Raw genomic sequence first — 288,358 nt, 5'->3', positions numbered from 1 at the left:
AATAAATTAAACACTTAACTAAAACTAACAAGGATCTTAAAAATAACTGACCCAAACAATTGAGGAGGCGGAAAAACCTGGTTGGGCTCTGAGCCTTCTTTTTACACTTTGTCCTTCTGTCCTCTGAGCACAATGAAAAATCTGAAATAGCAGACACATTTCTATAAAGGCTAGCCCTCAAAGAGGGAAATTCACCGTGATCGGTCAGTAGCCTTGGAAGATCAGCGTTAGGGGACCTACAGCTTAGTTGTTTGGTGGAAGTGAAGTGTTAGTCTGGAGTGCATAGAGCAGGGGTAGGCAACCTTTTTGAGCCGGGGGCCGGGTTGCTGTCCCTCAGACAACTGGGGGGCTGAAGCCGGGGGGAGCTTCCACCCTCCGGGGGCGGGGCCATGTTCCGGGGGCAGAGTTTCCACCCTCCAGGGGGCTTGGGTGCCCGTCCCAGGCCCTTCCCTTCGGCCGAAAGGGCTCCAAGGGGCCCTTTCGGCTGAAGGGGAGGGAGGCCGAAGGGAAGGGCTTGGGCACCCTACAGGCCCACCGTATGGCCTCTTGCACGAGCAGAGGGGCCGCTCACGCGAGAGGCCCCTCAGCTCGTATGAGAGGTTCCTCCGCTTGCGCGAGCGGCCCATGGATCATGCGAGGGGGCGGGTCTAAAGGCTGCTCGCGCACGGGGCCAAAGGCTCCACACGTGAAGTCCTGCCGCTGATTGCCCCGCGCTGGCGGAAATCGGCGGCAGGACCAGGCTGGGGCCGAACTCAAGGCCTTGGCGGGCCGGATCCGGCCCGCAGGCCGGGGGTGCCTACCCCTGGCATAGAGGATGGGATGTACATTTTGGAGTTCCCAGTAGCCTGTAATTCTTTGCTCAGAGACAATTCTATTGAGGAAGAAGTAGGCAGAGGAAGGTGCATATATGTCACCTGAACTATTTCACTTTATTGATTCATTTAGTTAGCATGTGTTTAGGGTTCTCTGTGGATGATGAAGATGATGATGATGATGATGATGATTTATATTCCGCTTTTTCACAGAGGAATCAAAGCAGATTCCAACAGTATAAATAAAACATCAAACAATTAAAAATTATAATTTGAAAACCCAAAAACCTCAACCCTCCTCCCAGTGATAAAAACAGTGATCAGCCTATTAAAAAAATATTAAACATCAAAAAATTTAAAACTATCGAATAGGAATACATTAAAATTTCGGGCAGATTAGCGCAAGAAATGAATCTTCCTCTAGAGGAGAGGGAGGATGGGGGTGATGGTATCAATCAATTTGGTGTTGGTATCAATAGAGGGGGAAGGCAAGTCTGATGGATCTAATGGATCTAACCTAATCTGGGAAGGCCTGCCAGAAGGATTCACTGATTGCTTTTGTAACTAATCTTAGTTTTGGTTTTCTCATCCAGTAAATGGATAAAGTTTTGTCAAATGCCTTCTAAATGCTTAATTCGGTATACTGTAATGATAGACATTTCATGTGTGCTACCCATGTGATCTGATCTGTTTGTATTCTACGGCTGAACTCCACCTGTATGTGTTATCTGTTCTGTATGAATGTTTAAGTCTTGCTTTGTGCTTATGAAACATTTGAGTAATTTAGATTATGTTTGATTAATGTGGTCAAATATCAGTTGTGGCTATTATTACTTAGTGGCAAGGGACTTCTGAGAACTTGCAATTCTGTTTGTGACAGATGAATGAAAAAAATTCTGTGGTGCCAACTGTGGCCCACCACTTGGCAGGCTTCAAATGCCATTTTGTGCCTACAACAGTTGGAGGTCTCAAAATCCCTTTTGATGGAATCCAGCAAAGTATCTTCCTGTGAACCAGTGGAATCACTAGAGTTGGTGTCACTCGGTATAGTAACTCATGATGTCACCCCCCCCATTGACCTCCCATACCACACCATATAGAATCCTTGGTAATATTTTACTAATATTACCCATAAATCATAATTCCTATGTATCATTGAGTGTAATGGTAATAGTTGTGACATAAACAATTAACAAAATTAAAATGCTACCTTTAAATTACGGTATCATATACACAGAATAAATGTATTTACATATTCATTATATCATATGATTAAAGTGAAAATTTGGTAGAATGTTATGTTTTTAAAGAAAATAATAATAATAATTTTTTTAATTAAAAAAATTAGGAATTTTGAAATTTGAAATTTTATTTTTTTTAAAGTAACTTGGGCCTCTCCTTTCTCCTTCCACTGACTTTCACTTCACTTATCCCATCTTTTCAGCGTTTTATAGAGATTTTGTAAAAGAGTAAAGGGAATTGGTAAGATGCAAGAAGTAGAGATAGAAATAAACACAAAGACAAAGGAATAAGGATTTGAGTCTAAGGATTGTAAATGATAAGAGTAAGAGTAAGTTTAATATCAATTCTATCATAAGATAGGAAAGGAACTAGTCTTAGGAAGTACACTGCTACCTCGGGTTACGAAATTAATTCGTTCCGCTATTCCTTTCGTAACCCGAAACACATTTTCCATTGAAAATAACTAATGCGTTCTATGACCTCAGACTGAACCTGCAACTCAAAACAAAGGTACAATAGAGGCCTATTAAGCTAAGTACCCTACAATACAAGTTGCCTGAGGCACTAAAGAGCTTAACAATGACTTGCAGGTCCATTCTAAAGTTTCTAAAGGATAAAGAAAAAAAATGTTTTTGACTTATCTTTGCTGGTTCTGGCTGGCATCTCAGAGTGAGGCAGGAGGAGGAGGAGGAGGAGAGGGGCAGCCAAAAAAGCCAAATTTAAACCAATTCAACCAATTTAACCAATTCAGCCAATTTAACCAATTCAGCCAATTTAGCCAATTCAACCAATTTAACCAATTCAGCCAATTTAGCCAATGCAACCAATTTAACAAAGTTAACCATTTTAACAACAATTTTTTTTTTAAATTTAGTGTTTTTTTTAAGGGTCACCTTTTTTTTAAGGGTCACCTTTTCCCTTCTTGGATGACGGTTCTCCCTCTTTTGTGAAGAACTGGTCCAAGGATGTCTGCTTTTGCCGGGCCTTAAGCAGGTTCCTAAAATGGCTAAGGCAGACATTATCAAAATGTGCAATGGCATGGCTGGTGAGCACCTTCTCAGGGTGGGGCTTCTCAACATAAGAAGACACATTGTGGAATTGCCGCAAAATGTCTTTAATTTCTGCCGTTGGCAAAAATGCCCCCGCAGCCTCCTCCTGCTGGCCCCTGTCGAAATGGAGCACATCCTCATCCACGGCTGAGTGTTGCATGGCCGCCAAGGCCTTCAGGTCCTCTGTTGTCAGGTCCTCGCTGTGCTCCTCGATGAGTTCCTCCACGTCCTCGTTGTCCACGTCAAGTCCCAGGGACCTTGCGATGGAGACAATCTCAGCCACCTCTTCTTCTTCACCTGGCTCAGCACCCTCGGTCTGTGACCCTTCCAAGGAAGAAGCATCAGGCCACAGCTTCCTCCACGCAGCAATCAGGTTGCGCCTGGTGATCTCCTGCCAGGCCAAGTCCACCATCTTCAAGCACACGACGATATCAAAATGCTGCTTCCAGAACTCTCGAAGGGTCAGCTGTGTGCTCTCCGTTACATCAAAACACCGCTTGAAGAGGTGCTTGGTGTAGATCTTCTTGAAGTTGGCAATGACCTGCTGGTCCATGGGTTGCAAGAGGGAGGTTGTGTTGGGTGGCAGAAACTGGACCTTGATGAAGGAGAACTCTGCAAGGATGTCCTTTTCCAGGCCAGGCGGGTGCGCAGGAGCATTGTCCAAGAGGAGGAGGCACTTCAAGGGCAAATCCTCTTCCTCCAGGTACCGCTTCACAGTCGGGGCGAAGACACTGTTGATCCACTCCACGAAAAGGAGGCGTGTGACCCATGCGCGGCCATTGGAACGCCACATCACTGGCAACCTGTCCTTTTGAATGTTGTGTGCCTTGAAGGCCCTTGGATTTTCAGAGTGGTACACCAACAGGGGCTTGACCTTACAGTCCCCGCTGGCATTCGCACACAACGCAAGTGTGAAGCGGTCCTTCATAGGCTTGTGGCCTGGCAATCTCCTCTCCTCCTGGGTGATGTAGGTGCGGCGAGGCATCTTCTTCCAGAAGAGGCCCGTCTCGTCGCAATTGAACACTTGCTGCGGGACGTAGCCTTCCTCCTCCATCATGGCCTTGAACTTGATGACAAATGCTTCGGCGGCCTGGTGGTCTGCGCTGGACGCCTCGCCGTGACGGACGACAGAGTGGATCCCGGTCCTCCTTTTGAACCTTTCAAACCAGCCACGTGAGGCTTTGAATTCCTGGGTGGCTGGCTCCTCCTGGGAAGAAGTTCCTTCGCCTGCCTCCTTGCTGGCCAGGTCTTCAAAAATGGTGGTGGCCTTCTCACAGATGACCGAGGTGGTCACAGTGTCCCCGGCTCGCTCCTTTTCTTTAATCCAGAGGAGCAGCAGGCGCTCCATCTCCTCGTGCTTTGGTGTCCTCTGCTTGGCAATCGTTGTCACGCCTTTCGCAGGAGCCACAACAGCTCTGATGGCCTCCTTCTGCTTGAGGACAGTGCCAATTGTCGAAGGGTTTCGTCCATACTCCTTGGCAATGTCCACCAAGCGCACGCCCCTCTCATGCTTGGCGATGATTTCCTTCTTGTCCTCCAAGGACAAGGGAGCCCTCTTCTTTTTCTCACCGCCGCTTTTATCTGTGGCTTTCTTGGGAGCCATAGCTCAAGCCTAAAAAGGACAAAAGGCACAGGCACTGAGCAAAAGCCACAATTGGAAACCACCCCCACCCCCATGGTCACACTCTCTGGCCCAAACTTGCAAAACTCACACCCCACACTCTCAAATCATCACAGCCATGACCAAAGCACCCAAGAACACAAACCCAAAGGCCAGAAACCCAAAATCTGAAAATGCAACCCCAAGGTCACACTGTCTGGCCCACATCAAATCAAGGCCAAACTTGCAAAAATCGATGCCCACACTTTCAAATCATCACAGCCATGAGCCAAGCACACCAGAACCCTAACCCATAGGCCAAAACCCCCCAATCTGAAAATGCAACCCTATGGTGAGACTCTCTGGCCCACATGGGACCATGGGCAAACTTTTAAAACTCACACCCCACACCCCACACTTTGAAAACATCACTGCCATGACCAAAGGAAACCACCACCCCACAGCAAAAGCATGGTCACACTGTCCCACCCCACAAGAAGAAGGTAAAAATCCATCCACCTACCTGTAGAGAAATTCCTGATGGCAGGTCTTGATCCGAAGTGTACTGTACAGTCTAAAGGCAGAAAGCCAGAACAAGTCCAAAGGCAGAAATCCAGAAAAAAGTCCAAGCCTCCACTGGAACCACGAGTTAGAGCTCAAAAGAAACTCTTCCTCACCAGTGCACAAGGCCAGACAAAGGGGGCAGATCAATGGAAGCTGGCTTTTGTTTCTGAAGCAAAGCCACCCCCCCAATTTCGTTAGCCAATCCAGATGATCAGCTTGATTTCTCAAGCCAATCACTGCTGCTAACGAAATTCAAAATTCGCGCCAAAGCTAACCCCTAACTCAGCCCCCTTAGCTTTCCGTTAGCACTGGAAAGCCTATAGCTGCACTTTGCAGCATTTGAATTTCGCGCCGAAATGAATTTCGTAACCCGAAAAATATTTCGTAACCCGAAACAGTTTTTTCCAATCCAACTTTTTCGTATCCCGGAAATTTCGTAACCCGGTCATTTCGTATCCCGAGGCACCAGTGTATCAAAATAGACAATAAGATTGATCTGTTGACGTGATGTGTAAGGGAAAAGATGTGTAAGGATATTCTTTTATATTATGTATTGTAATTTTTAGTTTTAATCAATAAAATTAAAAAAATTAAAAAAAGAGACACAGGTGAATACCACAGCCTGTTTCTGCCAAAACATGGATATTTGAGGAGCAGTGGTGTCCCCTAGTGTGGTTCACTGTTGTGAATCAAAACTGATTGAGAAGATTAAAAAATCTAGACAATGAAGTCTCTGATTCTTGTGTTCTCATGTTGAATTGAGGAGCCTCAATTCTGATGGGCAAGGAATGGTAACTTGAGAACCACAGCTTCTTTCAAAGAGTGCTTATGATAGAATTGTGTAATCATGAAGTTGAAAGAGACTGCAACAACCATCTAGTCCAGTGTATAGGAGAGATCCTGTTGCCCCATTTCATTGTCTGAACCTCTAGACAGAAGTGAAAAACCTCTCTTCACTACCAGAGTTCAGTTATACAGGCAAAACAAACATATTCACAGGGAGAGAGATGAACTATATAAAGACAAGCTAAAATCATTCTAACAGCAGATCCAAATGTGGGCGGTAAGTTACCAAGGAAGACCTTGCATGACCATCGAAATGAGCAGAATAGGCAAGGGCAAAGCAAACAAAGGATTCAGTGAGTTGCATGTAGCAGGTACTTTCGTGTGTGGTTTTCTTAGGGAAGGAGAATGCTGTATTCTGAAACAAGAAAAGGTAGTCTCCAATCACGGTGATGAATTCTACAACTCAAAGAGCTTGGGAGGTTACTTGGTTGCTAGGATGTCCTGTGACTTCCATAGATAGGTAGTGGCTCAAGGATCAGAGCTCTAGCCTAACTTCATGAAGGATAGACAATTGGGAGTTATTTAACCCCAAAGCCTGTTTTTACAAAATGTCTGATGTGGATGTGGATGATGGTACTCACATTGTGAGATTTTTTTAATCTCATGAATATGAGTTCTAACCAGCGTCCCTTCTAATCAGTTGCTTATAGTAGATCCATAATAAGAATATATTTAAACAGTATTTCAACAAATTATTGGAGTGGGTGTCTAAAAAACTCTTTGAATACATTTCAGTAATTCGAAGTGCAGAGCCAGGATGGTATGGGTAGTTGTGAGTAATGATAACCTTTTTTTTTTAAAAAAAAAATTAAAATAATGTAGAGTGTACATTAGAGAATACAATCTATGATGCATTAGATGGTACAAAAGTACTGTAGTAGATAAGATAAAAATATAAGAGTTCATTGCAACTGTGTTTTGTCACAAAGTAAGATCATCTCTTCTTTTCCAGGGTCTATTTTAGAAATCGCTGGGTAAAAACTGTCCACCCAGTGGTGCATCAGTACTGTTTGATTTCAAGCACACATTCCACCTTTCAGATGCCCCAAAAGGAAGACATTCTTAAACAACGAGTAATAGTGGTTACTTTGAATACTTCACAATATCTGTGTCAGCTGGATCTTGAGCCTGGTGAGGAAATGTGTATGATAAATGTTTTTTCTGTTCCTTTCTTTGGTATTCACAAATCTTGAAATATTTTTCTATCCAAAGTGAACACTATTGGGAAAGTAGATTTGTTAATTGGTGAGAACCCAGTCCACTTTTCTTTCCAGTTAACCACCCACAATGTTTTCATGTACATGTTAAACAGCATGAGGGAAGAAAGTAAAATCCTGCAGAGCTTCACAGAATAACCCTCAAAAGGCAGAGTACTAATTCCACAGCACTGCTTTTCTAATTTGCTTTCCAAACAAAATTCAGTTATTATACCCCAGTCATACAGGAAAGCCACATACTGTATATACTCATGTATAAGTTTAGAAATTTAGGTAAAAAAATTGGCCCTAAAAACCTGAGTCGACTTATCCACGGGTCAATGTAAGTACTGTATCTTACTGTATATTATACTCTTCACTTTCACCAGGGGATCGTTCTTTCTTTGAAATAAAATATGCCCTGGAAGTGTTGACCCCCCTCTATTATCTCATCCATCTAGCGTTAAGAGTGAGCACAGAGACTGATGTCTGCTTGAATTTTGAAAGTTATTTGACATTGTTTTGCTTTGCTTCATCCTTTAGATCCTTTGTTATATCCCCTAACTTTTACCCTCGACTTATCCAAGGGTCATATCAAAGTCCATAATTATGGCACCCAAACCTGCCCTTGACTTATACATGAGGTCGACTTATAGTTGAGTATATACAGTACATCATGTATGACAAGAGTGGATTTGTTTCATCATATGTCTTTAGAGTGGAGGGCTGTTTTTCGTGAAGGATTCCAGTACCTGTCACATGCACATTGACAGATTACCTCATATTAACATAAATATGTGCAGATAAAGTCTACATAAGAATGCATAGTGTTTCAATTCAAAGTAGTACCTTGTCAGTTTCTTCTTCTATATAATTATGCAAAGTTAATAGAATGATTATGAATGACCAAACAGCTCAGCAAAGAATTATACTGCTTTATTTATCCCTGTTTTAATTTTTTTTAATCTCATATTTCATTGATCCTGAGCCAGAACTTTCTTCATAGGTGAAAGGATCTTTATTTTAGCTCTTTTGTTGGATTAGGTCTGTCTCCTAGGGGGGAAAAACCACTTGAACACATTTGACCACAGTAGAAATTAGCAGTTTAATTTTGGACATCAGTTCCAGCAGAGTTTTAAAATCTTCAGGGAAGAAAATTATCAGGAGCTTATCCTGTTTTCTAAAGTATTTTAATATTTTAGCTTTGCTGATCTCTCATTGGTAGGGTAGAATGGCAAGAGAAAGAGTAAAAACACCTTGCAATCCCACCCATTTTACAGGACACATTGCTGTGTTGATTGGATTTCAACTGGTTTCACAGAATGCATGTAACTGTTTTCATAGGATTGTCACCATTTCTATCACTTGATATTTAATATTTCTCTGTTTCTGTTTTGTAGGGTTTTTTACACATATTCTGTTAGATGAAGCTGCACAGGCAATGGAGTGTGAGACTATCATGCCTCTAGCACTAGCAAATAAAAACACAAGAATTGTCTTGGCGGGAGACCATATGCAAGTATGTCTTCATATTATTATTGATCTTAACTCATATAATGGCCTGTTACAGACTGCCAAAATAAAGCTGCTTCGGGTCTCTTTGGAGGTATGCTATTTAAATGATGCATGGGCCCTAAGAGTCCGGAGGTCGCGCCAAAGCCACACTCCATTCCTAAGCACTGGAGTGCAGCTTTTGGTGCAGCTTCCGGATTCTTAGGACCCATGCATCATTTAAACAGCATACCTCCAAAGAGACCCGAAGCAGCTTTATTTTGGCAGTCTGTAACAGGTCATAATATAACTAAAAATGTGCAATCATATTAGTAAATTGCAACACATCAAATTCTTAAACAGATAGTGTGACATAATGGGTAAGGGAATGAAACATAAGTCAAGGAGTTAGTCACAAACTCACTTGTTCAGGGCTAGGCAACCTTTTTGAACCGGGGGCCGGGTTGCTGTCCCTCAGACAACTGGGAGGCCGAAGCCAAAAAATAAATAATTAAATAATTTAAAACATTTAAATAAATAAATAAACTGGGACAAATGTAGGACAACATTTTCAAATGGTGGACACTTTTTTTAAAAAAAGTGGAGGACACGCAAAAAAATTTGCTGATTTTTTAAAAAATGTTAATATAAATGCATGTTTCTGAGGCTTCTATAGACAATTGCCCCTGCGTGCGAGAGGCCAAAGGCCCCAGCGACAATCGGCGGCAGGACCGGGCTGGGGCCGGTCCCAAGGCCTTGCCGGGCCGCAGGTTGCCTACCCCTGCACTAGTTAGTCTTTGACATTATGTACTCTATGACAAAAAGCCATTCCCTTTCAGTCCTTTTCATTCTTAGTTTCTATCTGCACTGGGAATTAAAGAAGATCCAGATTGTAATCACTAGTGATGAATAGTACAACAAAATCTAAAATCTACAAAATAGCGATATCTTTAATGGTCCAAACATCATTATATAAAGGGATCTTGTAGTATCTTTCACACTAACTGAGAGAAAGAAATTTGTTATATTAGCTTATCTAGATGCAGTCTATATAATGTAGATTCATGCATCTGATGAAGGAGATTGAATCTAGAAAAACATACGCTACAAACCTCTATCTCTCACCCTTAAAGGTGTTATATAAATGAATAAAATAATGCTGTGGATTGTGTTTCATTTTGACTCAAATTAAAGAGCCATCTACTTAATATGTAATATATGCACTTCCAATGAGTTTTTCAGGAATTAGGAGTGAGTTAATTTCATACTAAACTTGTGGCTATTCAATATTGTTTTCCTGTTTGTTGAATCTCTCTCTCTCTGTGTGTGTGTGTCTGTGTGTGTGTGTGTGTGTAACACACACACACACACACACACACACACACACAGACATAGAGAGCGCTAGCTTGTGAGAAAGAAAGGACAACAGCATCTGACCCGTGCTTGCCTTTGCACTGTAAAGATTAGGCTTGTACAGAATCATATGTAATAACAAAATGTAAGAATGGGATTTTCAGGTCTTCAGTTTGGCACCAAGGTGGGCCAGTATCCTAATGTCAGTATCTGATATCTAATACTTTCGTGCCCTGTATTAGGAACCACTGGAGCCTCACATACTGGTAATTTATCATCCCATTTGCTTTTTTCACTGTTGGTCAAGATATTTAAGGGCCTAAATATTGTAAAGGCACTATATCCTGTCTGATCTTAGAAGTTAAGCAGGGTCAGTTCTGATTAGTAGTTGGATGGGAGACTGCCAGTGGATACCAGGTGCTGTAGGCTATATTTCAGCAGAAGGAACTGGCAAAACCACCTCTGATTATTTCTTGCCTAAGAAAAACCTATGAAATTCATGAGGTCATCATAAGTTTTCAGGCAACATGAAGGCACATAGACATACATAAGACATTTAATGTCATTTCTATGCATTTGCTGTTAGCTTTTCTTGTATTTTATAAGACAGCTTAAAATATTCTAGATATTACATTATAAGGCTAAATAAACAACACTTTTCTTCTTTTTCTCTATTGCAGCTTAGTCCTTTTGTGTACAGTGAATTTGCCAGAGAGAGAAATCTTCACGTCTCACTACTTGATCGTCTCTATGAACATTACCCTGCAGAATTTCCATGCAGGATCTTGCTGTGTGAGAACTATCGCTCCCATGAAGCTATCATCAAGTAGGTGTGAACTTTTTCACTGTATCACACTTTTGCCTGGCTGTTGCAAATGTCTAATAGAAGCATTTCTTTTAAAAAAGAATCCATTGCCACAGTTGAAAAGAGAAGTCTAAACTTAAAACTTTTAAAACACTACTGTTTCTGTGTATGAAAAGTGAATATATAAGAACATTATTTTACTATGCAATTTTTAAAAAACGAGGTTAGCTGAATTTCTTAATGATTGATACAACAAAAGCTATTGTAAAGACCATGGTGGTGATCCAACTGATTTATAGCCACAGTGATTTTAATGTTGATTAGTTGATTCCTAACACTCATTCTTCCATTCTCACTCTTGTGAGCCTCCTGAAAGAATTTTAGGTATTTTGCATGACTACTCCATTTTTCCAAAATTAGTCTATTGGAACCTGCTGAAATATGCACAGGAGGGAACACCTAACATGAAATATTCATTATTCTAGATATCTAGAATAATGAATATTTCATGTTAGGCCAAAGACTGCTAATTCTTGCATATTGAAGTGTTTACATCTAGAGAGAAGCAGTGTACTTAATTTGCCAGTGGTCTAAGCCAGAAACATAGGACGAGTAATGGCAATTCATGGTATGCTGATTCTTATGGTCCAGAGTCTAGGTGGAGATCTGGAAAAAGGAAACTGGTGCGGGAAATAGGCAAGGATGAAGCTGGATTTGGGGAATGCTATGAAGCAGGCTTGTGGAAGGTACAGCCCTCCAGGTTCCCATCATGCCTCACCACCAGCCAAGCTGAAGGACATTTTAGCCAGGCTCATGAGGCCTTGGTTGTAGTTTCTCCCCTTATGGTGATGCTACATCACCATAAGCGGAGGAACTACAACTAAGCCCTCATGAGCCTGGCTAAAACTTCTTTCAGTTTGGCTGGTGGTGAGGCATGATGGAAATGGTAGTTCATCAGAACCTAGAGGGTGTAAGTTTCTTGTCCTTGCTCTAAAGAGACAGAGGCTAGAATCCTGTTGGCAGACTGTGCTAACGATTGTCCTCTTTTCAACCAAGTGCAGCCATCCTGGGAGAAGACATTAAAAATCTGCTGGCTTTGAGCAACCCATTGCTACAATAGCTTTCTTCTTTCACAGCTGCTACACCCATAAGCTTTTTCTTCCTTCTACCACTGTCCGTACTGGCATAATTATGCCAGTGCCAGTGTAGTGGACCAACATCCTTTTGGCTAGACACTCTGTTAAGGTGACAACATGTTTACATGCTTATCATAGACAGAGGATTCATGCATAAATGTCAGACTGAATGGGTCCAAACTATAACCCTCGTGCTCATGTTGAATCATGAAGAGAAATTCTGGGATTATTTTGGATTTACAACCTTCCCTAATCCTACAGTTTTTCCATTGGTAGATTGGAAAGGCTAATAATAATTTACCCATGAGTAAGTTATTAGGAGCAGATCACAAGAATGTAGGCTCTCCCCTTCTGTAATGCCCTATCAGTTCATACTCTAGAGCTTTATTGTGGAGCTGATGCCCTTGAAATATTTTTGGGAACAGGCATAGCATCAGTAGTACTGTAAAAAGTAAGTAGTTTTTTTAAAAAGATGATTGTAGGTCCTACAGTACTACAGCTTGGATACATTGCGCTATACTGAGGTAGGCAACTGTGAAAGCATGGAAGCTAGTTTTCAACTCTGGTTCCATGGAGAGCTGTAGCCCTCAAGGTTCATCCAGAGATCAGCCAAAAACGAAAGCAGCTTTAATTTTTGTTTGATATTTTGTGTCATTAGTGTCAAGAGTGTCATTAGACTAGTTTTGGATATTTTTGCTACACTTATTTTGGGGAGGGTATAGTGTAGTGATTCCTAAGTGGACGATACTACCCCCTGGGGTGGTGAGGAAAAAGGGGGGCTTCAGTGCAGTTGCCCAGCTTCATTCCAAGTAGTGAAACAGATTGGAAATTACTAACATGGGGATCTAAAACTTCTCAATGCCTTACAGCCAGATAGTAGAAAATGTCCCTGCACCAAGCACGCCTATCCACTAAAAATATGAAGACAGTGTTTTATGGATAAGATGTATATTTATTTCTTCAGATTTATAAAAAACTTAAATAAACTGTTGTATAAAGTTAAGAATTATTTGTGAAATACATATGCTTGTTTAACTCTGTAATGCTAGACTACTTGTTCTGAATTTGTAGTAGGACAATAGATCTTATATCAAGAAATAGGCATGAGCGGTGCTAGGGTTGTCACCCAAGGGAAAAGAGGGCAACAGCCCAAAAATGTTTGGGAACTATTGGTGTAGAGTTTCAGTTACGTAGATTTAGAGACTGTAAAAAGAAACCTTTAACACCACATGTAACCAATAGGTTTTAGTTTTCCAACCCTGTCCTCTGCTGTGTCAGTGCTCTTCAGCTGCTACCAAAAAAGTTGTGGCCATTTATAATGTAAGAAAGTGTTTATGTATTTTATCTCCCTCTTCCAGTTAGTAGTGTTTGCCACCCACTATTTACCACTAGGGAAATAAAAATTATTCATACTCTTATTTGGCATTCAGCACATTTTAACAAGTTTCCTCCGTTCATTTTTTGGCCTGAATCCAAAGGGCCCCTGTTGGTATGCCAAGGAGGATAGCTGTCCATTGGAAATGTTCACTCCCTCTATTCCTTAAGGTGTATTCCATGCTGTGTCATAAACTTTCACCTGATTTTCAGAGATGTGTGCATGCACAATCTACTTTTCATCCCCTCTCCCAACTCAATTGTTTTATATGTTATTTCTCTTTTATGTGAGGCTTGTAAGTACACCTCAATACAAATTTTTGTTGCCCTTGTCTTTTGTTTTCTAGCTTTTGTGGCATCATCTAAAAACTCTGTTCCTAGCTGTTTCATATTCAGAATGTGCTTGAATATTGTATCACAGAGAAAAGTAATTGTTCTCACCATAAAATATTCACCACACTTTAGGTGTAGAAATATCACTGGAATCAAATCAACCTGTGCAGTACTGCTTGACAATGTATACCATCCTTAGAAATGGAAATGTAGACCAGTGTGCATGTGCCCTTATTCCGGCCATGCCTTCTTTTCTTCTGTTTCCATGAATACATAGTTTATTGCCTAGCAACAGCTCTCTTTCTTACTTGGGCAGAAGGAGAAAGAAGGTTCTCTTCTAGCCTTTGGAGACAGGGATATAAATTAAATGCAGGCTGAAGGATATTTGCCTCCTGTTGCTGTGGGATGAGCATGTGAGTGCCTTCCCCATTCTCTTCCATGTGGTTGTGTCTGTTTTCATCTCACCTCCACCTCCTCTGTGTAGATCAGCAAGAATTGTTTTGTATTACAAAAGCATTATTTTATTTATTTTTTAATTTAGAATTGAGTTTTAAAGTTAATATGTATTTTCCACATTCTGTTTGTGCTTTCTTCTCTGCAGTTATACTTCTGAACTTTTCTATGAGGGCAAATTGATGGCAAGTGGAAAACAGCCAGCCCACAAAGATTTCTACCCTCTGACTTTCTTCACAGCACGAGGAGAAGATGTGCAAGAAAAAAATAGTACTGCTTTTTACAACAATGCTGAGGTAGCACTTGGGTTTCACCTTTAATTGCTTCTCGTTTGTTGTAATTTTTGCTGCATGTCATTATTTTTTCCCTTCCAGAATGGTTTTTCTCATGCCTTGTTTGATGCTTTAAACGATCCTGGGAATGCTAATTTGGAAATTAGTATGTCTTGCGCCTAGGCAAATGGCCTCTTCACTTCACCGTTTCAATATGAATCCACATAGTTTTGCATTTTAGCTACCTTTGGCAAGGTGATATTGATAATGTGCATTGTGGCTTCTACATAGAAATGAGTCTTTTAAGTGGAAGAAGTAGATAGTTCTCCAAAGTGGTTCATAGTAAAAGACGTATGCAAAGCCCAAAATCCATTGCCATTCCATTTTTTACAGTCCTGTCCTTGACAAAAAGAAAGCAAATTTTATTCTTAAAATGCTAACACAATAAGGTTCTTAACCCCATTGGGCCACTGGATTATATTTTTGTAAATATAAATTCATTTGCATAATATTAGTCTCTGCTTTGTTCCCATAAATTGGAATATCCACCTTTTAGTACCATGGCTATTGTGATTACTTAAAGATTTATGTGCCTCAATCCTTCTCGGTAATCCTGAAATTTAGCACTATATTCCCGCTGATAATTGCGTTTTATTCTTTTAATGAGTGATGTGCTTTAATACTGTAGTTTAAGGGGCTCAAGACATGGCTGCTAAGGAACGGCTCCATGCCACCCCTTTCCTCACTGTATCAGAGCCACAGCCCTGTGCTGGTCTTTCTGTGGCACAAAAAGAAGCCACAACAACAACAATAACAATAACAATAATAATAAAAAATTATTTTTATCCCGCCCCTCTGTGCAATACAACTTGAGTAGCTTACAGCATTAAAATATATATTCCATATCCACCAACCCCCCCCCCCCCCCAAAAAACAGAAAAAAAAATAACAATTAAAAACATCACTTAAAATAATAGCAGACCAACAGTAACTGCAGCAGAGTCAGGGGTAAACAGGTTAAGCTTTCTTTTGGTGGCCGGCTGTTTATTCAGGAAGGGCCTGCTAGAAGAGATCCGTCTTAATGGCTTTTTAAAAGCTGTTTAAGGTGGTAATATGACAGATCTCGTCCACAGGCCGTTCCATAATCTGGGAGCAGTTGCAGAAAAGGTCCTCTGGGCAGTTTGAAGACAATCTAGTTTTTATAGGTTGCAGCAAGCTCCTGCCAGAGGACAGAGGACTGAGCCATGCCCCCACACTGCCCCCACCGGTCTGTAGAGGCTCTGAGTCTAATACTCACTTTTGTATATTTTTAATTGTATTGTTCTTTTAACTTATAAGGTGCTTTGAGTTCCAATTTTTTGGGGGAAGTGAGATATAAATAAATATAACAACAGCAGCAACAAGTAATCTGCTCACAATACAAATGGTGTTCTGAATCTTTTGATGTTCTTGGGAAGCTGGGAGTCTGGACCTTTTTGTCCATCTTATGACACAGTTTCATTACGAATGGTGAGGCAGTACCCTTATTGTATCTCCCCATCACTACCAAAGTCTCTCTTGTGGCACCATGTTTTTATCACCTTTCATTTGGAAACCATCTCGAAGCTTCCACACTTCTCCCCAAACTGATCATTGTTATGGGGCAATCATTAACCCTTTGTTTACCTGGAGGAGAAACTATACCCCTCGATTATGTTACCCAGATAATGGCAGAATACATTATCATATAGTGAGAATACATTTGAAGAATCCTTATCAAAATTTGTTCTGTTTTTCTTAGTGAGTAGCATTATCAATATCTTGTTCTTCTCTTCTCTTCACCTCACCCTCGCTCTCACCCGTCACAGAGTGTTGATTACTGTGACAGTTTTACTGCAGCAGAATTACTTGTCTCGGTCAGACTTTGGATTATATCCTTTGACTACTTTTGTTACATCTCTCCTCACTATTAACACTTGATTTCTTCTTAGATTTTCGTTCCCTGAGTCAAACATTGTGTAATTATCTGACTCAAAAGTCTCATTCATGTCACTTTAGCTTGTTCACCCCAATTATTGCAATGTTTATGTGTTCCATTTCTTGTTTTACTAAGGGTCTGTACAAACAGCCCCTAAGGGGCGGCATGCAACCACCTCTTTACTGGTTGGATTGGGGCCACGGCCACCACATGCCGCAGCCCTGATCTGGTTTCTGGAGTGCGGAGAAAGGAGCCGCAAAATGCAGCTCCTTTTTGCACCCTCTAAAAGGCGCTACAGCTGTGGCAACGCAGCTTTGTGACGGCTTTTTGGCACTGCATCATCTAGATGCAGCGCCAGGGTCATGCCATGATGCTGGACACCATCTAGAATGCTGCACAGCGTCATGTCATGATGGGGCAGAGTCACAGCGTTGAGCATGCGGACGCTCTGGCGTGACTCTGCCCACAGGCCAGCACTTTGTGCCTGTCTGTACTGGGCCTTAGTGTATCTTTCCCTGAATCTTACTTCTCACATTCCATATTCCTGTAATATGTGTTGTACAGCTTCTGACTTTCCTTTAGTCTTTGAACATACCAACAGTTGAACATCCTTTCAGCTTAAATCCAATTGCTTTGTTAGCTACAGCACTACCTGTATTTGTCTTCTGCTCTTCCCCAGTAGCTTGTTGAGTACCATCCAGCCTCGAAGTTTCATCTTCTGGCACTATTCCTTTGTTTTATTTTGTGTCTCATCATAGAGTTTTTATGGTCAAAGATCTCAAAGGCACGTTTACTGTGCCTCCTTCAAATATTAGCTATGATGCCACTGTGATTGTCCGAGAGAGTGTCCACCAGTGTCACTTACCACTACTGCTGCTTCCTAGTAGCTGTTTGGCACATTTTGTCTGGCTCCTCAGAACAACTCAGTCCAACATAGAAGACCCTATCAGCAGCACTGATGCTGTCAGAGTACAGCATGGGACTCATGAATTTGATTATTTGCCAGTCCCTAGCTGTGTGCACGCATAGTCCTCCTCCTTTCTCCCTCCCGGGCTTTTCCTCTGGAAATGGGGGGAAAGACAAGGAGGGAGAGAACAGGCAGGAAGTTGTGTGCATGCCACTCTTGCACCTCCTCCACTGTCTCAGGCAGCTTCACAGAGCTACCTAAGGCGTTGGAAGGGAAGTGGGGGACCCGTACGTGCACACTCCCTTACCCTTCCAGTGCCTCAGACAGCTTCACAGAACTATCTGAGGCATTGGAAGGGAGGCGGGGACTCACAAGTGCACACTCCCCTGTCCTTTTAGTGCTTCAGACAGCTTCCCAGAGCCACTATCTGGGAGATGGAAGTGCACGCGTGAGCCTACGCACTGCTCTCGCCCTCCTTATACTTTATTCACGGAATTTTGACTTTTGCAAGGGGCCCTAACCCCCACGAAAGTCAAGTGTCAATTGTAAGGTTAACTGTAGTCTCTTGCCTCACAATCCCACCACTATGGGAATGTAGTGCTATTGGTAGGATGTTTTGCTTACTTACTTTGAGCCCAAAATGATTTCTGGTTCATAGTTCTGAAAATGTAGTCTTGCCATCATGTAGTGTGCTAACTAGCAACATCCAGAGAAGAGACTGTGGCATACATTAGATATGATATAATGATTATTAGCTTTAGGAAGAATGTTTTAAATAGAGCAGATATTGTAGCATTTCTTAGCAAGCACAAAAGTATTTTATTTAGAACATTTTGGCAATGTGTGTACCAAAGTGGAGAAAGACCTATAGGGTTTCTCCCCAGGAGAATTGTTGCAGTAGTTTCTTCATCATTTCTGTACAAAATCGTCTGACAGTAGTCACGTAGAGAAGCAAATTTTGCATTTTCTTTGGTCTTGTATTGTGAGATAGAAAACTTTGGCGGGGTACAGACCGCCGCTTTGCGGCGGTCTGCCGCCGCCGCCAGTAGGTCCGCGGGGGGCCGGAGCCTTCACACGGCCCGTCTCCCGCGCGGACCGAAAAAGAAGCTCCAAAATGGAGCTTCTTTTTCCGTCGCGTTTGCGACGTAGCGAGGCGCCAGGGGCGCGCTCGCTACGTCACAAGCGGCGCGACCCGTACGGACGCTCAGCGTCTGATACGCAAAGATGGCGCCGGCCATGTAGAAGGGCCGGCGCCATCTTGTACGGACGGAGTCCGTACTAGGCCCAGGGGTGTCTAAAAGAGACGCCCCTTTTTTAAAATGGGATGTCCGGAGGACGTCCCAAATGGCGGTGCAGAAAGCACCATAGTCTCATTTGATGTTGAATCTTGGTTCTGACTGTTCTAAATTTAAATTGATTTAAGTAGTCTGTGTGAATTCTTTATTTTGCCAAACTTTTTTCAGTGTGATTTGCCCAGCTCTCAAGCTTGGAATAACTCATAGAGTAGTACCCAAAGCAAATTAAAAAAAGGGAAAAGTTTTGGTACTCATTTGTCAGTTGCCCTTCTCAGTTCTCTAACGCACCACTCTAACTAGCCATTTACTACAATGGCAAGTGTAGAGGCAGGGGAGAGATTATACAAACCATAGAATGAAGGCTTTTAATTTGTTCTGATCACATGATGTGTTTGTAGTGCATATTGTCTTTCTCAAAATTCTGTCAAGTGTACTTGATAATTTCACTTTCTCTGAATACTATGGAGAAAGAAATTATTTACAGTGCTTGCAGTTTCCTCTGTCTTTAAGATGCTCATCTTGTTTTTTTCAACTTACACATATTGTTCAACATGAGATGTGTGCTGTTTTGGATGAACTCATCAAGAGGTTGCAGGACGGGGAGTCATGTTCCTAGGGGAGTCCTCAATCAGTTTTATTTAATGGCCTGCCTCATGGTGGCCAGAGTGTAGTAGATCTCAACTTGTGCAGATAATTTGCACCTGAGAGAATTTGAGGAGGACAAATTGGAGGTCAGTACCCAGTTGTCTCTTCTCAATATAGTATGATCACATTACACGACATCTCTTGACAAATTTGTGTTTTTGTGAAGCAACTATGGCCACACCGATATTGTTTCACTGCTTATGCTGGAAGGATTACAACATCTAGGACACAGCTCCTCCATATATAATGGAAAAGCAGTTTAAAGATTTTTCAGTTAAATAAATATAGTTCTGTTGACTGATTGGACAGCTGTGGTGTCCTGTAAGATACAGTTCTGTGATGTGTGCTGTATATTATTTTAAGTCTCAGTTTTGCATAAAGAAAAGAAATAAATGTAAGGAAAAATGTAAAAATAAATATACGTTAGTTCTGTCTATTTCAACAAAGCAAATTGCCATTGTTTGTGCTTAGCTTAAAGGGTCTACTCATTTTTGGATCCTTCTGATTGCATGTTAAGGTTACAGAGACGATGTTGATTATTGTGGAGGTATGCCTATAAATTATAGTGTTAATAGTTGAATAGAGGGTATTTTAGTTGTAGTTTAATAAATATTATAAAAACGCTTCCATAATATGCTTTGCTTTGTTTTGAAGCATTACTTTTTATCCAGGGGACTAATACCAGTCTTTTAAAAAGTCCTGTTCAGTTTTTAGTATGAGGTTTTTTCCTCCTTTCAAGGTGTTTGAAGTAGTGGAACGTGTTGAAGAACTGAGAAGAAAGTGGCCAGTAGCCTGGGGAAAATTGGATGATGGCAGTATAGGTGTTGTAACACCATATGCTGATCAAGTGTTCCGAATTCGGGCAGAGCTTCGAAAAAAGAGATTGTCTGATGTCAGTGTTGAAAGAGTGCTAAATGTTCAGGGTAAGTAGCACATACACATGTATGGTTCTTTGAAACTAGCTGAGTATTTGAAATAATTGTTAATGGGTCAGCAATTTTATTTATCTAGTATTTTATTCAAGAACCAGTTGTGAAAATTCTTGGCTACACTTTTTACTTTAAGTTTATATTGTGTAATAAATTGAATAATAAGTGTAATATAATTATAGTTTGTGCATAGACAGATATATAAAGTGGGTCCTCAGTATCTCATGAGCTTTGGTTCCAGGACCCCCCATGGATATCAGAATCCATGGACGCTCAAGTCCCACTATATACAAAGTTGTTGTAAAATGGTGTCCCTTATATAAAATGGCAAAGTCAGGGTTTGCTTTCTGGAATTTTTTATGTGAATATTTTCATACCCTGGTTGGTTGAATCAGTGGATGCAGAGTCTGTGGTTACAGAGGACCAACTGTAGAAGTACTGTTTCTATGTTGTTCTTAATTACCTTTTTTCTATGAATTTTCAGTATACAGCAGATTCTATAAATGCCTTATCAGTTATCTCAGTGTGGGGAACTGGCATTTTTCTTTTTCGAGTTTACCAAGGACTGGTACCGTATTTGTGCCCATTGGTTACAATTGTTTCTATCCTGGAAACTTTCCAGGGATGGCAGCCCTTGGCTTAGAGAATCATAGGCGCGTTACAGACTGCCTGAAAGCGGCGGTCTGCCGCCACCACCATTAGCGGTGCCGAGGAGCCTCAGCGGCCAAACCGCAAGGCTCCCCGGTGCCGCAAAAAAGCGACAAATGGTGCTTCTTGTTGCGGCGCGCTAATGACGCCACAAGGTGCCAATGGTGCACTCGCGATGTCATTAGCGACGTGCAGACACTAAGCGTCCGCTACTCAAGATGGCAGTGCCCGTGTAGAATGGGCGCCACCATTTTGTACATCCCCAGGACGTACTAGGGTTAGGGGCGTGGGTAAAGCACGCCCTTTCCTAACCCTAGTACCTCCTGGGGACGTACTTTACGCCCGTGCGGAACGGGCCATAGTATCATAGAATCATAGTGTTGGAAGAGATGCCTAGGGCCATCCAGTTCAACCCCTTACCATGCAGAGATACACAATCCAAGCACTTCCAACAGATGGCCATCCAGCCTCTGTTAAAAAAGCTCCAAAGAAGGAGACTTTGAGCAGCACTGAGTTGTACTTGGTCTATGTCTGTAATATACATGTACCTTGAAACTGTGGTTTGCTGTCTCTTTCTGCCCCCCCCCCCCCGCCCCCCCCCCCCCCCCGGTTTTTTTTTTTTTCTATGATCTACCCTGGCCCCGAGCTAGATACCCACACTTTTTTCTCCCCTTTACATATATATGACTGTGTATAGATATGGGAGGATTCAAAGAAATATGTCTTGCCCACCCTACAGATATTTCTGGTAATAGAGGAATGATGAAGACTTAACCAGTAAATGATTCTTGCTATTTCTCATGCAGTACTGTTTTAACATAGAGCTCCTTAAGTGAGAGATAGCAATCCAGGTTCTAGAATTACATATACTAAGTCAATCTATTACTAGCTATTATTAGCAACAACAACAATAAAAAAGGATAAAATTATCTTATACCTTTCTTTTTTCTACAGGAAAGCAGTTTCGAGTATTGTTTCTCAGCACAGTACGAACACGGCATACATGCAAACACAAGCAAACACCAATAAAACGGAAGGAGCATTTATTGGAAGATTCAACAGAAGACTTAGATTATGGTTTTCTTTCCAATTATAAGCTTCTCAACACAGCCATTACAAGAGCACAATCCTTAGTAGCTGTGGTGGGAGATCCTATTGCTTTATGTTCCATTGGCAGATGCAGGTACACCAAACATGTGGTATGAGCAACCAGTAAATAGTAGTGATGATAATATTTTATATTTAATAATTGAAAGTTGGACTGTTGTTTGGAAAGTAATCCACTCCCATTTCAAGTGCCCTGCCAATATGAAATCTGTTCACTTTCCCAAATATTTTGAGAAAAATTTTGAGCCTTAGAGGGGAAAATGTCTGTGTTCTTTATCCTTGACTGATATTAAGAGCTATCTTAATACCTGAGTCATTTTTTATTTTATCAGAAAAAAATTATGCTCTACTAGCAGGATCTTAGTCTAATACAGATCTCTTCTGTATTTCTCTCTCAGTTTTATAAGTGGATGTAGAAATTTAATGTTTTAATGCCCTCTCAGGTAAAAAGCTTTCCTACAGATGAGAAAAGCAGCATGTCACAGGAAAAGAGTCTCAATTAACTTCCTTTTTGACATGCTGGCTTTTTTGTCTGTAGGTAAAGTGTGTCATGAGGGAGATTTCAAGTATGATGTCTCATGCACAAAGACACCAGTGTGAGATTATGCAGTCCAGGAAAGGATGCTTTACAAGACTTTACTGCACATTCAGATCAGCTCTCAGCACAAATCTTCTCCAAATAATAGCATCATTGACCAAAAAGTAGATGAGATAATGCAGACATATATTGTGTATTTCATTCCAGCCGCTGGATTATATTCTTTGGGGATAAAACATCAACTTGCTGGTTGTCAAAAAGGATCAGAAACCAAGTGTTTTATTTTTTTTATGCCATTTGGGTTCCTTGAACTCTATTTTTGTTTAAGAGAAAGAATATGAAAAAGTGAAGTGGTTTAGTTAATCCAGAGTATCTTTGTGGGTTACTAAATTGAGTATAATGTTACAAGGTTATGGTCCTTTTGTAAGAATGTGGAGTAAGATTGGATTAGACAGCAGTTGCTTGTCACTGAGAGAGAAGAGCATGAACTCTTTACGCAATTTCCTGGACAAGAATTTCCTATGTGACACACAGAACAACCTGTGAGAGCTTTTTCTTAGTCACTTGATATGAAAGGTGTGGTTAGAGACATTTAGAAATTTAAAATTATCATTATTGTAAACTCTGAGACGCTTCTGGTTACATACAGTGTTAATGGCAAAGCACAGACAGGGAACTCAATGATGTTCCAGCATGACATCCTTATAATAAACCTTAACTGCATAGAAAAAGTTGGGAATGTGCTTTGATTTCATACTTGGCATGTGTTATGCCATTTTAATCCAAATAAACAATATAATTGAGTTGTACATTTTTGTATAACCTTCTAAGTCAGACTCAGTTTTTAACAATTTCTTTGCTGCAAATTATGAATATTGTTTTTGGTAAGGTTTTGTTTTCATTCTGAGACTCATGCTCTGTTTGAAAGGCATGCTAAAAATGAAGATATTCAAAGAATAAAAAGGGGTACAGGAATATTTATAGGAAATTCCACTTGATTTGGTAAAACAAAACAATTGAAAGTGGAAAGTGCTTTACTTTTATAAATGTTCCAATATCTGTTGGAGTAAAGCAGTAATATGCCCTGGTCAGATATTAGGGGTTTTTTTTTTATAAAAAAGGTTAGATTAGGAAAGAATCTTTGATATATGTTTATTTTAAAATCTTTAGCATATATTGTATAGCAGAGCTGTCAGATTTCCATTCATTGGTATTATAGCCCTATAATAATAAGTGTGCCATGTGTGAAGAATCTCCATGGGGTACTGTGCAAATCAAAAATGCATGGTTTTCTAACGTTCTAGTACTAAGCTTGATGGCTATATTAATATGCCATAGGCAACTCTATCAAAACTTTCCTAATGCCTGAATGTTGATGTTTATTTTTCTTGAGTTCAGCACTGCTTTGTCTCAGAATCAAATAGTACTGTCATGAAAGGGATATATAGAAACATAGCATAATGCTGGATCCAAAACCCAATTTGGGAAATGTGTACCATATGTACTCAACTATAAGTCAACCTCATGTATAAGTCAAGGGCAGGTTTTGGGACCAAAATTACGTATTTTGATATGACCAGTGGATAGGTCAAGGTTAAAACTTTAGGGCATGTAACAAAGCAAAGTTTCTAGGTGAAAAGCAAAGGAAAACAATGCCAAAGAACTTAGAAAAGTTCAGCAGGTGTAACTATTTGTGACCACATTAAAGGCAGGATGGATGAAAGAGTGAGGGCGGGGTGGTCAGTGCTTCCCGAACAGATTACGCTCTTGCCTTTCACCAGGAGATGTTTTTTCTTTTTATATGAGTTAAAGTACAGTATTTACAGTACATTGACCTGTGGATAAGTTGACTCAGGTTTTTGGAATCAATTTTTTGACTAAAATCTTTAGACTTATACATGAGTATATACAGTATGTAGCAAACAATAAAATTCTATCCCTTTTATACTGACTTCTTTAGGAAATTCTGGGAAAGGTTTATTGCCTTGTGTCATGATAATGAAAGTCTGCATGGTATCACATTTGACCAGATCAAAGCTCAGTTGGAAGCTTTGGAATTAAAGAAAACCTATGTATTGAACCCACTGGCTCCTGAATTTATTCCACGGGCTCTACGTCAGCAGCATTCATCAAACATCAGTAAACTACAGCAATCTCCACCAAAGGTAAAGTGTCACCAGTGATGAAATTATTAAGAGCTATCAAGCATCTGTCAAGAAATAAAATGAACAGGTGGATTGTTTTGTTTCTTCATGTGAGTAGGAACAGTGCTGGACTGAAGGGACCACACTGTTATCAGGTGTTGTAGAATGTAGCTGTATATTAAGTAGTAGGTTTTGTGAGAAAGTAGGTTTAAAAGATATTGCAGTAATCCAGCCAAAAGCTGCTAAAATTCATGTGAGAAATTATATTTGCTATATTACATTTTGTAAGGGTGCACTGTATTAGAACCTTGAGGAGGGAAATCCTGTTTTTAAAAAATTGCATGTTTTTGTTTGCAAGTTAACCACTATATCAGTTTTTCAAATTAATGCTATTTTCATTCACATTTTCAGAGTTTATTTGACAGAATAGAAAGAGAAAGCTTTTTCCTTGGCAGTCATTTGCAGAAGAATTCTCATAATTGGAAATATTCATTTATCAGAATTCATTACCTTCTGCAACATAATGAAGATGATGCATTGAAATGTTAGGCTTTTAGGAAATGGCTTGTCCAAAAATTACTCTTCACTTTCAAGATCCATATATTAATAACACTCCTATTTCTGCAGAGGTTTTATTATGGCATGCAGTTTGGAGTTAGAACATTTGTCATCTTGCTTTTTAATTATCAATTAGAAGCCATAATATTTCTGACATACGTTGTAGTGTAAAAGGAAAAAAAATAGTTTCCTGAGACTCAGTGGAATTTTGTTAAAGGGTATCGTTAGTCATAAAATTTATGTTAAACCTACACTCTGCCCACAGACTTCTTTCTTCTCTCATTGACAAAGGAATAAAGTACATGGCAAATACATGTTCAGTGATGAACTTTCAGGTTTGAATTTCAACTTAGGATCTGAAGAGAGAGTGCTTGGCTATAGTTCTTCTTTTACAGCTTCATAAACCATTGCTTAAGAAGCCATGGATAAATGTCCAAAAAAACATCCAGTATGTAAATTTGTGGTTTAATGGTAATGGTGCTAAACATGCTGCTAGAGTTCCAGTTATATAATATGCAAGCTTTCCATCTGAGTGTCACTACCACAAGATCCGGAATAAGGGTGTTTTATGATTGTGTTAGTAATTATGAACTTTATTTTCAAAAAGGCTGTACAAATACTCTTCTTTATTAAAGCAATATTGAAGTACTGCATATACCCATATATAAATCTAGACATTTTAGTCAAAGCATTGATCCAGAAAACCTGGGTTGATTTATCCACAGGTCAGTGTAAATATTCTACCTTAACTCTTATTTAAAAAAGGAACCATTCCCTTCTCTGAGTACAGTAATAAAAGGCAAGAGCTTAGTCCATCCCAAGAGAATATAAGAGGCACTAGTCACTGCCTCTCCCTCTGCTTTGGTGCCACTTCTGGCTTTTATTTTATTTATATGCCAACTTTCTCCCAAATTGGACCCAAATATAAAATTAATGAACCACATTAATAAAGCAAATATAAAATGTAAAATCCTTAAAAATGCTAAGTTAAAAGTATAAAACCATTTCAAACATACCAAAGCAACCATTCCAATAAGAAGCTTTAGTGGGCACAATTGCGTATTAAATATTTGCATGAAAAGAAAAGGTTTTGCCTGCTGGTGAAAGGAGAAGAGGGAGTGGGGCAGCCTAACCACCTATGGATGGAAGCACTGAGAAAGCTATCCTCACTAAGTGAGCCTGTGATGGTGATGAGACTGAGAGAAAGCATTCCCCTGAAGATCTTAGGGTTCTGCAGGTTCAAGGAACGGACTGGTCTGAGCTTACTGGGAAGGGAGTTCCAGAGTCTAGGGGCAGGGACAGAAAAGGCCGTCTCATGTCCCCACCAACTGTGCTTGTGATGGTGGTGGGACTGAAGGGCCTCTCCTGAGGATCTCAGAGCCTGGGCCAGCTTTTACAGGGAGATACAGTATTTCAAGGAGTCTGGACATATAGGGCTTTATAGGTCATGACCAGCACTTTGAATGGTATACAGAAATAAGCTGGCAACAAGTGACCTTTTTTTTTAACAAAATGTTGATGCCCAGACAAAGGTCATCAGCTAAGGCGACCATGACAGTCTCCACCCCAAATCCCATCCTAAAGCCAGTTTGAAATGGATCAAGATAATCGGTTTCCTCCAAGACAGCTTGGAGTTGAAGAGCATCTGCCCTCTCGATCACCTTGCTCAAAAATGGTAGTAAAGAGACTGGCCTGTAGTTCTTCATATCCAGGGGGGGGGTCAAGGTTTTTTCAGGAGTGGACTAACCGCCGCTTCCTTCAAACAGGATGGAACATGACCCTCCCTAAGGGATGCATTGATGATGTCCCTTAAAAACACCCTCAAGGCATCTTCCCCCTGGATGGCCAGCCACAAAGGGCAAGGGTCAAGAGGGCAAGTTGTTTTCTTCACTCTACCAAGGAGCTTGTCCATGTCATCAGTACTTACAGATTGAAATTGATCCAGTATAACCACATCAGCGGAATTGCTGGACACCTCATCAGTTGATTCTGTTATAACTCCAGCATCCAAGTCGGCTCTCATCTGAGAGATTTTATCTACAAAGTAGTTGTTAAATGCATCACAGCAGGCTGTTTTGGGCTAAGTAAATGGGACTGCCGCAGTGTTTGTGTGTGTGTGCTCACTTGCTGCTTGCAAATTCCTGTCTGATTCTAGTGATTTTTCTTTGCCAGTCAAATGAATCAGAAAAATGCAGAATCTCTTTTTAATTTTGTTTTTAATTTTTAAATTATTGTGCTGGAGGACTAGAAATTCCTAGAGGGAACATATTTTTTTCAGTTGAGTATAGGGCAGCAGCAGAAGCAGTGGCAAATACAGTTATCCATGAATAATCAAGTCTGCAAAAGATTTACACACAAATGTGGAGGGACAACTCTACAGTCCATGTGACTAGAGGTGCCAGAAATGAAGACTTCACAGCTGACCTTTAAGTGAATATGTCCTACAGTTAATACAAGATAACAGATATGCCCAAAGGTATTATATTAAGAGTAATCATCTGAGATAACTGCCTAGGAATAATTATACCCAAATAAGTAATAGAACTTGAGCAATATTGAAACTGTCATGTTTTAAACATACTGTCTTGTCTCCCATTGGCAGTATTTCTGACTTGGACCAATTAATTGAATGTGCAGATATTTTACCAAAATTATGAATGATTAATCAACTGCATCAAACAGGGATCCACTGCTGGGGCTTTGAAATAAACAACAGATGATCATCTGCAAAAACAACGTTTTTGCACTCTAAACTAACATGCTCAAATCCATTGATTCTGGAATTTTTTCTAATAGCATTTGCTAAGAATTCTAAGCACAAATTGAATATTAAAGGAGACAGTGGACATCCCTGCCTTGTACTCCATTTCAGTGTAAAAAGAAGAAGACCACTGTTATAATCCATGCTCTTTGTGCTGAATATATATATATATTTTTATGCATTTCAAGAATATTTTAGGAAACCCATAATTAGGCAATGGCAAAGGCCTTTTTGGCATCTAAAGAAATAATGGCTGACTCATCAGTTTTATCCGAGCTCAAAGCAATCAAGTCCACAACCTATTGAATATTATGGCTTCCTGCCTGTTTTTGATAAATTCTGCATGGTCAGGGTATACCAAAGATGAATTCATACTATTTTTATATCAACATTGAGTAAGGACATAGGCTAATTAACTCAGCGAGTATAGCCCTTATCAGGTTTAGGTATCAGGGTAATAGAAGCATCATTTAAATATGAAGAGAGGGAGCTGAATTCTAAGATAAATTTCTAAAGTTGGAGCTGCCTTGGTGCTAACAAACTGGAAGAGCATTGTACCATTCAGTTGAAAACCTATAGAACCATGAAGGGAGAGGCATGCCCTCAGTAGATGGGGCCACTCAAACTACAGGCAAGTTCTCTGACATTCTTTCTCTGCCCCTGCCCACTTGCTCATATATGTACTCCTCCTCTCTCTCTCTCTCTCTCTCTCTCTCTCTCTCTCTCACACACACACACACACACACACACACACACACTCACGTGTGCCCCCACTGAGTTGTCTTATCGATATGACAAGCCTCTTAAGGTCACCATTACAAGATGCCATGATTGCTTTGAATCTATAACTTCCAACTCAAGGAGCACTCAGTGAGGCAGTGGCTGAGTCAGACTCCATTTGCCTGGGAAAAGTGAGAGATATGCAGATTCTCCAGGAGCTGCTGCTTCAATATGTCTGGAGTACTGTGAAATAGTAGTACACGTGGAAACTGTTCCACTGTCTTGCCTTTCCTGACAAGGGGCTAGTGCAGACAGGGCAAATCAGTGCAGGACCACGGCGACCACATGGTCCTGGTCCTGAGCTGGGCTGCTACCACAGTCCTGAATGGGCTGCTGGCAAAGAACGGACGTTCTCTGCTCCTTTTCCAGCTGGCTTTTCCTAGCCAGGTGCACTCTCTGCATGGCTTCTGGCTGCTCTGGGGGTGTGCGTTGTCTAAATGGTATACCACCAGAGCAACTGAAAGCTGCACTTTCCTGGCCATCTGTTTTGGACCAAGGAAAAGTGAAAGGAAGGATGGTTTAGGAAAGCTTAATAGGCTATGGGTTTCCACTTCTTTGTTGTATACTGGAAGGTGTATACTGGAAATACACCTTTGGATAAAAGCCAGTGCTGTACTGATTTCCATAGTGAGGTACCAGTGAGGGGTGCCAGGTGGAAAAAATCTGTGGGACCTATTTAGAAAGGTACAGTATAGCAAAAGTGAATGCAACACAATTCTTCCAATATAAAGTGCCAAAAACCTGCCTTAAAGAACTTTCTTGGTAGCTGCTATCAGCAAGTCAGAATGAATCTAATTGAATGTAATCAGCTAAGGATTTGACAGGCTGGAGTTGAAAACATCTCCTTTATCACTTTTAATACAAGTCTGCTTGATCTAGACTATAAGCACTGAGCTCCACAAGACCATTTTCAAGAGCAAAAGTACAATGTAAAAGGAAAAAGGAAGGTTAAAAATATTGTTAATTTCCCTCTTTGGTGGTACAGCGTTAGTGTCAGGTAAAAAAAAAAAAGAAACAAGAGCCTTTCAGACCCATTTTTTCAAAGCCCACCTGCTTAAATTTCATAGGCTATTTTAAAGCAGAAATGATAAACCTGATAAAGCAGGTGTGAAGGTTTCTATATTATGGATAAAGTTATTGGACATGTTCTAAAAATATAAAGACTTGCTAATTCAAGGTTAATAATACTTTAGGCTGTAGACTTAAAATATAATCTATTTCCTTTATTTATAAACTGTAGAAAGCCACCATCTTATATTTTTGTAGCAACTAGTAAAACAGTGGTCTATTTGTCTTAATCCGTTTTATTTATGAATCAGTATTTATACTTGTCTATAAACAGACAACTGATTAATGTGGTCTGACTTCTGGAAAACTGCATAGACCTTTCCCTGGGGAAGCTATGTTCTTAAGCATCAGTGAATTTTACAATTTGGTTCCTGACAACATATTGAAATAGGAAAACCTTCATCTTCCTGACCTTTTACTCCCACTCCCTGGTTATAGCTGTTGTAATGATAAAACTAGCAATTGAGACAGCATGAAATGTTAGGTGTAAACAAGGGAAGTCCAATAGCCAGCAATTTTGGACCGGGGTTGAACAGAAGTAGGTTAGGTATAATACTTATAAACGTGCAATCATTTAGGTCTCATATCTTTCACCAGGAAATAAATACATACATACACTGGGCTTGCCAGATCAGTAACTTCCTATGCTCTGCGTTTTCATGGCCGAAGCTATGACTTTGAGTAATAATTGCTGAAAGTGCGTAAGAGAGAGAGAAAGAAGGTAAATGTCAGTATAGGAGGGGGTCAGACAAGACTGCATTCTATCACCCTATCTGTTCAACATGAATGCAGAAAATGTAATAAACAGAGTAGGTTTAGACACAGGTGAAGAAGGAGTGAAGATTGGAGGAAGTAATATCAACAGTCTAAGATATGTAGATGACACTATACTCCTAGCAAAAAATAACAAATGTTTGAAAAAGTTACTAAAAAAGTCAGAGGGGAAAGTGCAGGCTTGTGGTTGAAGGAATTACAGAAATTCAATCTAGACGATGAGGAAATTGAAATAGATAAAGATTGATCCCATACCTTAGCTCAATCATTGATCATAATGGTGATTACAGCCAAGAAATCAAAAGAAGACTAGAATTGGGAAGGGCAGCTATGAAAGAACAAGACATGATCTTAAAGTGCAAAGATATAAACTGAATACCAAAGTTAGGATCATCCAAGCCATTGTATATCCCATCATTATATTTGGATATGAGAGCTGGATAGTGAAGAAAGCTGTTAGAAAGAAAATCAACTTATTTGAGATGTGGTGCTGCAGAAGAGGACTGAGTATACTGTGGATGGCCAAAAAGACAAATGGGTCCTAGAAGAGATCAAGCCTGAAGAGTCACTAAACAAATGTTGGTCATTCCAGGGATTGGAATAAAAAACTCTCACAAATGCTATACATAAATAATATATTCTATTGTATGCTTGTCTCTAACCCTTGACTAAGGACAGCTTATAAACATTATTTCAGAGCATAGTTCTTAAAGTTGATTAAAAATTAATAAAACTAATTTACTTGGAGGAAATCCAAGTCAATTACTTACATGCATTAATCAGCGTATTGGGGACAGACCATGCAGATACTGCTGCCCCCCAAAACCTACCTACCTACCTACTTTTCCTTCCCTTCCTTTCTTTGCTTGTTCTTCAGATTTTGGATTTCCCTCAAGTACAGTATGTGGATTCTTTCTCCTCCTCGTCCTTCTTTATGAATGTGAGGGTGGGTGCCTTTCTGTAGGCAAGAGCAGGTTTGGAACTGAGATCACAGTTTATGCTGGTGGGATGAAATACTGCACTAAGTTCAGCATACTTCTTTGTATTGAGAGCTCTTCCAGGGTATAGGTGTGTATGGGGTATAGGTATGGGGAAGGCAAAACTAGAAAATTACTCCTCAAATAAGAATTCTGCCTCCCCAAATGGGATTTCTCTTCAGTCCCCAAATTTCTAGCACTGCAATCATTTAAAACGGTAATTGAGCATTTAGAAACAGAGGGCCCATACAGGCAGGCCAAAATAAAGCTGCTTTGGATCATTTTGGAGGTATGCTGTTTAAATGACATACACATCTTAAGAAGCCAGAAGCTGTGCCAAATCTGCGCTCCAGTCCTTAGGACTAGAGCATGGTTTTGGTGCAGCTTCTGGCCTCATAGGGCACATGCATAATTTAAACAGCATACTTCCAAAGTGACCCAAAGCAGCTTTATTTTGGCCTGTCTGTACGGGCTCAGAGTTTAGGCATCCAAAAGAGCCAGCATGGCATAATGATTGGAGTGTTGGACTACACTCTGGAAACTAGGGTTTGATTCCCCGCTAGGCCATGAAGCCCACTGGGTGACCTTGGGCAGGTTACATGCTCTCAGCCTCAGGGGAAAGCAATGGCAAACCTCCTCTGAACAAATCTTCCCAAGAAAACCGTGGGATAGGTTTCTCTTAGGGTTGCCATAAGTCAGAAAGGACTTGAAGGACAACAATAACATTAGGCATCAAAAGGAAGGGGGAAGGCAAAGTACCAAGGGAATACACAAGAGTAATAGCTGTGGATGTTTCTCAGTGTTTCAGTTTCCACAGTGGTAGAAATATGTGGACTGAAGGAAGATTTCTTAATGGGAGGGGTCTGTGCCTTCATTCCCCCCCCCCCCCAGCTACACTCCAGCTCCTGTTGTTCCCCCTCAAGAACCTGTACATTTGTGTGCCTCTGATTAGTAATATTAACAGTGTTGGTACAGAAATCAATTGTACACACAGGAGTTGACGAAGACACTTGACTTCTTTAAGAGAGTCCTGGTCAGATTGCCCATTTGCTACCTATCCCTCAGCAGCACTCTGTTGCCACGGAGCTGTTGTTTCCAAGCTACCCTTGGGTTTAAAATAATATTTTAAAGATTATTTATTCAAACCTTAAGATTTCCACAGGCATGCTGATACTTCCCCCCATGTGTAGATAATGTGATTTTGATGCATAATCACTCACATTTATCTCTGAGGACTGGAAATGGAGGAAATAATGTTTCATCTTTTGTAAATAATTCCTGTGATGTTGTTATTCATTTGTTTAAATTAAGAAATGTGTTAGCCATTCCTCAGTTTCTTTAGTCTCACTTAATGCTAAATAAATATGCAGCTAGAATTTCTTTAACTCTAGATCACTTCTTTTTAAAAGGTGAAAGGCCATCATCATAACCAGAATGATCATTTCCAGAGTGATGGAATTGGTAAGTGCCAAGCAATGTATTGTTGATGCAAATCAGTTTTGAAGCTTGCTTTTAAATTTAAATCTTAGAGAAAATGAATGACTTTTCAGAAGAAAGAGAATGATCTCAGAACAAGTATCTGTGAGCCTGTTTGGGTTCCTTGCTTTCTCTCATGGCACTTTGGTGGCTAGAGATGATCAGTCTTGCAATGTGGCTTTGTAATACTAATTTATTGCATTATTGAATTTCTCTAAAATGAATTCAGGATGTTCCTTGATCTGGAATATTAAATTACAGTGGAATCTCCTAGATTGATTAATTTCTTCCTGGCACAAGCCTCCACAGTAGGAAGAGTGCGTAGGAGGGGGCATGCATACCGGCATGCATACCCAAGACCTTTCCCCATTCTTTCCTTAAACCTTAAAGTGAGTTCTACTTGAAGCAGGCTTGGAAAGCTGCTTAGATATTTTGGTTGAGAAAATTCAAAGGAATTGAAATAAAGTCTTCTTTAAACTTGGCTGTTAATTTGGTTCAGTGAAATTGTGTTTAGGATGTAATATAACTGAAGACAGAGATAGGGACCTTAAAGACTTCAGATGTTAAGAAGTGTTACGGCTTTCCAGTGAGCTCAGCTGGCTTGCCCATCTGGGCTATAAAACCAGGAGTCTAGCAGTGACAGGCCTACTGCTGGTAGAGGAGCCACTTGACAGGGGGCATAAAGATGAGGTTCTGTCCCTTTGGTAGATGGAAGAGAAGATTTGCTACCTTTTTATATCTGCCTGTCAGTATAGTATTTTTCTTCTTTTATTTTTATTTTTAAGAGCAACAGATCTACTTGTCCAGTAAAAGAAGGATGGGGGAGAAGATGGAATCAGGGAGCAGCCATTGGAGTTGTAGATGGCAAAGGGAGATGCAGAGGAGATTCAGATAATGGTGTTATCATGGAGGAAGGGTGTCTCCCCAACCATCTCCCTGCTCAAGTAGCCTGGATAGCATTGGTGACAGTTTCCTTGCATTGACAATACTGCTTTTGAATGCCTGCCAGTTTTATGAAAAGGAAAGTAATAGCTATTTGGAATTTGATTCTGAATGAGCATGCCAAACTGGTGTATCTACAGAGACTTGGTTAAATGAGACTGGGTTGGTATTATCTTTCAGCTTTGTCCACCAGGCGTCTCTGTGCAGCAACAGGTGAGACTTGGGAAGTGGGGAGGCATAGTTACAATGGTCTGTCATGATACCATCACCTTGATCACATGCCATGTCCCTCAGCAGTTTTGATGTGTGTATCTGAAGATGGGTAGTTAGAGCGAATGGGAATTCTGTTAATATATCACCCATCCCACCACTCAACAGTCTTCTTTCCTGAGCTATCTGGGGTAGGTTGGTTGTTGGAAATCCCTTCAGCCTGTGGTGCTGGAGGGCTTCAACATTCATGCTCTGAAACTCCCCTGACAAGAGGTGTTCAGTATTATATGGATGCCATGACAACCATGAGTCTGTCTCAAGTAGTATTTGACTCCGTTCATGTTGCTCATCATAGTCTGGACCTTATTTTCTCCACTGGATGGGATGGGGTGGTTTGGATGTGAAGGAACTTTCTGGAGTTCCATGGTTACGGTTTGGGAGACAATCAACACCCTTTTGCACTCCCTTCCTCCATGATATCACAATTAGCTCTGGCCTCTGCATTTCCTTCTGCCCTCTACAACTCTAATGGTTGCTCCCTGATTACATGTGTCTACCTCCATCCTTCTTTTACTGGGCAGGTAAATCCCTTGCTCTTGTAAAAAAAAATGAAAGAAAGAAAAGAAACAGATTATGAACAGATTACTGTCTGGTGGATTTACTGGGACACAGAAGTCCTGCAGGGATGGAGGCTTGAGCTTTAGGAGGTTGCTGGACTGCTGGTGGCTTTTGGGGATTTTCCTATCATTTGAGTGGGCCATTCTGTCAAAGCCCTGTTTGACCTTTGGAATAAGGAGCTGGTCAAGAAGTGGGTGATTACTCCTTAGAGTCTCCACCTACACAATAGATTCAAACCAGCCACTTAAAGTGCTGGTAGTGATGAAACGAGTGAGAAGGGGGCTAGAATGATATTGTCAGAAGACTCAGAATGAAACTGACCAAACACAGGCTAGAGCCTATATGAAGGCCTGCTTTATGTCATTGGGAGTAGCAAAGTAATTATTCTTTTCTGCCATTACTCCACTGTTGAGTGGAGCTGTTTTAAGTGGTCAAACATAGTCTACTCATCCCACTATGAATAATTTTTGTGGTATTTTGCAGATAATAATCACGTAAATCCATTCTGACTTGAACGCTATATTTGATACAGTCCCAACAGATATAACTTTGGGCACTGCTTGTCCAATAATAATGCATTATTTTAGTTTGTACAACCCCAAGGATGTAGACAGAATCCTTGGAGAAGTGAGATGTGCACTAAGCCCCCTTTTTGGCTTATTATACAGCCTGCTCTCCTCTTCTGTGGGCTTGCCATCCACGGATTGGAGCATCCACAGATGTTCCTGCCCCATTCTTCCCAATGACGATGCATACACAGGGTCATGCCAATGCAATTGTGCACATATCACACCACCATTGGGAAGAATGAGACTTGAGGTCCCACAGATTTTGCTGTCTGGGGTATGTTCCCCCCAGAATGGAACCCCTATGGATATGAAAAGCCAACTGTACAAGCCAGAGGAATATTGGCCAAATGGGTAAAGAAGATAGTGCCCTTTTAGAACAATGCAGGATTCCAACATTCCCAAAGGGAGCAGATGTAAAGACCATTGAAAAATCCTTTGCTAAATGTTCTAAAATCTATAGGTATCAGCCAGCATTCAATATTCTGTTTTTGTGCAAGTTATTAGACTGTGTGGTGGCCTCCCTCCTCCAGAGGTTCCTGAATGAGACAGATTATCTAGATCCATTTCAGTCTGGCTTCATGGTTGGTTGTGGGATGAACATGAAACCACTGGAAGAGATTGTCCAGAGGCCTGAGGTTTGGTGCCATCAGTATGCTCTGATCCCATTTCTTTCCCACCAAATTCCAAGGAAGATATTTTGGTTTTAAACCAACATCTGGCATCAGCAGTACACTGAATGAGAACAATGAAACTGAATCCTAATCCACACAAGATATAGATACTCTATCTTGTCTTGTGTCAAAAGGTATATAAGGGGATGGGAATTAAGCCTGTGTTAGAACATGAAGCTTGGATGTACTCAGTTTTGCCTGGATGTCTAGGTTACTGCAGTGGCTAAGAGTACATTTGCTCACTTAAAACTAATGTGCCAACTGTGATAACCCTGATTTGGCCATGGTTACATATGCTTTAGTTACCTCCCATTTGGATTGCTGTAAAGTACTCTATTTGGAGTGTATTTGAAAAGTGTTGAGAAATTTCTGTTTGTACAAAGAGCTGCAGTCAGATGGTTAACTGGAGTTGGTTATTGGAATCACGCAACTCTCTTGCTACAGCAGCCCCACTGTTGGTCTGTTTTTAGGGACAATTCAAAGTGCTGGTTATGTCCTATAAAACATTGTCCATCTTAGGTCCAAATTATGTTTTCATGTGATCTGGAGGCTGAGATTCTCAGAATGGGTCATTCTCTCAGTTCTGCCACCTTCACAGCTTTGGTGGGTAGAGACACAAGATAGGGCCTGCTCAGTGGTTGCCTCTAGGCTTTGGAACTCTCTTTTAATGTCCATCTGTTCATTGGTTTTAACTGTATCGTATTTATTTTAATTTGTAAGTTTCCTTAAATCCTAATTTTGTGAAGAAGGTGAGATATAAATAAATTTAACAACAGTTACTCCTGTTAACCCTCACCAGAAGCTATGCTGTTTAGAGCCAGTAGGAATTGTAGGCCAACATCTGGTGCATCACATGTCACCTGCTTGTGATCTGTTGTGATTTATTATTAAAGCCTGCTGTATATGTAATAGTGGAGGTGGCCTCATGATATCGACATGCCAGTTTTTGTTTCAGGCAGAATCTGACTTTAAATAATTTCTACTGTATGAAATGTTTGGAAAATAAGAGTCGTATTGTGAAATTTAATACTGATGTACAATTACCTTCACACCCATGTTGGTTTTCTTGTTTATTTCCAGTTCAACCTAATCCTTCTGTCTTAATTGGAAATCCTATCAGACCATATACACCACCACCACCTCCCCCTCCTCCTCCTGGGCCTCATCCCAGTCTTGGGAAATCTCCTAGTCCTGTTCAAAGAATAGATCCTCACACTGGGACAAGCATTCTTTATGTTCCTGCTGTTTATGGAGGAAATATGGTCATGTCTGTGCCATTGCCAGTAAGTATACATTTCTGCCTAATGCTAGCCTCTTCATCCTTAAACCACTACTTGTTGCTTTACTTTAAAAAAGTAAAGGTGGTCTTCCATCCACATTGCTGATTAGGCCTGTACTTGTTTAGCTTTAGTGACTGTAGCAGCTGATGTGCCCATTTTGCGTGTGTATATGTTTGTGTTTATTTTAAAAAAAACACCCTAGGAACCTGATATAACAACAACACCTTATTTATTTATTTGTAGTGGTTCTCCATTACTAAACTTGATCTCATTTCCCCCACTATCCTTACCAGATTTCAGGAAGGAAGACACCAAAATGAGAAGGGAAGACTTTAGAGAGAAAAAGGCTTCACAGTGGGTGTGGAAGGACTTCTTACCTTTTTATTTTCTTACTTTTAAAAGCTACCTGCTTTGTGAGTGACTTCAGCAGGGCATTACTGCCATCACTGGCCTTCCTTTCCAGGCATGCTTGAAGCCCTTTGCAGAGCCACCCAATTAAACTAAAAGCTTAATTTTGTAAAAAAGTGGAGAGAAAATGAGAATTCCCCTTAATATCTGCTACCAATTCACCCACCTGCAAATACATTTGGTTCTCCACATTCATGGGAGTTAAGGATGCAGGATGCCTGCAAAAGTGGAAAAACCATGAATATCCATGGCACCACCTTCCTTACTCTCTTTCCCCCTAGAGGATGGCGAGAGAAGCTGAAAGGTGTTGCCATGGCCCTGGGTGGTTCACTTATTGTCCTTGCCTGTTTCTCCACCTCTCCCTCACTGCCTCTTTCTAGTCATCTAACTTTTGCAGCTAGCCTTTGCTGCCTGTTTCTCTGCCCCTCCCTCTCTGCCTCTTTCTAGCCTTTCTGGCTAGCCTTCGCTGCCTGTTTCTCTGCCCCTCCTTCCCTGCCTCTTTCTCTGTGCCCATTGGCCTTCACTGCCTCTTCCTTTGCCCCTTCCCCTTGTCACTTTTTCTGCCTTCCTGTCTGTTCTCCTTCCCTCTTTTTTCCGTGGCTAGGGTACATGTGGAGGGAAAGAGCTCACTTTCTCTCTGTCTCTCTAGTTCACTTTCATCCATTCTGCTCCTCTGGAAAAACTCCCAAATAATCAAATCCTCAAATGTTAAAGTTGCAAATAAGGAGGGCAAACTGTACTCCTATTTGGAGACTGGGGCACATACTTTGGTATGCTCTAGACTGTCTTCCTACCTGAAAAATAGAAACCCATCATCTCCTCCTGAATGAGGACTGATGTAAAACTGTTGGTTTGTTCATTATATTTCACAGATCTGGACTAGGCTGTGAGTTCACACAGTATAGCCTATGTTGCAGTGTACCATGACCTTTCCTGTACTTCTCTACCTCTCCTGTATTAAATCATTCTTTTCCTATTGAGCATTTAAGCATGATATAATATTATGTCTGCTCCAGGTTAATTTTAGCTTCATATACCAGTTAGCTATGGTGGCTAATTCTAATAAGAGATAAAAATTGTTCAAGTTATCCCTCTTCCTACACATAAACATTGTTTCTTTTGCTACCTCTTCTCTTGGTCTGTCCAACAAAAGAAAGCAGGTGCAGCAGCACAGCTCCAATCTGCCAGCCAAGTCCTGACAAAGATCAGTCAAAATAGGCCCCCAAATTTGAAATCTCCCTTTTGCTGCTGCTGCTCTTTCCCCTCTGCCAGGTTCTCTAATTCCTCATCCTCACCTAAAAGCTGGTAGTTCCCTTTGTCTTTCTTGTGTGCCAATACTTTGCTTGAAGGCCCCCCTTTTTTGTCATTGACTCCCTGTTGCCCCCTTTATTGCCTTAGTTTCCCCTGGGGGGGCAGTGATGCCCACTTTGGGAATCACTGCCATAGCTGCATCTACTTAAAGAAGGGGCTCTGTACACTTATCACATAAGGGAGACACAGGAGGGTGGTGGTCATAAAAATGTGTCTTTTGTCATGCTGGAAAAATCTATTTGGCAAAAGTCATGCTCTTACAACTGCCTCTCTCTGGAAAGAGAAGGGAAGTGCTACAATGTCATGAGGAGAGCTAAGGAGAATGATGCTTCTCTCTTGCTGCGTGTCGGTTTACTTTTGTAAAGTGACAAGGCTCTAGCTTGTTTGCTCATTATTGATAAGCCTGCATTATTAACATTTCTGACTTACTCTTTTGTGTAAACACAGCCATGTATGTGTCTTATGCTTTAACTTCCCATACATTCTTTGTGAGTGTTGTTATTATAATGACCAGATTTCCAAAACTTTAATATCTCAGGAAGTCACAAGAGACAAGGAAGTACAAAACTCTGCCTTTGATTACTATACCTTTCAAGCATGGTATTATGCAAAGGGGATATGAAGAAATGGAGCAATAAAATGGAGTGAGGAGTGACAGGAATTTCTGTTCTTTAGAAGATGCTCTGGAAAAATGACTGGGCCTTCCAGTGCCCCACTTGGTTACTCTTTCTTTCATTCCCATGTCAGGTATTTTGGCCTGTTACAGACTGCCAAAATAAAGCTGCTTCGGGTCTCTTTGGAGATATGCTGTTTAAATGATGCATGGGTCCTAAGAATCCGGAAGCTGCACCAAAGCTGCACTCCAGTGCTTAGCGTATGCTGAAGAAGCATTATACAGTGGTACCCCGGGTTACGAAATTAATTCGTTCCGCGGTTAATTTCGTAACCCGAAATACCTTCGTAAGCCGAATTCCCATAGGCGCTAATGGAAAAATAGCTCTCTGCTGCCCTCCGGTGGCGGAAAATAGCGCCGCGGTTTTTTCGTAACCCGAAGAAACCTTCGTAAGCCGAAGCAATAAATCCCTATGGGATTTTTTCGTATCCCGAAAAATTCGTAACCCGGCGCATTCGTATCCCGGGGTACCACTGTAATTACTAAAATATGACCTTTATCATAATCACATAAGAATTTGTCTAACCATATCTACTTGACTACTATGTTAGCATCAGTTTAATTTCTCAAGAATGTAATGTTATAGCTTTCCTTGAATACACTGCATCATATGCGGGTGCATTATACGCTGAAAGCAATGCTGGAAGAAGCGGCGCTGAGTGCCAGAAGCCCCATTACTTCTAACATATGCACAATTTCTTTTACGTGGGGGGGGGGTCCGGAACGGATCCCCACGTAAAAGAAGGGACCACTCTATTTAACATTAGGCCTTAATCTTGGAATGTGGGCAGATTTACTCATACACATACTTGTCCATGAGATTCTTTGTAAACTCAGTAGGTTGTCCTAGAATTGAGACATTACAACAATGGAAAAATTTATAGAAGTCTGTTCTTCTTACCATTATGTTTTAATTTTTTTCTATTAACACACATGCTGTTCTTTTATTTCTGTAGTAGCAATGTTCCCCATTCTCTTTGGAAATACTGCCTTCTCTTTGCCAGAAGGCAACATAGTGAAATCTGAAGACAAGCTATTTCTTTACCAGCCCCCTACCTGTTTTTGATTCATCTGCTTGTACAAATGATTTCTAGTCTTTTTATACACAAGTGCATTTCCAGTGTCCCTTTTGCTATTTATATCCCTCATTTTAGAAACTGTCTTTATAAACTGCTCCTAAATCTGTTGTGATAGTTTTGGTAATACTCACAATGGTGTATAGAGAGTTTAATCATTATTATTCTCACAGTAACTATGAATTATGCTAGGTTGAGGGATGATGATGTTTGGTAAGTTACTCAGTGAGTTTCTGATTTTTGAAACCCCTCTGTATACTGGCATTCTTTGTTTCTGAAAGTACCATCACTCCTCATTGTCTTTTACACTTAGTAGTTTTGTGGCACTGCATTACTTTTTTAAATATGCATACTTAACAAGCTATAAACAAAAACTGTTCACATTTGTTTATTACATAGGTACCATGGACTGGGTATCAAAGTAGGTTTGCCGTTGATCCTCGAATCATTACTCATCAAGCAGCCATGGCATATAATGTGAATCTCTTACAAGCACACGGACGTGGATCTCCTATACCCTATGGTCTTGGACATCATTCACCAGTTAGTATAGGACAGCAGCAGCTTCAGCATTCAGATAAAGAGCAACTTGAACAAAATCGTATCAGTGAGTGGTTATCCTTTGTTTTGTTTTAATATATTCCTGGCATGGTTCAGAAATGTATTTGTTATGTCTGTAGAAAATTACTATACCATATTCTGAGAAAGCTTGCTGGAACATACTGTGTTTGATGCTGCTTGGTCTCAAGAATTTAGATACTCTTTCTTAATCTCCAACTCTCTTTGTTTTGTTTTTCTTCCACTGGCACCTTCTTCCATGAGAAGGCAAGGTTGTAACTTCCTTGGAGTACAGCAATATTACACTTTTTTCTTCTTGGTCTCTGCGAATCACACAAATGGGTTTTTACTGCGCCTGCACAACTAGCTCGGAAACTTCTAGAATCTCTAGGCAAAACTTAGTTTGCAACGTTTTGCAACTTTTTGGCAGTAGCTCCATCCATCCCATATAATGCCCCTGCTTGACCCGCTTTTCTCCAATTCCTTCATTCCACTGCGCTCTGCAACTCTGTTCTCAGTGCTAACAGCTCTTACGGAATCTCACTTTGGAATTGACCGCTAGCTTGAATTGTTGACCACTCTCTCGATCTCCCTTTGGACTCTGGTAGCCTCGTCTGATCTTGCCGGATCACCAACTCGGTCACTTTGCTCCGATGGCCTCTTTCAAGCATTGTGGCAAATGTGGAGGCAACATGCCTACATTGGATGGCCACGATTTGTGTGTCCTCTGCCTTGGGGAGGCACACAACACCAAGAGCTGACCTCTCAGGCCCGCCAAAATAGGGACCAGAAGCTTAAGGCGGCATGCTATGAAGAAGGCTTCCACTTCTACAGCCTCTGTCTCAGAGACTCAGCTTGAGCGGCTGCAAAAATCCTCTGAGGCTCGTAAAGCCCACTCCAAATCCTCTGACAAAAGAGGGGGAAAGACCAAGGAAAAATCTTCTAAGGTCTCCAAAGATCATGGAGATGAGCCAAAAAAGGCTCCTAAGAGGAAGAAGGAGAGGTCTGAGAGGTCTCTGGACCACAAGGCAGACCGGTCTTTGAGAATGGCTCGCTCCGCCTCTGCAGTACCTAAAGCTTGTCGCAGACCACCCAGCACCATCTTTGTTATTCCAATCCCAGTATCTGGTGCTCCTCCTGTACCGGATGATATCCGCTCGGCAACATCTTCTCTGCCTTTGGGTCAGCCAGTTGTGGTTGATGTCAACACTGACCTGGTGCACCTGGATACTGGCTCTGAATCCAAGGGAGAGATCTGGGATTCTGATCCTCCTGTGTTAACGTCTCCGGTCAAACAAGCTTTGGCTCAACGGGACCGTGCAGCCCTAGGTACCAAGGCGGATGAGCCCCCGCCTCAAGAGGAGGTGGATGATGATGATGTCGACAGTGAGCTCCTTGATCATTACCCTGATTTGTTTTTTGATGCTGAGACGGGAAATTACTTGTTGCCTGTGGACCCACACCAGCTATGTAAGCGTCTTATACAGCCGGTTGCAAACAAGATGATCACCTCGGTGCAATCTTGCGTGATCCAGCAGCCTCTGAGTGCCACCTCTGGCACGCGTGCCATAGGTTCGTCATCACTGACTTATACCGTACTGTCCCATCCAGTTCAGGATGGCTCTTTGAGCATCCCAAGCCTAATTCTGCCATAGTGGAAGGCTCCCAGACTGCCTTCACTCCTCGTTCATCTTCCTCCCCCATAGACAAGGAGAGTAAGAAGTTGGACACCGTGGCCAAAACATTCTGTACCTATGCACCTTATGATGTGAAGATTGCCAACTATGCAGCATGTACGGGGGCTTATGTACAGCACCTGATGGAAAAGCTAGAGCCCTTTATAGATGAGCTTCCTGAAGATTGGAAGAAGTTTGCTGCAGTGATCCGTACCGAAGTCCACTTGGTTGGCGGTCAACAAATCATCTCCGCAAGACACTCAACTGATTGTGCTTCAAAAGTTCTATCAGGATCGATAGCCCTTAGAAGACATGCTTGGCTCTGCTGCTCAGACCTCACTCCCCAGGCTAGGTCTGCGACAAATCGGGCCTTTTCCACAAAAACACTGACGAAAAGCTCAACTTTTGTTACCATATGAAGACCACGGCATGACAGCATGGCATGTTTTCTGCTCCCAACCTCAACCCCAGACCTCGATATGGATACCAGCACCCTTGGTACCCTCAGTACCAGTCTCATTATCAACAAGACCAGCAATACCAAACCCGATAGGCCTCATCAACGTCAGCCATCTCAATCCTCCTCGGCTTCTCCTGGACATTGCCAGCCTTCTCAGTGCTGCTTCCAACCGGCCTATAAGAAGAAGGACTCCAAACAAGGCAAGAGGAGGTTCTGAGATGGGGCTGCGCACTCCGTTGCCACGCTCTTTGGGGATAGATTAAGGCCCCATCTTAACATCTGGGCCTCAATAATGTCCGACTGTTGGGTACTCAAAATTGTCTGTAGGGGATATGCCCTTGAGTTCAGTGAGCTCTCTGTCACCAGAGTGGTTCACCCCACTAACCCCTCAGACACTCTTCTCGACGAATTGTGCACACTCTTGTAAAAAGGTGCTATCGAACCCATGGATCCATCGTGGTCTCAATACTGTTTCTTTTCCTGCTATTTCACTGTCCCCAAAAGTGACTCTGGTCTAAGACCCATCTTGGACTTGCGTCAGTTAAACACTTTAATTGTTTATCACCGATTTAGAATGCTAACTCTTGCTTCCATTCTGCCACTCTTGCAGAAAAACTGCTGGTTCACAACACTCAACCTGAAGGATGCTTATTTCCATGTTGGAATTTGAGAGGACCATCGGCGCTTTCTTGCCTTTGCCATTGGTACAGAGATGTTCCAATACAGAGTCCTCAGCACTGAGAGTGTTCACAAAGTGCATGGCACCGGTTGTAGCTTGTCTACACCAAAAGGGGATCACAGTCTTACCTTATTTGGATGATTGGCTGTTCACCACCCCATCCCGAGACCAGCTATTTCAAGATCTCCGGTTCACCTTAGACCTCTTACACTTATTGGGTCTTTATGATCAATGTCGACAAGTCTCACCTGAACCCGTCCAAGCGGGTCAGGTTCATTGGCATGACACTCAATTCAGAGACATGCATGGCCTGTCTCCCGGAAGACAGATACCAAGCCCTCTCCCGTGCAATTTGGGCTTGCCTTCCTCACAGACGAATACAAGCACGTCTGGTTCAGGTCGTGTTAGGCAACATGGCATCAACCACCTTTGTTACTCCATGGGTGAGCCTCAGGCCTCTTCAGTCATGGTTTCTCTCTGTAGTCGACCCCCTGTCAGATTCTCCATCCAAGCTCCTCACCATTCCAAGACCGGTTCAGAGAGCCTTGCGCTGGTGGCTCGAACCCAACTATGTTCATATTGGAATGCCCTTTCTGCCTCTGCAGGTGGAGATCACCCTCACCACAGATGCTTCCTTAGAGGGTTGGGGTGCCCATGTCTTGGGCTTCACAGTCAAGGACAGGTGGTCGCCATCCGAAAAGCAGCTGCACATCAATGCATTGGAGATACTTGCCGTAGAATAGGCTCTCAGGTTTTTCCAGAATCTCCTTGCCAACAGGGTAGTACTTCTCCTGACGGACAACACCACCGTCATGTACTACCTAAACAAGGAGGAACAAAGTCCCAGACACTTCTGCAAATAACTCTTCGCATCTGGGATTGGTGCATCCAAAACGTGATCCTACTCCAGTCCATTCACCTTCCTGGAGACGAGAACGACCTGGCAGACCAACTGTGAGCAGGTCCTCCAACCCTTGCCATGAGTGGCATCTCCACCCCAAGACGGTAGACTTTCCATAGTTTTTTGTGGGTTTTTTGGGCTATGTGGCCATGTTCCAGAAAAGTTTTTTCCTGACGTTTTGCCAGCATCTGTGGCTGGCATCTTCAGAGAAAGGTAGACTTTCTCTTCCAACTCTGGGGCAAACCAACAATCGACCTCTTTGCTTCACCCTTCAACACTCACTGTCCAAGGTTTTGCTTTCAAATCTGGTCACTCAACTTTCAAGGGGACGCTTTCCAGCTTGAGTGGTCCACTGAGATGATGTATGTCTTCCCTCCGTTCCTTCTCACGAAGATAGTGTCCAAAATTATTGTGGACTGGACGGATGCCATCCTTGTGACTCCTTGGTGACCGAGACAGCCTTGTTGTGCACCGCTTCTTCATCTGTCTCAAAGGACATTCCTCTGTTTGGAGTTACGGCCCGACCTTCTGTCTCTTCACAACAGGACCGTTCTCCAACTGGACAGGGATAATCTCCCGTTGGTGGCTTGGAGGATTCAGACGTAGAAGCTTTGTCCGAATCTATCCGGACAGTGATCTTGGCAGCACAGAAACTGTCCACGCAATATTCATACCAGATCTTCAAAGAAGATCTTTTGAGTCAGGGTCCAATTGTACATCCAAATCCTAGATGACTCAATTTGATGGCTTGGAAATTGAGCACCAGAATTTAACGCAAATGGGATATTCTGAGAAAGTAGTGGAAATAATAATGTCATCAAGAAAAGATTCAACAAAAGCAATATATGCAAGGACATGGAAAGCATTTGGAAGGTGGTGTTTGACGAAAAATATACAGTTCAGTGAGGTGAACGTTCAACATGTGTTGCAATTGCTACAAGACGGTTTGACGAAAGGTCTGAGACCAAATACATTAAAGAGACAAATATCAGCATTGTCATCTGGAGTTTAAAGGTATAACCTTATCTGCTCAATGAAACATACAGCTTTTCCTAAGAGAAGCAACTCTAAAGTCTTTTTCAACTAGACATACAGTACATAGGTTTCTATCATGGGACTTAAATCTAGTGCTCAATAGGTTGACAAAACCACCTTTTGAACCTTTATCAGAGGCCACACTTAGGGTGTTGTCTTATAAAGTGGCTTTTTTAGTAGCAATTACTTCAGCTAGGAGGATTTCTGACTTGTCAGCTTTATCAGTAAATCTTAATTATTGTAAAATAGAGACTGATAGGGTGGTCTTGACATTGGATCCAACATTCATATCTAAATCTCCAAACCACAAGATGATTCCAGAGGTTCTCTACCTTCCAACATTCTGTCCTAATCTGAAACATCCGGAGGAAAAAAGATGTCAAACATTAGATGTAAGGAAAGCAATAAAGTCACGTATAAAAAGGATGAGATCTTTTAGAAAAACAGAATCTTTATTTGTTTCATACAACCCAAGAAACATTGGGCAAAAAACATTGGAGACAATGATTAGCAGATGGATAAAGGCATGTATTCTACTGTGCTATGACTGGGAAAACAAAACGAGACCAGAACACATTTGGGCACATTCTACAAGATTTATGGTAACTACATCAGCCTTTTTGGTATTAGGATCAATTCCAGAGATATGTGAAGCTGCTGGATTGAGTGAACCATCAACTTTCATAAGGCATTACAAAATTGATAAATATAAATTAGCTAAGGCAGTATTTGGTAGGACTGTTCTACAGCCTGTTTTATCAATGGATTATTCCCACTCAGTGAAAGGGCTTGGGTATATCCCATCAGCTGTGGATTGCTCCTCCAGCCATATTGTGAATGGCGAATTAGACTTACTGTGAAGGGATGGCCGGAGGACCAATCCACACCCACCCTTAATATAATAATTAAAGTTAAATAATAGTTGAAATACAATTTTGATATCGGTAAGGCTTTATACATAAACTGAAGGAGGAGGGCAGGAGTTCAACAGAAATTAACAGAAAAAGAATTTAGAACTTAGAATTCCTGCATGGGCCTGGTTGACACAAGGAAACCCATCAGTCGTCGATTGCTCCTCCGGCCATCTCTGAATGCACTTTCACGGTAAGTCTAATTCATCATTTGCATTTTCCCCGCATTTGCTGGCGTCCTGTTTCCCTAACCTCCATGAATGTGGAGGACCAACTGTAGATTTATTGTTGTAACTATGACGAAAAGTAGCATTTTAAAAATAAAAATGACAAATTTTACTTGCTGTGCTGATGTTGGTAGCTCCATTGCTTTTCAATAAGTACGCTTTGGTTTAAATTGGAAAACAAATCTGATGGATCCATTATGAAACAAGAAGCATAGAACTCCATAATATTATTAGCATAAAATCTATTTCAGAGCAATCCAGCTTTTTAATGCTGAAGGACTGACTACTGTATCAAAATTGAAATTGCCTAGGTTCCATTTGTGATGTTGGAATGACTTCCCTTAAAACTGTGCAGTTCAAAAATCTGCCTCATTAACTCCCTGAAAAGCAGAATTATCCATGTGTTGAGAGCTCACAGTGCCAAGGTGCATATCTGAAAAGCTTCTTGTATTTCCCAACTTTGTAAATATATGTCACAGTACTATGCCAGACAATGTTGTTATTCAAAAGTTAATTGAACTCTAACTAGTTCATGGATATAGTCATGTGAATAAACTTATTTAAATTCATGAAATCTGGGATAATTCCAGAAGTAAATATGGCATGCCATCCTTTATTTTGCTATAGTAATCTCATTGGTGGAAGAGAGCAGAAGAATATGGCAGAAAAATAAAATTGAATAGGTGATTTCAGTTTCCTGAACTTTTAATGGTGTAACTCGAGAAAAAAACAAATACAGTGTTGTGAAATTCATTTAACATAATCTTCTGTGTCTCTGAAAAAAAATATGACGGGTTTGCCAGTGAAAGCTTCTAAATATCTAATTTATTATAAAATAACATATTTTCATACAAGACAGATTCAAACTTGTATTTATTTAAATTGTAAAATAAGAACCAGTTGAGGAATTCAGCTTGGGAATACTACTGGATTCATGTTTGTCACTAGAAGTTCAAGTGGACATCATAGGTTGGCATGCTGGGGGCCAACTTTGGCTGGCCTGCCTGTTGAGACCTTTCCTGGACTGGAATAAACTTGCCACAGTAGTCAGTAATCTGATAATTTTCTGATTAGACTAGCACAAAAGCAGCCTGTATGGTCCTTCCATTGGTGATAGCATGCAGCTAAGGCAATATGCAGCTGCCAGATTCCTGACAGGAACACATTTCAGCAGGAATAGGGGAAGCATGCCCTGCAGACCCAGGTAGTCTTCAGACTCCAATTTTGCTTCTCCCCTCAAGGCACCCGAAGCTCCCTCTGCATTTTTTTTTAAATTCAGGTTGATTTTGTGGCCATTTTTCACCTGAAAATGGTCCCCAAGTTCCAAAATTGCTCACAAAGGTTTTCTTTTGCACCCCCAGGACCTCTAATGGTTGCCAAATTTTTGAACATTATGACCAGAAGTGCACCCGAGTGTGCTTGTGCAGCTCATGAGGGGAGTTTCAGGGGTGAAAATTGTTTCCTCTGTCGTTACCTATCCCAATCCAAATATAATACGTTGTGATGACATTCAAAGCTTTAAACAACTTGGCACTTCAGCAGTTGAAGGTGTACTTCCCCTGGATGAGAACTGATATGTTCTGAACTCCTCTTAGGGCTGCAGCACATGAGGCCGCTTTGGCTGCAATAGGGCCAGGACTGCAGCAACCGCATGGCCCACTCCTGAAGTTGGCTGCTGCCACAGTCCCAAGCTGGCTACTGGCAAGCCCAGATTGAAGTCTTTACTTTTTCAGTCAGCTTTTCCCTTCTTAGCTTGGCCTTGGAGCAGCTTCCACCTGCTTTGGGAATGAGAGTCATGTAAATGCCATGCCCCCAAAGTGGCTGAAAGCCACTTGATTTGGTCTGTGTGTTTCGGGCCTTAGTGTCACCAGTGGAAATAATACATTCTGTGAAGATACATATTGTGAGGCCCCTGTTGATGCCAACATAGGCTTCATTTGTGTGCCAAGTTAAAATGTTTGTGTCTTGGTTCATGCCCTGAGTAGATTAAGTTCTGCTTCAGGACATGTGTTGTTAACATGTAGTAATTTGTCTTAAATAATTTCAAGGTTTTAAGAAACTTCTTTAAATGTTTTAAATTAATATATGGTGTAATCTGTGTATTTTCCCCCTGTTGTCTGCTCCTTGCTATATATCTATTGATACAGGATGGGATGTAAATATTTTAGTTAATAAAAAGCAAATATGAAAGAAAGTAAAGTTAAGATTTTGTGTTCCTCTAAGAAACAGAGGGAAAAAATATTAATCAGCACAAACCTCTAACTTTGGAAGCTTTAATAATGAGACAGAAAAGACATTCTCTCAATGATAAATGTTTCTGTTTTCTAAGATCTGCATAAGAATAGATTAATTTCCTACAGTTGTTCCTTTACTTTGAATTTAGGATACTGAAATTTTAGCTATTTAGGAATAAAAGAGTAAGAAACAATGTCACTAGTATTAGTTCTTTAACACAGGTTTTAGAACTGCTAATTCATTCAGTTTGTCAGTTTTTCAAAATTTTCAGCGATCTTATGAGTGTCTAAGCAGAGCTGTAATTTTCTCACCAGCTCCTTGTCCAGCTTAAAATTCACTGAGGGCTGATGCTAGTAGGGTTGCCAGAATGAAACCTGGAGAGGGTTCCTATACCTTTAATGGTGGTGTAGAAGAGGGAATTTCAGCAGGTGTTATTTGTCATGTAACTAGGCAAAAAGCAACTCATGCTGAAATTTCTTCTTTTACACAATCATTAAAGGTACAGGAGCCCTTTCAAGTATTACTTTTCTTTATTTACTGTATATACTCATATATAAATGTAAAAATTTTAGTCAAAAACCCTGGTTTGATGTATTCATAGTGTAATGTAAGTACTGTATTTTAACTCTTATTTAAAAAAAGGACCTGTGCCCATCTCTTGAGTAGATGCTTAGTCCATCCCAGGGACACCTTAAAGAAGCACTGAACCCCTCTCCTCTCTCTCCTGTGGTGCTGGTTCTGACCTTTCTGAATGTCTGGTTGGGAAGCGGTGCTAATTTTAAAAGAAAATGCTTTCCTACTCTCTAAATCTGCCTCTTCTTTATGGAGTTTGAGTAAGAAAATTGTAGTTTTAAGAATCATAAAGTTTAAAGTAATTATAAATTACTATCAATCCAAATCACTGAGATCTTGCGCCATCCTATATTATAATTAATACCAGGACTGGGGAGTAGTGGTGATTTTGGGGTTACTCCTTGTCTTATTCCAGAGTAAGGTATTTTTTCTTAATGTTACTCGCAATTCCCACTCCTGTAAAAACCTTTTACTCCTTACTCCTAATCCCCAGCTCTGATTAATACAATGTTTTCTATTGAGCCATTGTTTTCTGATTAATAGTGTGAGCAGAAAAGGATACATAATTTCACGAACAAGTGAAAATGCTATATATGTCCAACAGGAGAAGATAAAATACTGTCATTCTTTAATAACTCATAATTGTGTCTGTAGGTGACTATAATTTAAGTGAACCTAGGAAAATAAGTGTGATATCTTTTTATTCTCTGTAAATAAAGATCTTTATATATCTAGGCAAAAATGAATCTGGTACAGGACCTGAAATCAATAAAATCCGGACACCAGAAAAAAAGCATATGGAAACCAAACAGGTATATGTTCTTTATTTCTTTTTATATGTGGTCATTCTCCATAATGTGCGCAATTACTGAAAGAAGGTCATTCCAGATAAATGTAGATGTGAAATCTGTGAGCTGCTAGATAGATTAGTGATGAAAATGAATTAAGTTTGGAAAAGGACAATCAAAAGGGTGATGGTTTAATTGATATAATGTGATAATTTAGCCATCTAACACTGAAAGAAGTTGAAAAAAATTCTTTTCAGATTTTACATATAAAGTAGAAAAGGGCACAAATTCTATAAATGGCAGAAAGTAAGGGGGGAAACAGATGCCTCCTTTGCACCAGCTTAGGGGTGACATCAGGGTGCACCATTTAGATGCCACATGCTCTGATGCTTCCCCCAAGCCGTTGTCATGCTGCCCACCCAACCACATGGCAGGCAGCTTTGCAACGCTCTCACATGCATACTGCAAAGCCATGGCAGCAGCAGAAAAGCCAGCTTTTTGCTGGCTCAAAAAGTAATGGAATTTTGCTGCCTCTTTTTGGACAGCAAAAAGCTGGATTGGGGCTCCAGCATGCAGTTGCTGTGGCCCTGATCTGACTTTCTCCAGGCCGGATTGAAGCCACCCCTTCAGAGCCGTCTGTTTCGGTCCTAAGACTATAGGAATTCAGATCATAACTTACAAACACACAAGGGTTGACTGCATGTAAGTAGACACTTGATTAGTACCAGGGCCAGGCTTGGCAGAGATCTTAGTGCAGTCCTTGCCTGAGTGAAACCCTTGGCAACAGCATTGTTCCCTGGGTAGACCTCACAATAGTGGTATGTTTGCCTTCCTTCTACTTCTTTTGGCCCCACAATTTTAATTCCGCCACAATATCTATGACTCCTTGATGTAACATAACTCTTGAGTGATACTGTTTTGTGTCCCTTGAGGCATTGTGAGGTAGTTAAAATAGTAGATGCTAATCACAGACTCCTAAGCCCCAGCACTGGGAAGATTGCTAGGCTGAGGTGGCTGTAGCCAGCATTTTGATTCAATGCAATGTAAGCAGTGTGGGTGCTCCTGGCAGATCAGCCCATCAACAGGTGTGCTGATTTCTTGTTGTGTGCTTTCAAGATTGTTTCTGAACTAAGATGGCTCTAAAGCTTTTTCATTGGGGTTTCTTGATAAGATTGGTACAGAAGGGGCTTGCCAGTGCCTTCCTCTGAGGATGAGAGAGTGGTAGAATTGCCCAAGGTCACCTGGTGGGTTTCTTTGGCTCAGCAGGGATTCATACCCTGGTCTCCAAAATTGGGAGTCAAACCACTACACCATACATATTATTTGACATAATTCATTAGCTTTATATGTGTGTGAATAAATAGAGTTCATGTTTCTTACTTTATATGCATGTGCCTTACAGACGTTACTTCAGATATGTCATATTTTTAAACTACAAAGGCTAGGTAGCAAACTCTTTAGAACGTATTAGAACTGAATTGATGTCTATTGTTTGGTGGTGGTGTGAAAGGAGGGTAAGTTCATATGACAAATAGTTGGCAATGACTCCTGTAGTCTTTTCTGTGGTGTTAGTTGTTCTATATAGTTCTGCTTCCCTGTTAGTTGGTGATTTGAAGATGGAGGTTAAATGTTCAATTTTCTATTTTAAGAATCACTGTGATTTTTCTAAATAAAGGTCTTTAAGATGGGCATCTTTCAGGAGTGCTTTTGTTTTGTATTCCTGCATGGCAGACAGTTGGACTATATGGCACTTTATTATTATTATTATTATTATTATTATTATTATTATTATTATTATTAACCTTTATTTATGAAGCGCAATAAATTTACACAGCGCTGTACATGCAATCTTTTTAGTTAGACAGTTCAACTTGTGGTCCCTTGTGGTCCCTTCCAGTTCCATGATATGCTTTTACCTAACTGTGAAAGCTATGCATAATTGCTGGATAACACATTGCTAATGATTTCAGTTATAATGTTTTATGTGTTTTCATCCACCTTTCAGGGTGTATAGAAATAAACACCCACACTTATATGAAAGATTAAAATAAGCCTGAACACTGTAAAGAGGAATATTTTCAGTTGAGCATGATGGGAGGAATTACAAAGAATCCATCATCAACTAAGGGCAGTGACCCCAAGGAATCTGTTGCTTTGCAAATAAAGCCATTTTTATTGAATATAGGATGCCTTTGTTTTTACTGAAAAGTAAATAGTATTTGATACTGCTTATTTTTAATTCAGCAGGATATAAATGCAGGGAAGCTTCTGGTAATCTATTTCTGCCATAACAGTAGTTGCTAAAATGGATTTCAATGATGAGAAAGTTTGGGTGCTAAGTTTAAGAACAGAGAGATAAGATCACAAATGGCTGTGGTTTTTGTTGCATCTAATTCTTCAACTATTTTGTATTTATTTCTGTTAGAAAACTATTTTCATTTTTAAAGCATGGCTATAAAATCTATTTAACATCCGTTAGAATGACCAGTGAAATTAGTTTACAATTACACTGTTCAAAAAGAAATGTACTGGTATCTAATATTTACAGTACTTTTTCTTAACCCATTACCTTCTTTTCACCTTTAGCTACTATTATATGGTTGCTTCAGTATTAAAGCAATTTTCTTGGGACATTCATAGCTCACAGGGATTTTATTGAATTTGTTTTCTTAAATGATTTTTTTAACTGAAGTAATTTGTATAATTTCCTCCAGGTTGACTTAGAAGCAAGTTCCCAAAATAGAAGCCCGGAATCACGCTCCAGCACTGCTTATCCTAATTCCAAATTTCATCGCAAAGATAACATTAACCCCAGGCAGTTGAATCTTCACCTTACCCCTCCCCATACCCAGTTTGCTGTTCCTAATCGTCACTTCCCGCAACTACCCCAAGTTCCAAGACAGCCATATCCTGTACAACAGCAGCAAAACCTCTTAAGTCAACAACAAAACCATTTGTCTGAACAGCAAAACCAAATGCATCCCCAACAAAACCAGATTATCCAGCAGCATAATCATTTAAATCAGCAGCCACAACAGCCACCTTCACAGCTTTCCCCTGTCTATCAAACAGGACCCAACCAGTCATTCTTTAAAAACCCAGTTCCGCACAGACCTCATTCCCCTGGCATAGATTCTATGGTTTCAGAGCATCATCCTCCATCCCTTTTACAAGAAGTCATTAACCCTCAGAGACAGCACAATCCAATGATGCCCTCCCATTTGAACCACTTCATTGAAGAGAATCCTCCAGGAATGCCTATAGGAGAATCATTAGGTGGGTATCTTTTCTACATTCCGTGAATTGTAATGAAACACAATGATTCCAAACTGAAAAATGTTCTCACTTCAGGTTTTGATAAGCTGATGAATTTGAAGACTGAATGTGTTGGTTGAACTATCCATCTTAAACAGTGTCAAGAAAGGGGGGAGGGGTCCTGTAATGCTTACTTAAGAAATTGCTGAAAGTGTTTTCCAGTTATGCTGAGTGCATTGATACAGAGTTCTGAGGAAAGAAGATGGAAGTAGACAAGAACATATTTTCATTGTTCCCATGTTCCTTTTGGGCCATGAATGGTTGCTCCCTTTTTGGAGTGGTTTTATTTGTTATGGTTAACTTATTTATCATGTTTGAATTTAAAAAAATTCCTTTCCTGTTCTAGTGTTTTAAATGTATTGTATTTCATTGTATTTATTGGTCTTGTTAGGTTGTTTTTAAATTGTTGATATACTGTTTCGACTTAGTCTTAGGGCTGGCTTTCCTATTAGGCAAATTAAGATGGGTAGGTTAGAAGCAGTGAATTTGCTAGTCTGCTGGCACCTCTGAGAGCTACTACTTCTTTGTGCTGTTCTCAGAAGCTGGCAATTTTAGTATTTAATTTTCAGGAATGGAAGCAGGAACTACTGTTCCAGGCCTGCTTGGCACTAACATCCTTTCCTTGATACCAGTGCTGCAGGCTGTTCATGTACCCAGGTAACTTCAATTTGGCCATCAGGTCCAACACCACCCACACCTCACTCTATTTTTGCCTGACCTAGCTCAGTGTGGTTTGTTAAGGGTCAACTCAGTCTCTTCTTGTTGCAGATGTGCACCTCTGACAAGCAGGCAGGTTGAGTGGTTGCATAGTGAGCTAGGGCCCCAAAATACTTTCCTGGACCAGACCCAGTCTGCCTTCGCATTAGGCCAAGCCAGTTGGATGTTAGAGAGGGCATGTATGGATCTGGGGTTGCTATGCAATGGGATAACCTGGGCAGAGTGGAAAAGGCATTGATTTGGAATGAGTACACTTTAACACTTTAAATACCTACTCATGAAGAACTACTGTAGGCTTGTCGTCCTCCTCTGTGTAGGGACAGAGAGCAACAACCACTGCTCTTTGTGGGTCCATCATCTGATGATTGGCAAAACCACTGCTGCTGCTGTCCAACTTAGCACCTTCCTCAAGTTGCAATGTGTATTTGTACGTTAATGCCCAGTCCCATTTTCACTCCTGGATGACTGGCCTTCCCCTGATGTTGGCTGAGGGCTTGTGAATCTGCCCCTCTAGATGAATTCCTACTAGTGTCAGTCACCACAGACAAAGCTTAAGCCTTTCTCAACCTTTTTACCCTGGAGCAGGTGTTTTCAACCTGGGGTGCCCACAACCCCAGGAGGTGCAAGATAGAATATCAGGGTGTGTGATAAGGAATGGCTTGTATCTTTGAATGGCAAATCATAAATCATCACTCAGTTTTTTTCTGAATAAATTAGAATCTAATTGCTCAATTTAGATTTGCATTTTATGCACTGAGTTAAAAGCTTTTTTTTTTTTGAAGTTCAATTTGTTTACCTACAGTATTGTATGTGGTTTAGAAATTAGACTTTTACATCTTCAAATGTGATACTACTTTTGCAGGTACGGAGTGCGAACATTAATCAAACATTTCCAAAAGAGTTAGAAAGTACTACCCTGGAAGAGCCATTGAAATAAATTTCAAGCTTCAGGAAAACTCTACATAAAAACATGATGATATATAATCAGTCACAGTTTCTTGAGGAATCCCTAGCAACCTTCACGGAACCGTAGTTAAGAAACCTCACAGTAATTGTAACAATAGCTGAGGGCACTAACTGATCAGCTACCTCTTTGGTCTTATTCAGCAGGACCTTTTCATGCTCACTTGTATCCATACTCCAGACTCTCTCATCCTAGTAGTAGTATTTGCATCTGATAACTGTTCCTTTCTAAGATGAAGACACAATTGGACAGAATATAATAATGCTGAAAAATTGCTGTTCCCGTTATTCATAGAACTATAAAGCTGGCAGATGTTAAGGTCATCTAATATATTGGCTTCAATAGTCCATCCTTTAAAAGCAGTTCTACTACAGCAGGTAATTCCTAGATGTTTTGGATAGAATGATCTTGACTTTCTAAACTATGTTTTAGAAAGCTAAGAATGAACATTGGGCCTGCAAGTACTCCCCCCTCCTTCTCTTTTGTTTGGAGTTTGGGGCTGTGATTTTGATTAAACAATTTTCTTGTTGCATTTCAAGTGCAAGTATGATTTAATAGTTTACTAATGAGGGAATTGTGGTTTTAAGATCATGGCTAATAAATAAGTATTCTACAACCCCTTTCACTTTTAGATTCATCAGGGAGCAGTGGTTTAATCTTCATTTAGGCATGCAGGACATTTTAGTTGCCTAGATTTTTTTTTTAGATTGTAAGCCTGAGGGCAGGGAACCGTCCAATTAAAAAGGTTGTATGTACAGTGCTGTGTAAATTTACAGCGCTTTATTAATAAAGGTTAATAATAATAATAATAATAATAATAATAATAATAATAATAATAATAGAATTGTATTGTAGACCTAAACCTTACATTTACAGTATTGTCACCTGAAGAATTGTAATCAAGGTTTCAGTATTTAGGCCACTTTCCATGAGTCCTTTTCTTTTTCTTTTTCTTTTCTTTTCCAGACAGAAAAGAGTTGGGACAAATATCTATTACCTTTGTATTGGTTCCCTGTTTTTGCACACTAGGAAAGCTAACAGTACTTAAAACAACTGTTCCATCTTATGTGAACATGTGTTTTCTGGCTCTTGGTGTTTGGTTATTATGGAATACCATTGTTTTTGAATTCACACACATTCCTGTAGTCATTGCATTACTATAGCACACAATAAATAGAATTTCTCATTTGGGACAGAAAATACCCCCAGGTTAAAGCACTGGATGAAATAATGTTAATCTACCTGGATGAGGGTTAAGAGATTGTGCATGGACCAGTTGACCTATGTCATGGGTCATGGTCAACTAGTGTCAATGCTCTTGGCTTGTACCTGGCTTAATAGAAAAAGGGTTTTAAGGAAAGAATGTTGGATTTGAACTAGCCCTATGAGGGTATTGTAAAATACAAAGAGGTTGACATGCCAGCTTTGTGTTAGTAATGCCACCTTTAAAATTGCTACTGTCTCAGGTTTGCAGATTTCTGTTTATTATACAGACTCATAACCGGTGATACATTTTTAGAACAGTATCAGCTGACAGATACAAAAAGGAGAAAAAAGTGATGTGTGTTGACTGTTCATAGGTGCCATGTGATATTGTGAATTGTAGTTTTCTGACATAAACATCTTAAATACAGGAGCTGGGTAATTTTTCCCCCCAAAATGTTTTACAGATCGTATTCATGGAAATTTAGCTTTGGAAACCTTAAGGCAACAGCAAGCAAGACTACAGCAATGGAATGAGCATAACGCCTATCTCAGTCAGGGCAATATTCCTTATTCTCACCATCACCACCCTCACTTATCCCACCTTTCTCAGCAGCCAATTGGATTGCATCAACAGCCAGTTAGGGCAAACTGGAAACTTGCCAACAATATAGAAGATGAACCTGAGGCAACATATTCAAGGTAATTGTGGAATTAATTCTCAAACAGGTAACATTTAGATAAAAACAGATCATATGCTTCTTTTATTGCAGTGTCATAGTCATTTAGGTTTATTTGCATCCCTAAATTCCTATACTGTTCTGAAGGTGCTTCAGAAAGCAAACAAAAACAAGAACCATTGAGATAGATTAATTTTTAATATTAAAATCCCTACTATAGATTTATAGAAATGGCTGTACTATGGATATAGAAATGAGCTTTCTGGAGTCAGGGTTGTGTGTGTGCGAGAGAGAAAATGCTGAACTGGATTTGCAGTAAAATGTTTAGAGAACAAGTTGACCTTTACAAGCATCAAGGCTACTAGCTTGCTTTGAAAGCCAGAACAATTAGGAACAATATCCTTGGATGGGGGAAATAACACACAGAGTGATAGAGTGATGGAATATTCCAAATGAGTCAAAAATGTATTTTAATGTATTCACAATTCTGTGTCCTGATTGAATGAAAGTTTTTGTACGTTTGCACTTTGAACCAGCCAATAGAATACATTGTTAGGGACCTCATTGTTGGAATTATCTATATGAACAGCCATTTTCTTTGGTTTTGGGGCCTCGGTTTTTTGGAAACTGGATTTCCACTGAGGACTGCCGGCATTAAAGGAATTTGGATTCTCAGTCTTTCTGGGTCCTGTTCTTCTCTCTGCTCTGTCAAGCCAGTGGACTTAGTGAGAGAAAGTCCAGGCTTTAAGAATCCTATTACGCCATAACTGCAAAACATGAACATCATAGTGTTAATGCAATATTATGAGCGTGGTCATATTCACAACAAAACAAACAAAGAATCAAAGGCAAACAAAAAAAAACTACAAAACATTTCAGAAAGTCCATTCTCAAGCAAATGGATTTGCTACTCACCAGGGCCCTTCATCTGGGTTTTGTGAGAAATTGAAGATGGGGGGAAAGTGCAGCACATGACATTAGCTGCTGAGATGGACTATATTGGCTGCTAGGACCCCCTTGACAAATAATCAGCATAGCTGAGCTGGTGGCACAGGACTTTGAAGGCTTATGTGAGGGAACAACATCCCACTTTGGTCTGTGTACTTAACTGACTCTTCTTTGGTGCCAATCCTCAGTGCCAAGATAAATCTCCCCTAACTCCCCTCCCTAAATTTGGATTATATCTTGCTTTGGGTTTGATTCAGTAGGGCTGGGAAGAAATTTTTATCTGTGAGCACAATTGGACCAGTTCACAGACTTTTTGCCTCCCTCATAGTAATTTGTATGACTTATATTCTCTATTTGCAGCTTTCTGTGAGGGTATTTGACCAGATCCATTTTTTGGAGTAAGTTGGGAAGATGCACTCTTTTCTGAAGAGTCTTCTGGGGGTGGATTCTTCTAGGCACGCATTCAATCCAGAGCTGTCATGGTGGCCTGATGCCCAGGGGGCCTTAGCAGCTCCTACCCAAGCAGCTCCTGCCCAGGTTATCCCCATATCTTTTTGTCACCTGGTATTTGTGTCCAGAGCCAAGAAAGGATATTCTCATTCCCATGACAACTCTCCTGCTGTATGCTGTATGAAACAGAGCACCAGGAGATGCAAGATGGGGTGGGAGGGAATACTCCTGGCCAGAGGGACCCCATTAATGGTATAGTGCTAGAGGTAGCACAAGCACATTCTCTCTCTCTCTCTCTCTCTCTCTCTCTCTCTCTCTCTCTCTCTCTCACACACACACACACACACACACACACACACACACCACAAGTAGAAACAGCTCCTCTGAGGGCTTCGTGGGACAAGTAATCTGATGATAGACAAGCCTGATAGACATTTCTTTCCATTTGCCATTCATTCTGACAACAGCAGTCTTACTATGGAAATGAAAGGTTCCAAATGATTACCTGACATCTCTTTTGAAGTGGATGTTTCCAAAAGAATGGGGAGGCAGTTCTGGGAAGTCCATTTCAAGCATGCCTATTCCAGGCATCCAGTTTAAATGGACATGCAATAAAAATAATACTTTCTTACCACCTATTATCATCAACATTATCAAGGTGGGGAGCAACAACAGATTAAAATACAACACATAACATCAAATAGGTTGAAGAAAATATAGCCTTCCAACCACCTTTGTTTTTGTCACATATACAATTATGAGAACTTGATAAGCAAAAGAAGAATTTAGAGATTAACCTTGGTGGAAGAGAATTAAGGATAAGGCAAGAAATGGTCTTTTAGCCCCGATGGCACAGTGGTTAAATGCCTGTAGTGCAACCACTCACTCATAGACCATAAGGTTGTGAGTTCAATATCAGCCAGGGTTCAAGCTCGACTCAGGATTGCATCCATCCTAGGTCACTAAAATAAGTACCCAGATTGTTGGGGGCAATTAGCTTACAGCTGTAAACCGCTTAGAGACTGCTTCAGTATCATGAAGCGGTATATAAATGAAGTTACTATTGCTGTTGATACACAATCACTCCACTGTTCTCTAACTCAATACTCTGAATGATTGCATTAAGAATAAGGGGCATTTGATTCTACAGTGGGAACAATTCAAAATATATTTCCAATGAAAACGAGATATTAGTGAAATATTTATATTTTGTTATTTTTTCTTACCTGTTATAATGTAGAAATATTTACATTATTTGTGCATTATAATTGATAGATTGGGTACTGTATATACTCATGTATAAGTCTAGAAATTTTAGTCAAAAATGGACCCAAAAAACCTTGAGTTGACTTATCCATAGGTCAATATAGGTACTGTAATTACTGTACTTCAGCACTTATTTTAAAAAAGGAACCATCCCCTGGTGAAAGGCAAAAATGTAACCTGTCCTGGAATCACTGGTCCTCTATTTTTTCACCCACCCACCCTTTCTTTTGAGCTCAAATAGTTATGCCTGCTAGAATTTTGTAATTTCTTTGGCATTGTTTTCCTTTGCATCATCCTTTATATCCTTTGTTACATGCTCCTAGATTTTACCCTTGACTTATCTATGGGTCATATCAAAATCAATAATTTTGAATCCAAAACTTGCCCTCAACTTATAGCTGAGGTCGACTTATGGTCAAGCATATACAGTATAATGTTATCTTGCAGCTTTTAAATTTTGTTTTTGCTAGTTTGTTTTATATCACTCATTAGCTTGGAGAAAAGTCTACATTAGAAGCCTGATATTTGAATCAATAGATTTGGAAGCTGTTTTCAGAGATGTTACGAGGTTACAGCTACACATGCAACTACCTCTTAGCATTATAGTAGACTAGTTTAAAATGCAGGGTGAAGATAATGGATCTGTATGAAGGTGGCATATATGCATCTATTTTTCTTGAAAATTCAGTTTACGTGTTGTGTGTTCTGTGATTCTTTGAACATTAGGATTTTTTAAATGACTATGATGAAATTTTATACTGTTGGTTCTCACCTGGGCAATCATTATCTCATTATTATAGATTCCAAGATTTACTTCGAGAACTGTCACATCGTGATCAAAATGAAAGCAGGGATCTTGTTGAAATGCCACCACCTCAGTCAAGACTTTTGCAATACAGACAAGTACAGCCCAGAAGCCCACCAGCACTCCCCACACCATCATGCAACTCAAACCATAGTGGCCATTTTCCTAACTTCTCTGAGAACAGAGACATTGAAGTATCCAACAACCCAGCCTTTCAGCAACATTTGCCTCAGATGTACAATCCATCCTTTACCATGCCATCTGAACACATAACCCCACCTTCCTTGAAATATCTGCAACCTGATGGGTCATGGACCTATGCTAATATACACCAGAGTCATCTAATGGGGCAAGGCTTTCATTATAGTATACCTCCATTGCCTCATAGATCACAACAGAATCCTTTTATACAAATGCAGAATCATCAGCACACGGTTGGTCAGGAACCATTTCACTCCCTCAGTTCGCGGGCAGTATCTGCTTCTTCGCTACACAGCTTAGAAGAGGTATGTGGGTTTCAGCATTTGTATATATATTTGTTTTGACTTAGAGTGATCAATTATGTGTTGATTTTGTTTTTCATGCTATAAAGTGCAAGCTGATCAAGGCTTTGGTCAAGGACCGATATATTTTTCTTAGTTGCATCAGGTATTATCCCTGTAGTTGCTTTCCTGCCGATCCAGTGGTTAATAATTTCAAAGCCTGAAAAAACAACTTCAGATGTTATGAGACATTTAGCCTTCTGTGTCAGAGAGTTCTGGTGCCACAACAAACTACAGTTCCTGGGATTCCCTAGCATTGAGCCATGACAAAGTGGTGTGAAACTGGAATATTTCTGCAGTGCTAAAGCAGCCCAGAGATCAGAAAATGAGTCTGATTAAATTTCATGCCTATTAATTGAATCTTAGGCCCTGTACATACTGCCAAGAAGCAGTGTCCAGGCGGCGGCGTCCTTTCCATACGGAGGCCACCATCGTGATGTCAGCGACATGCAGCATATACACATTGTTGCGCATCACTTAAGTCATGAGTGCGGCAATGGCGCACTCGTGATGTCCGCATAGCATCTGAAGAAGAACCCGTTTTTTTCCAGGTTCTTTTTGGGGTGGAGGGACGCCGCACAGTTTGGCTGCTGCAGCACCTCTCCGGAGGAAAACCGGCTGCCTCCAGCCTGCCCTTTCGGGGCAATTTGTTTCGTGCCTTAGCCCCTCCTCCCTTCCACCACCCCAAATTGTTTTTAAAGGAATGGGTGTTTTATGTCTATTCAGTACTGTGGAGAGGAAATATAAAAAAATTTCTTTGTTACTAATGTTGATGGTTTCTTTCTTTTCTTTCGTTCTTTTTTCCCCCATTTGTAACAAATAATCTTTTAAGTAAAAAGTAAATTCCATTTGTAATAATTCTTTGAATAGTTCTTTGTGAGTTTTTTGGACTATGTGGCTGTGCTTTGGAAGAGTTCATTCCTGACATTTCACCAACATCTGTGGTTGGCATCAGGGATGTTGGCTGTGAAAGCCTTCGACTTCACAGTTGTTTGAATACACTGTATTTTAATATACCAGTTGTGATAACTTTATGCCAAATCAAATTGTACATAGTCATATTTTATTACGCCTAAAGTAACAGAGTGAGTTCCAATCTGTAAAAAGTGCTAATGTTGTATTTTTTAAAAAAAAATCTAAAAATTTCCATTTTTTCCAGAAAAAAATGGTTTTTCCCCATGGTTTCAAAATTTCCAGAAATTTTACATCTCTAAGCAAGACCAACAGCAGCTTTTAATGCTTGTACAACCAAGGCTTCTGCTGTAAATAAAAGGTTTCTTTTCGAAAAAAGATAATTTGACCATATTAGTCACTGTTGGAGCATTTAGCTGTTTATTGACAAATTCTAATGTCAATATTAATCCTTTTAAAGAGTTATTTGCACTGGCAAATAAGCTCTTGGCAAAGTTTTTAATTTTGGCTGCACGGTGCAGTCATGGTACCACATGACCATCAGAGCAGTCCTCAGATAAGGTTGGCTCTTTTGCTTAGTAACAGAGATGAGTTATGACTAGACATTCATGTCAAGGGACTAACTTTTAGAAAACTTCAGAGGTACATGCCAGATTGAACTTGCCACAGGCCTTGTGGCTTTTATTATGCTCCCTTCCCTACCTTTACCTGTGTAATTCAAGCAGTGCTGTTTTGCTTTAAATAAGAAATACAATGAGGAATTTAATTGAACCAGTCTTTGAAGCTGGCTAAAAAGTACCATACTAGATATCGTTAAGAACTGGTGCCTGATTTTTTTGTTTTTCTCTTTGCTCATCTCCTTTTTTCTTTCACATCCTATGTTTTAGACTGGAAATCCGGGGCAGAGAATGTTTTGTATTTTGTGTTTCATCAATTGCTCTTGTATTTAAGCTGAACAACAGGATAAGAATGATTCAAATAAATATTCTAGCTGAGATCCAACATAACACTGCTGGAGCTAAACATTCCACCAGTCTATTTATGCTGGATCCTGGGAGGATGAAGTCATCCAGTAGTAGCTGGAACAGTGCTGAACTGTTCTGCCATCCAGAGAGGCAGCTGGGTATCTTCAGTGCCCCCTCTGGCCAACTGATGGCAACTTTGGCTTGTGGAGGGATGGAACTGGACTCAATCAGCATGGAGAATGAAGCAAATTTGTACTCATGCAGGGAGATATCAGATGCTTTCTTGTTCAAGGATAGAAAAGGTCCAACTGCAGTGTCATTCCTCAGTTGCATCCTGCCCATTAAATGAACTGATCTTCATAGGCAGTTACATACTGTTTATGCATATGTCCAACTTTACATTCCACTCTTTCTTAGAGCAGTTAAAACCTATGGGTGGGACTAGGATCCACATCTATAGGCTGCTCAGAGAGCAACACTTTGCATTCACAGAAGCTCATTCAAAGCACAGAAGAGTTTATTATTATTATTATTATTATTATTATTATTATTATTATTATTCCGCTTAATCTCAGGGAATCCAAGCAGATTACAACAGTAAAAATCATACAGTTAAAAAAGATGCATTAAAATCCCAAGATCCCCAATCCTCCCCCCAAACATAAAAACATGATCAAACTCTTTAAAAGGATTAAACCAAATTGTAGATCTATGTCATTTTCATCATCATTACCACTGTCACACCCCTGATGCCATCTGTCCCTCTTAGATTAGAACAGAGCTGAAGACCCTAAGGTGCAGGACATTCTGAACTACAGCAAGGCATGTATTTAGTCTCTAGGAATTACATGTGTGTAGGGCTGCTCAGTTGCCTTCTAAACTTGGCATACAGTGCACATTCTCATGCAGTGACATTATGATTAATTAATGTACTGATTAGAACCAAAGAAAATGACTCTTAGAAGCACAGCTTGCACCTGTATCTATAAATAGTGTACCATATTTCTTTAATTTTTTAATTTAGTTCTGTTGCCAGGAATTGCAACAGTTACTGCTACTACTACTACTACTACTACTTATTATTATTATTATTATTATTATTATTATTATTATTATTAACTTAAATCTTTGGCTTTTGCTCCTCAGTTGAGGAACCAACATTAGCCATAAATGGAGACAGCACATGAATTTATACTGAACTGAACAAACTGGAAAAATAAGTACTATAAAGCCTGAGAATTTCAGGCTCTTTCAGAAACACAGTTGGGAATCAGGAAATTGCTATATGACAGACACGGGGATTCACATTCAGTAAATCTTTGCTTATATGTTTGTTTGCTTGCTTGCTTGCTTCCCTCCAACCCCCCTCCCCCCACAAAAAATTAGCTGTCTTTTTGTTTTGTTTTCTTGAAAACTCAGTCTCTTAATAGTTTATAATACTGTAGATTCTTGTTGCAAGATGAACAAACTGAAATTAGGTTTTGATTATATTTTGTGCATCTAGACACTTTCTCGGTATGTAAACTAGCATTAATATACTTTTGAGTTTGATAATGCTTGAATATAAAATAACATAGCCTGCTGGTGTTTATTCATTTTCATCGACTGAACTACAGTACTTGAAATGATTCATCACCCAGTGTTATAATATGCAATGTCATAATATCTACTTTCAGTTTTCAGTGGTATATGTGTAAAATTACAGTGTTGTTATTACCGATGTGTTGTTAAACCATATACCATAAGTTTTTCAGCATTTAATAAGGCCTTGAAAATGCTGTATGTGCTAAATAGTAGACTCATCCCAGACCATAGAACATTATGTTTAAATATGTGTCCCCATTAAATTGCTGCTATTGAAAAATTAACTCATTGCTTGTTATTTTTAGAGGGCCATATTAGCAATTGAGTTTAAAAATTTGTTAAATTTTAATAATTATGATTACAAAAAGATTAAAAATAGAAAAATTGTCAAATTTACCCCCAAATGACCCCCCCCAAACCCATCATTATAGAAGTAGTAGGTAAAAAACAGTGGTTGTTCCATTGCTTCTCAAAAATAATATAGAACATTGCTACCTGAAACTGTAGTACAGTATTATACAGGTAATATCATTATTTGTAACTGTTACATTACTTCAAAGCTCTGACAATACAAAATGTCCTATGTTGATACTATGTTGCTTTTTGTTTCTCAGAATCCATGTCCCTATTGTAACTTGTCCTTAATGTAACTTAGTAACTGATGGATGAACACCAAACTAAAATAGTAACACTGGGGCACTATCACAGTTTTATTTTCTATGTAATTATAGTTTCATAGGGAAGGATGAAAAAGAATGATAGAAAGCAGAAAGATGGAAAGACACGGAAAGTTTTAAGTGGCAGAGGGGAGAGAGAGGGGAAAACATGCATTTATTTTAAAAATGAAGTTGGTCCATATAGTAGGTAGTTAAAAATGTTAGTTGTTTAGGTTGTACAGTATTGGGGAAAAAAATGATCAGGCACACCTTTGGTTTGATATTTGTATTTTTGTTGGTTTGTTTTAAGGTGACTGAGGAAACTAAGCTCCCTTAGTATATGGAATCTATGAGACTCTTCAAACTTGTTGCAGCAGTATTAGGGTTTTTTTCTCATTGAGTACCATTTTCTTAAATTTTCCTTCTCCTTAATTTTCCTTGGGGAGCCAGTAATGAACACTTTGCCAACTTGCCACTTGTTTTCTGTGGTTGCAAAAGTACATGCTCCCATCAGGTGAAAGGCTGTGCTTCTAGAAGCATTGCTACTAATAGGATCTCCCACATCAGACGGGCTTTTGCACACACATCCCCACAGACACAGCAGAAGGAGGGCTCAACCAGGTGCCACCCCTCCTCTCAGGTGTCACCTGTTGCTGTCTGTACATCCCTAGTGATGCCACTGCATAAATTACAGCTATCTATTCTCTACATGTGTATAGAATGTTTAATAAATGAGAATACTAAAGAAGCTCTTGGCAAAATAGGTCTGTAGAAATGTATAAGAATCCTCCAACCCTAGAATCCTAGTTGCTTAATCCATTACAATACTTGGTAACTGTAGGCTTTTAGTCACATCCCAACTTATTATAACAGGTTAGAGTAAAGATCTCACATACAGTGGATCCTTGTTATACGCTGGGGTTTGGTTCCAAGATCCCCCGTGTATAACAAAATCCTTGTATGCTCAAGTCCCATTAAATATAATGACATAGCAAAATGGTGTCCCTTATAAAAAATGGAAAATCAAGGTTTAATATTTGAAATTTATACTTTTTTTGAACATTTTCAAACCATGTATGCTTGAATCCATGCATTTAAAAAACCAGTGTATAAGAAGGGCCAACTGTAGTTTGCAAAGAAAATACTTTTGAAAAAAATAATTTGCACATCTCATGTTTTAAGTATGATACTCTCAGATGACATTCAGACAACTAGCTGTATCAGTGCTAGCTTTTCAGATTTTATGTAACTGTATAGGTTTCAGTTTCTTGAATTTCCATGAAAACAGTTTCAGCATTACTTATCAGCTGAGAGATATTTGTAAAACTACTTCCATTTTTCTTTTCCCCTACCATATTTTGAGTCATCCTAGATGGATACATAATTTTCCATGGCTTTGCAGAGGTCTGGAAATATATTCTTTCTAACCCCAGGTTATATTTAAACAACTCCATGTGTTTTTTTGTTTGGTTTTTTGTTTGGTTTTTACAGAATAAGTGTTTAAAGTGTTCTTTAAATAGCTGGAATTGCATGGAATATTAAGACAAACCTTTTGTGAGTAACTTACAAAGTACTGTACCTTACAATGCTTAACTTGTTAAGGGTGAAAGTAAATGTATAGTATAAGCTTATATACACTGGTGCCTCGGGTTACGAAATTAATTCGTTCCGCCATTCCTTTCGTAACCCGAAAATTTCGTAACCCAAAACACTTTTTCCATTGAAAATAACTAATGCGTTCTATGACCTCAGACTGAACCTGCAAGTCAAAACAAAGGTACAATAGAGGCCTATTCAGCTAAGTACCCTACAATACAATGTAATACAAAGTTGCCTGAGGCACTAAAGAGCTTAAGAATGACTTGCAGGTCCATTCTAAAGGTTTCTAAAGGATAAAGAAAAAAAGTTTTTTTCTTACCTTTGCTGGTCCTGGCATCTCAGAGTGAGGCAGGAGGAGGAGGAGGAGGGGGGGGCAGCCAAAACACCCAAATTTAAACCCAGACAACCAATTCAACCAATTTAACCAATTCAACCAATTTAACCAATTCAACCAATTTAACAAAGTTAACCATTTTAACAACAATTTTTTTTTAATTTGGTGTTTTTTTTTAAGGGTCATCAGCACCTTTGCCCTTCTTGGATGACGGTTCTCCCTCTTTTGTGAAGAACTGGTCCAAGGATGTCTGCTTTTGCCGGGCCTTAAGCAGGTTCCTAAAATGGCTAAGGCAGACATTATCATAATGGGCAATGGCATGGCTGGTGAACACCTTCTCAGGGTGATGCTTCTCAACATAAGAAGACACATTGTGGAATTGCCGCAAAATGTCTTTCATTTCTGCCGTTGGCAAAAATGCCCCCGCCGCCTCCTCCTCCTGGCCCCTTTCAAAATGGAGCACGTCCTCATCCACGGCCGAGTGTTGCATGGCCGCCAAGGCCTTGAGGTCCTCTGTTGTGAGGTCCTCACTGTGCTCCTCAATGAGTTCGTCCACGTCAAGTCCCAGGGACCTTGCGATGGAGACAATCTCAGTCACCTCTTCTTCACCTGGCTCAGCACCCTCGGTCTGTGACCCTTCCAAGGAAGAAGCATCAGGCCACAGCTTCCTCCACGCAGCAATCAGGTTGGGCCTGGTGATCCCCTGCCAGGCCAAGTCCACCATCTTCAAGCACACGACGATATCGAAATGCTGCTTCCAGAACTCTCGCAGGGTCAGCTGTGTGCTCTCCGTTACATCAAAACACCGCTTGAAGAGGTGCTTGGTGTAGATCTTTTTGAAGTTGGCAATGACCTGCTGGTCCATGGGTTGCAAGAGGGAGGTCGTGTTGGGCGGCAGAAACTGGACCTTGATGAAGGAGAACTCTGCAAGGATGTCCTTTTCCAGGCCAGGCGGGTGCGCAGGAGCATTGTCCAAGAGGAGGAGGCACTTCAAGGGCAAATCCTCTTCCTCCAGGTACCGCTTCACAGTCGGGGCGAAGACACTGTTGATCCACTCCACTAAAAGGAGGCGTGTGACCCATGCGCGGCCATTGGAACGCCACATCACTGGCAACCTGTCCTTCTGAATGTTTTGTGCCTTGAAGGCCCTTGGATTTTCAGAGTGGTACACCAACAGGGGCTTGACCTTACAGTCCCCGCTGGCATTCGCACACAACGCAAGTGTGAAGCGGTCCTTCATAGGCTTGTGGCCTGGCAGTCTCCTCTCCTCCTGGGTGATGTAGGTGCGGCGAGGCATCTTCTTCCAGAAGAGGCCCGTCTCGTCGCAATTGAACACTTGCTGCGGGACGTAGCCTTCCTCCTCCACCATGGCCTTGAACTCGATGACGAATGCTTCGGCGGCCTGGTGGTCTGCGCTGGACGCCTCGCCGTGACGGACGACAGAGTGGATCCCGGTCCTCCTCCTGAACCTTTCGAACCAGCCACGTGATGCTTTGAATTCCGGGGTGGCTGGCTCCTCCTGCGAAGAAGTTCCTTCGCCTGCCTCCTTGCTGGCCAGGTCTTCGAAAATGGTGGTGGCCTTCTCACAGATGACCGAGGTGGTCACAGTGTCCCCGACTCGCTCCTTTTCCTTAATCCAGAGGAGAAGCAGGCGCTCCATCTCCTCGTGCTTCGGTGTCCTCTGCTTGGCAATCGTCGTCACGCCTTTCGCAGGAGCCACAACGTCTCTGATGGCCTCCTGCTTGAGGACAGTGCCAATTGTCGAAGGGTTTCTTCCATACTCCTTGGCAATGTCCACCAAGCGCACGCCCCTCTCATGCTTGGCGATGATTTCCCTCTTGTCCTCCAAGGACAAGGGAGCCCTCTTCTTTTTGTCACCGCCGCTTTTATCTGTGGCTTTCTTGGGAGCCATAGCTCAAGCCTAAAAAGGACAAAAGGCACAGGCACTGAGCAAAAGCCACAATTGGAAACCACCCCCACCCCCATGGTCACACTCTCTGGCCCACATGGAGCCAAGGCCAAACTTGCAAAACTCACACCCCACACTTTCAAATCATCACAGCCATGACCAAACCACCCCACCACCCAAACCCAAACCCCAGAAACCCCAAATCTAAAAAAGCACCCCCATGGTCACACTCTCTGGTCCACATCAAATCAAGGCCAAACTTGCAAAACTCGATGCCCACACTTTGAAAACATCACAGCCATGACCAAACCACCCCACCACCCAAACCCCAGAAACCCCAAATCTAAAAAAGCAACCCCATGGTCACACTCTCTGGCCCACATCAAATCAAGGCCAAACTTGCAAAACTCACATACCACACTCTCAAATCATCACAGCCATGACCAAAGCACCCCACCACCCCACAGCAAAAGCATGGTCACACTGTCTCACCCCACAAGAAGAAGGTAGAAATCCATACACCTACCTGTACAGAAATTCCTGATGGCAGGTCTTGATCCGAAGTGTACACCTGGCACTGTACACGTACAGTACAAAGCCAGAACAAGTCCAAAGGCAGAAAGCCAGAAAAAGTCCAAACCTCCACTGGAACCACGGGTTAGAGTTCAGAAGCAACTCTTCCTCACCAGTCCACAAGGCCAGACAAAGGGGGCAGATCAATGGAAGCCGGCTTTTGTTTCTGAAGCCATCCCCCCCCCAATTTCGTTAGCCAATCCAGATGATCAGCTTGATTTCTCAAGCCAATCAATACTGCTAACGAAATTCAAAATTCGTGCCAAAGCTAACCCCTAACCCAGCCCCCTTAGCTAAGAGAAGGCTTTCCGTTAGCACTGGAAAGCCTATAGCTGCACTTTGCAGCATTTGAATTTCGCACCGAAAAGAATTTCGTAACCCGAAAAATATTTCGTAACCCGAAACAGTTTTTGCCAATCCAACTTTTTCGTATCCCGGAAATTTCGTAACCCGATCATTTCGTATCCCGAGGCACCAGTGTATCATTAAAAATGCATCTAAGATGCCTTGCCTCTTTCTGCAACTAAGATGTCTTATTCTTATTTTAAAAGTAAAAGCTATGTGGGGATCAAGATTGGGGTCTCAGTGCACGGAGCATGATTTTAATCTTTTCTTTCCTGCACTGCTGTCCTTATGAACTCCTTCCCCATCCACCAATATTGCCATTAGTACCAGTGTCTTCCTTCCCTCTGCTCACTTTGATTTGCCCAATGAGGAAAGTTACCATTGACATCAATGGCAGTTTCTCCTCTGGGGTAAAGACCTCATCAGGTTTGTCCCTTAGTCCAGAATCTCACTGTTCTGTTCACTAAAATCTCTTACGAAGTAGTGGTTTCAATATTTTGGCTGGAATTCTGTCTTTCTTCCCAGTGCCTGAGATATTCTTACCAGTGAATGCAGGAAGATCAATTTCATCAATTTCCTGTCCCTTTTTTCTTTTGACATGCTCCTGCCAAGAATATGCTCTAGACCAGTGTTTCTCAGGCTATCTGATGTGAGGAACAGAAAGTTATTTTTTTCTCCCAGCACAATTTTTATGTCCATTGGCTACGATTCTTTCTTTCCTAGGAACTCTCCAGGGACTGCCACTAGTTCAGAGACTACTACTTTGAGTAACACTGCTATAGAGTTGGGGTGGTAGTGATCAACTGGAATACAGAGTAAGGTAATGCAGGAGAAGAAGGAATTGCTGAAAATTTCCTTTCTTGCTTTGTCTGCAGGAACCTCATACAGATTCAAACTACCAGTACTTGGCATTAAATTAGAAACTTTTTTAAAAATCTGTAAAATGCTAATGTGCTTTTTATTGCTGTTACTTCACTCACTTAGACATAAACATGTTGCATATCAAGTAGAAAAGTCAGGCCTTTTCTCCTGCTTCCCTACTCTCTCTTTCAAGAACATTTTAGTGAAGTGTTGATGATATAATTTATATTTAAACCGTTTTTACATACAGTATGTTAGGACCAAAATTGAAGAGCTTATAAAATAACACTTTGATAATGTTAAATGCCATTGCACCAATAAACACACAGACCTTTGATCAGAAATTAATTGAATAGCTTTTCAGTTGTTTTTTTTTTTTAATACCACTAAAGGTTAAATTCTTCATTGCAGGAGAGAGGTCTTTTGTTTTTGTTTTACAAATCTCATTCTACCAGGCAGTAAAGAGCCAAACCCAACTCAAGTGATTTCTTCCCATACACTGGAATTTGTGACAAATGTGAATATCCAAGGCATGGAAAGAGAAAAGCAGAATGTGGGAGCCCTTTGCCATTTCTGAGCTGAAGTCATGTTTGTGGGATACCTTTAGTACTAGGCCTACCTGCAAATAAATGAAAATAGCTGCTTTCCTTTTGGGTTTATGCCTGTTTCCTGTTGGGATGTGTTCACAACAAGCATTTTGGTTGTTGTTGTTGTTGTTGTTGTTTTTCAGTTGGAAAGGATAGAGGTACCATTTTAGGATACAGACATTATCTTTATTGCGTTTTGTAGATAGGGAGACTGTTGGCTACTCAAAACAAACACTTTGCTTATGTGAACTTACTATTTCTGGCTATAGCTGTTTGGGTACTGTAGTATACACTTCATTTTATATCAGTACCCTTGTAGACGTGGGGCATTTTTGTTCTCTTAGATTAACTGGAATTTTCATGGGATCAGGGAAATACCCTGTGGTGACTTGGGGGGCCTTTCCCTGGAGCCCTTGGCGCCCTGTGCGTGGCCCTTTACTCCCAGGGAGTCCCCTCTTGTCACACTTTTCCCTCTAGGATCTCCTAGATCTCCATTCTTGCTCCCTGTTGAGCAGAATGAGACCCCTGGAGGTCCTAAAGTCGCGCTGCCACCACCCAGTGAATGAACTATAAATTATTAATTATATTTATAATAGCTCACAGCTATCCCTTCCCCACACACACTGGGACTTGTGAGGAATAGAGAGAGAGAGATCTAGTTTCAATAGCCGAGTCCAGGCACGTGTACAGGAGCAAAGAGAGAGACAGCTGATACTTTTAAAAGAAAGGAGTTTATTTTAAAGAAATAGCATAGAATAAAAAGATATCATTCGTGCAGAGCCACCTTGCTATGCAGGTCTAGAAAGCATAGTTGCAAAGAGTTCATTTCACCCAAGCCATTGTTAAAAAATAACAAAAGGCCTAAACGCACTAGCTAACACATTCCTAACTACTCACAGAAGATGGGATTTGTAGTCCTTTTGAGTTCCTGGATGCAGGGAGGGCCCCCTGGCCTCTCGACCTGCATTCCCTTGAGTCTGTGTCTCCCAGACTCAAAGAGACAGCATCTGGTTCCCCCCCTCAGGAGAGGATCAAGGGAGAGACAAAAGATCACATGGCTGCTCAAGTCCTTTTAAAGATTTCCCATAGAAAGTTCTTGAATCTCCCGGTCCTACTCTCTGATTGGTCAGTTAGACCTTACATCAGCTATGATGTCACAGCTCATTAGCATGTGATGTCATCTCTCATTAGCATGCACCTCCTCCCAGATTAACCCTTTGTAGTTCAGGAGAAGTTCCCAGATGACTGGAGACCCAGCCATCACATACCCAAACAATCAGTGCATGTTAGATTGATCCATCTTGATGGGAGTTAAATATTTGTTCATGCTTTTAATGGATTTCTCAGATAGGGCTTAGATGAAATAGAAATTATAAGTCAAATATTACTTTTCTTCCATTTAGTGGACGCTGGCTGCAACTCATTGGGTTGGATCCATGTTAGTTCCCTGTGGATTAATACAATTTTTAAAATAATAATAATAATAATAATAATAATAATAATAATAATAATAAGAAGAAGAAGAAGAAGAAGAAACTTTATTTGTATACCGCTTTTCCGTGGACGATCAAAGCAGTTAATAAAAATAATGGCCCAGGAATTTTAGATGCATACTCAATTGAGAGGAATCTGAAACTAATAATGCTTTATCAACAGATCTTCTTTTAAGGGAAATCTAAAATAGAGCGTGCGTGCGTGTGTGTGTGTGTGTAACTTTCTAGTTTTATTTATCAAATATTGATCTGCAAGTCATTAAAATGTATTATTGCTAGCCATTAATAATACTTACATTATTAGATATTTAGCGTTTCCTTTTACAGGATGCACACCCCTCCCCAAATGTGGTGCTTAATGTTCTCTCCGATCATGATGGTTTCTGAACCCAACTTTCCTATTTCATCTGTATTCCATTTGTTTCCTTTTTCGTCTTTCTTTTGTAAAACAAAAGAATAGCAGAAAGCCTTGAAGTGGAAAGAAAATAATAAGTTTAATTTGATTGTGTGCAATGTACTACCTAGACATTATTTTCAAGGGATGAATTAAACCAATATGGTTCAGCCAAATCTACCATAGACATAGAACAAATATACCACTGGCTTACTACTTCATATAATTGCACTCCAGGGGAAAGTTGTAGCAGGGAAGGAAGATTGGTAGTATAACTGGAAGACAAAGTGAGAAATCAGAAAGTAAGAGGACATTTCCAGGGGGAAAGGTAGAAAGAGGTTGTATGAAAAGAATTTGAGTCTGAAATTGTCATTTAGCAGTGCTTTAGTCCTATGTCCATTAAATATTTGGACTTAGGACATCTGCTTGGTATTGTACTGGCACAGCAATTGTTCCAAAAGGCATTTCCCAAGGGAAATGTCATGGAGATCAAAACAACAACAAAACATGTTTTTTGATAAACACAGCCTGCAGTTGACCCCTTTTCTCATCTGTTTTGTTCTTCTATACAGTATGAACCAAGAGGACCAGGCAGGCCATTGTACCAAAGAAGAATTTCATCTAGTTCAGCCCAGGCTTGTTCTGAAGATTTAAATACTCCTCAAGAGGGCCTTGGACAGTGTAAAGAGCTTCAGGACCATAGTAACCCATCCTCTTTCAATTATTCATCACCCGAAATGTGGGTAAACTCCACTTCATCAGCCCCATATCAGAACATTCCATGTAATGGATCCAATAGAGCAGGTAAGTTGTACTTGCTTTTGTTGTCTTTGCCATACTTGGTGTGACAGATTAGTCTATTTTTATTATACAATATGCAGCATTTACAGATGTTTTATCTTTTAGGCCAATTGTGTATTACAAATATAATACCCTGTGATTATTCTTTTAACAAAATAAGCTGGCATTTATTGAGACTTTTTAAAAAATGTGTATCTCAAGACTAAACTAGGTAATGATCCACAGTTTTAAAAAAAAGTTTTATTGCATTTCTCAGATAAGTAAAACACAACTTTAAGACTATAAAAGTCAAAATGAAAAAAATATACAAAAAGGAAAAGAAAAAAATAGAGTAAGTAAAGAGAGAGAAAATATAAAAGTGACTTCCAGTCTTCTCCAAAGTGATATATAAACCTGTACTATTCTATATGTAAGCCCTTGATGCTTCTCTAATCCAATAAATCATCTATTGTTTTTCTGTAATGTATATTTGTTAATAATCATTAATTTAATCTTACATTTATATCCTACAGAAAATCAGTAAAATATTTCTATAATTCCTTTAAAATTATTAATAAATATTCTTAGGAACCTTACACTAATTAATCCTTCACTAACTTAAGTTATTATAAAACTGTATCACTTTGTTGTTTAGCTATATCTACTGGAATTAAGCTAAAGACCTTAACTTCTTCAGTCTCTTATTTAACAGTCATCTATACTATCAACAATGTTCTCTTTCTGCAGTACAAACAGAAGTTAACCTATAATTTTCTGTGCATCCCACTCCAATATTAATCTTTTTACACATATAACTCATCCTTTTACAGACAGCCCTCAGTATCTATGGATGATTCTTTATCTATGGATTCAACTATTCACAGCATGAAAATATTTTCTAAATACCCAAAAAGCGAACCTTGATTTTGTCATTTTATGTTAGGGATGCCATTATACTTCAGCATTATATTTAATGGGATCTGAGCAACCACTGATTTTGGTATCTATGGGGAGTCCTGGACCCAAAGCCCAGCAAATACCAAAGGCCCACTATATTTATATTCTCCCCAACCCCATATCCATAAATCCACCCATTTCATTGTAACAACCAGTTTCCTTAGAATAAGAAAGCATTCCTCTTAATGCCCATATTAATTAATATCTTGAAGCAAAATAATCAAATCTTATTTTCACAATTCTGCACTCTTAATCTCACACTTGGTTTCTAGCCATATTTCCACACACACACTTTAAGCAGTATTCAAAACTCCACAAACATTCTGAGAGTGACAAATCTTTCCATAAAAAACAAATATTTTACCCTTTTTATATTCATTTATCCCCTTCACTAGAGTTCCTAAGATCCTCTCCCTACAATCTTCCCTTCCATCAGTATCTCCATATTATTCTCTGAATCAGAATCAGTGCCCTCAATACTGTCCCTGGTGGGATAATTCAAATGCTCTTCTGGGTCTCCTTCATCTCCTATTTGATTCTCCAGATCTCTGTCTTCAGTGCTGTCATCCGTTAGGTCAAGCTCCATGTTATGTTTCTACAGAAAGCCATTCATCAAATAAATATCCTACCAAATCTCCTTTTAGCTAATTGGCTTCATCTCCTGGATGGAATGTATTCTTCCGTTTAATGAAATTTTGGAACTTAAAAAGTTAGCCCTCTGGACTTTGTGTTAAACATAACACAAGCACCTTCACTGTTTGACTTCTCCTGTTCACACTCTCAGAGAATTTCAAGAGCTAAACATGCTGTCTGGATTTATAATGGTATTTAAGACCCATCTCTTCCAGCAGGCCTATTCAGTCAATGTTAAACTATGAATTTGAACTGGTATATTTTTAATTTTATGTTGGATAATTTTAATGTACCCTGTGTTAATGAGTTTTAAGTTAATTTGCTTAAATAGTTTGTTGGTGGGTAAGGGAGGAAAGAAATAATAATAATAATAATAATAATAATTATTATTATTACTGTTATTATTTAGAAACTTCGCTTTCCCTAAAAAGCCAGTCTTTCTCCCCTTTTCTTAAAATCCACTTTAATTGCAAAGTGTATGAAAAAAACCAAACCAAATTTCCAAATCTAAAAATTCTTTCCTTCATTTCAAACTCTGTTTCTTTGGGCTTGTCTACACTTACTGTAAAATCCAGGTGAGTCCCAGATTTTCCAGATTCACAGGGGTGATATTTCAACTAAAGGTTAAAAAAAATACTATCCCATGAGAAAAAAATAAGGCCCTTGAAACCAGTAGGTGAAATTCCAAGTGAAATCCTACAAAATGCACTTCCTTCAAGTACTGACTATCTCCCTCTTAAAAGTTGCTGCTACTAAAGACAGGCTGAGTGAATCATGTACAGTATGCTTGTCTCTGGAAATTTCTTGCTCTTGAACTTCCTATATTCACAAAGAAACTGCCATTCAAAAACTGTAAATACTTAGCGCTCATGTAGAGGCTTCCTTTACCAGTAGCAGCTTCATTTTTCAGCCTCATGTATGCCATAAACAGTCTTACAAGAGACTTCAGTGCAAGGGTAGGGAAATTGTATCTCTCCAGATTTTGTTGGACTATGATTCCCCAAATCCCTTACTGTTGGTTGCATATGCTGTGTGTATGTGAATACTAGTTTCCCTGCTTCAGAGTGGAGATCTGCACCCAAAGCTGCAGTTGGATTTGTTCAGGATAATCAAGTCAAAGTCAAATTGATTATAACCTAGGATCTAAAGTTGCCCATGTGTATACACTTGTATGTAGACTCCCTACTTCCAGTAGAAGTGTCCCCCAAAGTCTCATTACTGATTTGTCCTCTGAGACATTGTTCATAGTGAGGTACTGAAATGTGAATGTGAAGAAAAAAATTCATTATTTTATGTTATTTGCAGACAGTGTCCTACTTCACTCTTAAAGTTTGGGGAAGGTGAACCTGAATATCTTTCTCACCAACTTGGACTTGCTTCTGTTCTGATAATTGAGTAAATATAGTTTCCTGCTTTTTTTTCCCTTCTTCTTTCTAGTTCCATTGAAGACTGCCAAATCCCCCGAGGAACAGCTGAAGGTTGAAAACATCCAGTTGTCCAGTTCTTTTAATTACAATGTGCTCCAACATCTTGGCCAGTTCCCTCCCCTCATGCCCAACAAGCAGATAGCTGAGTCCAACAGCAACAGCCAGCCAAGTGCTGGTGTTAACAAGCCTGCCATGTCCTACGCAAGTGCTCTGAGGGCTCCCCCAAAGCCCAAAGCCCCTCCTGAGCAGGCAAAAAAGAATAGCGATCCTTTGTCTTTGTTTCAGGAACTTAGTCTAGGTAGTTCATCAGGTAGCAATGGCTTTTACTCCTATTTTAAATAATCAGAATATTTTTGTAGAGAAATTTTAGTTTCTATTTGTGTCTGTAGATTTAAAATAGTTGGGGCTTCACCTGCAGTTGCCACCATTTGTCTTTGTTTATATTAGTAAATATACCTTGTTTTAATTGCTTTGCTGCTAGACTTGAATCTAACTTTTTTAAGTTATATTCCATTATCTTTTTTTCTTTTTGATGTGGGTCAGAAGTTTGGAAAAAAAAATCCCTAGAAAAACACATACTAAAAAAATTATGTAACTATATATGTGTTGCATTAAACTAGCAGCTGAAAAGTTGACTGTGCAACTATAAAAATATATTAAAAAATTAAAAAGTTGTCTAAATTGTATTTAAAAAGAAATGTAAGTAGCATTTACATTTATTCAATAACATTTAGCATACTGTGCTGGGTTTCTGTACCAGAAATGACCAGTCAATGTACAAATGTATGTTATGTCTGCTTAAATTGTTTATTTTTTTTTAAATAAAGATGCAGCATCTTCTAATTACTTTCACTTTTATCAGCTTTCTGTGAAGGGATGCTGCATTCTAAGACTTTTATAGTTTTAGAACCTGTATGATGTGGTATAGTAATCTCCTTGACTGTAGGATAAAGTGAAGACCTTCTTTGCAGACCCATATGCCACTGTTAACGCTTCAGAATCAAACGGAAAAGCAGTGGTCAATTTTTTAAAAGGAAAAAAAAACACCCTACACATCTTATTTTGGGGACAAGCTGCTAATTTTAGCTTGTTGGGAAGATGAAATTGATAGGTTTATAAACAAAAATCATGAAATTAAAAACCTTTTTTGTTATTTTGGGTGCTTTGTAGTTTAATAACTATTTTAAAAAAATTGAGTGAATTTAGTAAAATATTTGAGTCCCGCACCCAACTATGCATGTGTAAATGCTTGTAATCTGGTTTCTCCCCCTTTGGCTTCTTTAGTGGTATAAAAAATTGTGCCGTTTTAAGTTCTCCCTCTCCCTAGTATCCTTTTGGTATATTATTTGATGTTTACATTAAATGTGACATTATACACAGATATTCAAATATTTTGCTAATTGTTTTGTTTGAGGAACATCATTAAAGAAGATTTTTATGTTTGTCAAAGCTGTATCCAAATTAATCCAAATTTGGGGGGGAGTAACATTGTGAGGGAGGGAGGGCAAAGGAAATGTGCTCCTACATGGTTGTTTTTATCTTTGTATGTTCTGCTAAGGTTTTCCACAATCCTGGTCTTTTACCACTATATATTGAAATCTATAAAGAATTATACAGCAATATGTAAGAAAATTTTGGGGGAAAAATACGGTAATGTTTACCTTTCAGGTTGTGGTCTTGTACACTGTTCATACTTTTGAAGTAAGGGATGTATCTTTTATAGCTTCTACAGAGGCATTTGTCCTCTTTTACACTTGAAAAGATCTCTTTGATAGGAGACATTAATTTTTATCACCAATTTATTTATTTTAATTTCCCATTGTAAGACACAAGGTAGTCTTAAAAGGTAGTATCATTTGTTCTCCTCACTGCTTTGAAACCATTGAGATCTATCCACAGCCTCTTACTGAGCTCCTGTACTTTGCTGCTGTATTCAATCTGATATCTGCTCTTGTTACAATCCATTTATTCCATTCGTGTTTTGTAAATTGTGAAAATCTTAGTTTGGCTGAAATCAATGTCATTTTTCTTCTTGATTTCAAATAATTCAGGATTTTCAGTGGTTTTTCTGTAAAAAAAATTGCCTATGGATTTAGCACATTGCAGTGTTTCATGACTATAGAGGACATTGTTCAGAAGTGCAGCATAACAACCAAACAAAGCATAAAGATAAAGCCCTGCTTAGTTTTGCTTACAATTTGAGCATGTGATGTCAGATGAGGAAGAGTTAAAAGCCAAGTCCCCTACATTTTTAGTAGAGTTCTTGTTGCTGTTGTTAGTAACCTTGCTGTCACCAGTAACCAGATAATGGCCTGATAAAAACATGCTTACTGAGTCCTCTGAAATTAGTGAATCTATTTCTGATTGTCATTTCCTAAAGGTCTGATCTGAAATGCTTCTTTTGATTTCGTACTAGCGAATTCTACTGAAGACAGTGAGACCTGTCTACACCTAACCTATGGCAGGAATGCAGTTCTGGTCTTCTTTATGTGGGCACATGAAAGAGATGTTAGTGACATGTACAAAAGTAGGATGACGGTAGTTAGAGCTCAGATGCACTTGCTGAATTCTAGCTTTAAGAATTTCAAAATCACACATCTATATAATCTTATGATTGTAGACAATGATCACATTATTTAAAAATTAAACTATTATACATTGATAGTCCATTGATTTCATTCTGTGGGTTAGTTGATGAATAGTATTCATATCAAATTGCATTACATTTAAACTGCCATACAATGGTATTTTCAGTGCAGAAACAACTTCCTGAAAACATTAAAGCACATTGTCCCTCTTTTTTCCCCACCCCCTTTATTATAGTTGTTTAAGTGTGTCTGAGTGCTTTTACTTCATCAGTGAGTTAGGTCAGGTGCATATGTCTCTATTTGGAATAATCATTAACTTTTCAGGATCCAGCAATTCAAGCAGGGTTTCAGTAATATGAGGAAGATATTATCATCTTCAGTCCATGGTGGATTTAAACAGACATATTGTGGAGTTCATAGGTTGATTTTAAAATACGTTTTTCTCTAAAAACATTAGTATATTGGCAGCTTCAAAAAGAAAGAAAGAAAGAAAAGAATTGGCTTTGCATGTGCAGAAAAGCTCCACATCATTGCAGCAGGCTGTTTCTCTTTTTCACACTAGACCTTACAGGAATTCTGTTGCCTTGTCTCAGACTGCTGTTTACACTGGAGAAAAAAAATTCTTAAAAACAAATCACAACATTCTCAGTGATTTCCGTCATGGTGAAAATACCATCTTCAGTGGATTGTTTTGTTAATAAAGGCATTATGTGTTGCCAATTACTGTAAAATAATAATTCTAATTTCATATTTACAACCCAGTTGATAGAACTATTACATACTGAGAAATGTGGATCCTATTTATTCCAGTTTTATACTATAATTTTTAATTTCCCCTCTCACCTCTCCTCAAAAGTAGTAAGATTTTCCATCTTTATTTCATTTCATGTTTTCAGGAACAAAATATACCATTGTCATGGGAACAACCATGTATGTCATATATCACTGCATTTAAAGAGAGTTCTAGGATACATTACTGAATCTAGAAGGCATAACTTGCTCAGAGTCAGTAATATTTGAAAGAAAAGACTATTTTGTCTTTGACTTGTGAACCATGTTGGTTGTCCTTAAAATTAATATCTTAGGTAGAATAAGTATTTTTTTTCCCTTGTAGCTGAAGGATTTGTTTTGCAGGGATCATTCAGTTTTGTAAATTCCAGAATGATGTAATTGAGAAATTCTGCTTACTGTGACATGACTCTTGAAAACTGGATGGATCCTAATGCTAGGACAATTTAACTTGTGGACCTCATTTAATTGTACTATGGTGTTGGGTACGTACTGGATTCTCCACGCCTGATTTTTTTTCTACCTCTTTTTCCTTGCCCAGTAACTGTACTAGTTTGCTAGTAATGCTAACCTCCCTTGGCTCAGCTGACTAGACCTTATCAATATAATCCTGCCACCTACTTTATTTCAACCAACCAACATCCTACTCCCCACATAAGATGCCACTGCTCTGTGTTTGCCAGTGATTGAGAACCCTAGTACAAGATTTGCTTGAATGACTGATGGTCTTCACATTAAGTGCTCACCATATGTCTCATGTTCTTCATGAAGGACATCCCAAATGGTGTAATCTTTTGCAATTATCTCCAGCAAATAAGCAAGTACGGAAACACCCTTACCTGTATGTTGACAGTCCTGTTCTCAGATCGTGTATATGTATATGGTAGATCATCACTTAGTGCAGCCTTCCCCAACATGCTGCTGTTCAGGTCTTTGGGACTACAGATCCCACTTACCATGATCATTGGCTGTACTGGCTGTCACTAAGATGAGCTATAGTCCAGTGGTGCAGCTTGCACATATTGGGAGTAAAGGGAAGGGGACAGGGACACACATAAAGGCTTCTTGATATTATATAAGAATTGTTGTATAAGAAATGGCCCTAGATTTTAAGAGGCTCAGAGTCTGTGGCAGAGACAAAGCCAGTGAAAAATGGCACAACATCCCCAGTGATATTTTGATGTTTTGTGTATCCCAAGAATTCACTCTAAGAAAATATATTAATATAACTGTGCATCTGTAAGAACTTTACTGATGGCACATCTGAAATATTCCAGAAAAAAATAATGGTTGTGAGACTCAACTGCATACATCTGCTCCTTCAACATTCGCTTTTCCCTTTGATCATTTTACAAAAACAAAGTGGAAAATGCAGTTTTGCAGCACCCCAGCCATGACTTTTTTCTGTCTTTTTTCCCATTTCATATTTTACTCAGTACTGGGTTCCTTAGCTACGCTGTCTTATTGCGCTAAAAACTTCAAATCACAATTCCCCACTCTCCAGACCTTATGAGTAGGGAGGCAGTGTGGCTGGATATGTAGCTCAACATCTGATTCTTAGTAAGTGTACTGTGTGTGTTGCATCATTTAGTCAACAATTGTGAACTAGACAAGGTACACTTGGGAAAAGTCGATTTTATTTGTAGTCTTATACCCCAAGCATTGCATTGCTATAAATTCTGGTCATGAAAGCCCCAAGTAGCTTTAACTAAATAAATAAAATGTGAATTTGTGACAATTTGTGCTAACAGTTCTGAATCTAGTAGTGTATCCATCACAAAATGAATATGCATTTGATATATGTGAAAAACTTTGTTAATTGGCACAGCACTATAGCATTAATAGAGTCACTTGACTGTCGATCCATCATTATACAACATTGGTTTCTGTTAGGATCCAGCTTTAAATTAATTAGAATTGATAAATAAGTAAGGATAGATTTGAGTGGTAACATGAATTTTGAATCAGCATTTGTGTCCTATTCATATAGTACCTGTACAAATGTTCCCATTCATACAGGTCTTTCCCTCTAGTTGGGCACTGCATTTCTATTCTCATGCAGAATCCTTCCAGTTTTATTTTATTAGTCATTGTGTCAGGTTATTTGTCTATCTTGCATTTGCACTATCTATTCATGTGTACTACCTGTTCATCTATCCATATATATTTGATAGTGGCCATTGCTAGTCTCTGATGTGGAAATACATTTTTTATTCTTCTGATACTCAGACACCACATGATAACCATAAATCTATTATTGTTGGATTTTTTTTTAAATAGCCTATTTTTGCTTTGTGGAACATGTCATTTTCATCTGTCCTGGGGTATTCTAACAGGCATTTTTTTTTTTATTTTGCCACAATACATCATGGATATTTTTACCTAGTATTAAATGTAATAAACTCTTAGCGATCTACCCACTAATATTTGTTCTACCTCTGGTGTCAGCCTTTGTTAAAATGGAACTAATTTTAATGGCCTATGGACATTGGAGACAGATTAAAAAAAATGTCCATACTAGAGTCTGCCATTGGAAGCCAATATTTTACCGTTAGGCTGTCCCTACAGTTCTTATATAAAAGCCATTTGAAAACTGTAGTTGCTAATTTACAAGACTGTGCCCCAATTTCAACAATCAGCAGGATTTAATGTGATCACCTGTGGGCAAGTACAGAGTTGCTAAAGAATTTAGCTACCTAGCATAGATCAGGGGAGGTGCCATGTGGGTGCTATGCACATGGCCATTGTGATTTGCACTACTGTTGTGGCTCAAAAGAGACAAGTTGTGGTTGAAGCATATATAGGCCCTAGCACTTTATGCAAATGGTGCCTTTATACATCTCCCACCAACTTGTACACTCACTAGAAGCTTCATCCATATTTCTGCAGGCAGTCATGTGTTGAGGTCTGAGCACAAAAATGAGAACAAAACTTTAGAGGGTGTGTGCCTGCTTAACATAGACCCAAAAGACTGGGTGCAAATTTGGATGTAGATACCATATTTCTTAAAACTGCAGAAGTACTTCTACAAAGTATTGTGTCTATCCAGATGGCAGGTTCCACCATAACTTAATTCTGAATTTGGTATGTGAGAGAAACTACCACAAAAGTGAGATTGGCTTGTGAGTTGCCACATAGACAGATCATGCTGATTCCTGGATTTGGAGGGCTCATCCCCATTAGAATTGTTAAGTACTGAGTTGTGCTTGTAACTGTGAACTATGGGTTAGAAGGAACAACGTGAACTAAGATCTACATATGATTGTGTGGTGAAATTCACCTTTAATGTTGTGTGGATCTATTAATAAAATTAGAAGTTAGTAAAAATGATCTGTTTTCAAGTGCTGTATCAGCACAACTAACCTTAACATGTCAATCTGGAAGTGATCCCACATTTTTACAATGGAATTGCTTATGTTTCCTATGTATTTTTGTCACTTCTCCTCATATATATTATTAAGCTCCATGATTGATCTTCCATCCTATTTGTTGTAGCACCCTGCTTTCTAAATAACCTGTGCTTTGTCCTTATAATTTGTCTTTAGTAACAAGTCTTGAAGCTCACTCTACCTACTGTTTTTGCTGCCAAAGCCAAATTCTGCCACCCACAAACTGTTGCTCTAGCCAGGAAAAAGTGGAAAGGTTGGATTTGCAGTGTATGGCCCCCATTGTTCAATTATGCAAAAAGGTAAACCACGTTCATTTGAATGAGACACAAGTGCTTCTAACTGTGAACTATGGGTGAGAAGGAACAACTTGAACGAAGATCTGCATATGATTGTGTGGTGAAAAGCACCTGTAATGTTGTGTGGTTCTATTAATAAAATTAGAAGTCAGTAAAAATGGTCAAGTTAGTATACAAATCTCTAAAATCTCATTCGTTCAGGGACAAGAATACATCCTTATTAACATAAATGAAATTGTCATGTCCAAAAGAATACCATGGGTTATTTTTAGGAAAAAAAATGGCCTTATATATTAAAGTCAATACTTCTAGGATTAGCAGAAACTCCTGAATGTAGCTCAGAAGAGTTGCAAAGCACCAAGAGTGATCTAACCCATTCACCAGTGAAACTGAATTAACTCATCTACTCATGGTCCAGATTGCTAAATCCAGAAGGTGCTTTTAAATTGTTTCGATGACCTTTGTGATTCCTTGTAAACTGCGTTAAGGATTGGGGTCTTACAGTATCTATCTTCAAGTGTAATGATTGTCTTGGTGCACTCTTTATTTTTAAAGATTAATGGTAACACAAAATGTATTTTACTGCTACATTTAAGATGTATTTATAATAAAGATGCCTTTTTAATAAATAATATTGCGATTTACAAGTGCATTATGTTTATAGTATATGATGACGCTTAGCTCAGAAGCACAACACATGTTGCTGTTCAATAGTGGTTTGAAATAACTTTTGTTTTACTTTAGGTAGAAGGACAGGTCAGTGACATTTGCAAGCAGTAGATTCATTTGTCTTTGGTTAAGATAGCTTACATTGACATGGAAGTTTTAACAACTGTCTCTTAAAATCTACTATACTAGCCTTCAAGAATAGAACAAACATTTCTTTCATTACCAAGGCATAAAAATGTCCACTGCTAAGTATGTTGCCACTTATTAGAAACATCATTTTGCCTGCTGCTGTTCCTAGTTTTACTTTTTGCCATATCCCTGTCGTAAAGTAAGGTGAACCTAGAAACAAAAATGTTGAGCCCTGTAAGCAAAGAAGATAGCACTGAGAAGGATCTGACTCTGAGGATGGTGTGTGGAGCCATAAGCTGGTAAGGGAGTTCTGTACTTTACGCCAAAGATTGATCATTCAGGGTGGGCATTGATATGGCTAGCAAAGGCAGTACCTGGGAATGACATAGCCCCCAAACCAGCTGAACTACCACAGACCTCTATAAATTTGAGATGATGGCAGAATTTGTATCGTTGGCTGGTTTAGCTCACTGTTTGGAAGAATTTCAGCATTCCCCATGTTGTCATTTGGAATGCTAAATATTCCCTCTCAAAGGGGCCCTTAATGGGTCTCCCGAACACATATGTGTAAATCTTCCCAGTTGAAAACATTCACATTCTACTACCTCAGATGATATGGGATGGAGAAACTGAAACATGCACAAGACATTGTACTGGTTTGTCGGTTGCCATACTGAGACAGAATTGTGCTTTGGGAATAGGGCAAGCCTGGCATTCCTTGCTTCCAAATGATTCCAGGAATTCCTTGCTTCCAGGTTTGATCCAGAGCAGTAACTACAAATAGCAACAAAAGCATTTATCATTGGATGCCTTCAAGTCCTATCCAACTTATGCTGCCTAAAGTGAGGTTATCACAGAGTTTTCCTGGCAAGATTTGTTCAGGGGAGTTTGGAATTGCCTTATTTTGAGGCTGAGTGTGACTTGTCTACAATCTCCCAGTGGGTTTCCATGGCTGAATGAGGATTCAAATATTGTTCTTTTAGAATCCTCATTTAGCACGCTAACCACTTGGTCACGTTGACTCTCAAATACATGCACCATCCTGCCCTTATTAGAAGAACAACCCTATCCAGTCAATGGGTGGATTGATATAAGTACAACAAATTGTTACTGATCTAGTTTAAGTACATTTCCCATTGGAATAAAACATGAGGGGCCTGGTCATAAAATTCTGTTTAGATCTGCATCATGATTGAATATTTTCTCTATACAAATTAAAACTATGATGTATAAATATCACAAAGGTTTTGTTAAAGATAGATTTCACAGGTCCACTCACCTGAGAGTTGGAGTTGGCCACAGTTCTCTGACAGGTATACATGTGGTGCCAGATTTGCCAGCATACAATGTGTGAAGTATTCCTAATATATAGCTACAGTGGTTCCAGGTACCATCTGTAGCAGCCAACTAACATTATTGAACACATTATGAATAGTCATTGAATCCCCCCCCCCCCGAAGTAAAATGATCTCAGGATCATTCTGATCTATAAGAAGGACTGTAGAATTCAAGAGTAAAACATCCAGGGCATTACTGGATTCCACCCCCCCACCCCACCCACCCCCCCACCTTTTGTATCTAATTCATTTTCCTGTACCTTGCCTTGGTTAAGGAGAGGTAACCCTTCACTTCAATCAGGTAATTTAAAAAGTTGGCCCTACTGCTACTGAGGGACGCATATCTGCATCAAACTTGTTGATCATAGCTTATTTCTTGCCTCACTGTTCCTTGGGGATGTAAACAAATCTGTTTTTAATAGCAAGTAGGCAGTGAATCGGCTTGTCTGTCAAAGACTTAAGAGTGGCTGTCTTAAAAGTGCTGTATTTTGCTTGTTGATGCAAGACTTTCATTTGTCACCCAAAGAAGAAAAGTTCCATCTGGAGTTTTAGTAAACAACTGAAGGCTGAGGCAAATCACCAATGCAGCGGAACTTTGCCTTCCTCTCCTAAGAGAACAGCCAAATGTTTTAAGATGCAGCACGACATTATAGATATGCATGTCAAAAAGTCTATGTCAACAGCCTTAAGAAGAAGCCTAGAATCTTCATTTTCCTTAACTGACTAGAAAGAGCTCTTGAAAATAGTATTGGGACAGAAAATTGGTGCATGGGTGGACACCAAAGAAGAATGGCTACACAGATATGACTGGCCCCATGAGCACCCAGCATGCTCTCCTTATGAATAAATTAGATAAAGATGCTGATGCCTCTCAATCATAGTCTGCCTTGCAGATTCAGAGCCCCATGGAATTGCCTTATGCAATGTCCTCTGCTGTACATTTGGAGAGGCAAGGCAATGCCTGTCCATACCCCTGCTTCACCAGTCACATGCACCTCTTTGTGGAACAAGTGTTACTGGATTGGGGCCTCTCTGTGAAGCATATAGTAGATGCTGCAAAGCAAGAGATGTTTTTGCTTTCACCATAGGCTCAAATCTGTCAGAATGCCTATTTTTCTCACACCATTAGTTGTAAGTGCTTTATCCAGCCTTTTACCAAAAAGCAATTTGTAGAGTGAATTTCTGAAAACGGGTTGCAATTTTCCTTTGAAATTTATATTTTAAAAAATTAACTTGTCAAGCAAGGCAGCAAAGATGAATAGCAGCTATCAGTTTTTGCTTAGCATAGTATGACACCATGAAAAGCCATTGTCGTCTTTACAGCGCCTCAATATTTGTGTGTGTTGATGAGTTCACAGCTTCTAGTGCTTGACCTGAAGTAACCTACATTTGGATAGTTCAGAGTGTGTGGTTTCTAAAATCCCATGCTGTGTTCAGATATATGGAAGCATGAAATCTATGACTAGAGCTCTGCCTGCCAGCCACCACCATTGCAGAGCCCTCTTGCATCCTGGCAGTAGTAAACAATTGAGCTGCAAGTTATGCCAAAGAGTTATTTCTCCCCACATCAAGGAGACAGGGTATCTTACCCATATCGGCCTCTCAACACACACAGCCCGGCCCAAATGCACTAGATACTCTTAGAAAGAATAGTGGTTGTTTGCCCATGCTAGTAATGTCGGCAGACCTCTAATATCCGCCCGGATGTTAACAACCATTCCTTGAGGGCTTTTTTACATTACAATTATTACACCATTAACAGCTATGGTTTCATTCTATAGGATCCTGGGATCAGCTGTTTAGAAGAAGGGTAAATTTTATGTTGGAGAGTTCCTTTAGCACTTCATCAGACTATAGATCCCCAGAATTTCATGAGATGTTGCCATGGTAGTTAAAGTGGAATCATAGGGCTATAATGACATAGTATGAAACGGATTAAGCCCCTCCCTGAATCTAAATAGGGAATCTAAACCATAGCTGCCTTGAGTCCTGGTTCTGGAACAATAGGTGAGAATAAATAAAGTGGATTAACAGCACCATTGAACTAAGAAGCACAGCAAAGGTCAAATGATATTTTTCCATTTATGTTTTGGTCTCAGATGTCCCTCCATGTTCTTCAGCAGACAGAGATGTTGTTTCTTCTTCGTGGTCTCTGCGAATCACACAAATGGGTTATTTCTGTGCATGCGCAGCAAACTCGGAAACTTCCAGAATCTCTGGGCAGAAAGTCATGTAACTTTCTGCAGCCTCTTTGCAACTTTTTGGCGGTAGCCCCACCCATCCCGTATATAAGGCCCCTGATGGCCCGCTCCTCTTCAGTTCCTTCATTCCACCACGTAAGCAGCTCGAGGAACTTCGCTCTGTTAGCACCATATAGAATCTCTGACCATTTGGAAAACGTTTGACCACGGACCGGACTTGACTATTCCTTTAACTCGATTTGGACTTGTTCCACTCTCTTCTCTACCGTTTTGACCGCGGACCAGACTTGACCATTCTTTAGATTCCACTCACCGGACTGGTAACGACTTCTCTGGCTGCAATGGCTTCCTTCAAGCAATGTGTAAATTGCGGGGTCAAATTCCCCATGTTGGACGGACACGATAAATGTGTCCTGTGCCTGGGAGAGGGCCATATTCCTGGGACTTGCAAACACTGCAAGGCCATGACGGCTCAGGCATTAAAGAATAGAGACCAGAAACTCAAGGCGTCTCTATATGATAAGATCTTTCGGCCTGCGCCATCTGAAGCCCAACCTTCCACTTCAGATGCCCCAAAAGCAAAGGTGGACAAGGCTTCAAAGAGGGCTCATGCCGATAAACAAAAGCCTCCTAAACCGCCTAAGGAGGAACGGGAGTCCAGGAGAGCCAGATCAGCGTCTCCGCCACCAAAGACCAGGCGCAGGGGGCCCCCCGAGCACTGTGTCGGTGCCCCCACCGGACTCATGTCCCGTGACAACTCCAATCCCAGAGCTCTCCTCTGGCTCGGTGCCTCCGCCGCTTGAACCAAGGGTCCTTGTTTCTTCCCATCTTGCGGTCCAGGACTCAGACTTACAAATAGTCAATTTGGACAATTCGTCGGAGTTCGAGGGTGAAATTCCGGACTCAGACGCACCACTCTCACCGCAAAGGCAGAGACAGCCGTCTTGCTCACCATCCCGTTCTAGACGGGACAGAGTCTCACCAACCCGTGACAGATGGGACAGAACCTCGCCTCTGGCAAGAGATAGAGCTACACTGGGAACTGAGGCCGATGAAGCCCTGGATAGGGACCGCCGTGATCGTTCCCCGTCATACGACCAACCAGACAAGGCTCTCTTCGATACTTACCCTGACCTTATGTTCGATTACCATACGGGTCAATATTTGCTGCCCGTGGACGCGGACCACCTGCGGCGCAAGATCCCTGGCCCTACTAGAGTGAGGCTTCACTCTCCTCAACGCCTTTCCACCCGTGACAGGCCGGAGGACCTGACCAGACATCATGCCCCAACCAGGGAGCCGTCACCATTAAGCTGCAGAGACAGTAGATCTCCTTCTGTTTCTCACTCCCGTTCAGCATCTCCATCTGTTCAACTGGACGTGGACCAGCCAATGGCTTTCAGCGTACCAGATGCTCCATCTCCGACAGACGATGTCCGCTCCTTTTCTGATAAAGTTATCAGAATGGCCGATGCACTCAAGTTGGAGGTGTCCCATCCGGAGGACGATGCACTTGATCTGGTGGAACGCCGGATCCATGGCTGTGCCCCTGCCCCACCATCCCTGGCATTCCTACCATCGCTGGAAAAGATTGCCAAGAGGTCGTGGGATACACCAGCATCTATAGCCTCTACGTCCAGGAAGATAGAGAACCTTTACAGGGTCACACCCTCAGGACCGGCTTGGCTGTTCAACCACCCTAAGCCCAACTCGGCCATCGTAGAAGGTTCTCAGACCTCGTTTGCCGCACGCCCCTCCTCGTCCCCTATGGACAAGGAGAGTAGAAAGATAGACGCCTTGGCGAAAAAGTTTTACGCCTCTGCTGCGCTGGACATAAAAATTGCTAACTATGCGGCATGCATGGGAGCTTATGTCCAGCTCTTCATGGAAAAAATGGACCCAGTCATCAGTGAACTTCCAGATGACAAGAGGAGGATCATGACGGCCATCCGCAATGAGGTGCACTCTGTTGGAGGCCAACAGATCATTTCGGCAAGGCATTCCACTGACTGCTCCTCAAAGATCCTCTCGGGCTCGGTGGCTCTTCGGCGCTACGCTTGGCTGCGTTTATCGGACTTGACCCCACAGGCCAAAGCAGCTATCGAGGACATGCCGTTCGATAACTCCGGCCTGTTTAATAAAAAAACAGACGAGAAACTGAGCTTCAGATATAGAATGAAGACAGCTGCCAAGAAGCATGGCATGTCCACTTCCAGCTCTAGACCTCAGAGACAGCGCTATAGTGGTCAGCGCAGCTGGTTCCACCACGGTTAACAACGCTTCCACCAGCCTGAGCGACAGTTCCATCCCCAGGATTCTGCTCATCAAGGTGGACGTCCCAGGTCCCCTTCTCATCAGGACTGTTGCCAGCAGCCACAAAACCGCTACCAGCAGGGCTACAAAAAGAAAGATGCTAGAGGCAAGAAAAGATTCTGAAGTCCTCCTGCGCACCTCGTCGCCTCCCAAACAGGCAACTTACGGCCCTTCTTTAATACCTGGGCCTCTATTACAACAGACTCTTAGGTTTTAAACATTGTTTGAAGGGGTTATGCCCTTGAGTTTTCTGATCTCCCCACCACCGGAGCTATTATTACCACCATCCCCTCGGACACTCTTCTCGACGAAGTGCACTCGCTTCTGTACAAAGGCGCTATCAAGCCGGTACACCCCTCTCGGGCTCGATACTGCTTCTTCTCTAAATATTTTATTGTCCCCAAGAAACCTGAGGGCCTCAGACCCATATTGGACTTACGTGCTCTAAACTCCTTTATAGTTTACAGACGCTTCAGAATGGTAACTCTTGCTTCTATTCTGCCACTCTTGCAGAAGGACGCCTGGTTCGCCACGCTAGACCTGAAGGACGCCGATTTTCATATCAACATAAGGGACGATCATCGCAGATTTCTCGCCTTTACTGTCGGACCAGATGCCTTTCAGTACAAGGTCCTCCCCTTTGGTCTCTCTTCAGCCCCGAGGGTCTTTACGAAATGCATGGCCCCCGTTGTCGCTTACCTCCGCCAAAGAGGGATTGTGGGCTTCCCGTATCTGGACGACTGGCTGTTCACCGCTCCATCCAGGGAATCTCTCTGTCACCAGATGGAATTTGCCCAGGGTCTGCTGACGTCGTTGGGACTGCGCATCAATCTCGAGAAGTCACACTTGACTCCATCCAGACAGATCGATTTCATAGGCACACTCTTGCACTCAGAATCTGCCATGGCATACCTTCCACATTCCAGATTCCTGACCCTGTCTCTTGCTATAAGAGCTTGCCTTCGCTGAAGACATCTACCAGCCCGTGTTGTACAGGTAGCAATGGGTCACTTAGCCTCAACAACCTTTGTTACCCTGTGGGCAAGACTGCGTCTCAGACCCGTACAGTCCTGGTTCCTCTCTATCTTCAATCCAGGAAGCGACCATCCGGACAAGATTCTCACCATCCCGAGGAAGGTTCGAAGCTCCCTACGTTGGTGGTTTCAGCCAGACGTCTGCTCCGGCATGCCCTTTACTCCACCCCAGCCAGAGATAACGCTGACAACGGATGCATCCCTACAAGGGTGGGGGGCCCATGTACTAGGCCTTACCATCAAGGACAAATGGACCCACACAGAGTCAAGCCTACACATCAACGCCTTGGAAATGCTGGTGGTAGAAAAAGCTCTGAGGTCCTTTCAGTCTCTTCTCTCCAACAAGGTGGTACTCCTATTGACGGAGAATACCACAACCATGTACTACCTCAACAAACAAGGAGGTACAAGGTGAAGGACACTGCTGAACATCACGCTTTGCATCTGGGATTGGTGCATACAACACAGCATCCTGCTTCAGTGCATCCACCTCCCAGGGGACGAAAACGACATTGCGGATCAGCTCAGCAGATCCCGGACAACATGCCACGAATGGAGGCTTCACCCAGAAGTAGCCTCCCTCCTCTTCCATCGCTGGGGCCTCCCGTCAGTGGACCTGTTTGCCTCCCCAGACAATGCCCACCTGAACAAGTTCTGCTCACGGGTTCATGCAGCGGGCTCCCTCGGCAACGCCTTCCAGTTTCAATGGTCCAACGACCTATTTTATATGTTTTCCCCGTTTCCACTGATCACCAGAGTACTGGCAAAGATGTGGACAGACTCCACAGACACGATCCTGATCACCCCGTGGTGGCCCAGGCAACCGTGGTTTGCCCCTCTCCTTCAGTGCACACGGGACGACTATCTCCGTCTGGACTACAGACCGGGCCTCCTCTCACTGTACGGTGGCCGGGTTCTCCATCCCAATATGCAATCGCTGCCTCTGGTGGCATGGAGGATTCGGCGCTAGCCTCTTTCCCACCTGGTGTCTGCAGGGTCCTTCGAGCGGCTCAAAAACCGTCCACTCAGAGGGCCTACCGTTATAAATGGGACAAATTTATTGCATTCCTAAACAGCAAAAACATTTTATTGTCTCAGGTATCTCTTCCCAATATTTTGGAGTTTTTGATGTCCTTGTCAGACTTGAGTCTTTCACTTAGCTCCATCAAGGGATACCTTGCTGCCATTTCATCTCATTATGTCTGTGAGAATAAACCATCCTTGTTTAAGGATCCCTATGTTAAACGGTTCCTGAAAGGCTTAAACAATTTGCACCCTCCTATCTCCATGCCAGCCCCAGCATGGAGCTTAGATTTAGTTCTGTCCAAACTGTCACACAAACCCTTTGAACCCATGGCCACTTCTGACTTAAGATTGGTAACTTGGAAAACAGCATTCCTGGTGGCCATCACGTCTGCTCGCCGGGTTGGTGAGCTATGTGCTTTAAGGGCTGACCAACCCTACCTTAGGTTCCATAAGGACAAGGTAGTGCTTAGGACAGACATTTCCTTCCTTCCTAAAGTAGTGTCAGCCTTTCATACCAACCAGGAGATTGTATTGCCGAATCTTGCCCCGAACCCGACTTCTGAGGAGGAACGTCGGATTCATGCCTTAGATGTTAGGAGGGCTTTAGCCTTCTATTTAGACAGAACCTGTGGTTCACGATCCACTAACAGGCTTTTTGTCTGTTACTCTGACCCTAAAAGAGGCCTACCGGTTTCTCCTCAAAGGTTTTCTAAATGGATAATGAATGTCATTCAGCTCTGCTATGAGCTCTCGGGGAGACCCTGTCCCGAAAAGGTTCGGGCTCATACAACTAGGGCGGTAGCGGCATCTTCTGCCTTTCTTATGGGAGTCCCTTTGGAGGAAATTTGCAGGGCGGCCATATGGTCCCAGCCCTTGACATTTGTCAGACACTACAGGCTGGATGCCAGGGCTAGACAAGAAGCAGCCTTTGGGAGGGCAGTGTTATTATCTGGTTTACACTGAGGTTTCCATGTTGCTATATTAGCAAATGCACTATTCATGTGGTTTCTGGTGTTCTTCAAATAAATCTTATTGTTTGACACTCCCGCCTCCATTGACTTAAGCTTGCTAGTCTAACCCATTTGTGTGATTCGCAGAGACCACGAAGAAGAAGGACAGGTTGCTCACCTGTAACTGTGTTTCTTCGAGTGGTCATCTGCGAATTCACACAAACCCACCCATCCTTCCCCTCAGTGTCTGCTCACTCTACATCACTAGTTGCCGCGCTGTTTGCGGCTCATTCGGAACTGAAGAGGAGCGGGCCACCAGGGGCCTTATATACGGGATGGGCGGGGCTACCGCCAAAAAGTTGCAAAGAGGCTGAAGAAAGTTACATGACTTTCTGCCCAGAGATTCTGGAAGTTTCCGAGTTTGCTGCGCATGCGCAGAAATAAACCCATTTGTGTGAATTCGCAGATGACCACTCGAAGAAACACAGTTACAGGTGAGCAACCTGTCCTTTCACTTCAGTTGCTAAGTATTGCTTCTCCAAGCTGTAGCTAAGTCCAAAGAAACTCACATTCTTGTTACGTTTACTTTCCTCCAGACATAATACTTTGTGTTCCCTTCACTGAGACTAAAATACTTTTATTAACATTTCTCCAACATATACTGTATATCCACCCAGGGAAATGTGAGGCCATTAGACTGTCCTGTGAATAGTAGCAGCTGTCTTAGTGGGCTCTCTGGCTCTCAAGTTTCTTACTGCCTCAAGTAGTGGGCTCCTTGTTCACATTATCTATATGGCAATTTCTTGAAAAACATCATGAGCAAAGAAGTTCAGAACCCCATGGTAGATATCCTTGTCTTAATGATAATCTCCCCTGCTACCTTCTCACCCAGTAGATATTGAGGGGTGAGTGTGTCTGATGTAGTTCCTTCAACATGAGGGCATCTTTTCAAAATGGGCATAAATGCTGCAAACCATTCACTCAACGCAAAGCTCTGAGTGGATTCCAGTAGGCACTTCTCTATAAGTGGGCTCTTCAAGTCTATTCTTCACAACAGAGAAGAATCTTTTGTGTATACTTCTTTATATGTGCAGCAGAGCAGTTCTCTCCATGGAAGTGAATACAGAAGCTATTTAAGACGGGCACCACATGATTCAACTATGGTACAATGTCTCACAGCATAGTGCAACGGGTGTGTACTGAGTCCAGACTAGCCTTTTTATTATGTTTTAGATGAGCTGTCAAGACTATATTGTTCTGCCAAGCTTGCCATGGTTTCTGTTATTGTATAGCATATTTTAGCTACTATTTTCTTCTTCTTGTTCAAATGCATTCATTTCGTTGTGTTTTTAGTCTGACTTCTTTGTATCACCTTCAGTGCCCAGTTAACAAACAACTGAACATGAACATGAATACATCTGACGAAATAAATAAAATGGACCCATGTGTGTACTGATTTGTCTAACAACACATATTTCCTGTAACATCCTTGAGGATAATGGAAAAGTATAGGGGTGAGGTAGGGCCCAAATCCCATCTGATGCGGCCAGCATGTGGAAGCCTGCCAGTATACTTATGCTAGGAGAGCAGGGTGCCTGAGCATACCTTCCAGGATTTCACAGATGAAAACTGGTACATGTGGCCAAACAGCATCAGAATGTAGTTAAGATGGCAAATGTTATTAATGAGGAAGAACATGCATGCTAAGAGAGGTTTCAGCAGTTTCCTTTTGCCTGAGTCTACTGGGAAGGCTAGATCCCACCCTCTCTTTCCCATGATGAGTTGACTGAAAACTACATTTGCATTTTGAACTCAATTTGCAGCAATGGAACTAAGCTAAGGACAAAGGGAGAAAGTGGGAGGAGAGAGAAAATAGGACATTTCAAAATCATCTTGAAAAGATGGGAAACAGAGTATTAAAAGGGACTGTTCCAGTCAAATCGGGGCAGTTGGAGTGTATGCTGTAGCCAATCGGTGGCCATTGGGGTTGAGGAAACATCTTCACCCAGGCAGTGGCTGAGTGTTATTGTACATGGGGAAAAAGGATTTGCAAAGAGATACTGTGAACCAACTTGTGCAACATCTGAATAAGTCCTTATGTAGGCATATCTCCCATTTACACTAATGTAAACCACTAAGAAGATGCCAACCCGAGATGCAAGCTGATCATTCCTTGATGTGTTCAACAGAATTCTGAAAGGTAAGCCATAATAATGGATAACTAGTAGTGTAGTACTAGAAGTGTCTGAGGTGGCACTGAAGAATGCTTTTCCCATAGGCACTGCTGTTAAGGTGTCAGTTTCTGTCAAGGACCCTGCAGTTCTTAGTATGGCAGGTCAACTAAAGAAACAAAAAAAGTTCTTTGTGATAAAAGCCAAAATTTGGTAGTACAAAGTGAAACTCTTGGTAAATACAGAGGAAACTGCAAAGCTGAAACAGAGATAAAGAGCCATTCTTAATATTCCCAGAACTCAAAATACCGGCCAGTTTTGTAATTCGTTGTAGGTAATTGTCTTAGGTTTTATGGCTCCAGTTTGGATTTTCTGTGTATCAAGCTGGCTACTGCTGGAGACAGACCTTTTCTATGATCTACTCTTCCTTTGCCTATAAATGGGGTCTTTCACCAACGGATAACCTTTAAAAACTTTACTGGGCAGGCAAGCTTCCACAATCTGATATGAACTTCTACAAATTAATATGGCATTGTCTCAAGAAGGAAGCCTTGAGCCTCTTGTGCAATTGTAGCATTGTGCAATTAATATGGGCTGCATTGTGTTTTTGGGTAGAGGCACAATACAGCCAATTAGTGGAGATCACAAGCTGTTTCAAACGCTGAGCTGATAAAGATTAACAACAGACTTTTCAAGGTACTCCACTGTTAAACTATGTTCACATAGTACATTATATTACAATAATGCTGTTTGTTTAATCGCTGCCTCATTACTGTGTCTTATACTGTACTGCAAACTGGATCCAGAGAGCATCACATTATTTACTCCACCCACAACTAGACACAAAACCACCCACCATAGTTTTGTATTTTGATAATACTCTGAATACTCTTGTGCCCACTTGTACATCTTGTACATCGGAGTGGGAAGTGGGCAGCCCTTGGAATCCTTGAATGCAGCCTCTGAAGCCCTCCAGAAGCTTCCCAAAGCCCCCAGACTAATTTTTTAATGGGAGCAATTTTGGGGTGATCTTCTTTGCCCAAAAAAATACCCAAAATGTGCCTAAATTGCTATGGTTTTCTTCCCCAAACCCTACAGCCCCCCCCCCCCCGAAACCTCTACCCCTGTTGTACATGCTCAAAATGGCTTGTGGAACCTCTGGCTTCAGGAAACCTTGGAGATATGTAGTCCCTTCTTCCATCTAGTTTGAAACCCAATGCTGTTTGCAAGTCCTAGTTCCAAGATCCTATACCCAAGCAGACTGAAGTGATACCTTGCCTCCTCTACACACTTTTAAAAAACTATGCCACAAATGGTATTAAGTCCTAAAACAGCACATTTCTTTTTCGTCTTACAAGGATTTGGGGGCTCTGGCAGGTTGAGAAGTGATGTACAATTACTTTAATTTAAAAAATAGAAAAAAATCCTGAACTAATGTCATCCCTTTCTTAGAGAAACATAGTTGCGTCTACTCTGTAAATGTAAGGATATGGAACTAATAGACTTATGGGCAGTGCAATTCACACCATCCCTAACCTCTACAACCAATCATGAGGGATAATGGGAACGGCAGTCCAACAAGATTTGGAGGCACATGTCTTCCTCATTGTTGCTATAAGCAATACCATTAGAAGGATGAGGCCTTGAGGAGGCCACAGCATTTCAACAAGATCAGTGGCTAGAATCTTGTGAGGATGCAACTCTAGCATAAATATAGTTGATTCAAAACAAAACAAAAAATAGCTTCATTTATATACCACTTGATACTGAACTAACAGTGTGTAAGTGGTTTACAAAGTGTAAGCTAACTGCCCCTAACATTCTGGGTACTCATTTTAGAGACCTCAGAAGGATGCAAGCCTGAGTCGAGCTTGAGCCCTTTGGCAACCTTATGTGAGTTACTCACTTTTCTAGGTGATGCCTAAGTGCCGTCCTTAGTGTGGCGAACCATTTTGCAATAACACACACATAATCCCCTGCCTCCCTTTGACTCGGAGCGTGGGGAGGTAAACAAAAGTTGCACAATAGGAGAAGCTCATGCCTGTGGTGCCCACTTTGCAAGTGTGGGATCCAGCATAATTAAACTGGCATGCACTGACACTATGCTAAAAATGAATGGAATATTGATCAGTTGCTGACTTTGTAAGCATGATTTCACCATCTTCAGCGTTTCCCCATGCTGTGATATCTTAATGAGTTACCAGTTGACACAAGAACACCATAAAGGCTGTCACAAAACAGCAATATGTTGCAGTATGTTTCAGAAGACTTTTCCATTTCACTGTTATGCAAAACTCATTTTAAAATTATTGTTATTAATGCACTTAATAACATCACATGTTCCACAAAGTGGTAGTAGCGTTATTTACACTTGTTCACTCATCCAGTTTCCCTCCAATGACACACACGGAATCAATGGCTTACGTGGTGACTAGACGTCTCACTTTCACATATCTACATACTTTGCTAATAGTGGGTGGGTGTCCTACTTGGACAACATGGAGCTTTCTCTTGGATGGCGTACAGTTCAACTGGATGAACACTACCCTTTCCTCAACTATATTAAGAGGATGGTATTGCAAACTGGTGGTGCTACAGACCACAATTATTTGTAAAAGTTGTTAAAGCTGGCAATCGTAACACTTCCCCCCCCCCCAAAAAAATTGCTTTGCATTAAACTCCCCTTTGATTCTATAAGCAGGTGTTACCCAAAAATGCTTAAGGAACCATACACTGATTCCAGAGGTCTGTTAAAATATCTATATATAGCTGACCTTCTGGCAATCAAGGGGAATATAATGTTACTTAAGTGGTGGAGTGGCTTAATGCTCTGGCTCAGCATCCATACAAGATTCCCACGGGTTCTGAGGCATGCGAGGCAAGGAGATGAGGAGGAGAGCAACTCCGCAGATGAAGAGCAGGACAAAAGAAGTACAGGCACAGGCAAAAGACCATGAGTAGTAGTACTCAATCCAGGCAGTATCATCGCTGTCCACCATCTTCTTGACAGATTGCCTCATGACTTCCACAGATACGATAATACACAAGCCTGAAAGGGGAGGGTGGGTAGAAATCAAAAAGATCATACAGTTGAATGAAAAAATACATCAGAGTCATTACCCGAGGGCTTATTGGTTTATGATTGTGATTCTTTCCAATTGCCTTGCATTGCTGGGACGTTATAAGAGAGAGAAGGAATGTGCATGCCCTCCCTCTTTGCACTTCCCTATACTATTTCCTTCTTCCTTTCTGCCCACACAAGTAAGTGATAAATGTTTATAGTATCACCCATCTAACTTCTCTGCATGGGGGGAAACACACAATCCCATGGATGTATATCTGCAAAGTAACTTTTCCTGTCTTTGGCTACCAGCTTCCAGAGACCCAAATGAGCGATGGCTGCCCATCTTGTGAAGGCGACCCATGCTGAAACCCACGGAGCCTACACAGGATGACAAGGCGGCTTTACAACTGGAGCCCAATATTTGTGCTTGCTCTTGCTTGCTCTCATAGTTATGAGTAACAACTGTGAATGACTCCTCTTACAGAAGTGAACAAGAATTGTTTTCTTGTTTGGCGAACTTGTCATGTTTCCCTCTTTACTAATTTGGTCTTCAGTTTCATCCATTCCTAAATTTGATTCATACCATGAAATTAATATCGCTATACCCACATGGGATGTCCTACCTGAAAAAGTATAAAACATGGAAGCTGGCTTCAGGATATAATCCATCTTTTTCCTGAAGGATAAGAGGACACAAATTGTTCCAATAATGGAAAAAACAACACTGAAGATGGCAATGGCAGCTGCAGAAATGCTGTATTCTGGAAAAACAAAACACAGTGGAGGAGAGAGGTGACTTCTTGCAAACAGTTGTTTCAGGTATGCTGAGGCTGCAGCCTTCACTTAAAATAACAGGACTACTCCCTCCTAGTATGACAAATGGATAGTTCACAAAGAGAAGGGCATATTGGATAGTCCAAGGCTTTGCTTGTCCAAAGTGTCTATGACAAGAAAGAAAGGATTTGTGGAGGGATTAAATCTTGGGCTGCATCTGCACTGCAGAAATAATCCAGTTTGACATTGCTCAGTGCTATGGAGTCCTGGGATTTGTAGTTTGTTGTGGCATCAGAACTCTCTGACAGAGAAGGCTAAATATGTCACAAGCTCCAAATCCCAGAATTCCACAGCACTGAGACATGGTAGATAAAGTGATGTCAAACTGCATTATTTCTGCAGTGCAGATTACACCTCGGTTTGGTGATCAAACAATGAGGAGGAGCTGATCTGTTGTTGTTGTTATTATTGTTATTATATTATTTGTATCCTGCTCTTTTCCCAGAACTGGGACTCAGAGTGGCTTCACAATATTAAAAAAACAATACTGTACAATATTGTAAAAGTAATACATTTAAACAGAATTAAATTGTTACAATATTAAAATATATTACTTATTAAAAGAATAAAAATACAGTTAAAAAGATTAAAAAAAAATAAAACACTTAAAATGATACAACACCTTATCTGATTTAAAGACCAACTGAAAATAATCTAGGAGACAACACAAACTGCTGTAGCTTCCCCAGTATGAAATAACCCTTGTTGAGCTGTGTAAGACAAGTGAACCAAGTTGCCTGGTACTACATATTGTGTGTTTTTTTAGTGCTTCTAGAAAATGAAACCGGGGGATTTCAGAACCATGATCAGAACCTCTCCACATTGTGTAACTGCTTGATTCCAAACCTATATACAAACACTGGGAATTTGGGAGATCCATTATCTTCAGTACAGGATTCCATCAGTTTGACGATCAAACATTTGTTGCCCCTGCAATGTCCAACAACAACAACAAACTCTACAGGGATTATATTAACCCCCTCTCCTTGCATTTGCCTGTTTTCACCTGTTCCTGAACTGAATAGGATTCTTTTTTCCCTTCACAAGTCCTCTTATGAAGACACAGGTCCCTTACTGAATTCTAGAAAATTTGTTTAAAATTAATTAATAAATCCTAATTTGTTTACAGAATTCATGAATGATTTTATATTTCATCACTTTTAATTCATAATTCATCATTTTGATACAATGACACTATTGCTGATTACGCTATTTTAATTCATTACTTGTAGTTTAATGTGGGGTTTGGGGGCATCTATTACAAACATAAATAATTGCCATGCATACTGCAGAACACACTCTGGACCTGCTTTCTATGCTGGGTGGGATGATGGTGATCTGGGCATGGAAGAACTTTCAATGGCCCTATACAGACAGCCAAAATAAAGCTGCTTCAGGTCACTTTGGAGGTATGGTGTTTCAATGATGCATGCGTCCTAAGAGTCTGGAAGTTGCACCAAAGCTGCACTCCAGTCCTTAGGACTGGATCGTGGCTTTGGTGCGGCTTCTGGACTCTTAGGACGCATGTATCATTGAAACATCATACCTCCAAAGTGACTCGAAGCAGCTTTATTTTGGCTGTCTGTATCAGGCCTATAATTCTGTTGTCATGGACTGATCACTTCCTAGTGAGGTTTAGGCTCATTGGGACTCAGAGCCTCTGCATGGATGGAGGGCCAGTTAAGTTGGTCCACCCCAGGAGGCTTATGGATCCAGATGCATTCCTGAGAGCCCTTGGACAGTGCTCTGTTGCCTTGGCAGGTGATCCTGTCAAAGCCTTGGATGATGTCTGGAATAGGAAAATGGCAGGGTAGTGGACACAATTCCACCAGTGTCCCATCCCACGCAGTGGAGACATGTGAGCCCTTTGGTTCACTGGGGAACTGGCAGTGAAGAGACTACAGCAACAAGGGCAGAAGATCCAGAGTGAATACAAGCTAGAGCTCATTGGAAAGTCTATGGAATGGCAATTGTGGTAGTGAAGAAATTACACTTCTCGGCCACCATTTCATGTGCACAGTATCATCCAGCAGAGCGGTCAGGGGCCTTTTTATACTCTGGTCCACAAGAAGGAAACAAAGACAACTCAACAGTCCACTGTGAAGAATTTCAGGACCCTTAGCAGACAAAGTTGCTTGGATCTGCTTTGATTTGGATGCTGTAGTGTCTGCTCCTAACCTCTGGAATTCCCTTCTGCAAGAAGGAAAACTGGCCTCCTCCCTCTGCTTTCACTGGCAGGCAAACACCTTTTTTGTTTAAGCCGGTTTTTAAAAGCAGGCTTTTGTGTAAACTGGGAGGCTTTCTATTGGGGTGTGTGTTATTTATTTTTCACTTTTGTAATATTTTAAAAATAATTTTATACTGTTGTAAATTAATCCCTTTAATTGGTTTTTTTTAATTTGTATTGCTGGGCTTTGATTTCTTTTGTGAGCCACCTTAGGTCTCACTCTGGGGAAAAGCTGGCATATAAATGAAACAAACAAACAAATAATAATAATTTTAAAATGGGTAAACAAATAATGAGTTAAAGCAAGTAAGCAAATTGGTTTAATAATCTCTTACTATTTAATCTTAATTATTTTGAATGATTCAGTGTCATTGCTTTAGGGTAGCCCTATATTTTCCAAGCATGACCATACTTTATGAAACAGAGCACTAAAATCAATTGTTATGTGCCATCAAGACAACTCCAGTTTGTGGCAACCCTATCACAGATTTTCTTTGGTATGATTTATTCAGAGGTGAGAGAGTGTGATGTGCCCAAGGTGGGACAGACAGTGAGTTTCAATGGCTTAGCAGGCCACTGTACCATGCTGGCTCCTTCTAAAATCTATTGCATGCATAAAATGTGTAGGATATTAGGGACTGTCAGGGAAGCAACCCAGTATTTGAATGCAGAACATGTCCTTTTTCCTGGATTTTATTCCCCTGGCCTCTTTCTTCAAGGTTTTACTCCTCAGTGAACTTTGGTACTAGTGATGGCTTTGGCTTAGAACAGTCATTCCCCAAGTGGGCAGTATGCCCCCCAGGGAGCGGTGGAAGAATCCAGGGGTCAGTGGGGTGGAAAGAGGGCAGTAGGGGGCCGTGAGGGGAAAAGGGGTGGCAGTGGGGACCTTAAGTCAAAGTATTGGTGTGCAGGAAAGACAAGGGAACCAGCAGCCTTTAAGACCATGGTGAGGATAAAACTTCTTTTCAGGGTCCCCCAAAAACCACTCCACAACCTCGCAAATCATTTTGTGTGCTGGTGTCTCCCACTCTTTGCCTGGCCATGTGAGTTCTCTACCTTACCGGTGTCTTTCACTAGTAGTGGCAATTGGGAAACTCATGTGAGGGCATTGCTTCTGTGGCTCAGAGTGGCACCATTTGAGGACAGACTGGAAGAAAGACTTAGAGCATATGGTGGTGGGGGAGAAGTCGTGGCAACAAGGAGCTTTCAAATTTGAGACCTGGTTAAGCTTTGTGAGCTTTGCTGGAAGTTGGCTCGCAGGTTGGAGTTGCACTGCTGCTCCTGCTTTCTTTCATCAGACAAGCTGAGAGAAGAGGTAGCAGAAGAAACAATTTTTGTGGGAGAGGACATTTGAAACTGTGGGGCAGACATGTCTCTGGGGAAGGAGTATCTGTGCTTGATTCCTGGAAACAGTCCTTTGTCTTGGAGCAGCTCCTGTAATTAAAATCTCTCCTTTTCCTGGTCCACAGCAGTCTCTAGTCCAGAGCATATGGCCTCTGTAAACTCCCTACATACTCACCACCTGTGCCTTTCTCTACCCCAATGAAGGGTTGCGAGTCCCTTTTCTCTAGGGAGAAGCTTCTCCCTTGCACCTGGTCACCCTGGGAGTAGCAACTGAGCAGTTGGCCTGTCCACACTGGCCTTTGCTGCAAGGCTGGCAAAGGTGAGAGGCTTCTTGGTTTCTGCTCAGCCATCTGTTCAGTTGCTGCTTTCAGGATTACAGGATGCAAAGGGAGCAGCGACTGGGCAGCCAGTTTAACAGTGACTAAAAAGACTCTCACCTGTGCTGGCTCTAGCTGCAAGCCTGGCACCAGCAAGAAGCTTCTTGAACACTGCTCAGCCAGCTGCTTGGTTGCTGCTCCCAAGGTGACTGAGTGCAAAGGGAGCAGCAACCGAGATTGGTTGTTTTGAATTTGCAGTAGAACAGTACACCGTGTGTGTGTGTTAGGGTTGTCACACAGGAGGAAACGGGGCGGTAGCCCCAAAAAGTTTGGGGAACACTGACTTAGAGGAAAGCATTTGGAGAGAGCAGGAAGGGCTGTTGAAAGTGGAGTTCCACCCTTCTCTACTGATCAGAATTGTTTTTGTGTTTAAACTGCTCTCCCACATTTAGTTTGGCTCTGATACAAGTAGAAACCACTTGGACGCTGACATACATTTGAGAAGCTTCCAAACATCTTTTCAAAATCCTTTTCAGATGGTTTCTGTACCCTCCCTTTTTTTTTGCAGTGCACTCTTGAGGCTTTTCTCTCAAGTGAAGAACAGTGGAACAGAAGTGGATGATGAGTCTAATTGTGCACAAGTGACTAATAAATGTAAAGAAAGCAGATAGGCACTCTTTCATGCTTTCATTATTTAATATATACATGTTTTGGAACATGCAGTGGAAGGCTTCCGGATAGGAAGTGGAGAAAAATCAGCATTTATACTTTTAGTACTATCAGAGCTTGGAAAGTTATTTTTTAAAAAATAAAGCAGCTTACAAAAATTGGGCAGCTTACAAAAGAAATCAGTTTAAACCTGAGAATACAATTTTGAAAACAATTAAAACCATCACATTTAAAACAATATAAAATTATTTTAAAAGCATACAAGAATGAGAGCAACCACTAAAAAGGCAGTTTCCCATTGTAAAGAAATGATGGATTAGCCTAGCAACAGCGGCAGCCAATCACAAGCCAGCTGGCCTCAGCCAATGAGATGCTGGCAGGGAAAGACAGAAAGTTCTGTTGTGGCATTTAAGAACTTCAGATAGGGTTCTGTTGAGTCCAGTGAGTGGACATCATTTTGTGAGTTCCAGAGTGGAACTGAGGTTAAAGTCCAGAGCTGAGAGGCTTATAACTGAATAGATGCTCCAAGTGAGGGAGTTATCATAAGGAAATCACCTGAGGGTTATAATTAGCCTGAGTGGCAGGATTTTTAGTTAGGCTTAGGGGAACCTAGCAGGGGAAGGACAGTGTAAGGCACGTTACAGACAGGCATAAGGGATGTCCTCAGGACATCCTAGGTTTAAAAAGGGGCGTTACTTCTTGACGCCCCCAAGCCTAATACGTCCTGAGGATGTACAAGATGGTGGCACACCATCTACATGGGGGCTGCCATGATGGCATCATGAACGCGCCGCCTCCAAACGAGGTGGTGCGGACGTGACGCCATTGCGCCACGTGAGGGCGCTTAGTGCGCCCTTTCGTCGGCGGAGGAAGGAGCTCCAAAACAGAGCTTTTTCCTGGTTTTGCGTCACTGGCGCAGCCTTTAGATGGCTGCGCCTAGTGACGCAGAGGAGAAAGGGGCCAAGCGACCCCTTTCTCCTCCTCCCCGCCACCGCGGGGTGTCCTTGGGGCTCGAAGCCCGAAGGACACCCTTTTCCAGGCCTCGGGGAAGTGGCCTTTTGCCGCTTCCTCGCAGCCTGGAAAGCGGCGGATCGGGGCCTCAGTGGCTGCCACTCTGGCCGCTGAGGCTCCAATCCAGCGGGGAAAGGGGCGGGTGCAGGCCGCCGCTTTTTGGCGATCTGTAACACGCCTAAGTGTCCTTAAAACTGTAACATTGATAAGCTGTAGAAAATAACAAAGTTAACATAAAGAAAACAATCTTATCAACGAAACTAAAAACAACCAAACAAAAAACAAGTGCCTGAGGCAATGTTTATCTGCTATCTATTCAAGTAACCACTGTTTGAAGCAACTGTTTTAATAAAGTTCAGTTTTTATTTTAATTAAAAGCTTGTCTTTATTTAAAATACATCCATGTTACCATTACAAGGCTTTTTGAAACAGAGTCTTTAAAAGGTCTGTCTTTTTAGAATGGTTGTCACATAGATTTGGTGGCAGCGGCGAGAGAAGAACTCCCAGGTGCCTGCTATCACAGAAAAGGATTGGGGTTGCACATCACACCCATGTCCTCACCAAACAAGCCTGGGATGATGGTGGGACTGAGAGAAAAACCTTGCCCTGTGGATCTTAAGACATATAGGGAGATACGATCTTTCAGATAGTCTGGACCTAAACTGTATAGGGCTTTCTAAAAACAGTTTTACCAAACTGTTGTTGTTGTTTGCTATCAAGTCGATTTCAACTTATGGTGACCCTGGGGCTAAAAAAAAGAGCCGGCTTCCTGGCAATTTGGGGGCATGGCGTCCGCCCTGACTTCGCCTCCCAAACCAGCATCATGCCACTCACACAACTAGATGGTAGGCAGCGTTACGGAGGCATGGTGTTTAGATGCTACATGCCACCAAAATGCGGACAAACTGACGCCAGCATGGCAAAGACACCTTTATCCCAGTGCAAAAAAGAGTGGCTTTCTGCTACTTCTTTTTGCACTAGGAAAATGTGCTCAAACGGGTGGCTAGTAGCCTGTCCTTCGTGGCGTTCTGTTTCGCCCTCCTATGAATGAGAAATCTGCAAGAGCCCCAGTCAAACATACTCCTGATCAGGTCTTGCAAACTCAGGGCTGTGGTTTCCTTGATTGATTAAAAAACAACAACAACAACCCACAACACCCTGAATGCTTCAAACGTCTGGCCTGTGATGCAAAACTGAGTCTTGTCCCATCAGTCTCAAAACCCATAAGAGAGCATGAGGCAGCTACGTACTCACTCAATGACTATAAGCATGACATTGACTTTAAAAGTAACATTTACATTAATAAAGGAATGACGTTATCCCTCAATATGTTTACACTCATAATATAAGTCCCATATTGAATTAGTTATTTGGGAAATGGACCAAACACAAGTAGCTGGTTAGTTTGTTCCAAGCTCTGCTGATGCTGACAGCTACTACCATGATGTTACCCTAGGGGTCCAGGGAGGACACCCTCAAATTAATATGAGATGTAGCTCAAAAGATAGATGTAGATTGACCAGGGCAACGATGATCTTGGGATCAGCCCAGCTATACGAAATCCGAATCTTTCAGAAATCCAGAAGCAGGTTTCCAAATGGGGATTGTAGTATATTAGGGGATTAAAGCAACATGCACTCACAAGCACACAGCTCACACACACACACACACACACACACACACACACACACACACGCTAATGAAATCAAAGGTTGGAGAAGTGAATGGATGTGAAGCTTAGCTAAGGGTAATACTAGCCTGGTGTAGATCTGGAGTCCAGTCGCTGAGAAGTCTGGAACAGAGGAGGCTCAATAGCCACTGGAGAACTGGGGTTAGCTGGCATATTGAGCGGCTTAGTTTAGTAAACTGACAGAGTGTCTGCCTGCCACTAGACTAAGACTGAAGACTGGCTGGTTTGCTAGCTGCATATACAACCTGAATTGTGTCTTGGAGGCAGAAACCAAGGCTTGGAAAGATGAAATCACTTTAGAATGGTTTTCAGGCAGGGAAAAAATGGTCCAAATTTGCTGGTCAATGACCGAATAAACTTTATTACATTACAATGGTCCAAAACTGGTTTGAATGCAATGGCTGATAGGTGCAAATACCTCAGACAAAAGGGATTAGCACACCGGTTTTCAGGTCCCTTGTCTGGCTGTGCTTCCAGTCCCATTCCTTAGCCATAATCCCTTTGCCCTCTCCAGGCATAAATGGATTACGCTGGGAATTCCACTGGTTTTCTCAAAGTGGCTTCCCTCCTGGACCCTGGCTAGCTCTAACTGGGTTTGCCCAGTTAGTCCACTGGAGTCCACAGAGGGGTCATGCTTGGGTCATCCACAGCAATTCTTATTAGTTTTATATCAAATAGGGAGGAATAAACAGGGGTAAATCTTGGGGTAACAATGATTATTATTTTCACAAACTGTAGAACATGAAGTCTTAGAAAACAAGATGCATTTGACGTTTTGCTCATTCTGCTTGTCTAATTAACAGACATGGTGGTGATGAACATTACAGTGTATCTGGAGTGAAAGTGCAATGCAGGATGTAACTACACTGCAGAAATAAAGCACTTTGACACCACTTTAACTGTCATGGCTGCATACTGTGGAATTCTGGGGTTTGTAGTTTGGTAAGGTGCAGTTTGTACTCCCCACACTCCCTAATACAATTCTTGGCTCACTCCGCAGTAAGAAGCAGGAGGGGTTGCTGACTCCTTGTGGAACCAGAGGTTTGCATGTAGAAGGCCACAGGTGTGACCCCTGGCATCTCCACCCAGGATTGGAACAGCTGCTGCCAAGCAGTATCAACAAAGGGGCTGGCTGGACCAGTGGGCTTATTCAGCACAAAGAACTTCCCATAATCCTCATTGCTCAAAATCCATTCCCAAAATGTTGTGGTTGTTATTTGGATGGGTAGTGATTATTATGAGGCAGATTTCAAAGCTTGCATTTTGATGATTAGCTTTAAAAATATCCTGTTTACCCATGCCTCATTTCTAGACTTTCTCTGTATAAGGAATGCCTTATGTAATGCATTTTGGCTATGTGTCAGGCAAAAAAGTGCTTAACCATTTTAGGGAAGTCATAGCCCTATTTTAAGAGTGAGGTTTTCATATGTTTCTTCTTCTGGTACCTAACAGTTTTTCCTTTGAAGGTGCCCGAGGCTAGCTAGGGGAAAGAAAAGGACAAACATGGCAAGGGGGCAATATCTGGAAGTGAGAACTGATTGGCAGCAAAAGGATTCAGCTAATCATGCCTACTGATTCTCTACTGAATTTTTTCCATCACCGCTGTCTTATAATTACATGGGAAATATAGGGTTATTATGTGTAATTTCTAACTGAAGTTAGCCAGCCTCAAGTATTCTGATGACTTCTCGATCAAGTTGCTTGATGGTACAGTTGACACCCATCTTTATTCTCTGCAATTATCTGTCTTCACATCAAGCATTTATAAGAATTTCTTACAGACTGAATGTTGCCTTTTATGAAAATAAAACCCTACAAGGACTGGATAGGCACTCTTGCTCTGAGCGATTTCAACCTAAGTTGAATTAAATGGCAAGTTCATGTCAAGGTATGATGCTTCCATTCAGCTGGCTCTGTGGTTCTGGAAAATGTGAATTATTTTTGCCTTCTGAGAATAGAACACCCGAACACACTCCTCAAAGGTGCAACAAGATCTCTCTACATATTGATTCCACAGACTAACACAGCTATAGTATATCTTTGAATTCAACGACCCTCCTATTTGAAGAGCAGCAAAACTCTTACCTCTTCAGAGCAGAGAGGCTGGGTGGCCACCTACTGCTGAATATTGTGTTAGTGCATTCCCTGCATCATCAGAACTGAACCTATGATTCTACTTTTTAAAAATTACAAGACTGCCTTGCATCCATGACATAATGGTGCTTCCCAGATGATCTCATAGGAGAAGGATGAAATAACCTGGCCTGTGGGTGTGAAGAGCTATATTGGTGGCTACAGAATCCTTTGAATGGATGGGCAGAACAGGTGATGTGTTTGTGTGTGTTTTCCACTTGACTGTCTACTTATGGTGACTCCATTAATTTCATAGGATTTTCTTAAAAAAGGAATCTTCAGAGGTGGTTTTGTAAGTTCCTTCCTCTGAAATATGGCCTACAGGATCTGTTATTCGTCAAGTGGGAACAAGATGCAAATATTTGCCCATACACGCATATTTGGGGGAAGGCAAGTTAAAGCCCCAGTCCTCCCATCAATCCTGATAAACATGATTTCTGTTTAAAATGACAATATCTAAGTCTCACAACCAGCACAGTCACTGGCCATGCTGGTTGGAGGATTCTGTGATCTGCATTCCAAAAAGGTAATTTCCCCAAATTCTGCTGTTTACCTGCTGGTGACAGAGCACCATGAGCTTTTGGAGTGGTGAAGAAAAAATTATCTGCACCAGCTGCTTATGGCTTACTAATGGACCTTGGTGTAGGTAGTTGTCCTAAAACCCTGACTAGCTCTCACATTTGCAAGCTTAGAGGCTCAGATGGCTGCTGGGCCCTCCAGTGTGTGTATTTCAGATTTTTGGGTAGTGAAGAACAAGATCCAGTATTTCAAGTCTGGAAGCAAGGGTGGGGTGGGTTCTAGGGTTATGTCACCTAGTGGACATCTTTGCTTATTGGTTGACCTCTGCCTCTCTATGTTCTATATATACCAGGGTGGACAAACAGGGCAGGTACCACTTTTCCTACCTGCTCCTACCTAGTGGGCTACAGCATCACATTTCAGGATGCCCAAACTGATGTAATGTGACCTCAAGCTGTCATTTGACTTTTTTTTATTTTTAAATTTTTGCCTGTTTTGGGAAGGCTTGGAGGGGCTGGGAGGGTTAGTGGAGCAATCTGTTACTTTTTAAGGTGGCTTTGGAAGATTTTGGCTCTTTTGGGGCCAAAAAATAATCCTGCAAATAAATCAGTAAATTTTAAAAAATGGATAAGATCTGGGAGCTTTCAGGGCTTCTGGAGGTGATCCCGTAGGCCACACTTAGGGCTCTCAAAGACCACATGCAGTTCATGGCCTGCACCTTGTCCATCCCTGATCTACACCAGTAGTAGAATGAGGAAGAAGGCAATGGGAGGTATCTTTTTTTGAACCTTTGCTCACTCCCCACCTACTCAGAGGGGGGCAATTGAACAGGCAACAATAGGAAGGAGGCGGACTCTGTGGACCAGCAGTTGGCAAGTGCCCTGTGACACTGATCTCTTCCAGCACTTCTGAAAAGAACAATTACACATCTGATCTGATGCTTGGAGTCTGTAGATTGGTGGGAATGCTACCAGTCCCTAATGTTTTTGGCAATATATGTGTACATGGAGTTAGGAAAGCAGCTCTGAAGAGTCTATTCACCATGCTTACTATGCAGGATGTTCCTGGTTCAGTCCCTGGTGTCTGCAGATGGAGATGAGAAAGATTCATGCCTTAAATCAAGAAGGGCCACCTATTGCCAGTGTAAGTTATACAGAGCCAAATGGACCATTGGTTTGATTTTTAAGACATCTTCCTATCTTCCTTAATAAGTAGCTTTCTTAATGGACATATCTGGTCTACAACACTTTCACCTAGGGTGCATCCTCACTGGAGAAATAATACAGTTTGACATCACTTTACATGTTGTCGCTCCACCCTATGGAGACCCAGGGTTTATAGTTTTACAAGGCCTTTGGCCTTCTCTGCCAATGAGTCTTGCTACCTCACAAAACTATAAATCCCAGGATTCTGTAGGATGGAGCCATGACATTTAAAGTAAAAACCCATTATTTCTACATTGTAGATGTACCTCTGGTTGAAGGCTAGATGTGCAAATAAATACTTTTGGTTCATAGTTCAATCAGTTCAGCTATATCCTCATTCCAGAGATTTCATTAGTCCAATAAAATAAGAAACACTTAGATGACCTTTCTGTCCTTGGTCTAACTTAGCCTTCGTCATTCATTCATGAGGGTGATGATAATCATGCAGCCATCAGTTTTTAGAATGGAGGTATAAAGTTATGACATATCTATTGTTATTGCTACAACCCCCCTCCCAAAAAACAACAACAACAACAACCCACAGACAAACAATACATTGTGTAGAGAGCATTACTGATGGCCAGGCTGGTGCCAAAAAGTGTCCAATAGATGTAGCCCTTGCTGCCATCTCCACTAAGTCTCATATCCGGTGTAGCTTTAACTACAATGCATATGTCATGTGAGGAGTTTTTCTGGGCCTCATGCTGCTTATGGGAAGTTTGTTGCAAGCCCCCAGGGAGTGTTTTCCTGTCAATCTGGGCTTGTGCGACAAATTAACTACTGAGTCACAACACTGGCTCTCCACTCCTTGCTTTGTTCCAAATGGCACGATGGCCCTAAATGCCTCCACCCACTGTCTTTCCCTCCTTTCACCTTTTCTACTCATAGATGTTTAGTACATGTGTAAACACATTTGCACTGAGCCAGAGAGCCCTTGTGCCAGCTAGAAATGGGAGGAGATGAGCATCCAGGCTTTGAAGCCACCTTGCATACAACCGCCACCTGCAACATTCTCCTCCACTTAGCTTGAGATTTGGATCCCTATTTGAAGATCCAGGAAAGCACAGCAATTCCCTAAGATTTGAGTCAGTGCTTTGGAGGATATGGCACAGGAACCCTCTTATTCCCTAGAAATGCCACCTGGAAATGATCCCTGATTTTGGAAGGGAGAGATATCCCAGACTGCTGAAATGGATTTTTATTCTATCAACTGAGTTCCTCTAGTACAATGGATGCATGCGGTCACAACAAAGAGAATTGCTTCTTATCAGTTCTTCTCCTTACCTCTTTGTGTTGATACTTCAAATATTTCTGTGCTCTCTCCTGAGACAAAGTGTGTGAAATATGAACAGTTGCGCTCTGAAGGGGGGGAAAAGAGAGAAAAGAAAACACAAACAGATGAAGCAGAATGTTAGCCGATTTCCTTCATAATTTTGAACTCAGCTGGAAGTTGGAACAGACTAGGCGCTTGAAAAACACACTGCAAAACCCTCTGTATGTTTCCTCATACTTTAGGTCACTGGGTTCAGTGAGACATTTGTCCAGGTAAATCGGTATAAAGCTGCAACTTGAAAGAGGTTTTCATGTTTATTTGCTTCTTCATTCATCTTCCTCAGAGTATGGAAATGTAATTTTGTGTGGACAACTGTCAAAACTCCCTAGTTAATGCAGGGCCTTTAGCCAGCATACTCACTGCTCATGCTACAGAGGATTCTGGGAGTTGGAATCCACATGACTGCAGGAATAACTGCAGTAGAAAAGGACCTATTGCACGAGAGGCAATAGTGGTATAAATGCAGTATAAGTGAAAAGCTTGGCCAAAAAGAAGATACATGGACACATGGATGTTGCTCCCAGCATTCTTTGTCATGGAGGAGATTATATGAAATACATGCATGTTACATCCACCATTCTTTATCATGGAGGAGATAAAGTGAAAAGTTTGGCCAAAAGAGGACACATGGACCATTCTTTGTCATGAAGGCGGTAATATGAAAATCTGTAATCAAGCATAACTACACATCTGCTGGATCCACCATATACATACCTGGAAGTATTTCCGATCAAAGTAATTGTGTGCCTCCTTGCAAATACACATGATTAGGACTACACTGTCCACTAGAGATTAGAAAAGTTACTTTTCTGAACTGAAGCCAGTGGCTAAGCTGCTTGGGGGATTCTAGGCGTTAAAGAAAACTTTCCAATCTCTATTGATGATGTATTTTCAAATCCTCTATAGGTTTTCCTATATCAGTTTATCACAATGTCTTTTTGGCGAGAAAATCTTTTCAGGGAGGAAGCAGAAGGTAGTTTAGCCTCACTTAATGGAATTTCAAACAGGCCACAGCTTTATTTAAAGGAAATAATACAGAAATTGGGTCAGGGGGATCAGCCCACTATTATTGCCATCTGGCCATTTCATAGTCAGGCCCTTTAGGAAATGGAGGCACTGCAATGAGGCAACAGGACAGGAATCCAAGTTCAATGCTTAATCTAGTGGGCTGTTCCTCAGCTAGGCTGAGAGGACATGCCATTCAGCCTGCTTTCATCTTGTCAGCTCAGTATTATGTTGAGGGGAAGAAGAACACAGTGAGTCACAGGAGTTAAAATAAGACTCCCAATCTGAGACTCTGAACTCCTTCAGGCTGAAATTCTATACCCAGTTAAATGGACTCAATGGGATTTACTTCTGAGTAGATCTGGATAGAATTGCACACACAAGAGTTGGTTTAAAACCTCCCAGGAACCTTGTGCTCCAAATAGGTGTCTGCCAGATCCATTTAAGTCCTGTCTCAATTTCACCCTCACTGTCACCATCCTCTGCACTCAGGCCCAAAGTTAAAACAATTAGCAAAACATTTCCCCAAAATTCTCTTTAACTGAACTGACTTATACACCTCCTTTTCCCCAATAAAATTTAGATAGGTAATGGGAGACCTAAGCAGGAAGGAGAAAAGGTAGTGGTAGTAGTAATAGGGAACACTTCTAAGACTAGTCCTCCAAGGTTGTGTCTGCATTGCAGAAATAATGCAGTTTGATAACACTTTAAGTGTCATGGCTTCATGCTACAGAATCCTAGGATTTGTAGTTTTGATGGGTAGCAGATCTCTTTGGCAGAGAAGGCTAAAGACCTTGCAAAACTACAAATCCCAAGATTCCATAGGATGGAGCTACAGCACTTAAATTGGTATCAAAGTGCATTACTTCTACAGTGTAGATGTACCCCAAGAAAGACATAGCTATAAACAGCCCAGTGTCAAGTTTAAGGGCCCCAAAGGGCAAAAGCGGAAGTGTAGACAGTAGTCTTTCCATACCAGTATATAATGTGTACTCTTGGGGGGCTACAAAATAGAACCAGGGAGTGGCATGTGGCCTTCCTCGCGCCTGCAACACCCTCAATAGTAATAGCAATAGCAATACCAGCTTCATTTATATACCGCTTCATACTGAACTAAGCAGTCTCTAAGCAGTTTACAACTGTAATCTAATTGCCCCCAATAATCTGGGTACTCATTTTAGCAATCTTAGAAGGATGCAAGGCTGAGTTGGGCCTGAGCCGTTGGCTGGTATTGAACTCGCAACCTTATAGTTTGTGTGTGAGTGGCTGCAGTACAGGCATTTAACCATTGCACCACCAGGGCTCTCAGTGGCTATGTGGAAGGGAAGACTTCCAATCAAAGCAAGTTGGCATTGCTGTAACCTGTTCCAAACTGTGCCCCCTTGCCCCAAATTATTCACCATGGACTCATATTGCCAGGAAAAGGCTGTAAGGTAGTTGTGTATGAAGGAAAATGTGTTCTGCTATGTATTTTAAAAAATATATAGTAGTGCTGGTATTATTGGTTCATCCTCTGAGTCATAGCAGATGAGCTGAAGATACCAAAACAAATTAAAAGCAGAATGCAATCACTGTGTGTGTGTGTGTGTGTGTGTGTGTGTGTGGTTAGGCAGCTAAACGTCCATATTGTGCATTTCACACTCTGAAGGTGAAATTAAAATAAGCCAATTGCTTTCACTCTTTGTAAACTGAAATTCTTTATGAACGTGGGTGTATTTGTGCTGTGTTGAACAGTGCCTCTCTTTCTGTATAGCAAACTGTGACAGTTGGGGGTCTTTCATGCCCCCTCAAATAAGAACTTACACCTCAAATGTTTCAGCTCTTTGGAGAGCTCCTTTAAAACTTAGAAGAGATTCCTCGCCCCACTGACACTAGCTCCCATTGACAGCAATAAGTCAAGGGGCAGATCTACACTGTAGAAATGATGCAGTTTGACACCACTTTTACTACCATGGCTCCATCCTACAGAATTTGATGTATTGTGAGGCACCTACACTCTTTGGCAGGGAAGACTAAAGACCTTGTAAAACTAAAAATCCCAGGGTTCCATAGGATGGAGCAACAGCACTTAAAGTGGTATCAAATGGAATTATTTCTACAGTGTAGATGCACCCTCTGAGGTACTTCCACTTGTGGAAGGATCACTGTCTATTGTGCAGAGCTTGGACAAATTGCTTTTTTTGGATTACAGCTTGCAAGGGTCCCCCAGTCATCATATTTATTTGGGATGCTGGCTAGGAGATGCTTCAAGCTGTGCTAAAAAAGGTAACTTGTCTAAGCTCTAATGCAATGTGACTGCAAGAGGCATCACCCTGTTTCATAAACTGTGTACATTACTATACTAATGAATTAATACTCTCCAAAGATATACCCTTTATTTTTATTGTCCATAGGAATTCCATCCTATGGAAGGCTAGGTTGGTCCTCTCTCTGCGCTCCTTCCACCTTCACCAAAGTCTTTGTTCATCCAGGCCTTTGACAGTTAACTGTCAATTACATAAAGTCTTTTAAATTAGGGTGTGCTGTATTTTTTAATCATCATCATTCTATTTTAACTGCCTTTTAATCTGTTTTAAATTAACGTTTTTGATATTTAATTGTTTGGGGGGGGGGGAAACTTTTGCATTATCAATTCCTTTAACTGTATTTTTATTTAGTTTGCTATATTGTGAGCCATCTTCAGTTCCATATTGGGGAAAAAGTGGGATATAAAATCCATCCCCTCGTCCGTCCATCCATTACCCATAAAACTGGCAATGCTGTGCTCTTCAGAATCATCTAGTTCTGCATAAAGGGTTTGTAATACTGGATACCCTTTCTCCCCCCTACCCATTTCTTACATGCTGGCTTCCAGTTTAACCCATCTTGCAGAATCCTTTCCCCAGACTCTTTATGGGGTGCATCTACACTATAGAAATAATGCAGTTTGGTACCACTATAACTGCTATGGCTCCATCCTACAGAACCCTGGGATCTCTAGTTTTGTGAGACACAATACTCTTTGGCAGAGAAGTCTAAAGACCTTATAAAACTATAAATCTCAGGATTCCACAGGATGGAGCTACAGCACATACCATTTACCAAGTTGACCTCATGTACTGTATAAGTCGAGGGCAGGTTTTAAGGTCAAAATGATGGATTTTGATATAATCTGTGGATAAGTTGAGGATACAACATAGGGGCATGTGGCAAGGGATGTAATGGATGAAACAAAGAAAAACAATATGAAAGAACATATAAAATCCCAGCAGATGTAACTGTATGTGCTCAACCTAAAGATGGAATGAATGAGAGAGTAGAGGGGGAATCAGTGCTTTTAGGATGGATAACACTTTTGCCTTCCACCAGGGGATTGTTCCTTTTTATAAGAGTTAAATTACTGTTTTTGCATTGACTCATGGATAAGCTGACTCAGTTTTTGAGGGTCAATTTTTTGTCTAAAATTTCTAGACTATAGAGTTTATACAGTAAGTCAGGGGTAGGCAACCTTTTTGAGCCGGGGGCCGGGTTGCTGTCCCTCAGACAACTGGGAGGCCGAAGCCCGGGGGTGGAGCTTCCACTTCCGGGGGTGGGGCCGTGTGCCGGGGTGGAGCCTCCACCCTCTGGGGGGCGGAGCTTCCACCCCTGGGGCGGAGCTCCTACCCTCGGGGGTGGAGCTTCCACCACCCAGGGGCCAGGCCACCTCCTCTTTGCCGGCCCCTGACGGGGCCCCAGGCCCTGTCAGAGGCTGAGAAAGAGCCGGCGGGGACCGCCAGCGCTGGAGACCTCCCCTTCTTTGCCGGCCCCTGATGCCAGAGGCCTGCTGCCGCCGCCAGAGCCCTCCTGGAGGACCCCAGTGAAGGCAACGGGTCTCTGGGAGGCTCGCTGCAGTTGCAGGAGCCCTCCTGGAGGGCCCCAGCAACGGCAACTGGCCTCCCAGGGGCCCGCCGCCACCGTCGGAGCCCTGGAGGCGGCCCTTTTGGGTGAAAAAATGGCGGCGAAATCTTGTGCGACCTTCCTTGAGGTTGCGCGAGACTTCGCCGCCATTTTTTTGCCCAAAATGGCGGCGAAATCTTGTGTGACCTCCGGGAAGGTCGCTCAAGATTTCACCGCCATTTTTTCGCCCAAAATGGCGGCGCCCAGAGCGGTGAAAAGCCACAACCGTCGGCGGCGGTTTCGGCGGCAGGAGCAGCCAGGGGCCGGCTGAAAGGCCTCCGTGGGCCGCATCTGGCCCACGGGCCGGAGGTTGCCAACCCCTGCAGTAAGTGGTGTAGATGCACCCTAGGAGTGCTATCATGAAACAAGTCCACTGGTAGATACTAGTTCCTCCCCTCACTACCCCGTTCAATGGCAATTTTGCCTATTTAGGATTCTGAGTATCTATCAGAAAGACCAAAAAGACTGTGGATGGCACTGGGAGAGAAAAGTGAGGATAAGGAAAGAAAGCAGCATCTGCAGCTGCGGACTCAATCCTGCTCAGAAACCCCTCTGGGCAACTTACATCAAGAATATTCTGTCAACTGGTTTATGGATCAATATCATTCTAGACACTCTAATAAATTGCTAGCACAGAATAAAAGAGAAAATGTTTGAGGTTTTCTGCCATGTGTGGCTTCATGCTTGTGTCAGTCAGATGGTTATTGTTTAATATTGTTCCTCAGCACATCATTTATGCTTCTCTACTACTTGTTTGAAGTGAATGAATGGCAGAAAAACAAGCATGGGGATCTTGGTATGAAGCATGTTGCTCTGTCTTAGAGTGCATCTACACTGTAGAAATAAGACAGTTTGACACTCCATCCTATGGTATCCTGGGATTTGTAGTTTTACAAGGTCTTTAACGTTCTCTGCCAAAGAGTGCTGGGGCTGCAGAAAATGACAAATCCCAGGACTCTGTAGGATAGGGTCATGGCAATTAAAGTGGTGTCAAACTGCATGATTTTTACAGAGTAAATGCATCCTTAAACAATAGTCTTCCATAGTCTTTTCCAGCTGTAATATGCTGATAATCAGCATGAGAACAAAGTGCTAAAAGAAGCAACTCATCTTCCATTTGTTCCTCCCCCCTGCCAAATACCTTTATTCTAAAAGATGAAGAAGATGTGGTTTATAGATCAAAAGAAAAGGACAGGGAGGAAAAACAGTATGAACAGAATCCAAAGAACTACATGGAGTGCATGACTAGTCCTACCATTAAGGCAAGTGCCTCAGGTGGAATAGTCAATATGTCAACAAAGAAAAAAAGAAAAGAAAAGAAAAGAAAAAGAAAGGGCACCACATTGTTAGTTATTTGAATATATTGTTACTGTATTTCTACTTCTAGGAATGGGATTTTCTGTCTTGAGTAAAATAATTTGCTTGATTTAGAGGAGTAATATCCAAACCTTTGTCCTCCAGATGTTTTGGATTTTAGCTCCCAGAATTTCTGACTCTTGGCCAAGCTGACATTCAAAATAATAATAATAATAATAATTTAATAATTTGTTTTATTTATATACTGCTATTCCAAAGATCATAGCGGTGAACAGCAAGTAAGCTAATTTGCCCCCAACAGTCTGGGTACTCATTTTAGCGACCTCGAAAGGATGCAAGCCTGAGTCGAGCTTGGGCCCTTTTGCTGGTCTTGAACTCGCAACCTTGTGGTTTTGAGTGAATGGCTGCAGTACAGGCATTTAACCACTGCGCCACCAGCATGAACTTCTGGGAGTTGAAGTCCAAAACACCTGGAGGACCAAAGTTTGGGAATCATTTGTAGGGTACTAAGTACCTTGACTTGACTGAGTGAGGTGTGCCATTTGTTGCTTTGCCTCAGGCAGCAACAACAAAAGACGTACAGTGGTGCCTCGGGTTACGAAATTAATTCGTTCCGTGGCACCGTTCGTAACCCGAAAAGCCTTCGTAAGCCGAATTGCCATAGGCGCTAATGGGGAAAAGCCGCGATTCCGTGCGAAAAAGCCGAAAAAAGCACCAAAAGTTTTTTCGTAACCCGAAAAAACATTCGTAACCCGGAACAATGTTTTCCTATGGGATTTTTTCGTATCCCGAAAATTTCGTAACCTGGGTATTTCGTATCCCGAGGTACCACTGTATTAATCTTGTTTTGTTCACATGACAATCTTATATATAGTGGTTCCCCTCAACCTGGTGCTCTCAAAATCCGTTAGAATATGCATCATCCCAACTGGCATCAGAAATGGCTGGGGATAATGGAGGTGTTAGTACAAGACAGCTGGGAGGGAGCAGTAGGTTGAGGGTGGCTGCCACATAGCATTTTGGGTTTGTAATGGAAGATTTCAAAACCAGTTTGTGATATGCCACAGTAGTGTGTATGTGTGTGCTATTCAAGAGGGCAGGGAAGGAAAAAAAAATTTGCTCTTGTTAGAACGTTAGGTTAGAACCAACAACTTGTTATTTTGCCCAGAAACTGATTGGCAGACAGTGGAGAGATTTTAGAACCGGTGTAATTGGGCAGTTCTGGATGTGCCCGTGACCAGCCTGGCTGCCATATTTTGTACCAATTGAAGTTTCCAAACTTGGCACAAGGGTAGCCCCATGTAGAGCATGTTGCAGAAGTCGAGTTGAGAGGTTACCAGTGCATGTACTACTGTTTCAAGGTCTCCCTGCTCCAGGAAGGGGGACAGCTGGCATATCAGCTGAACCTGATAGCAAGTGCTCCTGAGCTGAAGTGATGAATCCAGGAGCACCCCCAATCTGAGACAGACTCCTGGAAGTGTCACCCCATCCAGAACTGGCTGGCATAATTTCATTCCTGGATTAGGGGTCCCTATTACAAGTACCTCGGTCTTACCTGCATTCAGTTTGAGTTTGTTTTCCCTCATCCAATCCATTACCGCATTAAGACAGGCATTCAGAGGAGAGATGCCATCCTTAGTCACTGCATCAGTCTGAGATATAGAGAAATATATTTGGGTGTCATCAGTGTACTGATAATACCCTGCCCCATGTCTCCAGATGATCTTGCCCAGTGGCTTTATGTAAATGTTGAACAGCACTGGGGCTAGAATCGTGCCTTGAAGGACACCTGACTTGTGCTCCCTCTTGGCTGAACAACTGTGCCCAAGCGACATGATCTGGAATCTCCCTGAGAAGTAGGACCGAAGCCACTGGAGTACAATACCTGCGATTCCCAACTCTCTCAGGCATTCCAGAAGGATACCCTGGTCAAGGCCGCTAAGAGGTCCAAGAGCACCAGCAGGGTCACACTTCCTCTGTCAATGCCCAGATGGAGATCATCGACTAAGGCGACCATGGCAGTCTCAACTCTGTAGCCTGCCCTAAAACCAGTTTGAAATGGATCTAGAAAATCCGTTTCTTCCGAGACTGCTTGGAGTTGAATGGTGACTGCCCTCTTGATTACCTTGCCTAAGAAAGGTAAAAGCGAGACTGGCCTGTAATTGTTTCTGTCCAGGCAGTCAAGGGAAGGCTTTTTTAGCAGTGGTTTAACCACGGCCTGTTTAAGGCAAGATGGAAGACAGCCTTCCCTAAAAGATGCACTGATTATGTTTTTTAACAATATCGTGATGGTATCTCCCTCCTGGACGGCCAGCCAAGATGGGCAGGGGGTGAGTGAGCAGTCGTCTTTTTCATACTTCCAAGGAGCTTGTCCACATCCCCAGTACTAACCGACTCAAATTGATCCAGAATAACAGTATAGGCGGAGGCACTGGATGCCTCTACTATCGCCTCTGTCATAATGCCGATGTCCAAGTCTGCTCTTATCTGAGAGATTTTGTCTGTGAAGTGGTTATTAAAAGCATCACAGCAGGATTTTGTTGGTTCTAATAAGGAGTTCAGAGTGTGTGTTGGGGGGCATTTGAGTCAAGTCCCTTACCACCCTGAACAGCTGTGCTGGATGAGACTTTGCAGACGCAATGGATGCAAAATAGAAAAACTTCTTAGCTGCATCTATTGCCAGTCCATAGGATTCAAGAAAAACCCTATGGAGTGTCTTATCAGGTATGAGTTGAGATTTCTGCCAGCGGTGCTCTAGTCGTTGTCCAACCCACTTCATTGTTTTGAGGTCTTGAGTATACCACGGATTGCAGTTGGGAGCGGGTTGGAAAGGGCGCTCGGGAGCAATAGTGGCTATAGCTCTCGTAAGATCGTTGTACCAAGTCTTAACCAGAGTGTCAACAGAATCACCGGCATTACCAGTCATTAGACCCTCTAGGGACTCTTGGAACCTAGTGGGTTCCATCAGCCTTTATTGGGTCCTCTATTCCCGACAGGGGGAACAGTGGCTTTAGCATTTTATGTAAGACACCATTTTTATTATTCCACTGTATATAATGGGACTTGAGCATCCGTGTGTCCTGGAATTAAACTCCAGTGGATGTCAAGGGCCCACTGTAGCAACATTTGTGCAACTTTACAATAGAACCTCTCAGGAAAGTGAACTCCATATTTAATGAATACTGACCAACACATTATTGAAAAGGTGATAGTGAAACAATATTTGACAAGTCCCATACATTTGGTGTGGCGTTGGCTGGGGGGGGGGGGGGGGGGGGCCCCCTATAAAAAACCGCATTGTTTTTTTTGTGGAATGCAAAAAGGCTTTTTTTTTTTTTTTTTTTTTTTTGCAAAAGGCCCCATCTCCTGTTAAAATCACTTGTTTTGCAATTAAAATGCTTCTTGGTGTATCTACTTTTTGGCTCGTTTAGTTATTGTCAGACCTTGACTGCAGCCTACTGTTGCTGCCATCAAATTTCATCCTGCTTTAGGTTTACCTACATATCTAAAAGGTAAGGATAAACTATTTGTTGTTATTTTGCAACTTATGGAAACTCTAACATGGAATTTTCTTGGAACAATTTGTTCAGACACCACCATTGCCTGCCTCTGAGGCTGATAGAGTGTGTATTGCCCAAAATCAGCAAAAGCTGTATCTGCATTGCAGAAATAATCCAGTTCAACACTGCTTTAACTGCCATGGCTACATGCTATGGAATTCTGGGAATTGTAGTTTTCTAGCGCAACAGAGCTTTCTGACAGAGAAGGCTAAATGTATCACAAAACTACAGTTCCCAGATTTCCATAGCATTGAGCCATGGCAGTTACAGTGGTGTCGAAGTGGATTATTTCTACAGCGCAGATGCAGCCCCAGTGGGTTTTCATGACTGAGCCCTGAGTCCTAGTCCAGCTCTCAAACCTCTACAATAGGCTGGCTCATAACTATAAAATCATGCAAATGCATTTTCATTTGCACATTGGGACTTCCCTTCCTCTACCCCTCCCACTCCAAGATCCTTGTCCCAGACCATCCCAGGCTCTTGTTTTACGCAATATGGTCCAAACATCTTTCACAAGCAAATTTGGGGAAACAGTCATGAACAACTACAGGGAAGAAAAAAGTTCCCTATCACCACGTGTGTGTCTGTGCCATTCTCTCTCTCTCTCTCTCTCTCTCTCTCTCTCTGTGTGTGTGTGTGTGTGTGTGTCAGTGTCAGTGTCAGTGTGATGTGAGTATGCACACTGGTGACTGCAATAACAGAATGGGGTCAAATGCACTAATCTGTATTTCCTTCATATAGCTAGGATACATCTGAAGCCCATAAATAACCAGCTGTCCTAATAAAACAGATTCATAACCAGTGCAGCTCAAGTGTATTCGCTGCCTTTGATGGATGTCAGCATGTGCCTCCATGGATGGAACATAGCTGAGCAGCTATACACGCCCCTCTGATGTCTTTCAAATGTGCACAGTAAACAAATAGGCAATTATAGAGATTGGGAGTCAAGTCAAAGCAGTGTGACTAAAATTTATGGTACTCGACCAATGGGGTGAATAAGTAAGAGTGGAAGGATGAGTCTGTAGAGGGGGACATTCTTGGGATTTTATTAAACTGCTTTGTAAATAACATCACTGGGTGTGTGTTTCCCCCCTCAGCTTCCTGTCATCTGAGACTCTCCGAAATTCTCACATTTCTTTTGAATGGCAGATATTGTAATTTATTATGCCCGGCAATTATCTTTTATTATTTTTATAGTGCTCTCAAGACAGCCAGGGCTGTGCAGTGCTGTGCAAAATGAAATTAAAGTGCTGAAGCTTTGCAATCATCTGGTAACGTTCCTGCTAATAAATTGAAAGCTTTCCATTTGCCTTCTGACACGCTTTCTCCTCTGAATCAAAGCCACACAAAAAGTGGAAAAGACCCTAGTTAAAAATTAAATTAAAAAGACAAACCCACTGCAATTATCTCAAAAGCTGTGTTTAAAAACATTCATTGAATTATGGCCTGTGGCTGTCACATAATTCCAGGTAAAAGGCTTGTTTTTTAAAAACATAAATCTGTGTTTGTTGATCTTGTTGCTACTTTATTAAGCCAAATGAAACTGTTAATCCTCATGTTGATATATGCATTAATGCCAAGACAGCTCTTTCTACTCTGTTTGGCAAAACACATTTTGCTGGAGTCATCTTTCATGCTTCCCCATAACTAAGAATTACAACAATGTGAATGGAATCGTTGATGTCATATCAATGAATATCTTTGTATTTGGTGTTTTTCTTACATGTTGCTGATGGCATAATAATATTAACAATTGATAACTACTGTTTTAGCAAAATGAAAAGAAGGAAGATGCTTGACCAGAAAAGGCTGTTGGGCTGGATGATAACTGTTTATGAGCTCTAAACATGAAATTAGATATGATTCTATACAAGGCAGCCTGGGAGAATCATCAAATCCTAGAGTTGGGAGAGACCACAAAGGTCATCCAGTACAACCCCCTGCCATGCAGGAAGACACAGTTAAAACACTCCCAGCCTCTGTTTGAAAGTCTCCAATGAAGGAGACTCCACACTCCAGGGCAGCATACTGTATTCCACTATCAAACAGCTATTACCATCAGGAAGTACTTCCTAATGCTTAGGTGGAATGTCTTTTTCTGTACATTGAAGATACTCTGTGTCCTAGGAACTTATCACACAGTGGTTTTTGCAACTCCAGTCCGAAGCCACTCCAGTTCCAACCATGCAAATTCACGTTATCACGTGATTGATTATCACACATGACTGCTTTCTATGGGGGGTTGTTCTGAGCTGGATCCAAAGTCAATCCAAAGTGACTCCTGATGTAGGTGAATTCGGTAACAAGTGAATTCACAAAAATTCTTTCCAAGTTCACTTCGATTTCAATCAGAATTGGTCTGGTGTGGAAAATCACTCCGATCTCGGCCCCCCCCCCGCCGCCCTGCGTCCTGCTCCTTCATCTCTCCTCCACCCCTATCTCGTCCCCTGGTAGGTTGCCATATCCGCCCCCCAGCGGGACAGTCCCGGTTTGGGCGAGCCGTCCCGGTCCCGGTCCGGTCTTGGCGCCCAAACCGGGTCGGCCCCGCCCACTGCGGCCCCCGCGGCCCCCCGGCAGCTCCAAGGCCTTGCTGAGGCCTGGGAAGGCTCTCCGCAGTTGGAGCTCCAGCCGCGGAGACGCTCCCTCCCGGGCCCCAGCGAGGCCTTTGGGCGCCTCCGCGTCGGAGCTCCGGCCGCGGGGGCCTCCAAGCCTCCAAGGCCTCCGTGAGGCCAGGGAGGAGGAGGAGGCTCTTCCCACCGTGGCCATCGCCCGCGATGAGGGGCGGCCCCCGCCTCCTCCCGGCCTGAGAGCCGGCCGAGGCTTCTCCTCAGGCCGGGAGGAGGAGGAGGCCGCTTCCCCGCGGCGATCGCCGCGATGAGAACAGCCCCGCCTCTTTCCCGGCCTGGGCGCCGGCCTAGCCTCCCTCTCAGGCCGGGAGGAGGGGGAGGAAGCCTGGCACCGCGGCGATCGCCGCGATGCCAAGCTTCCCCCCGCCCTTCCCGGCCTGAGAGCCGCCTAGGCCCTCTCAGGCCGGGAGGAGGGGGAGGAAGCCTGGCACGCGGCGATCGCCGCGATGCCAGGCTTCCCCCTGCCCTTCCCGGCCTGAGAGCTGGCCTAGGCTCCCTCTCAGGCCGGGAGAGGGGGAGGAAGCCCGGCACCGTGGCGCATCGCCGCGATGCCAAGCTTCCCCCCGCCCTTCCCGGCCTGAGACCGGCCTAGGCTTCCTCTCAGGCCGGGAGGAGGGGAGGAAGCCTGGCACTGCGGCGATCGCTGCGATGCACAAGCTTCCCCCCGCCCTTCCCGGCCTGAGAGCTGGCCTAGGCTCCCTCGCAGGCTGGGAGGAGGGGGAGGACGCACGGCACTGTGGCGACGCCGCGATGCCAAGCTTCCCCCGGCCCTTCCCGGCCTGAGAGCCGGCCTAGGCTTCCGTCAGGCCGGGAGGAGGGGGAGGAAGCCCGGCACCGTGGCGAGTCGCGCGATGCCAAGCTTCCCTCCGCCCTTCCCGGCCTGAGAGCCGGCCAAGGCTTCCTCTCAGGGCCGGGAGGAGGGGGAGGAAGCCCGGCACCGCGGCGATCGCCCGATGCCAAGCTTCCCGCCCTTCCCGGCCTGGGAGCCGGCCTAGGCTCCCTCTCAGGCCGGGAGAGGGGGAGGCGGCTTGGCACAGCGGCAATCGCCGTGATTCCAAGCGGCCCCCGTTCCTCCTCCCGGCTTGGAGCCGGCCTATGTGTCCTCCGAAGCGGGAGGAGGAGGAGGAGGACAGGGTTTGAAAATGTAGGCCTTTTTTTAATTTCCTAGCCAGGAAATTAAAAAAAAAAGTCCTACATTTCAAACCTGGTCCTACATTTGTCCCGGTTCGGAGGTCCTCCATTATGGCAACCCTATCCCCTGTCCCCTACATCTTGCTCCTTCATCCTCCCCCTCTTCTTCCACCCCATCTCACTTCCACTCCCCCCCCAGCCCCCTGCGTCCTGTCCCCTGTCCCCCTGCATCCTGCTCCTGCATCTTCCTCCTCCCCACTACCCCAACTCGCCCCCCTGCCCCCTGCTCCTTCATCCTCCTCCTCCTTCACCCGATCTTGCCCCCTTGCCCCCCCCGGCCCTCCGCATCCTGCTCCTTCTCTACCTCCTCCCCAATCCCCCCCCCGGTCCCCTTCGTCCTGATCCTTTATCTCCTCCTCCTCCTGTCACCCCTGATCCGGGCCCCCTGCGTCCTGCTTCTTCATCCTCCTCCATCACCCCAATCTCGCCCCCATGGCCCCCCTGCCATCCTCCTCCTCCATCCTCCTCCTCCTCCACCACAATCTTGCCCCCCTGGACCCCTGTGTCCTGCTCCTTCATCATCCTCCTCCTCCACCACAATCTCGCCCCCCCTGGGCCTCTGTGTCCTGCTCCTTCATCATCATCATCCTCCACCACGATCTCACCCCCCAGGGCCCCTGTGTCCTGCTCCTTTATCCTCCTCCTCATCATCATCCACCCGGATCTTGCCCCCTCTTGCTCGCTGCGTCCTGTTCCTTCATAATAATAATAATAATAATAACAATAATAATAATAATATTTATTTATATCTCGCCCTTCTGAGAACAATCGGGGCGGCTAACAAAGTTAAAAATATAGAACATATAAAATCCCTAATACCCTCCCCTCCTTTAAAAAAGTATTAAATCCAATACAGTATTTAAAAAGGCACAAAACAAAAAATACACAAACAAACATACAAGTTAAAAACTGACCAAAAAATAATCTTCCTCATCCACCCCGATCTCCCCCCCCCCCCCCCCCTCCGGCTCCCCGCGTCCTGCTCCTTCATCCTTCTCCTCCTCATCCACCCCGATTCTTAAGGTGAGCTGTCATGGGGGTTTCCTTAGTATGTTTCTCCAGAGGGGATTTGCCCTGGGCTTCTTCCCAGCCCCACTGATCATGTGCAAGGGTGTCAATTCGAATAGTTGAATCTGTCTGGTATGGTAATTTATTTTGCACTCGCTCTGCTTTGCCTCAGGAATGAAAACAATATCACTCTTCACGTTTGATAATTAATCACGTGAATTGCTTTGAATTCGAATTGACTCTGCTTCCCCTTCCCTTCGGAATTGCTTTGGATTGGAGTTCCTATTTCACGTGTGATAAGAGTCCTAGTCTCTGGAGCAGCAGAAAATAAGATTGCTCTATCTCAATATGACATCCCTTTAACTATTTAAACATAATTTGCTCCCTAAGGTTGGTCAGCAGCAATGGCATCACTATGGGGGTGTGGTAGTACAGACTGCATCGGGTGACACTATGGGGGTGTGATGGTACAGACTGCACCCCAGAAGGGGGATGACACACGATGGGGCCATCCTTCTACCGGGGCGAGGGGCAGGCATGCTTGGCTCCGATTCTCCACGGTGGCTGCAGTCTCCTCATGAGATGTATAGCAACGGTGTGAGGGGAGGCAGGGGATGGAATAAGAGTAGGAAGGCAAAGAGAGTGGGCTGTGAAAGTGGCAGCATGTAAGAAGCAAGGTGTGTTGTTGTTGTGTGTCTTCAAGTCAGTTCCAACTTATGTCTCCGACTGATGCAGTGACTGGGGATGGCGTCTCTCCTCTCGTGACCTGTCTAGAGTCAGTAATGGGCTGGATGAGGGAAAACCGACTCAAATTGAATCCAAAGAAAACGGAGGTACTAGTGATAGGTTCTCCTGGTCCAGGAATGGCGGTGGTTCCAACTGTCCTGAACGGGGTCACGCTCCCTGTGAAGGACTCCATGCTCAGTCTGGGGGTGCTTCTTGACTCGTCGCTTCACCTGACTGCTCAGGTGAACGCGACGGTCAGGAGCACCTGTTATCAGCTCCGGCTGATTCGCCAGCTGCGCCCATACCTGGCCCAGAGGGACCTAGAAACTGTTGTACATGCTCTGGTAACTTCGAGATTGGATTTCTGCAATGTACTCTACATGGGGCAACCCTTATACCAAACTCGGAAGCTGCAAATGGTGCAGAATATGGCAGCCCGGCTGGTCACTGGTGCTCCCAGGGCCAGCCATATAACACCGGTTTTAAAAGATCTCCATTGGCTGCCCATTCGCTTCCGAGCTCAATATAAGGTGTTGGTAATTACCTATAAATCCCTAAATGGCTTGGGCCCAGGATACCTAAAGGACCGCCTCTCTCCGTACATTCCGCCTCGCACCCTCAGAACGTCTGGGCAGCAGCTACTGAAGGTGCCTGGGGCTAGATTAGCCTCCACATCACGGAGGACATTCTCCATAGCTGCCCCAGCCCTTTGGAACGTGCTGCCCACAGAGCTCCGCTCGTCTACTACCCTGGCCCAATTTAGGAAGGGCCTTAAAACCTTCCTATTCCAACAGGCATTCCCCGAATAAAAATCCTGTGGGCCTCCCTCCTCTTCCGTGGCCGAGAGGTTGGGCTATGGGGCTTTTTTGCTTGTTGTTTGATTTTATTGTTGTTGTATTTTAATCTCTTGTTATGTGTGTTTTAACCTGATGTGAGCCGCCCTGATCGTAGGAAGGGCGGCATATAAATAAAAATTTTATTATTATTTATTTATGGTGATCATAAGGAGGACCTATCCTGAGAGTTTCTGTGGCTGAGAGTGTGTGACTCACCCAAGGTCACCCAGTGGATTTCCATGACTGAGAGGAGATTTGAACTCTGATCTCCAAAATCATAGTCCAAGGCTCAAAGCACTATGACACACTGTCTCTCACTGCCAAGGTGTGAGTTGAAGCAATTCAGGAAGTAAGGGGGAACAGAGAGTGACTAATATGAATGATGGAATCCAAAAAAGCAAGGGGACTTTAAAGCAGGTTTGCTGAAGATCCTCTCTGTTCCAAACTCAGCACTTTAAACATTTCTCTGTACTACTTCTGTTAGATCAATTGCAACTTTAAAAACAATAGTATCACATTTTAAACAAATTGGAAAAAATGCAACAACTAATAACCTGCATTTTCATATATAGAATGTCAATTAGAATAATTTGCATAATTAGACTAATTTGCATAACATGGAAATTGGGTGCTTAGGTTTGAGGAATATGGCAACCCTTGCCCTAGTCCTGTGTTGGTGGCATCTTATGAAGACTGTTTAAGCTTTATGCATTATGTGATGCTAAAGAGCCAAATTCACAACGATACAATGAACTTGTCTCCTAAATAAATGTAAGCCTTGTCAGTAAAAGGAGGACAACACACACACAGAGTCTAGTCTTCACGAGGCTAAATAGAGGACTGCATCTATATTGTCATGGCCCTGAGTAAAACACTAGGGAACCAAAGAAAGATGGGGGCATTTGTACATTTTTTCAGTTGAGTGGAACTGGGAGCTTTGGAAGATACAGCAGCTTATTATGTCCGGATGAAGATATGGGTGCCTGCTACCATTCTCTTTTCTGCACAACATTTCAACTTTAATTATTAGTTTAATAATTAATAAAGAATTAAACAATTTATTAAAGAATGCACATTTGTGTCCTCATATATAAAACTACAGGGACTCTTGATAAATTTGCCAGAGGACAAATCTATGTTCTTTTTTCTGATGATGCATTTTCTCCTTCTTTCTAATGTGCAAGGAGCCATTGTCTTCCCCAGTGTCTAGGCTATTCCATTATCAACTCCCTCCCTCAGCATGATATGGTTTACCATTAGCCCCAGACTCCCACAGACCACAAGGGAAAGGTTCCTTGGTTGCCCCCAGAGTCCAGATCCCGAAAAGCCTGGGGTGATTCATTCATTCTGACTGGATCTATTTGCTCAGGACTAGATGACAATAAGAGTCCTGAACACTTTTCAGAGGCCACCCAGGCAGGGACATCACTGGGGGAGGGGTGCAGGGATGTGCAGACTGCACCGGGTGACATCTGAGAGGGGATTGACATACAGTGGCACTACAAGGATTAGTGTCACCCCAGTGCGATAACTGATGTTATCACCCCAGGGGAGACAACATGGGGAAAGCACGGCAGGAGAGAGGAGGGGATGGCAGAAGAGGAACTGGCATCAGGGAGGGAGGGAGAGGCACTCGTCATCTGCCCTCCCCTTCCTGACCATCTCACCATCCTGCCCACCCCCCAACAACCTGGGACATCCTCCAAGTTCCCCCCTCTGCCAGCCAGGTCACCACTGCCATCTGCCTGCTGTGGCCGCTGACAGGAGTGGGTGCTCCTGTCACCCAGCATCCCCTTCCCCCACCCCAGCCCCATCCTCAATTGCACTTGGCTTGCTGCTGCCTCCTCTTCCTTGTGCTTCTCTGCCATTTTGGGCTCTCTCGACCTCAGCTGGGAGAACTCAAGGAAGTGGACTAGCACAAATGGGAGGTGGTGGCAATCAGCAGCTAGTGCTGCTTCTGCCTGACAGCACCTTCTCCCAGCCACCCACCCCATCTTTGGCTGCAACCAGCTTGCCACTGCTGCCACCTCCACCTTATGCTTCTTCCCCATGTGGCTTTCACCCCATGCACTCCCTAGCAATGCCCCTGGTGTCTCCTGGTGGGGTGGTTGGTCACCAGCCATCCCAAGAGTCCCCCCCAACAGTCATCCCCCTCCACCAGCCAAAGTGCCTCTGCTCTATACTCACTGGTGGGATTGGAGTGCTGCTGGGCTGGGAAAGGGAAGTGCCAGTGGTAGCACCAGCAATGGAGCCCACAGAATACTCCCCTTTCTGATGGTACCCCCCCTTCTTGCCTGGCCAACAACACTGCCAGACCTGGAAAGGGCCATGGATTTTTCTGCCTTGGGCTCTCTCAACCTTGGCCAAGAGAGCCCGGGCCAGTGGTGAAGCATGTGGCAGAGGTGGGGCTGTGTGATAATTGCACCTGAGGATGGAATGGGTGGGGAAAGGGCTGTTGGATGGCAGCAGCAACTTGGTATCATGGCCTCCCCTTCGTGCTGCTCTGCTTCACTGCTGTTGAAGCCAAGATACCCTAATGTGGCAGCAGAGAAGCAGAAGGCTGAGGAGACATTGTCATGGAGCCAGATACAGCCAACAATGGGGGTGGGAAGAGGATGCTGGGCCACAGTGGGGAGATGGTAGAGGTGCCACAGTTGGCGGAGGGTGGAAGCTGGGGTGTGTGCCAGGCAGCTTGGGCTGGAAAATGAGGATGGCAGAGTGGTCAGGAAGGGGAGGGCAGATGGCGAATTCCCCTCCATCCCTGCTGCTGCTTCCTCTTCTGCCACCTCCTCCCCTCTCATGTTCTCCCCAGGGTGGCTGCCTGCCTGAGGGTGACAACATGAGTTACTGCACTGGAGTGGCACTAACCAGGGAACCCAAATACCCAAAAGTTAGAAAGGCAAGTGGTGGCAGGGGGTGGGAGGGAATGGCCCATAACCTGAATGAAACATCTATGTCCTTATGGACTCCTCCATGGGAAGATACAAAATGCGTGTGCTTACTTCTGCTACATTCATACATGTACAGGATTGCTTCATGCCTTGAAAAATGTATGGGGAGAACATGGAAAGTCAGTTTTTACAATCCTTGTCTCTTCCCACCCCACCCACATGACCCATTCATTTGCTCAGTTTCTTATTTGAAGATGAGCTCTGGAGCATAAAGCTGAGGTTATAGCTCAGGCAACAGCAGCAATAATAGGCATACTTGGTTGCTACACCAATCTCATGCAAGCAGCTCCTGGGGTTTTGTTATCTGTGGCACTTGCTACTGTCATGCATTTAGATGTACATGAAAAGGATTTCATTGCAGTTATTTCTTGCTGTAAAATACCTGTGGAACTTGTGGTCGTTTGTTTTTAAATTCCAGTGATTTGGTCCATTGCCTGCAGTTCTCTCTTACCCTAAGCAATTAAAGTTCTTTAGAGTAACTTTTGGCCATAAATTAGTTTTGTATTTTTGATGTATTCCCCATCCTTACATAATTATCCAAATCAGAAGTGCTATTTCATGGATATGCTATCAGTAAGTAGTCTGAAACTCTAGGGGTTATGTAGGCCAAGGTACAATGATTCCCACCCCACCATCACTCAAATAAAGATTTCTGTCAGACTTGGCAAAGCTGCGTTCATTGCCACTGCTGTGATCAAAGAATCCAGAGAAAGCATCTCTTATGTTCCGTTTCCTTTTTGATTTCTGCCTTCCTTACTGGTTTCCCTTAAAATCAGGGCAGCCAGAGAGCGTTGTACTAAACGTTAACACAATACATGCCGAGGTAGCAGAAAAAGCCTCAAGGAAATATGACGAAGAACATAGCTTTGGGCTACCTGAATAGCAACATTGGTGGTGACATTTCCCTTTTCCCAGATGCCTGCTAACATACTAAAACAGAAGCTGCCTTGCTGTTTTTAAGATATTCTGCAGCACATTGTCAGGCGGTTATATGAGGACACCTACCTCCTGGCAGGCTTATTGGCCCACAACCCTGCTCTTTGTCCGTTTCGTTTTCTTTCATGAAGATGCGTTTTATACAGATCCGCCAGAGGCCAAAGTGGGCTGTCTCACAGGTAGCATTGTATTCCTCCACCTTAGGACTCAGCACAGCCCAGTGGTCCGTCACTACTGCTGTAAACATTAAAGCAATGCCAATCAAAATAATGGCAAAAGTCACCCGAACTTTCAAAGCCTTGCCTTCGGTCATGGCTGGAAGGTTTAGGCCAAGATGCAGTGGTGAGGGCTGGTTCTGGATTAATCTGCTGGTGGCAAGGAACACTGCAAGTCATCTGAGTTGTCTTCCAAAGTCTTGGCATAGCTAAGCATGTTCAAATGTCAGCCCTGCAATGGCAAAGTGGAGTAGCAAGGAGGGGGAAGGGGGCTGGAGGACTGGAGAGAGACAAGCAGCCAGCACCAGCAGCAGCACCATGTACAGCTGTTAAGATGTATCAGATGATCAGGCTGGTTGTGAGTGAGGCGTCTATTAATGCACAGATTGGGCAAAGGAACAGGCTGCTCAGATTACGATCTCATACCCACTGCTGGGGTTTGTGCTGGGAATTCCAAAGGCTGTCTTGAAGCAAAATGGATTTAGCGCAATGAATGACCACCCCTATAGCAAGCACCTCGCCAGTATGTATGTGCCTCAAAGACAGTTATAAATACTAATACATATGCTGGAAACCTCTGAGTCAAGGCAGACCAAATACGGCAGCAGAAAAGGCTGGATCCAGCAATCTGTGCTTGTGTTTACGGCTCTCTGTGTTTGTGTGTTCATACTCACACAACTGCACAATTTCTTTTGCTTCTGCAATTCACAGGGAGTGGCTAAGAGCCATGGACGACATTAGAAATCTCTTAGTCACTGGATGGGTCTCTCCTCCGTATTTTGTGAATAAAACAAGATGGTAGTGATGCCAGGGGTAGTTAATGTGTAACCAATTGATTCAAACTGATGTAACAACCCTGGGGTGTAGCAGGAGCCAAAATTTGGAATATATTATATAAGGAAGGGAGGTTTAATCTTTCCCTTACCCACCCCATGCTACAATTCTGATGATCCCTTCCCTCCACCTCCCAGAAAAGCTGCTAGTACATTTGTCAGGGAATCTACCTTTAGCTTCAGTGGAGAGAAGTACTGACAGACCCATTTCCACTAAGGAGTTTATCACACAGAGGGCAAATTGGTAGAATCCCATGCATAAATGGGATTTTAAAATCCAGGTGTTGTTTGTCAGATGTGATGGCGTGAAAGAGAAATAACATGAAAATAATCAGAACAGAAAACTCCTTTGTACTTTCGAAATTTAGTGAAAGTGAAAAGGAGCTGCTTTGATGACTTTGCATTCAGGTTATTTTCACATTATTTCTCTTTTACTCAGATTGTAGATTTGGAGACAAAGGACATGTAATAAGACCAGAATACAGCCCAAATGAGGCTTCACTTCGGGAGCAGTAAGTTGATTGATAAAGCTGTGCAATAAGCTCCTAAATCATTCTAAGATGTTTTTCATACTGCACAATGGCAGCACCGTGAATCCACTTTACCTAGCATAGCAACATCCTATGTAATCCTGGGATTTGTAGTTTGGTCAGAGAGGCTTCCAGGTCAACGATCTTGAGGCTCAACCTCTAAATGTCCATATGGAATCATACCCCTGTTTTTGTATTCTGGATTTTTTATTTGGTGAACAATTTGTAGGCTATATTTCAGAGGAAGGAACTGGCAAAATAATGTCTGAGCATTCTTTGCCTAAGAAAACCCAAGCATACCCCACCTGATATAAATATCCCCTGATATGATATGATATGAATGATATGCCCCTGTTTGTGTATGATCCCTGCCTTGCTTGTTGATGCTGTTGTTATTGTCTGATGTTGGATATTTTATTGTTTTTAGCTGCTTTTAATTGAATTTTGATGTAAACATTTTGTGCTTTTATTTAGTCTGTAACCCCACTTCAATCCACTGGGAGAGGCAGGGAAACATTATTATTATTATTATTATTATTATTATTATTATTATTATTAAATTCATGGGGTTATCACAAGTTGAAAGATTATTTCAAAGCGCATACGTACATGTGTGCATGCACAGGTACACTAGAGCTTTCTGGCTTAGGGCCAACCATTGTATAAGTTGGAGCTAAGCAATCATACAGAAGTATTCTACAGAGTATTTGAATATACTCAGTCACATATCGTGTTGCAAGCTGAAGATAGCAGACTGACAAAACCTTTCGACAGGGCAGCAGCTATTTCCTTTCCATTGGCTTACTCCCCACCCTGAATCTTACTTATAAAGCCTCAGAATCCCTATTATGAAAGTGTATGTGTGACACCAGCGATGAGAACCTGCCTTTACCATTTGGACTGTATCCTTTATGATTGTGTGGGATTGGGAACATGTGTGCAGTTGTGATAGCATACAGACAGGGTTCAGCCAAATTATTGTTCTTTCAATTGACTGGGCACTTCTCCCCACCCCAGTAAAGATTGAGGGCATCTTAAAAATATTATAATGTTCAAAACAAGAACAATCCTATATATCCATTGCATACTACTGTTGCACCATAATAACACTGCTATGTAATGAATTCTGATGTGAACCCCCTCCACCTCACTTCCTGGAAAACAGCTGCTGGGATTGACAGAGGCCCATTCCCCTGTCAGTTGGGAAACAGCTGCCTGACACTCCCTTCCCCTCCCATGAGTGATCTATGGCACAACAGGCAGAAAAAGGACCCCTACTGCAAATCCCCCTCGTGCTGGAGATTGCTGACATGAGGGTTGGGTGGGAATGTCAGGCAGCTGCTTCCTGGCTGATAGTAAGTGAGGTTTAAGGAACCTTCATAGTACCTATGTAGCCCCTAAACTAGCGGCTATATAGGGAGTGTGAATATGTAGCAGTTGTGAATGCATAACTGTAGGTTACATATTTGCAGTTGCCCAGCAGGATTCTGCCCATCATCTCTATAATGGAAAACTATACTCTCCCATCAAAAAGAAAATCATCAGTAGAATCAATAAGCACAATACAAATCTTTGAAAAGATTAGCCAGTCATATACCACAAACACTGTGAAGAAGAAACTATGCCCTATGAGGAAAGACTTAGGGAGCTGGGTATGTTTAGCCTGGAGGAGAGATGGTTAATAGGTGATATGATATGCTTTGAGAGCCTTTGTTGCTGAAGAGTGCTATATAAATACTCCAAATAAATAAATAGCCCTACTTGAGTATTTGAAGGGGTGTCATAATTAGGACAGATCAAACTTGTTTTCTGCTGCTCCAGAGACTAGGACATGGAATAATGGATGCAAGCTACAGAAAAACATTAGAAGGAACTTTCTGACAGTAAAAGCTGTTCAACAGTGGAACAAATTCCCTTGGACTGTGGTGCAGTCTCCTCCTTTGGAGGTTTTTAAACAGAGGTTGGATGGCCAGCTGTTGGGGGTGCCTTGACTTCAAGTTCCTGCTTGGCAGGGAGTTGGACTAAGTGGCCCTTTGAGTCTATTCCAACTCTAGATATTTGTCTATTGTTGATATTACCAGCTTTATCTCAAAGTGGACGTGTTTTTCAGTCAATGAGCCAATGGCTGTTTATAAAGAAGGCTCTCTGTGCTTTTTATAATAGGTATTTTTAAAGGAGACATATTTTAAAGTTGGAAAATGTTGTTCCCTGATTAAGCTGCGAGGACAGTGTGAGTTACCAGCGAAAGCAAGACAAGGTTTATTCTTATGGTGTTCCAACTGATCTTTTCTTACTCTCATGCCTAAAGAATGTGCCAAGGAGTCTTATGGTACTTTGAAAAGGAACAGATCTATTGTACCATAAGCTTTCAAGGACTAAAGGCATTTGATGAAGTCATTACATGTATTTTAGTTCCCAGAACCTCTGCTAGTCTTTTAGGTGCTGCAAGACTCTTACTAGCTTTTCCTGCCTTAAACCAGAGCTAAGGAGAGTTACATTTTGGACTACAACTCGTAGAATCCTCTAGCAAGCATTCTGAATTGAAGTCCAAAATGTAATATTTTCAGGCTGTGTCAGACTAAAATCATGCCTCTGGAAACTGGGATAGTGCTATTAAATAGAACCATATCTCCCAATTTCTAATCAAGGAAGATTTAGAAAATACTTTCTGGATTGTAAACTTCCTTATTAACAGATAAAGATCAAACTGATAAGAAATGTTTATATTATCTTTCCTGGGTCTCTGAAATCAATGCAAACTTTGTAACCACAATAGTCTAGCTATATTCCCAAGAGATTTTCTTCTTCTTTCCCCTTCTTCTGCAAAAAAGCAATATTACTACTTTGTGGGGTGGATGTTATAGTTCTGACACCTCACACTAGTGTCACCTAGTCATTTTCCTTTCTACCAAGGCTTCCTTTTTTGTTTGTACTCAGCCATCTTAGGTGCATGACAGAGAATCAGGCAAATGAAAAACAACCACCATATAATTCCCACACAACCAAGATAGCTGTTGAAAGGAATTGTGGTGCCTGTGACTCAACTCTTTCATTTCAATTGTACTGTGCTCTGTGTTTGCAAAAGGAAGCAGAAAGTGTCATCTGAGGTGACTATAATTTTAGATGAAAGGAAGAAAAAGGCAGAGAGAAAAAGAAAGAGCTCAGTCACAGCAAACAGTTCTCTCTCACACATACATATCAATCTCAGGAATTATGTCCCACAGATAGTGAGAAAATGCCTTGATGAGCTAAGTCTAAAATTCTAAGAGTTCCCCATGAGACAAAACACCCCTCCTCATTTTAAAACGCTGGCTCCTGTGGTGCTGTGGTGGTCCCTGCCCCGGGAAGACATTCTGCCCTACTTAGAGTGTCTTCCCATCTTACAAGACAGCCTTGCTAGTCATTCCTGGGTCTAAAAATTACACACAGGAGAAACTGAGACGTGCACCAGACTGATGATAGCAACACAAAAGTTCAGCTGATGAGCAGAGATTAAAAGAACATCATGGAAAGAGAATGGAGACCAAGAAGGGACATATTCTATTCTACAATGCAATGACAGATTGCATTCTACCAAAGGGAATAATATATTTGATCAGAAACAATATACATGGCTTCTAGTCTGTCTGCTGTCAACAGACAAGGCTGAAGTGGGAGGGGAGAGATGCTGTAGTTTTATTTTCATGGTTGTATGCTAAATGCCTTTAAAATTTTGCAGTGTAGTGCTGTTGTGATAGGATTGTTTATTTAACTGCATGAAAATGTTTAAAAATCACAATCATTTTCTTCCAGCTATATTTTGTTTTAATCTGTTTTGTGACCTCCCTTGTACCCTGGGTTGTCAGAAAGGTACACTATTGAAAGAATGAGTGAATGAATGACTGAAACAAATAATCTGTTAATACATTTAGGTCAAGAAGGGAAAAGAAACAAACACCTAGCACTTAAAAAAAACACATATAAATATGTCAATAGTTTTGTAGGCAGGTTTTAGGTGCCCTCAGTTTTTTTCCAAGTTTTGCTCTGGTGCTTCAAAGGGGAGACAGAAAGAAGCGGGTTTTATTCCATTTGTGATCTTGATCCCCCCTTTCTCTTCCTGGAGCCACATTGACCAACATTTCCTCAGGAATGCTCAGTGGGTGGGCCTTGTTCATTCTTGAACTACAAAAGCCATTTTCCTCAGATCAGACTGTTCTATAAACTTGACAGCTTTTCGCCTTCTCCTAAGTGGTGTCCACATGAAGGAAAAGAAATATTCACACCCTGTTCCCACACTGACCCATTTAGATGACACACAGGGCTAAAATGGGTGAAACGCTGGCCCAATCTGCTCTACAGTGCAATTCTCCAGAGCATAAAGAGCTCCTGTTTACTTTGAATGAAGGTGGAAACTCCAGAGAATACCCTGAGGATGCAGACCGTGTGCCAGTACGGAGGAGAAATATCGGTGGGTGAGTGAGCTACTGGCCTCTTCCTGCCTGGAACCTCCAACTCCCTGCCATTATAGCACTTTTACTTTCCTGTTTGTGCAGTTCCTCCAGTGCCATTCCTTTTGCAAACATGTACAGTTGGTCCTCCACATTTGGGGTTTTGACTAATGTGGATTTGATTATTTGTTGTCTTGAGTAATATGCTCTCTCTAGGAATCTCTAGGTCCTCCAGTGCAATTCTGCTGGAGGTTGACCATAGGGTTGTGCAGGAGAAACTAGAAGTTCCTAGAGAAAACACTTCTCTAGGCATTTGTAGGTCCTCCAGCATGATTCTGTGATAAATGGCTGGCAAAGGACCGAAAATTCCTAGAGAGGTGTTCTCTTAGGTAAAAAGAATAGTGGTTTTTCCACATTTATGGGGGTCCTTCAACTGTAACACTAGCGAATGTGAAGAGACCACTGTAAATTGATCACACAAATGCACATTAGCACAACAAAACCATCAGTACACGACAGCAGCACTTAATACAATGGCCATTGCTCTCATGAGTCTTGGGAAAAGGAAGAGGGGATCTCTTGGGGAGTGTGAGGCAATACTGTCAGTATATGTCCATTGTGGGTGCCCGTTGTGTGGACAGCGTACCCTTCCTGTGGATCCAGAAGCCCCAGTGGTAAGCTGGGTTCTGTTGTCATTGTGGACATGGCTCTAGTGATCATCCTATGCCCTGGTCCATTGGCTTGAGTCCCTTGGGGATATTTGTTCTGCTAGCCTCTCCCAGAGGGTCATCAGCTCTGTGCTCTAGGGCTGTGCACTGTAGTATGTGAAATATTGAATGTACATGTCAGAGCATTCAAAGATATGGTCCCTTGGGACATTCCTAGCAAATGCACATCTCTCTTTCAGTGCAATATACCTCTCGCTTGATGTTTGTAGACATCTGAGTGATTAGTGAGTAAAAACCAACAAGGCCTTCAGGGTCCTCTAGTAATGATTGTTTGCCCTGTGGATGTTTTCTATTTTTGTGCTGAACAGTAGGCAGTGAATGGTAATATTTTCATTAGGATAGAATAGCAGTGAGAATTACATAGAATGGTATGTGTGCACGTCAAACCCTGATCTTTTCTGTTTGTGAAACCTGCTATGTGTACAGAGCTTAACAGAAGAACTGCTTAGTTTGGTTCTAATAAATGATCCCATCTTTAATTGTGCAAGAATTAACACAAATTTTGGGGAACATTCCTTATACCTCCAGCAATGTACAATCTCCCAGTTCTTCAGTTTTCTGATAGTAGTTCCTGTGTTCCTCCCATAGTCAAACTTTCATTAGGAAAGAAAGCCTTTCACCAATCCTCATTTTCTAGAGATTAAATAATTTAGACATTTTCCATTTACGTTTGGCTGAAAACTGATTGTCAGTGTGCCTACTGCTTCAGACAGGTTTGTTCAATATTTTAAGCCAACTTGTGAAAACTCAGTGAGGCTGGCTTTGCAGAATAACCAGTATTCTCCACCTCCTACCAGTGGAAGTGCAAATGACGGGGAGGGGGGGGGGAGGAATGCAGACACACCTTGAGATAAATCCAGGTTGGCACTTCCAGGATTGGAGGGACTCCTTCCATTCATGAAATTCATGGGGAGAATGATGTAATTAGGAACTTAAAGAATCATCCACCTTAAAAATGTGCAACCATTAAGTTACTTTAAAAATTGTAATGATCAATGGTAAAAAAAAGAATCTACTAAATAAGTAGCTTTCCAAACCATTGTTGATGAACAAGAGTGACACAACACCTTACTTGACGACCAGGCAGTCTTGGAGCTAAATTCTTCATTTGTGCCATGATGATTTGGACCGATCTGTTAAGAACAGCAGGAGAAACTACCAAAGAGCTGTCAAAACATCTCGCATAGTTTGGCAGTGAGTACTCATTCCATCACAGTTTGCAGCAGCAGCAGGAGATGGAGGAATGCCAGATCTCAAAATGATTCTGTGAAACACCCTGATTCAATTCTGAGACATAGCTGTGTTAATCTGGAATATCAGTATGCAAAAGGAATTTATAGCACAGTGATGGAGAACCTTTTACAGACCGAGTGCCCAAAGTGCAACCCGGACCCCACTTATTTATTACAAAGTCCCTCTGGCTTTCTAGTAAGAAACTCTGGCAAATTCTGTGCTAGGGCAACAGCATGTGTGCCCACAGAGAAGGCTCTGAGTACCACCTCTGGCATGTGTGCCATAGGTTCGCCATCACTGTTATAGCACCTTTGAGACTAAGGATTTTACCTTACGATCTCTGTTCTCACAGCAGTCATAATAAATAATAAAAATAATAAAACTTTATTTATATACCACTTTTCCAACAAGATCAAAGGTGTTTACAGATTCAGTCAAAGGACATACATCACATCATGCCACAATACAATTACAAATCTCAAGTACAATTCCAATAAAACTTTTTAAAAACATCGTATGAAACAATCTTAAAATATCTCGGTTGCAGATTGAACATCTTGAGGTAAACTTCTGTTAGGGAATAACTTTCTCTATAAAGAGTCAGGAGGGTATGCTAGCTGGAAGAGATGGGTTTTCAGTGCCTTCCTAAAGACATTCAAAGTAGAACTAAGACAGATCTCTTCCGGGAGTTTATTCCAACACGTCGGGGCTATCGCTGTAAATGCTCTTTGGTGAGTTGCTGCCAGTCTCACCTTGGGGTACTTGAGTAAGTACTTCCCTGTTGTTCTGAGAGTGCAAGGCGGATTGTGTAGGGCAGGGGTAGGCAACCTGCGGCCTGCGGGCCGGATGCGGCCCAGCAAGGCCTTGGGACCGGCCCCAGCCTGGTCCTGCTGCCGATTGCCGCCGGAGCCTTTGGCCTCTCACATGGGGCCTTTGGCCTATCAGGAGGAGGCGGGCAAGGGGGGCAAGCGGCAGGCAAGGGGGGCAATTGTCTATAGAAGCCTCAGAAACATGCATTTATATTAACATTTTTCTAAAAATCAGCAAATTTTTTGCGTGTCCTCCAATTTTTTAAAAAGTGTCCTCCATTTGAAAATTTTGTCCTACATTTGTCCCGGTTTATTTATTTATAAAATTATTTAATTATTTATTTTTTGGCTTCGGCCCCCCAGTTGTCTGAGGGACAGCAACCTGGTCCCCGGCTCAAAAAGGTTGCCTACCCCTGGTGTAGGGAGAGGCATTCCCTCAAGTAACTCAGGCCCAAGCCATATAGGGCTGTATAGGTAATAAGTCATGCTAGTAAAAGAAAAAAGGGGGGCATACCACTTGTATTATTATTATTATTAAACTTTATTTCTAGAGTGCTGTAATTATCCACAGCGCTGTACAAAGTCGGTAAAATTAGGGAGTATATAAAAGACTGCCCAAGGCGTACACTCTAAGATAATAACAATTAACTAGAGGAATAGATAAAATTACCATGTAGAAAGAAAAGAGAAATTAAAAACATCAAATATAAAAGCAGATCACATCACATCAAACATTATCAGACAGCCAGATGACAATCACAAATTTCCTGAGAACGCTTCCCTAAACAATATGGTTTTCAGCTCAGCCATAAAGCTGGTTAGGGAAGTGATGAGCCGTGCATGCAGAGGATGCATGCCGTGCATGCATCCAGGAACGAGGGGCAGCAAGAGAGAAGGGACAGATCCGGGACGGGGCAGAGGAGATCCTGGGTTGAGAGAGGAGACTTTGGCTGCCAGAGCGGAGAGTGCGAGTAGGGATGTAGGAAGAGAGAAGATTGGTTAAATAAAGAGGGGCCAGCCCATGCAGGGCTTTAAAGGTGAGTAGCAAAAGTTTGTACCTGATGCGGAAAGGAAGAGGGAGCCAGTGAAGGGAGGACAACAGAGGGGAGACATTATCATAACGGCGAGCGAGTGAAATAATGCGTGCAGCTGAATGCTGAACAGAAATTAATGGGTGGAGATGAGAGAGGGGAAGCCCTGCCAAGAGGAGGTTACAGTAGTCTAGTCGTGAGACCATTAGGGCATGGACCAGTGTTTTTGCAGTAGAAGCTGAGAGATATGGACGGATTTTGGCGATATTATAGAGAAAAAATCTACAGACTGTGGCTGTAGTCTGAATCTGTGGGATAAATGACAAAGAGGAGTCAAAGATGAAACCAAGACTACGGGCTTCCTGGACCGGCTAGATAGAGATGTTACAGTGGTGCCTCGGGTTACGAAAGTAATTCGTTCCGCGGCCGCTTTCGTAACCCGAAAAGCCTTCGTAAGCCGAATTGCCATAGGCGCTAATGGGGAAAAGCCGCGATTCCGTGCGAAAAAGCCGAAAAAAGCACCAAAAGTTTTTTCGTAACCCGAAAAAACATTCGTAACCCGAAACAATAATTCCCTATGGGATTTTTTCGTATCCCGAAAATTTCGTAACCTGGGTATTTCGTATCCCGAGGTACCACTGTATTGACAGAAATAGACAAGGAATAGTGAAGGGTGGGCTTAGGAGGGAAAACAAGAAGCTCGGTCTTTGACATATTGAGCTTCAGACACCGATGGTGCATCCAGTGGGAGACAGCTGTTAAACAGGATGACACTTGTAGAGAAGCCATCACCACACCTCTTCTCAGTTGCACAACAGGGACTGTTGCCTACATCACACTTTTTCCCTAACTCTCCTTTAACTCCACCTCCCTACCTTATGCCCTACCCAGCATGCCTTTACATTATTTTTAATTTTTCCCAACTTTTTTTTCTTGCAAATCTGGAGCTCTGCTACTCTGATTAAAGTTAAACAGAAGAAAGAAAAGAAATAGGAAAAAAACAACAAATAAGGATAATCAGGATGCTTGGGAATAGCAAGAGGGGGAGGGGCAGTGGAGAGGAGAGGGCACTAACACTATGTGTCTAGCAATTGTGCAACTGCCCTGGGAGTGATGTTTCACACCTGAGGACTTGTGTGCTTGAGAAAGAGATAGGTTTGAGACAGAACAGCTGTGGGTTGGATGCATCATTGTGTGTATCACCAAATTTGCTTCTTTCCTGGTGTAATCACAGTTTAAAAACCACATGTACTAATGTCCTAATTTGAGAGAAAGAAGTTGGCAGCATAAGCTTTTGCAGATTTTCTCTCAAGTACCTCTTTCTCCACAACAACATTTAAATAGAAACCAGAACAGGGTGGTGGTGAGATGTTTCCTATGGAGAAGAATAGGAAAGATTACTGATTTTGAAAACTCTTATGTTTTCTTTTACCCCGTGATGTTCTGCACTGAAGTGTTGTAGGCTATAACCTTATACATATTTACCTGGGAGTAAGTCCCACTGAACTGAATGCACATTTGCACAGGATTGTACTGTCGATTTTTCAGCATTTCCTGTCATGGGAAGAATCTTGTGTCCCATCATTTTGCTCCAAACTTTGTCTAATTTCTGTCTAAAACATTTAATGCAAAAAATATTCCAGCAAGTACCCCAGTGTGTGCAGAATAGGGGGTTATGCAATCTGTGGTTGTTGCTCTGCAGCTCCCAGCAGCCCTAGGTGGAAACTTTGCCACCAGTGAGGCATCATAGGAATTGCAGTTCAACAACTTTTCAATGGCCGCAGTTTGCAAATCCTTAATGTATGGGTCCAGAATTCTTGCTTTAAGGACTAAATTGCTAGGGTTAAAAGCAGATCCCCCCCCCCTCAGAGAAAGACTTCTCTCTTTTAAAGAGGAGATACCCCCCCCCCCCCCACTTTCCCCTGCAGGAATAAATACACTTGACTCATGCAACGTGGCCTACAAAAATGCCATCTTCCACCTCTGACCATTCTTTTCTCTGGACTAATTTGGCAGATGTGTTTATGTGCTCCCCAGGCAAAAGCATTCATTTACTACACATCTTTCTCTCCATTTGTAAATGGGAGCCCTCATTCTCTTTTAACCTCTTTGCAGAGAGGACATTTATCTTTACAGATTTCTCAACCACATTCATGTGTAAGAGGTGCAACTAAGCTGCCATTACTTGTTGTTAACCTTGACCCTAATCGGCTCTCAGGGCATCGAGCCTCTTCTGTGTCCATTTGTAGTGAACCTTTAGTTTTACCAGAGGTAAAGAGGGCCCCTTATTATATCCAGTTTTAGCCTTTTTCCCTGGATGGCAATGTATGCAGTGTATCTAATCCATTCCCCCCAGCTAACAAAATGATGTTTCCAATGGCTGAACAACCCCATGCTTTCTGAGGCATAAAAATGGATTCATGTCAGATACACAAAGAGAGATATTACAGTGGCTTTACATTTCTGTTTTTCTATCCCCTTAACTACAGCTAAGAGATTTCATGAAGGCTGGAGGGGGCAGGGGGGCCCTGAAAAAGCAAAGTCTGAAACAGAGTAAGAATGCATTAAAGATTTAATAATGCTTCCTTTTGAAGTAGCCGCTTGTTACTTTTTTCTCCTAGATATGAGCTGATTTTATGAGACACATTCCCACTCCACTTTTACTATCCTCCATGCTAGAAATGCCACAGGTTCCTTGCAAGTCAGACTTACCAATGTTAATGTGCTTTTTGCAATCAGGGGCTCTCCAAACAAGCTTTTGCCATTTGAAAAATAGACAGCCAGCCACTCTGCTTTTAGTTTAATTGCATTTTACCAGGCAGCAGTTGCTGTTAAATCATTAGTTATTCAGGGACGTAGCAAAGGGGGGGGGGATCTTGGGGTCCAGACCCCCCCTTCCATTAGAAAAATGAATGGTGTGTGCTGCTGCGCTGCTGCACCCAAGCCCCATTATAATGGTGGCACTTAGTCTGGACCCCCCTCCTTCCTAAAATCCTGGCTACGTCCCTGAGTTATTTCTTCCAGCTGTGGCTGGTGTCAGCACCTTCTCCGTTAATGACAAACCATCATGCAAGCTGCTCCTGATGAAATCTTGCCATCTCAATGGGCTTGACAGCCTTATTTGGTGTGGCAGAATGAAAAACCAAAGTTCCTCTGCCCTTTGTCAGAAAGGGGGAAGGGAGGGAAGACCAGCAGTACATATGGAATTAATTCAGTCTTGGCTAAATTCAGTTATTATTGTTGCTTTTTAGAGCTTCCATCTTTTGAAATTAATCTGAACTGATACAATACTAAGCTTTGTACTACCATAGGTCTAAGACACACAGTGTTGAGTAGCTTCTTCCCCTTCTGTTGAAACAGCTTTAAGCACAGAGATGGAGAATATTTGGCCTTCCATATGCTTTAGACTACAATTCCCACAATCTATGATCATGCAGTCAGATATCCAAACATCTGGAGTGCCAAAACTTCACCAACCAATTCAGCAGGTGTGACTTTTTTTGAAAATATAAAGCTACTCCCTGATAGTTTTTACCAGGTTTCTCCTGAGGTTTTCTAGCAACTCCTAGAATCCTTCACCATAGACTGTATCGAATAGGGTTTCTGGGAGTTGTAAGCCAAAAGCACCTGGAGGCTCATGGGAGACCATCGCTTATGTATATAGACGGGCCACACTAGGGGTAGGCAACCTGTTTGAGCCGGGGGCCGGGTTGCTGTCCCTCAGACAACTGGGGGGCTGAAGCTGGGGGGGGGGGGGCTTCCCCCCCCCGGGGGGGGCGGGGCTGCGTGCTGGGGATGGAGATTCCACCCCCGGGGGCCAGGCCTCCTCTTTGCCGGCCCCTAATGGGGCCCCAGGCCCTGTCAGAGGCCGGGAAAGAGCCAGCGGGGGCCGCCAGTGCTGGAGGCCTCCCCCTCTTTGCCGGCCCCTAACGGGGCCCCAGGCCCCGTCAGAGGCCAGCAAAAAAGCTGGCGGGGGCCGCCAGCACTGGAGGCCTCCTCCTCTTTGCTGGCCCTTTTGCCGTCGCTGGGGCCCTCCAAGAGGGCTCCGGCAGTGGCAGCAGGCCTCTTGGAGGGCCCCAGCGATGGCAACGGGCCTCCCAGAGGCCTGCTGCCGCCGCCGGAGCCCTCCTGGAGGGCCCCAGCGACGGCATCGGGCTCCCCAGAGGCCCACTGCTGCCATCGGAGCCCTGTTCGAGGGCTCCGGCGGCCACAGCGAGCCTCGGCAAAGTCTCGCATGACCTTTCTTGTGGTTGCGCGAGACTTCGCCTCTAGGCCGCCGCCATTTTGTTTTTCAAAATGGTGGCAAAGTCTCACACGACCTCGGGGAAGGTCGCGCGAGACTTCACTGCCATTTTGAAAAAGAAAATGGCGGTGCCCGGGAGCCGGCAAAAGCCGCAATCGGTGGCGGCAGGGGCAGGCAGGGGCTGGCCGAAAGGCCTCCGCGGGCCGCATCCGGCCCGCAGGCCGACGGTTGCTGACCCCTGGGCCACACCATTTCATCCAACCAGATAGACAGGTGGGAAGCATTTGGTCTACACACCTTTCTCCAAATTATGAATTACAGTGTTTTGATAGGCAGGTGTGGGCAACCTTCTAGATTGGCTAATTCTTAACTATGCACATTAACCTGGCTCAAAGGCCAAGGTGCCCAGTGCTGATCTGACCGCTCTATGCCACCCTCATCACATATAAGTCCAGCACTCTAACAACTACACTACTCTTACTCTTCTACATGCAGTGAGATGGCTCCCAATAGGGGATGGGTCAGCAAGAGCAGAGCTTGGCAAAGTTACTATTTTGGATTCAGGCTCCCCAAATCTCCCAGACAGCATGGCCAATCAAGCTCTGAGCAACCTGCCCTCCCATTCCACTTATGTAAACAGTGGTCCCTCCACATTCGCTGGGGTTAGGGACCTAAGACCCCAGTGAAAATGAAAAAAAAACACAAATAAAAAACTTCTTTTTTTAAAATCTGAGAGATCACCTCCCTAGGAATCACTAGGCCCTCTATCGCAATTCTCTGACCAACATCTGACAGAAATTGACCATAGAATTATATAAATGCCTAGAGAAGAGTTTTCTCTAGGAATTTCTAGGTCCCCTGGTGTGACTCTAGGTCACCTTCGGGCAGAGTCACACTGGAGGACCTAGAGATTCCTAGAGAGAACACATTAATCTAATCTAATCAGTGAATAATCAACTCTGCGAAAGCCAAAGCCACAAATGTGGAGGGCCAACTGTATATCCAGAAATTCTTGCACCTGGAAGCTGTTTCTTCACCTTGATTTTCTGTTGTTCTGTTTATGACTGACCTGTGATCGTAATAAAGGTGACAGATATGTTGACTGAGTAACCTTCCATGATTGTAATTCTATTTCTAGCAGCCCATTAGTTTCCATGTCTGATTCAAAGTATTGATTTTAGGAGTTGGCTCAAGAACTTCTCACAGAGGGTCTATCTGTACATGAGCCCATATTATTTTCATTCAGATCTACACATAACCAACACAGGTTCCATTAGGACATGGGTGGAAAACATGCTGACCTCCAGATGTTTTTGGACTGTAACTTCCAGCATTCCCCACTATTGCTGGTTAGGGCTGCTGGAATTTGAAGTTTAGCAGTATCTAGAGGTTTGCTCTTAACCTGACAATGGCCTGTTACAGACAGGCCAAAATAAAGCTGCTTCGATTCACTTTGGAGGAATGGTATTTCAATGATGCATGTGTCCTAAGAGTCCAAAACCTGCACCAAAGCTGCACTCCAGCCCTTAGAACTGGAGTGTGCCTTTGGTGCGGCTTTTGGACTCTTAGGACGCATGCATCATTGAAATAGCATACCTCCAAAGTGACTCGAAGCAGCTTTATTTTGGCCTGTCTGTAACAGGCCAATAATTCCTGCCTCTACTTTAGGATCCTGAACCCTAAAGTCATGGCATGGTACAAGGAAGCTATACTTTTTTTTACACTCATATTAAGGGGAAGAATGCTCCACAGCTTTCCACAGGACAAATTGGTGGTTTGTGGGGAGTAAAGTGTCAGAGCCCCAGTCTGGTAATGATGTCAATTGCTGTACTTCTTCCCATAAGCCCATATGATTTACTGATTTTTTTTTTTTTTTAATTTTGAGACGAAGCATGAAGCGTCAACTCTCTCTCTGTGGCTTTGCTTCGCGAACGAAGATTCAGGAAGGACTCATCCCACATTTTGTACAAGTGCATTGATGACTAAAAAGGCCAATCCGGGATAAAATCTGTCCAGGCCTCAGAGGGAGAGAAGAATGCTGGACCTGATGCCCTCCCCCCTCACCATTCCCTTCTCCTTTTGTGTCGTGTCTTTTAGATTGTAAGCTTGTGGGCAGGGAACTGTCTGTTATCCCCTCTATTGTAAACCGCTCGGATTCCCAGTGATTGGGCGGTTTATAAATAAAGCCTATTATTATTATTATTATTATTATTATTATTATTATTATTATTATTATTATTATTATTATACAAGTCCGGTTGCAGAAGCATGAAGCATCAACTAATGAGATTTGAATTCATTAGCTGATGGGCAAGACTGCAGCGGCTTCATTTTGGTCTGGTAGATTATTTAAGCCTGCTCCCCAATGTTCCAGCTTCAGTTGGCTTTGGAGCTTTGTCCCAGCTTACCTCCTTGTGCCCTGCATATATTTAGTATATGGTGTTGTTATCCAATGGAGTGTTGCTTATTGAATGCTTTTATCACAGTTTTTGTGAAAGTTTGGCATGGAATTTGGAGGAAGGTGCTTCAGGGTTTACAGGCTCACTGAATAACATAAGAACCATGCAGTGGCATCCCCCCCCCCCCCAATATCTGTAATTTCACGGATCACTTGGCCAAGAGGATGTGACTTTACAGTTTATCTACTAAAAGCCAGGTGGGTCAATGCCTGGATCTGGACAAATGTTGGCACCAAGGCTATGTACAACTGCAATTAATATACGTTGTGGCCAACTTTGTTTCAAAATTGTAATGTCTATGTGAATTCTTTTAAGTAGAGCAGTATTTGCTCCTGGATTTGTGAATTAACAAGACACAAAACAAGACTTGGGGTGCTGCCTAATAGTCATGGCTCCATCATATGGGAACCTGAGATTTGTAGTTTGTTGTGGCACCAGAGCTCTCTAACAAAGAAGGCCAAATATCTCACAAAACTACAGTTCACAGAATTCCATAACATTGAGCCATGACAGTTAAAGTGGTGTCAAACAGCACTAATTTTGCAGTGCAGAGGCAGCCTTAAAGAATATAGGCTTTCTTACAAAAAATAGAAAGATGGATTAATATGTGGCTTTGGTACAGAATGAAAGAGTTGGTTTCATAAGCAGCACTCAACCTGTTTTGTAAGTTGTACATTGCTTTGAATTGATCTTGGAGAAAACTAGGGGAAAATTTAGTAAATGAGAAACTACCGTAAATACATAATTCCTCTATCCATAGGATGATTGCCATTGCACTTGGTCCATCAGCATTATCTCAGCTGCCAATCAGCACATGTTACAATCACAATGATCATGGGGATTTGTGAAGCTACCTTTTAACTTGGTAAATTAAAGGCAATTCAGCCACTTACAGCTTCATGGAGTGAGAAGAAAGTGATATCAGGGCTAAACAAGTAATTTTGGTATCTAGTTTTTATTCTAATTATTCAGTATGGTCATAGAAGAGAGGGCACTGGTACAAAATTTCCCCTCAATTTTTTTAACATAACAATGTACATTTCCAGAGTTAGCATGACAAGCAAAACAATGCAGCACTATCTATCCATTATAAATCATCTCCACACAAAACACCCTCACTATAATTTTGTCCAGTTAATAAGTTGTGACTGGATGAGAATCTAGTGAGCAGGCAGGTGTAGACCATGGTAATAAGCCAAGTAAACCAGCTGACTGTATTAACTAATTAGAAAGGTATAATTGCCTTGTGGATCTACTGGGTCTTGGGAGCATTAATTGAATCTTGCTCTCCATGCTGCCTTCATGGTAATGTATGCATGCGGCTGTATCTGGATTTTGTACTGTGCTATTCATATTGTTCTGTTTGCTTCAGGTTTTTTTTTTTTTGAGACTTCTGTTAAGTAAAGTTTTTTGTTAAATTTCCTCAAACCTCTGCTGTCATTTTTCTTTAATACTCACACCCCAAAAAAATTTTGGTGGGGGCAGGGATTTTACAAAGAAATATACTGTCTGTTGTACAATAAAAAGTAATGGGACACCAACAATCAGAGATACATAGCTGCTTTTGAAATAAAAGTTCCCCAATTCATTCCTGTGCACTTCCAGTTACAGGAACTCATTGTGCTAGTCTGGGGTAAGATCTGGTAGGGCTCCTACCAGTCAGAGTTGGCAATAACAGGCTATGTGTATCAGTGATCTCATTCAGGAGTTTATCAGATGCGAGTTTTTGGCGATTTTTCCTGCCTATCGCGCAATGTTAGCCTCACGAAAGTTGCGCAATAATGTGAAAGCACAATGTTCTTCCAGACACCATTCATTTCTATGGGAGCCCGTTGCGCAACGCTCCTGTAGTTTTAGCGTCATTCCTCCCCTTTTTGGGCACTACGGGGAAAAAGGGAAGTCAGGCCTTTGTCTCCCGTTATCCTTGCGAATGTGTTGCGAAATGGTTTGGTGTGGTAGGCAGCAACACAACACAACACAAAAGTTACTGATTGCAAGGTCCCATGATGCTGAGCTGCTTTTTCACCCCATTCCCTTCCGGTGGCCTTCCTTTTTCAGGACAACCCCAGGGGAGGGGGGGTTGCTCTGCCCTGCAAGAACACCTAGGAGGCTGCAAATTTAAGGGACCCCAAAGGGTAATCCATTCCAGCCCCATTCCTCTGCCCTGCATGAACACCTAGGAGGCTGCAAATGTAAGGTGCCCCTAAGGCTCATCCATTCCAGCCCCATTCCTCTGCCCTGCAAGAACACCTAGGAGGCTGCAAATGTAAGGTGCCCCTAAGGCTCATCCATTCCAGCCCCATTCCTCTGCCCTGCAAGAACACCTAGGAGGCTGCAAATGTAAGGTGCCCCTAAGGCTCATCCATTCCAGCCCCATTCCTCTGCCCTGCAAGAACACCTAGGAGGCTGCAAATGTAAGGGGCCCCTAAGGCTCATCCATTCCAGCCCCATTCTTCTGTCCTGCATGAACACCTAGGAGGCTGCAAATTTAAGGGACCCCAAAGGGTCATCCATTCCAGCCCCATTCCTCTGCCCTGGAAGAACACCTAGGAGGCTGCAAATGTAAGGGGCCCCTAAGGCTCATCCATTCCAGCCCCGTTCTTCTGCCCCGCATGAACGCTGAGGAGGCTAGGAATTGAAGGGGCCCCTAGGGGTCATCCATTCCAGCCCCATTCTTCTGCCCCACATGAAACTGGAAGGGGTTTCTCCCCTTTCCCCCCGGAAGCACAAAGGTTAGGATGCCACCAAAACCTCCAAGGAGCATGCACAAATATGTTGATGCAAAATGTTCAAGACAAAATGAAGGCCCTGGTGTAGTAAAAAGTTCTGCTATGCATGGTTTTGCATCACGCAAATCGCAACTTTCATGCAATTGTAGCGCTAACATAACGTTACGGGGGAATGATGGAAAAGCAAGCAATGTGGTAAGACATCGTGCAAAACAGTCATTTCGCAACGTTCTTTACACTTCCTTAGCGCAATTGAGGGTCCAAAACTTTGAGTCTGATAAACCTCTCAGTGTGTTCATAAAATTTTTGCTTATTGTGCTCAAAGTGTCTGTCATTGAATGATGGGACTTGCAGTTCATCCCATCTGGAGAACACCAGGATGGGAACACCATATCCATATAGTGAAGACCTCTGCCTTCCCTATGGAAATCAAGGTAATTTTTCTACCATAACTTCAACTTTACAATTAATTTCCCACACGTACAGACACAAAGGTTTGGTATTTTGAAACATACTAACTTGTGGAGTGGTGGGGAGAAAAAAGGAGAACATGTCAGCTGCTAATCCCCCCCGAAGTCCTTTGCAAGGAAATAAATGCTCATGGTTCCAGTCCTTGCTTTTCTCCTGCTTTTTAATCAATACTTCATGAAATATAAACATACAATTAATGGGTACCTATTGGGAAGCACAGAGGGGGGTGTAATTAGTTGAACTTTAGCAGCTGTGTGTGTGACATGCAATTATGTTTCTCTCCTGGAGTAAAAGCTAAATGAGACATCTTAGGCCAAATCCTTGCCCCTTTGCTCTCACTTTCACTAAATTAATGACCTGGAGTGCCATTCTCTCACTATTTGAAAATATTCTTCTAGACAGGTCCAATTCATTAAATGACTTAAACACATGCTGAAAGATAAGTGCCTGTCCAAGAGAGCAATCGGCAATCCACTTACTCTGGAATAGTCTCATCGACTTTTAAGTTTCATGTAAACACCTTGGGTCCTCCAATATTTGGCTCCTTGTACAATTTTATCTGCATTTATCTGAAAGTATTCTTCAGTGAGATGCAATGGATTTTATTTCTGAGTATGCACACACAGAACCACATGGTTAGACTCTGATTGTAGAATGGTTTTGGTTTTACTAATCTTACATCAAGGTGAGCAAATGCAGATGTGGCTCCCTGCATGCACACACCTGCAGCAGACTGCCCTGCCTCACTTTTGGCTAAGAATCAGGAAGAACTGGGATCCACTCTGATCAAGTTTATGGTCTGTTATGGTTTGATTTGTAATGAATTGTTATATCCAAAAAGGCAGGTGTTCTGTATTGCAGTTGCAGATTCATCATCTAGAGTTATGGATCTGTAAGTGCTCTGTATTCACTAAATGCTGCCCAGCAAGCCCATTTTAACAGCCAACAGCTGTATCAGATGAAGGGGCTCTGATGGGGTGTGAGGAGGAGGATGTTTTCAGCTCCTTCCCACCTGTGAGTGAGGCTGAGTCAAGGAATTGCAGCTGGTGTCCTACTTCCGATTGTCACAGCTTCACTCACTGGTGGAGGGGCAGAAACATTATCCTTACTGAGCCCTAACTGGCAGCTGAACAAACTTCCTTCACTCAATCTGGCTGCTGGCTTCTAAGGAGGACTTGGGGGTATTGAGGATGTTACTCAGTTATGCATACATAACCGAGAAGTCAATGTTGAGTTATCGGTGAACATTATTAAAGAAATTAACATTCTAAATAAACATGTTTATCCAGTCATCCCTCTATAGCCATGCATTCTTTATCTACAGATTCAGTCATCCATGGCTAGAAAATATCCAAAAATATACAAATTCCAAATGGCAAACATTGATTTTGCCATTTTATATAAGGAACATAATTTTACCGTACCATTGTGCAAAATGGGATTTCAGCATCCATGGATTTTGGTATCCATTGGGGGTCCTGGGACCAATCCTCGGCGAATACCAAGGACACACTGTAGTAAATATTTTAAGCCTTTGTGATAGGGGAGAGACTGGTGGACCCTTTTTTCCTAATGGTTCCTCCATTGAAAAAAATTATTGACAAGATACTACCAGTCAAGGGGAACCTCAAGGCAACCCAGTGCCCTGGTGGAAAACTGCTAGAAGGTCTGGAGCCCTTCTGTCTTTGGTCCAGTTTAGAGGGAAGGGGAAAGAGAGGTACTTTACAAAGATACAAAACTTAGTGAAAACCTAAGAAACAGGTAAGCCTGTGTGTTTGTAGGGTAGTGGTTGTGGGAAAACAGCAGTTTTGTTACTGCATGCTCTTTCATGTGGAGAAAGCTGCCAGTGTGGAGTTACTTTTAAAGACTATGCAACCAAATGTTCAAATGCACCCCCCTGCAACTATGCTTATTCATGCTTTCATTTAATTCCATTCACCTCTTGGAGATAAATGTGTTGTACAAGTATTAGTCGGTTAAGAAATTGAGAAGATTTGGTACCAGTGGCAGAAATAACTTGGAAGAAATAGGGATATACACCACAAAGAAGAGCAATTCCATGAGTTTAAGCCATCTTTTTATTCAAGGCTAGCAATATCCACACATGAAATTGAACAACCACATCAGATAAATCTTGCCTACATAAACAAAACCATTTTGAACTTTCTAGAAATCATTGGAAAGCTTCTTCTAAAATGCATGTAGGGAGATCCCTCCCCCCACCAGCCTCCACCATTCTTAGAATTTTCATTTTGGTAGCCAACCTAAGCTTTTTAAAAACATGCTGACATGACAGGTGAGGCAGGTTTATCTGCTCCCCCCTTTCTCCCTGTTTTGCTGTTCAGACATGCTTAGTAAGGGATACTGGAGGCAGCTGCTGTCTATCTTGCTTATTGTAGAAAGACACACGGTTACAGTAGGATCGGTTTAAACAAAACCTCACTCTTTCCCAGCTCAAGCTTTACTGCATTGTTTACTGCAGACATACTGGTACAATCTAATACTGAAAGCCTGCATTTATCCAGTCTCTTTTCACTGTCCTCTCAGTGTCAATGCTGCCAAGAAAAAAGTCCAGCTAGAGACAGAAGAAAGAGACATCTGAGCAGGTGTCAAAAGACTTTGGAAAAAGGAGCTTCTTTATCAGGGGCTTTGTTAACTGAGGTATGCCTGTACCCGACTCACCGCCCCCCCCCCCCCCCATTTTTTATCCTCACAACAATTTTTGGAGAGTAGTGAGTGGCTCAAAGGGAGATGGATGGAGAAGGTGGGATTTGAACTGCATAGATTGATATGCCACAGCTGGCCACAGTAACACATGCCTCAGGGCTTATATACATTTGTCAGTATACTCCAGGATGCTCCCCAAATACTCTGGCCCCAAATTCCCCCTGAATCCCCCTCTTACCTGCTGTGGGGTTTTGGCAAATTATGCCTTCCCACTTGATCCCTGTGAGCCAGCTCCAATGCTGCTGCCAATGCAAGTTATTCTCAGCCATATTATCAATCCTGGGCACCTTGTTCTGATGTCAGAGTGTTTCGTTTCATTCCCACAGAGAGACTCAACAGTGATGCTCACAGGGACTGCGTGGGAAGGGAGCCAACCATCATAGTTGCATTTTGTTCAGGATATGCTGATGACACCCAAATATATTTCTCCATGTCCCGGTCATCAGCGACAATGACAAATGGTATCTCTCCCCTCAACCAGTGTCTTCAGGCAGTAATGGATTGGATGAGGGAAAACAAGCTCAAGTTGAATCCAGACAAAACGGAGGTACTCATGAGAGGGGCCCCCAAACCAGGGATTGGGCTGCAACTTCCAGTCCTAGAGGGGCTCACGCTCCCCTCAAAGGACTGTGTTCACAGTCTGGGGGTGCTTCTTGACCCGTCTCTTCAGATGAGGAATTGGGAATGCAACGGTCAATACACCAGCTGCGCCCTTTCCTGGAACAGGGTGACCTCGAAATTGTAGTACATGTGCTGGTAACCTCAAGACTTGATTTTTGCAATGTGCTCTACATGGGGCTACCCTTGTGCCTAGTCCGGAAACTCCAGTTGGTACAGAATATGGCAGCCAGGTTGGTCACAGGAACAGCAAGGAGTGACCATATAACACCAATACTGAAGTCACTCCACTGGCTGCCTATCAGTTTCCAGGCACAGTACAAGGTGTTGGTTATCACCTTTAAAGCCCTACATGGCTTGGGCCCGACCTATCTAAGGGATCACCTGCTTCCATATAATCCGCCCCGTAGACTCAGGTCCTCTGGGAGGAATTTATTACAGCCCTTAAAGACCAAGTTGACGGCGACTTCCCAGAGGACATTCTCTGCAACTGCTCCCAACTTATGGAATGGCCTGCCGGACGAGATCTGTCAAATCACCAATCTAGAGAGCTTTAAAAAGGCCATCAAGACGGATCTCTTCCAGCAAGCCTTCCCGGAATAAACTGCTCGGCCACAAATAAGACTTCCCGTCCAGTGAACTCTGCCCATGATGATTTTTATTTAGCTTAGTCGGTTTTAATATGTAGTTTTTAATCTTACATTGTTTAATCTTGTTTTAAGGGGGGTATTATGTATATATGGATGTATTTTAACCTGTTGTACGCTGCTTTGATTGCCTGGCAAAAAGCAGGATAGAAATAAAATTATTATTATTATTATTATTATTATTATTATTATTATTATTATTATTATTTCCTGGAAAACCTGGAGCAAAAGGTAAGTCTTTTTAATATGGGACAAAGAGTGGAAACCCTGAACTGGGTCCAGGTGCTGTGAAAACAGCCATGACCTGATCTGAGGTTTTGAGTCTACTTAACGTAAACAGCATGTAGCAAGCCAGGGGAGAGTTTATAAGTAAAGTAGACAAGCCCTCCATTACATCTTGTTTTTTATTTTTTTTGCCTAAGGAAACCCTATGAAATTCATGAGGTTGCCAGACGATTTGAAGGCACACACCCACATGTGCTCTACATGGGGCTGTCTTTGAAGAATATTCAGAAACTTTAGCTGGTTCAAAGAGCTGCAGCCAGATTGTTAGCTATGGGGAGCTCATAACTTCCTGGAACAGCTCTGCTAGTTGCAGTTCGACTTCCAGCACAATTCGAATGAGAATGATCTATAAAGTCCTGTATGGCTCAGGCCCATGTTATTTGAAGGACCGTATTCTGTTCTGAGATCTTCTGAGGAGGACCTTCCCTCTGGAAAGGAACTTCACATCTGGTAGGAACACAGGAGAGGGCCTCCTAGATTCTGGAGCTATGGAAATCCCTTTCCAGAGAGGTCACATTTATTAATTTTTGGAAGCACTTTATCCTAGTAGAAATAGACTTTCAGGATTTTCAACAAAGACTAAATGAGCATGTCAGCTGAATATTCCCCAAATTGTACCTCAAATCAGAAGGAAACTTTTAAAATGACATTTGAGTTGATGTTCTGATTTTTTCATCACCAATCAAAAGATATGTAAAGGGCGCTTAAACTAAACTATTGTGCAAGGATGCAAAATAAATTATGGTCACCATTGAATGTGTGAATTAACTGTAGCAGACTCAGGAAAGAAGCAAATAAATGAAATTTAAAGAGACGGGCATATGGAAAGCCTTTGACCTCCCTTCTTCTCCATCCATTTCCACTCATATACTGAAACTTAAAGTAGTCAAAACAAACTGTTTAGGGGAGGCTGCTGAGCCATGGGGGTGGGTGGGTGGGAGAGTTCATCTTAATTTTCATTACCTGACAAGCTGAAAATCAGATTAGTTCTGCATAGCCATTCTGACTGAAACTGATTAGACACGAATGGTTATAATGGAATGAAAAATCAAATGCTGAAAGAGACCCTGTAATGTCCCAACCATTTCTTGCCATTAATTTGCTTATGCCCTGTTTCAACCAACCTTGCTGTTTTGATACCAGGTGTTTCAGGTACACAGGCCCAGACCAATACATTTTAAAAGGTTTTTATTTTAAAAATAAGTACAGTATACACATTGCAGTTATATGGGAAAACTGAAGCACATTTAAAACAGCACACTAGAAACTTGGAGGAGATTGTGTAGCCTTAAGGGAAGAAACAGATTAGCCCTTGTGGATAATATGACAGAAAGAGCAGCAGAGGAATCTCTCAAATCATCCCATGCAAAACCAAAAGGCAGAACATGAAGTAGTGAGCTGCTGCATTAGGGCACACCCTAAAGGCAAGATCCTGGTTCTCTCTGCTGTGAGTGGCACAAACTGAAGTGTGGTGAGATGGCTTCCTGGGTATCCTCACCCTAACAGCAGAGAGCAGTGCCCCACTTGTTCCTTCTGCTATTGCAACAGCCTCCACCAGCTGGCTGGCAGAGGTGCTATGTGGGTGAGAGCATCAGATGCCCACAATGACCCATGGATAACATGGCCCTTAAGGCTAGTTTTCATTTGATGTCCCTCCTCCCAACATACAAAGTTGTGGAAACACACATACATCACATGATAGCATGAACAGCACACCATTTCCCTATTGGATGATGCTTCAGGCACTACAGCAAGTATGCATTCCTACAAAGAAATTACCTTTATGTAGAAAATATATAGCAATATATTAAGGGTTGGATCAGGAAATGGTTTGTCCACTTAAGTCACAATGGAATGTAAGCGAGTTGCGGCAGTCCTTTCTTTCTTAATATCCCAGCTTTCCTCCGAGAAGTTCAATGGAGTTGAATTCCTATCCCATTTTAATCCTCACAACAACACTGCGAGATAAATTAGGCAGAGTGCCAGTGACTGGCCCAAAGTCTCCCAGTGAGTTTTGTGGTCAAAGGAGGCTATGAACCCAGCTTTACCCAAACTTAATTCAATATGCAGGCCATAATGTATCAACGTTAATGGGATGCAGGGACGTAGCCAGGATTTTAGGAAGGGGGGGGGGGCCAGACTAAGTGCCACCATTATAATGGGGCTTGGGTGCAGCGGCGCAGCAGCACACACCATTCTTTTTTCTAAGGGAGGGGGGGGGGTCCGGACCCCAAGATCCCCCCCCCTTGGCTACATCCCTGTGGGATGGCTAGTTTAGTTTGGATCTAGCCCCCTGTGTGATGTGTCACTATTCTTTCTTGATCAGTCTTGATCAAGGCCTGCAGGCCACATGTGGCCCCCAGGGTCATTTTTCTGCTCTCTAGGGACCCGGAGTAAAATAATGGGGGGGGGGGGGGCGCAATTCCCCTCCCCAAATTATTTTAGCTTCAAAATGTCCCCAAAAGACCTCTAGTGCAAGGATGGCATTTCCACCAGGTTTGGAATCCCCCTAAATCCTCCCTGGTTTTAAAAATACATTTGGGGGCAAAACACTGATTTCTGTTGGACTAAGTGCAGTGGGAGAGGAATACAGCACTCTGTCCCCTGAGCATAGCTAATATTGCTTCTTAGCCATCCGCAGTTGCCCACCCCACATCTGGAATGGGGACAATGGGCAACTAATTTTTTCTTTTAGGAGCTTGAATACACAAAACATATTAGCAAGTAAGTAAATGACTTGTTTACAACAAGAATAGCCGTGAATTAATGTGTGTGTGCCTGGCACTGTACATAAAATTTCACTTGCCTCCAATCTTTCTAATACTAGACACCATCTTTCTAATTCCACCTTATATTTGAGCAATAAAAAACAAACAAAAGGTGTGGCAATATCTAGTACTGCCAACCAATTAGGGACATTTAACAATGGAATGTCATTGAGAGAAGCATCTTCATCATGCCCAGCAGGAAGCACAGTGAGCTGTGGCAGTGAACAAGGACACCTGATCATTTGTCTGCAGCAGATCTCATCTGGCCTTGGAAACTAAGCAAGATCAGCTCTGGTTAGTACCTGGATGGGAGACTGCCAACAAATGCCAGGTGTCAGGCAGAAGGAACTGGCAAAACCACCTCTGAGTATACCTTGCCAAAGGAAAATCTATGATATTCACAGGGTTGCCATAAGTCCACAGATGACTTGAAGGCACACAGACAGACAGATAGACATACTGAAAGTATAAGAGGTTCACCTTTCTGTTTACACACATAAATCTATGAGCTGGAAAGAAAAAAATACAGTATTTTCCTCAAGAAAACTTTTTATCCTGGTTATGTAACTTGAACTACAGACTCACAGGTGCAGCTTTTTGCTTCATCATGAAGAGATTGCTTGTATTGGACCCTTAGACCAATGCCTAGACTCAACTAGTAGACCCACCAAAATGATTGCTGAATAATCAGGCAACACCCAAAGTCCCATTTATTCATTGAGTATACTTCTAGCTGAGGCAAGCAATTGGATTTAAATCTGAAGCTGGCACTCTGTTCAGAAATTGCAAGATTGTAAAATGGATTTATGAAACTCTGTAGGGGATTCTTGTTTCTGGTCAGGATCCTAAAGAGCTACCTTTGCAGCCTGGCAACACCTTGACTGAAGTATTTTCTGAGGTGCTGGAGATCAGAGTGCTGGGAAATGACATGCACCACATATTCCCAGTCACAGAGTGCCTTGGGACAAGCAGTTGTGGTAGGACTCTAAGGGAACTCCAGCTACTTGTTCTCAAAGCATCCCATGACTAGAAGAGCACAGTGGATGCCATTTCCCAGCAATTTGATCTCCAGTGCCTTGGAAACACTTCAGCTGGCATGTGGGTTGTGGGGGAGGGAGAATTGTTTGTCACTACTACAGTGATAGAGCTCTGTTGCCATGATGTGTATCTCGGCCATAGCTTTGCTTTGTGGTTAGTTGCTCTCTTGGTCTCCCTAAGGCTGCATCTACACTGCAAAACTAGTGCAATTGACACTGCTTTAACTGCCATGCCACAGTGCTATGCAATTCTGGGATTTGTAGTTTTCTGAGCTATGTAACCTTCTCTGTTAGAGAGTTTTGGTGCCACAATAAACTACAAATCCCTAGAATCTATAGGATAGAGCCACGAAAGTTAAAGCCATGCCAAACTGCATTAAATCTACAGTGTGGCAGCAGCCCCAGACTCCTAAGCAAGCGTCCTTGAAAAGGGGTAGAGGAATAGTGAGGGGTAGAGAGCTGGAAGCTGATCTTGAAGTCTGGGATGCTTTTGAGCACACTTCCAGTTGTAGTTGGTAGTTTCCATGACACTGAAGTAATGAATCTGTCTGGATTTTAGACTGAACTTTTAAGGAACAACTCAAGCTGCTGAATCTATTTGGGAACAGGTTTCAGTGCATTGGAACACTCCTTTAAAAACACCACCATTGCATGCCCTATTGAGTGCAGCACCCCATACCAATTCTTTTTGAAACTCCCTCCAGTCTTTCCAAATAGTTTGCTCTCTGCTGTTAGGTGATGATGAGGAATCCTGCCTGTGAAAGGCATACTGAAAGTTCCTATGAGCTTGAGAAACTGAGCTGGACTAGGGATTTTTGTAAACTAGAAAGGCTATGCCCAAAACAAAACAGTTGCATGTTTTGACACTCCCTGTTCTTCCTCAATGAGTAGTAATGATAATCTACACTCTTTTAAAGCTACCCAAATACCATGAAAATCCTCTTCAAAATGAAAAAAAATATAATAATCATGCCGACTGATGTTTTATCAGTTTCCAGTCATACTCACGCAGATACTATTGTGTTCAGTTGAATGTTTAGAAACCCTGTTCAAATCTTTGCACTAAATTGTGTGAAGGTCTGAACCCTTCTATGAAGATATTGAGGGACTGGCCTAATATTCAATACCTGATCCTCTTCCTGCATCCAATTTAACACCTGAAAGGGGCTATTTTTAAAGAAGTACTGTATTCTGTTTGTTGTGGAAGTTGAAGATGATTCACTCTTTATTAAAATTACTTTTGCAGCAGGGATAAAGGTCACCCAGTTTATCAATTATTAATTGGTATAACTTGGTGAAACTAATTCCCATTCAAACTGAAGGAAACAAGGGGGTCAGAACTTATGATCCATTGCTTTCAATGGGATATATTTACAAATGTTCAGTAATGGGCCTGGACAGACATTTTGTGTAGTTAGGAGTGATCAAAGCCTGTCAGCTGTTCAGTGGTAGGGCTGACCATGATATTTAGCATGCATATGTATGTATGTGAGTATGTATCTGGTTGGATTCCACTGGGCTGGAAAATACCCTATTCTTTATTCTGCACCAGCCAATTGACATCGATCTGTGTACAGATCGACAATTTGTGTGAACACACTAAGGCGGGTTACACACTGCCATGAAAGTACGCGCAGAGCATGTACTAGGGTTAGGGAGGTTGCGGTGCTTCCACACCTCCCTAAATCTGCGCGTAAAAAATGATGGCGGCCGTTCCAGATGGCCGCCGCCATGAGGACATCACAGCCGCGCCGCCTCTATACGGGGCGGCGCGGATGTGACGTCCTCACTCCGCGCCAGGGCGCCTAGTGCTCCCTTAGCGCAAACCAGGAAGAAGCTCCGTTTCGGAGCTCCTTCCTGGTTTGCGGCGCCGCTTTGCTTCGCTGGGCGCAGCCTTCAGACGGCTGCGCCCCAGCGAAGCAAGGGAGAAAGGGGCCAAGTGGCCCCTTTCTCCCCCTCCCCGCCACCGCGGGGTGCCCTTGGGGCTTGAAGCCCCAAGGACACCCCTTTTCAGGTTGCAGGGAAGCAGCGTTTTGCCACTTCCCCGCAGCCTGAAAAGTGGCGGATCGGGGCCTCAGCGGCTGCCGTTCTGGCCACTGAGGCCACGATACACCGGGGAAAGGGGCGGGTACAGCCCGCACCAAATAGGCGGTCTGTAACCCGCCCAAGAGACTATATCTGTCAAATGTGAAAATCTCTTTTACACTCTCTAATAACAATCATGCTTGGCAGTTTCTTGTGCTTTTGGAGTGTGTGTAAAATTTGAAGAAGAGGAGGAGGTTGCCATCAAAAAAAGATGATCAGCGACAGACTGGCACTAAAGTAAATCCCCTTTACAATGACCATCACATTTGCAAGATCCGACCACAGCAAAACACTCCAGGCAGATTTGCAACATCTTAAAGAAAAAGAATACCAATTTTAAATTGCTCTGTCAAACCTACATAATATTTTACAGCAATAATAATAATGATGATGATGATGCAAAAATCAACAACACCCATGTTAATTCACTACTAAGAAAAGTGCAAAAAACAGCAACATCTCACTCCAAAGTCTAAACTATATTCAAAATAGCATGTACCATATTTCCAGAGATTTAATTGCCTCTCATCTCAAAAGTAAGCCAAGGGCTGTAGGGTTCATTTGGAGATCAATAATTGAATAAAAGCTTTGAAGAGCATCAAGGTCTTTCCAGGAGCACTGGGCCGCAACTGTGTTTGAAGGCAGTGCTATCCACTGAATGCCAACAGCATAAGCCCTTTGAATGCTGTGAACAGTCTTCGACAATAGGATCACAAGCGGAAGTTCCACTTCCTTTAGGTACACTCTTTATGCATCTTTTTATCAACACCCCACAGCCTATCCAGATGAGAGACCTCTTTCTTCAAAGAAGGTGTAGTTGATCCAAAATTTGTGGGTCTTGCCATTTAACTCTCAACTAATTTTCCTCCTATATTGCTCACCCCTAATATTGATGGACATCTTCCTGACCTCCTATGTTAAAACAACCCTGAAGGTCTTCCACATTATGCTATGTACACTGGAAAAAGATATTTCCGGTGTGTTAAAATTGCAGCTTTACTAGGTGGCAATTGCTCCTTTTATCTTAAACACTGTGATCTTCCTAGAAGCTAATAATTAGGCCAGATGCTTAAGAATAAAAAAAATGCCACCCCATGTATGGCAGAAACTAAAATATGCCCCAAACACTGTTCAAAATGACTTTGCTCTCCATTAACATCTATGAACATATTTTCTGATGTGAACTGGGCCACTTGCTCTTTTCATTAAAACTTTTGTTAAGGTAGATGACATTTTCAACACAATAGTATTTACATTGTTTGTTTTTTTTAAAGGGATGTTTGAAATTCCTTTCACATTGGGTGACAGCAGAGGTGGCCAAAGTGTAGCGCCCTCAGATGTCTGTGGACCATAATAGCATTTTCATCATTGACATTGCCTGCTAGGGCTGATGGGAGTTGCAGTCCAACATCTGGAAGACCACACTTTGCCCTGGGCTATGACATAGTACATACCGTCCCGACTAGGTACACTCCAAATGTATTAGACTACAATGCCCATCTCCCCAGCCAGCAGACCAGCGATCGTGCTGACTGCTGAAAGTCCCATGAAGCCGAAAGTCACCAGGTTTGAGAAGAGTGCCACAATGTTCAGAAGTAATTAATATGGAACTAAGCACTAGGTCTTGAGATTTAAATATTGTGGAACATTTGATCACGGGCCTAAGTATCATATGCCAATCATTAAAATATTTAGCTCCTTCCCAACTGCAACCCTTTCTGGTACCAAGAATCTGCTCTGAGGAATTCTCAGTCCCTTTATGGATTTTTAAGGTACATGGAAGATTGGAAGGGGTGCAGAAGGGATGGACATTGCTTCACTTCTGTTTCCATTAATGGACACTCCTGCAAAGGAAATGACAGTGCTGGATAATGGTATATTATCGCTAGTTTTGAGCAGTTTTGACAGTTCATTTTCATGGCTGAAAAAAAAAGATACTTTGTTAGAAAAACAATGAGAAAAGCTCCAGTCCTATACAATATTTACCTGGAAGTGATTTTCACTGAGTTAAATGGAGCTTATTGAGTTAAACATGTTGAATTCAAGCACGCCTATGTGAAAGGATGTTATACAATCTTACTTTTTGGCACACTGCATCCTGTGTTTGCTTGGTGTTTTGAGTGATGCTGGGGAGGAAAATATTTTGAAATTAGTAGCAACAGAGACAAACATTTGCATCTTAACTACTCATATATAAAACAGAAATTGCAAAGTCTGCCCCACAGTGGTCAAGGTTTTCACTAGACATCAGTGCAAAAGGGAATGGTACAAACAAGTGTGTGTAGGTTTGCAGATTCTAATAAAACATTAACAGAAACACTGCCACTGGAAGAATACGCTCTGTATATTTCTTTTTTAAAAAAAACCCGACAAATTCAAATTTCACATGATCGGCATTCATTTCAATGCAGAAAATTCATAGAAAGATAACTCTACATCAAGGTTTTGCTTGGAAAGGGAACAATATACAGTATCTATATCTATGGATATTTTCATTACAGCAACTACAAATGAGAACTCAATTCTACCGGTTAGCTATAATTAACACAAAAGGGGAATAACTCAAGAAAATTGCACTTGAAGATACAGTGACATGAAGAGGTATAAAATACTGTAGTAAGCACTTAAATATGACACACTAATGACACAAGTTGATTCTTTAATGTACTCTCCTACTCCTTATCATAGCTTTACTTTAACTATTAGAGAAACCTCCCAAAGAAAGAAAGAATTTTCTTTCATTTGTGAAAGCATAAACGTGTACACAGATGTGCACACACACACACACACACACACACACACCTCTTAGCATTTTTAGCAAATCTTGAAATACACTTCTCCTTTCTTGCAAAAAAAAAGGACCTTATTTTAATCAGAAAAATAGATAAGGGCATAGCAGAAGAAGTATTTCTTGACATAAAGGATAATTAGCACATGGACATAAAAAGATAGTAGCTATAAGTTGTAATACTAGACACCAGTTGAGACAGCTTTTAAAAAGAACCAGACAACCTTATGGGGAATGATAGGTCTGTGTATCCTATCTTAGAAGACAGGGCAGGACTCTGGATCAATGGTTATCAGCCATGATTACAAGATGGAGCCTCTATGTTCAGAGGCAGTGCACCTTTGGGTACAAGATGTTCTGTGAAAAACAACAGGGGACATTGCCAGTCAGTACTGAGGACAAGAATGCTAGAGCCAATGAACTTTGGCCTCATCCAGCAACGGGCTTTTTTCACAGCATAAAACATTTATCCTTTTGGACTACAACTCCCAGAATCTCTGGCCAGCTTGCTAGGGAAGTTGGGGAGCTGTAGTTAATTCTCCCACAAACACTTCTGTTTTTTTAATATTCTTAAGATGCATCACAACCACCCTGATATCAACTTAAGTCACAGTTTGTTTCTTTTCCTTTTTTTTTAAAGCATGTCTGAGCTGTCAAAATAGTTTAGTCTACAAAACCAAGCACAGCACCATGAAAGTTTCTAAAACTGCCTCTTTTCAAGCTGGTTTGTATGATGAAGTAGAAACTTAACTCAATGCAAGAGGATTTAAGAGGACCCTAGGAGAACTTTAGGCAATGCACAAGATCTAGATTGACTGGATTGGAATGGAGCCAGTTTCCTGAACAAGAGCTGAGAAATCTCTGGGTCTAAAGTGGTAGCCATGCTTAATTTAATCTTACCCTCCAACATTTCTAGAGCTACATGTCTGCACAGGGAGGAATGGCTGACAATGAGAGCAGTTAGTTGGGTGCTGCTGCTGATGGAAAGTGCTCTGACCATCTTTCCAGCAGGGATGATCACCCTTCCCTATTCGGGAGGCAATACTTCCTGACAGAATGAGCAGGGAATGTGTCTTTTCGTTTGAGACGGTTATAGTTTTCTTCCTTTTAGTCTGGAAAACCCAATCCAAAGGAGCCTGATTGTCAGGAAATGGCAGTGCCTCAGCACTATTTCCTTTGGCATTAGGTCTTTATTTTCAGGTGGTATTTATAGTACAATTATGAGCCTACAATATTTTCTGATTGTGCTCATTACAGCCAGTTTTGCAGTGGTCCTACAGCTTTGTAGCACATGTATAGCACATGCCCTGCATGTTTCCATTCCCAAACAAGGCTTTTCTAGATGTTGTTGGATTTCAGTTCCCAGAAGCCTCATCTAGCATGGCCAGGATTGAGAGTTTATGGGAGTTATACTCCAACAATGTCTGGAGGGCCATATTTGGGAACAACACTCCTTAAAGACTCTCTGGAAGCTGGGCTGGGAAAGACCTCTGCTCAAGGCACCAAGAAAGATGTGTTTGGGTTTAGGAAGTATCAGAATGGTTAACTTTCTGGGATTCTCATTTCATTCTCTTGAAATCCATAATGAGGTATATGATGGTTTTTTGTTGTTGTTGTTGTTGAACAACGGAGTTGTGTTTTGAGATATGTAATATCTTTTCCTATCTCTTCCCTTTTTCAAGTTTTCTTTTAATGTAAGTCAAATTCTCTCTTTCCTGGTTTTGAAGAAGGGGATTCATCTGCATCACTTTCTGGGGTGGGTGATATGTAAAAAGAGATTTGCTTATCTAAAAATGGCATTTACTCAAGTGGTGTATACACCAAAAAGTTATTAAAAATTCATGGACACTGTACAGTCTTGTGGACAGAGTAGGGGCAGGAGAGCAAAATGCTTTCCTTAACAGAACAACTGAGTAAAATACTGTTCAGTCTCTCACTAAACAAGGATTTCTTATAGTGATAAACAGTTTCATTAAGAACGCAGACTATGCTCGCCTTCACAAATATACATAAGTCCCAACAGCAGAATCTGATTCAAATGAATCATTGGTTTCCCCATCCCATTCCATTTTCCTGTCAAAAGTCTGCAAAACTCGAATCATTCAAAATGAAACGATCTGCTATCATTCCCCAATAGTTTGCCTTTCTCTAAGAAGAGGTGATTGCTTCTTTCTTTTCTTAGCTCCAAGGAAACAGGAGCGTTTGTGAATAGTATGGGTTTGCACCAAGGGACAGCATTATAGAAAAAAAGAGCCAACATTGAAAAATTTAAAAACCTATCTTAGCTAAAATGTTTTCGTTGTCACAAGTTACACTATACATACTACAAAAGTGCTGGGATACGAGCTGCTGATTTTAATTTTTTTTTCTTTATGCATGTGTGAGACACTGAGAATTTCCATTTATACAAATTTTTGAAAGAGCTTATAAAAACCAGCTAGAAATGTATAGTTCCATATTTTTAGGTCTTTTTCGTATTTCAGCATTTCTGTCTGCAACCTCTTCCTGTGATTTTTATCTTGAGGTATGCAAGATGATTTTTTTTTTAAAAAAAACCCACACTTTTCATATATAAAAGATTTGAATGTTGCTTTTTTGTTTGTTTGTTAAAGAAGAGCCAGCATGTCCCTTCAAACAGGTGTTGTTCTCCTGTTGACCATGTTGATATGAAGTCCTTCCTTGAATTCCTTTTGAAGGAAATTGTGAACTTGAAAGAAACCAGCATCTTGTTCCATGTTGTAACTTGGAGCAGTGGTGACTTTTAAGGGTTCCCTGGAGAGCGTGTACATAGAGAATTCATTCATGGGAATGGAACTTGCCATTTTCAGGCCAACTGGAGAAACATCCCTGGATGGAGAAGGCTCTGTAGAGCGAGAACTTGATCTGGACCTCCTTCTCCTATACCTATAGCTTGGCATTCTGGCATATGGAGAAGAAGAAGAAGTCTTAAGGAATTCCCTCTTGGTTTTAAACCTCAGTTCTTTGTTTTTCTCAATATAAATGTTCACAGCTAGAACTCCAACTGTTTCTGCCACAATGAAAGACAATGCTCCAAAATAAAAAGACCAGCCATAATTGTATTGGTTCTTTTTGTCCTCATCTCGCTTGTCACTAGGATCACCTGCATTGCTGGATATGTAGACGATTATTCCAATGATGTTACTTAACCCTGGAATGTAGGGGAGAGAAATAGTTGGGTTAGAGGAATCACTTCAACATACAATTATCACCATCACAATCCTCATGTTTGGATCAGATATGCTTTAACCACACTCACTGGAGACAGGAATGGTCACTTGCTGTAAATTAGGTATTGCACTTAAGGAATCAGGCAGAGCCACCTTGCCCCCCCCCCCCCTTTTCTGGGCTAAATCCAATTGTCAATCCCCACTAAAGTCAATCAATTGTTCCGCAAACGCTATGCATAAATCCCATTAAATCAAAGCTTCTATTCTAGTTGGGATTAGGAATTGGATTTAACCCAGGTGTTTTGGACTGCAGTTCTTTGCAGCTTCAGCCAGTGATAAAGGTTTAGGGTAGTGGAAGTTAGCTTCTAGAAGTCCAAACCTTCCTGATCCACTGTAATAAGGCTGAACATGAAAGTGCTTTGAGGCAGGTGCCAGCTGAGCCTTTCTGTGGAGGGTATTCCACAGACAGATGCCACTATTGAGAATTCCCTTTCCCAGTAGCCACATCTCACATTGCATCTCACCAAAGGAAGGGCCTCAAAAGATCTTTAGGACTATATTGATCCATGCAGACAAACAATCAGGTATCCTGGTCTCAAAATATAAAGGGATTTATAGTTCTGAGCCCAGTGAAATACCAGTAATGGTCTACTTCTCCCTCTCCACATTCACCATTTCTTTTTTCAGTACCCTGATTGTTACGCCTTTCCCCTCAAATGTCTTATCTTTGCTCCAAATTCTTAATTCTAGCTTCACTAACTAATCTGGAGCCTCTTTTCACCCATCTTGGCTCTGCTTCACAGGTCAGACATCAGCACAAGAGGTAATGAGCCATGGAGGGAAAGGAGAAAGGGGTGCAAAACAAGCAAAAGGGAGAGAGGAGCTGGAGCTGGAGGAGTCCAGAGGAAGGGAAGGAAACCAGGGGAGGAAGGGGATTGGAAGAGAGGTGGCAGAAATTATGATGAGAAGCTACAAACCCTGTGCACCTCTTTTTCACTCTTAGGGAGATCTCCTCCCAGCAACTGCCACTGTGTAACACTTGAAAAATGCCACTCTAATGATGCTTTTAAAAGTAATGAGAAGTAACAACATTGTTGTTAAACCAACCCACCCACAAGAAAAGTATATCATGTTATATCATTATAGCTTTGTTATGTAAAAAGTAATGAATTACAAGTACAGAGCCAGTGTGGCATAGTGGTTTGAGTGGTGAACTATGACTCTAGAGACCAAGGTTCGATTCCCCTTGGCCATGAAACCCACTGGATGACCTGTCCTAGGCCAAGTCACATGCGCTCAGCCTCAGAGGAAGGCAATGATAAACTGCCTCTGAACAAATATTGCTGAGGAAACCCATGATTGTTTTGCCTTAGGGTCGCCATAAGTCAGAAATGACTTGAAGGTGCATAGCACCAGCACCAGCACCACCACCACGTCTTACTTTTAACACATTATGACTAACATCTGGCTATAGAGTATGTTCTAAGCTACCTTTAGATGTTATCTGGCTATAGAGTATGTTCTAGACTTGTGCTACTCCAAGTGGACTTGTGCTGGTCCACAGGTCTTTGGCTGCCAGTCCCTGGCACGTTTCCAGGACAGAAATGAATGATTTTTGCCAGTGGACACAAATATGGTGCCAGTCTCTGGAATGATGGAAAAAAACAATTGCCAGTCTTCCACATCTGATAGCCCAATAAACATTAGTATACTGTGGCTTGCCTCTACCTGCTACTGCCAAATAGAGTAAATCCATTCAATTGGTGGGGCTTACACAAGCATTGATTGGCTAAATTTTCATTAATCCCATGCGTTTGCTCTTGCTGGGACTAATAGTTGGATCTAGGTTTACAAATCCTCGTGATGAGGTCCTGTATTCTATTTTGTCCTAAGATGCTTGTAGTACACAATTTAAGGAATCACTGAATAGCTTACAAAAATTTTTAACCATAAAATAAAAAGACATTGTCAAAAACTGTACCTACTGACACACACATATATACTACACACACAGAGAGTGTAAAATCATACGACAGAGATAAATATCAAGTTTGAAATTAATAGAAAAAGTCTAGGAAAAATGAAAAGTTTTTTGGTTACACTCTAAGCTGGTAGCTTCCATGTTGGTGGCTGACGCATCTGTTCCAGATTTTAGTCCAAGCTTTAAAGAAGATATCAAAGATACTGTATTTTATTCCCCTGTGTTGTATAACCTCTCTGAAGTTCAGAATAAAAGCCAGAGTGGATTGACCAGTCCATGGACATGTAAGCTAATGGCCACCATTGACCAGTATCAAATTATTATTATTATTATTATAGTTTATTTATATAGTGCTGTAAATTTGCACAGTGCTGTACATACAAATAATAATGATAAAAATAAAACCTGCCAATGGCATACATTCTACAAAATACATATAAAACAATAGGTAATAATACAGGATATAATTAGATAAAATAAGCAGGCAACAATTAAAAATATCGGATCAAAATGATGTAAAGATGGGCAGCTAGTAAGCTTCTCTAGGGAGAGCACCACAGAGTTGGGGAGCCTCCAGTGATAAGGCTCTTTAATTGAGTATGTTCCAGAACTTTCTGCCAAAGTCACTTGACAATAGTGCAAAAGACTCAGTAAGGAAAAATACTTGAAGAATGTATCAGTGGCACCAAACAGGTAAACATTCTCCACTGCCTAAATCCTTGACCCGCTGTCTTCAAAATTTCATGCTTCTTCTAAGACATTCCTGACAACAAAGTGTTGCTGGCTCTGAGGTGGACAATGATGCCAATACAAAAGAAGTTTCCCAGGATAAATTCTGAATGGCTTTCTTTGTTTACATGTGGAGCCTGGGCTGCATCCTATTCGCACAAGCTTTCTGTAAGTGAGGATGGCATAGGGGAAGACCAGCAAGACATTTTGACCCTTAGAGGAAGTTACACAATAGAAACTTTGCAAATTAGACTCTTCTGCAGAAAATACAGGGCAAAGAAAAAATAAAAATGGGTGGGAGTGGGTCAAGTGAGGCAAATCCATAACAATATGCAATATGATTGTCTGATAAAACAGTAAGCCATCTGCTCCATTTGGAAAGTGTGCTGTGGCAAATCACAGAGGAAAAAGCCAAGCCCAGATGCGCAGGCACCTTGTTGGGTAATGACAAGAAATAACACATCCCCCTTTTTTATGTGTGTCAGTAACTGCTGCTGAAGAGCCAGGAGTTATGTAATTATCCAGGGAGATTTCTCAAGCCCCCGGCAACTGGAGGAGAAGCTAGTACACCCACGCTATATTTGTAAGAAGCCCTATGCTCTGGAAAAAAAATAAAAACAATCCACTGATCTGTTCCTAGAATAATAAGCACCTTCATATTTAGGGTCACATCTAACGTGAGTGGAGTATGTTTTTATTTTGAAGCTCTCTTACAAAGCAGAGCTGTTGTGGTCTCCTTGTTATAACAAAGAGCTTAGCACTTCAAGACTTGCATTTAAGGCTTCAAGCCTTGCACTCAGATCTCCTGGGGATCTGCTGAATCATCATCATCATCATCATCATCATCATCATCATCATCATCATCAATCTTGGCTTTCAGAATGGGAGGGGAGAGACAATTAGATTTCACATTACATACATTAAAATTGTTATTGGTTTTCTCTGATTTTTCTCCCAATTTCCTTCATTATAAAGGAGATACTGGGATATTTGAGGTGCTTGCCTTTGAGGAAAGGAAGCTCTGTATGTATCCGTTGGGCATCAAGTAGCCCCCCCAAAAAACCTGGTGCTCTCTAGATATGTTGGACTATAAGACCTATATTGATATTGTTTATTGTTATTGTCTGCTTTATATGGTTGGGGGGCTGGGAAGGAATTTGTTTGTTTTTATTGTATGTTTTATTATACTTCCACTGTTGTTAGCCACCCAGATTCCTCGTTGATTGGACAGGGTACAAATAAATTTATTATTATTATTATTATTATTATTATTATTATTATTATTATTATTAGACCTGAATGGGGATGATGGGAGCCATAACCTAAGACAGCTGGATGGTATGAAGTTGAGGAAAGACTGACCTCAAATATTATTTAACAATAATTAAGGAATCTGTCCCCATCGAGATATGTGCAAGTGAAAAGTATGTATGTGGGTGATCATAAAGCTCTTGAACACACCAGGGATTTCTCTAACACCGAGGATGGCTCCATGCAGATATTCACAATGGTCCAAAACACACTGCAAAAATAATCCAGTTTGAGACCACTTTAACTGCCCTGTCATAGTGCTAGTGAATCCTGGGAATTGTAATTTATTGTGGCACTAGAACTCTCTGACAGAGAAGGCTAAATGTCTCACAAAATGACAGTTCCCAGAATCCCCTAACATTGGGACAGGGCATTTAAAATGTTCTCAAACTGGATTATTTCTGCAGTGTGTTTTGGACAATGAATGTGGATGTCTCTTAATAAGGCAGCTCCATGGGAACCCTGAGTCACCAAAAGAGAGACAGATCAATTGCAAAACTGGTCAAGATGAAGATTTCTTGAGTGAAGTACTCCCTTGCACATTGACCTCTACCAGTGCTGGTCTCATCTCTCTACAGCATCTTCCCATACCTTTCTTGCAACTGAGTGGATACAGAAGCTACAGTATGTAGTGGGTCTGTCCACAGGTAAATGGTTCAGATAGAGCCAGGGCTAAGGGTCAATGGGGCCTCAGATGTGCCCCACATTTTCTGGAGAACAAGGATGCACAAAGAAAAAATAGGGTCTACCAAAGTTAGGAAGCCATTTGTCCTCGGCTTAATCCAGTTGCTGATCCCAGCAAGAGTATTTCCAGTCAATCAATTGCTGAATGGCAAATGAACATTTTCATAGGTCCCACTGATACAGTGGGTCTTTTTAAGATGGGGCAGGCAACTATATTTAGGCTTGTGTCTCCCAAAACTGATGCATTTAATTCAAACTTCTCTTGTATTTTCATCTGCCAAAGCTCCATTCATGCTTTTTGGGGATTTTCAGTGGGTGATGTGTTAGCTCTCTGTCAGAAAAGCTCATACTAAAATAATTTGGGGGCGGAATGTTCCTAAGGCTAAAATTGTGCTCGTAAAACAACCAAAGAAGAGTGTATGAGTTAGTGAATGGCTGTGGGCTTTGTCCCAGCTTCTAAGTTTCAGTTGCTAGAAAGCATGTGGCATCTACTGTACTATTTCAGCATTTGCCTGATTTCAGAAACACCCAGGGCTTATTAGGATTCAGTCTCAAAATCAATCTTGCATTCCTTCTGCCATTCAGAAAGAAGTAATGGTGGCTCATGGCTTTCATGTCACTGGGCAAATGAATCCATTTTCAATTTTAACTGAACTTTAAAGGAGATATCCCAAGTGGGATATTGAGGATATGGTTTAGCAGTCTGGATACCACCTTTAAAGTTCAGACATGTAGTGGATTTAGGCTGTCTTCAAAGCCCTTAGTACAAATAATCTCTTGAGAAGAAGTAAAACCCACTGAGTCTGTATTCTTATTGAATGAATTATTATTTTATATTGTACCGTGCTTTTTAATTATTGTGAGGTACTCTGCATTGTGTATGGACTTCTTTCTATACAATTGGCTCTTTCTTTTCATGGGTTTGCCATCCGTGGATTGGAGCATCTGTGTTTGGCTCTGTCCTATTCTCCTCAATGGCAGCACATGTATGCATCGCACCAACACAGTCATGTGTACGTTGTGCCGCCACTGAAGAAAAGGAGACTTGAGATCCTGTGGAACTTGCCAACTTCAGGCAGGATCTGGAACAGAACCCTGCAGATACGAAGGGCTGATTGTACAAACTGTTTCATACAAATGGCACACAACTCCCTTAATTCCACTGGTTGCCAGTCTGTTTCCAGGTATTATTCAAAGTGCTAGTGATAACTTATAATGCCCTATGCAGCTTGGATCCAGGTTATTAGTCATGCCATATCTGCCTGTATGAGCCCATTAGTGCTCTAACTTCTTCTGGAGAGGGCCTTCTCTTTATCACACCACCTTTCCTGGCTTGTTTAGTAGGAACAAGGAAGAGGGCTGTTCATAGACTTTGGAACTACTTCCATAGAGAGGTCAGGATGGCTTCATACTTGCTCGCCTTCTGCTGGAAAGGTAAAACATTTTTATACCATCGTGCTTTTAGAAATTGACTAGGATGTGCTTTTAATGCTGAGTGGAGTGGCTTTTGTGGTTTGTGTATGGTCTTTTAATGAATTTTAATGTTTTTAACTTTATAAATTTGTTAAAATTGTTTTAAAATAACTTATATTTATGCTTTTATTGAAGTTTTTGTATACTTTGCAATCTGTATTGTTTTTAAATATGTTGCGTCTCATTACTGGGAGAGAGTCAGGACATAAAGGAAATCATCATCATCATCTTGTAATTTATGAACATCAGCAGAGGTTTTTTTAAATATGACTTACCAGGTATATAAATTGTTTTGTTCTCATATATAAGTATAGTGCACCCACTCCATATGCGGGTGCCCCATACGCAGCTTCCGGAAGCCGCGCTGCAATTAAATGAATGGGGCCTGCCGCCACCATAGAATGAGCTTGTGCTTATGTGGAATTTGCCTTACGCGCGCGCGTGTGTGTGTGTCTGGAACGGATCCCCCGCATAAGGAGAGGCTCCACTGTATGAAGAATTTCAAAACTTTTCCCTTCCCACTGGGTGGGGTTTTGAGATTTTGTTGTACATTTTTCACATTTCATAACCTACTTTGTGAAACTTTCATTTGTGTGACAAAAAGGGAGGGTGCAGAAAAAACAAAGCTGTAATCCTATTTGTTAGCCCAAACTAGAGTAGATCTATTCAATCAATTGTTGAATGGTAAGTCAACAAATAGTTAAATTCCAATCATTCCATGAATCTACTCTAGCTAGACCAGCAATCAGATTTAGCCTAATGCTTTTTGCATCAAAATATCTATTTGGTTACAAATGAAACTTTTGAAATAAGTCCTGAAATGAGAAGGATCTTGAAGCAGTTTTATAAATATTCTTTCCAAGAAATTGAAGACTTTTAAAATAAATCAAAATGTTTTTAATTAATTAAACTGAATGAAGTATTGACTTATGGAGGGTGATTAAATGGCAAGCCTAGGGAGCTTATTATTCCATTCCATACATGTTACTGTGCTGTCATCAGGAGCAGGACATTAGCCTGGTGTGGTAGAACTAAATTTTTACAAGGGTTGACTCAATAACAGCTGATAATACTGTATGGCTCAGCTTCAGCCTCCACTATAATTCCCTTAAAATTAACAATACAGGTGGCATGGAGCATGGAATTGACAGGAGCAGGCTGCAGTCACTAAGGCATGTAAAATGACACACAAAAATTGCAGTGTGACATACTGACAAATTAGGCATAGAATAGAAAGCAGTGGTTTGAGCCACTGAGGGAGGTTTGAATAGCACAGATGTTTTTGTATACAGACACACAGAAAAGGGGAATGTTTTGGAGTTTTGGAGCGCCAACACAGACATGTGAGAGGATGGTCTAGGACATGGGAAATTAGAAACAGCAGGGTGCATGTTCGTTTGACAGGGGCATCTTGTTAGTGACATGAACAAGTATAATTCCACCCTATGCCTGCGTGTGTTTTTTTTTTTTTTTTTTTGGAGGGTTGTTAGATAGATTATTTTCCTTTCCCCACCCTTTGCAATGACCACCCCTCCAGGCTCTGTGTCATTATGCTACCCCTGCCCCCCATCCAGCCATTCAGTTGCTAGTGGAGAGCAGAGTGGACTGGAGAAGGATCTGATTATGTTCTTGTAGCCAGCCATGTGCCAATGACATAATCTGCTAAGAACTCTGGAAGACCCCAGTGGATTTTGGTAGGCCATAGAAGCATAGAGTTTGGAGGGCTATCCAATCCAATCCCCTGCCATGCAGGAATATACAATCAAAGCACTCCCAAGAGATAGCCATCCAACCTTTGTTTAAAAACTGTAAAAGAAGGAAACTCCACCACATTGTGAAACAGCATATTCCACTGTTGAATAGCTATTGCCACCAGGAAAGTCTTCCTGATGTTGAGGTGGAATCTCTTTTCCTGTAGTTTGAATTCATTGCTCCATGTCCCAATCTCTGGATCAGCAGAAAACAAACTTGTTCCATCCTCAGTATGAAATCTCTTTCAGTATTTAAACATGGCTATCAGGTTAACCTACCCTTCCCCTTCCCCAGGCTAAAGACATCTAGCTCCTTAATGCATTCCTCATAGGGCATGGTTTCCAGACCTTTCACTATTTTGGTCACCCTCCTCTAGACATGTTCCACCTCATCAACATTCTTCTTGAATTGTGGTGCCCAGAATTGCACATCACATTCCAAGTGAGGTCTGACCAAGCAGAATAGAGTGGTACTATGACTTTCCTCAATCTAGATGCTAAACTCAGCCAGATTCTTCTTTGATCCCATTTGCTCTCTGCCAGCTGTGGAATGGCCATTAGGGGTGGCTATCACAATAACATAGTGAGCTGGTTTTCAGGGGAGCTATAGTGGACTTCTGAATATGGAACTTATAGTATACATGCCACTATGTAGCATCTTGGCCTGGTTATAGGGGTGATGGCATATTGGGAATGGATGTTAGAGGAATTAATTTTTTTACTTATTACGTACTATGTATTATCTCTGCCCCACTTCTGAAAACTAGTGCTTTTCAGGTCAGTAACAATGACAACAGCAGCAACAACAACATCAGCAGAATAGTGAGTCTGGTTTTTCCACCCATATGAATTTGATGTCACTTGACTGCAAGATGTAGCACAAGTTTTTGCCATTTGAAAAGATTTCTTTTCAGAATTTAGTTGCCATCTGCAACTAAAAGAGTTACTTTGTGGGGCACTCTGTTCCTGAAAATGAGCAGGTCTTTAAACCATTCACTCTTGGTGAACAACAACAACAAAGTTACAAGACACATAATACATTTCTGAACATAATAACTGTGTTGTGATGGCAACTCATATTGACCATTGTGAAATAAGCACAGGAAAGTATTAGGAATAGAAAAACAAGTAGGAAGTTCAGATATATAGAAAAAGCCCTTCTGCTTCCACCTGGATAATTTCAAAATGTCCTTGTAATACATGTCAACAAAGGCACCTGGTGTGAAGCATGCCTAGAGGTGCTTCCTTATATTCAAGCTATTTCAAAGGCCCAGTTGTCACATGATGAGAACCCCACAGAGCTGTTCTTTCATAGAAAAAATAAACCTAGCTTAGTTGTAGAAGAAATGTTTTGAAGGCATAAAATTCCACATTCAATCCCTGCCATTTCCAGTTAGGTCTGGGAACTGAAGCCTGCGAGATCCGTTACCAACTAGTGTAGATCAGAGATGAACAACATGTGGCCCTTCAGATATTGTTCAGCTGTAAATCTCATCAGCCCTAGCAGCACAGAGAGGGTTCATGGGTATTTCAGTCCAACACTGGAGGGACAAAGTTGCCCAGTGACAGTTTAATGGTCCTCCATAGACAGTTACTAATGTTCTGATTCAGCTCTCTGGAAAAAATATTTGTCACAGTCATTCTGGAGTCTTACTGCTGTAAGATTCTTTTCAAAGAAGCAATTTAGGTACGGTCTTCGATAAAAATATCCTTTCAAAACCAATAATCAAAATTATTGATTTTAAATATAAAATTAAAATATTCTTCAAATAAAGTTGTAGCATCAAATCTGATGCATTTCTAGCCATGGTTATATTCGCTGACTGGTTCAATTTGGGACATGGATTTGTGAAAATGTGCAATTACATTCTCTGTTGGAAGAACAGCTTGGTTTGATCTAAATGCAAACCAGAACTGATATGTCATATTTCCAGTGACAACAGAAACAAGAAAGGGTCCACTCCCACCTCGCAACCACTCTGAACTCTGGAGAAGTGGTGGATGGCTGGCTACACATGCATCTTGCTGTGCTGCTCAGCAGTGCTGCCGCTCACATGAATTGTTCTCTCTGAGGATAGAGTGGATTCGGTGAATAACAGGCTGTGGATAGAGTGGGTGAGTAACTGGCTGTATGTTATGAAGACAGTCCACACTCGAATCAGGGTCTTTAGACCTGCATTGTGCAGATAGGTTGTGGGGTGGGGGTGGTGTAATTGGCTGATGTAGACATGCTCTCTGTCTTCTGGACAGGGGACTGTAGAATTTGCCAACATGGTGTTTCTTTGGAGATTAGTGCACCGGCTTTTATTCCCGCGCTAGGTGCAGGATGTAAATGCCCAGGGATGAATTCTATTGCACAGTTCACTCCCTGGGCTTCTCTTGGACCTTTTAAAAATGAGAAAATCCCATTCTTTAAAAGATTCAGGAGAGGCCTGGTTCAGATATGAGATGAGTACTGTCTGGAGACAGGGCTATACAATAGAATCCGTCCCTGTGTGTTTACATCCCATGCCTACTGCAGGAATAAAAGCCAGTGAGCTAATCTCCTTTATTGACTCAAATCAGGGACGTAGCCAAGATTTTAGGAAGGGGGGGGGTCCAGACTAAGTGCCACCATTATATTGGGGCTTGGGTGTGGCGACGCAGCAGCACACACCATTCATTTTTCTAACAGAAGGGGGGGTCCGGACCCCAAGACCCCCCCCTTGGCTACGTCCCTGCTCAAATGGATTTTCTGTCAATGGCTGCTGGCCATGATGACCACATATGATCTCAAGTATCAGAGGCTCAGATACTGTATGAAGGTGAAAGATCATAAAGTTCCACCAGTGTACTTGTCCTTGGAGTCCAGGCTGCTAAGGAGAATCAGTAGCCTAACTCTGGTTATAGCTGCATAAAGCCAAAATGGGATTCTGAGGGGAGGCAGTATGTCTCTGTATACTAGTTGTTGGGGAACACAAGCAGGAGCTCAGAAAGCTCACACCATTCTTGTGGATTTCCCATAGATTTTCCATTGGAGTGATCATTGTGAGAAACAGGATGCTGAGCTAGATAGAGTGATGCTTCCTGAGAAGCTGGAGAAAATATGACCATGCAAGCCATGCACTCTGGCCCTGTACATACTGGCAAAAAGCGCTGGCCTGTGGGCAGAGCCAGGGCTGAGCGTCCCCATGCTCAAAGCCCTTATGCCACCACCAGGGTGCCATGATGACACACCTCTGGCACTGCGTCCAAACGGTGCAGCCCCGAAGGGGCATATACATGCTGCTCCGTCGTGGTTATGACACCCTTTAAAGGGCATACAAAGGAGCCATTTTTTCAAGTTTCTTTTTGTCCTCTCTAGAGGTCAGAATGGTGTTGTGGCATGCGGTTGCCATGCCACCGATCCAGGGCAAAAAGGGGCGGCGTCCTGCTGTCCCTTTTGCCCCCTGTGTGTCTTTTTTTCAGAACAATTGACAAGACTGTCTGTCTTCTTTCCCACAGCAATTAACATTCCATTATGAAAGTATCAGATAAAGTATCACAGGGTGTGGATGTATCTCTGGCATATAGCTATGACATGTCTTCTAGTGCAAGTCCCAGATGCAGTTCTTCACTAACTTTCTTTCGGAAGAAAGCAATGGTTAATTTTAGCAATTTTCTTACCTCTGTGAGAAAGTCTTCTAAAACCACACTATTTGAAATTTGGTACTTATGGTACTCTCTGCAAAATTTGCACATGGCTATTTTGCACAAATCCCAACAATTATTTTGGTGCAGGAAACAGCATGTTTTGCAGAGAATAATATTTCTGTGTACAGAAGTAGAATGGTTCTGTGAAGATGTACAAACTGTGTTGAACAGTGGTCCCCCATATTTTTTGGCTTCTGCCCACTTTCCTCTTGGGCAACAATCCGAGCATCCCCCAAGGCCTATTTCTTGATATCTGGTCTACTGTTTGTGCACCAGTCAGCCGGCCAACAGCATCTACCTCAGCCATGCTTAGGCTCACCAAGTTGAACTGGGACTCTTCTGCCTTAGCTTCTTGTGTGTGAATACATCAGTGGCTCAGGCCTTCTCCTCCCTCTCACCCATGACAGCAAAAAGAAGGTCACCTGGCCAGCTGCTTGTCTGATGCTCCCAGGGTGAGCAATTGCAAAGGGAGCAGTGACCAAGCAACTGATTAAGCACTGACTGAGCTGCTTCTTGCCTATGCCAGCCTTGTGGCAACAGCTAGCATGAGCAAGAGGCTGTTCAAGTGCTGCTCACAAGGCGAAATTCAAAGAGAGAAGTTTCTCCTCAGCAAGGAAAGACTTTCAATCCTTTGCTGAGATGGAGAGGAGTGCAGCCAGCTCCCCACTTTTCTTCCTGGCAAGGAAGGACTTTTAATCTGAGAGAGGCAAGAGAAACAAATTACTCTTTTGAAGACTCGACCCATCCAGTGTGGGGAGGGGGCTGCCGCAGCGAAGCCTAGAGAGGCATGCTCATCCTTCTCCTTTGCCATGGTGGTGGCTTCTTTCTGAGAAGTGGCAGGAGGGCCTGATCAGGTGTCACTCCTCTTCTAAGGTGTCTTCCAGGGTGGGTCATACTCCTGGCACCCCCCCTAGTGACACCCATTACCCTACCCCTCCATTCCCCAAGATGTGCCTTTCCCACACAGCTTCAAGTCATCCCCTCCACATTGTTTCTTTTGCTACCTCTTCTTTAGGCCTGTCTGACCTAAAGAAAGCAGGAACAGCAAAGTTCCAACTTGCCAGTCAAGTCCTGACAAAGTTCAGAAAGCTTAAGCTGGGTCTCAAATGTGATTGCTCTTTTTTCACCTCTGCTTTTTCCCCATTGCCACATTCCCCAACTCTTCATTTACACCAGGATTTTAAAGGCTGCTGGTTCCCCTTCTTTTTTGTGCATCAATATTTTGACAGAACCCCCCTGCCACCTTTTTCCTCACCACCCCTTTTTTCTGCATAAAACAGGCATGTATGAATTTTGTGTAGATTAAGTCCCAAACTGCAAAGATTATTGTTAGCCCAGGTTTCATCTTGTCAGGGTTTCTCAACATTTTTTTAAAAGAGCCAACACCATACTCCCCCCCCCCCCCCCTTTTTTTTTTTTTTTACAATTTTCCAAATATTTTCAAATATTCTTTTCATGCCTGCCACTAACCCACCTTTTTAATGCAGAAGCTTTCCAAGTTGTCTATTTCTGGGTTGCAGATACGTGCATTTTCCTTTATCTGGATGCACTTTGACCAGCATTCTCAATGCCTTCCTGAGTGTGTAAATTGGATGCACACTGTTAAAACTCACTAGCAGGATGTGAGCCTCCACTTTGGCATCTTACACATTCTTGAACACTACACTCATAAAATGTAATGTTAGCTAATGTGAAAAAAGACAGTAGGGCAATGTGGGAGAGGCGAAGGGTGGCAAGCCACATATGTTAGCTTGAGCTTCTTGAAGGAAGGTCATGGTAAAAATACATGGTAGATAGAGACTTTCCCCTCATGATCAGAGGAGCACCTATTTTTTGAGGAAAGAGCTGAAATCCAGTAGAAGAGGTGAAGCAATGATTCCCTTTCATCGTCTCTTTCTCCTACAGTCCCCAGTGCCACCAAACCAGAGTGGGAAGGGGTACTAGGGAATGTAGATGGAAGAGGAAATGAAGAAAAGTACCAGTGTGTCCCCTTTGTTTACTGCTAACAGAATCAAATATCTCTGGACTCAACCTATAATAAAGGAATCCATCTGCTGATATTGTTTCTGGATCATCGGTCTCCCCCTGCCCACCTGTCAGCAGTTTGAAAATTAAAGATGAAAAAGGTGATTGTATGGAGTCACCTACCTGCTGCAACAAAAAGGATCCCAGCGCTGAGGATGATGTTGTTCTTGCTGCTGTAAATCCTCCCAGCTCCAATGCAGAGCCCTCCCAGTAAAAGTAATATTGTGCTTAGGATAGGAAATACGCTGGAGGCACGGACGATTCCTGGGGGAGAAAAAGAGAGGGAAAGCTGGAAGAAACCTGGTCACCCTGACAATCAGTTCTGTAACTTCTTTATCAAATTTAATTCTGTAGCAATTACAAAGCCTATTGTCACCACCCTATACAAGGTGCTAATTTATTTATTATTAAAATTTACACTGAGCCCCTCAAACCCATTATTAGGGCAGCTTAGAATAAAATATTAAATACATTGACAAGAGTTAAATTACAAAAGCAGCATGACAAATAATGCCGGATGAATCTGAATACAGTACAAGCTTTAAAAGGTTGATAAAATGTTATTGTATTTCAATAAATGCTTGGAGCAGAGGCCGGGACCCTGAGTAATAGGTGTAACAAAAAGGAAGTGGCATAAAAGCAATTTGGCTTCTGTTTGCTTTTTTAAAAATGTGTTTTGCAATTTCTGCCAGGAAATTTGGAATGATTACCATAATCAGCTTTCCAAAGCCACTGTGTGTGGAAACATATTCTGACAAGCTACCAGCTAAAGAGGTTATAAAGAATAACCCATAAATTAATGCAGGGAAGAGCAATGAAAAATGTATGAGCAGGCTACTGGCTGTATAATGCCACACAGGCAGCATTAGAAGCAGCCCCTTGATACATGCCAATTTAGATAATTAAGCCCAATGCCTCTATGACAGGTATCCTGAAATCTGCCCCACCTCACTTACTCATCTCCTGTGCTGAAATTATACATGTGGAACACTCACTCTGGCTTTTAAGAAGAAAGATGTTTACAAGACATTTGTAAGTAGTATTTGATTCTACCACCACCCCCTCTGTGAACAGCACTTAAGAATCTTTTGTCTCTCGTTCATTTACAGAGTTTGTAATGAATTCAACAATGGCACTGGGAGGGGGGCACCAGAGAGGAAGGGGCTGAAAGGCATAGGCAAAAGCCAAATAAAATGGAGGTGACTGAAGGGGAGCCAAGAGAATGAACACAGACAAAGAGAAGAAAAAGAGAGGATTGCTGATACGGGAAAGGTTGGCAGAGGGCAACATGGCAGCCTTTGAAGGATGAGATAAAATAAAATTTGAAGCCTAAGAATTTGACCGTATCACAAGAGATCAATGATCTGAGGGCATTCTCTTGCTTGTTCTCGGTTTCTTTTTTGGTGGATTTTGCTACAGGGTAATTGGCATCTTTTTCTCTGTTACCCTAAAGGATATACTGCAATTACTCCAATAAATGATTACGGATTCTCAAGAGAACTGCCTCAGTCCAGGGCTCAAGGGAAGGCTCATAGTTACAATCCCCTAGAGGCTAAGCAGCAGAGCCATCTCACTTCTGCTTCCCAGAGTAAAAGATGTTGTATAACAAAAGGCCCAGGGGTGTTTTCAGCTGGCCCCAAATGACTGCAGGCCATCTTGACAAAGGGACTATTTCATGTCTTGCTTCTTCTCTTCTGGCAGTTGCTGCATCTGACCGTTTTTGTTAAAGGAAAAGATCCATTGTGAACTTTGTACACATTCCCAACCCCCCTCTTCTTATGTTTTCTGGATATAACCAACTTAGTTGGTAAATGAAAGAGGGCTTTTCCAGAAAAGTGCTCAGAAACTTCAGATGGCCCAAAGAGCTGCAGCCAGGTTAACTGCAGTTGGTTATAGGAAGCATACAACTTCCCTGTTGCAACAGCTGCACTGGCTGCTGGTCCATTTCTGGGTACAATTCAAAGTGCTATGTGGCTTGAGTCCAGGTTATCTGAAGGACTGTATATCCCTGTATCAGCCCATTAGGGTTTTAAGATCATCTGCAGAGGCCCTTCTTTCTGTCTCACCACCTTCCCAGGCACATTTGGTGGGAACAAGGAAGAGGGCCTTCTCCCAGACTTTGGAACTCCCTCTCTAGAGAGGCCAGGATGGGCCTATCCTTGCTGTCTTTCCAGCAGCAAATTAAAACATTAGTATAGTTTTTTGTGGGTTTTTCGAGCTATGTGGCCATGTTTTAGAAGAGTTTATTCCTGACGTTTCACCAGCATCTGTGGCTGGCATCCTCAAAGAATGCTGGCATGGAAGAGAGTAGGGTATATATTATATATACTGTGTGACCCTGGGTAGGGAGGAGTGATTTCCATGTTAATCTGTGTATTGTTTTGTTGTTGATGGCAAGGCCTCAGGGTGGGAGGATATGCAAAGAGGATTAGTAAACTGTTTATATTTGTTAGAAATCTGTAAAACAAGGGCTCTGCTGTGTTTAACATTCCTGTCATGACAAAATTATACTCAAGAATACAACTGAGACTCCCCAAAGTATTAAAACTGCTGTCACAATGTTTGTGTAAGAGATGGAAATCTGGATTGTGAGCCTGAAGGCAATCTCTCTCTCTCTCTCTCTCTCTGTGTTTTAATCTTTGTATAGCACCTAGCATTTGTAAGTACTTTATAAATAATCATAATAAGAAACCTGTAATGATAAGGGTGAAGCAGGATGGAGCAGATTTCTTCCATGAAAGTAATCCATGGGTTCTAGAATGTAATCTTTCATGAGGATGATTGCTGCCATGCAAGCCCCTGCCATGGAAATGCTATGAGCAAGTTGGCAGGATTCCAGAAGCCACATGGACCTGGAGCTACAAAAGGTTGTATAGTAGTTCTGTTTTGTGATGCATTCTAGCCCAGCCAGTTTCTTCTGAATAATATTGTATAACATTAGTTATATATATGCATGTTTCGCGAGCCACATGCCTGTAAAGATCCCAGTGAAGGGATAAACTATATAATTGGTCTTTCACATTTGCAGCTTTGACATTTGCAGCTTTGATTATTTGCAGTTTTGATTAATATGCTCTCTCTAGGAATCTCTAGGTCCTCCAGATCACCTCTGCCAGAAGGTGACCACAGAGTTGTGCTGGAGATCCTAGAAGTTCCTAGAGAAAACATTCCTCTAGGCATTTGTTGGTCTTCCAGCATGATTCAATGAGCAACTTCTGGCAGAGAGTTGCACTGCAGGATTTGGAGATTCCTACAGAGGTGTTTGTTCTCTCAGGTAAAAATAATAGTTTTTCTTTTATTTGCAGTTTTTCCACATTCATGGGGGCTCTTCACCCCTCACCTCAGCAAATGTGGAGTGACCATGGTATATCCATGACAGAATGTGGCAGCTATGTGTTCTCCTCTGTTTTCTTCTAGACTACAAGAAACAAACCAGATTAGTAACTAAGGGCAGGAACAGATAGCTCATTAAAGATGCTTTCTCGGTATCTCGATGATGCCTGGAAGTCACCTAGACAGGGGCGGCTTCAAGACACTCTGGAGGTGCAGCGTTTACACACTGCATGCTGCTGGAGCATCTTCAAGCCACCATGGGGCTGTGGCAGGGTTGGGAAAGCTGGTTCTTTCCTGACCCAAATAGGAGCAGATCTTTTCTGTTCCCATTTGGGCTGGGTGCAAAGTGGTTTGCCATGTCCCCAATCTGTCTTCAGCTTGAAGCCTCCCCTTCTTGCCGGTCTGTTCCAGCCCTAAGTTTTGTTGTTGTGGTTTGCTGTCAAGTAATTTCTGACTTACAGCAAGCCTAAGGCAAACCTGTTACATGATTTTCTTGGTAAGTTTCTTTAGGAGTTTGCTATTTCAATCCTCTGAGGCTGAGAGAGTTTGACTTGCCCAAGGTCACCCAGTAGGTTTTCTTGGCCAGACAGGGATTTGACACCTGGTCTTCCAGAGTCATTGTCCAATGCTCAAACCACTACACCAGGCTGGCTTTCTTAGTGACTAAGGATTGCCATCAGTTCAGTCCATCAGGGCATGCAAGTGACATAAGCTAACTACATATTCCAATGCTTCAGTATTTGCAGCCAACATCACAAGTGAATGAAGATTGCTTCCAGTGTAGTTGCACCTGCTACAATCAAAATGAGAAATTGGATTCACTTTTCATGATGTCCAACACCAGCTTTTTCACTCAGGCTGCTTCTGAAATCATACTGCAATCTAATGAATACATTTCAGGATGGTAATAAGTGGTCTAATGCTGGCTGAGCCTTTGTGTAGGCAAGGGAAGATCATCTCTTTTTTCAAGGATCACAGGCATACCTGTAGTATGAAAGATGGAATAGGTCATATTTGTGCTCCAGCACACACAGGAACCATAGCTGTATTTGTCATTTTTAGTTTATGTAGCTAGCAGAATAGATGGTAAAAAGGAAAGACTACTTGAAACCTTTACCAGAGTATTATTCCCATAATGCAAAGATAGAGCAGTAGGTGTCGGACTGGAAGAATAAAGAATTGATGTGGTCAAGAGTACTGGCTGTGCTATTAGGCAGAGTGAGGCATACATAAGACAGCAATTTTTAATCAATCAATCATCTATGGCATGACAATATTTTTAAAAATATCCAAAAAGCAAACCTTGATTTTGCCATTTTATATAAGGGACACCATTTTATTACTCCACTACATATAATGGGGCTTGAGCATCTACAGATTTTGGTATCCAAAGGGGTCCTGGAACAGACCCCAGTGGATACCAAGGGCCATATGTAATGGAGAAGGCTTGTGGGGCAGGTCCAATATATTCTCTTGGTATAAATTGTACAAAATTGGTAGCCAATTATTAGTTGGCAACTAACACAAGAAGGGAATACATTTTCTTTCCTGGTGTAGATGAATCAGAGCAGCAGAAGTTCTGAGATCTTCTGATGAGGCAGACAGATGTGTTGTCCTTACAGATTCTTGCCCAAAGCAGCCAGTCAGGTCTGCCTATTAATTAAGCTACTCCCAATTCACTGCTTCTTAAAATTCATTTTTCGTTGTCCCCATTCTGCAACATTTCAAGTTCTACATGTTTGTTTTTAATGGGGTGACCAAATGTGTAAACTTTCAAAGAAGGTGTCATGTCCAATTTGTAAAATGACCCTTCCCCCCCTTTTTAAAAACCTTTTCTTTGCACACTAGCATTTTTTTCACTGCTGCTGTAAACTGCTGCTTTTTCACTGAATTCTTTACCTTGGCTCCAAAATCTCCTTCTTAGTGTTGGAAGACACCACAAGGGCCATCCAGCCCAACCCTCTGCCAAGTAGGAATATGATCAAAGCACTATAAGTGCATATGTGATTAGCATGTTTTGTCTTGGGCAAGAACCTATTTAAACATTGGCAGATTGTAAAGCAACCACAATGTATCCAGAGATGCAATGCCAGCTGTCTGGCTCACTGGTGCAATTTTGCTCCCCCAGCTACTAACTGGCTATGGCATGTTGGGCACATGGGAGAGAAAGAGGATCCTTTGCCATCCAAAATCATACAGGTGGAGGGGGAAAATGACAATGATTTTCAGTCATTTGGAGCTAATGGAGTTGAAATTCAAATGCTTACTTGGAGTTAAGGGAGTAAAGTGACTAGGTTTACGGATGATCCTTTCAGAATGGAAGAAACACAAGGGGACTGTGAGTGTTTCAAAAAGATTTCTTCACACTGGGTAGACAAAAGCCTCACTACGTATTGCTTCAAAGATGTAGCTGACAGCTATATTTCCCCCTACTTTATGCAAAATTAAATGTGGAGAGCCCAGTCTAAATTGGGACTATGATAGGAAGGAATGGGGCTTAAACCATCTGACCCTCATTGCCTTAAGCACAGCAAGGGGCAGACAACAGTTCTTACAAGTTAAAGAAGGAGGGGGGAGATGAATTGTTCTCCATGGTATTCACACTCATTCCTTCCCCCGCCATTGTTTTCCCTTTGTGAAATGAATTTCACAGATTTTTGATGCATTACAAAATACTGCAAAACCTGTAAATGGTAGATGGAACTACATGGGAATGCCTAACAAAATGCCTAGTCCTGCATCAAATTCTTGCTTTTCAATAATGCTTAAATGATATGTGGAGAACTTTATACAAGGTTGCGATTTTGGGCACCAGTGTCGTGCTCAATGATAATAATGGGACATTTACTTCTTTGTTAGATAAACTGTCACATGTTGTTTTCAGAATTTGATAATTTGATTTTTCAGCTCCCCCCATGTTTACTAAACAAAACCCCCTACTCTATGCTGACCTGGTATCAATTTGACTAAAGTCTAAATGTGTAGTATGAAAGGTAATTGTTCTGTCCTTGTATATAATGAACACTATTATCAACTGACAATTATGTCTCATAGCTTTGGAATGGAATATAGGGCTTATGGAAAGTCTAATTTTCTAAATGTTTTCTGCTTTACAAGAATAGTATCTTCAATTGTGAGTAAATGGTAGACCCATTCTCCAGTTCTTGCTATCATTATTGAGTGGAATGTGTAGATCTTATTACAATATATATCCACAGGCCTGTATACCCACAGGCAAGAGAATCTGTTCTCTCCCTCATCCCACATTAAATTACATTTCTCCCTAGCCCTTAATCTTGAATCCTGAAGACTCCTAAAAGGATTGAGAGCGTAAGGAAGGCATTTGGTTCTATTTTAAAGCAATCATAAGGGCCGGTGACCTACTGAAGAATTAGTTGCTAATCTCTGTACTGTTTCATCACCGCAATATCCCTAAAACTGTGACACAGCATGTCACTGTCTGCATGTCATTGGCCATATACTTAAATATTTATAGACCTATATCAATGCAGAATACAATTTCTATCTTCAAGAGAGCACAGTATTGTTAATTAACATCTTGCTCTCAGTTGTTAAAATTAAATGATGAGAGACAAGGCAGATAGTATCACATTTCAACCATTCACATAATTTTAAGCACTAAAGAAAATGGGATGGATTATTTGTCATTATTAACCACACATCACAACTGTTCTAAATTTAATATTCAGTGTTGTCTTGAACATCTTCCAGTTCCACTTTTTATTCTCCATTGGTATAAATGTATGAATGAATTCCCATAGCAGCCAGTGTTGATGGTAAGCTGCAAAATCCAAAACTTTCAATCTCACTTTACCCTTTATGCATTTCCAGTATGAATTCAGACGGTTAGAATTTTGATGACTAAATTAAAATCTTAAACTATATTGCATCCAGACTGCTGATATCAGACAGTAGTGTCACTATGAATGTGTGGGAGTTGTGGACTGCACTGGGTAACACCATCAGAGGGGGTGACACTAGGCAGTATTGAGATGTCCCAAGGCCCATCCCCCAGAAAGAAGGGGGGACCCATGGGGGGGGGTAAGGATGAGAGTGAAGCCATGGACCTTTCTGCCCCCTTTTGCAGCCTCCCCTTCCTGATCTGTTTGGCTCCTTTCTGTCCACTGGGAGGGAAGGGTGGGTGGAGATCTTTTGTAATTAAAAAAACTGTTCTTGTTCAGGGTGGCACCCCATCTTTACTGTAGTGGAGGTGGGAATGGTAGCAGCAGGATGTTGGATTCCCTGGAGTGAAACCCTCCTCCCCATCTGCAATCCCACCCCAGGAAGTCCATGAGTTATCACACTGTATGATACCAACCTTAGTGATGCCACTGGTATTAGATAAAGACCACCAGTACACATATTAAATCCAAGCATCACATCCAACTGAGTAATTCTAAAAAGAAATAAATCCTAAGCAACTCCTGCCCCTGCTTCCGATGCCTGTTTAAAGACATGTCTGATTATTTCACTTACGAAGAAGGTATTCTGAGCTATCATGGTCGTAGTCATTGTCTTCAGGGAAGTGGTTGATCCGAAAACAGTGTCCTTTATATATCCCTGGAAAGGAATACAAACACCAGATTAGCATACACTTGGACGAAAAGCCTTTCTGATGACTCCTCCTTAATTTACATGAAATGATGAGGATTTGTTTGGTAGTTCCCTCATCTTTGAAAAACTACTAAAGACTACTACTCTTACTAGAACAGTAGTGGGGACCAGAGGTTTTTGGATTGCAACTCCCATGATACCTCACCATTGAATATGCTGGCTTGGGCAGGTAAGACACTCCCGTCCAAAAGCATTCAGCAGCTATATGTGTATCTAATTGGCTCTTGCTGAGTGCTGGATGATTATCTCTTCCAGCATGACTTACTCAATGTTTTTAAAAAAATAAATTTCCACTGGTAATGACAGAATGATGAAGACCCATTTGCAAGATTAAATCCACATATATGCACATCTCTTCTTTCTGTTGTATCTTGAGTCCGCCTCCCAAGCAGCATCTCACTTCCTATTGTCACACGTAAGAACGAAAACAATGTACAAAGTCACAAAATGGACACAAACAAATGCCCTTTTAATGAAAGTAACTACATTAGTATTTTCAGCCTTGTTTTCCCAAGAAGTTTTTTTTAAAAATACACTACTCACTAACCGGCCGATTCATCCCATCACTTTCAAGAGATCCAGTATTTAAAATACAGTCCCTAGGGATGAAAGCAGCCTTGCCTGCAGAAAACCTTCCTGATGGAGAGTGGAAGCCCATTTCTGATTCCTTATACTAGTGGAATCATATACAGGTTGAGTCTCCCTTATCCAAAATGCTTGGGACCAGAAGTATTTTGGATTTTAGATATTTATGGATTTTGGAATGTTTTCCAGCTGTCCACTTCTGCCTTCTAAATGCGCGACCAGGGGCACCACAACCACCTCCTTGAAGGCAGACATAGATGGCTGGACGGTTCCCTGGAGACCTCCTGTAACCAGGTCCTTTATATAAAATAAAATGGTACAGTATTTGTGGGCTGCAGAGAGATGTGGCTGGAGAGAGCAACTTGGAGGCTGTTGCTGAGGCCACTCTTCCTGCATCCTATTGCCTCCCAGCTCCTGGTGCCGCTTGCTTCCTCTCAGCCTGCCTCCCACCACCTTCCCTTGCTACCACTGCCACCCCAGTCATCAGGAACCGCAGTCTATTTTTCATGCATTTTTTTAAAAACAGATTTTTGAAATCTTATGTCTCTCCCCAGCTGTGTCTCTCTGCAGCATCACACCTCTTGTGTCTTCCTCAAGCCCACAAATACTACACCATTTCATTTTATATAAGAGAGCTGATTACTGTACAGGAGATTTCCAGGGAGCCCTATAGCCACCCGCTTCTTCCTTTGAGGTGGCGGCACTCCTGGTTGTTTGTTCACATCAAGTTTTGGGTTTAAGTAAAGAACCACCTCTTTTTTCCTTTTCTCAGAGGATGAAACAAAATTCTGGTCCAATTTTTGGTTTCTTACATCCCCCATTTAATATGGGTTTCCTGTAAACAATATATATTACATTTTTGTTGTTCCAAATAACGAAAAAATCTTTTTGCATTTTATAACTCTATTTATTCCTTTGACATTCCATGATAGAAATTTAAGAGAGTTAGACATCTTCTAGGATGGGGTCTCTTTCTTCTAAATCTAATTCTGAATTGAAACTTCGTTCTCCTCCTCCTCCTCCTTCACTGATTACAAGTCCTCCCTCTTCGCTTTTATGTTTTTCTTAGTTTGCTTGGTCCAGTTCCATTTCAAGGTCTTGTTTAGGATCTTGTCCTTGTTCCACAAAGTCATCTTGATTGTGGTCACACTTATTATCTTTTTCCTTATTAAATCCATTGTTTTTTTTCATTCATTTTTTCCACTGATCTATTTTTATGATAAAAATATCTCGACTGGAATCTTTGGGTTGTTTCTTCCTCTTTTCTTCATTCCATTAGGCCTGGGAAGCCAGCAGCCAAGCACCGGCTTCTAAGGGGCCTTCGGAAGCCTGTTAGAAGCTGGCGCGTGTGTGCGCGCACACTGCCAGCTGCTGGCTTCTGAGAAAGAGGGGTAGCCTTATACGGTGAGTATATCCTAAACTCTATTTCTTTATTATAAAAGTTGGAGGTCATCTTATACGCCCGGTCGTCTTATACGCCGGAAAATACGATAATTCTTTCTGAATTCTGTACTTCTTTTCCCTGGACAGTAATCTATGAACCTGGATCAGCAATAGAACTGTACGTCCATACCGAAAATGGCATAACACCCACAACTATATCTAAGACCCTCAGGTTAGTTTGCAAGGCAGGCTGTAAGGTTACTCTGTTTTTGGAGTGATGGGAGTGACAAAGGGCCTTTGGAGGGGCTGAACCCCTCTCCCTGGCCAGTATCTGTCACCATAAGGAGTTGTCTCACTCTTGTCTAATGGTAGGGCTAGCCCTATAGTGTCATGAAGTTCCTGCCACAAAGCATTTCACATGAAGCCACAATGGAGACTTAACATTTTACTGTTGTTGTTATTGCTGTTGTTGTTGTTGTTGTGTGCCTTCAAGTCTTTTCCAATTTATAGTGACCCTAAGGTGTTTTCTGGGGTTGAGAGTATGACTTGCCCAAGGTCACCCTGGTAGTTTCTGCAGCCCATCAGAGAAACAAACCCTGGCTTCCCAGAGTCCTAGTAAAATGCTCAAAGCACTGCATCACACCATTACTCCCCCCCCCTTTACAACTATTGAAAACAGTTTTAAAAATGAAAATCCCGTGTTGCAATTAATTTTATTTTTGAACTGTGTTTCTGATAGTCTTTGAGCATTTGGGACTTTCAGTTCTAGCTCAAGATGTGAACTCAGTCAATGCCATGACTGCTTTATGTGGATTTTAGGTGCACATGGCCAGGCTACAGCTGTGGATTTACTTTGCTGCTTGCAATAATGGTTGTGAGAAGCTGCTAATCCCAGGGATTTCCAGAGTCTTTTGTGGGTTTACTAAACACAGTCTCAGATTGGCATGTGGCTGTTTTAGCTCCGTCGCTGCCGGGCTTTATTCATGACCATGTGTTCCTGTCTCTCTGCACACAGTATAGCAAATACTATCAGCCAAGTAACACCAATAGGGTGTGTAAAATGAAGCACCAGGGATTGTCACAAAATATAGCAAGAGTAGCACAAATGAAAAGGTTTAGAATCATAGAATCATAGAGTTGGAAGAAACCACAAGGGGCATCCAGTCCAACTCCCTGCTATGCAGGAAATCACAATCAAAGCATCCCCGACAGATGGCCATCCAGCCTCCTCCAAAGAAGGAGACTCTACTACACTCTGAGGGAGTTTGTTCCACTGTTGAACAGCCCTTACTGTAAGGAAGTTCCTCCTAATGTTGAGGTGGAATCTCTTTTCCTGCAGCTTGCATCCATTGCTCTGGGTCCTAGTCTCTGGAGCAGCAGAAAACAAGCTTGCTACCTCCTCGACATGACATCCCTTCAAATATTTAAACAGGGCTATCATATCACTTCTTAACCTCCTCTTCTCCAGGCTAAACATCCCCAGCTCCTTAAGTTGTTCCTCATAGGACATACTGTAGTTTCCAGACCCTTCACCATTTTAGTCACCCTCCTTTGGACATGCTCCAGTTTCTCGACATCCTTTTCAATTTGTGGTGCCCAGAACTGGACAATTTATTCCAGGTAGGGCCTGACCAGAGCAGAATAGATTGGCACTATTACTTCTCTTGATCTAGACACTATACTTCTATTGATGCAGCCTAAAATCGCATTGGCCTTGTTAGCTGCTGCGTCACACTGTTGACTCATGTTCAACTTGTGGTCTACTTGGACTCCCAGATCCCTTTCACATGTAGTTTCATTCAGCCAGGTGTCCCCAATCCTATATCTGTACATTTCATTTTTCCACACTAAGTGCAGTACCTTACATTTCTCCGTGCTGAAATTCATTTTGTTAGCTTTGGCCCAGCTTTCTAATCTATTAAGGTCATTTTGAATTTTGATCCTGTCCTCTGGGGTATTAGCTACTCCTCCTAGTTTGATTTCATCTGCAAATTTGATAAGTATGCCCCCAATTTTGTCCTCGAAGTCATTGATAAAGATGTTGAACAGCACTGGGCCCAGGACAGGACCCTGTGGGACCCCACTGGTCACTTCTCTCCAGGATGAAAAGGAGCCATTGTTGAGCACCCTTTGGGTTTGGTTGGTTAACCAATTACAAATCCATGTAGCAGTTACCTTGTCTAGCCCATATTTTACAAGCTTGTTTGCAAGAATGTCATGGGGAACCTTGTCAAAGGCCTTACTGAAATCAAGATATACTATATCCACAGCATTCCCTTCATCTAACAAGCTGGTAATTTTATCAAAAAAAGAGATTAGGTTTGTCTGGCATGACTTCTTTCTCTGAAACCCATGTTGACTTTTTGTGATTATGGCATTGCTTTCTAGATGTTCACAGACTCTTTGTTTAATTATCTGCTCCAGAATCTTTCCTAGTATTGATGTCAGACTAACTGGATGATAATTGTTAGGATCTTCTTTTTTCCCTTTTTTGAAGATGGGGACAACGTTTGCCCTCCTCCAGTCTGCTGGCACTTCTCCTGTTCTCCAGTTCTCAAATATTATTGCCAATAGTCACAGGATCTTTAGCCTCCTGTCCTCCCCAATCTACAATTCAGGAGATTACTACACACAGATTTTAAAGTTTTAAAGCTTCTTAAAAAGCTTTTTAAAAAAGACATCTTGGGTCCCACCTTGGGAGAAAGGCAGCAAATAAATAAAGTAAATAAATAAAACCATGATTATAGCCAGAAAAAAGTGGCTATCGCATGATAGTGCCTCTGACCGTAGCTGCTACATTCCCAAAGCATGGTAAGGGCATCCCTTTTCACTGATGGGGGAAACCTCCAGGTGTGCAACATTTCTGTTGATATTGGCAGTCACATGATGTCACAGTCCCCTCCTCTCCTCCTGTTCTACTCCCCCCTCGCTATTTCCAAGCAACCTGATTGCCCTTTTTTCTATTTTCTTTTCCTCTGCCCCCCCCCCAACAACTGCAATCATGGTAGCATAGCTCCAAAAATGTGTGAAATAGTTAAAATACAAAAATAATTTAATATGTAATAAAATAACTGAAACACATGCTGAGCAGGGAGGAAGGGTTAAGGGGGAGTCAGGAAGAGGGTGCAATGGCAAAAGTGGCATCAGTTGTGAGACTGCAAAGATGTGTGATAAGGGCTACTCAGAAACTGATATCTTTATAATTTTTAAAACTGATGCGCTTGCTGCAAGAACAGGACTCATGTGCAGTGGCATTACTAGGGTGTGTGGGGGGTGTGGGCTGCATCAGGTGATACCCTAAATAGAGGTTGACACCACTTGGCAAAAACAGGCAGTGGCATTCACCGGCTTCCCTTTTAAAATGCTTTAAGAGATTATTTGAGTGGGGTCAAACGCAGTGTTTTGCTCCAAATGCTCTCTCAGAGTCACAAGAGGAGCAATAATGCCTCTTTAGGTGTATATTAGGGAATACTTGGCCCTTTAAGATATATTTTCATTTCAACTCCCAGAAGATCCAGTTAGCATGGTCAACAGTAAAGGATTACAAGAGCTACTATAATCCAAAACATTTGGAGAGCCAAAGTCTCCCTATTCTTGTCTTGATGTTATGAAAGGCACAATGCTGCTACTGAAACGGCATTCTCTCCCACCTGTAGAATATATCACAGCAGATTGCCTTGGCACAATTATAGTATGGCTCCACTTTATATCAATGATTGGTTGACTGGGATAGAAAAATGCCTGAAGTGGTGATGCCATGGGGTTACAAAAGGTACATACAAGGCATATTACAAAAAGGTGAGAAATAGTAAATTAATATCTTTTTTTTAATGGCTTGTTTTCCCCTCTCCAAGTCACTTAAAATATTCTGAGGCCTGCAATCACAGCTTCTGAAAGGCTGGTATTGTGGCCATTCAGCTGTTCACAATATTCTCTCCCCTCACATCCTAAAATGATAAAAGCAGAGATTCATTTTTTTAATCCTCTGCTTCTCTTCATTGGATTTGTTACATGGACTCTGGTCCATACTGTACAGTCCTTCCTCCTTATCCACAGATTTTTTTATCCACAGATTCAAGCATCCATGGCTTGAAGATATTTTTAAAAAGGTATAAATTCCAAATAGCAAACCTTGGTTTTCCATTTTATATAAGAGACACCATTTTTCTTTTCCATTGTATGCAATGGGACTTGATCATCTACGGATTTTGTTATCCATGTGGGGTCCTGAAGCAAAACCCCAGTGGATAACAAGGGCTCACTTTACTTTCAAACATTTTCTTGTACTTTTTTCCATGTTGATGTTACTGTCATGGTTTATTTGAAAACAACAACAACACTGTTTCAATACCTTTCCTGATAATTCCTACCATGGGATTTGCCATTTTCAGAAACTCACAGGGAATCTTTTATAAGAAGAAAGTGCAATATACACACCATACAATGTTTCAATGGGATTCTACTTGGTATTTCTGATCACATGCCTACTTTCTTGTTCCCTTGCTCTCTCATATACTGACCCATGCTACTTTGAACTATGTATACTACCCCAAACATACTGAAAGCCCCCAATGGCCATTCTGTACTTCACAGTGAGCAGGCACGTTTGAGAACCATCTGGCTATGTCCCAGTAGACAGACACAAAATGATCAGAGCAGTGCTGAAATCTCTGGAGGACCCTTGCAGATCTCAGCACTGAAACCATCATTTGGCATCTGGCTTTGAGAAAATAGTCAGATACTTTTCCAAGCCTGCTTGCTTGCTGCAAGTAATGGAATGGATGGGGCTGGGCAGCTTCAGGGTCTTTTCAGTAAAGGGGGGGGGGGTGCTCTGGGTGCTGCAAAAGGAGGAAAGAAATACCAACCCCAGCACCTGAAAAATGGCACATGCATGCATAAAGGAATCTTATGTAATCACATATGGAGAGAGAGAAATCCCAGAGGTGCAAGCAGCATTCAGGAAAGGCAGAGGTTACTAGGGACCACATAGCAAACATATGAAGGTTAATGGAATGCATCAAGAAATTCCAATAGATTATAATTATAGCAAAGCCTTTGACTATATAGGTCATGAAAGGCTATGAAATGTACTTATTGGGACATGGGAGTGCCAACACCTGACAGTCCTGATGAGGAATCTGTACTTAGGACAAGAGGCTACTGTTCCAACAGAATATGGAGAAACAAAATGGTTCCCAATTGGCAAGGGGGTCAGGCAAGGCTGTATATTATCATTCTACTTGTTCAACCTGCATGCAGAAAATATCATATGAAAATCGGATTTAGACTCAGAAGAAGGAGGAGGAGTAAAGATAGGAGGAAGGAACATCAATAATCTAAGATATGTGGATGACACTATACTGCTAGTGGAAAGCATAATGAACTTGGAACAATTACTAAGGAAAGTGAAGGAAGAAAGTGCAAAGGTAGGCTTAATGTTAAACGTAAAGAAAACAAAAATAATTACTATGGAGGATCTAGGTAAAGTCAACCTAGACAATGAAGAAATCAAATTAGTTAAGGACTTCCCATGGTTGGATCACATATTGATCAGAACCAAGACTGCAATCAAGAAATAAGAACACTAGGAATGTGTAGTGCAGCAATGAAAGAACTAAACAAGTTCCTAAAGAGTACAGATATACAACTGGGCATTAAAGTTAGAATTGTCCAATCCATTGTATTCCCCATCACCATGTAGAGATGTGAGATCTGGACAGTGAAGAGAGCAAATAAAAAGAAAACCAACTCTTTTGAGATGGTGGTGCTGGAGAAGAGTGCTGAGAATATTGTGAACAGCCAAAAAGGCAAACAAATGGGTCCTTGAACAGATCAAGCCTGAACTCTCCCTGGAAGCCAAGATGATTAAATTGAGGCTGTTGTACTTTGGCCACATCATGAGAAGGCATGACTTATTAGAAAAGATAATTATTGCGCATTACAGACCACTCCTTTGGGGTGGCCTGTAGGCGCTCCTTTCCCCGCCGGATCGGGGCCTCAGCTGCCAGAACAGCAGCCTCTGGGGCCCCGATCCGCTGCTTTCCAGGCTATGGGGAAGTGGCAAAAGGCCACTTCCCTGCGGCCTGGAAAGGGGTGTCCTTGGCGCATCATGCCCCAAGGACACCCAACGGCAGTGGGGACAAGCAGAAAGGGGCCACTCGGCCCTTTTCTGCCTTGCATCGCTGGCGCAGCCGTCTAAAGGCTGCACCAGCGACGCAAATCCTGGAAGGAGCTCCGTTTCGGAGCTCCTTCTGGCACCGCGGAAACGGCGCTCTATGCGCCCTGGCGCAGTGCCAGTACATCACAACCGCGCCGCCTCATTTAGAGGCAGCACGGTAGTGATGTAGCAATGCGGCCCCCATGTGGAACATTTTGTATGGACTCGATCTGTACTAGGGTTACAGGCGTCCGGAAGGGATGTCCCTTTCTAACCCTAGTACGGACCCAGTCCGTACTATACGCTCGTCTGTAACGGGCCAGTGCTAGGAAAGGTAGAAGGCAGTAGAAAGAGAGGAAGACCACATGCAAGATGGCTCGACTCAATCAGGGAGGCAACAGGCCTGCACCTATAAGACCTAAGCAGAGCAGTGGAAAGTAGGGGGGCTTGGAGATGTCTCATCCATAGGGTCGCCATGAATCGAGGCTGACTCAAGAGCAGCTAACAACCACAGCAACACACATTTCACAATCTCAGCTCACAACAACAGCCAATTTCCTTCGGGTTGCTCATCTCCTCGCTACCCCATGTGGACCTATGTTCTATAAGACAGGCTTTAATTTACGTGTCTAGACTGAAAGCTAGTTTTGTGAGACTCTTGTCAGGAGATATTTAAGGCTGCCATTACAACGTAAGTCATGCACCAGCTGATGCATGTTGTTGTCTACAGAATGGGCCATGCACAAATTGGCTATATTACAGGCTGCCCAAAGAAGGACAGAGAATGGGGATGGAGTTTCAGCTGTCAGGAGACAGAGAAAAGAGAGGGAGGGGAATAACAGGAAACATCAGGAGGTAAAACACACATTGATCTGGTCTCAAAAGCTTTGAGAGCAGGTGGTTGCTGGATAAGGCAGGTAATGAAGTTTCCTGGAGAAAAAAAAATATGTACACAAACTGTAAATGGCTGCATCAGCCAATTGATGTTTGGCACCCTGGGAGTTGAGACCTTACACAAGTGTCTGACCACATGTTGCTATTCTGCACATGTTTCCTCTTGAGTTAGCTTTTCAGAAGGCAGTACTCTGCCAGAAAATAACACTGACCAATGTTTGTTTGGATGTTACAATACACAATGATTTGTTGTTCATCTGAATGTGCCTTGGTCCTGTGTGTTTCCTTTTTCCTCCCCTCCTTCAGCACGGCTACAGGGTATAGTAGTAGATAAAAAGTGTTGTTTTTTAAGTTAATTGCAGTTTAGCTTGCATCCTAGTCCCAAACTATGGTTTGTTGAAATGTGGCAAGTTTGTTTGCAACTGGTTTGTTTCAGTATTGCAGGGTTAAGAGAAATCATTTTCCAGGTGGAGTCTCTGTTTGTATGTGCCTTCAAGTTACCTGTTAAACTCATGGCAACTCCATGAATTCCTTTTTAAAAACTCTCTTTATTGATTTTCCATAAAAAACAAAAAATAATGTAGCCACATTTCTTATCTTTGTTTATACATAAGCTTTCTTAACTTCCGTGTCTTACATTTCCCCGTCTAGATTTATCCCCAACAAATACATCTTAGCATATAATAAAATACAACCTATTCATTCAGACTGAGTGTTTTTACATATTCTTACATATTCTCTTTTATCCCCCATGAATTACTTAAATACTTTGTCACAGGTTTCCATTCTCTTTCCCAATAATCTGTTGACTTTCTGTTATTTCAATGTTAATTTATCTATCTCTTTTTGTTCTAAAATTTTCCCTATCTACTCCTCTATCATAGGTATTTTTTCCACTTTTCAATATTTAGCCAATGTGATTCTGGATGCGGTTACTAGATATAAGACCTTTCTGCAATGTATTTTCTCTTTATCTGCTCTTAAAACAAAGGTCATATTAAGAAGGTATAGCTCAGGAGTACATGGGAATTTCTAGTCTAAGATCTCTTGTATTGCTTTATGCATTTTACCCCTCACATTTTTAACTTTTGGACATGACCACCAAACATGATGGTATGACCCTATTTTTGTCTGGCATTTCCAACAATTTGTCTCCTGTAGTCCATACATTCTCGCTATTCTCAGGGGTGTATAATACAACCTGTTAACAACTTTCAAATAATTTTCTTTAAAATTCTTTGAACTTGTAAATTTACATTATTGTTCCCAAGCCTTTTCCCAATTTTCAAATAAAATAATATGCCCTAATTCTTGGGCCCATTTTGTCACTGCTTCTGTCACAATTTACATTTCTAATTCTCTTTGTAGCAGTAACTTATACATCTTAGATACTTTCCCCAAATCTTTGTCCCATATGATTTTATCCAGATAGTTTTGTTGAATTTTGAATTTTCCTTTTGTTATATCTTCTTTAAATTTTGAGTTGATCTGGGAATATTCAAACCAGTGTATTATTCTTCCCCTGCTTTCTAATTCCTCTTTAGGTCTTATCTTTATTTTTCCCTGTGGGCCTATTGTCAATATATCCCTGTATTGTAGCCAGCTATCTTTATCTTTCGGCCTCTGAGGGAGAGAGTAGGCTGGCCCAGTTCCATCAGGGGCTGGCCTGAAGAAAGAGGCTCCTCCCTCCCTAACTGTCATCTTTCGGCCTCTGAGGGAGAGAGAAGGCTGGCCCAGTTCCATCAGGGGCTGGCCTGACGAAAGCTTGCTCCTCCTCCCTAACTGTCATCTTTCGGCCTCTGGGGGAGAGAAGCTGGCCCAGTTCCTCAGGGGCTGGCCTGAAGAAAGAGGCTCCTCCTCCCTAACTGTCATCTTCGGCCTCTGAGGAGGAGAGAAGGCCGGCCAAGTTCCATCAGGGCTGGCCTGAGAAAGAGGCTCCTCCCTCCCTAACTGTCATCTTTCGGCCTTGAGGAGAGAGTAGGCTGGCCCAGTTCCATCAGGGGCTGGCCTGAAGAAGAGGCTCCTCCCTCCCTAACTGTCATCTTTCGGCCTCTGAGGCGACGAGAGAAGGCTGGGCCCAGTTCCATCAGGGGCTAGCCTGAAGAAGGAGGCTCCTCCCTCCCTAACTGTCATCTTTCGGCCTCTGAGGGAGAGAGTAGGCTGGCCCAGTTCCATCAGGGCTAGCCTGAAGATAGAGGCCCCTCCCTCCATAACTGTCATCTTTTGGCCTCTGAGGGAGAGAGTAGGCTGGCCCAGCATCATCAGGGGCTAGCCTGAAGAAAGAGGCCCCTCTCATCCTTCAGCCTGTGAGGGAGAGAATAGGCTGGCCCAGCTCCATCAGGGCTAGCCTGAAGAAGAAGAGCCCTCCCTCCGGTCCATCTGCCTTGGTCCAGGCCTCAGAAGGAGAGAAGAATACTGGACCTGATCCCCTCCCCCCACCATTCCCTTCTCCTTTTGTGTCGTGTCTTTTAGATTGTAAGCCTGAGGGCAGGGAACCGTCTATTATCCCCTCTGTTGTAAACCGCTCGGATTCCCAGTGATTGGGCGGTATATAAATAAAACTTATTCTTATTCTTCTTATTATTATTATCTACCCCCTAACGAAAGAAAGCTTCCTGTGTTGAAATCCACAATGGGATACCATTATAAAAATTTTCCTTAATTATTTTCCATATTTGCAGCTGTGGTTTTCTTGTCGTATGGTTTTTGAATTCTCTGTCGTTTGTCTCTTTGCTATATCCTATATACGCATGCCATCCATATTTTATCTTAACGGCTTCTAAGTCTTTTATATTCTTTTTATCTAATTTTATCCAATTTTGGATCCATAACATAGCACATGCTTGGGAATATACTGTAATTTTATATTCGGTAAAGCACTACCTCCCTTATTTGTTTCTTTTTTTTAGTGTACTCCATTTAAATCTGGCCTTTTTGCCCTCCAGGCAACCCCATGAATTTCATAGGGTTTTCTTAGGCAAGGAATACTCAAAGGTGATTTTGCCAGTTCCTTCCCCTGAAATATAGCATACAATGCTTGGTATTTATTGGCAGTCTCCCTTCCAAGTACTAACTAGGGCCGACTTGTTTAGCTTCCAAGGTCAGACAGGATCTGGTGCCTTTAGGCCAAATTCTAGGTTGACACATAACATTAAATCATGGTTATTTATAAGGAGAAACAGAAATTTCAAACTTCTCATGGCTGCACTGGATAGGAAAAAAGAGGGGAGCTAACCAGGCTGAGGAGGATCGTGGCAACACGTAGCCTGCAATTACATTTCTATGCAGTTGCTGGCATATTTTATTATGATTGATACTGTTGCCCCCTAGTGGCACAAATTGTTGTTTTCTCCTTTACACTGGTTGTTTTTGTACTTTAAATTGCCTTCTGTGACCTAGAAGTTTCAGTTCCTGGCTTGGGATGATGAGGTTTGTTATCTAAGGGTGCATCTACACTGTAGCAATAATGCAGTTTGACACCGATTTAAGTGCTGTATCTCCCTCCTGCAGAATCTTGGGATTTGTAGTTTTGTGAGGCATCTGCACTATTTGGCAGAGAAGGCTGAAGACCTTGTAAAACAACAGATCCCAGAATTCTGAATTGATGGCTATTGGGAGAGAGGATAATTACTGGAATCTTCTCCGTTAATGAAGGGGACCTGAGGTGGGTGAATGTCACATCCCCAAAATCCTCTTTGGAAGAAGAACTTCTTCAGGAGGCCTGTAGTAAAATGCATCTTCCCCCAACCTGGACAGGTGTTGTTGAGAGTGGGCTTGGGCTGCTCATTCTGGTCTTTGGATTGGTAGAGTTGAGCAGGCACCCAAAGTCCACAGCAAACAAAGCAGCAGAGGCTTTCAATTATTTATAAAGGGGTGGGGGAGAGGAAAGGAAGAGTTACTTCCTTGGGCCCGAGTTACTTGAGGGAGCGCCTCTCCCTACATAATCCGCCCCGCACACTCAGAACAACAGGCAAATATCTATTGGAATATCCTAGGGTGAGATTGTCTGCAACTCACCAATGAGCATTTACATCTACTGCTCCTGCATGTTGGAATGGACTCCCTGAGGAGATTCGTCTCAGTTCTTCCTTGGAAGCCTTTAAGAAAGCGTTGAAGACTCACCTATTCCGCTTGGCATATCCCTCTGATCCTTCATAGAGATAATTATCCTCCTACCCCACCATCCTCCAATGTTATAAGTATCTGTGATGTTAATTTGTAATTATGAGATTGTAAAATGTGAAATTGTGAGCGTTCAATATGTTTTAATAGGATGTTTTTATACGAGGTTTTTAGTGGAATGTTTTTATTGTATATTATGCTGTAATACGATGTGTTGTACATCTGTATTCGCCTGTGAACCGCTTTGATCTCCTAGGAAAGGCGGTATAAAAATAAAGATTTATTATTATTATTATTATTATTATTATTGTATAAATAATTAGTTTTGTATTAGTATGCAAATAATTTTGTTTTGCATTATTCTAGGGGAAAGCCTGATTTTGCAAAGGGGTGCCTATTTTTGCTTTAACTTTGATATATCATCCATAAGGAAATTTAAAAGCAGCTTGTTCATGATATAATTGGGAAAGAGCAACTACTGATCCTGTTACTGCTGGAACAAAAATTTCAGCTTAATAATGTAAGTAAAGGATTTCTCAAATTACAGATCTGAGCCAAAGCTACATCACAATCTGCCCCCAAATATAAATTTAAATAAAAGACCCGGAATTAAAGAGTTATTTGGCCAAATCCGTCTATCCTTCCCGCTTCTTCCAGCAGTCCAGAGGAAACAAGCTCAGAGGAATTTATGACTATTTCCAGCGATCTGTTTAAATTGTGAATGTATTTGCAAAGTTATTTGTCTACATTAAGTTACATTTTGGTACTGATTATAATAATGTTTAGTCCTTATTGGGCTGAAAGGTAAGTAATTGTGTATGTATAAGCCTTCAAGGTGCCTGTCAATTTAGACTGACCTTTTGAATTTCATAGGGTTTTCTTAAGCAAGGAATACTTAGAGGTACTTTTGCCAGTTCCTTCACCTGAAATATAGCCCACCACACCTGGTATTCATTGGTGGTCTCCCATCCAAGTACAGTGCACCTGCGTCATACGCAGGTGCACTATACAGTACGTGGCTTTCTATTTACACTGAAAGCTGCGCAACAGAAAAGGTAATGGCTCATGCCTTATGGTATTTGCTGGAACGGATCCTCCGAGTAAGGAAAGAGTGCACTGTACTTAACCAAGGTTGATCCTGCCTAGCTTCCAATATCAGATGGGAGCTGGTGCCTTTAGAGTATTTAGATAATTATGCAAACAAATTAATAATAGGGTTTTTTTTTTTTGCATCTTTGCAATGAGATGGTGTATGATGGGAGAGGGGAAGAATATATTATTGTTTTTAGCAATAAGGAAATAGTGATTTATCATTGCAATGGGTTGGTGGAAAGGGCTAAGCCTCTCACTCCTTCAGTGAACCTCTTACAGATTGTGCCTTTGTCACTGCTAATACAAGCCCTACATGGCTTGGGCCCGAGTTACTTAAGGGAATGCCTCTCCCTTCACAATCTGCCCCACACTCTCAGAACATCAGGGAAGAGATTATTGGAATATACGAAAACTAGATTAATTACAACTTCCCTTAAAGCATTTACAGCCGCGGCCCCTAAACTATGGAACATCTTACCGGAAGGGATCCGTCTTATTACCGCCTTAAAAACCTTTAAGAAGGCACTTAAGACGGATCTCTTCCAGCGGGCCTATCCATCTGACCTTCCATAGCTGATCTCAAAGAACACTTCCACTTCTGACTTTGATAGCATGGAAAACATACAACGATTTGGTCCTTTTAGTGATTGGTAATAGTTTTGTTGTTTGTTCTATTGAGTGTATTTTTAGATAATACTGTATCTTGTATTTTATTGTTGATTTTATTCTCTGTTGTAATCCCTCCTCCTTTTTAGCACCAGTGAAACAGTAATCTATTCCCTGCCCCTTATTTTGCAGGGTGGGGCATCCTAGGGCTCTACAGGGCACCCCAGGGCTCTACTAGTGGCTCTTATGTGCTCTGTGATCTCACAACCTTGAATACCTTTGGGGGTGCAGAGGTAGTGCTCAGAATGGCTTTTCAAAGATATAGCATCTAGTTGTAGCTCTGATGCTTATGTTAAATTAAGGCAGTTTTCCATCCATCTCTTGCTGGAGTAGTAGACAATATAGAGCTATTTTCCTGATTCAACAGTATGAGACTTTACTGCCTGAAGTGAAAATTGTTAGTGGACCCATCACTCCGATATAACAAATCTCTTACAAACACACAATGCATTCCCCCCCCCTTTCCAGCTCACACAACTTGGTTTTACACAATGAAGATGTCCGATAACCTTTTACAAATAAAAGTAACTCAATTAACATCTTCCTTTATTCCACTGCTCAGATCTGGGCCTTTGTGGTTTATCTTTATTAGTGCTCCAGATCCTTGTGGCGATTTCACAAGCTACAAGAATAATAAAATTTAAAGTAAGTATTCCAGCGCTAAGTAATGCCCTTTCATAACACTGACAATGTAACACTTGCATGTCACAAACAATTAAATTTCTTTGTTGCAAGTACACAGTTGTCATACTGCATCTTCTATCAAAAGTTAATACAAGCATTTCCAAATACACATCTATCTGTTTTTGTCCCCTAACCTTTCTCTCATCAAAAGAATGGCATTCTCCAACCTTATGCAAAGAGACACACATACACAGCATGAGCACAGGCTAACCTGCTACACCTTCTCTTGCCTGGCCTCCTGCCATCAGGCTGCAGAAGCACAATAAATATACTGTACATGTGGTGTCCTGAGCTTACGGGCTTGTGCATGTATTTTCATAAACTGATTTATGAAACCTGAAAACTGCTAAGACCTATTACAACAGCAAACAAAATATGACCCGTAGCAAAATAAAATAAGAGCTCATTTGGTGAAAGCAAAAATACCCCCCCTCCAAACTATGAACAAGTTAACATGGGGGTTGTAAGGAAATGTAGTAGTGTGGAGTAAGTCCCTGTTCACTCTTTCAGCCAGCCAAGCCCTCTCCCAGGAGATTTTATTCAATACTCCTACATGTTCTTTTGTCATCTCTGCCAACAATCAGTTAGTGTTTGATGGCTACTAAGCATGCCCAGTGCTCACAGGGCTGTTTTGGAAGCTCTTCTCTAGGGATTTCCTCTAGCATTTCTGGAAGTGTTGGGCTTTCCTCGGATCTGCAGCTATTCTCCTCTTGTACATGGATGGCAGAATTTTGAGTACCTAAGCACTAATATTCAGCTCTGAACATCAGTAGCAGAAGAAAAAAGCAGGACCTGCATCAAAATGTTGCTCTCTGGAATTCTGCCCTGGACTGGGGAGGAGGGGGGAGGTACACTTCCTTCCCTGAAGTGAGGCTGCAAGACCTCCAAAATGAAACTGGAAATGGCCAAGGGTTCACTTCCAGGTAGCCTTGAGCAAGTGCCATGCTCTCAGCCTGACGGGAAGGCAATAGCAAATCTCCTTTGAACAAGAAACCCCATGATAGGATTGCCTTAGGGTTGCCTGAAGTTGGAAACAACTAGAAGGAACACAACAACAATAAAGTGAAGTCAAAGGCTTTCGTGGTCAGCATCCATAGTTTTTTGTAGGTTTTTTTCACACACACACACACACACACACACACACACTGTGTGACCCTGTGTAGGGAGGAATGATATCCACTACATCAAGGACTCAGCTCACTTCATAGGAAAAATCAACAACCTCGAACTTAAACGCAGAGGCATACTAATCAGCTTTGATGTGGTCTCCTTGTTCACCAAAGTCCCCATAATGGACACCACGGCACTCATCAGGCAAATTTTTCTGGAAGACAGCACAGCCCTGTTCGAACATTGCCTCACCACAAGCTACTTCCAGTGGGACAATCCATTCTGAAAGCAGAGAGATGGGGTAGCCATGGGAAATCCTCAGAGCCCTGTTATAACAAACTTTTACATGGAACACTTTGAAAAGCAAGCCCTGGAAACAGCACCAAAAAAAGCTCACAACATGGTTCTGATATGTGTATGACACTTTCACCATTTGGAGCCATGGAGAAGAAGAACTGGCTGTGTTTCTAAAACATCTGAACAACATCCACGCAAACATCCAATTCATGCAGGAAAAAGAAAAGGAAGGAACATTGCAATGCTTGGATGTCCTGGTCTCCCACAAACCAAACCAACATTTGGGCCACACAGTATACAGAAAACCTACAGACACAGGCAGATACCTGCACAAGAACTCTAACCATTACCGAGGACAAAAAAACCCCACAATAAAAACACTGGTAGACCAGGCAAAAAGGATATGTGAACCCCACTTCCTGGAAGATGAATTGAAGCACCTAGACTGGGTTCTACAGACATCAGAAGAACTGCCAGACCCAGAAAAACTCAGAGGAGTGAAGACAAACAACCACCCAAAGGGAAGGTTAATTTTTTTAAAATACATCAAAGGAGTCACAGGCAGAACAGGCAGAAATACAACCTCCAAATGGTTTACAAACCAATCCAGCAAATGCTATGCTCAGCAAAGGACAAGAGAGACCCTCTCACAGTCATAGGAGTTTACTGCATACCATGCAGCTGCAGACAAGTCTACACAGGGACCACCATTTGTAGTGTTCAAACATGAATCAAGGAACATGAGAGAGACTGCAGACTGGATCAGCCAGAAAAATCAGCAGTAGCAGAACATGTTATAAACCAGCCTGGGCATAAAATGCTATTTGAAAATACTGTACTGAAATTCTAGACCATGCAAGCAGCTATCAGGTCAGAATGTTCAGGGGAGCCATTGAAATCCACAAACACCAAGACAACTTCAACAGGAAAGAAGAAATCCTTAAAGTTTGCAAAGTTTGGCTACCAGTCCTGAAAAACACTAAAATCAAAACCCAGCAAAATGCAAATGAAAAAAAACCCCACCCAGGGTCAGGGGTTTTCCCATCAGGCAATGGATCTGTAATTAAGTAAACACTAATCCTCTTTGCACATCCTCCCACCCTGGGGCCTTGACATTCAACAACAGAACAATACACAGATTAACATGGAAATCACTCCTCCCTACCCAGGGTCACACAGAATATATGTATCTCACTCACTTCCATGCCATCATTCTCTGAAAATGCCAGCCACAAATGCTGGCGAAACAGGAATAAACTCTTCTAGAACATGGCCACACAGCCCGAAAAACCCACAAAAAACTAACAACAGCAAATCTTCTGTGACCCACATATTTCTCTAACTTCCTTTATTCCAGTCCACCTCACACATTCATTTTCCATTTTGCACCCCCTTCATTGATCATCATACATACTGGGCATACTTCATCCTCACTGGGCTTCCTCTGGTGGGGTGTCTCCGTTTAATTCTCTGAAAGAGATTTAAACTTCTGCAAACCTTAAGGTTCCACTGAATCAGCTGCTACGTTCCCTTTGGGTGTACCATTTCTGCCGTGAACAAGCTGTCATTTGGAGAAGCAAAATCACCATCTTTTAGCTGAACTTATCAATCTCCCTGACTATGAAGCAACTGACATTGAGCCACATTAATCCATAAAATCTTTCCGTAATAACTACTGTAAAGTACTTGCTTTCTAGCTTCAGATTAGAGGCTGATTTTCCTTAACTATTGGGTGGCTGCCATCTGCCTAGCAATTTTAACAAAAACAGAGAGACGTACTTTGTCTCTGTTGGTTATCATGAGCATAGAGAACCTAAAGCTTCCCTGTTCTTTCACTAGTCAAACCAATTACAGCTTCTAATGTCCTCTTGAAAAATTGCCACTGTATCTTTGCATGGGAAAAGGAGAAAGGATCATTATATGTATCTAACCCTTGCTCATCCTAGCATCCTCAAATTAAGAGTGTGCGATCTACTGAATGAACTGGTCCCTTTCATGTGTGCCCTACTACATTTTGTATTCATCATCATCTTTGGCTGCTCCCAGGCAATGAGCAAATCTGGGTCCTTCTGAAAAGTTTCTCATCTTTCAAGGAAAGCACATTATCTGGGTTTCCTTTTGGTGAACCGAGATCAAGAAACTCTGGATTCAGTGGGGCAGCCAGTCAACAGCTCATAACACATTCTGAGAGTACTGACTACAGTCTTAAAACTGAGTTTATGCCTCTGATTATTCTGCAAGTTTTAGTTACATAGAATAATAGAATCATTGGGTTGGAAGACACCCCAAGGGCCATCCTGTCCAACCCCCCTGCCATGCAGTAATATACAATCAAAGCACCCCCGACAGATGGCCATCCAGCCTCTGTTTAAAAACCTACAAAGAAGGAGACTCCACCAGTATCTGAAGTAGTGTGTTCCAGTGTCAAATACCTCTTATCATGAGGACGTTCTTCCTAATGTTTAAGAGGAATCTCTTTCCCAGTGGCTTGAATCCACTGCTCCATATCCTAGTCTCTAGAGCAGCAGAAAATAAGCTTGCTCTGCCCTTAATATAACATTCCTTCAAATATTTAAACATGGCTATCATGTCACCCTTAATTTTCTCTTCTGAAAGCTAAACATACCCAGTTTCCTAAGCCACTCCTCACAGGGTATGGTTTCAAGACCTTTCACCATTTTCATTGTCCTTCTCTGGAGTACAACCTCCAGTTTGTCCACATCCTTCTTGAATTGTGGTGAGCAGAACTGGACACAATTTTCCAGGTGAGATCTAACCAAGTAGAATAGAGAGCTACTATTATTTCTCTCAGTCTAGACACTATACTCCTATTGATGCAGCCTAGAATTGAATAGGCTTTCTTAGCTGCCAGATCAACATTGCTGACTGATGTTCAGTCTATGGTCTGCTAAGAGTCCTGGATTCCTTTCACATGTATTGACAACAAACCAGGTGTCACCCATCCTATATCTGAGCATTTCATTTTTACTGCCCAAGTGTTGTATTCTACATTTCCCTCTACTGGGATTATTTTGTTAGTTTTGGCCCAGCTTTCTAATCCTTGAAGGCTCTATACCAGGCCCCTATAGCTACCCACCCCTCTAAATTTTTTAATTTGGGCCATTTTGTTAAGCGCATTTTGAATTCTGATCCTGTCCTTTGAAATATTGGCTATCCCTCCTAATTTAGTGTCATCTGCAAATTTGATAAGCATGCCTTCTATTCCATCATCCAAGTCATTGATAAAGATGTTGAATAGCACTGAGCCCAGGACAGAACCCTGTTAGATGAGGAAGAGACTCATCCCACCAGGTGATGCCTATTATATCATATTTGCTTTGCTGTGCTAAGAGTTCAAGTTCATCCCGTTAATTTCCCATGCTGTGTGCAATGGCATATAGAGACATCCAAGGCTTTGGGCCATTTCCCCTATATGACTTTTAAATGTTTTTTTTACCCACCATTGGCTTCTTCTGCTATTTGCCTTGATCTCTGTATAACATTTGTGCTATTATCTCCAGCACTTGATGAACTCTTGCCCTCAAGAATAATGTGGCATAGTGGTTTGAATGTTGGACTACAACTCTGGAGACCAGGGTTCGATTCTCAGCTTGGCCATGCAATTCACTGGGTGACTCACATTCTCTCAGCGTCAGGGGAAGGCAATGGCAAACCTCCTCTGAACAAATCTTGCCAAGAAAAACCCACCTTAGGGTCATCATAAGTCAGAAATGATTTGAAGGCACGTAACAACACCCCCCCCCCCCATATAACACAGTTTAAAGCCCTTCTGATCAGATCGTCCAGAGTCTTATCAAAAATGTCCCTGCCAATTACTGTAAGGTGCAACCCATCCCACTAAGGAATCCAAATGGTTCTCGGCAGCACCATCTGAAGAGCCAGTTGTTCACCTCCACTATTTTACTTTCCTTTCCTGGGCTGTGCCCTTCCACTGGAAGGATAGATGAAATAATTACCTGTGCATCTAGACTCTTCATCTTTCTATCTAGAGCCTTATAATCCCTTTTGATATTCTGAAGGCTGGGCCTTGCAATATCATTGGTTCTCACTTGGACCAAAAGGAAGGGATAATGGTCAGTGGGCTTGATGAGTCTTGTAAGCCTCTATTACATCACAGATTTTTGCCCCAGGAAGACAGCACACATCTTGAGACATCTTGTTAGGCCCATAAACTACTGCTTCTGTACCCTTCAGCAGGGAGTTTCCTACCACCACCACCACACATCTCCTCTGAGGTCTGGCAGAGGCCATTTCATGTGCTGAATTTTCCAAGGTTTCATGCACATTCTCTGAAGATTGATACTGCCACTCCTCTTGCTTCCTCTCATCATTACTGATGAGGGAGAGAACTTCATTTTGATTCTGCAGTTCCAAACTCACAGATTGATCCCTGGTTATTCTACTTCTATTGCCTCCAACTATCTCCTGTGTAAAGGAAATGACCTCCTCTCCAGAGACATCCCCTGTATGTTTCTCAACCAGGACAGTGTGCTTCATTCTGTCCAAGAAATCCTCATGCTCTAATATGTTTCAGAGTGGATACATGGGTCTCAGGTTTCTGGACCTTGTCTTCTAACAGGAGAACCAATTTGCATTAAGAGCAGGTGAAGTTACTGACATCCCTCGGCAAGAACACAAACATACCACACCTGTTACAGTTGACTACAGCACCTCCCTCACAGTCCATATTCAGTGTTCTTAGGTAGGCACTGAAACAGAACTCAGGGCCTCCCCCTCTCAAAACTCCCCCACCAAACACCCATGTGAAACACCCTATTGGCTGCACTACCCTTGCTAACCTTTTTAATGTCTTTCAGAATTCTCTTGCACCCTTAACAAAAACAAAATAAACAAACAAAAGAGCTAATTATGGGGTTGGTAATCTTTAGGTGGAAAGAACTGGGAAAACTGCCTGTGAATATTCTTTGCCTATAAAAACCCTGTAACATTCATGGGGCTGCCATAAGTTAACCAGAAAATTGAAAGCACAGACGCCCCCAGAGAGAGGGTAGCTGGTGGCATCATAGAGGTCACAAGGGCCTTTCAGTCTAGCTCCCTGCCAAGCAAATTTACTGACCATGTTTACTGAGGATACCCTATTGCTTAGGGTGATTAAAATAAAAAACAAAATGCCAAAAGAATATCTTCAAATTGAAGGGAAAGATCATATTATGGCAAATATAGATGAATGTATCCAAGCATAAAATGATATACCCTAAGGCACATTTAAAAAATAAATAAATCCCAGCTCCACGGATAGACTGATGGGCTCTGAGGTGGCACTGACTGATCAGGAAAGGGAAAGGGTGGGCAGTTCAATGAAAACATTGACCTGAATCCCATTGGTTAGTCCTTATTAGAATAGACCTAGTGAGTCTATTGATAACTAGTGAATCAACACATAAATAAATCCCAGGACTGACCCTTCTTAGCTTCAAAGATCAGTTGGGATCTGGTGCCTTCAGGGTATTTAATGTAATGTAATTATGTCTTTGTTTTTGGTAAAAGGGGTAACTGACAAGACACTGGTTATTTTGATCCAATTACTCCCAAACTCTGTGTCATAGAATGGGGATTATCACGTTAGCCTTACCATCCCTGAAATGTGGTTAAATCATCCATAAAGCATGTGGGTGTGATAGCCAATTGTGCTGGCCTCCCTTGATTTAATTGTCATTGAGGCATCCCACTCCTCTTCCATCATCAAAGCGTTTGCAGAGCAGCCATTTTTCAACAACGGGAACTTCCTTTATTGTAGAAATGGCTGCTCCGTGAATGCTTTGATGGTGAGAGAGGTGAGGGGACACTTTAGTGATGCTTCAGAAGTGCAGCCAGGTATCACACCTTTGCACTTCTGGAGCGTTTTGCCGGAGATTTAAGCATGGTAAGTCTCTGTGTGATAATCCCAATAGAGTTAGAAGAGACCACAAGAGCCATCCAGTCCAACCCCCTGCCATGCAAGAATACACCATCAAAACACTCCCAATGGATTTAAAAACTTCCAAGGAAGGAGACTCCACCACATCCCAAGGGAGTGTGTTTCACTGTTGAACAGCTCTTAGTGTCAGGACGTTCTTCCTAATGGTGAAGTGGAATCTCTTTTCCTGTTGTTTCCTGTTGTTCCAGGTGCTAATCTCTGGAGTTGCAGAACACAAGCTTGTTCCATCCTCAACATGACACCTCCTTCAAATATTTAAACAGGGCTATCATATTACTTCTTATATTTAAACAACTTGGTTGTTGCAGTATTCTTTTTTGCTTATAGCTGGTTTGAAGCTACTATACATAATTGAAAGTCTGCTTTTAATTCAGTGCCTTGTTTTGAGGTAAATTTTGATCAGGACCCACATGTTTGGTAAAGTATGGTTGCAGATGCTAATGTGATGCCCAGATGTTATTGTCTTAGTAACCCAAAATTATTTCCTCCATGCCCTCATAATAACCTTTTATTAATAATATGGAATTGGCTGGCTGTCCTCTCCACCTGGTTTTGTGAAACTCTAGGTCTGAATTCAGAACCTCAGAACCCAGCTGAATCTTCTCTCTTTGCCTTCTCTCCTTTCTCAGAAAATGCATTCCTCTTTTTAATGTTGGAATTCTGACCCCAAACTGTCTGATCTGCCTTGTACACCCATTTCTAATTCTGATATGCTCCTTTCTGAGATATTTTATTTCACCGGATCTATCAGATCTTTGCAAAGGAGGTGGGAAGGAAGTCTTCTCTCATTTTCTAGAATGAAATCTTCTTTAGAACCTTTCCTGCATCCTAGCCTCACTGACAGAAACTGTTTTATCTTCATTCCTCTTCACGCTTGCTTCCCTCCCATTTTAAAATACCCTTACACTTCAAACACTTTTTAAACACCTTCCTTTGACTTTGTCTGTACTGTTTGCATTGTAGAATGATGAAACACAACTTCAAGATGTCTCTTGTCCTGCATACAGGCTTACAGCTGCCTGTCATCTCACCACCGCCCAGCTCTCCAAACTGTAAATTGGCTGGAGCTAGCAGGGGGTGATTATTTTTACATTTTTTTTACATCTCTCAACTTAGGTTCTTTGCTAGGATTGCTTCACTGTCAGTCTACCTGCTCTTTCCAAATCAATTGTCCCCCTCTGTTGGTTTTAATTCTCACAAACATAATTTTACCTCCTTGGGCTAAATACTTTGTGATCCATCTCACTCACAGGGACAATTCACCATCTGGCAACATGTCACAGGGAACAAATAGTGATATGGACAGCTAGCATCTGCACCAGAGGTGGTCAAATTGCACCCTCAGCTTGTATTAGAAATGGCTTAAAAAAAAGAAAGAAGCTGAAATCTTTCTTCAAAGCTTGGAAATGCAGTGTCAATATTCCATTTCCCAAGAAGCAATGGTGTGTTCTGCCCCAAGAGAAAGAGAAAACGTCCTCCTTCCTTCTCCCTGAGGTTGGAACAATGTCATCAGAGAAGTTTACAGGGAGAATGGTTGGGGAGGATCAGCTGCTGGGCTGGATTAACATGGTACTGTTTTTCCACCCTGGATTAAAACCCAACTAAATTACCATGTGGTCTAGGGGCCACCTTGCTCACCCTGTGACAAGCCACACATTGTAGTAAGCCCAATGTCATTTCTAATCACATGGAAGGTGCCTCCACATTTCATGTATTTCCTTTATAGGTGGGACTCTAAGGCAGCTGGCAGGCTTATTCAGGTTAAAATGGATTCTGCTTTAAAGGAAAGAGAGAGACTTTTTTAAAATCAACCTAACACTTACACTCCAAAGCAGTTATTTTAGCTCTTAATGTGATTGCCAGTTATTTGAGACCTACATTGGATTTCTGCTACTCACATCTAGAATATCAGTGGAACTTACACAAATCATGAATTACTGCACAAACTGAAGGTTCAGTGGGTCTGGAGAAGGCAATTGGATTTAGGCCTTAGAATGGAAAATGACTGTATTTTGTATTTTTTTGTTTATTTATTTATTGCACTTATATCCTGCCTTTTTCCCAAAATGGGATCCAAGGTGGCTGTTGTGTATTTTGAATGTGTACCTTCCAATCATGAATAGTACCTTATGGCTGAAATCGTACAGATGCATACATGGCAACAACCACAGGCCAAAATTTTACTTTACTTGGATTATCAATCTGCAAAGGGATTTTGTAGCATCTTTGAGACTAACTCTGTGGAAGAGGTTGTAGCATAAACTTTTACAGACTGGGTTTACTCTCTCTCAGAATCCTCCAGCCAGCATGTGCCAACTGATGGCTTCTTTGCCAGTGGGTTGGAGAATCTGCTCTAGGTTTTAGCCTGAACTTTACAGGAGCCATCAAAGCCAGTGAACATTTTTTTTCAATACCTTGGTGACCTCCAAGTTTGCTTTACATTCCAGAGAGAATTTGCCAGCCCTGCTGAGGTAGAAGCCCCCTAATAACACTGCTTGAAAAATAACTTTTCTGACCCCTGAGGAAAACTATCAGAAAAATAACTCCTTAAAAATTAATCTTAGGAAAATGAAAAACAAGCTAGCCAAATGTGGATGTCCAGTTGAGTTCTTTGCATATCCAGTCAGAAGCAGCCATCATTTACTTCAGCAGGACTTTTCCAAGTGAAAACATGAAGACTCCTTTAAGTCTTTTACAACTTTGTGAGACTGAAATATTTTCACACATCCATTTCTGATGCCTAGGCTGTGCCCATTTACTGTTTAGCAGATAGATCAAATATTTATCTTTTTAGTAGATAGACCAAATATTTACAGAAAACTTTAATGTATATACTCAATGTATTTTTGTAAATATTATGTAAATACTCAATGTATGATTTCAAACTTGTGTAAAAATTGACCTCAAAATGTTATTTTTGTTGTTGTTCTTATATGCCTCCAAGTCATTTACAAATTATGGTGGCACTAAAATCATGGGATTTTCTTGGCAAGATTTGTGCAGAGGGGGTTTGCCTTTATCTTCCTCTGAAGCAGAGAGAGTGCAACTTAGCCAGTGGCTTTCCATGGCTGAGCAGGAATTTGTATCCTGGTCTCCCAGAGTCCTAGTCCAACACTCAAACCACTATGCCATGTTGGTTTTCTGACCTCAAAATACTGTCATGGAAAATTATGACCCCCAGCACACCATAGGACACTGCAAACAGTTCTCCAAACCCATTTTTATTTCCTCAAATCTTGTTTCTGGCCATTAAGGATACCCAGATATCTGTACTTTGTCAGTCTATTTGATATTTAAAAAATCCAGAAGCATCCAACTTTGTCTGATGAAACTTTTTTAAGTGGGCAGTCACCCTGCTAGATGAAGCATTCATGTGCTCTGAATGACAATCCGTGTTTATTTTCATGTTGTCAAACTGTCCACTGAGACAGCAACTATCTCTCCCTTTGGGGTGGACTGTCATCCATTTGGTTTCATGTCCTCCAGTTTCCATCCATTCTCTCTCATTAACATGGTGATCACCCATGATTTGATGTGCTCATCTCTACAGCCTGCATCAAGAGCCATCATTTTCTTTAGGAGAAAAGATGAAGGAATTGACAGATATGCCATTCCAAAAGTTCTTGTTATTTTATATACTCCGACACCAGTATGGCAATACTTAGCTCCTGGCTTGTCACCTTCTGAAAAAGCCAGAACATGTTATTTTCAAGTTTCCTTCTGCCTTTTATTTTTATGCATATCTTAAAGCCAACTGCGTTTACAACTCACAGGACTCCTGCATTTCATGGTGACTTCTGGAAAAATATCCTGGACATGCTGATTTCTTGGTCAGCATCATGTGCTGAACAGGACCAGGTGACTACTGCCTGCCACTGTTTACAAAGTTCAGAGTGTCCAAGCTATTGGGTGTGCATGTGTGTGTGTGTGCCTTCAAGTAATCTGTCCACCTAAGATGACCCCTTCAATTTCATAGGGTTTTCTTTGGCAAGGAATACTCACAGGGGCTTTTGCTGGTTCCTTCCTCTGAAATATCACCTACAACACTTGGTATTTGTTGGTGGCCTCCCATCCAAGTACTAACCAGGGTTGACCCTGATTAGCTTCCAAGGTCAGATGGGATCTGATACCTTTAAGGTATTTAGACCCCTTATATACTGTAACAATCTATTTGGAAACAGTGTGCAACAGGCTATCTGCCTCTACTAATATCAATATGTGACAGCAGGCAGTAGTGACAGGGTTCCACGCTGGAAGATTAAAAACTCTTATTTCTTTTGAGTAGCTAGTAATGTCTTCCAGAGCCACTCCCCCATATAGTAGAGGTTCTGTTCTGGCCTGCCTTCTTAATACATCTCTGATAGATTTTGCTGACATTACGGAACATTGCTAAGGCGAGTAATAGAGTAGTTGTGGGGATGGGGGCTTCTTAGACTCCTTGGCTACCAGCATCATGGCATCTGATTTAAGATTTTAAAAGGTCAACTTCAAGAGAAAGGAACAGTTATTGTGATTTTAAGTTACAAAGACATCTTCTCGCATAAAATTATAGAAGTTTGTGACTATTGAGTCTACTCAATGGGAATGTGCTGGTCCTCGTTTCTTACTGCCTTCTCCCTTACCAGGTATTACTGTCCTTTCTAGTGAGCCATGTTGTGTCATGACATCAGACGAAAGTAAAACAGTCTCAGTTTAATCATCTGGGCTTCTTGGGAGAGTTCAAGCTTGAATTGCTCTAGGACCCATTTATGGTCTTTTTAACAATCTATGGCACGTTACAGACCGCCTGTTTGGGGCGGCCTGTAACTGGCCCTTTCCCCGCCAGATTGGGACCTCAGCTGCCACAACGGCAGCCTCCAAGGCCCCGATCTGCCGCTTTCCAGGCCATGGGGAAGCTGCAAAAGGCCGCTTCCCTGCGGCCTGGAAAGGGGTGTCCTTGGGGCTTCAAGCCCCAATGACACCCGGTGGTGGCGGGGAGGAGGAGAAAGGGGCCGCTTGTAAAGGCTGCGCCCAGCAACGCAAAGCTTGAAGGAGCTCCGAGACAGAGCTCCTTCCGAGGCCACAGAAAGGGCGCCCTCGCGCGGCCCCACTATGTCACAACCGCGGTGCCTCGTTTAGAGACAGCGTGGTCGTGATGTAGTCATGGCGGTGCCCATGTGCATAGGGTGCCGCAATTTTGTACGGACTCGGTCCGTACTAGGGTTAGGGGTGTCAAGAAGTGACGCCCCTTCCTAACCCTAGTACAGACCCAGTCCGTACTTTTATGCCCGTTTGTAACGGGCCTATGGTATCCACAGAACTCTTCTTCGGCAACAGTTTTCATATGAGTTGATTTTCCTTCCATCAGCTTTCTTCACTGTCCATTGTTATAGATAAGCATATTCATCACCAGATTAAGCTGGATATTCTTGAATTCCTATAAAATTTCTCTTGTCAGGTAATCCATCACCAGATACCAGCCCTTTTTGAAAGGTTTATTTCACTTGAGAGGTGACAGGAAGTTGTCATACCATAAATCATTTTAATTGAAAGGATTACTTTCAATATGCTGCCTGTATTCATTAAAAAAAATGACCTTGATTTGGGTCCATTCCCTATGTTTCTATGGCTTCCGGTTGCCACGCTCTCTAGGGATAAATGACATATGAGACAAGATGACTGATGAATAAAAGATTAAAGGGAGAGAGAGAAAGCTAAGGGTTCCAAGTTTGGTGATCAGACTTTGGGAACATTTTCGCAAACTCCTAAAGAGCTGCCTTAAGCACCAAATAAAATCATCAGTGCTCAGGGTGAAGCCAGGAATTTTATCCCATAGCATCTACTCTATAAAATAGCCTTCTCAACTTTATTCCTCTAGATGGTTTGGCCTACTACTCCTATCATCCCCAAGCAATATAGCAAAAGCCAGGGATTTTAGGGGCTGACGTCCAAATGGACACAGGTTAGGAAAGGCTGTATTACTAATAATCAAGATTTCCCCATCAATCTGATTCTCCAGATGCCATCATTGAGGTTTCAAAGAAGTAGCCGTGTTAGCCTCTTGCAGTATAAAAAAAAGGGAAAGAGGAGAAAAAAGAATGTGGCAGCACCTTTAACTGGTTTATATTTTAGCATGAGCTTTTGGGGATATAAATCCACTTCTTCAAATGAAATCCAGAGTGATATTAAAGCTTCGAGTATAAAGCATATTTATATAGTTGTGGGCATGGGATAGAATGTGATAGGATCCAGAAATATGTAAATCATATCCCTTACTCTAAATTGTTCTAAGGGCTAGGTGAGGTCTTTCAGATTTTTATTGTGGTTAGTTAATATTGATGTGTGAAAGCAATATATCTGCTTAGCAATAGTCCGTTTCTCAGGGTTCAAAACTCTCTCTTAGAATATTCCCTTTGTTACATGTGCAATGGAAAGACTCTTGCATTAATATATGCAGTATGTCATGAAGCCATTGCCTTTGTTCACATCTCTCCTAATGGATTGGGATTTGTGAATATAACTCAGTTCAGCTGTTTCTACTCTTTCTTTGTGATTTCCTTGTTCAAGGACCATGGCTTGTAAATCCCCCAGAAGACTGAAATGTTTGACAACTATTTTTTTTTTGTATTACTGTTTCTAATATCATATTTGTGTCCATTTATCCTCTTGTGTAACATCTGTCCTATATGTTCAATGTAGAGTTTATATGGGCATTGCTGGCATATATCATATTGGAGGAAGAGCAACCTCTGATGTTGTGGATTATGTTCTTGGCACCTGTAATACTGCTCCCAGAACAGATGTGGGGACAAAACTAGATTCTCGGTATGTGGCAGGGTATTGTGTATAGTGATTCACATCCATAGTAGCTAGGATGATGTTCTCTGGGAAGTTGTGGATAGATTGTGTTTTCCTCAGGAAATTGGTTCTATTTTTCATGTAAGCTTGGAGTGTTGATGGCATGTAGTGTTTGAGCTGAGTCAATATATCCAGATAGCCAAACAGTGAGGCTTCCAGTGCTCGAGAAAATAGGTCTTTCTGGACTGCCTAGTTTGTGTATTTTGGGTACAAGTTTGGGTTCCTTGGCTGTGCCCAGAAAGATGCCCAGTTTGGGCTCCTTGTCTGTGTCCATTTGAAATGAGTTCTGTACATTGGTGGAGAATTCTCTGAATAATTTGTTTAATTCTATCAGACATCTATCAGTGGGATCTTTAGAGAGAATTCTCTAAAATGTGGAGTTGGACAGTTGTCTCTCAGCTTCCTTGTTCAGGGTGACTACAGATGTAACTGGAGCACCAATGAGCATGTTTCTAACAGGATATCTATTTTCAAATTATCTATGTGCCACCCTCTAACAAAGTTGTGCATCTGACAAGGAGAAGGAAAACAAATTATATTACATTTAACAACCAGATTGTTTTAAAACATCCTTTAGGTAGGGATGATGCATACTCAGATTTTATCCACAGATTGTTGCTCATCGTGCATTTAACAGTCTAATCCATGTTCATAAATGCACCAGGAGTTTGAAGAAGAAGTCTAAGAGAAAAGCTCATAATGGGCAGGGAGAAAAGACATGACAGACTGGCATTGCCTATGGAGAGAGCACCAGATGGCAGCCTTTGGTCCTTGTTTTTTTCTTTACCCCACTTCCCCCATGACATGCATATGTGTATGGAAATCTGCGTGAATATCTTCCACCACTGCTCAGCAATCATTCCTGTCTTCTCATAGCCCCATGAATCACTAGATACAACTGGCTGCATTACTGTTTCTGTGCTAATTAACAGTCTGAAATTGAAGCATTTAATCCCCCAAGCCTGACAGTTAAATTAAACCATTAAAGCTAACAAGTGAAACAACAGTTGACCGCATGCTGCCAGCAAGTCCTGTTTTGCAGAATAGCATACGCTGGAATCTTTGCTATGAAAATCTGCCTTTAATGCAAGCTCGGGTGCTCAATAGATGAACAAAAGACAGCAAAAAGGCAGTATGGGCCCTTTTAGCTTTAATTATTAATTAGATGAGTTATTTTTTCCCCTGCAGAGATTCAGAGAATGTTTTTAACCGTACTGCTTCTGGGCCTGCATGTTCAGTAGTGCTAACCATTGAAGAAATGCAACAGTACATGATAATCTAATTTTATTTGCAGAAGCCCTTCCAATTGCAGTTAATGCCTATGAAATGAGATAATCCATCTGCTTCAGTTTCAAGTAAACAGTGCATGAAAAGAAAAAGGTAATTATGTACGACATAGCAGGTGCAAAATCACGGATGGATAGATGTTTCTCCCTCTTGACATTACTTTTGCAAGACATTGTTTCAACTATCAAGTGCTTCCAAATTGAAAAAAGGAAAAGTAACTAGGGTGATATATTGTTGACAGCCTTTGAATTAAAATGGCAATTTAGAGGAATTCTGATCTTTCTTAGTATCTTTTCCACACTTCAGATTAAAAACAAGGTGGTGTCACTTTTTCAACATTATCACTCACAAGAAACCATCCCAGTTAAGAATTCAGCAATAAGCACAGTTGAATCACTTTATTGGTCCAATTGACTTTGGGGCCCAGGGACCAATTTCCCCCCAGAACCCGCTGTGAGCAAGATCGTCCCAGAAAGCATATATGTGTCTATATTCCTCTGTAAAATCTCTCAAAATGACACCCAGCGGTGTTGGGGGAATAGTATGACATTCTAGGGTGCTTAGAGTATTTTTCATGTTTTCATGTAGTTGGAGGGATTTCTGTAAGTTTGGGGCATAAAAATTGCCCCCAAATTTAATTTTTTAGAGAAGTGGGGAGCTATAGGGGCCACAAAGGTCAGGTCCAGAAATAGAAGTTACAAAAATAACGCAAGAAAGAAAGTCTCAGATATACAAACAAATAGAAAGTTCAACACAGTCTGAGAGGAAATTGATAAAAATACAATTATAATATAATTTTTTTCTAACATTAAGTTGTATATTTGATTGATAAGCAATGTGAAATAATGATGTACTGATGTAGTGTATGATTGTAATTACCAATTCATTTTTACATTATCAAAAAAGGATAAATGGAATAGATATTTTAATTTAATATTTGGTTTTTAAAAGTTTGGGATAAGGAGGGGGTCAGGACCTCAAAGGCTTGTGCTTTGAGAACAATTGCTCTAAGTGTTCATATATTGAATTCAAACCAGTATGCATTTTAGGACAGTCACCAAAAATGATCAGAATTATTTCAGTACCATCAAAAATGGTAATAAAATAAGATTTAGGGCAGCAACAATTTATGAAAGGAACTAATTAAATGTAGAAAGAAAAAGACACAGAAAGAGAGCTATGTGAAACTTCCATGACAGTGAACTCAAAAGTGAAGGGGGTACCCACCATTTTCTTATACCCACCATTTTGATGGAACTAGACTGGTAGATTAGTAAACAGAATCTCAGAGGCCAATCTAAATGGCTAGGTGTGGCTATTGCACACAGACCATCAAATAAATTAAGCATGGATCATTTAGAGCTTTAAAAGCTAACAATCAACATGCTTTTCTCTCTCTCTTTAGAACTCCCCCCCCCCTTTATGGGCAAATGCATGCAGATATAATAGATTCCTTGACTGATCAGTGAAAAGTAAACTAATTGATTGCCTAAGATTTCCTAGGCATGTATGTGATCAGTGCTGGGAGAGTTATGATGACAGATGTAGTGATTACATGGTGAGCCAAATCTAGTAACTACCTGAACAGTGGCAGATATTACACTATCATGATGAATAAATTCAAAATGGTGGGATTCAGTCTTACTGGGTGTTAGTCCTTGTACATGAAACGGGAAAGCTAACCAGGTCCTAGTGGTCACAGAATTATTTTATTCACTTCTTATGGCACATGTACAAAACAACCAGTGTTGCCAATTTCGCGACTTTCATGCGAAAATGGGGACTTTTCAGAGCTTTTCGTGCCTGGCTCTATTTCAGTGCCTTTCCCACGACTTTGGCCCATTTCAGCTCCAGCCTGAGACAGCTGCAGCAGAGCAACCAACCCTTTGGAGTGTAACAGTTTTCAGCCAATCAGAGAGAGGGCTGGAGAAAAAACTCTCTCTCTCTCTCTCTCTCTCTCAATGACTCTCTCTGAGAGAGCAAGGACGGAGCAAGAGCAAACCAACCAACCAACCAACAGTTTGGAGGAATCACACTAACAGTTTTCAGCCAATCAGAGAGAGGACAGTGATTGCTTCCCCTCCTCAGGCATTCTCAGGCTCCAGGGGAAAGCAAAGTGGCTGCTGTGTGATTATGTGAATGTGATGTCCCTGAGTGTGTGTGTGTTAGTGATTAAATATGCCTCTGAGCATGGGCAGAGCACCTGGTCAGTTGGCACCCCTGCTGCCCTGTCTTCCAAGAGTTTTGTTTTGTGGATCTCTTGTTCATTCTCTTTTCCATTGCCATCCATACTGCAAAAATAATCCAGTTTGGCACTGCTTCTAACTGCAAGGCTCCCTGCGATGGGATTCTGGGCACAACAAACCACCAAGCCCAGAATTTCATGCATGGAGCCCTGGCTGCCGGTAAAAGCAGTGTCTCAACATGTCACAACAAACTACAATTCCCAGGATTCCCTGGTTTGACAAGGGAATTGCCTCCACGCTTCCAGATCACAGCCCCAGAGAATGAGTTTACAGGATATCAGTGTTGCCAGTTTAAGTCCACTTCTTCAGCTGCATTTGGATTTAATAATGATAATAATAATAATAATAATAATAATAATAATAATAATGGTGATGATGATAGAGAGATCTTGTAGCACCTTTGAGTCTCACTGAAAAAAAAGTTGGCAGCATGAGCTTTCCTAGACTTAAGCGTATTTCCTCAGATGCATGGGAATTGTAGTTCATTGTGGCACCAGAGCTCTTTCTCACAAAACTACAATTCCCAGGGTTCCCTAGCACTGAGCCAGGGCAGTTAAAGTGGTCTCAAACTGGATTATTTCTGCAGTATGGATGGGACCTTGAGCATTTTTAATAACGAAGGTCCAAAACACTGCAGAAATAATCCAGTTTGTGACCACTTTAACTCTCCTGGCTCAGTGCTAGGGAATCCTGGGAATTGTAGTTTGTTGTGGCACCAGAGCTCTTTTTGATAAAGAAGGCTCAATGTCTCACAAAACTACACTTCCCAGGGTTCCCTAGCACTGAGCCAGGGCAGTTAAAGCAGTCTCAAACTGGATTATTTCTGCAGTGTGTCTTGGACCCAACTCAGGCTGCATCTTCACTCCAGACTCCAGAGACAATCCAGTTTCATACCGTTTTTACTGCCATGGCCCAGTGCTATGAAATCCTGGGAATTGTAGTTTGTTGTCACACCAGAGTTTGCTGAGAGAGAAGGTTAAATGTCTCCCAAAACTAGAATTCCCAGGATTCCCTAGCACTGAGCCATGGCAATTAAAAGGGTGTCAAACTGGATTTATTTCTGCAGTGCGGTTGCAGCCTAACACATTTCTATTTGGCACAAAGCTTCCTGAACCCCCTTCATGCCAAAATAAATATCTTTAAAAGACTGAAACATTCTTTGTTTGGTTCAATGGTGATTTTGAGAGTTGAAATAAGTTACAATTATTTTTATTCAATTATGTTTACGTTTATTTGCAAAACATCTGCCATTTTAACATTATGGGAATTTTCTGGGAATTGTGACTGAATATTCCGTGTGATCTGGGGGGATTCAGCGTGTTTTGGACAAACATTTTCGGGAATTATCTTCGAGGCTTGTTGGCAACACTGAAAACAACAGCTACCAGGCGATGAAAAATTGGTTTCAAACCCTGCATAACTATTGCACAGATCCAATCACCACCACAGTGCTGTGTTTTTGCTCCTTAGTTTGTAGGAGTCACTCAAAATACAGGTTGTCCTTGGATCTTTGGGAAAGGACAAGACAACCTATTCATTTTCAGAAGAAAACCCCAATCAAATACCTCAGGGGATATCATAGATAAAACAGATTGTGGCTCACCTCAATTTGTACAGAATGCCATTTCAGATCAATAATGGCACCATTTCCTAAAGTGTGCTCAGACCACATGCTCCACTGCCTTCTTCTCAAGTAAAGCTTGCTTCTTTTGGTTCTAGTTGTAGATAGTCTAACAGACCAGGGCCAAGGCAAGAGGATACAAAGGAAATTGCACACAGGAAGTTAAAGTTTGACTACCTCCTCCTCCAAGTCTTCCTCCAAGTTTATAGCCCTCTTACTTTCATGTACAGTGGTGCCTCGGGATACGAAATGATCGGGTTACGAAATTTCCGGGATACGAAAAAGCTGGATTGGCAAAAACTGTTTCGGGTTACGAAATATTTTTCGGGTTACGAAATTCATTTCGGCGCGAAATTCAAATGCTGCAAAGTGCAGCTATAGGCTTTCCAGTGCTAACGGAAAAGTGTTTCGGGTTACGAAATTTTCGGGTTACGAAAGGAATGGCGGAACGAATTAATTTCGTAACCCGAGGCACCACTGTATATCCCATTTGTCTTTCTCAGAGAAAGTCTGTGGGCACACAGGACATTCAGCTTTCCACATGCTGAGACTAAGAGCAGTATGAATAATATTCCAGGGCACATCTCCCTCACTTTATCGTTCCATAATTGTCTTGACAAGACAGCCTTACTGGGAACAGTCAACAGAAGGGCAGGCTTCCAAATTTCAAGCCCACTCAAAGGAGACACAGTCTTCAGGCTGTATAGCTATTGGTACTCAAATGATATCCCATCAGTATTTTACTGACACCGGTTTCAGGCAAAAAATCTTTATTTGTCCCTTCCAAGATATAATTGTGCATTTTAATAATCCCATGTATGAGTTTGGAATGGATATATGAAACTAATGCTTTATTAAGGGTATCACACAACATAGCATAGCACAGAATTTCAAGCAGAAAGAGAAAGCTAAATCTGAGGTCCATCTAGTCAACCCTTTTATTCCCAACAGTAGCCCAGCCAGAAATCTCTGGGAAGTTTAGCCCAGGCTGCTGGACTAGACTGATCTATGGTTTAAACCAGGAAGGTGTTAGGTTTTTTCAGTTTACAGTGACAGGATGAAGGCACAGGTGAGAAGGGAGGTCTCCTCTTTCTTTTTCTGCCCAAGCCCTCCCAGGCCACCTTGCTGCCATTGCTGCTTATTACTCCCCATAGGGAAGAGAGAAAGTTTCTGAGGGTGTGCAGAGTCCCCACTGTGCTCAAAGAGGCACTGGGGTGGAAGGGGACAGCGATGACTGTTGGGAGTCTGGTTGGGGGAGAGCTTCCTGAAAGGAGTATGTGGATGGGAGCTAAGATCATTGGGGGGGGGGGGGGGGGGGGGAAGGGGTGGGGGGGGGGGGGGGCAGTGCAGTGACATGTTGTGTGTGGAGTGGAGACACTGAGACTTGAGACCTCCTAGGAAGAAGAGGGCCGATAGGAAAAACTGCTGAAGGAAGACGTTTTGGGCAGGGAGAGACTGGTAATATCTGTGTCCAGCTGAGAGGATGTTTCACAAAGTTTCCAAGATGTCTTCCTGAGCAGAAGGTGGGCAGTGCAGGATCTGATAAGCCATATCTGGGTGTGGTGGACGGGGGAAAAGAGCCTTTAAAGGTGAGCTTGAAAAGAGTGGAAGGGGCTCCTGTACATCCTGGAGAAGTGGCTATTTAGTATAAAGGGAAGGGTGTTAATCTTGGGATGATGCTTCATTTCTTGCTTGTCCCCCAGATTGGTGGGAGGATGTGATGAATGGTTTCAACACAGAGGAAGACAGCCAGGATGGGAATAATTCATAGCTCTTAGATTACTTGAGCTCATGCCTTGTACTGATGGGTTTTAAAGTTCTTTTGCAGGATGTGCCCATTTGAAGGGGCTGCCATTGTTGTCGATGACAAGTACTACTTAATAGGCATTCAACACTACTCCATTATGCTCCTAGCATATTTGACAGAAACAATCTCTGCTATGAGTTGAAGCAGAATGTGTAACAATATAACAAGGCTTGTAAGTGAAATGCAGAACCAGCCATCTCTTAATTAATTAATTAATTCAAATTACCAAGTAATATTAAGACAGGGTTTGGTATTCAGGTGGTGGTATTATTATTATTATAATTAAAATACAATATTATAAATAGGAATGCTACAATTCAATGAAATCCAAGAAATCTCATTGTCTCGCCCAGTGGAGAGTAAGCTTCTGCAATTTTTTGGCTATGCATGTCAGAATAAAATGAGTGTAAAGTTATATCCCTGTGCTGAAGGTTTTTTTCAGTCCTGTGAAAGGGAGGAAAAGAATGGGTAGTCAAGAAGCCTGGGAAGCAACACACACACATATTTGAAGGGATGTCACATTGAGGAGGGAACAAGCTTGTTTTCTGCTGCTCCAGAGAACAGGATCAGGAACAATGGATCCAAGCTGCAGGAAAAGAGATTCCACCTCAACATTAGGAGGAACTTCCTGACAGTAAGGGCTGTTCGACAGTGGAACAAACTCCCTTGGAGTGTAGTGGAGTCTCCTTCTTTGGCCATCTGTCGGGGATGCTTTGATTTGGATTTCCTGCATGGCAGGGGGTTGGACTGGATGGCCCTTGTGGTCTCTTCCAACTCTACGATTCTATGATGTTTATCACACTATGCTCTTAAAGAGGTACTATTCCAGTGTGACTCCTCTAGCTGCCTCCTGTTGCATGCTGGGATTGGCAGTTTTAAGGAGGGGTATTTAGAATTCTCAGGCAGAGAAGTTCAGCTCCTTAAAACTGCCAATCCCAGCATGCAACAGGAGGCTGCTAGAGGAGTCACACTGGAATACACTGGTACCCCGGGTTACGAAATTAATTCGTTCCGCCGCCGCTTTCGTAACCCGGGATACTTCGTAAGCCGAATAGCCCATAGGCGCTAATGGGGAAAAAGCAAGAGCATAGTGTGATAAACATCTATGATTCTATGATATTTTCATTGGTCATAGTTGCTGCAACTCCAGTGCAGATACAGTGCAGCATATAAATCATGAGATCTGATTTGGAGAGGACTGGCAAACACTTGTATGAATGAAATTGTTACATATGTCGGGAAAAGCATGTTGTATATATCAGTAGTGGGAATGATACAGTCCTCCATATCAGTATGCCTCACCACTAGCTATATTGGCTAGAGCTGCTAGGCCTTGCAGTCCAACAACGTCTGGAGGGCAGCAAGATCCCCATCTCTTCTCTGTATAAACTCTTTACTCTCCCTCTTCCACTGGGCTTTGTCTTGTACCTTAGCATATTTGGTAGAGACAGAATGTGTATAAAAGCGCTTTCTCTTCAAAACCTTCAAAATAGTTTTTTCCCTAATATACTACAATATCTGGCCTTCAGATGATAACCAAAAGAGGGGGGGGGGGAAAGACAAGATTTTAAAAAAATATCCAAGTCCAAAGGTCAGTGAAAATGCAAGTTTTAAAAACTCATCTTACACCATAGGGTGGCTTTAAGAGTGCTGAGCTCTAAAGAAATCTAAACTTATTTAAGCCACAAAGGCCTCTTTGCTTCATCACCTGCTGAGCTCTAAAGGCATGTGCCTCTGGTCTCTAAAGAACAGGCTTGTGAAATACTTTTTTTACTCATCCTAGGATCTCTAATGTTTTTCAGGTCAGAATTTCCCAGAAGATAGAGAGAGCAACTGAATGTAGCTGCATTGCCTAAGATCTCCTTCTAAGGCTGATGTAAGTAGCTCATTTGGTGGGTGAACCCAGTTTTTCAAATGAAAACCTCTTGAGGGCACAAATGGCACTGTTGGCAGGAACTTCTGATATAATCCAGGGTGCTGCCTTGTTTTATTTTTAAAGATATAAACTACACATTCATGAGTCAGAGCTCATTATGAATATACATCAAAGCAGAAGCTGAAAACGAGAATAATCTGATACATATATTATTATTTATGAAAATATTTCAAAACTGTCACAAAGAGCAGGGTGGTATACCAATATACATCCTCAAAAGGAAAAAAAAAGCAGCAAAAACAGTAAAACTAAGCAAATCAGCCAATTAAAATTCATTAGCAAACAGCAACATTTTCAACTAGTGCTTAAATGCTTGCACTACTGGCACCACACACACTTGCATGGGGCAGGTAGTTAGGGCACCAGAACTAACATGGCTCTCTTCCTTCTGGACATACAGGTACATGCTGGGTACATAAGCAAGGAAATATGATTGCTGATTACAAGCATGTTTCCATAGAGCTTCCTTTCTCAGTGGTGGCACACACTCCCATAAAAACTCTGCTAGAGACCCAGGAGGGTGATACATGTTTTCCCTCCTGGCTGCAGAACACCTGGGCACTGCCTGGGTGCCCCCATTCTTCCTCAGCCATAAAATGGTCATGGATATGTACACTGAGGTGGGAGCTGTTGCAGAAGGAGTATTGAATACATCCTTCTGCAATATCACAGATGTTGCATGCTTTATAGAAGTTTTTTTAAAAAAAAATAAAGTTAAAGACATCAAACAAAATTTACATCATAAAAGTTGGGTCCCATTGCCTTTAGCAAATCCTTCCAGACAGCAGAATATTGGAAAAGAGAAGGTTAAGAGGTGATATGATAGCCCTGTTTAAATATTTGAAGGGATGTCATATTGAGGAGGGTGCAAGCTTGTTTTCTGCTGCTCCAGAGACTAGGACCCAGAACAATGGATGCAAGCTACAGCAAAAGAGATTCCACCTCAATATTAAGAGAACATCGTGACAGTAAGGGCTGTTCAACAGTGGAACATACTCCCATGGAGTGTAGTGGAGTCTTCTTCCTTAGAGGTTTTTAAACAGAGGCTGGATGGTCATCTGTCGGGGGTGCTTTGATTTGGATTTCCTGCATGGCAGGGGGTTGGACTGGATGGCCCTTGTGGTCTCTTCCAACTCTACGATTCTGTGATTCTATGAACAATATCTGGAAGACTGCATGATTCCCACTCTTGATGCATTCCCATAGAATTATCACCCCGTTTTTCCCCCTGTAAAGGAACATTTATGTATACAGTCAGCCCTCCATATTCACTGGAGTTGGGGTGCAGGACTGCTGTGAAAGTGGGAAAAAGGTGAATAACTCTAGTTCCCCTGCCCCCCATCATATTTAACACACACACACACACACACACACACACACACACAGTACAATCTACACTAGTGATGGTGAACCTTTTAGAGACCAAGTGCCTAAACTCAAAGGAATTCCTGCACTGGATGTTATCTGTGCCAGGCGGTGGGACTTCTGGAGGTGAGACTTCTGCCTTCCGGGGGCGGGACTTCCCTGGAGACAGCTGACAGCCCGGAAGGGTGGGGGGAAGAAGAGGAACAGGCACACGCCTGTTCCTACTCTTCCACCACCCTCCCATCTCTCCTCATGGCCTCAAAAATGGCTTCATGTGTTAGAGAGGGCATGTGTGCCATAGGTTCGCCACCACGGATCTACACATTCAACCCACCCCGGATGCCTGTGGAGGTAGGTTTCCTTTGTAAGGTAGAAGTGGGCAGCTGGTGGGGCTTTCTGCTGCTGACCTATGCCATTTTTAATACAGTACACCTTTTTTAAAGCCTTGCCACGTGTTCACAGTCTCTCAGTCCTATGACTTGTAGTCTGTATTAAAAATGGCATTGGGCAGCAGTGGAGGCAACACCAAATAATCAGTGATTAATAAAAACTGCAAAAGTCAAACCCGCAAATATGGAGTGCCGACTGTGTATCCTGTTCTGCACCAGAGAACTCAATGGCCTCTTACTTGGCTCACTGGAAGGGTCTGCAACAATTTCAGTAGAACAAGAGTAACTAGTGTTTTCAGACTATTCACTGGGGACCAGTGCCCTGAGTTGCAATTTTCTGGTCTGATATAGGCTAATGCAGGAGAGAAGCACTCATGTGCCATGTTTTGTGATGGTGTACTTACATATTGGCTAGCACACCACAAGTGCATTCATCTTGGAGTTGAGAAACCACAGTTGCTAGAACTCTCTAGTAGACCACAGTTGCCAGAACTCTCTAGTAACGGGTATAGGATCTGGCAGATTTAGCCCCACAAATGAACTCTACTACATATCTTAGCACTCTACCAGAAGAATGCAACCATATGGCACACCCTTCTTGGCTGAGTTTAGTAGTGGTCTGGTCTATTCTGTTTTTCACCTTCATCTGCCCTGTAGATATCCACGGATGGAGCTTGGAACTAGGTCTGTGCAAATTCGTCGTGTAATACAAAATCTCTCTTGATTAAGAACATTACTGCACATGGCCCTGTTCTTACAGCAGTCAATCTTTTAATAAAAAATGGAAATTTACTGCTTTTAGGCAGCCATCACCGTACCACTTGCAATTGTGCAATGAGGCCTGCTGAACTCTGCCTTAACCCCACCTCCCTGCCCAGCATGATTTTAGGATTTTTTGTTTTTTCCCTTGTTCCATACAATTCCAGAGCTCTGCAGCCCTGAATTAACTCTTAAAAGTAAAAAAATAAGAAAAGAAAATAATTAGAGGAAATTTTAAAAGGTAATTATGGTGCTTCAGAATAGTGAGGGGATGGGGGATGGGGAGGAGGGGACACTGACACCATGTGACCCGCAACTGTGTAACTGCCTTGGGAGTGATATTTACACCTGCAGACTTGCACGATTGCCAGGTCATTCCCAGGTCTCTCCTGTGAATGGAATGGGATGGGTGGGGACAGGGCAGCTACAGGTCAGAGGCAGCATTGTGCAAAGTGTGATGAGTTCACCAGCTTCTTCCCAGTGTATTTGCAATTTAAAAGCTCTGTGCAGGAATCTCCTGAGTCGAAAATCCACACCGCAGATAGTGTTTTGCTCTTCCAAAAAGCTTGGATAGGTTATCACAAGGTGGGTAAACCAGTTTTGATGAAAAGTGGATTCAGAAAATCTTACCTGTGTTCCCCGCCAAGTCCAGTGTAATGAATCACACACACACTTCTTTTTCTGAACTAGTCAATAAGGAAAGGAAACACTGTGTGTAAAGACCGTTCTCTAGAGGTGTAGTCTCTCTTCTTGAAGTCTCCAAACATCAACTGTTTGATGAACTTAATATTCCATTGGCTTTGCTCTCCTGTAGAACACCAGTCATTGCTCCAGCTGGTCTCATTCCACATGCCTTACAAATTGCCACATCCCTACCTGGATTTTATATTTTAGTTTACCAGGGCAACAGGTGAAGATACATGCAGTAGTTAAAACTGAGGTTCCCTGCATAATTTTCTAGAGGAATTCTAAACTGTTCAGAATACTTCACTATTTACTGGCAATAAAACAAAATGTATTTTAGAAGTGTTGAAGTTTTCTCAAGCAGCATTAAGTGAAATGCTTTTTTTGAGGTATTGTCCTTCTGACTGCACAAATTCAGTTCTATTCTTATAAAAGTAAGTACAGTTAAAAAAAAAAGGAGGGGGGTTGTATCCAGAGTTTAATCCTCACAATACAGACAAGGAAGAAGCAAACCCCTGGAATGATATATGGCTTGCTTGAATGATAAATAGATAAGAATATTCTAGGTTGCTAGGATTTAGCATTCATTGTATTCTGTTTCTGTTGTTGTTTCTTTTTTTACAAGCCTGAGTTGCTTTCTGTTTACAGTAGCATCTGGAAGAAGACATAGAAGGTTGTATCCTATTATGAAGGTAAAAAAATGAAGTACACTTGGCATTTCAAGCAGCTACTTTGGATTTGTATAGGTGACGAAGGATATAGCCTACTTTCCCTACCAAGATTCTCTAACTGGCAGGTGCATGACTGCAAATGCACACATGTACATGCAGACAGTTGTGCACACATACACACACTCTCTAGACCAGTGGTTCCCAACTTTCCTAATGTCGTGGCCCTTTAATACAGTTCCTCTTGTAGTGTTGACCCCCAACCATAAAATTGCAGTTTTTCAGTTCCTAAGACCATCACCATATGTGATTTCCAGTGGCCTTAAGCGGCCCCTGTGAAAGGGTTGTTTGACCCCCAAAGGGGTTGCAACCCACAAGTTGAGAGCCACTGCTCTAGACAGAAAACAAGGGTGCTGGAAGCCTAGGCCCTACTCTTTCCATTGCTGGTCCATTCCACAGTATGGTTATTAGAGCAAATACTATACCATTTCTCAGCAATGATGTCCTAGAAAAATGTTTCTCTTATAACCTGAACAGCATAAGTCTCCTTATTCCAGACATCTAAGAACAGAGTACAGCGGGCCCTTTGTATTTGCTGGGGTTTGATTCTAGGACCCCCTCAAGGACACCAAAATGCATGGATGCTCAAGTCCCATTAAATACAGTGGCACAGTAAAATGGTGTCCCTTATATAAAATGGCAAAATCAAGGTTTGCTTTTTAGAATGAGAATATATATATATATATATATATATATATATATATATATATATATATTTCAAGCTGTGAACAGAGAATCCACGGATACGGAGGGCTGACTGTATTCTCAATTAACCGTAATTAGGATAATCAGGAAACAAAACATATTCTTATCAATTGATCTCCCAGACCCAATTCTACAACTCACACTTTAATTAAGTGTAGTTGAATTAATCAGATAGTCAGTTCACTGGCGGTTAGAAAATATACAAATAACAGAGAGTGAGAATGGTATAGGAGTCTAATTGTTGGACTAGGATTGAATCCCTGGTCAGCCATGGAAGCCACTGCATAATCATGGGCAAGTAACACTTGTTCAGCCTAAGAAGAAGGCAGTGGCAAGTCTCTTCTAAATAAATCTTGCCAAGAAAGCCCTAGGAGGGGGGTGCTGTGAGCTGGAGTCCAGTTGAAGGCACATAACAATAACACATAAATAAGATGCAGAAAATGCAAGTAGTATGTTCATCTAGGTGATTTTCCCCTCAGAAAAAGCACCTGTTCCATGTCTCTACACAGCATTAGAAATATAGATGATAGGCCCTGGAAAAGTCATATGAATGGTCAGAAGATTATATTCACTGCTTTGCCCACCTCTCCTCTGTACCCATGGCCACAATTAGGGATGACAATCTTTGATTTCTTAAGTCTTGAGTCCCAAGGCAAAATTCCGCTGTCTGGAGGGATTTGCATTGAAATGCAAAATCAGGCTTGTCTCAAGCAAGGCTTGCTGTATTGTTATATCTAAGAGAAAGAAAAAGATGCCTGCTAGAATCATTCACTGCCTAACAATTTTGACAAGGAAAGGGAAATGTTTATAGCCTAATGCTCTCTCGGCTGGTTTGTGTGTAACACTATTTAAGCAACTAGATTGATTCTAGTTGAAATAAAATTGGATTTAGCCCAGGAGTGGGAATCCTCCCAATGTTGTTGGACTGCAATGCCCATCAAACCTAACCAGCATGGCCAATAGTCAGGAATGCTAAGAGCTGCAATCCAACATCTGGAGAGCCACTTGATTTCCACCTGTGATTTAGCTCTTTGCTTTAACCCATAATTCCAGGTTATCATATATGGACAAAATACGAACCTGAAAACATAAAATTAAAGCTAATATGATTGGTTTCCCTTCACCACCCATACAGGAGGAGGAGGAGGATTGGGTAATGCTCAGATTGGAGGCTTCCTTTGGACTCAACCTAATGCTAAATTATGTTTTAGCACCATGCTGAAACAGACCACTGAGTTGCTAGCTCTGTGTCTTGGCTGTTTAAATAGATGATGAGGTAAGCATCATATAAATCTACACTCTAACATACTCCATCTCTCACTATTTTTTTTTAAAAGATAAATCCCTGTAGATAGAAAGCTAAATGTCAGGGGAAAGACAAGTATGGAGTACTGCCCTGTGATTCCATTTATTTATTCAAGGTGGTCCAGGTGAGCCACAGGTTTGCCACTTCAGTTAGATCCAGGCTTGAATTCAAGGGTTGGGGCAGGAACTTCCAAACTCATACTCTTTATCTGCACAGATGAAAAAGGGATCTACCACCAGTTTTCTACCTTTCCCAATAAACACTGAGCTCCAGAGAAGGGACAACAGTTTCAATCACAAACAGAGAGACACTGACAGTGAGTGGAGCACAGGTAGCCCTTGGTTCTTCTATCAGAGGGATCTCTTCCCACTTCCCATCTGTGGCAAGTTTTTGTCAGGTTGAGCAGGATCTAGTACAAGTGGAAAGCATGGGCAGGTTCTGCTACCCATTATCCTCTGTACAGTTCATTCTAAGACTATTAGGACTGGTTTTTTTAAACTATAAAAATCCCACAATTGATACATGCATATCATAACTGGAGAAGAAACTGACACAATTCAGTTTTTAAGGGACAAGATGTACATAGTGATGAATGCTGGAAGGCAGGCATACTTTAGATCACAATCAGATGACATGGCATTGCAGATGAAGTCTATATCTCTTCCTTTCCTTCCCCTAACTCAATCAGATGTATTAGTCAACTAGAGATGGAAAGAATATTTGTGACTGCTCATCACGGGTTAAAATTCCATTGGAAAGAGTACCAGACCAGACAGACACTTTCACCTAGTATTTCCTGAATTTTTGTGGAGGAATTATTCTGTGTAGAAATACATGTGGGATTTTTTTTTATTTTGCACAAACAACTAGGCTTTTAGTGCCTTTCTTCACAGAAAACAAGATTTTGACACACACACGAACATCCATGTATTTTTCTACTCATCTACATCTACAACACTTCAGGGAGCTGGAATACAGGGAGAAAACTGTGAAGGAATGTTAATTTCCTTTTGCAACATAGGGAAAAATCTGCTGTAATTACAGTGGACCCTTGATATCTGCTGAGGTTTGATTCTGGGACCCCTTGTAGATGCCAAAATCCTTGGCATTCCCCTTTATATACAATGGTGTCCATTATATAAAATGGCAAAATCAAGGTTTGTTTTTTAGAATCTTTAAAAATATATTGTGCTATAATATATACTGTGGATGGTTAAATCTGTGGCATCCCTAGGCCAACTCCCATTACCTTAGACAGCATGGGCAATGGGGATGATGGAGAGAGAATTGCTGTCCAATGTTTCTGAAGGTCACCATGTTGGGGGTAGCTAGCCTAAATGCTAAGGAACAAGGGAAAGCGGAAATGCTGATCCTTGCAATCTTGTTGTCACCTAAAATACTTTTGGTTTACAGCATACTTCAACATTTAAACCATACATCACCATGGCACAACCTTTCTGCAAAGTTGGGATTGTGTGCCTCTGTAGGGCAAGTGGCAACGATGACAGTAGCAGTGCTGCTGGTTGGGTCTCCCATGTCAGACAGGCTTTTGCTGAAGAGCAATAGCAATAACAAGTACAATTCTATACCACTTATCAGTGAACTAGCACTCTCTAAGTGGTTTACAATGTATAAGCCAATTGCCCCCCAACAAGCAGGGTACTCATTTTACCGATCTACAAAAACATGGAAAGCTGAGATAACCTGGAGCCCTCCAGGATCAAACCTACAATGTTGTGGCTGCAGGACCTGCATTTAATCACTGGGCCACCAGGGCTGCAGAGCCAGACTACATGTTCCAAACAGCTACTGGGCAGCAGCAGTAGTGGGAGAGGTGACACTGGCAAAGGATCTCTTAGAGACTATGGCAGTGGCACCATAGTTAATGTTTGTTAGTACTGCACAGAAGGAGGAACTGGTAAACAAGTTCTGAATGTCCTTTACCATGAAAACCTTACCATGAGACAATAAAAAAGGAAATGAGATAGTGTCAGAAGATGAAACTTTCAGATCAAAAGGTATTCAACAAGCTATTGCAGAAAACAGGTGTGAAATCTAGAAGAAGGAACGTCAACAATCTATGATATGCATATCATACTATATTACTAGCAAAAATTACTAAAGACTTGGGATGACTATTGAAGAAAGTCAAGGAAGAAAGTGCAAAAGCAGGGTTACAGTTGAACATTAAGAAAACAAAAACAATGACCACAGATAGGGTTGCCATATCCCGCCTGGGGATGGGACTTTCCCAGTTTGGGGCGGGGCCACATGGTCCTGCCCCGGTTTAGCCCCTCCCCCAGGACCTCCCCCCCAGCAAGGCCCTGGAGGCAGCTCCACCCCTCCCCATGGCTCTGTGCCACCCTCCCCGCCTCCCTGCCTGGCTTAGCCTAGAGAGCAGGTCTTCAAGACATCTGCCACTCAGAGCTATTGCCAGCCCTCTTGGTATATATACCCTGCAAGAGGCCTTACTTTCCAGGTTACAGTGAGAAAAGAAAAAAAGGCCATCAATCATTCCTATTTCACTGGGAGTCTAAATGCCTCATCTTTTAAATGTCTACCACTCAGTATTCTTGTAATTCTTTATCACAGGGTCGTTTTTGAGGCCCTAAACACCTTTACTTGTAATATGCAAATTTCTCCCGAAGCTGACCAATGGGAAAGAAGCAATCAGCCCTCCACTTGGGTTGGTTTTCAATGGCTTGGTGAAGGAAGAGATTTTGCCTTGCAAGTTGCTGGTAAATAATAGAAGGCTTTGGGGTAGCAAAAGGCTGCAGAAATAGTTTGACCCCCCCCCCTTAAACATCCATGGCTCAGTGCTATGGAATTCTGGGAATTGTAGTTTCTTGTGGCACCAGAGCTCTTTCGACAAAAGGAAGCTGAATAGTCCACAGAGGAGGCGTTGTCTGGGGGGTGGAAGAGAGGAGGCTGATGGTCCTGGCCACTTCCCTTGGCTCCCTCCCTCCTCCTCCTCCTCCTCTCAGAGTAGTCACAGCCAAGATGAGCTTCTCATTCACTCTCCCTGGCTTTTCTCTCTCTCCCCCCCCCCTGCACTTTGAGACCCCTTTAACTGCCAAAGCTCAATGCTCTGGAATTCTGGTGTCTGTGAGGCATTTGGCCTTCTCTGTCAGAGAGCTCTGGTGCCACAATAAACTACAATTCCCAGGATTCCATAGCACTGAGCCCTGGCAGTCCAAGCAGTGTGTTTTGGACATAGAGATCCTCCAAATGAATCCAGTCCCTAGCTTTTATATCTCTCACACACACTGCAGGAATAATAACCCACTTTGAGACTGCTTTAACTCAGTGCTAGGGAATCCTGGGAATGCTAGTGTTTGGGAGACATTGAGACTTCTCTGTCAGTGATGGCTCTGAGGCCACAATAGACTACAATTCCCAGGATTCCCCAGCACTGAGCAGTCTCAAACTGGACCATTTCCTCAGTGTGGATGCACCTGGGGAGGAATTCTGGGCACTGCAGTTCAACTACGTTTGGAGGGTTATGGGACTCCCTGTCAGAGATAGCTCTGGGGCCACAGTGTACTACAATTCCCAGCATTCCCCAGCACTAACCCAGGACAGTTAAATCACTCTCGAACTGGATTATTTCCTCAGCGTGGATGCAGCTTTGGTGAGGAACTCTGGGCATTTCAGTCCAGCATTGTTTTATTTCTGCAGTGCATTTTGGATTAGAGACAAGGTGACCAGGCATCCTCCTCCTTTTCCAGGACATGTCCTCTTCTGTCAAATTTCAAAATGTCCTCCATTTGGATCATGGCTAAGAAGCATGGATTTATAATTACATGGGTGTTTTTAGCTTTTATTTTTGGCCATGTCCTACATTTTTTTGCTTGGGTGCCCTACATTTTGGGGTGAAGGCATTGGTCACCTTGGTCAGAGAGCTTTCCAGGGGTTAACTGCCATTCTGCTGTGGTGCTGGAACAAACCACCATTCCCAGAATTCCATAGCATTCAGCCAAGACAGTTAAAGTGGTCTCAAACCAGATTATTTCTCCAGTGTAGATGCAGCCCAAGCCTTTTGCCTCTCTTATGCCTGAGATTTCAAAGCCCAGCCTTGGCACCACAGCAAACTACAAATCCCAGGATTCCATTGTGGCAGCAGCCTAAATGTGCTTAATGCAGTTCTTAACATGGTGCACCTCTTGCCTACAGAGTCTCACAAGACTTTTTTGTTTAACAACTTGTACTCATTAACTCCATTTCATGTCGCCTTTATTTAGTGGGGTGGAATACAGACAAAACAAGTCAAAATGAAGAAAAACCAAAGGGTTTGGTTGTGGAATAAGCCTCTGAAATATGCAAGAGGCAATGTTAAAATAAAGCCATGTTCAATGCTCAAATGTGCTGTTTGGAATGGGGAGAGGGGGGTGGCCAGAAAGGGAAGTACATTTCTGTGATCTGTCTACGAATAATGTCAAAATGTCTTCCATTTTGATCATGCCTAAGAAACATGCATTTATATTAACATTTCTAAAAAAGCCTCAATTTTTTTTGCATGTCCTCCATTTTTAAAAAATGTGTCCTACATTTGAAAATGTTGTCCTGCATTTGTCCTACATTTGTCCCGGTTTGGAGGTCCTCACTTATGGCAACCCTAACCACAGATGATTTACATAACTTTAAAGTAGATGATGAAGACACTGAAATACTCAAAGCTTCCCTATACCTTAGCTCAATAATTTTTCAAAACAGGAATTGCAGTCAAGAAATGAGAAGAAGACTAAGCCTTAAGACTAAGGGCAGCTATGAAAGAACTAGACAAGATCCTCAAGTGCAAAGATATATCATTGAATACCAAAGTCAAGATTGTCCATGCCACTGTATTTTCAGTTTCTATTTATAGTTATGAAAGCTATACAGTGAAGAAAGCTGACAAGAAGAAAATTAATTCATTTGGAAGAGACTTCCTCGATCAAATCATGCCTGAACTCTCCCTAGAACCAAGATTGAGACTGTCATACTTTGGACATATCATGAAAAGACATGACTCACTGGAAAAGACAATACAGTGGTACCTCGGGATACGAAATACCCAGGTTACGAATTTTTCAGGATACGAAAAAATCCCATAGGGATTTATTGTTTCGGGTTACGAAAGTTTTTTCGGGTTACGAAAAAACTCCGGCACTATTTTAAATGGAGCCGCGGCAGAGCCGCGGCTTTTTTCCCCATTAGCGCCTATGGGTTTTCGGCTTACGAAGGCTTTTCGGGTTACGAAAGCGGCCGCGGAACGAATTATTTTCGTAACCCGAGGCACCACTGTAATGCTTGACAAGGGAGAAAGCAGTAGGAAAAGAGGAATAATAATAATAATATATTTATATCCCGCCTTTTCCATTTGAGGATCGAGGCGGGTAACAACAGAGTTTATACGATACACAATATAAAAACAATGAAACCCACAAAACCCTGACTCAACCCTCCCTCCCAAACTATAAAATTAACATAGAACATGATTAAAATATATAACAATACTACACTACAAAATTATTCTACAATCCGTGAATGATGAGGAGATACAGTAAGAAGGACAGATAGAATCGGTTCTGGGCGGTTATCACTCAGGGAAGGCCTGCCAGAAGAGAAAGGTTGTTGTCGCTTTTTTAAAAGACTCCAATGAGGATAACTTCCGGCAGGTCATTCCAAGCTTTAAGAGCCGTAGCAGAAAAAAGATGTATAGGCTCAGGGGTTGTACAGAGCCGGCATGGGGGCAGAGTGGGGGCATGGTGACTGCACATTAGCCAACCTGACTCCACCCCCACGTCGATGTGACACTGCCCAAGCAAGCATGTGCTGTTCCAAAGAAGCAGAGAAAAACTGTTGGTACAGTGGCTAGAGTGCCCTTTCCATGGTGCAAAAAGGAGCTGCTTTTTGCAGCTTCTTTTTGCGCTGCAGAAAGGCCAGATCGGAGCCAAGGTGTGCAATTGACATGGCCCGGATCTGGTGATTCCAGGAGCAGCATGGAACCATCCCCTAGGGGCCGTCTGTCAAGCCCCTCAATCAAGTAACCCACAGCCCTAAGTTTGCAATACCTGAGCAGGGTTGATGATAACAGGATGATCTGGAAGTCTCTTAATCATAGGGTTGCTATAGGTCAAAGTTGACTTAACAGCAGTTAACAACAACTGAAATGTACCTGGCTATTTTCCAGTTGAGATAGGTATTTGTGAATTATATTGGGGGGATGGTTAAAGGATAAAACATGCAGAAAGCAAAGGGTTAATCCCCCCCTGCTGTGTTGCTTCAATCCATTTTATGGTGACCCTAAGCCTAAGGTGACCCTATCATGGGTTTGTTTGAGGGGGTTTCTGTTGCAAAATTTGTTCCGAGGAGGGTTGCCTTTGTCTTGCTCTGGGGCTGAGAGAATGTGACTTGCCCAAGGTTTATGATCATGGCCAAGTGGAGATTTGAACCCTAGTCTCCATTATCCTAGTCCTGCACCTAAACCACTACATCACATTGGGCCTCAGTGGGGTCTCAGCTGTGACCTCAATGGAATCCCATCCCCAACAGATATTAAGCTTAAGCGAAAACAATCCTCCCACTGACTTGCTTAGGTTGTGGGGGGTATGGGGAGAAATGGGAGGATTAAACTTTGCCTCCCCAGCTATGGTCTCCTGTAACTGAGGAAAAAAACTCTATTTGTACACATGGTTGTCTGAGCAGGAGATCTCGATAGGCTTAACTGCTATCTGGCGGGGAATGGGTTTCCAGTGGGGTCACAGTTGGGGAATAAAAGGCTAACCCTGTCCTTCCTGAATGATGTACCCCCAACCATCCCTTCCAATGTAGTTCATGAATACAGGGCCAGTGTTGCAAAGGCCAGGATTACCAATCCCCCCAAAGGCTGGATCATGGAGTTTCATTGTATCCCAGCACCTCATGTCCATATGTTAGCCTTCCTACAGATTGTTAATATCAGAAAATGGCTGGTTTTTTTTACTTATCAAGCAAAAAGCAGCCTGTGTGAGCACTGAGGAATGGACACATTCAATGCTATTGCTTATAAAAATTCAGTAAAGGAATGTCAGCCTATGAGTTGTGAATAGATGCCACTTAGGGGCAGAAAAGCATGCTTTGTGAGCAGAATGCCCAAGGCTCACTTTCTTTTCTCCATTGGTAGAACTGGAAGGCACTCTTGTCTGGAACCCCACAGAGAGGCTGCCTGTCAGTGTACACATTACTGGTCAGAATGGACCAGTGATCTGATGCTATACAAGGCAGCTTCCCAAGAGATATCATTAAAATCTTTAGAAATATCACTTGAGGCACATCTGGCATTTCTAACATTTCATGTTGCCTTTTCTGGCTGAAAACATATGTCTTTAAGAGAAGAAACAAGCAATTAACCACCCTGCACCAGTTCCATTTACATGTAAGCAAACTTTATTAGTATGACAGTCCAGTGAAAAAAGATCAGTGACACATTCAAGAATTTGCATGTTGCAGCAGCAGATGCTGATCTCAGCAGTGCCAGTGTGCAAATGCTTTGAAATCCTTGCTATGATGTAGTTGGCATGGTGCCCAGAACCTATTAATGGAAGAATATAGTGCTAATATTTAGAAGTACAACGACGGAAAGGTTGAAATGGCATCCTTAATTATGTATTTCCAGGCTTTTATGGGCTCACTTCACAGCTCAGTTGGACACTGTGATTTGTTGATAGCTTTGCAAATGTTGAGAGAAAAGGAGAAAATAAAAATGTATAAAACATGTGATTATGACAAGCTGAAACTTCTTTAAGTATAATTTCTCCCTATGTGCTGTGCTGTGCTGTGGAATTTGTAGGCCTTCTTTCTTTTGCTGACTGAAATCCTGAAGCAGTAAGATCTCTGTAAAAGAACTGGCAGTTATTTTTGTTTTTTATGTCTTTCTTGGACAGGTGCTATAAAGTGCAACAAGTGAAACAAAGCCTCTAAAACATGGTGCATGAACTTGTTGATTTCGCTGGTTAAAGCTAGAAAAAAGGGCAGGAGAGCAAGGAAACTGCTTGGCTCCTGGGAAAGGGAAATGAATGAACCACTTCAATTTACAGTATCATGTATTGTCATGCTAGAGAGTACAGAACCTAAAGGCAGGTATACATTTTAGGGCTCTGCCTAGGGTTGCCATACCGCCGGACCTCCAAACCGGGGGAAATGTAGGACAAAATTTTCAAATGTAGGACACACAAAAATGTGTCCTACATTTGAAAATTTTGCCGTACATTTCCCCTCGCGATCGCGGCAGGGAGGGGAGGCCAAGCAGCAAGGGAAAGCCTCCTCTTTCCCTCCCTGCCTGGGCCCCCGGCCTCGCTGCGATCGGAGGCCAGGATCAGGGCTTTGCCTGCTTCTTGGCCCCCGCAGGGACCAGGAAGGAGGCGAGGAGGCTGCAGGGAGGCGGGGAGGTTGGCGTGGCTGCGCCCAAGAGGCGCCGCCTCCCTGCAGCCTCCTCCGCCCCAGGCCTCGCTGCCCTCCTTTTCCTCCGCGCGGCCATGTGCGGTGGAGGAGGAGGAGGGCAGCGAGGCCCCGAGGGTTGCCTAGCAACCCCGCTGCAACCGGGCTTTTCCCGGTTTTTGGCGGCACCCGTGCCGTGACCGGGCAGGTGCCACCAAAACCAGGAAAAACCCGGTTGCAGCCGGGTTATGGCAACCCTAGCTCTGCCGAACATTCACCAAAGTCAATTTCCAGGCCTCCAATTGGCTATTTTGGTACAACCTGACAAGCACTTGTCAGGATTCCATATTAAAACATCAATACTTTAAAACAATATATATATAACATTTGAGAATTCTTTGCAAATGTCAATAAATTTGGACAGAAGTGACCGGGTGTTGCTCACTAAACTTTCCTTCACATGGCAGCAAGAGAGTGGCTAGTCCCATTCCCATCTATTATCTCCTCATGTGGACCATGATAAAGAAGAGAAGGTGCCTGATCACTTATTTATTTGTTTTTTAAAATATTTATATTCAGTTCTTTGTTTGTAGATCTCAGGGTGGCTTACAATAAAATCAACTTAAAACAAGAAATAATTACAAAAGTTTAAAAGATTAAAAATATATCAAATAGTTTTTCAAATTAAAAAGAGATAATTTAAAACTGGTTAAGACAATCTTGAATAATGTAATTATAAAACATGAGCAGCCTGGACAAAACCAGTTTGGCCCAAAGGCTTTAATAAAAAGCCATGTTTTAATTTGGCACTGTAATTATTCTGACATTGGTGCCAATGAGGCCTCCAGAAGGAAGGAATTCCACAACACTTGAAGGAAGATCCTTTATTTTCCCTTTCTATTGTTTTTAACCTTAGAATCTTGCTAATAAAAATATCAGTAACCCCCAAGTGTGTTGAATGGGGTGCAGTTAGTCATAGGAAGATGCCTCTCTTCTCCTGGCACACAGTCTCTCCCCATACAACTCCCTGAATGGTTACTTCTGTGTGATGCCCATGTAGTTAACAGCAGAGCACATCATCACTTGCTTAGGATACAACACAGCTAGCATTTCAATAAAATTGTGAAATCTGAGCTCTGACTGCTCAGGAAAGGTTGCTGGATTTTGTCTGGACTAGGTCTTTTGTGTCTCAAGGTCTACCATAGATTCAGTTGGAAGAGGCCTCAAGGGCCATCCAGTCCAACCCCCTGCCATGCAGGAATATACAATCAAATCACCCCCAATAGATAGCCATCCAATCTCTGTTTCAAAACCTCCAAAGAAGGAGACTCCAGCACCCTCCAAGGGAGTATGTTCCACTGATGAACAGCTCTTACTGTCAGGATGTTCTTCCTAGTGTTGAGGTGGAATATCTTTTCCTTTAGTTAAACTGAAGGGTACAGTTAAGTTTCCTGTACCCTTCTGCTACTGCTGAGCCAAAGCCAGAGTGTCATCCCTCATGATGTCGGGATACTTCATTGCCAACCAGATTTTGCTACGAAAGCATGCAAGGCCATTGAAACTGAGTGCAAGAGAAGGCAATGAAAGTGGAAAATTCTGCTAGAAGTGCTGAAATACCACCGGAGTGGTTATAGTGGTGAAATTTAAACACCATAGAAACAGTTCAACTAACCCTATGAGTACAGCTGGTCCTCCACATTTGCAGATTTGCTGCCACTTCCACTGCTACCCTATGCCATTTTTAGTAGGGAGTTCAAGCCTCACAAGACTGAGAGACTGCGAATGTGTGGCAAGACTTGTAAGTCCCTATTAAAAATGGCATAGGGCAGCAGTAGAGGTGGGCAGCAAGCCCTGCCAGCCACCTGCTTCTGTCTTGCAAAGGAACAACACTTCTTCAAAGGCATGGCGCACTGAATCTGCGGGTTGTGTGTGTGTTAAATATGGCTTGGGGTGGGGCTAGAGTTATTTACAGTTTTCCCACTGGGGGGGGTCCTATGCCCCTCACCCCAGCAATGGCTTGGGCCCAGGGTACTTGGAGGACCGCCTCTCCCCATATAATCTGCCTCGCACACTCAGAACTTCCGGGACTAAACTGTTGGAGGTCCCTAGGTCCAATCATGTGCGGACCTCACAGAGGGCTTTTACTACTGCTGCCCCTCCCCTCTGGAATAAGCTCCCTGTAGAGCTTCGCTCCGCCGCCTCATTAGCTGTTTTTAAAAAACAGTTAAAAACATACTTATTCCGTCTGGCCTTCCCACCTTAATTTGTTCATTTATTTTCCTGCCCCTTTTCCCCTCTTTCCTCTTTTGACCTTGGATTGATGTTTATTCTTATTTTCTTCTGCCCCTGCCATGTGATTTTTCTATTTTATTGTTTTCCTGTTCCTGTTTGTAGTAATGTTTTTAACTGATTATTGGATTTTAACTTGTATTGTAATGTCTTTTATATTTTGTACGCCGCCCTGATCATACCCATGGAAGGGCGGGATATAAATAAAATTTATTATTATTATTATTAACTATGGAGGGCTGACTGTAGTCCTGACTCATTCCAAATGGATTTGAATGCAAAGAACATCAGACTGCTTTACAGATTAATGAAACTATAATAAGGATCCAAACACTTTGGCTTCTCAACAGCCATCATTCCACCCAAGATCTATGATATGATTTAGGCCTAAGAACTTGATACTTTATACTCCAAGGAGCCAGTGTGGTGTAGTGGTTTGAGTGTTGGACTAGACTCTGGAGACCAGAGTTTGAATCCTGGCTTGGCCATGTAAACCCACTGGGTGACCTTGGGCAAGCCACACTCTCTCAGCCTCAGAGGATAGTAATGGCAAACCCCCTGTGAATAAATTTGCCAAGAAAACCCTGTGATTGGTTCACCGTAGGGTCTCCAGAAGTCAGAAATGACTTGAAGGCACACAACAAACTTAATATTGCAGAAAGTGTAAATATCCTGAAGGCACTGGATTCCATCGGATTTAGAAGTAAGAGAGGGTCAGTCCCAGTTAGTACTTGGAAGGGAAGCTGCTAAAGAATACCAGATGCTGTAGGCTGTATTTCAGAGAAAGACAATGGCAAACCACCCCTGAATATTTGTTGCCTAAGAAAACCCTGTGAAATTCAAAACAGGTGATTTCAAGGGACATACTTTACTTCAGACTGCATTCCTCAGCTGAGGAAAGACATGGACGTTCCTCCACTCCTCTAACACATCAACAGAGCTGCCAAGCTATTTCTATGGGTCAGAGGTGGGACACACTTTTTTTGTCTTGCGGAAGGGGAGGGCTGCATTCTGTTGAGGGTTATCTGGTGGGTGATGCACAAAAGCAAAATGGGAGAATGCACTCCCCTTTATCTCCCTCTTCATCCTGTTTTTACTTTATCCCTCCTGTCTTCTCTTTTGGCTCAGTATATTGCTTGGCAGAAGGACAGATTGCTCTTCTCAAAGGGTTGAACTGATTTGTTTATGTGTGTGTGGGGGGGAGGTTGAGATCAAGCCAAGGGCTACATGGAATTAGGCAGAGGCGTTATGTTCACAAACCTAATTTAGCAAGGATTTAAAAACAAAAACAAACAAACAAAAAAACAACCCAAATTTCACATTAGCATTATTTCAGCCAGCACTGAGTGCATCCAATTTGGCAGACTTCATGGAGATTTCTCTTAAATTGAAACAATTGTGTGTAAGAACACAAGCTTTCAATTTTCACTACACAGTATCTTGGAAATTAGGGATAATCATATACCAGTCCCTAGTGTTACTGAGCTTAGATTTTAGACCAGTCCTAGCCACTAACCCAGGGTAGCCAAAGTACATCTCTTTCTGTACCCCTCAGTGCTTCCCAAATTTTATTTTTTCTTTGCAAAAGTAAAATTATGGTCTGCAATCGAAAGTTGCAAAAATGACAACACCCTGCTAAAACACTATTGTCAACAGTTAAAAGTGCTAAATTCACTATAGTCAATAGGACAGCCAACATCACTGCTCTAGTAAATATTATTGATTAAAATCAATTTAATTATTTTAAAAGTTCAATTATATAGACATATTAATTCAATGAAGATGATTTTATTTGTTAATAAGGAGTGGGGGGAATGCTTTATGAATGTAATGATATTTAACCATGAATTAATTTAAATTAATTTCTGTTAATTTTAAAATCTGTTTTACACCTGTTTAGATGTACAGTAGTCAATTTGTAAAATTTATTTTTGAAAATAGGTGGCTATTTTGATCTATTATATATCCAATTAATTTTAATGCATTCTTAACAACAAAGCACCCTCTCCCAGGAAAGACAGGCACAAAACCAGAAAAGTGTGGCCTTTGAAACACTGATGCCAACCTGGGAACTAGCACTGGCTACTCATCCACTCCCAAACAACTGGCCTAATGGGCATGAGACTTTACCACTGCCACAAATGTTCTTATGTACAAATTGAATAATTAACAACAGACATCATGGAGCTGTTATAGACAATACAGGCTAGGATTGCTGTATTATTATTATTATTATGCATTATTTATATAGCGCTGTAGATTTACACAGCACTGTACATACAAACAATAAAATAGATAAAGTAAACTGCCCATGGCATACAATCTAAGAAATACTAGCATAATACATATAAATAATACATAACAATACAGGAATTTGCTTTGTATGTGCAATGTGTTTTACTGATGACAAATAACCATGAACTATGCAAACAGAGCTGCCTCGTGTGCAGAAGAATCTTGATGGTCATCATTTTTGCAACTGAGATGATGGACTAGTAATATTAAGCATGGTAATTTGTATTAATGAATTTGTATCACTTCTTCTTTAAAGGTTTGTAGGGTGCAGTACTTACACTCTTGTTATAGCCTCTTGTCAAACTGCTGTGGCCTTAAGCCAGCCTCAGTAGTAGTGACATGCCCAAGGCCACATAATTTCATGGCTGAATGGGAACCCAAAGCAATACTTCTGCAGTCCAAGTTGGACAATCAATCTGTTGCAACACAAAATACTAGTTATCATTCACATGTATTTTACTCTGTTTCATCATCTTTATTTGGCTCCAGCTTTTGTAAGGGAACGTTATCATTTTTTAAAATGCTGCCTATAGACAGGAAAAGGCTCTCAGCCAACTGCTGCACAGGAGGAGAAATGTAGTGCCACCACTGTACAGTAGGGAGTCTTTTTTACCTGTAGGCAGCAGCTGTGGTTAGGAACACAACTCCCACTGGGTCAAACTACTTAGCAGACGTTCAGTAACTTTAATGATTTCTCAACTGTGGGGTGAGGTTAGAACTGTAAAAGAAAACTTTTGCATATCTTAGAAAATCCCGTCCTTCAAATGCAAATTAACTTGTAAACAGCTGCATGTAGCCACACTAGAGGACTGCAGGAAGAAACTCGAAACATCTTCAGGAAAGGCTGAGTTAGGGTTTCATTTTGTTATCCATGCTTATCTGGGTAGGCTAAATCTGAAATAGTACAAGTGGTACAATCCTATAATTAATGGTGTCTGGAAGATTTTAGGGCACTAGTTTCCAATCAGTTTCACCAATTTGTGGATTTTGGATTTTATTGTATTTTGCTTCATGACCAAAATGGCTACCCCTGAATAAGTATCCAAAGGGGGGAAATCATGTTAGTTTGCTGCAGAGAAAAACCTAAAGAATGCAAAGACTAATAGGTTTTATTTGGCATCAGCTTTCAGGAACTGCTTCTGATGAAGTGGGTGTCCATTTACAATTTTTTAAACCCAAATAAAACTCAGCAGTCTTTAAGTTGCCACAAGGCTCTTGTTTAATATATCAAAGAAGTTTCCGTCAACCTTTGAAGACAAAATGAGCTGATACGCTGGGATTATGGGCTCCCTGATTGAATGTCACCAGTGTTACACCAGGGTTAACTTCACCACAGATGTAACTCAGTGACAAATGAATGTCATCAAGGAAGGAGCAAAAGTAAGCATTCTGAAGTCCCATGGACTTTCACTGGATGATGGCTGTAAAAGTACACCAGTAAAATAAATGGTGTAAATTAGAAGTCAACAGAAAGCCAAATACAGTACCATTGTCTTCCATCTGCTTGCCACACGATCCACAGAGCTATGATATAACACAATTACTTCCATAGCGGCAACAAATGTACAGTGTGTGCGTGTATGTGTGTGTGTGTGTGTTCATGTGTTGGGAGAGTGGTCATCTGGAACAATGCAAAGAATTGGCAAAATTAATCTCCTCTCCCCTCCTACTAATAAACTCTCTGTGTTTCCCCCTGTTTCTTTGGAAGAACTCTCTTCGCTGCTGAACTCATCCAAACCTACCACCTGTTCTCTTGACCCACTTCCTTCTCGTCTTCTAATCTCTATAGCCCCCTCTTTGTTACCCTCCCTCCTCTATATCTTTAATCTCTCTCTCTCTTCGGGTTCCTTCCCCTCAGTCTTCAAACATGCCTTAGTTTCCCCTATCCTGAAAAAACCCTCTCTTGACCCCTCTTCCTTGGCTAGCTATCGCCCAATCTCTCTTCTTCCTTTTCTCTCTAAGGTGTTGGAACGAGTCGTCTATTCACGCTGTCTTGAGTTTCTTGAAACCAACTCCATTCTGGACCCCTTCCAGTCTGGTTTTCGCCCACGGCACTCCACAGAGACGGCCCTTACTAAGATCTCAAATGATCTTTTGCGGGCCAAGGCGAATGGCCTCTATTCTATCCTTGTCCTACTCGATCTGTCTGCGGCCTTCGACACCGTGGACCACTGTCTCCTAATAGATGTACTCGCTGACCTTGGTTTCTCGGGCCTTGTTCTCGATTGGTTCACATCTTACTTGTCAGATCGATCTTTTTCAGTGGTCTCGGGTGGTCAGACCTCGTCTTCTGTCCCCTTATCTGTTGGAGTTCCTCAGGGCTCTGTTTTGGGTCCCCTTCTGTTCTCTCTTTACACACTCTCCCTTGGCAAACTTATCAGTTCTTTTGGTTTCTCTTACCATCTTTACGCCGATGATACCCAACTGTACATTTCCACCCCTAACCTTTCACCAGAGCTAGAGCAGCAAGTGTCATCCTGTTTAACAGCTGTCTCCCACTGGATGTACCATCGGCGTCTGAAGCTCAATATGTCCAAGACCGAGCTTCTTGTTTTCCCTCCTAAGCCCACCCTTCACTACTCCTTTTCTATTTCTGTCAATAACATTTCTATCCAGCCGGTTCAGGAAGCCCGTAGTCTCGGTTTCATCTTTGACTCCTCTTTGTCATTTATCCCACAGATTCAGACTACAGCCAAAGTCTGTAGATTTTTTCTCTATAATATCGCCAAAATCCGTCCATATCTCTCAGCTTCTACCGCAAAAACACTGGTCCATGCCTTAGTGGTCTCACGACTAGACTACTGTAACCTCCTCCTGGCAGGGCTTCCTCTCTCTCACCTCCACCCATTAATTTCTGTTCAGCATTCAGCTGCACGTATTATTTCACTCGCTCGCCGTTATGATCATGTCTCCCCTCTGTTGTCTTCCCTTCACTGGCTCCCTCTTCCTTTCCGCATCAGGTACAAACTTTTGTTACTGACCTTCAAAGCTCTGCATGGGCTGGCCCCTCTTTATTTAACTGATCTTCTCTCTTCCTACATCCCTACTCGCACTCTCCGCTCTGGTAGCCAAAATCTCCTCTCTCAGCCCAGGATCTTCTCTGCCCCATCCCGGATCCGTCCCTTCTCCCTAGCTGCCCCTCATTCCTGGAACCTTCTTCCTCCGCATGCACGGCTCATCACTTCCCTAACCAGCTTTAAGACAGAGCTGAAAACCATATTGTTTAGGGAAGCGTTCTCAGGGAATTTGTGATTGTTATCTGGCTGTCTGACAATAGTTGATGTGATGTGATTTGTTTGATATTTGATGTTTTTAATCTGTTTTTTCCTTTCTAGATGGTAATTTTATCTATTCCTCTTTTAATTGTTATTATCTTAGAATGTACGCCTTGGGCAGGCTTTTATCTACTCCTAATTTTACCAACTTTGTACAGCGCTGTGTATAATTACAGCGCTATAGAAATAAAGTTTAATAATAATAATAATAATAATAATAATAATAATAATAATAACAAAAGGACAGTTGGAAACCAGTGCAGATGCTTAGGATCCCCTGTAATTGGACAAAATCTAGGCTGTTCATCCACAGCACAGAAGACACCAGAAGGCAGCTTAAGGATGCCTAATTTTAGCCAGGGCAGGCAGGCTGCTTCCAGTAATTGCAAAAATAAGTCTTCTGTTGATCTGAATGAATCTCCTCTTCTGCATGTCATTTTCAATTCTTGACATGTGGGAATTCCTCCCTGATTGCTCTCTGGAGCTCAAGAACTGCCAGCAATAACCTCCAGCCACAAGGCTCCCTGCAGCTCCATAACTCACAGTTCTTTGGAGCCCACAGGTAGAAATACAGAACCTCTCTTCCTACAATGTTTTAATGGAAAAATAGACCCAACACTATCCTCTGGGCTAGCAAATCTGAAACATTAAGAATCACACTCAAAACCATCTGCAAACCTTTAAAATCTATTACTGTTCTGTTTTGCATTTTTTAAGCAAAACAAAACACAGGATATGTTTGTGCGCTATACAAAATCTATTTTGTATAAAAACAGTGCTCTTTTACATCCCTTTTCCATGGGAAATGGTGCTTTGGGCACTTTATATATAAATAATGCAACAAAAGCATTTTAAAAACACATTTTAAAAGGTCAGAAAGGTTACATATTCTGTTTCTTATTTTTCCACTCCTAACATCCATCTTGCTGCCCACCCCCCCCCCCCCCCCGCTAGGTCACATTGCAAGAACGATCAAATATCCAAATAGCATTTCAAACTGCGATGCAAAAAATAATAATAATAATAATAATAAAGAAGAAGAAGAAGAAGAAAGAAACAAGATTGATAGATTTCCATTTTAATCAATGATGGCATCAAAAATATGATTATGGCAGGATGGAATGTGACAAGAACTGTATGTTCATCTGAAATTAATGCTCCTTTGTATGGTATATAAGCACTTTTATCGCGTTTTAACCCAAAATTAGTTCTTTTCATATTCACTATGCAGAACTAAAATTTCCAATCAGTAGTGTACCTTAGATACACACACACACCCCTTAAAATATGAACCATGGTTAATGAAATTAAAGTCTACATTTCCTAATGCTCTGATGCATTGACATAACCTATGAAGGGGGACAGGGGTCCTTTAATCCTGTTGGTTTGCAAAGCACAGTGCTCTATTGAGTACATTCCCTCCATAGCAACAGCAGCCGTGTTTCAAGAATTAGATTTCCACAATGCCCCTGAGCATCATTTTGACATCTTCATTGTTCCACAGTATGTATGTGTGTGTGTGTGCATGTGTAAAAGTTCTCTAGCTAGGATAAATACAGAGCAGATAATATGAGACAATACAATGAGGAAAATAAAGATTATTCTTTTGGAATAACAGAAAGAAACGTATGATTAGAAGAAATATGCCAACATGGTGCCAACACTGATGCTGTATAAATATTTAATGATCATCTCACAGCACTTTAGTTGCATTCTAGTCCATGTACAAAAATACAAAATAAAACTTGGCTATTGTATGTTTTTCAGGCAGATTTTTCTAAAGGTCCCCTGTTGGGCTTTACCACAAGCAGAGCTGCAGGCTGAGTTTGTTCTTGTGTATAATTTTACCAGCATCAGTGGGGTTAAGCCAAGGGTGAATTTGGCCTTTTCAGTTAAGTGTAATTTTCTCCATGGTTAGTTATTAAATGCAATCAACAGATATGACTGCTGCTTGGCATGTGCCTTAGAGGTCATCCTCCTATCCTACATTGCACCTACATTGCAATACTTACTTGTACACCGCTTTGATCACTGCGGAAAAGCGGTTTATAAATAAAACTTATTATTATTATTATTATTATTATCCTTTGCAAATATAACACAAATGAAACACAGCATATCCACAGCCTTAACCCATGCCATTTGTCATTTCTCAAACCAAGAACGGGAATACAAGTCACTTCTAAAAGTTTAAACCTTAAAGGTCATGCCAATGTCCTTCTGCTTTAAAGAGCAGTCTGCAGCTTAAAATACTGGACACGCAAAGACATTGGAGCTGGAAGTCAAATGATCCCTAACTCTTTCCAAAATCCACAAATTGGTGAAACTGATTGGAAACTAATGCCCTAAAATCTTCCAGACACCACTAAGTATAGGATTGTACCACTTGTACTATTTCAGATTTAGCCTACCCAGATGAGCATGGATAACAAAATGAAACCCTAGAGTCTGAAGATGAGTATGGAAAAGAGAACATCATAAGGTACATATGGCTATGTGGGGAAAATATGGTCTAAAGATATAAAATTTACTTTGTGAATTTAAAAGAAAATCTGTATATGATGGTGTTTAGATGGTTGTTGTTGTTGTGTGCCTTCAAGTCATTTCCAACATATGGTGACCCTATGGCAAACCTATCATGGCAAGTTTCTTCAGAGAGAGTTTGCTATTTCCATCCTCTGACACTGACAAGGGTGTTACTTGCCCAAAGTCGTCCAGTGGGTTCCCATGGTTGAGCTGGGATTCAAACCCTGATTTTCAGAGTCATAGGAGATTACCACATGGAGACTTACCATTGCTAAAACATTACTAAATTGTCTGAAAACTGCAACGGTGTGATCGCCAGTTGCACATGTTTCCCATGATGAAATAATCAGGGTGGTGTCTCGCTTCTCTCCCATGGTCAAAGCATTCACACAGCAGCCATTTTTCCAATAATGGAAGTTCACGTTATTGGAAAATGGCTGCTGCGCAAATGCTTGGATGACGGGAGAGGAGTGGGATGCCTCCCTGATGATTTAATCATGGGGAACAAGAGCGACTGGCAATCACACAGTTGTGATTTTCGGATAATTTAACCACATTTTAGCCATGGTAAGCCTCTGTGTGATAATCTCCTTACACCAACACTCAAACCAGTATACCATGCTGGCTCTCATTTAATCTGTCTCAGCTGGTTTTAAACCAATATTGGGATGTCCAAATAAGGAGGGCTCTTTCTGTCATATGTGGTGTAAGAAGGCAAAACATTACTGATTTAAATTTATATGTTAATCCAAAAAAATTAAAGATACATTTTGTAACATTAACAAAAACATTTTGTTGGGTATTATGGACAAAGAACAGCAGAGTAAATATGGATTATTTATTTGATATATGACAATAGCAGCAAGAATGATGTTTGCTCAAACCTGGAAATGGACTGAAGCATTGATGACAGCAGAATTAATTGTTAAGATTGCAGAGTTAGTCCAAATGGCCAAATTAATGTGGGTTTTAAAGGATAAGCCAATAGAAAATTTTATGAAAGACTGGAATCTGTTTATGGATTTTTGAGCGATAAGAAATCTAATGATGTAATAATCTGTGTTCATGGGTTTTAATAATTATAGAAGGATTATTTAGCTGGAGCTAAAATAGGTCCCTTTCTGGGAAAAAGGTGGCATAGAAATAAAACAAACAAACAAACAAACAAAATGGTGGAATAATATTTTGTTCTTTTTTTCTCTTTTGTTTTTCTTTTCATTACGATCAGGTGAGGGGGTGGTCAGAGTCCTATTGTGTATGAGTTATATGTCTCCCCCCCCCTTTTTTTTCTTTCTGTCTTTTTATTTTCCATTTAAGGGTTTAATAAAATAACCTGCAACCAGCGCAATGCACTAATCAATCCATAAAAGGGTAGACCAAATAAAAGGTGATAGTCTTTAAAGTGCCAGAAGACTTTCTTTTCCTCCATAAACACACACACTAATACACACCTGTGTGTGTGCACATGTCTTCAAGTCGCCTGACTCCATGAATTTCATAGGCAAGGAATATACCATTCCACCCCTTCTTCTGAAACTACCCCTTGTGAACCTCCAGCAAACATTATTGGGCAGGAGCAGTCAGAGCAAGGTTTCTAGTGCTGAAAAGAACACACAGGCGGGTTACAGACCGCCCTCAAGTAGCCATTTTCCCGCCGCCGCCATTTGCTGTGGAGGGAAGCCCCAGCAGCCAGACTGCGAGGCTTCCCGGCGCACTGAAAAAGGAGTGCCGAAATGGCGCTCCTTTTCAAAATGCGGAAGTGGCGCCACGAGGGGTGAAGCGCGCCCTCGCGGCATCACTTCCACCGCAACACGTCTGGACGCTATGCGTCCAAGATGTCAAAATGGCGGTGCTGCCATTTACGACGCGCTCCGCGCGTACTACAGAGAAGGGCCATGAGGAAGGTAAGACCCTTCCTAACCCTAATACGGCCCTTCCTAACCCTAGTACGTGCGGAGTGTGTACTTTATGGCGGTCTGTAACCCGCCACAGTGACACATGCTTTCTAGGGACATCCCCAGGTTGACTACATACAATAGTCAAACCGTGATGCAATCAGAGGATGAATTATTATGCTGAGTTCCATCTGACACAGCATATTTGGGGAAAGGTATTACGTTGTCATGACTGTCTGCTAAATGTCTTTTCATGCCACATTATAAATGCTTTGGTAGAACTCTCCTACTTTGTGTAAAAGGAGTGTAAAATTTTAAGTAAGTTAACATGGATCTGTTCCTCAGATCTTAGAGAACAGTTACTGCCATAAATGAAGCTGGGATGCTTTCAATCCATTCAGAACAGCATGTTTTAAAATATTAATGAGCTAGTGGAAGGTAAGCATGCGTGTGCATGCACAGACAAACTCACACTCAAATTAAACCATTTTGGCATAAAAATGAAGAGATCCAAGTCCTATAGATGATTTATATTGAATTTAGGTTCAAAAACAGGGGGGAGGGGACATCTATTAGGCATTCCTTTTAACTGTGGATCATCATTTTCTCTTGAAATTGTGGAATGAAAGAAGTTTTGTGGGGCATTTCCCTGTATTTTGGCAATGATTTCCCTTCATATTACAGGTATTTTTGTTGAATATATAATGCCCAATTTGGTAAGAAAACCCTGCTTATTAGAATGTAATAAAAGCAGCTAATGACCCGTTTAGTGTTTGGGTATCCCATGCACCTGGGTACCACCAAATAAACATGTCTGTATTGTGAAACAGAAATGATTTTTTATGTCAGAGGAGGAGAACATTACTAAAAATCAGAGAAGCCTTTGTACAGCATGCCAAGCTGCTGAAGCAAAAAACTGTCTCAAGTGAAAGGGCTCAGATGGGAGTATGTTTCAATGCACTGCTCCAGTAGGAAGAGAGGGGGGTGATGGGAGAATCCATTCTGATCATAAATGTGAGCTTGTTATCATTGCTTTTCAGTGCGAAGTAAAGCCGGAAGCAGGGTCGTGCTGGCTAATTGAAGCTTACAATATATTTAGTTTCAAGCACTACATTTTAATTATAAATCAGTGTCATAATACTCTTCCTAGGTTCTTAGTCCATTTGATGAACACATATGTGTTAAAAGAGAGAGTGAGAGAGAGATCACTATCTTACTATTGGGAGTCATCCTCCTGTTCATTTTCCTGCAGGTGCTTAATGACATGTTTGGTGCAAGTTTAATATAATGCCTAGTTTAACAGAGGGATTTAAAGACAACCTCTCAGTGAAATTCTGCAGTGGCTGGTTACTAAAATAGGTACACTGTTAGTGTTATGAAAACATACACACAGCCTGAACTCTTATCCTGGTCTGTGGTATCTTGGTGCATAAATCTCATTCACAACAAGATCAGAAATGACCAGTGGGTGTGATTTGTGCTCAAAATTGCTTTTGATCCCAATGTACACATTTCCTCTGTGCCTCCAACTGCAAAATAGCCCCAGGGGAATATGCACTCCTACATAAACTCTTAAGTGTTCAGGGAGGCTGAGAGAGAACATGGCGTTAGTAAGTCTGTTGTGTTGCCTTCTCTGCTGATGTTATCCAGTGCCAAAACCAGGCACATACAAACCTTTCATAGGCATTATTTGCATGTGCAAAAGTTAAGCACACACCTAAAACCTTGCCAAAAATTATAAGCCACAGTGGTGAAGGAAGTAACTGCAGAGGAAGTTTAAAAGCCACGTGAGCTTGTGTTCACTTTGGCTCTGAATCTATTCAGGGTAGCTGGATTTTTCATTTTACCTGTGACAAAACTAAAATATAAAGCTCAGTCTAAGAAAGTGCTTTTGCAGTAGTGGGATTCCATATAAGTGAACAGTTTCAAGTTGTGGCTCTGACCAAATTGATCGTTTCAAAGAGAATGGTTTAATTCTAAGAACACTGTGGTTACTTTCAGGTATTTCAGATGGCCATCTGATAGTGTTGACATCAGCAAGAGTCAAATCATCCACAAATCTCTCATTATATCAGCCATATAACCAATAACAGGACAAAAGAGGAAGAGAACTTGAAATGACTTCCATGCCTCAGGGTATGCAACCAGTTAAATACTGTATGTTTTGATCTATAACTCCCACCAGCTTAGCCAATAGCCAGGGATAATGGGAACAATCATGGGAATTCAGCCTTTAAACCAAATATAGGAATTCACTTAGGACTTCTACATTACAAAACTCCAACATAGGTGCCTTTCCAAATAGAAATCTGTGGAAAGCATCATGTAGAGTTTTTGACTGTGAGTAAATGAACTGTGAAATCATGAGAATGTGGCATTGTAGGTTAGCCCTGTTACGAAAGAAGGCGGAAAGCCATGTATAGAATGATCACATATTACAAGCTACACAAATGAGTATCTTATAATTTAATTAAACTGTGAATCCCGCAGTAAAAATCTCTGGTCATTGCCCAGACTGAAGTATTCAAAATTTTGAGATACAGGTGGAGTATCTCTTATCCAGAATTCTGAAATCCAAGATATTCAAAAATCCAAAATTGTCCACAGGGGTGGCTGAGACAGTGACACCTTTGGTTTTGGATGGTTCAGTGTATACAGACTTTGGTTTATGAACAAGATTATTTAAAATATGTATAAAATTACATTCAAGTTATGTATATAAGGTATATATGAAACAGAAATGAATTTCATGTTTAGACATTTCTGAGATATCTTATTATGTGTATATAAAAGACAAATACATGGGTCCTAGAGCAAATCAACCCTGAACTCTCTCTAGAGCCAAAATGACTAAACTGAGGTTGTCATACTTTGGTGATATCATGAGAAGACATGACTCACTAGAAAATACATTAATTCTTGGCAAAGTAGAAGATAGTAGGAAAAGAGGAAAACCATGTTCCAGACTTAATCAGGGAAGGCATGGCTGAGTCTGCAAGAACTGAACAAGGCTGTCGATGATAAGGTCTCTTGGAGATGTTTCATTCATAGTCCATAGATCCTAGCCATTCATAGTTCATAAGTACAGTTAACAGGCACTTAACAATAATAACAATATGCAAACATTCCACAATAAAAAACAAAACAAAACCAAAAACAACCCAAAATCCCACACTTCTGGTCGCAAGTATTTCAGAAAAGGAAGACTCAACCTGTACTATTTTAAAATGTTGACACTGATTAAACATGTATCAATTTTATACTGGTTAATAACCTTGGCTTATCAAAATAGTCCAGGGAAATGTAGTTCAGCAAACTTTCAGAGAAGGCTGCTAGAAATCCCTTCAGTTACCTTCAATTACTTTGATTCCCTCCAGAATTAAAGTTCAGGTTGGACCCAATGACAAACCATGGCTGTCCTTCCTGTCTTTCCATTGAAACATTTCCTGCAACAATCCATTTGCCATATAATTTGTGCAAACCACAATTTCCCAGATTGAGATAAAATAGCAAACTATGGTTTGTCATATATTGGAGGGAAAGGGGAAGACATAAATGTGGTGTTCATTGTAGCATCCCTATGCTGCCAAAATGATAGTGGGTTTAAATTAAAGCTGAGCTGAATATCCTCCCCTTACTTTTACAGATTTGTTTGTGTCCCATGAAAGAAAAGAGGGGATATTTAGTAACTTCCGCCCCCCCTCCACATTTTACCTCAGGGGTTCAGTATTACCAGTCATATTCTATTCCATCCTATTTTCCTGCCTTTCCCCCCACTACCTCAGATGCCTTAGCAGCAGTTCCTCACAAAGCCTTCTTCTGTTTTCTAACCTTTTTTGAAAGGAAAAAAAACCCTGATAGGTTAGGTTATGGTTGACCCCCCCCTTTTTCTTTAAGGAAGCCACACGTTTGAAATTTCAACTTGAAAACAGCCATCTACAACTGGGGACAATGATAAAAAACAAAATGTCAATTTTTGAGGTATCATAACATTATTTTCTAATGAGTTTGGGAGACTCTATTTTTGTTTCTCACAAGTCTCACTTTGGAATTCCAACTGGAAATTGTGCACTGTGACTTTTGGGGTGACAATACCAACACCAACAAACCTCTCTCAAACTTTGAAGCATGTATCACAACTGAGGCTGATGTCCTTGTTGTTATTGTCTTTTCTGGTGAGTCACATCTCTCATAATATGTCATGAGAGATGTGACTCACTGGAAAAGAGAATAATGCCTGGTAGAAGTCAGGAAAATCCACTGCAGGTGGATTGCTTCAAGCAAGGAAGACACGGCCCTGAGTTTGCAAGACCTGCGCAGGACACTCATTAACAGAGTACTATGGATAGGGTTGCCATAAGGCAGGACCTCCAAACCGGGACAAATGTAGGGCCACATTTTCAAATGTAGGACACGTTTTTTTAAAAATGGAGGACACATTAAAAAATGATAATTTTTAAAAAATGTTAATATAAATGCATGTTTCTTAGGCATGCTCAAAATGGAAGGCATTCTGGCATTATTCCTAAACAGAAGGCTGAAATGTACTTCTCTTTCTGGCCAACCCCCCCCCCCATTCTACAAGAACATTTCCCACTTCCAAGCAGGCATAGCATTTGCAAGATCACAGGCAGTCCCTTGTGCCATTGAAAACTACATTTCCCACTCCCAAGCAGCCATAGCATTTGCAAGATCACAGGCAGCCCTTTGTGCCATTGCAAACTACATTTCCATTTGCAAGATCACAGGCAGCCCCTTGTGCCATTGCAAACTACATTTCCATTTGCAAGATCACAGGCAGTCCCTTGTGCCACTGCAAACTACATAGAATCATAGAGTTGGAAGAGACCACAAGGGCCATCCAGTCCAACCCCCTGCCATGCAGGAATCCAGATCAAAGCATCCCACTCCCAAGCCTTCTTAGCAATTCCCCCCTTCCTCCTTTTCCTTGCCCCCTCCAACCCCCCCAACCCCCTCACCCCCTCTTTTTCCCAGGTATGTCTCAACTTAGGAGGGATTTATGGGACAGATCCAAAGCCTTTTTTCTTTTCTAATGGGGGCAAAGCCTTGAGAAGCCCTGGACCCCTGAGAAGAAGAGGAGGGGGCTTAGAGAGAGGAAGAAAGAGAAAAAGAAGATGAGGAGGGGGGAGAAAGGAAGAAAAAGGAGAGGAGGAAGAGGAGGGGAAGAAAAAAAACCAGAATAACAAGAAGAAGAGAAGGAGGGGAAAGAGAAAGAGAAAGAGGGGAAGAACTGAAAGCACCTTGCCTGAGTGCAAAGCCCTCCCTGCTTGGATGTTGGAGCATGCCAAATAAGGAAGCAGAGGGCTGGCCAATAGGGGCAGGGCAGAGCAGCAGACCCCGCCCCTGCTAGTTTCAGTTGTCCTGCTGCTGCTCCAGACATGCTGCACAGCACTCTATGGAAGGGAGGCAGCAGCCCTGGGAGCTCAGAGTCGGGCAGCCACCCAGGAATGGGGGTGGGGGTGGGGCGGGGCGGGACCGGGCACGCCCCCCCAGGGGGCGAGAAAGTCACGCCCACCGCCGTGAAATGGCAACCCTAACTATGGAGGCCTTTCAATCATAGGGCTGCTGTAAGTCAAAGGTGACTTGATGGCAAACAACCACAAATCTATCACAATCTCATAAATTGTGGGATGGTCTTTTTTTTTTGTCTAGCAAATTTTGGAATTTTGACTTAAAATTAGCCACTCCAATTTGAATAACAACAACATCAACAACAAAAATACTGTATTGAATTTTGAGAGGTCCAGCAGAACATCTCAGTGAGTTATGCCTGGCAAAGACAGACATGCAAAAAATCTGATTTACTGTTACAGATAGAAGGCGTCATGAGAGTCTTTTTGGCTGAGGGTGGAAATAAAAATGTTTTCAATAAATAAACAAAAAGCAAGCAATATCAATGACCAATGAAAGAAGTAGGCAAAGGCCTCAGATCTATTTGAACTGCTTTGCACAGAATGCTATAGCACCAGCCATCCCTATTTTAAATACAGTATATTACATACATAAGTATCTCCTACACATACACATACACACACACACACACATCATGACCGTTAGCAGCAGGATTTACAGATATAATAGTAAAGCTAGAAAGGGTATGGAAGTGGTTAGTTTAAAATAATCAACAGTAAGAAACAACTCATGCTAAAATGCCTGGGACTTTACTGACAACAGGACCTAATATCTTTCATTGTGACATAAAACATGTCTAGATTTCATGCTAGATTTAATTCTACTTTAAGGATTACACCTATGTAAAATATCCTACTTATCATTTTAATTGTTACATGGCACAGTATCTATTAAATAACTCAGTAATACAAAGGCTATGCCTTTGGGAGCCCAAGACGTTCTAAATGCTAACTTAACTTTACTGAAGGTTACAATTTGGAACAAGAGCAAATGTTCAACCATCTGCATCTTTAGCAAAGCATTTTATTTAAGCCCTATGAACAGAAAAGAGTGGATAAGAAATCATTATTATTGGTCAACTATGGTCCAAAACACACTGCAGAAATAATCCACTTTGAGACTGCTTTAACTGCCCTAGCTCAATGCCAGGGAATTCTGGAAACTGTAGTTTTGTGAGACATTTAGTCTTCTTTGTCAGAGAGCTCTGATGCCACAATAAGCTACAGTTCGCAGGACTCCCTAGCACTGAACCAAGACAGTTAAAGTGGTCGCAAACTGGATTATTTTTGCAGTGTGCTTTGTACGTATGAAAAACTGAATGAAAATAATTAAAAGGAGAGGCACAGGCTACTTCTGAGCAGCTCTGAAATGTTCCTTACTACAATCTTAATAATAATTTTTAAAAAAAAGATATGGGAGAAATTCAAAGGGAATTACTGAGTGAAATGTTTAAATATGTAAATTAAGTAGAACAGTAGTGGAAATTGAAAAGTATATCAGCAGCCTTGTCTCTCTCATCTACTCTTCTTTACGACTTCTTCCATATTAGAAGACATAGAGGATGAAATTTGTTTCCCTATGAAAATGCACGTACAAAATCAGATTCCTTATAGTCTAAGCCTACACCAGTTTCCTCAGAAGTGAGTGTGGAAGATTATTCCTAAATTATGCATAGGATTTAGCTTTCAATTATTTAATCTGGGGCAAATATCATACTCATTAACAAGATTAGAATTGCAGGTTTTAACACATTCTTGAGATGATTCTGAATTGATGAAACAAATTGTCGAACAGAGTCCACATCATCCATCAGAGCAGTGAAAGGAGAACCATTCTTTGACCATGTCTCAGTCTTCACAAAACCTAAGAGAATATGTTTTAGTAGTCTATGTTCAAAATGGAGGTATTTAAATTGGAATAGGTACACAGCACAACTAGAATACTTGCAGGTGTAGAAAGAATGTTATTCAAAGATGAAAACAATGTAGCCCAGCTGGCTAAGAAAAAAGTTAGCTTGACAGTGAGGAATATGACTTTTTTGTATGTGTTTTTTAAATCTGGAGTGCCAGACTTTTTTAAAGATTAAAGGCCAAACCTCTTAAACGTGAAATGTTTTTCATTTGATTAAACATGAAAGGGCAAGGAAATGGCCATCCGAAAATGTAGGCTGAATATGAAATAATGGCTTACATCTACCATGTCTGAACTGTAAATTCTAGTACAGAATACTTGGAACAGTTGCAAAGAAAATACTCTCACTAGTTGAAAGTCAAACATTTGTTTAATGCATCTTCATTTCCACACATGCCTCCTTCAGCATATTTTAGTTGATTCCATTCTAACTGATGTACACCCAGTGTAAACCACATCTGTGTGGCCAGAGTATATTGACAGCTTCTATCATACAGTTACACACACACAGACACACACACACATCAATTTTTCTAGCCAATAAATATTAGCAATTCTATGTCTGTTGTATGGAAATCCCACTATACATGGCGTTCATATACATTAACCTCCGTGAAACTAAAACACAAGAACAGGATACACTGCCATTTATGCTGTTTATTCCAAACCTATAGTTATTGGCCATTGTATTCAAAAAGCAGGTTGAGAAGACGCCCAGTTTTTGTACAGTGTCATGAACATATATTATATTATATAAATAACAATAAAAACAAACAATAGTATTCTCATCTTTTGGAACCTGAATAAAAAAATCTCAAACAGACCAGTTCTAGAATAGTAGAGAGCTTCACTCTTTTTCGTAGCAGCTTTGTGTCCACAAGCATTTGGTGACCATGCAAGCCACACTTTCACTTTGGTAACTGGCACTATCCTTTCAAATGAGATGTCAGGATCAAGTAAAAGGGAATCGGGCACCCAGTGCAGCATTCTTGTCTCAGAATCATTAACTCACCAAGATTTTTCCCAAACAATGTAAGTCACCAACACAATCAAATTGGGAGAAGCTACCTTTACCATCAGATACTGGTAGTATGCAAAGCCTTTATATAACACAATAATGGACAGAATAAGCATGACATATGATGTGTGAGGTAAAACTGGAGGCTATAATGTGGGGATATATGTAAATGAAACCCCAAGTTCATAGTTTTCTTTCCAAGAAAATGTTACCGAATGGGACAGGGAGTGAGAAATTATGTCAACATAGAATGACAAGAAAAAATACAAAGATGGCTAGTGTATCCTGAAAACTGGCTGCACAAAAAGTAGGGCAAATTAAATTATAGAAATTATATATAATTTCATTGAATTTGATTAATTTAATCCAATTCTGCTGTGGCTGTGGCAGGAAAGCAACCAACAACCATATAGGGAAGGAACAATAAACATCTACTCATAGATTTCCTGGGTCTAGAGTAGACTAGCAATAGTCACTCGATATAATTCAGAATGTGATTCTGAATTAAAAACACAGACTACAGCCATCTGTTTGCTTTTTATTCTTTTGTCAAGCAGAAATAAACAGGTGTATTTTGGGAAAACAGAGCAAAATGCAGGCCAGCATATGTAGCAGCCAAGGAGACCTGGGAAATGAAGACACCTAACTACATAAACCACAAAAGGCCAAATGAAAATACAGATTAAACATAAATAATCTTAAAGAGACAGATAACATTTGTGATCTGAAGCAGTTAACTCAAATGAGTAAGACAGAGGGTTAGTTTGCAGATCAACCCAGAGAAGAACACCAGAGTGACCCCTCTCTCACAACTGCATACCATATTGCTAAACATCACCTATGTTTCTTCCTGTAATGATAGCAGCTAACAGATTTAAATGTTGCTGACATCCTGCATTAAACATACAGCTGAGCTACACTCAGTTAGACCCAGGATAAATCTCAGGTGTGCAAAGTGGAGTTGATGGAGGGGTGTGCACTATAGCTGGCATCCTGTTAGTGGCATATACAGGAATAAGGCCACTTTATGCCTGCTTATGTCTTTTTTGGTTGTTGTAGAGGCTGGTATTCTCATACACCCTTTACAGTGACCAAAATGCTGTCTGGATCTATGTTTTAGGCACTTGAGCCTCCATCCCACACTCCCATATGTCCATTCTATGGCTGGTGCAGAGTGGACAGTAAGGATCGAAGATGTGTTTGGCCATGATCCAACAGACAGATGTAGAATGTTGACATCATCAGCAGAAACTTCCAGAGAACCCTGGAGGATCTTGGCAGATGATGTAATCGTCCTGCGTCTGGCTACAGGGACATAGCCATGTACTTCTCCAATTCTACACCACTTTCCACCATTCACAGAATGGTCATAAGGAAGTCTGCAGTAGCTAAATGATGACTGGAGATAACATATGCTAGTATATTTCTCCATGCAGAATTATTACAGTACATTGTTCCATAGAGGATTTGGGGCATAACTTCCAAGGAAACACCAAGCACTGATCAAATAAACTGCAAGGTACCATACATTTATCATTCTTTGTAAAAGGGTAAAGGCAAAAAGGGGGAATAGGAAGTAATTGAGTTCCATAGGGACAGAGATGTTGATCAAGTGTGTGCAGATTATTCTGTTGGCTTGCATAGATTAATAGAGATCTCCAACCTAACATGTTCCATCACAGTGGTTGTGCTGCATTATTAATGCCCTGCTATCTGCCTCCAAGCCATTAATAAATGCACTCATCCAACTGTCTAGAAATGTGACATGCTCCTCTAGCATAGGCCCTGTGCCTTACCTTACAAATATTGTGGCCAGTTTGGCTACACAAACCCTTTTAGATATCCCAGAAGTGTACATGCTCTGCATAAGGAAGAAGAACTACACAACAATTTTAGCTGTCCTTCTTGATACTGTATATACAGATAAGTCTAGAAGTTTTAGTCAAATAATTGACCCCCAAAAACTGAGATGACTTATCCATTGCTCAATATAAGCACTGTACTTTAACTCTTATTTTTTTTTAAAAGGAACCATCCCCTGTTGAAAGGTAAGAGTGTAATCTATCCTGGAAGCTCTGATTCTTCTCAACTCTCTCATCCATCCAGCCTTTAGTGTGAGCATAACAGTTATGCCTGCTGGAATTTTGTATATTCTTTGGCATCATTTTCCTTTTCTTCATCCTTTACATCATTTGTTACATGCCCCTGGATTTTACCCTCGATTTATCCATGAGTCATATCAAAATCCATAATTTTGGCTACAAAACCTGCCCTCGACTTATACATGAGGTCAACTTATACTTGAGTATATACGGTACATATGTTTTAAAGCATGTTACTTTCCCCAGAATGACCTATATATCATTTTTATTCATTTCAGTCAATGCAATTATCATTAGCACTTCAGGCTTATTTCATACGTTAGTAGGTGACCCTGGAAGGAAAGACTACTAGGAAAAAAGGGAGGAACACTGGGGGATGCTTGTTTAAGAAGCCCCAAAACAAACACTCTCTTCTGAGTGTGGGAATGTGGGAAGACTGGCATCCTATTTGAACCTGAATGTTGCTTGAATGTCCTGCTCCAGGCATTAATGACTCTGAAGTGAGAACAATTATTATATGATTATTGTATCCCTTGCCACAAGACTTCTGCATTTTCCTGCCTTCTTCACCCTACCAGGTACAAAACACAACTTGAGAAAATTTCCCCAGAGTTTGGGAAAGTTACTTTTTTGGGAAAACTACCATAATTCCCCAGCAGCTTGAGGAATTCTAGGAGCTGTACTCCAAAAAAGTTATGCTTTCAAGCACTCCTCAGATGTGGTTGCTATTCTTGATGTAAGTGGAGGCTGAGTAAATGCTTTGTAGTAAAACTGGGACATGAAACACCGTTTGTTCTAACATAACCTTTAGCAGCAGTCCAAAATAAAATACCTTGCATGTGAACCAAACTCCAGGAAAATTACCTGCCCAGAAGAATTTTTGTTCATGCATTCCCATGAACGTGGAACTTGATCATGCCAATGCATTCATCCAGTAATTTATTTTAGTTTTTCTTATGGAGAACAGCAGAATCCCTGGACATTCTTCTGTTCCTACCAATACCACCTTCTCCAGATGTAGAGCTATACTTCAGGTACAACACATCAGTTCTCAGACACAAGAGAAACATTTTGCTGCCTTCCGCTAGCCTTTCTTTCAAACCTTATTTGGCTCCTGTTTCTAAGACAATGATGAATCACTATTGAACAATATTATTTAAAATCAGGAGCAAGTCATTTTTAAAAGAAGTTAAATAAAGACAAATTGTTATTTAAAGCAACCAGAACAGTCATCAAAATAATAATAAAAAGATGGCCAGTGACAAAAAGATGGGTAGAGGAGACAAACTTCTAGCAGCCAGTATCCACTGGGACTTAGAAAACTGGGCATGGCAATGGATTTTTTTTTCTTTTCCTCTAAGAATATAAATCTTTGTTTATTCCACTCTTCCACTCAAGCATGGAGGATTTGATTCCCCCTTTCCTACAAGGCAATATTATGAGAGGTTTTGTGCATTTTAATGATTCTTTGCATTTATGAAAATATATATATATATGCAAAAAGCCATTAATTTTTGTGCAGGCAATGGAAAGGTCTGTGTATGTGTGTAAAACACATGGTTCCAAACTGTTGATTTCTGTGTAAACACAGCTAGCTCCCCCACACCAGTTTGCAGAAAGTCCCGAAATGTGAAAAATTTCACAATGTTTCACCTTTTATTTTATTTTATTTTATTTTATTGTGACAGGATAGTTAAGTGTCTTGACAGCCTTTCTCAACAAAGATGAGAAAATTTCTGGGGCTGGGCCAAATCATTTCCTTGCTAAATCTGAACTCAAGAAATGAAACCCTTCCTACAGGGGTGGAGGCCATTTAAGGTGGTCTGCTCCCAGGATATTGTGAAATTAGAAGGCTCTGTGTGTGTGAAAGAGAGAGAGAGAGAGAGAGAGAGAAAATGGGAGAGACAGGAAGAAAGGAGAAGGGAAGGGAAAAGAGAAAAGAAAAGAAACGTTTAAAATTCCTTGTTCAGCAGCTCTGTCTAAGTGGCAGAGAGCTTGTTGGGTTGGGCTAAGACGAATCTCTCCACCTCTCCAGCATCTTTATCATGATGCTTGACTACATAGTGGCTAAGAAGCTTCAGATATTCCTGAATAATTTCCAGTCTGATTTCAGGCTCAAGTTTGAGTCCGAAACAACTTCTGTCACCCTGAAAAATGTTCCTAAAGAAAGAGGAGGGGAATGCTACTTGGTCTGCATCTGTCTGGAGCTCTTCTGTGTTTTCTGTGGATGGTAGCTATGATATTAGCTATGTTACCTAACCTGAGGCTAATGGGTGCAGTAGCTTAAAAAATTCCTGGAGAGCACCAAATTGGGGGGTGGCCTAAGGTAACAGATTTAAAAGAGGAGAAGAAGAAGGTTGTATGCAAAGTGCCTTCCTGAGATTTTCATATGGAATATTTTGTCATATTAGCAATGCTCTTGTGATATATAACTTACACCAGCACAGATGGAATGATCAACATTATGCATAGAAAAAAAGAGTAGTGGACAGACCCAAAGGCCAAAGTGTGGGACCAAAAATAACTATCATATTCTTTCTTCTTGCTCGTACTGACAATAATTAAGCCTTAGGGGAGGTGGTTCAAGCTTTTAAAATGGAAAAACCTACACAAAAGCTAGGAAAACACTGTTTAATGTTGCCTGGAAGTAGTGTGGCTGTCTGGAAAACCACAGAGGACTGAACTAAGTCCCCTTGAAATCCATTCTGTCTTGTGGACTGAGTTCTCTCTCTGTTGATCTTGGAAGTTTGGATTCTCTGATGCCTAAAAACTGTATTTTCCAAAGCTTCCAGGCCAAGTTTGTCAGTCAAAAGACTCTGGAAACAACAATTCCAATGCATTCCCGTGCATCATTTTAAAGAAAAGAGATCCATCACCATAAGCCAGTTCTACCTGCCACAGGTTCCACTCTCAGGTGATTAAGGGGCTGTACAGACGGCCCAACGGGGTGGCTCTATGCCGCCCCTGGAAGTGCTGGGTTGGACATGTGGCAACCACACCATGCCAACTCGGTGTAAAAAGGAGCCACGAAACACGGTTCCTATTTGTGCTGTACAAGGAGAACCATAAGCGCCCTGGTTCGGCGTTATGATGCCCCTCATGTGCAGCACCGTTTGGATGTAACCACACACCATGTCCCCAACTCAGTGTAAAAAGGAGCCACAAAACATGGTTCCTATCTGGTGTAGTGTTACGATGCCCCTTGTGTGCAGCACCGTTTGGATGCAACCACATGCCACGCCCCCAACCCAGTGTAAAAAGGAGCCACAAAACACTGCTTCTGTCTGGCGTGGTGCTATGATGTCTCTTGTGTGCAGCGCTGTTTGGGTGCTGTGCACAAGGGACATCATCATGGCGCATGCCATCTGGATGGGTGCGTGCCATGGTGGCAGCCAAGCGGCGATAGTAGGGCTTTGAGTGTGTAAACGTTCAGACCTACCTGAGCACCAACTAGTTCACCTGCAGGTTGGCACAAAATGCCAGTCTGTACAAGCTCTAAATTTGCTTTGGAATGAGGAAGAGCTAGCAAGGAGAGCTATAGGGAAACCTGTTATGAACTCTGCCACAACTTGTGGACTCATCTCATAATCAGTGGTGTGGTGATAAATTTGGAATGGTAGTCCCTTATCATGACAATCTCTATACCACCTCCCTAAGGAAAGTCCACCATTCTAGCCATTTTCATCTCTATTAGGATCAGGTATTAAGTAAAATTAATAGGTTTTGCCCACTCAAGACCAAGATTTTAACAGGGATAGATTGTAACAGTATGTTATTTCTGGGAAAATTAACTTCTTCTCTAGTTTCTGTGGGGATTGTAGATAAACTCAGAGGGAACAGGACTGGTCTGGAGATGGTGGTAACAGATGATGCCATAATGTACTCCATTAGTAGTTCACTACACTAGCCTACTAGTCCACCATGGTTCTACAACATCATTGTTCATTATGAACTCAAGGAAGGGTTTTTTTATGAGTTACCCCATTCCAATAGTACATTACTGTGGATGCTTTTTTTTTTTTAACATGGGCCTTAAAAGTAGAGGTTTAAAAGCCACATGAGAAACTGCAGGGCTCAGTTTATATTCATTTTCTGAATATAAATTGAGCAAAACCTAAATATACCAATGGAGGGAAATTTGACAAATGTGTGTGTGTAGTGTGCCTTCAAGTCACTTCCAACTTATGGTGACCCTAACATGGGGTTTTCTTGGCAAGAGGTGTTCAGAGGAGGTTTCCCATTGCCTTTTCCAGAGGCTGAGAGCATGTGACTTGCCTAAGGTCACCCAGTGGGTTTCATGGCCGAGCTGGGAATTAAACCTTGGTCTCCAGAGTCATAGTCCAACACTCAAACCACTACGCTATGCTACTTTTCAGTAATGACTGTACATACATATACAGCTGCCTAGAATTCCAGACTGAAAGCATAGTTTTCAAGTGTTTAAATGAAGTTCTCTTCTTCAAAGACTGAATCTAAGGTCAAATTACTATGCAAACAAAGATGGAAAGGACTTTTAAAATCCATTCACTGTTAAATCATATATACTCTGTCAAATTGCAGTCCTACTATGATAATGTACCCTTTGTTCCCATAATGCCACTGTGGTACAGTGATTACTCTAGTTGGAACTAACCAACAGGAATCCACACGTTGTTTCTTAGTCTAACCAACCCCAGAAGGTTGTTAAGACCCTTTACAGACCGGCCTGAAAGAACAGCCTGGGGGCAGAGTTGGGGTGTAGCGTCCTCACGACGCACGCCTGACTCTGCCACCCAGGTGCCCTGATGCCACGTGCCAGATAACACAGCACTGAAGGAGCACCATATAGCCACGCCACCACGGCTATGGCACCCTCAAAAGGTGGGATTGGACCCGTGGAGTGAGGTTGCTGTGGCCCCAATCCAGCTAGGAAAGGGGCAGCTGCAGGCCACCCCTTGGGGGTGATCTGTCAAGCCCTTAAGAGAACATAATGGGTAGATGTGGGGAGAAACAACTTGGAATTCTTCAGCAGAAAAGCAGAATATAAATGTAAGAAATAAATAGCACTTAAAAGACCAAACTGCTTATACCATCTAGCTAAAAACAGACTTTTATTTCAACTGCTTTTGTAGATAGTCTTATAAGCACTCATAAGTTTATATTCACAAGGGCTGAGTTAGTTTCCAGAATTTATTTGGCTAATCAAATCCAAAAGCTTGCTTTGATGGCATCACCTTTACTGCTAATTCCATTTCATTAGCTTGTCACAAACATTTGTTCAAGCAATTACTTTCAGTTAACTAGAACATCTGTGGAAGCAGAATGTTATGCCAATACCTACCTTGCTCCCTCATAGCAGTAATTACTCATACGCACACAAGAACTGCCAGGCCACATCAAGCCAAACATGCACCTGTCTGCCAGTGTTATCACTCAAATAATGGTGGTTATCAACTCTCTCTTTGTGTTCGTAAGTTCAGCAGTTTAGGGGGCCATCAACATTTCATAATTATTCTGGTATTACCTCATGAGAACCAAAACATATCACATCTTGGCTAATACTCCGTACACTAATTCATTTAAACTACAGTACTTATTTTCAACATAAACAAATAGCAATTCACAAGACATGGACAGACTTTTGAATTACAGCCAGGCTTTCTGTTCTGATAAATGAAAAGCAACCACTGATTCTTATAGTGTAGCTAGCACTGTAGCTGCCATGGCTCTAGCCTAAAGAATCCTGGAATTTGTTGTTTGTTTATGGTATTCTTTACTAAAGCTCTCTACTAGTGCTGTAGTCCAGATGAAGTAAACTAGAGTTCTTTCATGCAAGACGGAGCCATGATAGTTAAAGCAACCTGTTGAGGCAAAGGCAGCGTCTGGGGCCGTTTGGAGGACTCCTCAAGCCCAACCACCATCACCTGGGCAGCCCTCAGGCAGCCTCAGCAGCAGCAGCAGAGCTGGAAGAGGACACGGAGGGCATAAAAACCCTCCAGGAACATCTCCCCCAGCAATCTGTTGAGGCAGAGGCAGTGTCTGGGGCTGTTTGGAGGACTCCTCAAGCCCAACCACCAGGGACCTAGAGGCCGGAAGAACTGGGCTATAATAGCCCCAACATACCCTCTCTCCCACAGCGGCGGCGGTGCTGTGGCAGCAGAGCAGGGACTCAGAGGCTGAAGGAGTGGGGGTTTGTGGGTATTTCACCCTCTGGAGGTGGTAGAGGCCATGATTGGAGGAGGAGAGCGGATGCTGTAGGCCCTTTAGGGCCCAGGGGAACACCACCATTCTTCCTTGGAGCACCAACGCCAGAACTGGAAGTGGGGATAGTACATGGGGGTGCTCTTAAACGCCCCCAGGAACATCACCCTCCTGCTGGTACTGCTGGCTCCAGTTGAAGGAGGAGAAGCAGATGCTGTGGAACTCTTTGAGGGCCCAGGGAACATCAATACTCCTCCAATCTGCCGGACTTGTATCCTGCCATCCCACCTGAGGCTGGGAATGTGGTAGGGGCGACCATTGGAGTAGTGCTCGGGAATGGGAGATATGGCTGGAATAGAGGGAACAGATGTTGCAAAAGAAGACGGGATCGCTGTTTGAAAGCTATCCCGCCTTCAGTTCCCTCTGTTTCTCGAAATGGCTCGGAGAGCAGACCAACCATTCCACAGAACCTCACTCTGCTTCTCTGCAATGCCAGGTCGGTCAAAAACAAGACCCATATCATCCAGGATCTTCTCCTGGATGAAGATGCCGACCTGGCTTGCTTTGCAGAAACCTGGCTGGGAGAGGAAAGTGCTGCCATATGGGCGCAGGCCCTCCCAGCCGGGTACTCTGTCAGTGAGCAGGTGAGGGGGAGTGGGCGGGGGGGCGGAGTGGCTCTGGTTTATAAGAACACCTTGACCTTGACCAGGATACCTGTCCGGAATACAGTCCATTTCGAGTGTATGTACCTCAGCCTGAAGACCAGGGATAGATTGGGGATTTTGCTAGTCTACCGGCCACCCCGTTGTCTAGCAGACTCCCTGACTGAGCTGACACAGCTGGTCTCTGAGCTGCTGTTGGAGACCCCCAGACTTTTAGTTTTGGGGGACTTCAACATCCCGCTCGAGACCAGCTTAACAGGCGCGGCTCGGGAGTTCATGGATACCATGACAAACATGGGCCTATCCCAACTGGTCAACGGGCCTACACATTGCGTGGGTCATACACTCGATGCGGTCTTCAGTACGGAACAGGAATATCCGTGGGCGGAGGTGGTAAGTACCTCCGCATTGTCATGGACGGATCATTTCCTGGTCAAGACGAAACTTAGAGTCAATATCTGCCCCACCGGGGGTGGCGGACCCATTAGAATGGTCCACCCTCGAAGGCTGATGGAGCCCATTGGATTCCAGACAGCCTTAGAGGGTTTAATGGTTGGGAATGCTGGTGATCCTGTCGATGCCCTGGTCAATACCTGGAACACCGATCTTACCAGGGCTATTGACACGATCGCTCCCAAGCGCCCTTGCCATCCCGCCCCAAATCGGAGGCCCTGGTTCATGCCAGAGCTGAGGAAGATGAAGCGGTTTGGACGACGGCTAGAGCGCAGGTGGCGGAAGACTCGACTCTTATCCGACAGAACTCGCCATAGGAACTTTCTTCGTTCCTATCGGGAGGCAATACGTGCAGCGAAGAGAGCCTTCTCCTCTGCACGTATTGCGTCTGCAGAGTCCCGTCCAGCAGAGCTGTTTAAGGTGGTGAGAGAAATGACACAGGTGCCCCCTGCGCCAAATCCCTTACTTAACCCGACGACAGCCTGCTGTGACGCGTTTAACAACTACTTTGCAGACAAAATCTCTCAGATAAGAGCCGACTTAGATGCCACAGTTGAAACAGAGTCGACAGGTGAGGCGTCCAGTGACTCCGCCGATGTAGTTATACTGGATCAGTTCCAATCTGTGAGTACTGATGACGTGGACAAGCTGCTTGGTAAGGTGAGGAAGACAACTTGCCCTCTCGACCCTTGTCCATCATGGCTGGCCGTCCAGGGGGGGATGCATTGATGAGATTCCTCACGGATATCATCGGTGCATCCTTCAGGGAAGGACATGTTCCATCTTGTTTAAAGGAAGCGGCGGTTAGGCCACTCCTGAAAAAACCTTCCCTAGACCCCCTGGATATGAAGAATTATAGGCCGGTGTCATTGCTGCCATTTTTGAGCAAGGTGATCGAGAGGGCGGTTGCCCTTCAGCTCCAAGCTGTCTTGGATGAAACCGATTATCTAGACCCATTTCAAACTGGCTTTAGGACAGGCTTTGGGGTTGAGACTGCCATGGTTGCCTTGACTGACGATCTGCGTCTGAGCATTGACAAGGGGAGTGTGACCCTGTTGGTGCTCTTAGACCTCTCAGCGGCTTTTGATACTATAGATCACGACATCCTCTTGGACCGCCTGAGGGGGTTAGGTATCGGGGGCACTGCTCTGCAGTGGTTCAGGTCCTTCCTCTCGGGCAGGTCTCAAAGGGTGCTACTCGGGGACTGTAGCTCCAGTAAGAGGTACCTCACTTGTGGGGTTCCTCAGGGGGCTATTTTGTCCCCGATGTTATTTAACATCTATATGAAGCCGCTGGGTGAGATAATACGGAGTCATGGTGCTGGGTGTTATCAGTACGCTGATGACACCCAAATCTATTTCTCTGTATCTCGTTCGTCGGCCTCGAATTCCGATGGCATCTCTTCTCTCAATGAATGTCTTCAGGCAGTAATGGGCTGGATGAGGAAAAACAGATTGAAACTGAATCCAGACAAGACGGAGGTGCTCATGGTAGCGGCCCCGAAACCAAGAATTGGGTAGCAACCTCCAGTCCTGGATGGGGTCACACTCTCCTCCAGCGACTGTGTTCGCAGTCTGGGGGTGCTCCTTGACTCGTCGCTCCTGATGACAAATCAGGTAAATGCGACGGTCAGGAGTGCCTGTTATCAGCTTCGGCTGATACGCCAGCTGCGCCCTTTTCTGGAAGTAAGGGATCTCGAGATGGTTGTGCACGCGCTGGTAACCTCACGCCTTGACTTCTGTAATGCACTCTACATGGGGCTACCCCTGTGCTTGACTCGGAAATTACAGCTGGTTCAAAATATGGCAGCCAGGCTTGTCTCAGGAACATCTAGGAGGGACCACATTACTCCGGTTTTGAGGTCCCTCCACTGGCTGCCTATCAGCTTCCGGGCCCAGTACAAGGCGTTGGTTATCACCTTTAAAGCCCTAAATGGCTTGGGTCCAAGCTATCTTAGGGACCGCCTCCTCCCGTACAATCCTCCCCGCGCTCTCCGGTCCTCTGGGAGGAACTTACTACAGCCTCTAAAATCTAGGCTTGCGGCGACCTCCCAGAGGGCGTTCTCTGCTGTCGCCCCCAAACTCTGGAACGACCTGCCGGATGAGATCCGTCAGATAACATCATTAGACAGCTTTAAAAAAGCGGTCAAGACGGATCTCTTCCGGCAGGCCTTTCCAGATTAACCATCCCGCCCCAGGTTCCTGATTCCCTCATTCCTCCCGTGGCCCCATCTTAGTTATGGTCGAGGATCAACAGAGGGATATCAGGGTTTTTAGTTTTTAATTGTTGTTTTTATGCATTGACATTGTGTTTTAATATGTTATACTGTTTAATACTGTCTTAAGGGGGGGAGGGATAAAGTGTTTTTAATTGTCATATTTTATATTTTACTGTTGTTAACCGCCCGGATTGGTTTGCCAGAGGGTGGTATATAAATAAATATTATTATTATTATTATTATTATTATTATTATTATTATTATTAAGCAGCATCAAATCCCTGCAATTATTTTTATAGCTATTTAGTAAGAATATGCATTGCTAAGTGTAAGCTGATACCATACATACATACGTACATAGGTATGTATGTACCTATGTATGTTTGGTAGAGTTGGGAACAAAAAAGTTTTTTTAAAAAAAACGGGGGGGGGGGTTGTTTGTTTAAACTGTTTTTGTTTGTTTGTTTAACCAAGGTTTTTATTTTGTTTTTTGCATTAATGTGTAGGGTTACACCAATATAGGACTAAATAAAAAAATTACAGTAAGTAGCAAAATGCAATTCAGATGTTATGGCCACTAGCTTAAATAATTGTTCTAAACCTAAAAAGTATGGCAGGGGGTTGGACTGGATGGCCCTTGTGGTCTCTTCCAACTCTTCAATTCTATGATTTGTTTCTGAATGGCATTTCTTGCACTATAAAACAAAATGATTAAAAAAGAAGCAACTAACACTGGATATTGGTCTAACAATGAAAACTAAACAATGCTAATAAACAGTTAAAGTTAAAATGTTTAGATTCAAACATTCATTATTGTTCTAGTAAGTGGGTTAGAAAATAGCAATAACAGCCAGACATACATACATACATACATACATATATATGAATGATCTTTTTTTTAAAAAAAAAAATGCTATTTTTTTAGTCATTTGGTTTAAACCAAGTGAAAAGCAAATGGCCATTATGTTACTTGGTTAACTTGGCAGTGTGTCAGATTTTAGAAACATACAACAGGGTTCCATGATTTTATCATGTTACTTTGTCCTGTCACTTGCTTTTTAAATTACTGCTGCACATATTTTTGCTGTGTTACTAAACATTTTCCAATGCATGCATGAGCTGCTTTCCAACTGTAAATTATTATTTTTAATTCAACTGCAAATGTAAAAGAACAGGTGGGAGCAATTGCTTAGCTGGAATAAAATCCATTCTTTCTGTGTGTACATATGCTTCCAAGCTGCCTATCAACTTATGGTGAACTTGTGAATTTCATAGGTTTTCTTAGCCAAGGAATACTCAACAGATGTTTTGCCAATTGCCTCTCCTGAAATATATATATAAATATTGATCTCTTTGAAAAAGCGGGCTATAAATAAACAGTATTATTATTATTATTATTATTATTATTATTATTATTATTATTATTGCCAACTCAACCTGGTTATCAGGTGCCTTTAGGGCAGTGATTCCCAAAGTGGGCAGTATGCTCCCCTAGGGCCCGGTAGAAAGATCCAGGGGGGCAGTGAGGAGAAAGGGGGCAGCAGGGGTGGTGGTGAAGAAAAATAGGGTGGTGCGGACTCCAGTCAAAGTATTAGTGTGCAAGAAAGACAAGGGAAACATCAGCCTTTAGTACCATGGTGGAGATGCAGGTTTCACAAAATTTCTTTTCTGGGTCCTCACTGATCTTTTTATGTGGTGCGTTTCCTGCTCTTTACCATGAGCTCACTCCCTTAACCACAGCTTTCACTGGTGGTGCCAGTTGTGAAACTCCTGGAAGGACTGGAGTTTTTATTCCAGCTAAGCAGTTGTTTCTATGGCTTGGAGCAGCACCATTTCGTAACAAACTGACTGGAGCTAGGTATTAGAGCACCTGGCAGCAGGGAAGAAGCAGAGCTAAAAAGGAGCTTTGACATTTGGGACCCTGGTTAAGCTTTGTGAGCCTTATTGGGACTTGGCTGGCAGATTGGAGCTTCTCTGCTGCTTTCTTTCATCAGATAGGCTGAGAGAAGAGGCAATAGAAGAAATAATGCTTGTTCTATGTATGGAGAAAACATGAAACTGTGTGGGGAAGATACGTCTCTGGAGAAGGAGAGGGAGGAATATCTGGGGTCAGTTCTTGGAAAGACTCCTTCATTTTGGAGCAGCTCACATAGTTAAAATCTCTCCCTTTCCCTGTCCACACCAGTCTCTAGTCCAGAACATGTGTCTTCTATAAACCCCCTACACACACACTGACTGCATCACTTTCCACTCCAGTGAAGAAGGATTGAGAGTCCTTCCTCACCAGGGATAAGCTTCTCCTTTTGCATGATCACCTCTGGAGCAGCAACTGAGCAGCTAGCTGAGCAATAACCAAGAGGCTTCTTGCCCACACTGGCCTTTGTTGGAGGGGTGGCATAGGAGTTTATCAAACAGGATGGGAGGTTCTCAAATTTGAAAGAGAAGATAGCGAGGTCAATTCAAAAATTCGTGCAATTACATGATTACTTATCACACCTTAAATTCGCTGTAACAGCCTCCCCAAACGCGACCCAGATTCTGTGCGAAGTAAGACATCACATTGGGTGGGTTCTTAATTTCGAATTGGCACCCTTGCGCATGCTCAGTGAGACTCCAGATGACTGGAGCATAGCATATTTAGGTGAGTGAGAGAGAGGAACCAAGGAAACCTACAATTAAAAAAGAGGTTGGAGGGGGAGCGCGAAGAATGGTTGAAAGAACATGCTCTATTCAAGTTAAAATGAGCATATATAAACTCTTGTCACATTAACACATGAATAGAATGGTTATCCAATAGCTGCCAGTCCATGCCTCTTAATTAGCAGGCAGCAGCCCCCCCTCAGCAATGCTGAAGGACATGCGGAAGCAAAATTGAAGCAGAATTGCAGAGTGGCTTCATGGGAAACCTCCCCTTCCAGATTGTGGGGAGAGAAACAGGACCAAAGGGGCATGTACATCACACCAAACAACAGCGCATTGAGTGCGAAGTTGCCTAGGAATAGGATTTGTGACTTTGCTAGTTCACCGAATTTACTGAACTGTGGATTCATGCGTGATTGTGTTCGGAGTGCGTTCGGACTGCCAGCGATCGCGTGTGGTAACCTTTTGCACAATAACGTGAATACACATGATTCCGTTCAGGATGACACTGGATTATACTTCCAATTTCTGTTGTTGATATCGTCCATAGGCGAGAGGCTTCTCACTTGCTGTTCAGCCAGCTGCTCGGTTGCTGCTCTCAGGAGTTACTGGGTCCAAAGAAGCAGCAACCAAGACTGGTTGTCTTGAATTTGCAGTAGAACAATAGACCTAATACTGAGAAATACGCATGTGGTTGCCGCCCAAGATTAAAGAGGGAGGTAACCAAAAAGGTTTGGGGACCACTTCTTTAGGGTATTTTACTAGATTTTAATTTCTCATCTGATTTAGCATAAACACATAGCTAATTTCAGAGAGAAATTCAAATTGCAAAGTTTTGTTTTTTTCTAATCAAAACTGTCTATTGCTTCTGTTACTAGAACACAGTACTGTATGTCAAAGATGTTGGGAAGCAGCCAGGAGAGGCCCAATTGTCACTAACTAAGGGGCTGTACAGACAGATCGGGGCCATGGCAACCACATGCGGTGGCCCCAATCTGGCCTTTGCATGGTGCAAAAAGTAGCTGCAAAAAGTAGCTCCTTTCTGTGCCCTGCAGAGGGTGCGATAGGTACGTCTTGGGGGTGCTCCTTCGGTGCTGTGCCACACTGTGCAGTGCGATGCAGAGTATCACACTGCCCTGCGGGCCCTGACTCTGCCCCCAAGCCAGCCTAAACTGCGAGTCTGAACAGCCCCTAAGGGACCACACACAGCCCACTGTACCTGCATTTGCCTCCTCCCAAATCAGTAGTGATGAATACAGCACTCTGCAGATGCAAAAGTTTGTGAGAAGCTACTGAAGAAAATACATAAGATCACAATGCATCTGGGCACAGCATGGACAGTATTTTTGTCAGTTACTTTTACTTCTTTCCTAAAACATCCTTTAAGGTAGAGGTGAGTTTGTAATCCAGTAAAAGATAGCATTAGCTAAGAAGCAGATCTGGGGGCCAATATGTGATCTAAATTACATTCATTGTTTTAATAGCAGTAGCATGTTTTGGATGAAACTAGTGAGATTAAGGAAATGATTCCAGTGTTTCTCTGCTCTGGTGCCCACATTTTGGTAGCTCTGATGAACTATCTGATGAAATGTCACATCACATCCTTCACTTTTGGAATACATTTCTTACTGCTGTAATTACTTCATACCGCAGTCTTTATTCTTTGCTATTTCACTGAGATAATAATTTATTAAATGTTGGTTACTCACTTATGAAGTGATTATGTTTAGTGCAAGAAATGACAGCAGTGAATACCTTCTGATTCATTACTGAAAGAAACATCACTGTGAAATTACTGTATAAATAAAAATAGTTTACCATGAAAAAATTATTCTCTTTTTCATTTCCGGGGGGGGGGGGGTCCCTCTCCCCAATACTGGGTATCAAAGGCAGACAGAAAGTAGACAAATGATGTATTGAGAAGAGGGTGTAGTTAATCTTTACAACATTAACTGTGGTGTGCTATTTGATGCAGAGCTTCCAATTCAACCTGAACAGAAAGTAAATGTGGCTATCATTCTGATTTAATTGTTTATGCCTGAGTAAAATCCAGCACGTTAGATGTTAGAAAACAAAATTAGAATTTTATAGTAATGTGGTATCACTCTTAGTAAAACATTTGGGACTCCTTCTTCAATTTTATGCAACAGTTTTCAAACCAATATTTTATAAATGAGGTTAAGAAGCACTTAAACACAACATGTCAGTTGTCCTGAAACGAACTCACATTTCCTGCTCTTATTCAAATCAATTTACCATGCAGTCTGAGAAGTTCGCAGACTTTAAATCATATTTTCTTTATCTTTTAGATGCATTTTACAATTCTAAACATACAAACTCAACAGCTAGTTCCATTACAGTAAAAAGATCTTACTTCTGAGTAAATACAATTAGAACAAGGCTAAAAGACTAACAGCTCCTACAGACAAAATCACAGATATGTGGAAAGTAGCTCTCAAATGCATAATTTAATAACCATCTAGTATTCGAGAAATCTGAGTTCTAAATACACATTTATGAAAGAACTCCAGTACTGAAAGACTTTTCAATAACATTTGCACTATTAAGTTTAATATGTTTAAATATTACATACAAACACACAGCAAATAGGTAACATATTCCATAAGACCTTAAAAAAATAATACCACATCACCGTTTAAACCATACAACAATTCTTTATCCATTGCTATTTCACTGAAAGGATTATTTATTTATTTATTTAATTTATTAAATGTTGGTTACTCACAATGTAATAAGTCATTTTGGAAAATATGTGGTCCAATGGACACATCCTGTGAGCCAGTGTTGTGGTTTGAGTTTTCAACTAGGACACCAGCAGACCAAGGTTCAAATTCCCATTCAGCCATGACCCCCCCCCCCCAGTAGTCTTGGAAAAGTCACTCTCTCTCAACCTCAAATTAAGGCAATGGCAAACCCATCCAAACAAATCTTGCCAATAAAAACCCATGACAGGTTCACCTCTTGGTCATAATGCTAGAAATTTATTATTATTATTATTATTATTATTATTATTATAGCGCTGTAGATTTGCAGAAATAACTTGAAGGCACACACATGTGCGTGCACACACACTCACCCAGAGAGACATATGGAAACAGAACTTGAAATCATATTTGCAGTTTGCTTTCACTGCAATTGTTACAATTTAAAAGGGCACAAGCTGCCTGTGTTTTAGAAGGGCACATATTCAAGTCCAGGAGACTGAGGCTGCTGAATCTGTGATTTAATTTCCTAGCCACTCTCTGCAAGTAATGACTGTTAAACAGTATGAATTAGGATCATCTGCCTAGGAGATCCCAAGTCCTCAAATCTTTGGATTCTAAGTTTGATACACAGCACTGCAGAATTATATTTAATTTATTTCTTTTAAATATTTCTGTATCACCTCCTGTCCCACAATGGCAAATTAAAACCAATTAAAACAATACAAAGATTAATTTTTAAAGCAAATTTAAAGCAAACACCTAAAAGCAGTTTAAAAACAATCCTAAAATCCAGTTTTAAAACAGTTTCAAACATTGAATGCTATGTGGAACAGCATTTTTGGCTGCCCATGGAAGCTTAAGAGAGATGGGCCAGCCTAACCTCCTTAGGAGGAAGTTCCACAGTAGAGTTGCTGCTACAGAGAAAATCCTATCATATGTACCCACCACCCTAACCTCACAAGGTGTTTGGGTGCACAACAGGGCCTCCTCTGAAGACCTCAAATTTCTGGCAGGCTCATATGTGAGGAGGCCTATTTGAGGATGAAAGGTGAGTTTGCTAGGCTCCAAACCAAGAAGTGATTCAGATATCTGAGACTTAGGGGCTAAACAGACCAGCACTTAACACCAACCTTGGGGCAGAGTGGGGGTGTGACATTTGCATGTCACATGGCCCAATGGTGCCATCACGCTGTGCGCCCAACCACATAGCGGGGGGTGACATGGCACTCCTTTGGTGCAGCATTTAGACATGCTGCACCAAAGGAGCATTGAAAAGCAGCGGCAAGGGCTCCTTTTTGCTGGTGCTAAAAGGAGCAGCATTTTGCAGTTCCTTTTAGCACTGGTAAAGTGCCAGATTGGGGCTGCATCATGCAGTTGCAGATCTGGCACTAAAAGGGGTGGCAGGTTGCCGCTCCAAAGGGGTGGTCTGTCGAGCCCCATAATCAGCTACCCATCACCTGAGGATCAATAGTGGAGAAGGCAGAAATTCTGTCTAGGTCATGCTTCTAAAACATGGCTGTCCATTTTCCTTCTGAAATATGAGCTTTACACACTACACACACCCTTGATCTTAGCCAAAAGGCTGAGAAATATGAACTTTACATAAATACTGTACTGTATTCATCTGAATACCATACAGGATATGCCACTATCATATCCTATTAGACCCTCTGTCACATAATTATATGGCTTCTTCAGAAGTTCTTCCAGGTTCTGCAGAGCTGCTTCTCTAGAACTTATATTTACCCTATCTTTGTTCCCTAGAATCTCTTACCTGTGATGGAGTCATTCCAGCTGAAATTCAGTGAAACCAGGTGTCACTTAGCACTGCTGGTTCACAGCCATCCAAGATCAAGATAAACCTGGTCTCTATGGAATGACTTGTAATTTTACTATTAAAACACCTGGGGTTTTGCACCAGAGATGCAGAAACTAGTCCTGCAAAGCATACTGAGCAATTCCAGTTATTTGTTAAATAAATATGACATTAAGCTGAAGGAAAGCTCCTGAGATTCTGAGATTCCACAAAAAAAGATGGGGCTTCTCTCCATTGCTATTGAGGGTTTATTGAGAACACCTTTTTTAAAAAAAAGAAGAAGAAGCTCAGCATCACACAACATCAGCTCCATATTTTCTAGAACTTAATAAATATGAATCATTTGTGAGCCGCCTTGGGTCCAATTTAGAAGAAAGCAGCATATAAATAAATAATGTCTAGACATCTGGTTCCTCGAGATTTAACATTAGGCATCCGCTTTTTTAAAATCTATGGCTATCTAAATTAATATTCCATTTATCCTGTAAATGAGTGATGTCGCCACGTTGAGAATCAGCTATTTGGAAATAACACTCCACCCCTACCCTTCTGTCTTCTGCAACCAATGAGCCATTCTGAACTGAGAGCCTGAACAGACAGGCCAAAATAATGCTGCTTTGGGTCACTTTGGAGGTATGCTGTTTAAATGCTGCATGCGTCCTAAGAGGCTGGAAGCCGCGCCAAAGCCATGTTCCAGTCCTAAGGATTGGAGCGCAGCTTTGGCGCAGCTTCTGGCCTCTTAAAATGTGTGTGTCATTTAAACAACATATCTCCAAAGTGACCCAAAGCAACTTTATTTTGGCCTGTCTGTTCAGGCCCTGAGTACAGTAAATTGTGATGGCTACAAAAGATGCCCAGACTTTGGAACATTTGGCTCATAAGTAATCAGCGCTTTCAAAACTGATGTGTGTGTCTGTTTCTAAACTCTTAATCCCAAATGTCCTTGCTATCAGTGGTCTTCCCTCCCACTGGAACTCCTACACTCCCAAAATTTATTGTGACAAAGGGTGAATCAGGGAGGATGGTGTTCTGCAATGACAAGGGGCTCCTTTGGAGGTCACAGTAGAGCCTATAGGATAACATTTCCAGTGCCTCCTATGTGGCACTGGAAGGAGCCCCTTGTTATTGCAGAACACCATTCTCCCTGATACACCCTTTGCCAGGATAAATTTGGGGAATGGAGAAGACCCAGCAGCACAAGAAATTCTTATCCCTAATGGCAACTGATGTAGTAGAAGAATGTCTTTGGGATTACATCTCTTCTGCTAAATCGCTCCAGATGAGCCTTCCCTGCTGTTTAGTGAAGGAAGACACTGTCTGGGAGTGAGTTTCCCTGGTCTTGATCTTCCTCTGAGTTCTCTTGGGAAAAATTCTTGAAGATATCTTGGGGAAACAGGGTTAAAGATGATGTGAGTCAGGGGGAATTCACCCATCTCTACCTTTAATCAAAACACATGTATAGTATTCTTGAATAAATGATGGGCAGCCAGGTCTGTGTGACCTGAATAATAATAATTTCTCCTTTACATTAAGGCTACAGTCCTGTGCATACTTGCTCAGGTGAGACTCCTATTGAAAGAAGTGACATTTACTGCTAAGTCAATATATTTAACCCTGCTCCTCAACCATTACAAAACACAAGAGGCTTTTAATACACAGGTTCTGAAATGTTACAACCTCCTCCTGAAATAAAAGAAGGTCTCTGAACTATTCCTGGGTTTATTTGTGCTACTTCCGCACCAACTGTCATTTAGAATAAGCTCCAAAACCTGGTTCACAAAGTTTGTGTGTGCTAAGTTGTGATGATTGAATTAGGTGCACTGAAGCTGATATGCCAAGTGCATTAGTGTGGAAAGAAAAAAAACACCGCCCCCCCCCCCGCATACACATTCGCCTCCACCCCAGAAGCCAAAGTGAAGCAAAAAGTCAACAGCTTTCCCCCTCCAAGCTTCTCTCTTGTCTGTCATCATCACAGAGTCTCTATTGACTCTCTTAACATGGGAGGAATACTAACCAGTGCAGTTGGAACAAGGGCTGCTGAGGACCCGGGTGACTCTTTCAGAGGGATGTGTACAGAGCACTTCCTGTGATGGATTTATCTGCCAGAGAACCAGGTGTCTGGGTCAGGAATTTGGCCAGAAGACACTGCTTCCCTTCTATGGGGCTCACAGGGTTTGTCCTGCCATATTTTCTCAGTACCCCATGTACTTCCTTGTCAGAAGTGTCTCCTCTGCCTTCTAGGTCATCTCAGTGCCAGAAAACTTGGCAGTGGTGACTGTCAGTGGGCTTTACTTTAAAAGAATGATCCAAGATACAGCACCCTGTCCCCAAAAGAGGTCCAGCACTGCTGACAGTTCCTTTCAAGTTCTAATTTAACCCCAGAGTTGATTGCAGATCCTGGCAGGACAGAAGTCATTGAAATGTCAAACTCGTTAAACATACATTCGATCAAAGGATGGCTTCAGAGGTCAGCATTGCTAGGCAAAATGTGGCCCCAGTAAATCTATTATTTTCTGAATCACAGCTCCCAGAACCTCCCACCCAACACTGCTACTGGCCATGCTGACCAGTGGGTTCTGGGAGTTGTAGTGCAAAAAAGTAAAAAAAATTTAAGCTCTGAACTACTGTTGCATGCTGCCGACCATTTGCTGCTGAGATTTAGATGCCCACCCTCCCAATTCTAGACAGAAAGGTGGGATATACACCTGCTCCTCCCCTTTTTCTTCTCTTCCCACTCAAGATTCAGGTGGCAGAAAGTGCCTGCTGCTTTCCACCCACAAAAGAAGGCAAATAATGAGAATTTCAAGGATCTAGTCTTCATTTGTTGCAACAGAAAGTAGGAATGAGCAGGTATACCTTCCTGGACTGTTGCCACACAAAAGAAAAAAAGAAAAGAAAAGAAAGCAGAAGATGGCTGCTCCTCATCAGACAACCCTCCCTTCCCATTACACCATACAGTATAAAAAAGGTGTGTCCTCCTTTCATCTGCCTGCACTTTGCTTCTGGGTAAGACAATAGTGGGCCAAAAGGCAAGTTCAGGCCATTCTGAAAGGAGCATCTCACTGCCTTCTCTTGGTCACTCATCCTGTTGCCCAAACTGGGCAAGAGAAAATTATTCCAAGATGTGGCCATAACCTCGGCTTCCTTGCACTTCCTTGCTTCTTCTGGCCAGCAGAGGAGGAAGGCCAGGGTTCTTGGGCCCAACCAACCCCAGTAAAGCAGCACAAATGAGTGGGTAGGGGGGTGCTCTTTGTCTTTGCATGAGCCCACTTACAGGCCTTTACTCCGCCTCTGGTAAGTGCTATCCAGAGAAAGAACACCCAAGTTTCCTCCCTTCCTTTCCTTCTCTCTCATGTTCCCCCTTTGGGCAATGGTTTGGGCCCCAATTCGCCACACCATGCCACCTAGAGAGCACATTCTGCCACCCAGCACACTTGCTCACCCTGTGCAGCAGAATTGTGGGGTGTGTGCGCAGTGGAGGGGAGGGGAGATTTATGCTGGCCGGGCAGATGATGGGGGGACCCTCTGAAAGCCCTGTTCCCAGGTGATCCATCCGCTCACTCCATAACCCCTAAGATTCAAATTATTGCTTTATATTTCTTACCATGCAGTTCTCTACCTTTTCAAGGAACCCTAACCCCATTATCAGACTGGGCCCAATAATAATAATAACAATGATAATAATGTAGTTGTTGTATTTAATTGTACCCCTCCTTTCCCCAAAAAATTGGGATTCAAAGCGGCTTACAGTCTAAAAACACAGTACAAATACACACAACACCCCCCTTCTTTTCAAGTCCCAGATATGTCACCCTAGAGAAGGAAAGCAACCACAGCTCCCTCTGTGTGTGTGTGTGTGTCAGGCCAGCACACTTCGCAGACCAAGTGACAGTTCCACTTTCCCGCGTGCAAAAAACTAGTGCTCCCATCCTCAAACAATAAAATCCTGAAACGATGAAATTAAAATAAGAGAAGGGGGGGGCAGGTCTCCCTTCTGCCTTTCTCCCAGTCTCCCCCGAGAGGGAGAGAGAGGGAGGGAGACAAGGCGGGAGAGGGCTGGAGGCGCCCAGGGAAGAAAAGGGCAGCAGCAGCAGCATCACCTCCCGATGATGTCCGGTTCCCATAGCAATCAGAGAGGCACCGGTTGCCACGGCAACCACATCCTCCCGCCTAGAGCCTGGACCAGAGCAGAGGGACCAAGTCAGGCTGCAGCTGGAGGGGAGGGCAGGGCCAGGGTGGGGAGGGGAGGGGGTTGCAAAGCATCACCACCACCACCACCATCATCATCACTATCATCCTCATCATCATCCTGGCCCTCTTTCCAGCCCGAAGACTTTCTATTTACTCCGGTGGAAGAACTTGTGGGCACTTGTTCCGAAATCTTTTTTCTTTTGTGTTGCATGGACACTGGGGTGGGTGGGAGCGATCCAGTTTGATCCCGCTTTATTCCTCCAGTGGGGATGCAGCCCCTCTCTTTCTTTGTGTCTGTCTCTCTGTCCCAGCCCCTGTCTGCCTACCTTCGATGCAGCAGACCCTCCAGAGTCCGGAGTGGGTGAGGTCCCCCTTGACTTTCCTGGGCTGGGCTGCCTGGGAGGCGTCGTCCTGGCTGGTGAGGTTGGTGCCGTTGCAGATGTTGGCGCTGGAGTAGAGCCAGTAGTCGGTGCCGATGGCGATGGTCATGAGGCTGAAGGCGGCGAAGGCGCCCGCCGTGGTCAGCAGCATCTGGACCCCACGGTCGCACCACACCATGGTGCTTCATGCTCCCCCGCCCGAGGGGCTCCGGCGGCAGCGAGAGGCAGGGCCCGGGGAGCAGCCCTGGAGGAGGACCCCGGCTGCCCTCCTGCCCGCTCCCCCTTCCATCCACCCAGCAGCGGCGGCAGAGAGGGAGAGAGAGGGGGGGGGGAGAGAAAGAGGCGGGAACCAAGGGGAAGGGGCGAGGCCACTTGGGGACCACCAGAGGCAGGAGGGAGGAGGAGGAAGACTAAGGGGCTCCCCGCTTGGACAAGAGCCGCCCCAAACTAGGCAGGCTGCTCCCCTCAGCAGGACAGAGGGAGGAGGAGGAGGAGGAGGAGAAAGAGGGGCGGCAAGACGAAGCCCGGCCCCACTGGCCCCACCTGAAAGAGAGACAGAGAGGGAGACATGAGGAGCCTGAGGGGAGAGTTCGGGGCACGCCTCTTCCTCTTCTTCCTCCTCTTCTTCTTCCAGTTTTTCCTCCTCTTCTTCTTCCAGTTTTTCCTCCTCTTCTTCTTCCAATTCTTCCTCCTCTTCTTCTTCCGATTCTTCCTCCTCTTCTTCCTCTTCTTCCTCCTCTTCTTCCAGTTCTTCCTCTTCTTCCTCCAATTCTTCCTCCTCTTCTTC

General features: G+C 42.1%; 3 protein-coding genes across 3 annotated transcripts in view; 1 reads left to right on the top strand and 2 right to left on the bottom strand.

Moving 5' to 3' along the window:
* Positions 1 to 85,493, top strand: part of HELZ (helicase with zinc finger) — a 197,245-nt gene extending 111,752 nt beyond the window's left edge. The window contains 16 exon segments of the mRNA XM_042453183.1: positions 7,066 to 7,244; positions 8,710 to 8,828; positions 10,834 to 10,979; positions 14,403 to 14,550; positions 20,070 to 20,253; positions 21,862 to 22,090; positions 24,513 to 24,717; positions 33,024 to 33,075; positions 37,181 to 37,383; positions 41,248 to 41,455; positions 50,839 to 50,915; positions 53,606 to 54,167; positions 57,558 to 57,792; positions 61,235 to 61,745; positions 74,566 to 74,797; positions 77,801 to 85,493. Coding sequence (XP_042309117.1) covers positions 7,066 to 7,244; positions 8,710 to 8,828; positions 10,834 to 10,979; positions 14,403 to 14,550; positions 20,070 to 20,253; positions 21,862 to 22,090; positions 24,513 to 24,717; positions 33,024 to 33,075; positions 37,181 to 37,383; positions 41,248 to 41,455; positions 50,839 to 50,915; positions 53,606 to 54,167; positions 57,558 to 57,792; positions 61,235 to 61,745; positions 74,566 to 74,797; positions 77,801 to 78,132 — 3,622 coding nt within the window. The 3' untranslated portion in view covers positions 78,133 to 85,493.
* Positions 85,494 to 98,898: 13,405 nt separating this feature from the next.
* CACNG1 (calcium voltage-gated channel auxiliary subunit gamma 1) lies at positions 98,899 to 133,614 on the bottom strand. The gene is made up of 4 exons (XM_042447382.1): positions 133,170 to 133,614; positions 112,980 to 113,054; positions 100,370 to 100,507; positions 98,899 to 99,731 (listed from the first exon to the last, which is right to left on the bottom strand). The coding sequence occupies exons 1-4, from the start codon at positions 133,411 to 133,413 to the stop codon at positions 99,505 to 99,507; spliced, it is 684 nt and encodes a 227-aa protein (XP_042303316.1). The 5' UTR covers positions 133,414 to 133,614; the 3' UTR covers positions 98,899 to 99,504.
* Positions 133,615 to 164,103: 30,489 nt separating this feature from the next.
* On the bottom strand, positions 164,104 to 287,943 carry CACNG4 (calcium voltage-gated channel auxiliary subunit gamma 4). The gene is made up of 4 exons (XM_042447386.1): positions 287,518 to 287,943; positions 190,408 to 190,491; positions 182,701 to 182,841; positions 164,104 to 168,932 (listed from the first exon to the last, which is right to left on the bottom strand). Exons 1-4 carry the CDS (start codon positions 287,747 to 287,749, stop codon positions 168,394 to 168,396), a joined length of 996 nt encoding a protein of 331 aa, XP_042303320.1. The 5' UTR covers positions 287,750 to 287,943; the 3' UTR covers positions 164,104 to 168,393.
* Positions 287,944 to 288,358: the final 415 nt, after the last annotated feature.

This window comes from Sceloporus undulatus, chromosome 2 (assembly GCF_019175285.1).
Source record: "Sceloporus undulatus isolate JIND9_A2432 ecotype Alabama chromosome 2, SceUnd_v1.1, whole genome shotgun sequence".
In the NCBI taxonomy this organism is placed as follows: domain Eukaryota; kingdom Metazoa; phylum Chordata; class Lepidosauria; order Squamata; family Phrynosomatidae; genus Sceloporus; species Sceloporus undulatus.
The sequence above is the reverse complement of the archived record's forward strand: the minus strand, read 5'-3'. Positions and strand labels throughout refer to the sequence as shown.

Bases quoted from the DNA above. Each gene is read 5' to 3' on its own strand.
- CACNG4 (XM_042447386.1), bottom strand. From the start codon at position 287,749: ATGGTGTGGTGCGACCGTGGGGTCCAGATGCTGCTGACCACGGCGGGC. The intron at 190,492-287,517 runs GTAGGCAGACAG...ATTCCTTTCCAG, and splicing joins GAGGGTCTGCTGCATCGAAG to GGATATATAAAGGACACTGT. The intron at 168,933-182,700 runs GTAGGTGACTCC...CCTACATTCCAG, and splicing joins GATCCTTTTTGTTGCAGCAG to GGTTAAGTAACATCATTGGA.
- CACNG1 (XM_042447382.1), bottom strand. From the start codon at position 133,413: ATGACCGAAGGCAAGGCTTTGAAAGTTCGGGTGACTTTTGCCATTATT. The intron at 113,055-133,169 runs GTAGGTGTCCTC...CCCCCCCTTCAG, and splicing joins GCCAATAAGCCTGCCAGGAG to AGCGCAACTGTTCATATTTC. The intron at 100,508-112,979 runs GTAAGGAGAAGA...TTGTTTTTCCAG, and splicing joins TGAAGTATCAACACAAAGAG to AATACAGCATTTCTGCAGCT.